This window comes from Catharus ustulatus, chromosome 3, assembly GCF_009819885.2.
Source record: "Catharus ustulatus isolate bCatUst1 chromosome 3, bCatUst1.pri.v2, whole genome shotgun sequence".
NCBI lineage: Eukaryota > Metazoa > Chordata > Aves > Passeriformes > Turdidae > Catharus > Catharus ustulatus.
This window is the reverse complement of record NC_046223.1, coordinates 25507256-25795613: the sequence shown is the minus strand read 5'-3', so window position 1 is coordinate 25795613 and position 288358 is coordinate 25507256. Positions and strand designations below refer to the sequence as shown.

General features: G+C 39.6%; 1 protein-coding gene across 6 annotated transcripts; it reads right to left on the bottom strand.

Annotated features, from left to right (window-relative positions):
• Positions 1-109682: 109682 nt before the first annotated feature.
• Positions 109683-259875, bottom strand: EML4 (EMAP like 4). 6 transcript variants are annotated; one of them, XM_033054903.1, is made up of 24 exons: positions 259753-259875; positions 178679-178861; positions 168257-168386; positions 163131-163304; positions 160955-161083; positions 157871-157896; positions 157400-157432; positions 146604-146727; positions 141676-141825; positions 140207-140276; positions 138835-138945; positions 135734-135829; positions 133451-133585; positions 133093-133228; positions 131167-131318; positions 129495-129620; positions 129241-129372; positions 127664-127731; positions 123878-123966; positions 122606-122703; positions 118764-118851; positions 117422-117520; positions 112966-113096; positions 109683-112508 (listed from the first exon to the last, which is right to left on the bottom strand). In XM_033054903.1, the coding sequence occupies exons 1-24, from the start codon at positions 259775-259777 to the stop codon at positions 112044-112046; spliced, it is 2970 nt and encodes a 989-aa protein (XP_032910794.1). In that variant the 5' UTR covers positions 259778-259875; the 3' UTR covers positions 109683-112043. The 6 variants fall into 6 exon arrangements, with proteins under 6 accessions (XP_032910794.1, XP_032910795.1, XP_032910791.1 ...); XM_033054904.2 differs by lacking the exon at positions 259753-259875 and adding an exon at positions 197214-197338; XM_033054900.1 differs by lacking the exon at positions 259753-259875 and adding an exon at positions 196632-196712.
• Positions 259876-288358: the final 28483 nt, after the last annotated feature.

The window sequence follows — 288358 nt, the reverse complement described above, 5'->3', positions numbered from 1 at the left end:
CTGTTCTTAACTTAGATAAGATGATAAATCACAAATAAGAAGTTCAACAAGTGTTTTGAACCTATTTAGGCTGGGTTAGATCTCTGGGCCCAATTAACAACCTCCCTAAAAGACCTGGCACCAGTCTGACCACATTCTGCTTTGTTTTAATAATAAAAGGAAGATATGGACCAAATCGGTGCCTTCTGAAGTTGTGGCATATTCTTCATATTATTATTATATTCTTCATAGCCTGCCTGTTAAACCAGTGCTTGGAGTACTGAACAATTTTTCTTTTCGAAGAATAAATTATATTTGCTTCTTAGTTTGTCTAAAAAAGACATGTCTTTTGCTAGATGTCGAAGGCATTTGAAGTCAGACCATCTTCACAATTTTTTGTTATAGATCTCTTCAGGAGTTCACTTGGGCAGGGGTGACAGGTAAGACACAAGTCAAACTTTGAGAAAGACCAGCAGTTCATGTGAATGCCTGGAGACCTAAGGGTTGGGCCATTTCAGTTAATATGGTTTTGAAAAAAAACATACAAAGAAATACTTTCACCTTAAACAGCTAACCTGCTCAAAAGGCAGAAACTTGCCATTTAACTCAGATACTGCACCATGACATTCTATCTAAGTGTTTTGTTTGCTTTTTTTTTTTTCTATGACAGATTTTTTCCACAGTGAAGAGCCAGACTTGTTTATAGATATTACATTCTTTTTCTGGTCTCTGGTTACATGTACAAGACCTCATTGTGTTCTGGCTGCACGACTCGAGCATAGTCTCATATATACAATATTCATATATATACATGAATATTGCCTGTTGGGGAACATGTGAATAACTTGCCATTGAAGAATAGAATAGGCTATCCCTGAGTGTTAACCTATATTCAAAATGAGACTTAAAGCAATGTCTGTATTTTATTGGATGAACAAATGCCTAAGAATTAAGAGCCATGAAGTCTAGAGTCGACAATCTTAGACTGAAAGTGTTCTTTAAGATAAAATACAATTAATCTCAGGGACATAGGAATAGAAAGAATTTTTCATTTATTTATAGGGATCCTGGTTAAAAATAGAGAGGTATTTTGCTTTCTCAGGTGGTAAGAGCAAGACCTGAAACTTCAGGAATTTTTTGTTTCACTCATTTTATGCCACCAAGCATAATTACAAAAGGTTTATTATTCAGATATTTTGAAACATCAATAGGTTTTTCCAGCTGCTTAAAAATCTATACCTCTTCACTTTAATTCAACCATTTAATCTTTAAAAATCAATTTAACTTTGATGTTTTTATTACTTTGCTGTTATTTCAGTAATTCAGATCTTCAAAGGTAAGAACACATTAGCCATTCAAAGTTAAAAATCAAATAAAGCTACACTCCCTGTCCTCTAATCAGAGCTTTCATCTGCACATTTATGATTTCAGGAAGAAGCCAAATTATTCCTAATTGCCTCTAATTTAACTTGGTCACTCAAATAGGATATGAGATCACATTTCATCATACTGTAGATATTTTAATCACTAGTACACACACACTGGAGAGTTTACTGTACGCTGAAAAAAGTTATCACATAGAAGTTCAGCCATGTAGAAACAGATCTGATTTCATTTTCATTTAAAAGCACAGATTTTAGACAAAATGTGTTCTCTGTTTGATGTGCATTTGTTATTTTAGTTTGACTTATGACTGTCTGCTTGAAAGAATTTTTTAACATTTAGTGGCTTTTAAGTCTCAAGTGGCACAAAGTAATTTAAATTACTTCAATACCATGCAGCATTATATCAGGAGAAGTCCTTTTGCTTAAAGCCTTACAGAAAAGGCAGCTGCTGAGAGATGAGGCACCTGGGGTGCCCCTGGCTGGACCGGGGCTGCAGCCCCTGCAGCAGCTGTGAGACAGGGCAGCTGTGCCTTCAGCTCCCGCTTCAGTAGCTGCTGCAATTCTGTAGGAAAACTTGGAGATCGCTGAGGAACTTGGAAATACAGTCAAAGGGTAGAAGCGAAGGTGTTTGCACCAATGTGCTGGGTCAGCAGGAATCAGAAATTCTCTAATTTCACTTAGCATGTGTTCATTTTGTTTTTCTAGTCTAAGTGGAACAGTTAATTATCACTTCAGTGTTCTTTTCCCCTTGCTCAGTTATCTACCAGCTCACATCTGATAGCATCCTTCCTTTGAAGCCAGATGATCAAATGTAGTTAAACACATTTTAAGAATAATCTTTCAGAATGTTTAAAGCTCTCTCCTCAGCAATGTTGGTCCTTCCTTAGGGATCCCACAAAGGCAGTGGCAGAATGTTCCTGACAACCAACTAGAGAGGGAGCAAATGTTACACATTTCTTTTCAAGTAGAATAGATGGGCATGATAGGTTTTGTAATCAGAAACCTTAGAAACGGCAGCCTATGTCTAAAAGTTATGTGTAACTGGAGAGAGAATGGGAATGCCATGCAACCTCTGTATTTAATAAAAGCTAAAAATTGAGTGATTTCATTACTGGAAATGATTGGAAAAATCTACAGACCGAGCATTATTGGTATCAGTTATTTGGCAAGTGAATTTGGCTAATGGAAGCACTGAGAAGCACAGGAATCCCAGTTGTTAGTTATTGGCTGTAACTTACTTTCCTCCCCTGCACAGAGGGGCTCAGGCAATTCCACTGGCTTTTTTAGGGAGGATGTTTTCAGCACCACAACATCACGGTTCAGAACTCTGCTCTGTGGAAACCTAACTCCCTCCCACCCTTGGAGTAGTGCCTCTAAATCCAGCACATATCTACTGGGCAGATAAACTGCTTTGGGACTTGGAAATGGAGAGGTTCACGCAAGCAGAAGAAAAGTCATTTCCATCAGTCACCTGGATTGATGACTGGTAATTCACCTCCTCAGTGAGATGGAAACCTGACCACATGGGCATGCCAGGCCATTTTCTTTAAATAAATCAGGGAAATTTCTTCCCTCTGTACAGAGTAGAGAAATCATCTAGAGAAAAACAGCTTTTACTTTTTTTCACAGGGGAAAAATAAATGGCTCCCCAAGCCTGTAAAGAGTTCCCATCTCAGGGCTGTGTTTCAAGGTTGACAAATGCATGTGGCACCAGGGGTAATTTTCTCAAGGTATAAACACAGCACTCTAACACTGCAATCTCACACTTTCATTTATGCTGTCTCAACTTTTACTTTGGGCATCAGCTTTCTAGGACAGAGCAAAACACCCCAAACTTGTACTAGCAATAATAAACAAGACAATCCAGCATTGTAAAAGCCATTCTTTCAGAAAATCATGATACCAGGACAGAGTCAAGGCTCACTACCTCATCTGGTCAGCATTTCCACAAGCATCCTGAGGGAATGAGGCCACTCTGTTCTGCAGCAGCCAAGTTAATTTGATGGGAGAACATTAGATAGGTGTTTGGGAGAACTTCTGAGACACCAGGTGAGATAAGGTCACAGCATTCAGCCACTGAGTTATAGACTATCTGGACCAATATTCTGCAAGTGTGAGCTATCACAGTATTTTTTAAAATATCAGTATTTGTTATATAATATTTGGATCCCCTATTTGTGTCCACTAGGAGTGAACTGGTTATGGCTTTTTTTTTTTAGCAGAAGAGATTTTTCAATTACAGACAGAAAATCTGGCAAGGATCAGGGAAGGAAAATCCCTAATGAAGACAAATAAAATTACTAGGGAAATAGATAAAAGTGTTCTGCATTAGAGCCTTGGAAGGGCAGAGCTTTAGTTGTGGATTGATAACTCTGGGATGAAGTTAAGTCAGCTTAGTCAAATTAGCTTTTTGATGGTGACATCTGTCAGAGCAAATATATCACAAGAGGAGGATGTGTCCAAGATGGAGAACAACACAGTGAGCAAATGGATTCTCCCTCCCCCAGCACTGAAGTGAATTGCCAGGTACAGGTTTCCACTCAGATGATTCTTGGCTTGCAAAAAAAAGGAGATCTCAAGATGATTAACTAGAAGTTTCCCTGAAGAATTCAATGTTGAGGAGGCTGAAAGAGCAATCACAAGGCTCACAGCTCAACCTCCCCCATTTGGAGACTACTGGATTGCCAATGGGAGGCAAAAGCAATTGTCAGAACACTTTCCAACTACTGCTTCTCATCTGGTGGAGTAAGCCAAAAATGTTCACTGCCACTGAGGTCTGCTAGCACAAAGGACAAGCTAAGCATCTTAGCTGTCCAGATTTTAAAGAAAAGTGAATTCTCATTTTAAAAAGTAAATTACTAAGAAGAGTTTGGCTGTTTCTTTATAGCTGAGGGAAAAATATCACTTTTTTCCCGAGAATGTTGGGTATTTTGGAAACAGAAAATCTTCTTGCTGAACTCCATCAGAAAAGTGATGATCCTTTGCATCAGATTTAACACCAAGGCTCTCATAATCGAGAAGAGTTAAGATGCAACATTTTTTCTGATGAAATAAAGCAGAGGTTTACCTTATTGTACAATGCCCATTGCATGTATTGGCCTTTTGAATGTATAAACAATATTTAGATACAGTTCTGTATCACATTTTTTATAGTCCTTGCTGTTTCATGTCACCATAATTACTGTCTTGTAGAGGATGTTGTTGCAAGTCTGAGAGAGTTTATTTTTCACTTATTTTGTTTGCTGCTTTACATGGGAAGATAATCAAAGACCAAATACAGAGGCACATCATGAACAAAGGAATAGCAGAGAACAGGAGCAAGAAGACCTACTATTGCCCTGGTCACAAACATCTCTCTTCCCTGTTGAAGATTACAGCAGGCTTAAATGCTTTTTTGATCAGACTCTCCACCATACAAATTTATTTCCTAGATGCTAGTTTCTGACTGAAGGCATTACAGCTGAGTCTGCAGTAATTTGGCAAATTTCACCTTCTTACTGCTCAGAGCATCAATGGAACAATTGACACTGATCTGTTGTTTGCATTCTGTTTCATGGGTCTGAGTGTAAAAGTTCTTCCTGACCTGCAGCTGCCTCTCTGCAGCTCACCTGCAAGGTGCCACAACTGGAACCCCTGCTTTGCTCACAGGCATCCCAAAGACCTGAAGGGAACCAAGTGAATTCCTGCCAGATGAAAAACCACAGACACCTGCCAGTGTTTTTTAAGCTGATGCCCTAAGCCATCACTTGCAGGTGTCCATGAAAACTGACTTGAATGTTGCCTTAACAGTTACATTATCTGAATGTTTATCAATGATAATTCACATAGATGTTTGTTTTTCAAGTTATTCAGAAAGAATGTACAAAACAGCAAGCAATACTGAAACAGAACTGCTACACTGGAACATGAAAACCACTATTTTGAAAGGTTTGCTTTTTTCCAAAGTAAGTGCTATCATCCTAGTGAAAGAGCTGACTCCTCATACTAAATCCTCAAGTGCTTATCCCTGCTCTTCTTTCTTCCAGGGTGGTTTTTGTAAACCATCTGCTAAGCTGGCTCAGGTAGCTGAACCAGCTAAAAAATGAATGGGGCTCATTGCCTTGCTTTTATTTGGGTCTGGGAGAAGAACCTTGTGACTAACAGGATTTCTGCTGCATAAGAAAGTCAATAGAAAAACATTTTCTGGTTATTTATAGATAAGGACAGGAGCAGAGCTAATCCTTAGGCTGCTGCACAAACTTTTGTCAGATTATTCAATTTTGTAACCCCAAAACAATATAACCTAGTAGCTTTTGGAGTACAGGAATTCTTCAGTTCCGCCTGCAGACTCTGCTGGCTTGACAGGTGATTTTAAAAAGTTTTGACATCTTAGCAGTGTAAAGGCTTAGGAAGTTTTACCCCACATGGTTTTTATGAGATCTCTTATGCAGCCCAAATCTGATATACCAGGAGCCAAAACATTTCCTCTGGTCAAATCAACACAAAACCTGTGCAAAGAAAAAAACCATGACTGCACACAGCCAACAACCAGGGCAGAAGGCAGTGTCTTTCCTACAAAATCAGTAGATCACTGTAAGAGTACCTTTGTTAAACTGTTGCAACTCTTCAGTGCTAAGCTTTCCACCTTAAAAAGCTCTGGTGAAACTGTGATTGTTTGATGGTGTAAAGCTAGACATATTAGTGCCTCAGCTGTGCTATGGAACTAAAAACGAACTGCATCTATATTCCATTAACACCATTGCATTAATCAACATAAGTCATACCATCCATGATTGTTTGGCAATAGAGAGAAAAGTATTAATTTAAGAATTGCATGAAACCTTAGGATGAACTCTATTGTGGTTGTGGTTTAAAGAGGAATCATAAAAGTGTGAATCAGTCTTTTAAATAAGCCCAGTGTATAATAAAGTAAATGATACAGCATGTGCCTTCTGTTCCAAGTGTGTTCTCTTTTCAAAAAGGTCGAAAGACTTTAAAAAAATCTTAGGTTTAGAGACAGAAGGTTCCAGGTTAAGATTCTCAGGTCCAAGCTGCTATTTGCATGGTTGTTTTCTGGTTAGAGCACATCAAAGTAATGTATGTGGTAATGCACTTCAGGGTCTCCTCTTTATCCTTGAAAATAATCAGTTTTATTAATTGGATCTGAGAACAAATAGCCCTATATAAAAGCTATGGCTTTAATTTTCTGCTTTGGGAATGTATAATAGAACTGACTTTAGCCTTTTGCAATTGCTTTCCCAAAATAAGAATTGCTTAGCTAAGGAAGAATACATGATGAAAATATTTCATTTTTTAAAATATTTAAACCTCACTTGATGATTAAATATCTTATTACAGGATCTGAATGCTTCTAGATTCCCTAGGAACTACACATGGAACATTTTATACAAAGTTGTATTCATTTTCATTCTGAATTGTTCCGTTTGTGTTTCTTTGCAAATTTTTGATTAATTGTTCCATCACTTACAATCACCCTTAGGGGAACTTGGCCAGCAAACTCAGTAGCGAGCTCAAACTGGGACTTCAAGCTGACAGCTACTGAAATTGTAAGAGCTGTGAAGTAAAAGTAAACTGAGCTGGAGCCAGTAAGCTCTGAAGTTTAGTTCTGGTGAAGGTTTTGGCTCAATATATTTTAAAATATGCTTAAAAGGGCCATTTAATTGTATTAAAAAATAATATTTCCTTGTGCTTCTAGAAAGTGTTACTTTACAAATTGTGTTAGGAGAGACGAGAGTCTAGACAGGAGAGACAGAATCTTGTAAGAGAGGTCGGAACCCAGAAGTCAGGACTTCAAAGGAATGTACATTTAACAGCATCATTTTGGAAGGGACAGCATTCTTACAAGAGGCTAAAGAGGTAGAAAAGTCAGGGGGGAGAAGTGGAACTAAGGTATGTGATCCCAACCCTGATCAAAATTATTATAAAAATAGTGAAAAAAAGCAGGTAGAAACATGGACGTGTTTCTGCCAGAAAAGCTAAAGCTAAACCACACTGGTACTGACACTGAGACAACAGTTTCAGATTGGTAGCCCTTCAGCTAATTCCTGCTTGAATGCATAGAAATCCTCAACTGACTTGTCATTTGGGTTTTTTTTTTTTAATCCCTGGTTCCTCTGCACCCTTTTGTTGGAAAGGCTTAGGTGGGGTGCCATGTTTCTGGAGCTCTGCTATTCCCTGAGAAACAGTGATGCCTCGAGCTGGGCAGTGGGAATTCCTAACAGAAATATCAATGGAAAAGGTACAAGTGGAAATATGAGTGTGAAAGGGAGACACATTAATTCCTACAGAGCTCTATCCGTGTGATTTCATTTGAACGACCAGATACAAACAATAAGGCAGCCTAATGGTCAGAGAAAAAGATGAAGAAAAGGTAAGGCAAAAAGAACAAGGAAACAAAAAGTTTTGCCCAAGGCTTAAGAGGTCTGAACCAAACTAATGAACTGAAAGAAATCCAGACATCATCCACACCTATGGGGTATAACATTGAAAATATGGTTGATTGCTGCTAGACACAAAAGAAATGAGAGATGAGGACGCAATAGTCAGCACTCCTCATCCAGGCCTAGCCACATGGGTGCATGTCTTGGCAAAGGATGAAACCTGAGTCCAAGGGAGAGAGATTGGTTTTGTTTAAAGCAGTTATCATATTTTCTCTTTCCATAGGGACTCACACTGCATTTTTTGGTGCTAATTCTCCACAGTATCAATCACATCACTGCTATACACCATGGAATTTGCAGAGCAGAGGTCCCACCACAGGTTGTAAAGATGACAAACTGATTTTTGCTTTTGTATTTTCCTCATGTATATTTACAGTTTTGCAGACTATTATTGTACAATTATATAGTTCCTAGATAAGTTCAGCTCTGATAGACAGAGAGACTAAAACACATTCCAGGGGCCCCAATCCTATCTTGCTTCTTCCTCTGGGAACCCAGGATGAGCTACTCTCCCAAGACAATTTCTCATAAACAAAGTACAGCTAGTAGCAAGAAAAGAGGGTTCCAGAAGACATGGAACCAAGGGAGGTATTACTTCATTACTTGTGCTTCTAATTGGGAATTTTTGTCAATTATGCTAATTTGTTAAATTTATAAAACTGCATTTGCCCTATGTGGGCTGGGTATTTTTCCATAGTTGTCCCTGGAGGTGTCCAATTAAAGAGTAGCTTTTGTATTACTTCCTATATTAACATTGTCTCCAAAGTGTGTTGTTTTATATCTAGATCTTGAAGGCATCAGTGTCTGCAGCTCCTTGGTGACTGATGGGGGGCTTGGCTCCACATATTTAATGCAGAACCAGCTCCTGACAGCATCAGTAATAAGAGCAAAAGAATACTTTTGCATTAGGTGTCCAATGGCATTTTGTCACTGTGTTTTCCCTCTCACCACCAATCAACAGTGATTTTGTTAAAAGCAATGGACTCAGAGGCTGCTATGCCTACAAGGAGCCATAAGGAGCAGAACTATAACAGCAAAGGCTTCACATTGTTGGGAAAGACCACAATTAATGTGAGTGTACAGTGTTTGATATGACAGTAGAGCCACCACCTTATTGCTCTGCTGCAATTCCAAAGTTTTATCTACTTTCAGTTGTGATCCAAAAAAAGTATGCTATTTCTCAAGTAATAAAGGCAATTGGCAAAGAGCCACATAATTATCATCCAGGTGCTATTGTGAAGGGATTTTCAAATGTATGTAAATCCCATCACACCTAAAAAAACATTGAAGTGAATTTTACAGGTGAGTTTAAAGCTTTGATAGGGAAAGGAATTAAAAGTGGGGAAAAAAACCCTCTGTATGCAGCACAGTTATAGAACATTTTTATTCCAATTTGTGTTCACAGAGAAATAATTGTCTGAAATTCTTGGCTGCAACAGACCAAGCTCTTAAACCCTGCTTGCATGAGAGATATTGCTGGTTACTTTGTTTTGGTTAAGTAAAGCAGTGCCCTATCTGCACTAAGCATGTGCAAGCATATATTTTCAGCTTTTCAAAATATTTGAAAATAAAATCTATGTATTATTTTATATGTTCCTAAGGAAGGCCAAAATTAAAAAAAGCTGCAGATACAGGTGCCATTTCACATCAAGATGTTTGTTTTATTTTAAGCAGATTCATCAAGGAACTTTGTTCCTTGAAACAAATTCTACTTTATTTTTAAGCTCTCTTGCTAGAGCTTTGGAATTAAAAGCAAAAAGGAGTTGTCTTCTATATTTGTCTCAGCTGAACTTCTTTGTGTTAATTTTTAACATGCATGCCCTGCTTTAAAGCTTTTCAGCTTATTGAGCAACAGGTCTTAACATAACTATTAATAGCACAACATAAATAGTAATAGCACAACATAACTATGTTTTATTTACCTTTATTTATTTAATGTTTTATTTACCTTTGCTCCTTAATACAAGATTATTGTATGGCAAAATCTGTATTCCTTCACTCTGTTGTGGCCCAGTAGCAATGCATGGCATCTCTCTAAGCTTGACATTAAAATCACTAAACAGTTTAAATATTTTCCTTTTTGACCTGAATGGATAGCCCAGTTTTGAGGGCTGAGGGTCCATTAGGAGTTAAAGCTGAACAAAGACTTTTTGACACAATTCTGCTCATTTAAATTGCCATTTCTTTCCCTACTGCATTCAGAACAACAAAAAGCAACAGCAGCTTATTCACATTTCTAGGCAGGCGCTGCCAGAGAAGTAAGAAAGAGAGGCTTTGAACTTCTTTCTGAGTCCTCCTGAGCTCCATCACTGACCACCCCACAGCTCTTCCCCCTGTCTGGACATCTCATTAACACTGCAGCTTTCACTGGCCAGCAGTGGCTTCACCTTTAACTCACTGCATCATTCCTTTGATCAGGTACATCTGCTCTAGACCAGGTTTCAGAAGGGAGAAAGTGACCTTTAAAAAGTTGCCTTTGTGTTCAAGTGAGAAAAACGAAGGAGAATGAGCTCTGGTAGGTTAAAAACACAAAGCAGGCCAAAGTTTAAAGAACAAAGTTACAAAAGCTAAAAAAGGTAATAATAAAACCTTTTACAGAGCCATCAGAAGCCTTCTAGAAAGGCTATACAACAATAAATGGTAAAGGCACAAAAGAGGCATTCAGAAGATAAGACCAGAGCAGATAAATTAAATGAATTTTTACACACAGTGAATGTAGAGGTGTTCAGAAAATTCCCTCATCAGAAAAGTGCTTTCTCCCCACCACACAAACACACGTTTTTTAAAATAAATGGTATCTCAATGATCCTTCATTCAACTGATTTTCAGAAACAGTTTGCAAACAGGTTCATCATGACCAGAGAATATTTGTCCAAGGTTTAAGAAGGAATTGCAGCAGGAAATAACCTAAATAACAAGTGCAGTGTATGATTTCTTGTTTAAAAATGCATAGGATGGAAACCAGATGGCAAATGGGACAGAATTAAAAAAAAAAAAAAAAAAAAAACCAAAAAACCCCAAAACAAAACAACAACAAAAAAACCCTCAAAAAAACCCCCAAAAAACCAAAAACCCACCAACAACAACCCCTCCCTACACACACAGACTGGTTAGTACGCTGTTCTGCTTCTTTGTACTGTGGTTTGAACTACAAGAACATCATTTGTGGCCATGCTTTTTGTTTGTTTAAGCATTCATCCATTTTGAGTTTTAAAATGTTTGCAATCTCATTACCATTGCTATTTACCAGCAAATAACCCAAAAGCTGTATGCCTGTATTAAAAAATTTCACATTTTTCCTCACCTTTTGTCTCTATAAAGAGATCAAGATATAGTGGCCATAAAATCCTCTAGAAGTTAATGGGGGTATTTTCCCGCAATCCTCAAAAATTTTTATTTGAATTGTATCTCAAAGCCTTAACCCTTGACCTCACTATGGTCAAATCTCCCTTGCCTGGCAGATGAGGGATCTCTTGCAGCGCTTGCAGTTTGGCCTCAGATTTGCTTACATAAATAGTAAAGAAAAATAAAGGCCAGAGGTGACCCTAAAAACTCCTATCAGGACTGCCTCAAAGGGGTTCCTGAAGAGAGACGGACATACAGGAGCAGCAGAGGCAGTCACAGCTCAGATGAAGGGCTTGGCACTACCAGCAAGGAAAGGAGGGGAATCTCTGGTTTGAATTCACTGAGGCGCCACAGGGTCTTCAGCATGACTTTGAGCCTGTGCTTCAGGCAAGGTCAGTTTTTGCAGGAGTGATGTGCTCAGGGAATTCAGGCATTTCTGGAGTTTAACACTGATGTTAGAGGATGCCAAAGTCATCTGAAGGGTAGAGGTTTCACTAGGAGCACAAACACTGTTGAAAATCTGGGACTCTTAGGCCTGGTTTCCTTTTTGGAGGAGCTTTTAGATTCTAACACTTAGAGTCCAAAGCAGCACAGCTTGCAGTTATTAGCTCTCTAAAATGCCACCCTGATTTGTGATGCAGTATGAATGCACTGTCAGAAAAGCAGCAATATTTCTCATAACAGAGACAGAAGACACTGCAAATCAGTGGCAGACCTTTCTCTTGGAAGCTCAAATAAAGAAAAAGCACATGACTGGAGGAAATTTCTTCACAAGTCCACATCATTCCTTACCCTACTGCCTGCTTTACTATGGTGATGTTATCACATTTGTACTTTTCTCTATAAATCAGTCAAGAAGAGCTGTAATTTCAGTGGGAGACTGCAAGATTTATGTTGCATGCACATTAAAAAGGAACTTCCAAAATCATGTCCTTGTGCCTGCTGCAGGAAGCTCCACATCATCTTGCACTCAGCATCTCCCCTCAGATGCTCCTGGGAAGGACAGGAGCACATCTGCCACATCTGCAGGGCTGTACAGGAGGATGGGAGATGCCTCCCAAGGGCTGAAAATTACTGCTGTCATCTGGCTTACAGAAAAGTATCTGAAGTTTGTGAATCACTTCACAACCACATCAAGATTTACTTCCAATAGACTGTAAGGAGTACAGAGAGAGAGGGGCAACCTGTAAGATAACCCAGTTGTATCCTTGTATTCCAGAGGCTGTTCTACATTACATTTGACAGTATCCAAGTTGTTACTGGCCTAATAACACTAGAGAACACAAGAAAGCATTGATTTCTCTTCTGCCCTTGTACAACCCAAATGCTGCTTCTGGTGAACAGAACTCAAATTTTTATAAGGAAGAGACCTGTAGATCAGATTTTAGTTACTGACATTAACTAAATTATTAAAGTGAACCGAATACTGACACACACCCCAGTACAAAGTAACAAAATAGAAATGAGCAGCAGCTTTAGAACTGGCAGTTCTAATGTTCAGTTTTAGAACACCATGAAAATCTTGCGCAGTAAAAGGAAGATAACATCCCTGGGATAGTACACAGAAATAGTGCATTAATAAAATATTTTTACAACATGCAAGTACAGTAGTTTCACGAATACAAGCCGCACGGATTATAAGCCGCACCCCCGGTGCCTCGACAATGTTGCTGTCTTTGTCAATAGATAAGCCGCACCCCGAATATTAGCCGCACTTTCGTTCGTCGCGAGAATCCGTGCGCAGCTTTCACAAATTGGCCAATTAGTAACAGGATCGCGGCATAGCGGGCTTTACTGGCTCGGGGCGGGGCCAGGAAGGCTCGGCCCGCTCATGGTTGCTGACGGGGCCGGCCGGGTGGTGCTGCAGCCGCCGCCGGGCTCACTGGCCCCCCTCTCCCGTCAGCACCGCCCCGCCGCTGCGTTTACGTACTCGCCCTGCTGGCGGGCCAGCCACTGCCGCCGCTGGCAGGCATGCCGGCCGCCTCGCCGCTGCGTTAACGTAGTCGCCCTGCCGGCGGGCCAGCCGCTGCCGCCGCTGCCAGGCTCGCCGGCTGCCCCCTCCCATCTGCACCGCCGCCGCGTTTCCTCGCCCTGGCCGGCACTGCAGGCCCCCGCACCGCCGGGCTCCCCCACGCTGCTGGCCCCGATTCTGCTGGGCTTCCCCCGCTGCCAGGCAGCCCCACCCGCCGGCCTTCCTGCTTCTGCCATGCTCCCCTGCACTGCTAGCCCCAGTTCTCCCGGGCTCCCCCGCCCTGCTGGCCTGGGCTCTGCCGCCCCCCTGCCCCGCCCTGCTGGCTCAGGCTCTGCCGCCCGCCCCCCACACTGCTGGCCCCGCCTCTGCCAGGCTTTCCCACCTCAGCCGGGGCCGGCCGGGCTCCAGCTTGGCTTGGGGCTGCCGCGGGCTCTCACTTCCGTGTTGGCAGCTTTTAGAATTTTGTTAATGTATTAGCCGCCCCGGAATATTGGCCGCACTTCCGGGTTTCCACCAAAATTTTGGTCAAATTGGTGCGGCTTGTATTCGTGAAATTACTGTACTTTCCTAGACAATAGCAATTACCAGTAGAAATAATTTCAGAAACAGAGTAAGTACCTCTACTGAAAACTCTTTAAACTGTTATTTATTTAGGGAAATCAAATTAAACACGCAAAGATATATACTTGGATGTCTGTTATGTGATCACAGAAGTTGTAAAGTGATTTGAATTACTTCAGCATCGCATATATATCATCAAATACAAATGTGCAAGTTTACCCCTCAGCAGATCTAATGAATAAAGTCAGTGTTTTAAACAGCTAATCAAAAGCATAGATAAAAAACTCAAAATGGAGTACATTAGAGAAACCTGCCATAAATAGTAAATTATTTCCACCTTTTGATAAAAGAAATAGTGGCTATTATAGAAGAAAAAGGAGTATTCTCAAGACTAAAAAAAAAAAAAAAAAACCAAAATAACATTCATGAGACTAAATGAAAACTGGCAAAAATTCAGAAGACTTTCAGGGAATGACAAATTCAGAATCAAAGAACACGCCCTGGGAAGGGCATTGCGGTCACAGACTCCTCTGCCTTCAAATTCCCAAAAACCCACAAGACATTTTTATGCAAAATAACAAGATGTCTCTGAGAATTACTCTACCATGTAATCAAATGTCAATTATCCTGAGATAACTCTTCTAAATAGGATCATAGGATATAGAAATAGTAAATTATGTGATAATTAATCATTGGTTTGCCTGGTGATTTCCATTATGAACTATTCCAAGGAAATAACTATTTAAAACATGTATGGATCTATTACATGTTAGCTTCTGATTTTATTAGTTAGTGACTAAAGTAATTTTTAGTTATTTGTAGTAATCAGACAGTGCTGAAGAATAATTGCTTATGGAAATACTGATCATTTGTAGGTAATAAACTACATTTATTTATTCAAAAGTTTAAATTCAAAATTTTTTAACATCTTCAGCAAAGCAGTGTCCTAAAGTATTGATTTTTGTTTGAAGTTGGAGATATAAGAACATGCTGTATGTTTAGCCTTTAATTTCTTATAAAGAAGTCAAATCCACATAGTCAAAAGAGCTCTTTGGAAATAAGTGAGTTTCTCTCAAGCAAAGAATCAAGTTTAACACTGGTGTGAATGGATAAATTTTTATTGATCATCATCTGAACCGGTTCAAAAGTTGCTATGACCAAACAGCTTTTTGTTAAAGGCACGTTTTAAAATTCCAAATTAATTCAAATCTAATCTAAAATATTCTCTTTTGTCCCTTTGAGACCCAATTCAGAAATCCATACAACTGACTCATCTTCCCACATTACCACAGCCAGCATCACTGAGACACAAGAGCACAAACTTTTCACAGTCAGCCTTCAGCAGAACACATTCTGAAGAGCCCAGCACACAAGCCTAGGAGGAAAACCCTCTTTGGTTCTCAATTATGCTCAAACCCACCATTAATTTTCACACCGCAATGGAGACATGAATAATGTTCTTGAAAGTAAAATTCCAGACTACTCCCTGCTACACCTTATTCTCAGTTCAAATGGCTGCATAAAGTGCAGGTGTTCAGTAGGAAGTGTAACCCAGCCATAATTTTAGGACATATTTAGGGGGTTTGCTATTTTTAAACTGTAACTTTCAAAAAAGGGGACGGTGACATTGCAGAGGTGTTAAAAGCAGAGTGCTCCTGTAAGTATAGTCCCAGGCATTGGGAACAACTACAATTCAAGGTTAAAGCATCTTTACAGAATGCTGAAAGACCATCCTAACAAATCTTTCAAAAATAATTTGCAGCTTTAATCTCTGTGTTAATTGTAAGACAGAAAACCTTTAACTCACAGTAACCAAATTTATCAATATAATATTATATACTTTGATTTTTAAAACCTCTGTTTCAGTTCTATTTCTGTTTGCTCTAGGACACTAACTAATTTTTATATATTTAGAAAGTTAATTCAGGGATACAAGAGAGATAGAAGATATTTCTATTGGAGTGCAACATCTGGAAAAAGTCATGGTATTGCCAACACTTGTAACAAACTCCTTTAAACTTCTCACAGATACAGCAATGTGCATGCACCTCCTGCTTTCAAGATGGATTTTTTAACCAGATTGTTCTCCCTGGTGTAGCAGGGATGAGAATATATTCATCCCAGAGTGAGGCAGACTCATTCTTTGATCAGACAGAGCATGCCAATGCGCTAGCAGAGGCAGAATGAGCCCACAGCACCATTCTCTGTAAAATGATTTATGCAAAGATGTAGTAGTGCCAGGAAGCAAACCAAAATGAGTAAACATCTACTCCCACTGAGTATGGTATAGGGAAAGAGCAAGGAGATCTTAACAGTTCATGAACCCCATGGAAAAATGCTTTAAAGCCCCAAATAAACTCTTTCAGTTTGGCAGACCAAAGCCTAGAAGTCCCAAGCCACAGCATTTCAGGTTGTGGGTTTTTTTTTTTTAAATTAGTTTGAGTCTCTCTCCCTCAGTAATTTCCATAACATTATTCATAATTCTGTTTGTGTTTCTGTACCCCGTGCTGCATTATTTATAGCAGCACATTATGGATTGTGAACAGCTACACTTCTCTTTTAACTGGCTTGGTACTCACAACCTACTTTGGATGCAGCAAAAATGACCATTTCCAGACAAGCAAAGCATATTGTGTGAGTAATTAAAACTACTTTTGGCCCTCATTCAGTGAGCAATCACTTTTCAGGGACAACCCTTGGAACCCCTTCCTGCTGATACCTGGATTTATGCCAGTGCTGTGTTGCTGTACAGGATTACTCACTTTTTGCTGATGTCCAGTGGCTGATTTTGAGAAGGTCTGGTCACCAGGCAGTAATCCACCATTTCCAAGCACAGGATACTCAACTCACTCCCAGCTACATTCCCAGCCTATTAGATAGGTAACTCCTATTTGTAATTTTATTCAAGGGAGGAGCAAAACAGGTGAGAGGCTGATAGTGAAGAAAATGTCCTCCACCTGCTGCATTTCGTTTTTTCTCTAAAAAAGAGAGGAAACTAAAGGAAAAACAGAAATGCTACTCATGTGTGGTATATAATGCTAATTTCACAGTAATGACTTGAAGGTCTAGCGTGTTTATTTTAGAGAATTTTTAAGATAACCCTTAAAATGATTGTGAGTGACTAAGCAGCACTGCAGGGATGTTCTTATAAATTTTGGCATATTTTTTCTTATAAACTATCTGAGGTAGTTTCTTATAAGCTATCTGAAAGTCTTTAGGTCAAACCTTCATCCCCTGTAAGACACAATCAATAGAGGGACCAGCAGAAATCCCAGGCTATCATCAAAACCCCCACCACCCTTAGGCTACAACAGAAACCCTGCTGCTTTTTGTCATTAAAGACAATGGTCAAACTCTTCCGTTCCCTGGGCTTTTTGCCCTTCCCTATCCCTCCACCAGCTGCCCTTTTGCATCCTACTGTAATAGTTTTTCTAATCCTTTGCAACACTGACATAAAGAAACCTCCCTGAACCCTTCCAGGAGGTGAATTACTGTGCTGTTTATGCACTCACCACGGGGGTCTCCCATAATAAATGTTCATCACGCCTAACATTTGCTACATGAAATAGTTAAAAGATGTATTTTCCCACCCACACTGAGTGAATTCAATGCTTTACTGTGTCACAGTGTCACAGGATGCCATGTCCATGCACTTTCCTTACCCCAGTGTTTAAGGTACGATGGGTAAGGAACACTTTGTATTTTACAGCAGTCTGAGAAGGCTAGATTTATTCTTCTGTGTATCTGTCTTAGAGACAAGCTACAGCAAAGCTGGGAAATATGCACATAACTTAGAGACATTGAAATGATTTTTTGTTATACCAAGATGAAGCTAAAATTTATGAATTGCCACATGGCAGAACAGAGGCAGAGCTGCAGTCAGTGACAGCTCTCCCCAGCCCACGCCATTCACATCATCTCACCCTTCCATGCCCCTCTAGCAAGAGGAGCTTCCTTTATGCTGTGGGTCTTTATTAAGATTTTTATTCTGAATATTCTGGATGTACTCCAGAGCTGTATGCACCTATAGCTGTGAAGCATAATAGAAAAAGCAGCCTTTGGGATAATTACCCTCTATTCAAAATTATGGTTTGTGGCTTAAACAAGCATCTCTTCACAAGACCTGTCAAACAATTGCAGATTACTTGGTTACAAATGGAAGCTTCAATCTTTAGAAACTCTTGCACAAAACCAATATTGAGCATTTTGTTCTGTCAGATGTCTAAATTTATTCTTTGCAATTTTGACTTTTATCTAGTCATTGAATCACAAAAATATGTAGGCAGGATAATTACTTTCCAGGAAGTAACAATATCCAAAATTAATGCAAAGGCAATGGCAAAAGAAAGTAAAAAACATTACAGAATAAAGCCAAGCTGGTTTTCATGGTGAAAGTAATCAACTGTTAATGCATCTTGGTTTTAATTCTCTGCTTTTTCATCTAATCCTTTTCTTGTCAACTGCAAACTGACGCAAGTGCTCAGAGTGCAGAACTGGAACTGTCAGCATCACTCAGACCCAAAGCCAAACCCCCAGAGTTCATGCAAGGTTTTGTGGAAGTTTTCGGTTTTTTTGGTGGGGGGGTGTTGATTGGTTTTTTGGGGGATTTTTTTACAGTTCTATGAGTGCAACTTGCCATTCAGTTTAGATGAAAGAGTATAGACTCTGTATGATTCCTATTAGCAATGGGAACCTGACCTTCAAATAATGTGAAACTTCCATTGTTAAAATTGTGTTCTACAGTCCACAGTTATTTTTATTTTCTGTATGTTCTCCTCTGTGGCAACAAAACTGTAAAACCAAACGTGTGACTCCTGTGCACCTCTTACCTGCCATAGGCACCACAAAATTTGCAAGATCCCAGACTTTTCTGATGGTCCCATAGAGGCTTGCCAGAAAGGTCTCAGAAGATCAGAAGATCTCTGCTCATATCTCAAAGGAAAGGCCCATCTTAGGATGCCAGTAGGACACTTGAAGTTCCTTAGCCACATAGCTGGGTGGCACTGGGCAAGTTTCTCAGCCATTTACAGATTTAAAATTTCTCTCAGTAGTAGGCAAATGATGAGCTGGAAGAGGCATTATCTCCTTTTGGGACCTCAGCATCTTATTCTGCTTCTGTCATGTTAAGCAAAGTATATCTTAAAATAAAAGGTTCCTAAATATTTTGTGTACCTCAGATTATTTCAGCTAAAAGCTCAGCAGAATTTGTGTCATTCGAAGTTAAAGTGATTCAGTCCTTTTAGTTTAAATACATTGATTCTGCATAAAACAATGGAAGGACCATCAGGGTACGAAATTACATGCTCAGGCAAATGATTATAATATCAGGCCTGAAAAAAGCCCATGATTTGAACAAGAACAAATCTAAGTTTATGCTGCAATTACATGAGATTGCTGCATGCTTCATTGTCTGCACAATCAAAATGATTAATTGTTACACACTTTGCAGATCTAGTTGAATAAGGAACCCAATGGTGTTGTAAATTTATCTTCATGGTCAGTGAATAATTTTGTACTCACTGTCACACTAAAATTAAATCCTCTATAATATGTTAACTCTCAAGTGCAGGGGTGTTGCTCTTCCTCATATTCCATGCTGACCAATTAGCAGGATTGATAGCAGTTATAAATTAATTTAACTGAAACTATAAACTGATTTTATAGCTCAGATGACAGATCATTGCATTCCTTACTGAGTGCTCTGTACAACAGTCATCAACTGCAATAGATATTCCCAGGCCATTGTAAATCCTTAATTTATTTTTATGTTTTTCTGCTACTGACAGTATTTTAAGGCTCTCAGTCACCTTTTAGCTCTGTTAGAAGCTGTGATACTGTTTATACGTTATGGTTTTCTCCCAAAGCACAGAAAATACAAGAAGGACTCCCCCACAGGACTTCAGTCGGCCTTGAATTTAATGAGTAGTGGCAAGGAGGGATAACTGTGATGAGAAAGCTTTACTGAAATGGTTTAAATAAGCTTCTTTGGCCCATTAGTTGTAACATGACATTGAATTTGCAGTGTATCAACAGGGTGTTAGCTGTTGTTTGTATCTCCTCTGCCTTGATGGGAGGATATATGGACTTCGACATTTTTTTAAAAAATTGTTTAATTTTTTTTTCAACAGAGCAACTCCACTTGTCACAAGAGTAGCTAAACCCAGAAAATCTGTACCAGATTATCTACCATAACTCTGTGATTTATAACTCTGTGGAACCTAGAGGATGGAGAAATTGCTGAATATATTGTGTTGCTGCTTTACACATATTATAACAACAGTGTCAGCCTCATTCCAGGCTTAGACAATTAGCAGAAACCTTTTTTTGAACTGAGCAGTAAATACTCTTTCTTGTGATTGAGTTTGCTTTCTTTTGTTGTGCAGTTTTCTTTTCATGTCATTATTTGCATTGCTAAGCCACAGAGCTTCTGTCAAGGAATACCGGCAGACCCTGAAGGCCCAATACAAAACCATCTGAACTGGCAGAAGCTCTTAAGCATTTGTTAACCTTGAGGCACTTTTGCTTATGTATTGCTGTTTATATTAAAGATATTAAAATTAATTTACTAGACTGCCATAAAACATGGAAACACCCATCTGTTTAATGGTATCTCTACTCAGAACAAAAAACAGAAAAAATTGCTTGATAATTCCAGCTTCTTTAAAAAAACAAGCCATGAATCAAATCCCTTAAGCCTGCTCTCTTTACTGCAACTGTTTAAAAACAGCCTCTATTAGCTTTTATTTTTCACAGTAAAAACATCTTGGAAAAACTCCCTGTCAGAAATATGCTTTCAGCAGGATGCAACACTGATCCATATCCCTAAGAACCCCTCTTTAGCTGACTACTGATCCTACTCCTGAGCCCAGTGCTCAGCAATAATGGTCACAGAAACACAGAACCAGAGCATTGCCAAGGTTGGAAAAGACATTTAACATCATCTAATCCAGCCAGTAAGTTAATACTGCCGTGTCCACTGCCAAACCACGTCCCTAAGTGACACATCTAAACAGCTTTTAAATTCCTCCAGGGATGATGACTCCCCCATTTCCCTGGGCAGCTTGTTCCAGTGCTTGACAACCCCTTTTGTGAAGAAGCTTTCCCAAAGTCTAATCTAAACCTCTCCTAGCACAGCTTGAGGCCATTTCCTCTCATCCTTTCCCTTGTTACTGAGGAGAAGAGACCAACCCTCTTCACAATAACTGCACACTCCTTTTCCTTTTACTTGTAGAGAGAAATAATCTCTGCTCTGAGCTGAGCAGGCTGAGCATCTCCAGCTCCCTCAGCTGCTCACAGGACTTGTGCTCCAGACCCTCCACCAGCTCTGCTGCCCTTCTCTGGGCTCGCTCCAGCCCCTCAATGTCTTTCTTGTAGTGAGAGGGACAGAACTGAACGCAGGATTTGAGGTGTGGCCTCACCAGTGCTGAGTACAGGAGACAATCCCTGCCCTGCTCCTGCTGGCCACACTACTGCTGGTACAAGCCAGAATGCCATTGGCCCTCTTGGCCACCTGGACACACCCTGGGTCATGTCCAGTCCCTGTCACCAGCACCCCCAGATCCCATGTGCAGTTTCCAGCCACTCTTCCTCAAGCCAGGAGTGCTGCCTGCCTTTGTGGTGACCCAAGGGCAGGACCTGACACTTGGTCTTGTTGAACCTCATACAATTGGCCTTGGCCCATCAATGCAGCCTGTCCACATCCATCTGTAGGCTGTTCCTGCTCTCCAGCAGATTGACATTCCTGCCCAGCTTTGTGTCCTCTGCAAACAAAAACTGAAGGGCCCAGTCAGTCCCTGGGAGATAGTGAAGTATGCAGAGGCATGATTTATCTTCACATCTGATTACCCATTCTGGTACTCAGAGCCTGAGAGCCTTTAATCCTCACCTACCTGAGGAAGAAAAGCAGACATGCCAGAAATTGTGTAATATGTGCCGCAGGTGCTGTGAGCATCTCCATTTATGAGGTGCTGAACTTAGAATTTTTGGGATGAAAGATTTGATTAAGAGTTATTTGCTTATTTAAAATTTATTTAAGTAGGAAAAAAAGTAATTTTCTCAGGGACTTTATTTGTCATGTTGCCATATTATTCTTTCATTTAATAATTTAAATGTTTAGTAAAATAATAACCTGTGTCAAAAGTTTAAGCCTGACAACAATAGATAATAACCTCAAGTCTGCCTTGGTAATGAATCAGAATGGCTTCTATGCATATAAATAAGAAACATGTCTGTATGTGTTGCAAACTGATTAAACCCATAATTAAAGCTAGCTGGAAAAGTTGAGGTGGACTAATTTTAATCTTGAGATAGTATGAACACATCATCATGATAAAACAGGGAAAAATGGATGAGGAAGAGTGCTGGCCGAAGAAAATGACCTTCTCCTTCCTCCTTCTGTGTTAACAAAAGGAAAGAGAGGTCTCCTCATCTTTAAAGATTGCTTGCAAACTTCATAAAGATATATTTAGGAAAAACCCTTACTGTGAGAATAAAGACAGAACACATTGAAATTACAGATTACAGTAAATTCACGAATACAAGCCGCACTGAGTATAAGCCGCACCTCTGGGTGTTGGCAAATATTTCGGTTTTTGTCCATAGATAAGCCGCACCCGAATATAAGCCGCTCTGTCGTTCGCAGCGAGGACCCGCGTGCAATTAGTAACAGAACCGCGGGAGGGCGGGGTTTACTGGCTGAGCTAAGGCTGTGCAGGCTCGGCCCGCTAGGGGCCGCTGACGGGGCCAGGTGGCCCAGCCCGGTGCTGCCGCTCGGGGCCGGCCGCCGCTGCCCCTGGGCTCGGTCACCCCGGGTCGGCGCTGCCCCGCGGTGGCAGGCAGGGACGGAGCTTCCCCTGCTCCTACGGCAGCGGCGGCGGGCGGGGACGGAGTTTCCCCGCTCCTGCTGCGGCGGCAGTGGGTGGGGACAAAGCACCCCGCCTCCTCCCCGAGCCGCGGCAATGGCTGCGCGGGGCTCCCGTCGGCTCCCCGAGCTGCGGCAGAGGAGGGAAGAAGACAGCTCTCCCGCCTCTCTTCCCACCCCCCGTGCTGCCTGCAGGGAGCCAGGGCAATGCAGTAACACTGTAACAATTGTGAAATGCCGGCTTTTACTGGCAGGTGCTCGGCTCGGCGCCCTGGCTGGCACGTCTGGGGTTGTAAATGTCAGAAAATTATTCACATATTAGCCGCCTCCGACTATTAGCCGCACTTCCGGGTTTCCACCAAAATTTTTGTCAAATTGCTGCGGCTTGTATTCGTGAAATTACTGTACTTTTTCTTAGGTGAACACTGCTAGACTTGAGAGCTTCCCCTAAAGTGTGCTTGGCCTGTCTGTCTTTCTGCAGGGCTTCCATCACAATCATAGGCAGAAAGGACAGGCTGAGAAGCTGATCTCTGCAGGTCCTCTCAGGAAACAGCAAAGGACAGTTTTGGCCTCCCCTCTTCTGACAGAAGACATTTTGGCAGTCTGACTTCCAACTCATCCTCAGATACTGGCAGGCATCACTGCCTGTCATGGTGTAAAGGGACTTTTCTTATCTTACCTTCTGCTTTTTCATCCTGACTCCCCTAAGACCAGATGACCCATTTTTGATAAGTGAAAAGGTGAAAATCTGCAATTGTAAAGGAAATAGAGGAAGAAGTACTAGCACAAAGAATTACAAGTATTCACTCAGAACATTCTCTGTATGTGAGCCAAGACCTGTCTTTGCACCTAAAACCTGTGCATCCCAATTTCAGCCCTGCAAGATTCTAAGGCTGAGCAGAAGTCAGTGCCTACTCACAGTATCAGAAATCCAGTGATCTTCAAGGGAGTGGATTGAAAGAGGCAACCCCCCACTAGCAGCTGCTCCCATGAGCTTTATATATGTGTTGAAAAAAGAGAAAACCTGCAACCTTCCCAGTGAGTTTGGTGAGACAAAAGCTTTTGGGCAAGCTCAGTGCTGCTTAGGGAGCACAGCACCTCTGCTCTCAGTCTGGTTTCAGTGAGAATCTGAGAAGAGTGTCTGATCTGAGCCCAGCAGTGTCTTCAGGGAGAGAGGAAGTGGGGCTTCTGGCTCTTGCTTAGATTAGATTTCTGTTGTTACAAGGAGGAAATTTGCTGCTAATTATTTGAAATCAATCCCTGCTGTAATCGAGTCTGTGTGAAAGCAAGGAGCTAATGACACGCACAGCTCAGGCAGAATGTGGCACCACTCCTCAGATCTGTCTGCCAACCTGCACAGGGTGAGGAGCAGCTCCGCCAAGGGGAGCCCAGAGCCCTGTGCCTGGCCAAACACACATCTTGTGGCACAGCAGTTCCCACCAAAACTCACCTCACTGTATCAACCTGCCCAGGGGAAAGCCAATAGCACTGTCTTCTGCTGGGCCAGTGGACATTCCCCTTCCAGAAGCTGGCAGAAGAACCTTCAGAGACTGCTTCTCATAGTTTAGATAGTCCCTGGTAAAATACTTCCTGCAGATGACTAACATCAAGGAGAAGAGAAGTAGGAAGTAGAAAACAGCTTTACTTTCTTGGGAACACATAAAAATGACTAGAAAAATACTCCATTGTGTTACCTCATTTTGTGGGGCCACGAATCTCAATAAACATAGAGACAGTTGTGTGATACCTTTGATCTCTAAGCGTCTAGGCACACAGGGATATCTTTTTTTTCCCCAGAGAAGAAGATTTTGCATCATTTGCCTTTGCACAGAACAAGATGAAGCTTGAAGTGACTTTCCATTCTGTAGCATGCAGATATTTGTCATCTCATTTTTACCTCTTCAGGGACACATCCACTTTAACAAGGAAAATAATGCAATCTGAAATATGTGGGAGCTACAGTGAGTACAGTAGTAGTAGTTCTTTGCCAATCACAGCTATTATCTTGGGGAAAAAGGATGACTGAATAGGACTCTGAAAGACAATGCATTGTTTAAGCTAAGATGCTTATTAATCCTTTATAAAGCCTCTCAAAAAGAATCCTTCAGTATTTTTACTCCAGCATTAAGCACATTAAACCAGTTTTTCCTTAATGGTACTCACCTGTAAAAGCACACAAGAATTGGTCTAATGTTGAGTATCTGTTGTTGCTCTTCTGAATTTGAACCTAGAACTTGGAGCATGCACCAAAGATTTACACAGTTATGCAAAAATCACAGACTCTTCTTACAGCTTTTAAAATTGAGAATATTTTGTTAATCCCACATTCTCATATTCTTGACATCTAGGTCATATTTTTTATTATTAATCTAAACTGAATCTAGGTTATTTTATCCACATCTCAGATTCTTGAATACCATGGTTTAGCTGTGACTTTTAACCTAATAAGTAGATGGGTTACAAGGTTGGTAGTGGGAATCACTAAAGTAGACTGATCTCAAAAAAGCTGCTATGTTCAGCTGTATATGTTTTGAACATTTAATCTTAAGACATCCCTTATTAAAAAACTTCAATTTCTCATCTTCCTCAGTAACTGAAGACGAAATAAATAGGTTCATCCCATAAAATGTGAGCCATGCCCTGAGGCTGGTCAGCTGAGCTGTTGTAAAGTGATGTTGAAGCTAGCGCCATGCTGGCTGAAAGCAGCAGTCTTCACCATGCTACAGAGAGCAGTTTTTACTACTCATGATTTAAATAATTCTGCCATCATTCACCACTGAAAACTAAGAGACAATGAAGTAATTTCTGCAATAGATTGGATGTTTATGAAGTATGAAAATTGTCATAAAGAGTCTAAAGACACAAAGACCCTCCTCCTAGAATGGCTGTAGCACCGCACCAGCCAAGTCCCATGCTGAGATCAAAATCAGAGCCAACATTAATGGGTTAAGAATGCTTCTAAAAGCTATTTGAGGAAGAAATACTGTGCATGCAGAACAGTTAGTTGTACTTTGGTCATTTTTTTGCTTGTTTGCTTATTTTTAGTTTTTTGGGGGGTTGGGGGAGTTGAAGTTTTTCAATAGTAGAAATTATCACACAGATTTATTCTTTATGCCTAGGTTCATATTTTTAAGCAAAATTTGTTTTAAAGACAAGCTAATAAAAGCACAGTTTTGGCTTCAGTATGAAGTCATCCTGCTCTTTCCTGGGTTAAAAATCTCTGTCTGACATCTTTAGATTATGAGTGTCCAGAGATGTATGGTGCTACACAATGGTTTAACTATGTGACCTCAAGTTGATAAAAGATATTCCAAACACATTTTTAACTCTCTTTATAAAGAAATCCCAGGATCAAATAATGCAATAACGCTTTGCTAAGATAGAGAAGAGAAATTACATGTCACATTACTGGTAGAACTGGAATTCCCCAAGGTTGCACAAATTTCCCTGAAATACGGTGTAGCAAAATTCATGAGGACATGTCACTTTATCAACACTCACTTAAAATTATTTGCCCAACAAAACTAGGCCCTTGATACCTATGAATAATGTGAATATTCCTCACCCACAACAATAAAATCCTTGTCTAATAATGTATAATGAGCTGTCATCAGGTTGTTAATATTATAAAGCCGTTAGGAGAAGTGCAGACTTAAAGACACAAAGGTGATAGCAAAAAAACCATCCAATTACATTTTTGGGGGCCAAACTCCAGGGAAATAGAACTTCAGAAAGACTAATATATCATTAATATTTCTGGGAGACGTCTGCCAGCTTCAGCAAACCCAAGATTTACAAATCTCAGAAGTCTTATGAAGACCTTCAATTCACTGATGAGGAGACAGTCTCCTCATAAATGTGCACATGTTGTCCTGGCAAAGCCACATCCATCTGCCCTTTCCAACTCCCTGTCCACCCAGCTCCCATATGCTCTATCATTTTTTCTATTTTCAGATAAGTTTCCTTGCTAGATTGCTTTCTACAGATTTTGTTTCAATTGTCATCTAGCCCCTTTCCTTTCATTTTTCCATGCATCTCTTTTCCTTTCCCTGAATTCCTTCTTATTTTTTTTCATTTAAATTTTATTGCTTAAGACTCAGAGAAACTGTCTTCTGAGGTTCTTGGGGTCTGCTGGATCTCAGCCCTCTTCTTCAAACTGTGTTTTCCCTTTTCAGTTTCTGTCCTGTCCTTTCTCTTTGTTTTTGTCCCTTCTTTTCTCTGTCACCCTCTGACCTTGGTTATCTTAATGTATTTCCTAATAGGAAAGAGTTTTGGTACATTACCTCTTTTTTTTTTTATTTTCCAGGAGACACATTTAACTCCTATGCAGGAAAGGTTAGAAAAAGGAAATATTTCTGTTTCAGAAAGGCTGTTTCTCAAGGTTGTCCTGCAGATCTGGACACTTTGGAGAGGACCACTGACTCATAAGAACAGCAGCAGAGGATCTGGTCAGCTTGATGGACAAACATATGAATTCCAATACCGCCTCAGCTGAAAGATCACAAATAATTCATTCATAAATCCCGTTTTTGGTCTACCTGTTTCAGTTCAGTTGAGCAGATGGCATCTTTATCAGGAAGTAATAGCAAAGTGTCATGGAAAGAAGGTGTTTCTCACCCTTACATTCCTCCTTTCCCTTTTCCCTCTGGCAGGACTTGCCAGATTGTTGGGTAACCCCATGCACACAGACACACATCCTTTCCCTCTCTGAACAAGTCTAAGATTTTATGATCTCACTCTGTGTGATAACTGTATCTTGCAGTTCGGTGAGATTGATCCCAATTATTCACTGCTGGATTTCTAATTACCAGGAGAAAGGTATAAATTAAACTATAGGATCATTATATATGTTCTCCTCCAAAACCAGGAAAATTTAAACAGTTTCTACAGTCTCTTTATGGAGGTGGAGGTTGTCAGCAATTTCAAAGTGGCATCTGGTATAGATGTAGAGAGACTATAAAAATGCAAACAGAAGAAAAAAAATATTTTATCTAGACAGATGTTACAATGACTATGGATTATTAGATTACTCTTGGGGAGTGTTTTGGTATTCCATAAAATTTTCACTGTAAGTCTCGTTTTACCTACTCAGTACTAAACTGTCACAAGAGAAGAACTTGTTTAATTTCTATGAAAAAAGGACTTTTAAAGATGCCCATCACAGACAATTGTCCCTTGCAGGAGGTCACAAATTTCTTCAAACTTTTTTTTTATTGTAACCTCCAGTGTCTCATCTGACTTAAGCATTATTAGTGTATTCTATTACGAGAATTTTAGGCTATCCTCTGCTTTTCCATGGGATAGCCATGAAGAGATGTAGCCCTTCCATGGAAGCACTTGGCATCAATCATTGATTTTGAGAACCAGATCTTTCTCCTAAGTAGGCCTTCCAGGTAAAAAAGTCTTTCCTATTACAAAAATATCTGCTTATCTGTAGAAAGATTTTTAAGGGGTATCTACACTTAAAGCAGGATGTGTTCCCTTCAGCAGTTTTTCTCATCTTAGCTAAATAAAATACTTATAACTACAGACTAAAGAATAAAACTCTGACTGTTTTACAAAATTGCCATTGTTCATATTCACTATCATGGAAGATGACAATTCCTGCAGAAAACAAATTTTTAAACATCTATAAATTTTCACCTGTTATTATATTCTTTACAGTGCTAACAGGCTTTAGGAAGTATTCGTGCTTCCACTCTAGGAATATAACAATAATTTAAAAACTCTATCGATTTCATGCTTTTATTCTCCTAACTTACTTTATGGAATAGAATAAAAAACTATTAGTAATAACGTTTTAGAAACAAGTTCTAGAATTCAATTAGAAATTCAAACCCAGCAAAAGGTGTCTATGGGTAATTAAATATTAAAAAAAACCCAAACTCCATACTCTGCAGGAATGGCACCCAAAAAATGTATGCATTGGATAGTTTTCTGCTGTGATTTCAACCACCAACTTTCCCTTGCAGCAAAACATTGCTGAAACACTGTCCCTGACATGCATTGCACAACACCAAACCAAATGATTTATGAATATCCAACAGCAATCTGATGCTTCTAATCTGTCAATCAAATATTGTCAAGCTGTGACAAAAATCAGACTTCTCTTGGAAACTGGAAGCACATCTGGAGAAGCTCAACCATATTTAGTTACTATGTATAAGCATTGATGCACCTAAAAAAATTGAAAGGAAAGTAGAAAGACTCTTTCCTGACAGCCTGTAAGTTTATCTGAAGTTCCTCTATATGACTTCTTGGAAGTCCCTGTTCCAGGGAAACCTCACAAAACTGGGGGTCCTCATTCCCAACCTCAGCCTGGGAAGTTTAACAAGCAAAAATAGTTTTCTTCAGTCAGGAAATCTATGTGCTGATTTTCTCTTGCATATCTAGAAAATTCTTTTTCTTCATCCCATTTTCAGAAAGAGCAAGGAAGATGGTAAAACTGATTCTTTGCTTTTGCCCTGTGTTTTTCAGTCCTTTTCCTGTCCTCCATGTGACTTCTTGCCAGTATAGTAGCATTGATTAGGCCAGACTTAATTGATTTTTGAATAATTTCTTTCTCTTAATGAGAGAAATTTAGCCTTTGTTGACCATAAGTCAAGCCTTATTATTATGTGGTGATGTTTGTTCAGTGACCCCTAACAGCTACAGCAGTAATAACAAACATTCTTTGGGGAATCATGATGCCCTTCTATGAAGGAAAATGCCATTTTTCTGAGGTACTCTTATTTACAAGGTAATTTCCTCTCAGCATGTTGTCTATACCACTGCAAATGACCAAGGAAGGCTCAAAATCCACTCACCTCCCCTTTCATTCACAACTCAAAAAATTAAGAGAAGAAAAACAAAGTAAAACCCACATGTATTTAAAGGTTCACCCTGGAGCTATCATAGTTTAACCTAGAAAATAAGTTCTGAAGCAGCCCCAGGAACAGGAAAAGAATGACCAGCATGATGGTCTTGCCCACTTCCTGAGAAGTGTGGCTCCTTGATAAGCCTGACAGAATTTTTCAGAGCCAGGGATTATGACTCAGTCCTCTCTTCACAGCCGTCTCTGCACTGGGCATGGAAATCTCTTTGGCAGGTGCAAACTTATTGTGAGAATGGCTCTATGTATTCAAAATACCTGTGTCTGAAGATTCCATATCTCTATCTTCAGGAGAGTTTATTTTCTAGAGGTGTTTCAATGGCAGAGGGTACTTTGTCTGAAAGTTAGAATTTCATAAGCAAATTCCATTTTCTACTTGCAAGTAAATGTGGAATTAGCACCTCTGCACTCGATGGCCAGTAGGAAATCATGAAGAACCCATTAGAAAAATGGGTTTCTGATACACCATCCTAGTGACCATTACATTTTTCACGGGATTTTATCTCACACAGGGAGGCCATTTCTCAAAACACTTAGTGATACCTCATCACCCTGCTGAGGCAAACTGCTGCACATGGTACAAAAACTATGGTGCTATAATTTACAGTGGGAAAGGAGGACAGATACTAAACCTGTTTTACATAATTTTGTCTGAAGACAAAATTATGGCTTATTTCTGGTATTCTGAGTAGCTGGACTCAACATAATCACAGTCTTGCTTAAACTCCAAAACTAAATTGATTTTTCCTTGGCACTTCCCAGGTCATGGGCTCACTAATATGTGGAAAGGTGCATGAAACAGTACTCAATCCAGTTTGCTTTCAGACCAACATATTGTAGAGGTACAAATGTATACAAAGAATTTTCATCACTGCAGAATCACGTTGACTTTCAACCAGGTTGACTAAGGCTGTTATAGAAAAAATATTTCAGTTCCTAATTATTTTATGTTCTAGATTTTAACTTTTGTACCCTAAACGTACATTATCATAATGAGTCTTATGATAGCACACTCTTTAAAGATCCAATATATCTAAAACTCTCAAATTTTATTTCAGAGAAATAGAGTTTCTAGTGCTTATATAAATGTCATAATGGCTAAGAAAAGAGGCTTTTAAGAAAAACTATATACCTTCTCTTTTTTTTTTATGTCTTATGATCTGGAAGATGACAAGTCAGTCATGATTTCTGAAGAGCAGCAACTAATCCATTGCAATAAGTTACAAGGTAGACCATTAAAACTTTCAGATAAGCAAAGAGTTCCTACAGTACCTGGATTCCAAGTCTAATAACAGTAATTCCACATTTCTTTTGTTTCTTTGAAAAAAGCAGAAACATACCAGCTACTTAGCACTGGCTTGTGCAGTGATTTCAGTTCTTTGAAGAATAACTAGATCAGGAAAAGACAAAGTTGCAAGGACACATGGATCCAAACACTAAGCAGAAGGCAGGCTCCTCTTGAAAGGTAAGTACCAGAAGGTTTCTTGACACCTTCTGTGGGCACACACACACATGCTGCTGATAATATCTCTGTAGATCTGTCATCAGATCTTGCACTTTCTGCTCCAAGAGCTTGCCTTAGGTTTATATATGTTCAGAAGGCTGCCACCACCTCCACTAGTCCTTCCCACTACTTGGGCCAGATTCTCTTGCCCTGAGGGATCATCCTTGCTTCTCCCCCACAGAAAGGAACCTCTTCTGTTCTCTGGACCTTTTCTATGTTACTTCAAGAGTCTTTACACATTCTCCTTTATAGCAGCACACCCACAGCAGCTTTCCACTTACTGCTTTTTTACCCATTGCTGAGCCTCTTCAGCCCAGCTCTTAGAGCTTTGCAACACTTTCTCCCCAAAAAATTTACCAGGGCATGTATATACTCCTTTGGGACATATGAGCCCGATTTCAGCTTAAAGTAACTGTAGTGTCCCTAGCACTCTATTTGCTGCAATATAGAGTCCTCCACATAGGAGAATTACCTGTATTAATTAACTTTCCAGGCATCTGATTATCCTGTGCAATGTTATCCACGTGGCCACGCCACAACAGGTGTTGGCGCCAGCTCACTGTAAACAGCACTACCAAATCCACGTGGGCTGTGGGGAGCAAAGGTGGCGCAGCAGTAACCACAGTGCAGGCAGACCTTCAGGGCTTAATTACATTTTCACTGCCCAATAGTCAGATAACTGCAAAACACTGCAGTCATCACATCCTACATTGGTTCTCCTGGCTAATGAGCCAAGGAGTGCAGCTGAGGTCAGCCTGCAAGCCCGAGCCAAGCCCAGCCATTGCTCAATCCTTGCCATATGGGAGCCAAAAACTGCAGTCTTTCACCAGTGGAAATTGCAGACATTCTCTTACTTTCTGCATATTCCTCCTTTCTCCACACATTACTCCAGACAGCACTGTATGGATACTGAAATGTTTCTCTATTTTTAACAGTGTGAAGCACTTGGCTGGGAATTCTCCATGCTCTAATATGTATTTGATCAAAATTTTAACTACTTCCTATCATTTAATTGTAAAATGAATACTTCCTGCTCCCACAAAGGATATTTCCATGGAAACTGCTCAGTACTGTTGCTACAAAATTAAGGGGGCTTAATAATGGGTCTTTTTTTTCTGAATTAAAAAGAATATAATTCAGAAAAACACATTTGGAGAATGAGGTATACAAACCAATCCGTAGTACTACAATTTAGTAGCCTAAAATCTTGACTCCATAGAGATTAATTTGGGAAGAGATAGTTGAGGTGGAATTATATTTTCTTTTTTAAATAGTTCATACAGACTGATAAAAGGTATCTAACATGGGATGACATATTTGTGATTTCAGAAAATGATTGCAGGCCATGCCAATTTGGAACATTTTGAATTCAGCTGGAGGGTCCTGAAAAGCAAAGTACTTTATTTCAATATCATGAATATAATCGTTATTGTAGGAAAAGCAACTTTGGACCCATCTCAGAGGCTCTATCAGCATGAGGGAAGCATACAAGATAGCATCCTAAATATCTAAATATCTAAATCAGCCTTCTGATTTAGATAGTAAACTGGTGTGCTTGACACTGCCAGGAACTGGTGGATATTAGTTAGCAGATGATAGACCCTTTGCAGCTTTCCCTGAGGCAAGAGGCATTTGATCTCCAGTCAAGAAAATTCTAAAGCAAAGTCTTCTATCTGGTAACATGAAAAGAGTTGTGGTGTTTCTCAGGTCAGAGCCAAGAAGCCTGACATGTCTCCTCTGTCCACTGATTTCCATTAAATAAAGGAATTATTAATCTCCTAAAAACATCTCTCTCAGAACCACATCAGGTGATTTCTGCTGTGGGTGCTGCTCTGCACCTGAAGGTCACCTGCATTGGAAGGTGACAGGTAAGCATGTTCTTACCCTTAAATTAGTCTATATTTTTTTCCTTCAGCTAAAGACATGCTTTCTTTAGTTGGAATGCCATGAAAGAGCAGAGATTATACGATACCCATGATCTCCTTGAAATCTACACAGACATTTGGTCAGCAGGTTCTGGATGATGAGTAAAGAAAACCATGTGTTAAACCAGTTTTGTTGATGAAATTTCACATCCAAAGGGGAGACAGCAAGGCCACATCCAGAAGTTAAACAAGGATTTAAACCAGAACTTTATCTATGTCACTGAATACAGTCGTGACAAGTTTACTTACTTTTCTCTAACTGAACGCAAAGTCTCCCACTTCCTTTGCATTTTTGCTGCTAATTAGCAAGCTTAGAGAAGAGAGAGCATATTCAAAGGAGTCAAAAGTGGGCAACATATAAAAAAGCTGCCACGGCAGTTGTTAAAGAAATCCCAACACAACTCGGCTAATTATATCTAGAGGTCTCAATTTGTTACTTTTGATCTAGGATTATATAGCTTGTTTTCCTCCTGTTAATTGACTAGTTCAGAATTTTCTGAACATTATATCATCTTTGATGTTCCTGCCTTTGTTCCCTTTCATCTACTGGCAGAACTCCATTTAACAATATCAGCAATAGTTGGTGACATCTGAAGTCCCAATATTTGTGAGTGATTGTCAAAGTCTTCCTTGACACTGTCTATCAGTCACAGCAGCTTCTGCTGCAAGATAAGGCTTCTTCAGTTGGTCTTTATGCATCTCAGCAAATGCTGGGGATATGTCATGTTTTCTTAATCCTGATATCCTGATCTTGATATATGGAAAGAACACCTTTGTTCTTATCTTCCAGTATGTTATCATCATGTTTTCCAAGGCTTTCTCTTTTTGTTTCTCTCCTGCAACCCAGTTTTGGGTTAATTCTATTCTGAGAATCTTGAGGTTTATAGCACCTGTATAGTTTGCTGCATATGAAAAAGTGTTGCTTGACTACTGGCAAAGAGTGTCAAAAAGTATTGCAAAATTTCAGGCAAGAGTTCTTTTTTACTTTCTTGTAATGATTTCATTTTATGGGACAGTTATTTCAGCTTACCCTGCTGATTTATAAATGAGGAGAGTTAGCAGCCCTTTGCCAATATCCCAGACTTTATTAATACACTTGCTAGATGAGGAGTTCAAATAGCTTTCCTTTGTGCTCTTTTACAGCTTTCATGCCCAAAGAAAAACCCACACCTGTCTGAAAAAGCTATTTCTGTAACCCTGTTCAACCCATGTGGAAGGAGAACTAGGATTTATAGCCCAACAAGGAGAGAATTAAAGCTGGTCTCCCCTGCTGCTCAGATATTCACTTCTACTTCAATAAAACTCTGCTCCTCTTGCCATACAATCCCTCCCCTGGCAGGATGTAAGGACAGAACTTGTTTTCACCATCACTAGGTATTGCCAGTCACTTGTTAAATTAAAAATTGTCAGGCAGTAAGTATGTCCTAAATGCACTCCCTCTGCATTGTCCATTCCCATACTTCTCCCTCCGTGGTGGCAGTAAAGAAAGGATTAAATACTCAGGTAAGTCTGGTGCTGAAAATGAACCTTTATCTCCACCAGGCAGGTTTGATAGGCCACCTGCCAGCTATGGCACCACAGGGCTTCCTTTCTGTGACCACTTATTACAAAACAAAAACCAAGTCCACTACTACCACTGCATAGAAAATAATATCCAGAGGCAGGTACAAGGACCTGATGGATGTCCCATTAATTTAGGACCTTCAATTATTCTAGAAGTCTTTTGGGGAATCAGTCTGCAAGATCCTGGCTTTTATGTGTTGCTTCTGTTATCTAAATGTAAAATGCTATAACTTAGAGACTGAGTAAAAGCAATTTAATAATGAACAAAATAAAGAAAGGTCTGTAATTCTATTTTACCTAATCTGGACAAGAAAACTGAAGTCTTAGTTTCAGAATTTTTGTATACTATCATTGACTCATACATCTTGGCTTGGTTCTTTTCAGTTTTGGAGGACATTAAAAACTGCCCTCCTCACACCCCCTGCACTGAGTCCACTACAGACTGCAAGTATAATATTAATTTAAGAAAACAGATAATGCTTTCAGAGCCTATTAGGGCCTGGATGCTCTGTCTCATTGCACAGATTTCAGTGGCAACCTGTCTCCAAGACTCTGGCAATGCCAAAGAGGTAATGTGGGACACAGGTTCCCTGTGAGAAGCCAGGGAACAAAGGGACAACTCCTCCTGAGCCAGCAGAAGCAGCCCCTGTGCTCTTCCTTCATGATCAGGACAAAAGCAAACAAACAAATAAAAACCAAATCAAACCAAAGAAGCTTTCTGAATCTCTGACTCTGTTAATCCTTTTTAATCCTGCAGAATGACTATTTTGTTCAGTCTTTTCTTGCCCTTCCCTTTAGTAATTATCCTGTTACTTGCCTTGCTTTTTTCAGCTTAACATCTTTATCTTCTTTGTATTGGACACGGATAAGGCATCAGGCAGATGTCATTCAAACCTGAAGATAAAAATATATTTAGGTATTACCCAGTGTTGCTTACATTTTGTTCACTGTTAGGAATTTCCTTTTTCTTTTGACACTGTAATCATAATTAGCAATTCCATAAATATTACTTACAGCCTCTGACACCTCAAAAGATGGCAAGATTAACAGCGAGGCCTATAACCCATGCACAAAGACAGCTCTCACATGTAGAAGAGAAGCTGAAAATGAGGATAGAGACACTGCACACATATGCAGAACCTCATGGCCTTGGAATCCATTAGGAGTGCTTTTGGCAGCAGCAATTGCTGTCAGCTGTCTTACTCCTAAGTATTTTGTGATATACAGATCATTTTTGCTCTTAAAATTGCACCATGAATCTTCTTCAAAAAGCCAATCATTGATGACATTCCAGTGAGACCTTTTTTCACTTAAAGCCTTGCTGTAATGAATTTTAAAGCAGATAAATAAGGAGTTACCCTGTTTTGTTGAATGCAAGAATGATGTAAATCAATTCTGCTGGCAACTACTTCCTTTTGAAGACTGAGTCAATTTACAGCTTCAAAAAGAGCAACTGATAATGACCAAAGCATATAAATTGTTTCTTATATTTTATTGATCAGGGTGTCTGAATAGTGATTTCCCACTGTTACCCAGTTCCAACAACTAATAGCTTGAGAGTGTTTAAATATTAAAGATAGCTGGAAGATCTGTTTTCCACAAGCAGGGGAATCCCATTGTTTTAGCCCCTGCATGGTTATTGTACTATGAATTATTGAAGAAGCGGAATTGCAAGGTTAAGGCTCTAACTCTCACACAGATCTGAGAAAAGCAGACTAAAAATTAATGGGAAAAAAATCCAAACAACCAAAGTTTGTTTGTTTCATTAACATTCAAAAACTGATATTATTCTCATAACCAAATTAGAGTGTATAATAAACAAATCATGAAAGCAGACACCCCATGTACTGATTCCATCAAGATTTCCAATAGTCTGTTTAGTTTTCTTGGCATGAAACCTAGGAACAAAAATGGTTCTGAACATAAAGGGCAGAGTCATAGGCATGGGTGGATTGCTAAAGCAAGGTTTTGTAAGGACACCACAAGCGTTTCAGAGAAAGTCAGCTCTTCTAACACAAACACTGAAATCAACTTGGTTAGAAATAGAGACTTCCAAACATTTCCTGATTAATTTATAGCTGTTGACTAGATGCTTGAGTGTGTTTTCCCCAGTCTCAAATACAAGTCTGTGCTCAGAATTGTTCCACTGTAAACAAGGATGTGTTTACAATACCTTTTAGGAAATGGGTCCCATGTTTATATGAAGATAAACATATTTATCAGAAGAAACTTACAATTTCTTCAAGGAAATGTCTACCTATGAAATACCAAAAACACAACGGTAAGGTGCCATCTCTGTTGCATCATGTATAAACGTTAAGAAGAGACCTCTGGTGCTTTGAGCTTGGCAGTTGTTTATTTCCAGCACTAAAGTGGCAGAAAATCCTCTCCTTCCTACACCAGAGACCAAGGAGTTTCAAACTTTGAATCAGTGCTAAGAAAGCAAACACTTTTTGTTTAACTACCATGAAGCAAAGCAGACCAGGCTTAATTTCACTGTAAACAGATTTTATTCACCAGAATTGTGTTTCCTTTCTTCCAGCCAAGCTTCATTACTCACTAGAACAAGAAAACAGCATTGGCATACCAACCATTTCTTTAAAATAGAGACACATTAAAAACATATTAAAGAAACCTAACACTCACAGGCAACTAATCTTCTTTAAGGAACAAAAGTCAAGTATTTAAAGTATCTTGTTTGTCCTGTTGGTGCTGAATTTTAACAGTATGATGAGTGGTAAATGACGAAGTACCATACACACCAAACCAGGTTCCAGGTATAAGGCACCACAACCATCACTAGGAAATTTTGGAGTTCAGAGCTTGAAAGATACAGAAAGCTCCTTCCTGGAAGAAGTTATGGGGGCTCAGATTGCATAGGTGTACTTTTTTCTTTTGAATTTTTTTGCTTTTCTCTTTTGTTGCATAAATGAAGTCTTCACATAAATAATAGCTACCATTGTCACCTGGTGCTAAGTCTTAAAGTCTTAACTTGCTCTTGACTTCAGGGTAAGGGTCTCCCAATCCTCTGAAGAGTGATGGAACCAAAGATTCATCCACAAAAATTAAATTATGTTGCTCTGGTCATGTACAAACCAACTTTGCTTCTTTCTACTAATATAAACTTCTATGTAAAAATGCAAATACTCTTCCCATTATGTTCTCCATGCTCTAAAATTCTTGTAGTATCCTTGAGTGTATCTTACTCAAAGTAGGATATGGTGATTTCAAATGAATGCAACTCTTGCTAAAATTCAGCCAACTGTGGAGGAATTAGAATAAACTATGGCAAACTGCATGGAAAACTTAAACAAGCAAATAACTAAATAAGTCTTTTTAACTAAATAAACAAAGAATAACTTTTTTTTTTAAGAAGACCTTTTTTGTCCATGAAGGGCTTAAAAGCAGAATTCTTATTGCTAATGACTAAATCAGATTGTGCTTTCTGGTTTTGTTGAATAATCAGAAGGAATGCAGTGAGAAATTAATAAAATCTCAAACAGAATCATTCATCCACCAGTTCTGCCTAGTGGGCCAGTTTGTGCAGTAATTTTTCTTTTCTGTATTGGAGCAAGGCTTGTTGGCTTTGCACAATGAACCTGTATCTTCTGGAACACCCCTGTACTGCCTGGCTTTTCCACTGCCACAGAATCACCAGATGGGTCAGGCTGGAAGGCACCATCTGGTCCAACCTCCCTGCTCAAGCAGGGTCACCCCAGAGCCCATGGCATGGGACTGCATGCAGATGGTGCTGGAGTATCTCCAGTGAGGGAGACTCCACAGCCTCTCTGGGCAATCTGTTCCAGTGCTTGGTCACCGCACAGTGAAGAAGTTCTTCCTCACGTTCAGGTGGAATTTCCTGTGCATGGGTTTCCACCTGCTGCCTCCTTTCCTATTGCTTGTTACCACCCCCAAGTGAAGCACCCTCCCTTCAGACACTGACAGACATTGCTGAGGTTCCCTTTCAGTTCTCTCCTCGAGCCTGAACAGGCCCAGCTCCCTCAGCCTTTCCTCCTCAGAGAGATGCTCCATCCAGACCTGCTCCCTGTCTCCCTTTTTCTGAGCAGCCCAGAACTGGACACAACCCTCCACATGTGCCTCACCAGGGCAGAGTTCCCTGAATTTGATTGTCCCTATCCATTTGGGGGTGGAGGGAAGCAGATGGGCTGTGTGTACACCTCTGTATTAATCTGGGCAAGACCCCAGACTATTCAGAGATTAAATGTACAACCCCAGGCCATGAGAGGGAATGAGCATTGCTGAATGTGAGTCTATCAATTTCAGTTAATATACTGCACTCATACAAATAATTTGCTGTGATGCTGTGAGAAATAGCAAGTAGCTCAGGCAGGGAGCAGTTCTGTTTGAATAACAACTGTGTTCTTTTCATCTTAATCTCTGAAAAAAAATGATGAAGTAGGCCCTGCAGGCAAACCATGGATGATAGGATGCCATTAAGCTAATTCTTTGCATTAATGTTTAAAAAGCCAATGAATCTAATCTGTTGTTTTGTTTAGCCATATGAACTGTTTTGCACATGACAGCTGCTGGTTACCGAGATTAATTGATAGATTGTTATGTGTCCTCACAGTTTCAAACTATTAACCTTCAGTAGCATTTTAGTTAATCTCATCTGGAAAGGAAGATTGCACAAAAAAATTCTGAGAATTTTTTTTGTCTTCCTTAGCATCATTTACCAGACACTAAATTAGAAAATATCTATATTTAAAAGAAATTTAACTGGAGTTACAAACTTTTCTTCATTTAAATTCTTCACATGGTTATAGATGACCGTGTTCTGGCTAGCTTATATTTTATCAAGAGAGATGGAAATACACCAACTCTAAAACACAGACTAAGCAACCAGATATACTGCCTTAATACTGGCACACCCTGGGTTTTTTCCCACATATTGGTCCCCAGAATGAGAATTCAGTAACATCATGGAGAGCCCCACACAGCAACAGTCATAGAAATTCAGCTTCTTTTGCTTTTGACCACAGTCACAAATAGCAGAGAAGTAACCTAAGTAGTGTCCCTACCCATTACAGGAAGAAGGAAGACCAAAGAAAATAACTTACCACTTTGTGGGCTTACTGGGCTCCTCCTGTCCATCGTTTTTACTCAAACAGGTATTATGGAAAGGCCTCAGGAACTCTATCTTGGTTCAATTTTCATTTATTTTGATATAGGGATTGGGATATTTCAATATCTCCAGTGACCATTTTTCTGAGTTCTGCTAAAGGAGTCTTAGGATCTACAAAAATATCCTGGATGTGCTTGCTTGTAGTTCCACAAGAGACTGAGTGCTGCTAGAAACAGGAACAAATCCCATCAGATTCCCCAGCACTGTACTGTGGGGGCCTCCCTTGTTAAGTTCTGCTGCCAGATTGACATTTTCTTCTGTGTCTCCTCTCTGTGCCCTGCTGTGGATTCACCCTGTAAAATTATCCTTGTCAGGAAAAGTCTTGATTCCTCCCTGTCTACCATGATCATAACTATACCCATTACATGTAATGTGATTTGTACAGGAGAGCTGAAAAATGTTCTTTTAAAGAGCTTGAGGCAGATAGTCTGCTCAGAGCTTGTTCCTGGTTTAATTTCTCAAAGTTGAAAAGTGCTGTTCCTTACTATAATGAGACAGAAAATTTACTTATATAGGAAAAAGGATTCTCCAAGACAGCCTGCTTTCCTTTTATAGCTTCCTTCCAGCTGTGCATGGGATTCATCACTACCCTTCCTCTTCCCCATGTGTTCCCTGCAAGCATAATCTCTTCCTGCAGTCAGGTATTTCTTTTCTGAATCTGATTGCTTCCTTTGAACTCCACAAAACTCAAATATTTGTAGAGTCACCTCAGGCCTTATAGTGTCTTTCTCAAACCAGTGGAATTACAGGTTCTAAAAACATGACAAATATATTCTCTTTCTGGTGTTAGGAAATGTCAGCACATAATTTCTAAGTGTGTGACTCCTACAATAAAGTGTGGGTTTGGATTTTGTTTCCTTTTTGTTTGTCTTTTGTTTGTTTTTGTAGAAAATAAAAAACTTGCTTGACTTTCAGTACCTTGGAAGACTGCAGGACATAGCTGTCAAATATGAGCTGGTTCAGATCCATTTGTGGCTTTCTTACTTTTCAAGACTGTGCCCTTTTTTCCCTGGAAGCTGGTTTCGACTGAAAATGCATCATGCAGAACAAGGAATAGTTGAGGCAAGCATTTTTATTGCCTGATAACCTTCCCTAGCACCCTTCAAGAACAAAAAGAGAAGATCATCATAAAACTTGGATGTAAGTTATGTGACAAACATGGAGGACAGGGCAAAAAGAGGTGATTTAGCTACAGCCTCTTCTCCCTTGAAATTGTCAGCCTTTGGTAGAGAGAGACAAGTATTATCTCTGAGCTGCAGAGCAAGAGAAGACAAAGTATGTTGTCCCCAATCGCGTAAGTCAGTGATGAAAACATACAGACATAAACATTTAGGAATGCTTTCCTTGAGAAAGAGCCAGAGGACTGCATGCTGCTGCCTCTAGGGGCTCTCCTGTGTTTGCCTCTGTACCTTAGAACTACATCTTTATCTTCTGTTTGCACTTCAGTGTTTCCTGAAAGCTTATTTTATTTAAAAATATTTTCTATTGTTCAGCGCTTTATAGATGGATGTCAGGGATCTTCAGTGTCTGCCCTTCTTTGCCTATGAATGGAATGGCAAATTTCTTGCATATGGACCACTGGGACAGTTTTGAAAAGCAGAAAATTTTTGTATGTCTTTACTAGGCAAAGAGAAAAATATATCTCTAGAATGACTGTGATAGAATCAGGTCCCACACTGTATCCAAACTGGCTTAGAACCTGATTTATAAAAAGCTGATGACACTTCACCTGAAGACTGAATATCCCATGTGATACAAGTCCCACTACATAATGCAAGAGAAATGCCTATAGTGTCAGCACAATTCTGAGGACTCTGTTAAAGATTTAAGAGTTTGTCTCTGCAGGAGCTGAGAGGACAAAAAAGTTATGACCAAGAAATAACATCAGAATGCACTTAGAAGTAAAAGATAGATTGGTCTGCAGTCCGTTTTTTGCTGTCTTAAGAAAGCTGATGGCACCTTTAACTGCTGTAGTATGAATAATGTAAATACAGTAGAGAAATATATTTACCTTGTTTAGTAAGATCCAGAGATAACTCCTGGGCTTCCTTCTTCACATAGCCAGTTACCAACCCAAAGTTGTCATAACACTTTTTAAATGGCGTTCCTTTAATTTATGTGGATAAGGTGACACAGCAGAATCTATTGAACTCAAGGATCTGGTACCTGGGCACAGCTTCCCTTTTGTAGTCATTGGGGCAGTGTGGTTTGTGCCCAGCCAGAACAGAGAGGGGGGAGCTGTCTGCTCACACAGCCTCAGGTACTTCCATCTGCCACTTAGAATCTCTGGAACAGCTCAGTTTTTGCAGCACCATCTGCACTGAAACATTTCTAGGAATGGATGGCATTTGGGGACTACTTGGCATCCCTTTGTCCTCCCCCATTCAAAAAGCAAATGCTATTTTAGGAGAAGCACTGTTAATGAAGGCTTTTCCATCCTACTACACAAAAAACATCTCTCTCTTGATGCTTTTGAGCTGCACATAAGTTAAATCAAGTACTCCTGAGTGCTGGTCAACTTCATGGCTTGAACTCATAGGAGAGGAGCTTTCAGAGACCATGACAGCTATTTCAGTCTTCCTGGAATGTGAAAGGCTGCTTGAATTCGGGAGAAAACAAGGTCAGATGCAGAGGTTTCTATCCCACAGTTTTTATCCAAGTATTCTGCTCCTGTTAAAGGAGGGTGGAAAATGCATCCTAAGGACATTGTCATCAGCAGTACATCAGTACTTCTCTTGCTTTACTGCCATAAAAGCACCCTCAGAAGGTGTATGGCATCCTTTCTCACAGTTACCACAGAGCTGGAAACAACTTGGAGAAATAAAAAGGTCAATATGTCCCCATGCCCTTCCTAAGCTGGGAGCCCACTAGGCACTGTCAGCAAGGAGCTGAGGAGCTCGTTGCCCTGGATGGAAGAATCTGGGTGGTTTCCTAACCTGGTCTGATGTGCTGCTGATCACAGGCTGGCCAGAATAATAGATGAAATTTTGTTCCTTCTATTTGGCCAGATGGTTAACTGTTTGCGTTTTTGGTGTACTTCTTAATGTGCCATTTTTAAAATATAAATTACCTATATAAGATTTTCATATCAAGATACCTGTGTGCTGTTGGCTTATAAACAATTTAAAGAGAAAAGAAAAAAAGCCTTTCTGCATGACAGTGGATTTTCATGCCTTTGAATTTTGCTTCAAATCCTGAAAACACATGCTGAACACACCTTAGCTTAATCAGCATTTCTTGCATTGCCTTGATAGATATCATAGTGTTGACACTTCTATCTGCATAATGTACAAAGAAGAATGTGAAACATTCCATCAATGGAAATTAATAAGATTTCTAGATGGGAGTATGAAGTCTATTGAACAGACTGCTAATGTATTTGGATTTATTTCAGAGATATTCATTATCACTGGGCAGACAATGCTAAACTACATTTAAACTGATTTTTATTTCACAAGCAGTAAAATATTATGAAAAGATAATAAAATGCCGTCATTTAGACTAATACTTCAGATAAGTCCCACAAAGCCTATGAGTATTTATAAAACATTTTCTTTTGGAAAGATATTAATTTTAAGTCAAATTAATTTACTTGAGTGCCTGAAAGACAGATAAATGAGGCAATCAGGAGGAGATCCAAGATGAGCAATTGCTGTGCACATGAAGAGCCCACAAATCACAACTACTAAGGTACAGGTTAGGATAAATGCCAGAGGGAAGGGAATCCCCCACAAGGAACACCTGTGAAGAACCAGCTCTTAAAGGACTGGAGGAGATGAATGACAGGTTTTTTCCTATCTTCTCTTCCATTCTTTTTCTATATTCCTGTCTGCCACATAATCACAGTTCAGCAGTGAAAAAAGGTAACAACACATTAATTTGCCAAGCATCTGCACCCAGACCTGTGGTTTGAATTTATTTTTTACATTCTGCTCACTCTCCATCATTTTAAATACCTGATGTGTGATTTGGTATCTCCACAGCATGTCTACTCTTTTCTTCACTTGATCTCTCTCACACACACCAGTCTAAAAAGGACTTGACATAAACATGACTGAAAGTGAAAAATAAGCTACTGTATCTTAAAGAATTTATGCATTTCTGATCTGAAGCTAAACCAATAATATAACATGTGGACTTGGGCTGTTTCTGACAGGAAAGAAGAAAACCTGCTGTCAAAGGCACAAGAAAATTTCTCCAAGCCTCGAGAAACAGTCACTGGGCAGCATCCTGGTCAGCACTAGAAAATATTATTAAATGCAGGATTGACTCTGAGTGCACATCTCTTCTTAAAGGTACTTCTTTCAGAATAGCAGCTTCAGAATTTAAATAAATTCCATTTTATTGCTTCTCCACAAAAGTGGAAAAAACCCCAAACATTTTCTTACAGCATCTGAAGAATTATAATGACCATTATTCAAACAAGGTTGTTGCTTTTGCTTTATCTGTCTGAAATCAGGGAATTTACTTACATTGTCCTAAATGGGAAATGCTGATTTTTGTAATGAACAAACCATCTGGGTTTTGCAATATCTTTCTGAAAGCTCTGCCTTTTGAATAAAACTTGTTTAAGAGTTTCATTTCTTTTCTAGGAGAATAAACCTGCATTAGCCTTTATTTAAATTTCAAGACAGTCTATTCAAAATGTTGAACCTGAGAGGACATAAATCTAATTTGATGTTTTCAAAATTTGTTGTGACTTTTCTAATAGGCAACAAAACAATCAAGGGCAGGTTTCCTTAACAAACTTGGTAATAAAGGCTATAGCTGACTTGAGAGCTGCAGGAAATGTAATTCAGCAGGACACAGATGTCCTCAGGTCCCCAGATTTACTGCTCTACTTATGTATTTGAAGCTAGAGGAAGCAATTAAGTGGGCAGTTACTTCTCATTCAGTGCTGACAAATAGGCAGGAAATGCCTGAGATCCTCAGGACAGAATGCTTCACTTTGGATGAAACATTTTGGGAGCAACAGCAGTCCGTGCCAGGGCAGGGAATGCTGGTGGGTGAGGATTTGAGGAGGTGGCACTCCTGCAGAGTGGGACAGGAGAGCAGGAGCCTTGGAATACTGCAGAGAGAGGAATCCCTCCAGCAGCCTGGGAAGCTGCCTCCCTGAGCCAGCTGAGCACGTCAAGGACAAGGCTGAATTGTCTCCAGTTTTGTGGATGCTAATGCAAAAGGGCAGGACACTTCACACAATTAATATTGGAGGTTGGTACGGAGCAGGGCAGAACAGTTAAAGGCCACAGCAGAGAATGGATAATTTAACTCCATTAAAGTCAATGGGGCATGCTCAAATGTTCCCTAAAGCCAAAGAAATCTCTGAATCATTATCCTTGAGAAGTCACAGAGCACTGTGCTTTCCTTAGCATAGAAAGGGTTCAGGGAATCACTTATCAGCCTACTTCACATCCTGGAAGATGCCAGAGCAAATGTTAAATGATTAAAAGGGTGGAAAGGTGGTTAATAGACACAGCAGTTCTCATGTATCCCAAAATTGTTTAAAAGGGTTGTAGAGGCTAACTATTCTCCAAGATTGTAAAGAGTGAAACAAAGAATAATTGGTTTGTTTCACAGCAGGGAAAGGTTAGTTGCTAGACTGGAGTTTAAAGCAACTCCTACTTAGTCACAAGGACAGAAAAGTTCTACAAGAATATCAATGAAGGTTTTGGAAATTAAGCTGGAGATTTTCAAGAACATGATAGGTAAATATTTGCTTAACAACACTTCAGTGTGACCTCAGAGCAAGAAGGCAAAATTGCAAAAATTTATATTCCAGCTCTCTATTTGTAAAACTCTGTTTAATATATTTTAATATTTTTCCCCTCTCACTTTTCAGTACATCTATATTTTTCTTACAGATTTGCACATGCTGTTTTCAAAGGCAGTCCCAGATATCTATATAACTGCTGCCAGGTCAGAACTTTGTGAGGACCTTCAATGTATACAGTGACTTGAAGACCTAAGCTCATCATCCATAAGATTTTATGAGAATATCACTCTTCACTAAAAATAAATAAATAAGGGAGGGGTACAGTTCCCCTTTATAACTTTATAATCCTAAAATAGAAAAAATGTTTGCAATGGGACCAAAGTTTAATCTGATTCAGATATGAGAGTGAGAATTGCTTTTCTGTAACATTGATATTCAAAAGCTTAATGAATTATCTTTAGAGGTTCAGTACTGGTCATAAGACAAAGAACAATAGATTTTTTTCTAGTATCAAAAGCAATTTTAAAATGTTGTTGAAATTTACTTCTCTTTGTTATGTTTTAAAACATCCTGTTCTTATTTTGCATTAAAGAATTTCACATGGTTTGTATCAGCAAGAGCAGGGGTAACAAACTAAGAGGAATTTATTAACCACTCAAATCTTAGGCTCCTAATGAGCTACTTTTGGTTTACTGAAAGACAAGAATTAATGCAAAAACTTTTAATTAGGCCTCCTCTTCTACGCCTTCCTGGACTACCCTTTGTCATTTTGAACAGGCCTACATGAGAGCATGGAGCTTAACACCAGCCTGTTCCTAAAACAACCACTTTTTAAAACCCATTATACCCATTATCAAACCCACAATAGCTGTAAATCATGCCAGAATGAATTGTGTTGATTTACAACAGCATGACTGGAAAAAGGCTGTGATCCATGATTATGGATAAAGCTTGGGTAGGTTTTAGATGTTTCCTCACACCTTGGCAGGCTTTGTTTCATACCTCACCCATGACAGGAGAATGCTGTCATCATGCTGCTGCCACATCTCTATTACTACATGCTAGATTTCAGCAACATGTATGTCTTTTCTCCATTCAGTAAAGTGAAAAAGCTTGAAAAATCGAAAGCAATTCAATCTTTTCTTTATTTCTTTTACACCAATTTCTATTATTTCACAGTGATATGTGCTCGTGATATTTTTTCTCTTTATTTCCCATTTAAATTGTGAGCACTTGATTTTCAGTCTTTCAGTACCTCAACCCAGATTTACAAAACAACCTCAGTCTCTCACTCCACTGACCTTGTTTTGGGTCTACACCTACACATGAAATTTTATTCATCTAAATCAAGATTTTCCTAAACATAATTTGGCTAATCCCTTATCTAGGCACGTATCCTTATCATAAAAACAAATTATGAAGACTCTGACTTTATAAATAACTGATCTAATAAAACATTTGGGTTCATGTTCATCCTCTGCACTTGCACACCTGACATCTAGTGTTCTGCAGGAATATGTCCCACTGAGTTACACAAATTATAAGATTTGTACCTACAATTAACTGTTGCCACCAACAAAACCCCCAAGTATGTATTAAAAACCATGGGTAGAAACCATCCTTTTTTTTTTAAGGAATAAAGCTCATTTCTACTTGTTTTTATAAACTGTACCCTGTCAGAACCCATGGGACTTGTCAGATGTAAAATTGTTTTGGACCTAAATCAGCTCTTACTCTGGAGAACTTGAACTCTTAAGCAGATTCCAATATAGAATCCATCTCACAGTGTTAAGTTCATGGAAGAACAGTAAATACAATTCTTTATATGCATAAAATCTGTAATTCATGCTGTGCTTTTTATACAGCTTGATTATCACTTGCTGAGGTACTCCTAGAAAAATGTTGGTCTGAAAAATAAACTTAACTGTGCACAGCAGAATGGGAACGGTCATGGACTGCATAATTTTCCCTTTTAATCTCCACAGACTATGTGACAGTGTTGTTTTAAACCTGGTATTGTAGGAGAGATTATTCTTACTCTACATGTCTACATGGAATAAAGGACTATTCTCTTACAGTTATTCAACATGGAAGAAGACTAATTAAGACCTTTTATTTTGAACTGTAGCAGTACTTCAAAAATAATAACATTGTACTAATTCTGTGAGTATGGTTAAATTCTATCATCATTTTTAAAATTTCAAACGTTAAGTTTTCCCTTCAGATGAGGAATACAGACAAAGCACCTTGGTTGCTTGCTCTGCACTGAATTCACTCCATGCTCTCTGCCTCCTTGCCTCTTTTTAAGAGAACTGTCTTCATCAGTTCTTCATCAAATGAAATAGAAAGAGTGTTTGTCTTCAGTAAAGGAAGTGATGAAAACAGATGCTTTTACCTCTCAAAAACAGTGTTTTTAGGTGTTTTTAACCATTTTGGAAAAGTAAAACTCCTACAGCAAAATACTGGTACCTGAGAAGCGTCATGCAGAATGAGGGGAAGTATGCTGCTGAAATCTTATTTAATTCACCAGCTTTCATAAAACCAGAGTGCCGTAGCAGGACTGCTGAACTAATCAATTTCTGCATGTAACTGTCTCACAGGAGCAGCTGCACAAATAGATTGAGCACTGCAGAGATCACAGGTGCTGGGGTTTTAAGTCAATCATCTGTGCAAGCACAAATATTTGAGGCCAGCGTCTCACATAACACCCTCTCAGACAGCATGGAAACAGGCTTACCACAGCCACTTTAGCCATTTCTTACAACCTACACTTTCCAAAAGTCTTATCTGCAGAGCCAAAGCGTAATGCTAACAAATCTCTCTAAAAATCAATTTAGGTTAGAGCCCAATACTGGAAGAATTATTTGTGTAGAGAAGCAACAGCTAAAAAAACAGGAAGCAACCTCGTATTGAATACCTTCTCCTTGCTATGCATTTTTTCAAAGTGCTCTGTATTTCTGTAATGAAACTGTAAAAAATCAACATGGCTGGTAAATACTCCATAACTAGATTTCTACTATGTGACACAGAAATGCAAACGAGCTCTTTTATAGTCAGTGAATATCTCATGTTAAATGATGAAACCAATTAAGAAATTATTACTCCTTTTTGTTCTAAGTGGAAAAACAGAAAAGCCCCATCTCTCAGAAGAAGGAAGAGCTGCAAAGCTGTCATAAGCTGTTTGCTCCTCAAACCCTCAGTTCAGAGGAAGAAGTCAGCCTGGGTCTCAAACCCTGCATATTTTATGTCATATTCCACAAAAGAAGCTGTACTCTTTTGCATTGAAAAGCAGCGTAATGGAAGCACAAAACAAGAGAGAATAACATTTGAACGAGCCAGTGCTAATCGTGACAGGACTCACCAGTACTTGCACAGAAATTGGTACCCACCAAGGTCAGACCATCATCCCACCATCTGTCATAAGAGAATGGGGAAATGTCTCTGCAAGAAAGGAATGAAATAAAAAAATAAGAATAGCAAATGCCAGCATCTTTGCCTGACCTCACTGCAGACAGATAGAGAGGGTGAAGGAACACAGACTAAGCCCTAAGCAACTCACTCTAAAATCCAGTGGAATTGCCGGGTTTTTTTCCCTGTGCCTACAGAAGCAGGCAGTGAAATCTTGAGTGTCAATGCTTCTGAACACTCCAGTGTATTCCCCATGAACTTCACAAGTAAATAAAGTACTACTAATGTTTTGGAATTTGATGAATTCTTCCCAAAGACCTGAATTGCATTTACTCATAATTTACAAAACACCATTGGGATGCAGAGGATGTATCATATCATTTCACAAGGCTGCCTAATCTGGGACTAATCTAGAGCCAGGTTTTGACAGTGCTGAAGTCCAAGACTGCAATCTTACACCCTTCAGTATAGCTTCATTTTATCTGGCTGTACACAACAGAAGGCTGCTAGAAAAGCCATAGCACATCCTGAGAGGAGGAAACTAAACTAGGATCATTCATGGTTCTGCTTTAAGGCCAGAGTGCAACCAGCCACTCCAGAGGCATGACAGCTATCTGAGGAAGATGTGCTGCAAGCCAGTCACCAGGGGTTCTTTGATTGAATGGGTCCACGTGGGACTGACCTTAGGTTTAGCTTTCTTATGATTAATTAGCTAATAGATACCAGAAATGAAGGCAGCAGTGCAAAGGTTGTAAAAGACAAACCCTAAAAGCATTGCACTGAGAGAAAATGCGGAGTTTTAGAAAGAAAGCCAAATATTCTGTTCTTATTTAGTCTCTTTCCATTAAACAGATTGTAATTTGTCAGCATCACAATCCTGAATTTAAATTCCATTTTTATTAGGAATAAGGATGACTTCTTCTCCCCCCCACCAGTTTTTGTTGATTGTTAGAGGGGAAAACAAGACAATTTCATCATCTTTGTCCTGAGGCTGCACCCAAGTGTTCAGCAGCTGTCTCCCCCTCCTCCCTCTTTTCTGCAGAATTGGAGCAAGTGCTTCAGCAGCTACACTGCAAGATAGATACGTCTGGAAAAAAGAATTCCTTGAACATATTATGGGGTTTTTTAAATTACTCCATCTCTTGACAGCACGAAGTAGGATCTGGACTGGAAAGCCTAACAGAGGACAGGAACAAAGTGGCAACTGCTTAACCCACATGGCAGTAAAAGTAAAAATTATTTGTAATTTGTGAATCACCAAAAGGCAATGAGGTAGAGACTGAGATAGATTAGCCAAGTGGAGTGACATTATTGAAGACAAATTTAACCAGTCCATCTACGAGCACTTAGCTCATCACATGTAACCCAGAGCAACTTGCAGGTTGCCCTGGATTTTATCGTCTATAGGCTCAAATACCTTTCTAAATAGCCATGAAACAGAGCTCAGGGAAGCTCTTTTTTCCAAAGTTCCCCACCAACTCCCACCTCAAAGCAGAGAAGATGGGGTGTTGGAGAAAGGGTTCTTCATATCCCATAGGAATCATTCTTGGGCAAAAGTGGCGAGGATAAGACAATAAAACCAAATCTCCTGTAATTTTCCAAGTTTTCTGCAAGAATAAAATTGTCAAACCACAATAGAGGATGAGGACTTACATGCTTTCAGGGAGACTGAAGTAAAACCACAGTAAATCCTTCTCTGACAGTAAAAACTGTTGAAAATATTGAGTCATCATACCGGATGAGGAGCTGTACTTTTCCTCTAGTGCTGCTTGAGTCCACATTCTCACTGGATTGCTGTGGCAGTCCTTTTGTGCTGCAAAATGAAAAAGCATCCAGTGTCTGCAGGATTAGAAGTAACGAGATTAGAAGGAAGGAATTGCTATGTACCTAAAAGCAAAGAGCTCTAGTTAACATGGCAGGTGAGCTTCGACCAGTTTCTCTGTGACCTGCCTGTATAGTCAGATTTTAAGAAGCTAGGAAAATCCCACTTTAAACCTGAAAATATCTACTATTTCCTTAGTGATATTCAGTAAAATCTGAATTTCTCTTTGCTATGATCAGCAAAAGGTAATACCAGATGAGTTGGTGTGCCTGCCTGCTCAAATTGATGATCACCCATCCATGAGATATAGTAGATCTCCAAACATTGGTGTCACTTAACCTCAGAGAAACACCCCTGATCTAATCATGTAGGTGCTGCTCAGTCTCAGTGCAGCAGGACTCACACACACAGTTTTGAACAGCTACCCCAGAAGAAGACCAAGGGCACTCCAGATGCACCTGTTTCTTTCACTGACTTTAGCAAGAACAACAGCTCAGACACAGACCTCTCTGACAGAGAGATCTAAATTTAGAGCACTGAAACCCTCCCAATGTGCACTCCTAACCCACTGCACAGTGAGAGTAATTCAATGTAATGAAAGAGAGCTAAATAACATTACTTGGTATTTCACATGTCAAGCACATGAATGAACAATTGCCACAGTTCTGCTCACATTTAACGACTATTTTACTTGCTATTAATTATGCCATATCCTCCAGCCCCCTGGTTACACAGAGGGACTAAAGGAGACAAAACCCTTGGATCTGGGTTTGGGTTTTGCAGGGTTTTTTAGCATCCCGACATTGTCATAGATTTGGCAGGAGTAAATATGGTACACTGGTCATAAAATAAACAACATTTCACAACATCATATTATCTCTTTGTTTCTCTTTCCCCAAACACATCTGAGCAGCTCTAGCTATCCAGAGTCTCGGCATTTCTTTATTTCTCTCTTATGGGTGAATGGGGAGTCAAGATCAGGTAGCAGACTGATGTTGATTATGGCTGAGCAGACAAGGTTTGGATTCCCAGCCAAGAGCAGGGTATCATATGTCCTGTCTGTTTTCATCTCTCTGTTTCTCTGTGGATTTTTCATATGGCATTTTGCAGCTGTCTCCTTGTATCAGCTTTTAAAGTATTCTGTTATTCGTATTGCACCCTTGTACGTACTGTTATCAAAGTATTTTCTTGATATTAATTTGTTCTGAGATATACAATGAGAAATGGTATCCAGAGCCTTGCTTTACCTGGCATTCTAACAACTGGACTTACTCAGTGCTGTCTACAGCCATCCTTCAGGGCTCAGTAGAGAATGTTTAACACAAGAATAGAACTATCATGCAAAAAGCATGCACTTCCCAGTCTTAAAATCCATTCCAAAATAATTTCATATATTTTTCTTATGAATCTTCAGTTCTCCTTTCAATTATATTTTACCCTTCTGTAGTCATCTCTCTGTTTAATCCAATCCAAAACCTATGTAACTAAGCAGATAAAGCTATAGCACCTTCACACATAGACACACATATATATGTACATACATCTCGCCTTTATGTGCTCAAAATGTCCTCAAATAAAGGCACATAAATGGCCAGTTCCTGGGTCTGAACACCAGTTTTTATAAATGAACAAGAGTACTGATAGCATTTTCGTTATTGGTTTTTGCTGGACCAGAACTACAGATGGTGAAGACTGAAGCAGACCTGATATAAAATTATAAAATTGCTCTTATGCCACAGGAGCTATGTGAGTTTAAGTCTGAAGTCTCCATAACACTTTTTTCATCAGTGCCTGAAGAGCTCTCAAGGTTTATTCATGCTGAGAGAGAGAGACAGTCATAACCTCTCAGGAGTTATAAACCCAAAGTGGCCTTGCTCATTCAAGATTCACAGCTATTAAGGTGATATTCCTAGAAACATTTAACCCTTCTGGAGCTTACCTGCTCACAGGGTTTGCATGGAGATAATGAGCTCACAGCCCGGTTAAATGGGCAGAGCCCTGCTGAGATCACCAGAGCTACGTCCCCAGCATGGATTTAGAATCCCTGCTACAAGATTACTGGTGCCAGGATAAAGGCACCTGAACCAGCTGCCAGGAAATTTTGCACAGCCAACATGACACAAGGTCTTTGCAGGAGCTTACTTTGCTGTGCAGTCTGAGACACCCTAGAACATTCTCTTTGAGAAGGAGGGCACATCCCAGGTATTGATATGGGCTGGGATAATGGACCAACACCCCTCAGCTGGGGCCCTGTGCAGTTCTTCAGCAGTTCCAAGGCAGCTGCTATTCCCTACCACTGCAAGGACACTGTGAATGCACCAAGCAGGGATATGAGGGAAGCCATGGTCTGTTCCTCCTCAGTAAATCCATCCAAGAGATGAGAAAAGTGTGTTGAGCATCTTCAGAAAAGCCTGATTTAGTGAAAACTTGCCTCACATGGCAAGGGAAAAAAAAATCCCTCTCCGTTTGGTGTAGTCAGCAGCTGCCTGAAGAGCCCCAGGGCAAATTTCCCAGAGTAGCCATTATGCAAAGTACTCATTTCTGAGCATCAGAGGAAAAGTTCAGCAACTTTCATCCAAAAATCTGTTTCCCTGGGGCACATCCCACCTCTTCTGACACGCAAGCAAAATGGGTTTCTTTTACCAGTTCTGTGTGTGTGTGTTCATCACTTTGTGCAGCTCTGCTGTCCTCCCACCACCCCTCATGCTCCCTCTCTGGGAAAGCTATCTATCACAGTAAAAGCACAAAAGGGATGTGGCAAAGCCACAATTTCCCAGGTTCATGGAAGTAGTCTTCTGCTGCAGGACATATAAAAAGGAACAAAGTAATATGACTGCCAAATCCTCAGGTACTGTAAATGAACAAAAATATGGATATATTTACTTTGTCATTTTCACATTTTTTTCATTTTTACTTTGTCATTTCAAGATGCCACCTTGAATCAGATTGAAGTAGGAAATTTTAAGGAAACATGGCTGGAGGGAGGTTGTGGAAGGGCCACCCAAGCAAGGCAGTGAAACATCCAAAGAAATGTATTTTAAAGGGACTCATGGGCTCTACTATATCATCCTTCCTTTGCTGAAATAGCTGTAAATAAATTTTCAAATGCCATGTGTCATAAAAAGTGTAGTTAACAGGGAAAAAGACAACTTGTTTAGAAAATGCTGCTACTGAACTGAAAAATCCTCTGACCTGTGCTAAAAACTGTGTGTGACATTTCAGCTTAATAGTGAGAGGCCCAATAATAGAGGTAGGGTTTGGAATAATAGGAAGTTTTGAAAATGCTCCTCCAGGGGCTTCACAGAAATGAGCATTTTTGCCCTGTACTTAGCTGTCAAGTCCAATTACAAAGGAGCAATTTCAGTACTAATGGTACTCCTACTACACAATTCTTGGTTAAGAAGTCAGTGACCTGCAATTTGGGTCTAGCAGGAACTGCATATAATTTTTATTCTATAAAACTTTGTAAAGTACTGTAAGAATGTAAAATTTTTTGTAGTCATGCATCACATGATTTGAAGCAGTGGGCAGATAATGATTCCTGAATTATAGTTTCAGCACTTCAGCTTTCCTGAAGCTGGATGGTTAAGTATTTTAGTGTTATAACTAGTAATGCCAGATAGAGCTTACCTCTCTATCTGAGTGACAAGTAGAGATGAGAAGGGATATAGAGACATATGTAGTACTGTACTGGTTTGAAAGCAAAACCAGTGTCAGACTCCAAGTCAAAAATACAATTTAATAGGAAAAAAAGAAAAAAAGAAAAATACATATAATAGTACAAAAGAAAAACCACTGACAGAATCAGAATACAACCTGACACCCCACTAGTTAGGGTGGTGGTGGCAGTCCAGGTGAAGCGGTCTTGTTGAAGCGGTGATCCTGTAGAAAGGTCTGGAAGCTTGTGTCCTCTGGAAACCAGTGGGTAAGGGCTGCCTTGATGTTTCAAATCTCAGTTTTTATCTAGGTAGGCAATGTTTGGCTCTTCCCCGTGGTGGAGCATCTCCCAATGGGATGATGTAATTTTATCAGTCATGCAGTGGGACTCAATGGCCCATTAACAGAAGATATCTTCCTGGAGGAAGGATGGGTTGTGGAAAGGGTAAAGAACACTGCCCCATCTGGTTTTAACAGATGCCCATTAGCAGGGGGTATCTCCCACAGAGATAAGGATCACTGCCCCACCAGGTTTCAGCATATGGTGATAGAATACACACTTTTGGGCACACATTTACATTGTAACGTATAACAAATAGCTTAATAGACTGATTACTGCTACTCACTTTTTGATGTTCTTGGTCCACACATGAACAGCGTTGTGCTGAATCCTTAGGCAAAATTCCTTTTCTCAGCCGTGATGCAGCTGCAGCAGAGGTGTGGCCAAAAAAAAAAAAAAGAAGATGCATTTGATTTAATTATTTTATTAAAATCATAATAATTGGTGACACTTGGTGGAAGATGGAAATCTTCACATTTAAGCAATTGAAGCATTTAAATTCAAGTATTAGATAAATACTCACTGAGAACATAGCAATCAGCATAGATATTGTCCAGCTTTATAGTTTCTAAGACACAGTGCAATAAAATTGCTTTCTAGATTGAAAACCCACTACCTGTATGCTAGAGCCAAAAAAGAGCATCTGAGGGCAGGGACCTCAATTTTGAGGTTCTGAGACAAGAAAAAACAATAAATAGTGCTATTATACTAAAAATAAGGTAATTCAACACCCAGAAATAAATTGCAAGGAATGAATATGTTGCTTGCAGAAAAGGTAATTAAAAAATCACGATAAATAAAGCAACTTTACAGCTATATCTCTTCAACTATCAACATGTAGAACACTCCGCTTTGGAGGTAGCAAATAAGGGCAGTGGTAAATGTAGCTGGGATAAACCTTTTTTTGAATTGACAAATAGTTTTAACAGCAGAGAGCCATGTTAAAGCCATTTGAGACTTTCAAGTTTTATGTTAAGACAAATTGCCTTTAAAAAACCCCAGCAGTTTTACTTCATTTTCAGCTTAGTAAAAGGCTTACAGAGATTTCCAATTAGTTTCTGTAATTTACAAACCACTCCACAATAACACAGTCTTTCTATCCAGATTGTGCTGCAACTTTGGAAAAGCAATTCTTCATGCACATTTCCTGTTTGATAGCACTTGTAGGGTCATAGGATTATACAGGTCAGAAAAGACATTTAACTTCATCAAGTTCAAGAGTTAACCCAGCACCACCAAGTCCACCTCTAAACCATATCCCTGAGTGCCACATTTGCATGTCTTTTAAATACTCCCATGGATCATCAATTTGTCGAATATTTAAAAACATTATTCTTGCATAATTTTTTCATATACAATAATTCTCTTTTTCAGCAGGTTTGCAGAAGTTATGTGGGTAAAGTTGGTAATATACCTTCCTACAGCATGAAAATTTACTATCTATTGACTGACCTCTAGTGGAAACAAGACAAATTTTGGAATAGTTTTTTAATTGTCATTGGATAGTATGATGATTATGGGATTTTGGGGTGCTAAAAATTTATTTTATTTGTATTATATATTTGCCTGTATAAAATAAAAAACAAGTCTGGATACATGTGACTTGTCCTCTCAATGTGTACCCAAATACATTACTAGAACAACAGGAGGAAAGCTGCTGCACATTCAGAAACCAGGTCTTTAGTTTGATTTAAACTTGGTGATTCTAAAGTGGCAGTGTATGAAATGACAACACAGACCCTGGCAAACAATGTTCTGCAACGGGGGACAGACCCTTTCTCTGCATTGATGAAAAACCACTTAATCATTATAAATAACCACAAATTCTTACAACAACCTCATACATTTTCATCTTTATGCATCAGTTTTTCCCATCTCCAGATGATGTCACCTGGCTTCACGGCAATTCCATTCTTGAACAGATATTGGTTCCTCCCAAAATCAGTGTTGAAGCATCACCCAAATGTAGTGATATGTTTTCTTCACATTTTATTTTCTTCCCTGATTTCACCTCTCCTCTAAGAATTCCTGGTTGGTATTTAAAGAAATAAGGGCTGAATTAATACATATACATATGTACATTAGACACCAATTTAATTTTCCTATTTGTAGGACCTGGAAGTGTTTGAAAACTTGATCAATAGAGAGAACGCTGAGCATATTTTTTCGTTACTTATGCACCATGCCTGTGTTTTGTTTGCCTGATTACTAATGAAATTCCCTTTCCTCTCCCCCGACTGTTGAATTCCAGATACATCTTCGCAATTAAGCCTTTGGTTCTGTAGCATATGGTTGTTGATGTTTTTGAATGAGGAGAACACAGTAGCATCTGGAAGGCTCTGATTAAAAAATACATGAAATATAAAGTAAGCCAAAACTCAGTCTTGTAAAGACACCTCAATCAATCAAAAATCCCTGTTGGAGAAGATATTAATGTGGTATGTGTAAGGTGGCAGCACTCGAAAATTTCTGGCTTCCTATCTGCTCAGCTCAGCCAGACTTGTTCCATTATTTGCCATCTTTTAGAAACTTGGAGAAGCAGCCTTGCATTGCTGTGTGATGGGATTAGAGGAAATGTGAGCAGTCTGTGTACTGGAAATGTCTAGGAATAATGGGACAAGTCTGTAGTATGTAAGCAGTTGACTTAAAAATAAGGAGATGTTTTGGCCTCATACACAAGGATTCCTCCAGTATCATTATTCAACACTCTAAAATACGTAACAGCTTCTAGTTCAGCTTTATTTCTTGGTCTGGGCTTACCTTTCTAGGAAGCACCCTGAGCTATTCCCCATCCTTGCACTTCACATATGCCCCTCAAACATCCTCCAGCCTAAACTGAGCCAGTCTTTTCCCCTCCTATGGCTTTCGCTTACTGGGGAAGCCTCTCTGATCCCCATTAGTCCAAGTCAGCCTCACCATCCTGACACCAGAACTCGCATTTCCACTTCTGTCCTCCAGCTCCCGCTAACACATTTACACAATTAAACATACCCATGTTTAAAGCAAAAGCAATAACATGGGAAGGAACACGGTAACAAAAATACTGATTGATTTTACTAGGCTTTAGAAATACATACATGAAGGGCAGGAAACAAAGATAGCTTCTACATTGAAGCTGGATGGGATACACCACATTACTTAATCTTCTTCACATATTTCTTCCCAACCTTTTCCATTACATTTATAAGTGGAGTTTACAAAGTCGTTTTGGTTGATATGTGATAATATAAGGAGAATAAAATGGCTTTGTTTTGTTGAGAGATTTTATCCCATTTCTGGTGCTATGGTCACATTTTGATAATTTCTTCATTTTTTTTTAATACTGGCCACTCTTCCCATTAGCAAAAGGGTGAAACTAAAAAACCTAGAACAGCCCCATTTTCAGTAAAGCATTTAATAATTCAGAGAGAGGCAGGGAAGTACTGCTTTGATCCTGAATGGAGTACTGGTTTATACAATGCAGTTTCACACCAACTTTTATTCACAAAATATATGAACACTATGAGGATGAATACTCATTTAATTACTTTACCTTTCTAGTTCTGATTCAGAATTTTCCCAAAATTAGACTTACCACAGAGTTTTATCTGAACTTTTCCGGTGTTTTTGTCAGTTCTTCCACTATCTAGAGAGGGTTAGATTTCAAGCTGCTCCACTTAAGTGAGATATCCTCAGAATTTTCAGCTTGGTCATTAATGTCCTAATCTGGGTTTGATCAAGTTTTAAAAGTAAATTCTTATTTTTACAATTTTTACACTTTCATGGTACTGTTAAAGAACATACGGTCATTTTTTTTTTTCACTTAATGTTTGGGATTGAATGCGGAAATAAGAAGATGCAGCCCAGTGAAGCTGCAGCTGAATGTGCTGGTATCCTGGACTGGGTGTAATAAATCCATCAGATGGATTAATCTCTCCTGTATGATCCCAGTTTTCTGAAAGTTGACATACAACCACAGGAGAAAAAAAGAGAAAAGAGAGAAAAGAGAAAAAAGAGAGAAAAGAGAAAAAAGAGAAAAAAGAGAGAAAAGAGAGAAAAGAGAGAAAAGAGAGAAAAGAGAGAAAAGAGAGAAAAGAGAGAAAAGAGAGAAAAGAGAGAAAAGAGAAGACCAAAATTTCTTCCATTGAAATGAGTAGCACTGATTTTAATGAAAGAGATTTGTGAGATTTTAGTTTTACACTAAAGCCTTTTCCTGTATGCATTTTTAAAAAATTCCTAATCTGAGCTTTATATAGACAGTTTAATCACTCTTGATAGAAAACCTGGTCTCCCATCCTATTTGGCTAAAAAACCAAAGCATTACTTGCTGCAAGATTAGCTCCCTAGAAACCATCCTTTCTTATGCTTATGTATCAGTCTTGAAAGCTGTTCAACAGATTGTAGGCAATTTTAAGCTTGAGATTAACTACATCTTTTAAAAAATGAAAATATGTCTTGGTCTTTTTAGAACCATTCAGGTTTGGAAATATGAACTCTTGTTATTTTCTACAGACAGAAAGTATCAGACTACTCTGGACCTAAACATAAAGAATGGGAGACAAAGATAGGGATTTTTTCTTTTAACCTTTCAAATGTGGTTTCCAAAATGCCTTTGGTAAATAGACACTTGCCTCAGGAATGTTTTAAATGGTCATGTCAAAAACAGAGGGTGTTCCTTCGTTTGTTTACTCTGAATTTGCTCTTTGCATTTGTAACCATTAGAAATTGAATCAGGGAGAGCACTAGGCACAGTTTCAGATCTAGCATAAATTCTAAATTCCATGAAAATGAGAATTTAAAAATTTAAAAACCAGTAAAAGGGATGCCTCCCATCCTTTCCTATTAAGCATGCACACTTTACATATGGTTAAATTACAGACCTCATTGTCTCAGAATTTCTAAGTAAGTTCAGAGAATTTAAAATTAAACTGATGGAAAAAAATTAAGGGTTATAATGATAAAATGACAATATGAATTATATGAAATATCATTTGTATTTCACATAATAGGAATAATAAAAGATAATGAAGGACTAAATAGAGGCTGTGGGCTATGATGGAGTCCATTACAACACAAGGATTGCTGGATTCATTGCCCTCCTTCAATCATCTGCTGTGTCTGTTGCATCTTCCTCACGTGCTCAAAGCTAGCTGTGATGGCATGTGAGATGTTAAACCAGACAAATTCCTGGCCTGAGCCACTCTGGCCAAACCTCTTACAAGCTTCTCCCTGCAAACCATCACACTGCCTCCAACAGCTCAACTATTTATCACCCAAGTAGGAGATTTTTCATTACCTGAGGCATTCTCAGGGGACAGGAAGATAAAAGAAGACAGAAAGAGGGCCACAAAGAGTCTCCTGGACGAGATATAGATCTGTTCAACCAAACCAGCTGTTAAAATTGAGTTTGCCTTCTGGACTGCTCATTGCACAACTTCTTTTGAACATCACCCACATTTTTGTGCTCCTGTCCTCTCTGTACAGTATCATCACCACTCAGTCTCTGCCTGGTGAGTGGTGCCTTATCTTCCCTCTCATCTCATCCACAAGCTCATGAGGAATGTGGGAGCCACTATGTGTCCCAGACAAATTGGACAGAACTTTCTGCTGGTCACCATCTGCTGAGCTGGGTCATATTAAAAGTCCATTACAACTCTGGAGTTACATACATGCTGCTACGTTCACATGCATAAAAATTACATCGATTTTTTTGTAGTAGCCTTTTAAATAAAAGAGGAGGTTCTTTAAAAAAAAACCCAAACAAAACCTTTTTCTGAAAGTGCTTGAAAGATTCTGAACAGAAGTATGACAGAATAAAAACATATATAAACATACACATATAAAGCTCATTGTATTTTACCTTTTAGAATTAATATTTTTACTCTTTATGGCAAAAAAGAAATTTTTGGCACCTGGTCCTTCCCATGTCACATGTATCTGTCTGGAATTGTTTCACTGTACATGAGGGGCTCATTACATTTCAAGGGCTGTGATTATGCTTTGTGTCTATCACAGGATGAGCTACGCAGGATTCAGACAGTCTCTTTCTCAAGAAGAATCAGACACTCCCAGAGAGTGGAAAAACATTGTCACCTGGCTCCTTCTTGCTTTGTTCATCCTCTGCATGAGTTCCAGCTACTGTTAACAAGGTCTAGAAAAGAAAAGGAAGAACAGAATTTACTTTCTTTTCTCTCAAAGTACAAGCATGAGAATGTGCATCAGCCGACTGCTGCATGATCTACCTCAGATCTCAAGAAACGCACCAACAGGACAGTCATTAGCAAAGCAACTGGGTAGCTAAAGAGCAGCTCAAAACTGATTTATCAGCCACAAAGTCTGAATATTTCCAAATCCTCCTTGAATAAGTACAAGATTTCTTTTTAGCGTGTGACAATTAAAATCTATATTTTCAAACAGAACAGTTTTTCAGGTTATGTTAAAAGCAAGTGAAAAACATAGACCAGCTGAAAAATACTTTGATTCAAAGCATTGCCCTGTATCTGTTATGTGTCAGGAGTTTCTACAAGAGCAGTGTTAATTCGTGAGTAAGGCAAGAAAAAAATAGACATGGTTCCTTTGAATTGAATCTATTTATATTAGCCTATACAGAAGGGAAATTCTGATACTAATCTATAAGCTCTCAGTAATCTGCTGTTACATTAAGCATGATTAATTCAGTTATCTCTTCTTTAATAATTCATCCAACTACATTAATCAACTTTTTATTAATGGAAAAGGTAATCAGGATCTTTTCTATCAAGAAAAAGGTCATCTAGACTAAAAGAATAATTATGTTTACTAAGAAATTCTTTTGTTAGACAAAATATTTGGCTAGTTCAATCAAAATGCAAATTATACCCCTATGGAGAAAAAAAAAAAGACAGTACTTAACAGCTGAATGTTCCAGGATTGCACAGACCTAGCTGGTAATGATTTATTTTGGAAGATCTCACTCTTAAAGTTCAATCTCATGTGTCATGGATTATATTGCTGTGTATTTTTCACAATGGCATCTGAAGTCTGGGAGCAAATATTCCCAAAGATTCAGTGCTTGGCTTGCTGAAAGCACAGTCCTTTTATTTTTCCTATACCCACTATATATGCCTATATATCCTATACCTACCAAACACTAATTCTCTTGGAATTTCTCTCTCTGGTCATGGCCACAGACCAAAAATACAATATAAATGTTTAAATATTAGCAGCCTCCTCACCCAGAAGCTGTCAGCTGTTTTCCATAAGGGGATGAAGGTGCTGTGTACCACTCACATTTCTTGGTGGTGCTGGAACACCACCTTACAGCTGCACCTCAGCTCTCTACTTGTGTTATTCACTGCCTGAGGCCTCGATTTTGGCTTCCAGCTGGAGTTTAATCTACCCAGTGCAAGCAGATGGTGGCCTTGGCAGCACATCTCACAGCCCATGTCATTTCTTGTCACGCAGGTTCCTGTCCAGCCCATCACAGCAGCATGGACTTCTCTTGAGTTTCCCCAGCTATCTCATGGCCTCTCCTGCAGAAATCAGTTCCACATGATTAATTTCAACATAGCTGTCCTTTTTTTCTGTATACTTCTTACCAAAATAAATAAAGAGATCAGGGAAAAAATACTAGTTTCCATGAAAGTTAGATACCCTTCTTCATGTTCTCTCCAAGCCCTTCAGGCTTTCAAATGCTTAGGAGGTGAGGTTATACTTGACAGCACAGCAAGGTCTTTCTGGATTCTGGACTTCTTAATTTTAAAACTGAACTTTGGCATCTTAGAGCAGTATAGAATTTTTTTCACAATCTGTATGGATAGTTCAAGAGAGAGTGAACATATTAGAAAGACAACCTGCCTGCCACATTTACACTAATAATTAGGCTAACTGCTGAGCCAAGAATCAAAGAGTAAAATTTCATTCCTCAAGCCCCATGTTCCTCTTCCTGTGGCACTTGAAGAGCAAAGCTCTGGAGAGAAAGGTAAAGGAAAGGATTTGCTTCTAGGCATCCACAGCCTGACAAGCCAGAGCAGCGCAGCTTCCAGCTTGATCTTAAACCCTGCTGGGAACTATGAACTTGTTACTGCTCTGGCTCTTCTGTGAAGCCTGATCCGATGGGAATTCTCAAAGCACATCTGCTGGCTTGGCCCTGCAAGGAAGAGGAGCAGAGTAGTCTGTTTTTATGGGCTGGCTTCACTGCCAACTTCTACATCTGCTTGCCTCTCCATTTCTCTCCCTTCATTCTTGCCATCTTCTTTTTCTCCCTCCTGATTTATCACCTCAAATATCAGCCCCAGCATGCCTGTGCTGAGCCACACCTGTAACTGCTTTACTACATTTATTAGTCTCTTTGGAAACAACTCAACTTCAACAGACTATTTAAATATGCCTTTGGACAGAACATGATCTTGAGCACGATTAAGAAGTGAGAAAATTTTCCCTCAGTAGGAACCTGTCTCCCTGTCACCACTCCAGCACCTGTTTGGGTTTTTTTTTAAGCAATCATTGGAAAAGGAACTGAACTCCAGTCCTTCCTCCACAGGCTACCAGTTCCAGTCTGCAATGACTCCTCCTAAGCTGCCAGGAAGTCAATCCATACAACAGGAACCATGTAAGTGGAACTTATAGAGCATCATCTCAAAAACACAAACAATCTTGTAGTTATTTCAGTCTCGACTGGGGATATGAATCTGCTTAGGCAGAATTCCAGTTAGAAAGTCAGTAGTGACCAATTTCTGTACTATGCAGTTGGGAAACACTTGGCCAATAATTCAGCCTCCAATGAATTTCATTATGATCCTTTGAAATCAATAAATGTGAGACAGAGGGCAACAGAGATGCTCTGTTATGCAAACAAGTTTTAGTTTGTATAAGGAAACTAAGTCTAGATATATATCTAGGTGATATAAGAACATTAGCTTTATTGTTCATCATGTGTTTGGGGGCATATACAGTAATTTCACGACTATAAGGCGCACCCTTATGATTAAAATTTTGGTCTGAACCCAGAAGTGCGCCTTGTAGTCCGGTGCACCTTATATAATGTACAAAGTTGTGAAATTTGCCAACCTGGAAGTGCGAGCCGTGACCTGAGCCGCAAGGGGGGGCAGCGCCACGGGAGCGCTGAGCCACGCGGGGTGGGTGGGACCGGGCAGCTCCCGGCCAGCAGGAGCCCCGCGCCACCTCGAGCCGCGGGCGGCCCCGAGCCACCCTGAACCACAGCAACTCCAAGGTGTGAGCCGCGACTTCCCCGAGCCCCACCTTGCCAGCTGAGGGCGGGCGCGAGTGCCAGGCCCCCGCGCATGGGGAGGACGCTTGGGGCTGCATTTAAAGGCTACGCCAATCGGTGAAAAATGTTTGCAAATTGAGCACCTTCCAGTAAACTCCACGATCGTGAGAGTACGTTACTAATTCGTTACTTTGTTGCGCATGGCACGGATCTTCGCTGCAAAAAAATAATACGCCTTATAGTCCGGTGCGCCTTATATGATCTACAAAGTTGCAAAATCTGCTGACTCCCAGGGGTTGCCACTTATAGTCCGGTGCGTCTTATAGTCATGAAATTACTGTATTTTCAGTGATCACATGCCAAATGTCACCATGATCAGGAAAAAATTATCAGCAATATTCACACCTAAAACAGCAGCATATAAGACAACATCACTGACACGAGGTGAGACTCAATAACTACAGCCATCAAAACCAGTGTCTGGGTGTAAGCTGACACACTGGGTGGTGGGAGGGGACGTGTGGACTAAGCCCAGTGCAGTCTGCAATTATCTGAGCATACCTAGGGGATGAAAATGCAACCTATATTTAGATGCTCATGTAAAACATATGTAAAGAATTTTACAGTTTGATGGCAATTTAGCAAAACTGTTGGGTTTTTAGGGAGGAAGACAAATTTTTGCAGTCAATACAGGATGCATTGTCCAACCACACATCATTTTCTCCTCCTGATTTGCTGCTCTTTTATTAAAGCAAAACACCCATCTTTATATTAGCTGTTGTTTACAGACCTGTAAGGGATGGGAAATGGCCTCTTCCATAAATATCCTATTACTAATAATTCTGGATTTGGTTTTTATATTTGCTTTCCTGGCAGATATAGCTCAATTCAGTTGAAAAAAGAGGGAAATAGAAAATCAGTCCTAAATAAGGAGTGACAGAGTGGAGTTGTAGGAAATATGGACTGAACATGAACCTGGAAATGACACTGGCAAATGAAACAGGTTTGCCGGATCTCCTCACTGAAATATCACCTTTGTTAAAGATTAGTTATGACAAATTTGTATCTGCTGAAACTCTCCATTGCAACATAAAGCCAGGAAGGACAATTTAGTCAGACATAGCAATTTGTAGTACATCCAATTCTGGAATATTTCTGTATTCTGAATTTACTTTTTTCTGCTATATGTAGATATTGGCTCATACAAATTAACAAATAGATTTTTGATTTGATTTATATTATAAACAAGAGATTTCTTATGTTAAGCAGTTGGGCTTTCCTCCCTGCCCCTTTTCTTGTCTTTCTTTAAGAAAAAAACTTCACGTAATTTCACGATTATAAGCCACACTGAGTATAAGCCACACTTCCGGGTGCCAGCAACTTTTCATTCTTTGTCCATACATAAGCCACACCTGATTATAAGCCGCACATTACAATACAGAGTGTGATAAAAGGTATCTATTCTATCACCATCTGTTGAGGATGGGGGCAGTGATCCTTATCTCCGTGGGAGATATTCTGCTAATGGGCCATCCATTGAAACCAGGTGGGGCATTGTTCTTTATCTTTTCACAACCCATCCTTACTCCAGCCAGTCATTTTCTGCTAATGGCCATTGAGTCCCACTGTGTGACTGATAAAATTACTGCATCCCATTGGAAGTTGCTCCAGCCAGGGGGAAGAGCCCAACATTTCTTACCAAAATAAAAACAGAGGTTTTGGGACACTAAGGGAGCCCCTTTCTCCACTGGAATCCAGAGGAAAACTGGATTTCTCCACATCACCACTGGACCTGTGGAGGGAAACTGCACCTTCTACAGGAGCACTGCTCCAACTGAATCACATCTGTCACTGCAAGAGGATGCAGCCACCATTTAATGGGACTGCTACCAACACACTGCCTGACAGGGTGTCAGGTTGTACTCTGACTTTGTCAGGGTTTGGAGTTTGTTTCTTTGTAGTACTGTATTTCTATTTTAATTTCCCTAGAAAAGAACTGTTATTCCTAATTCCCATATCTTTGCCTGAAAGCCCCTTCATTTCAAAATTATAATAATTTGGAGGGAGGGGGTTTACATTCTCCATTTCAAAGAGAAGCTCCTGCCTTTCTCAGCAGACACCTGTCCTCCAAACTAAAACAGCAACTTTTCGTTCTTTGTCCATATATAAGCCGCACCTGATTATAAGCCGCACTTCGGGTTCGGACCAAAATTTTAGTCAAAATGGTGCGGCTTATAATCGTGAAATTACTTTCTCTACTTTTAAGTCTTTCCACAGCAGAAAGGGGATTTTTGAGAAAAATTTGTTTGGAAGTATTTCTCTCTGTGATGGAAAGAGCTACATGTATCAGTCCTTCTTCCTTCTGTGGTTGGATGTAGGATAAAGTAATATTTATCTAGCCTTTTGGACACAACTTTTTATAACTTATTCCTGGTGCTTTACATCACCACACCTTCTTCAGTGCTGCTCCATCTCACTGACCCAGGAGGGGATTAAGCAGACTCCACCAGGGATGAGAAGAAAAGGGAAGAAATCTGTCCCAGATGATGTTAATGGCAAAATCCCTGCTACCTTCCAGAGGGAGCCAAGACCTCACTGGCATTATTTTGCCAAGTTGCCCAGTGGAATTCATCTGTTTTGAGTTGGTCTAAACCAGCACACAGGTTGGTCTAAACTCTCACAGTCCCGAGGAAAACAAAGAGCTACCCCTCAAGGCATAATATGTAGCCATAAATCAGGCCCAAATTTTCCCCTGATTTCTGCAAATTTAATTCAGATTTAAAACCACAAGAGTGCTGCTCGTTATTAACTGTGCTGGGAAGCCCAGCAACATTGGTCTGCTCTGCATTTGAATTGATTGAACTAACATTGTATTTTGCTACATAGAAAAGCATGTTGGCAATTCAAAGCAAACATTAAAAAGTGCACCAGGGTTTGCAGCAAGACATATTAGTAATCCTTTTTCCACCCATGAAAGGATAGTAATTGGTAGAACTTTTAAGTTAAGCCAAGACTTTTAAAAATGGACACTTCTGCTATTTTGTTTAGAGTCTGGTAACAGGCAAAGTACTGTTATATCTCAGAGTTATGAACCCATATAAAATTGTTAGCATGAAACAGTCTCTGTCTACCTTTGAAAAATTGCTGGTGATATTGTGGTCTTTCCTGATGCAAGTCACAGGAAATTCAGGGCTATTTTTTAAGTCGACATTGTTACCTAAAATGTGCCACCAGATATCTCAGAAACTCCATACTGATGGAAGAAACAGGCCAGATTATTTGTTGGCAGTAATGTTCATAGAGTTCTATCTCCCTATAATCCAGGCTTTCAACAGCTTTGACTTGTGCATCTCTGATTGTTTTATGTAACTCTTGGCAAACCTAATTTAAAACAGACTTCTTGTAAACCTAGCTTTGTTCAGATGTCAGTGTGCAACCAGATGACCAAGCCTTGTATTTAACACTGTATTCTGAAGCCTGAAAGAATGTTATTGCAAAAATCAGATGAAAAATATCTGTAGTTTCATTTGCATTAGAAATTCAAACATTAATGCTGCAATGCTGCCACCATTTCTCATAGTAGTTTCATCTATGAATTACATTTATGTTTTCTTCCATGTGGCTCCCTTGGCTAAACCACACCACAGATTCTAGCTTAGCCTGTTTAAACATTGGTTTTACTCTTGTAGATGCATTTAAGTCTTTGTAACTTCTGGACCAAGTGAATGCTTGGAGACAGTAATGCCCACATTCATCTCTCAGTCTCATCAGGTTTTGGGCAAAACCATGTGGTTAATCCTCCTTTAACACATTCATGATGGAAAAAGGAAAAAAAAGAAGAGTTCTTTCTAGTAATCCAAGTTCAGAGGGTAAAAAAACCAGCACAACTTCCTAAATCAAAGTTGTTTGTAGTGCTGCATTCTGTGCACTCTGTAGCATCCCAGCTTCAGAATGGATGAACATCAGGCACCTCGAGGGCAGCCAAAGGGAAGTTAGAAATCAAGGTCAGGTTTTCATTCCAACTTCCTTTAGCAGGCTTTTGGTCACTCAAATTACTTTTTTGTCCTCATTTTTACTAAGAAATTTATATTACTTATATGCAAGTGTACATTCTATATTTTTATATTAATTGTGAAACAGGTACAGAAAATACTAAGACTTCATTCATGTCACTTTTCTGAGGACAAAGGTAGGCACTCTACAGTCTTAGAACATCTATGTTTATGTAAATTATAACCCAGTTGTCCTTTTTCCCTTCAAATTTTGCAAAAATGTAGCCTGTTTAAAGCAATTTTCTATTGCTAGACTGTTCTGAATTAAAGCTCCCCCCAAGACTTAAAAACTTATTTTCATACTGCTTTCACACGTTCTGATTCATTAAAATACAAATTCAGCCCTCAAAATGGAAACTTGAGGTTTCCAAAGAAAATGTGTGAAGAGCCTTAAATTATGAATGTAAAAAACTTATTCATAGTGCCACTGGCGTGATTCATTCTCTGCTCCCAAATGCTTTCTTTAATCCAGAACTTCTGAGTTGAGAAAGTTCTGTTAGTATGAAACAAAATCTCTCCAAAACAGTGCATTCCATGACTAAAACTATGAAACATCATATTTATGGAGAGCACGGGTCAAAAAACACACCCTTGTTTATTCAGTGTAACTTCTTCCATATTTATGTGAAAATGGGGAACAGGAGTGGGCTTGGTCCCTTGCTGTGCTGTGACCTGCTGGGAGGTTTCAGACCACACCTGGGCAGTGCATGAGGACACTGCCAGTGCCTCAGGTTCCATCACAGCATCCTGAGAGGGTTCCTGAGGGTTGTGTGGCACAGACATTTCTCCTCCCCACAGCACAGCTGCAAACTGCTCCAACCCACAGAGATCAAGCCATGGTCTGCCCCAGGTGAAGCCTAAGGCTTGTGTCCTTGCCCTTACTTTCCTATAAACACCAAACATGATAATAAAACCCCATTTATCCTGAACATTCCAAAGCCGTTGAGTCATCAGTTATGAAGAATGGAATCTCTTTTTTTAAAATAAGGATATTTCTTTTACTTTGTTTTAGGCAGCCTTGCAAAGCCCAGCATAAAAACAAAACACACACAGAAGGCAGCTATTCACTGAGGACCCAGTTAAGTGCAAACAAATTCCCTTTGTGTTTGTGTGTGTGTTTACAAACATTGAGAGCCCACTTTTCAGTATGAACTTCCAGTTCTGTCTCTTGTAAATTAAAAGATCAACAAAACCTTGCAGCCATATTTTATAATCTGCATTACTAATGTCGATAACAAACAGTGAAGAAAAAGCTCAACTAACTGAATCTATCTCAACATGAAACTCAGTTTTACAATTCAGTGAAAAAGAAAAGAACCAGACTGCCACAATAATAAATTCTTCCTATAACCCCTACCATCTTCCTGTGGATCCATAACATTTTCCTACAAATATTTTACTGCAGTAGCTAGCAGCCCATTTTACCATGTAAATCTTGACTCACAACAGGGAATTTTCAGGGAATTGATGCATTGTTTCCTTCCAGGGTCGGTGCTGCCTCAGAGCTGTTGCTGAATTAACTTGTCCCCAGGAGACGCTGCTTCGTGATCTGAGCTGAACCGCAGATCCTCGAGTGCTGGCATCACCAAATCTGAAACAAGAATTCTGTGGGAGAGAGAGAAAGGTACCATGTATTAGCACAGAGCTTTGGCAGACAGATTTTGAGCCCAAGCACACAAGTGGTAGCCAGTGTGTGTGTGCCTCTCAGTCCCAAAGCACAAACCATGGAACAATCCCCTAAAGCAGGGCTGGTGCTGGAGGCTGCAGCTCCCAGACAGTGCCTGGGAAGGGGCAAGGAGCTGTGAGATGGGCATTAGCCACTAGCCACTCTTGGTCTGGCACATTTATCACTGGGCAGGGAGGAAGGGACCTCAGGGAGGTCAATGCAAGGCTGAAGGCAACTCTCATAGGCTGACATGATGATTAATGCCCGTGCTGGCCACAGTAGATCCACACTTCATTTACACCTGTGTAAACAACTGGAGACACTGCCCAAAGGATCTGATCCTACTGGAGGGAAATTTTGGCAGGTTTGCACTGATGTCAGGGGGAGCATGCAGCAGTCAGGTCCTCTCTCTTGTGTCTCTAAACGCTGTCTATCATTTATTGACACTGTGAGATTCTCTTAGCCTCCCACACAGAGCCTAAAGCTACATTTCAGCTTGGAGAGAGAGTGCTTTTCCAAAATCCTTGCCTTTTTATTCAGCATGGTATAAATGGATAATCTACAGGAGTCTGTTGTGATCTCAGTTTTTAAAACAAATCCAAGGACCCAAACTTGAAGAGCATGTCTTGATTAGCACACCCTCCAAGGTATCTGATAACCTGTGCTTCAGACCCCTCACCTTGGTGTCCCTGGGCAATACGAGCTGAGGTCTCAGCCCTGCCCCATCCCCCGGCTGAATTCACACCTATCACCCACCTTCAGTCTCTCACAACCAGCAATGGCAAAACAACTGGAAAACTTTGTGCCTCTGACTTTCAAATATTCACCTCTGTGTTTTTCCTTGAAGCTGTGGTACTGCTTCTGTGCTACTTCTTCCTTGGCCCTTGTCTGTCAGATCAGCACATTCATTAAGAAAAGCTTCATTGCCCAGATGATGAACAGACATCATAAAATCGTTATATTTGACAATTCTTATTACAGGTTTTATGTGGTGGCTACATTTCTGCCACAAAAATAACTCAGAAGACTTTTCCTGATGTATAACCTTTCCAACCAGAGGAGGAATGTAATTAAAGTCTATTTTCTAGAAGGCTCTGCTTTGTTCAAAGGCAAATCCAGACCTCATTCCTCACATTCCCTTAGTTTTATGGTAATTGTGAATAAAGTGAAGGGAGCTGCAAATATCTTTACAATTGTTTTATATTACTTGGATAGATAATTATTTGGTTGTGCCAACAAATGCATACTTAGCCTTCAACCAGTGAAAGAAATTATATGCATTTCTAGACATAATTGTGTGCAGATGAAAGAGCAAGAACACATACTGAGAGCCAAACTGAGGTCCCTTTGAAAAATCATGTACTTAACTCTTCTCACCCAAAAATTATGATTAAATTTTAGGAGAAAAAGCTTTAGATTTTCATTTTCAGTGTGATTCAAGGAAATTTTGAGGCTGCAAATTCTGCACTTAGTGAGGAGGGAAGAATTTCCCCTTTCTAGTGAACAGCACTCAGAACTGTAGCTTAGCCCCTTGGAAACACCATAGTTTGCCCTTGGCACAGTATAAAGAATATTGTTTTTCTTCACAAGCACAGGTGGGATAGTTTCTGTCTATCTCCCAGTAATCATTGAGGTATTTTGGAATGAGAATTCAGCACATAGTTAAATCCAAGTTTTCTCCTCTTAGTTTTCCATACTTTCCAATACTCATCTCTCAGGAATTCAGGGAAGGGTGAAAGAGGTAAAAAATCCACAGTCTCTCATGCATGAAATGCCACTATATAGTTAAAGTATTTCCCCAGGTTGTCCTAGTTTACAGATTTGGAAATATCCCCTATGGATACCACAGTGGCACCTCAACAGGACAATTCTCAATGCTGCTCATCACTGAGCCAGGGTGAATTGCAGGGTGAATTATTGTATTACATCTCCCTGCTTTATCTGGGAAAAAACTGCTCTTCCAAGTACAAGGGACTTAAAACCACAGTTCAGTCACTAAAAATTATGTGAATAGATGCAGATGCCTCTATCATTGCAGCAAAATGCACCAAATGTCTTGAAATATCAGGGGGCAAGGGTACATGCTCTTTTTTCTGTTTGAATAATAATCTCATGTCCACATGTTCATCTGTGGTATTAGCCATCAATAAAAGGCAGGTTTTAGGGAGTTTCTAACAATTTTAAAAAAAAATATCTTTTCTCTAATGAGAGAGAAAATCATCTCCTGCATTGTCTCGAGACATCCTTTTTCTTGAAAGACACCTAAGTGAAGCAACAGAAAATAAAACTTGGCTTAAAATATTTTCAGTGATCAAACCTTAGGTGAAACATTCTTCTGTGCAGTGACATATGGATTTCCCCTCAAGTGATTTTAACATTTCAATGAGCTAGGTGCTATATGAACAAATTCATATTAAAATCCTATTTCTTGACCTGTTGCCCCAAGAAAAAAGGTGCAATGAAAAACCTTCATTATACTCAAAATACAGTTTCCTAGGTGGAGAGAAGGACGAAAAAAAATTCCAGCCCATGGTTTGTTTATGAAAGTGTCTGAGCAGGGTTGGGTAATGAGTTATTCTGTGTGACTCAGCAGGGTGAGAAAAGCCAGGGCAGGGCTGCTGAATTATCTCCTCTCACCTGTCACAGTCACCACCTGGGGATTTGACATTCCCAAACTCATTTGCACACAATCCTCTCCCATGGCCCCTTCCAGCAGCCATGGAGTACCTGTTTCCCTGCCACCTTGGGTAAAGTGCAGATTTTCTGTACCATTTAGTCATTTCTTCTCTCCCAAGGCCAATGGCACATGTGCTTTGAAGAGAAGTGTTCCTGCTAGATACAGGGAGGATTTAGAACAAAAATTGGGCTGCTGTGCTCCCAGGTGGGGAAAACAACCCACCTAAGCTATGGAGCAGCAAAGACAGGTTCTAGACAATAGGAGAGAGATAAAAATTACATGTAGGAGCACCTTTTCCAGTTTATTAAGGTCTCACAGGATTTCTTCCCATCTTTATATTTAACACAGAAGTTATCATAATCCTGTTGTTAATCTGAAGTAAAATTACTTAACACATAATTTAAGAATATCTAGTTCAACCTAATAGTTGTGGAGTGGGGGTGTTTTTGCAAACAGACTTCCAAAAAACACAATCATCCTAACAGGAGGTTTCTTGCCCATCTCTGTCTGCCTTCAGTTTAAACAGGATGAGATTACAGAAAACCCCCAGAGATTGCTCAATCCAGACAGTTCTGCTCACTACCAAGAGTTTCACAACGTGCTAAGGCTGCAGCCTGGCACACGTGTACATGCTTCACACTGCTCCAGTCACACCAGCGAATTTATGGCAAGGATGAATTTAGGCTGATGTGTCCAATGCAAGACAAAGTCCAAAGCAGTGGAAAAAATGAAGAATGTCCATTTTAGGGACAGTATTGTTTTACTTATTAAATTATCTCTGGTAAAGCAATATCACTGTCATAGTAAAATGTTAGAGGTTAGGAACCTTGCGAGATCTTCTAATTCCTAATCATTACCCTCAGCAACTGTGTATAATATTTCAATTTTAGCCCATGTGGAGAATCATTACCCTTTGACTCTGAATTTGCAGAAGAGAATTTAAGAGCTGCAGTCTGTTTCCCACATGATAGAAGACTAAATATTTCCATTAAGTTTGCCTAGTCTGAGAGATATTTTTTGTCACTGCATTATATAAATATTAAAATATTGAGAATTTTTAATGTTCCACAGTGCTGAAACCATTCCTTCTGGGTTTACTGAGGCATCCCAGAACCTTTCATATTCTTCCAGTCACACAACACAGAATAGCTGGTCTTCCTGTGCATATCTTGAAACATTATTCACAGCTGTGTTTGGACACACATTTTAAGACTGCTATAGACAGGGCTGGCTGTAGCTGCCTGTGGCTGCAATGTGGGTGGGAGACTGTGCAGAGACATTTATCTCAAGAGGAAATTCTCCCCCCCCCTTTTTTTTTTCATTCCACTATTTTTCCTTAAATGTATACAGGATGCATCAAAGGTGCTGTAGTTGAAGCATCTTTAGTGCTCAAAACCCCAGCAGTTACCAAGCACATCCCCACCTGAGAGGTTCAGAAATTCCCCTGCTCAGGCTGTACTGTGAAGCATAGCCAACAGAGTTTCCTTGTCTCCATGTCCCTGGGCTCTGAGAGAACCCTCTAAAATACTTGGGAAAAATACAAATAACAAGAGTAACAAAGTGTAAAAGGTCTAATAGTAAACCAGTTTACTACTAGACCTCTGTATTGCTAATTTTTGAAATCTTCATGTGGTCAGCACCAAAACTTTGGAGAATGTTCTGTACACCCTCTGGGAGACCCCTGTAACAAAATTTGTGTAGCATCCTCTACCTCTTTATAAAGCAAGTAATTCATAACCAAGCTAGAATCAGTTTCAAGAGAACAATTTCAAGATATCAGTCACAGCACCTTAGCAAGTCCTATCCAGTTCTACTGGGCTTCACACAGTGAATTACCCCAATGATTATTTAGCATTTTTCACACTGGGCATAATTTCCTGATAATTGTAACTTAGTTGCTGGAAGCATACAGCTGTGTTTTTTAGTCATCTTTTGCAGCCGCACTAAAATCATCCTTCCTCAAGAGAGATTTAGGCCATAGGTACACTTTTGATGGCTAAATGGGAAATTCCACCTGTAGCATCCAAAGATGTAACTATCACACCACTTGTAACAATGGCTGAAAAAACCTCAACAAATCAAGCACCTGCAAAGAGAAGCTTTATACATATCATCAGAAAATAAAATATGGAGGCTCTTTGGTATCAGTTATGGCTGGCCAACCAGCTGGAACTCTTGCCTGTTTTGCTTCTATGGAGACAAGTGGGAAAAAACATATAGAGGTCCTGGAGAACAGCTGGGTACTCTCCAGACAGGTCTGCTTATACATTTCAACCTTGATCTACAGAGAAAAAGAGCTCCTGAAAACTGAAATGTTAACCAGACATTCACTGAGAGGACCTTTCCCCTATTTTTTTGTTCAATGGCTCTGGAAAGCCCAAGCAAAGGCAGAGGAAGCAGCTCTTTGTCTCTCTGCCTGCCTGCCCAGCAGCAAGTCCTTGGGGCTCTGCACCAGAAAGGTGTCCCCAGCTGCAGTGTGGCTGCTCCTGGATCCTCCTGACACCCTCCATCTGCCACAGCCTGTTTGCTCTTAAATACCCAGTGAAGTGATTCATAGAGTGGCAAACCTCCTTTTCCCATTAGGAAAAGCCGTGAGATGTAAAACGACCTGGAAGTTGCCTGACAAAAATGAATCAATGGCTAATTGTGCTTGCACCGGAAAGGAAGCAATTAATCAATTCCAGCATGCACATTTACTTACAGTAGTAGATTATGACGGCAAAGCAATCTCTTAGGCTGTGTTTCCTGACTGTCTGCTGGGATTTGCCTTACCTGTGTGTTTCAAAACATTGCAGCTGTAATAATAAAAATAGCAAGCAAGCAAGGAGAGAAAACGGTGCCCCAGGAGCATTCTTTATGAAGGCAGCACATGGATGAAGTTCTAGTTTATCCAGCACCTAGCATGTGAGCTTTTTGTGCAAGAACTCTTTCTCTCACATCACTTTCAGCCTCCCTTGAACTCAGCACATGCTGAGCAGCAGGACCTGAGCCAAAGCAGAGGCTTGGCTCCGTGCAGAGAGCCTGGGGTCCCCAGCCCCCACCCACTGGGCTGTGTGAGATAATCAGCATGAAGGGGTTTAAAGCCCAGGGCAGATGTGCTTTTCCACTGGAAGACATAACTTTGTTGAGAAAGTATTTTGGGTTTTGCATAAATGCAGGCTGGTGACAAGATTCCAGTGAAATGAAAGGTTATGAAATTCACATAATTTTTGTGATTGACTTTCGTGAGTCATTACTGTTAAGTAAGCAAGAAGTATTCAGCGTCTGTCCAACTGACTTTCAATAGCTATGGAAAATTGTTTATCACAATTAAGGTTATCTGTGAACTTCTTCCTTCTGACAGAAGTAGACCATGCAGAGTTCAGACTTCCCAGAATTCAGATCAGCACAGAAGCTCCTTGCCAAATCCACATCTGAGACAATGAAAGATGATCTGTTCCAAAGCATCCAGCCATGGCTGTGTGAAAATGCAAGATACAATACAACATGAAGGCATTTTTTTATTTAAAGATAAATATGTGGGCTATGTACAACTCTAACTGCTCTTTACATTGATTTTATGCTCTTGTAACCTCTCTCTTTCAAAGGGTAAATGTCTTTAAAACACAAAACATGTTCTTGTAAGAGCAATGATTTTTTAAAGGGTAACATGACATTAACCTAATCTTTCCTGTTTAATCAGCAGACAGAGCAAATGGGATATAACATGGCTATCCACATCCTCTGTGGCTTGAGCTCAGAGAGAAAACTGATATGGAACACATTGATGGAGGGGAGAAAAAGGGAAACAAGACTTTCTATGCATAAAGCACAGCTCTGTTATCAGATGATTGAAGCCATTTACTGTAAAACAACAGCCTTCCAGATCCTCCCAACATCCTGAACTCATTCTGCTGTTCTGGGGTAATTAGATGGGTTTCAAATGTTGTAAAATAGAAGCTTGTTTATGGAAAAATGTTCTGCTGATCAAGATGTCTCAGGAGATTTGGTACAGGTTTTCATTTCTGTTCTAACATCTGTAATATAAAGGAGCCAATGGAGTTTTGCAAAAACAACTAAAATCCTCTGCAACTCCAACTTGCTACAGCTTAAACCAAAACATCAAAGAAGAGAAAATTCTGTAAGAAACACAAAGATAGGGTGGCTGCCAGGGATGCAAGGAAAATAAGAGTTTTGTTTGAATTCTCATTTTAGAGAGTGGGAACATGCCTCTCTGTGTGTGCACACGTCTGGGGTCAGGTCTTCTAGGACAGGTTTGAGGAGGGAGCACAGATATCCTGGAGCCCTGAAAAGAGTTCTGACATTTTAAAAAAAAGTTTGAAAAAGAGGAGATATCATAGCTTCAAGCAGCACTGTTTTTAGGTCTCTCCATTTATTTTGTTTTCCTTACAAGTCAGAGTTTCCAAGAGAAATTTTCTGGTGGCCATCCAGTTTCTCTTACAAATTTTGTTTTTCCAGGTTTTCCTTGTCCTTTGAGGCACCAAATTGTTGGCCAATGGCTGTTGATTGCAGTCAAATTTTGCCTAGTCCATCACTCATTTTGCTGTCCCAAAGCTCTTTGCAAACCCAGTCTGTGGTTTCCTGTGGCACAGTGAGGAGATGGGGGCTCCCCTCACCAGCTCTTCCTGGTGAGCTCTGCTCTCACACCCCGTGGCAGGATCATGCATCAGGGAAATAGTTCACCCATGGAGAAGATTTAGGAACTAGAATATATCCTTTGAGCTAGGCAAGACTTGATTAGCAGGGTTTACGGGCAGAAACTTTGCCAGAGGGATTTTAACAACACAACACAGATGTACCCACGTCTGTGTACACAAGTGAAGGAAGTGTGGATTCCTCTAAATCCAGTTAAGGGATCACTCTTTTCTCTGGTAATTCCATAGCATTCTCTGCAGCCCAGTAGCATGATATAACCTTCCAGGATGAAGTGACAGCCACCTGTTCCCTAAGCAAGCCTGAGTGTAGTCAGTTTGCAGCAAAATTGAATTACCTGAACCACAAGAGCCCAATGAAACTCAAACTCGGTGCCTGCAGCGAACACAGCGCAGGCAGCTCAAACCACATCAGCTCATCACATCTCTCTCCACATCCAGCCCCTGGCTGATAAGGGTAGCATCCCATCACAGACAGCTCAAGGAAGGCAGCAGTCCAAGTGCCCCTGGAAGCTTTGAGTCCAGTTAAACTGGATATTTCATGAGTGGAAATGACAATTCAAATACCCACACTTCATCCCAGAGCTTAAAAAGTAGAATTGTTCACTGTGACCATTTCTCTCCAGACTGAGCAAATAACAGCTGCACTGCTGTAATTCCTGCCTCTTCAGAGTTCTTCTAATAAATAAAATGACACAAGGGAAAAAATGGATGCAGATGCAGCAAGAGACTAATCAAACAACATTTTTCACTCTAAATCAGACATACCAATAGAAGTTCTACATTTAGTGAATGTGGATCACAGTTTCAGGTTTCTAATTTACATAGAATTAGGTTTTAAGGTAGATTCAGTCCATATTAATAATAATTGACATATGTATATACAAATACATATTGTATCTATAATATATATATATTATATAGGCTCCAGTGCCTTTTCCTACCATTAGTAAGGCAAATCCTGACTGTATCTGAACATCAGAATTGTTTAGAATAGATATGCCAACCCTTTGCTGTTTCCTTTTGGTAATATTGAAAATGCTGTTTCTCATTAAAAAAAAACCTGAGATGAATTCTGCAAATTTCCAGTTTTGGTACATCTACTGGGCACTAACATGAACACAAAATCCTTGTTTGCTATAATTTCAGGAAGTTACCAGCCAGGTTTTCCAGGCTGAAGGCTTGGAATGCTGATCTCTCTCTGCCTTCCTTGTTCTTATACCTTTCCTTAAGTATTAGCTGCCATTTGCATCAAAGACTACAGGATTAGATGGACCTTTGCAGGACACGTATTTCAGGGTTTGAGTAATTGAAGGAAACCTGAAATCGATTCATTATTCATTCAGAAGCACAGAGTTTTAAACATAAATTCTGTTCAAGTGGAAAGCTCACTTTTTTCCCCTTGTCTTTCTTTCAGAAGATTACTTACCTTGATGCTTTCACTAGAACAAGTCTTTTGAACATTTCTGCATCAGTTCTTTTAAAATTTTGACTTGAGACTACTTACTTTAGACTAAGTTTGAATATATTTATCAGTATAGTAAAAGTAGCTATCTTAATAGTCATATATCTGAGATGGAATGAAGTGGACCAGAAAAGAACATCATAGAGGAGTGTAACAAATATTTTCCAAAAGAAAATTAGGGGAGCGGGGGACTGAGTTACATCACCATATTGCAGTAATTTCCCTCTATGTTCCATTGTGGGGGGAATATCATAGGCTAAAGTAGCTTACAAATGGTTCCTGTTGATTTAGACAGAGAGGTTTTGTTGGACTCTTGGCAAAAGCAAGAATAATTTACTCTAATATTTGGCCATTAACAGAAGTTCAGTGGATGCACAGTTTGAAGTTTCAGCAGGTACACACAGGTGAGATTTCACTGAGAGGGAACTCAAGCACAAGGAGCAGTCAGAGGGATAGTGACATAATAAAACAGCTCACAGCAATACTTGCTGAATTTTTGATGTCAAGGTACTCTCTGAAACTTCACTGTGGCTCATCATTTCCTCTTTGCAATCAAAATCAGTTCAAAATGAAGAGAGGCAGCCAAATCCAGGTAACCCAGTAAATCTGCACCAAGAGCATCAATAGATCCAAACCATTTATAAGTGACGCAAATGACCCTGTCTTGTTTATACAAAAAGATTCTGACAGTTTAAAAATCTATTTATATTTAAATGAAATTACTTCTTCCTGATCTACAATGTTTACAAGAGACAAGCAGTGATCAGAACACTTTCTGTCTGCATGGGAATCCTGAAAGCTCTCCATTGTTTTGTTGATGCTCTGGTGACACCAAATGGTTAATGGAAAAGATATTAAGTTACTCTGACCTTTTGTCAGACTGATTTGGAACATCCATAAGCCTTTTTATTTGATTAAAAAGTTGCCTACCTTTTTTTTTTTTTTTCCTCTCTTTTTTACCTGGTACATTGAGGTTCTGGAACAAGCCTTTTATTTATTCTATCACATATCCCAGCTCTCTGTTCTTATATTACTTTAATTCACGCATCAGCACAAAATGTTTGATTAAAATAGACATGGGTGGGTGGGTGGCATAAACTGCACTTAAAACAGCAATCTGAAATGAGGTTAAGGAAAATTATGTCCTTATGATTAATTGCAGTACTTTTTTATTTGATGTGAGGTACATGCTAATGACTGCTTTTAACATATTCCTGTTGCTGCTTCTTTATTTATCTGTCCACAAAGGCATTTGATTAACTGCTGTGAGTGGGGTTTTATATAAACATGCTTTATAAAACAGAGGAGTAGGATTACAATAAGTTTCTTAAAGTGGCAGGTTCTGGCATTGTCAATTCAGCAAAAGAATGAAATTGGGTACATCAGCCTTTAATTGTTCTGCCCTTTCATTCAGCTGATATTGGCACAGAAGCTTCATTCTGCAGATAGTGGGAGTTTAAATTATGGTAGGAGGGGGTTCAGTCCATACTGTACATGAAAATGTTCAAGCAAGCCATTAGGAAGACCTTCCAACACCTCTTTCCATCCCCTGACACTTTACACTCTTCACTCGTCTCACTGATTTGGTCACTCCCATCAATTGAAAGCTGCCACAACCCACCAGGGATGTCAGGAGTGTCTGTCATTGGAAGCAAAGATCACCTACCCTCCATTGCTCCCACATGCACAAAGAAGACAAAACAAAATAAACACAATATGTTTTGACCCTTAAGAAGCAACAAAAGGAATATGAATAATATGTAGACAAATGAAGTTGACCCAAGGGGTTCATATGAGTATGTCTGCAGCCTGTTTGAGCTCAGTTCAGCCCAATATCATACAGCTATATTATAAAGTTTCAGTCATCATCTGCCCTTCTGAGCAACATCATTGTCTTTCAGGGACTCCTTTGTTCAGCATCTCCTGCTACACAGAAACCACACACTTCACAAACCTTCTTGCAAGCATCTCATGGAGAGAAGTACAAGGACCTCTATCCACAGTTTTAAAATCAATAAAAGCACTTGACCATAATCAATCATATTATGGTGTGCATCTCCTCTTCCTCACTGATTGTTTACATTTTGAGCCAGAAATACATTTACTACTCATCAGCTTTCAGGAAAATTTCTTTAATTAAAAATTGGCCCTACAATCCTCAGCTCTTGTGATCTCCATGTTGCAGTCATTTGCAATCATTAAAATCTGCCCTTTGCCAGCATTTTAAGCCACAACCTTCTGTTCATTACTAAATCACTCTAAAAAATATCACCAGTGAAAATTAATCTTTAGGAAACAGGAGAAATAGCTGCAAGACTCCATATGTTATCAGTCTTTATTTTATTCCCTCCCAGTCTCATAATCCTCCTTCCATTTGTTCCAGTAGTTTACTTATCAGGTCCCTGAGAGCACTTCAGACAAGTCACTTCTTATCTCCTGGCCACAAATGTGACTTTACTCAGAGTACAGGTTGAACAATGATATCAGTCTCTGTGTTTTCCTCTCCCTTTGTTGGAGCATGGGACTAGTGCAGCCCACTCTCTTGCACTTGATATCCACAGAATTAAACACTTAACAAACACAAGCTGTTTTCTGGTTTTTTAATAACCATAAGTGTGTCTCAATAGATCACAATGAATTTGAAGTCATTTGACTGTGTTAAGATAAGTTAATTTAAATATTTGTTTAGTGTGTTACATGGTGAAAACAGCATTTTACCAGTAAGCTTGAGAGCAAAGGATGACAGCTGGGCTGATGGAAGAGTAACCTCTTATCTTACGGGATTATTACCAGGACTGATGACAAAAAAAGTCAGAAAACCCTCCCACACTGAGTATTTACCCCAGGATTCTAAATCAGAATACTTACTCCTGAGGATAATGCTTTCTGCTTAGATTAGACAGGATGAATTCAACTTGCAGAGTCAGCTTGTAAGGCATAATCAGCAAAGGACTACAGCAGCATGATTTCAAGGACCAGATGGCAAACTAGAGAAAAATATGGAATACCAGGATTATTTAACATCAAAAAATATGCATAAGCATTTATATAATGCATGACTTTTGAAAAAAACATTTCTTTTATAGCTAGCAAATAAAAGGAGAGGGTGGTTGGCTAAGAACAGTTGTGAATGAAGAGCAAGCTGGGCAAAAGCCCCACATCAGAGAAGACACAAGAAAGGATGAGGTTGTCCAAGAGAAAAGTAGACCAAGAAGTACCAGTGTATGATGGCTAAAAGAAAAACTGGTGAGGAACAGAAAGGGAGTTGATGCAGGAGAAGAGGAACAGGAAAATACTGGTATGGTCAAGCTGCAGGGTTATAAATTGGTTTTACCAGCAGAACACAGACTCCAATTATCAATGTAATGCACCCAAAATGCAACAGCTCAGTGAGGGTGGTTTGCTGGTGGTTTTCCCCTCTCCCTCCCCATAAAATGTCTTTCAGAAAATCCACAATAATAAAAATTTAAACATCTTTCTCATCCTTTGCCAGCAGCTGTCTTTACAAGCCTCATGTGATTTGGTAGCCAGGAACTAGCAAAATTAATTTCTATTTGCTACCAGTTCAATACTCAGCTGCTTTATCTGCAGTTCCCTAGGAAATTTGATTTTCCCAGTCAAAGTGCTTTGAGTCATATGCTGAGAAGGTGAGTATAAACAGTTAATTCTTTATAAATTAGGTCTTTTCAACCTGTGACTTCACCAATGTTTGCAGAGCACCTGCAGAAAAATAATTACATTCCTTCAGAGCTCCTGCTGAAACAAGTCCCATGTCTCTGGGAGTCAGTTTAAGTGCACTCCTGGAGCAGAAATTGGGAAACCTGTGGAAAAACAGACTTTGCAATTCTGTTTGCACCAGAGCACATCACAGAGTTTACTGAGAATAGCAAATTTTATGTTGACACTTTGGATCCTTAGCTCCGCCAGGGACAGCCCCTCCTCCCTCTGTGGGTGTAGCCAGCAACAAGCCAGGTAGCTGCCATCCAAATTGGCTTGGAGAGTACCAAGGTAAATAAATACTCCCTATTATTGAGAAGCCTGGAAAATACAGCCGCGAAATAATAAAATGTAATTAGTGGGAGAACAAGGGAGAAATTGCCTGCCTGCAATCACTTATATTGCACTTCAGAAATGTCTAATTTTTGTTCCATTTTTGAAATCCACTTGAAAATAACAGTGGTCAGCTCAGACCAAGGCTTCAGCATGCCCTGGTGGTCTTTGTCCAGGGTTGGTGACCCCAGGGCTGGCTGCACCCTGTTCTTACAAAGCACAGAGGAAAAAGTAGAGGTGAGCCCAATGGTGAACATGAAGGCTGATGACAAACCTGGGGAGGTTCTAAAATTTAGAGCTGCATGAGCTGCCTAAATTGGTCTAGGAACTCTTCCAGCTCTGAATTAGGATGTAAAACACATGGGCTGTGTTTTCCAGCACATACCTGTGGGAGGCTGAGAGAAGAACTTGACCCTGGATTTAATATCTGAATGCCCTTTTCCACATTTTCCTGAGTGCCCCCAGGGATTTGTGTTCCCTGTCAGTGCCACGCACCTCCTTACAGCACACACTGCTTCTGACAGCTGGGGTCATGGTCTGGAATGATTGCATTCCCACTGTGGAAAGCAAGAGGAGGTCCTCTCTGGCTCAGCATGTCCTGTGTGCCTCTCTCTCAAACCATGATTAGCTGTTTCAGCTCTTATTGAGACACTTTCTGCCAAATCTGTACTTTAGATAACCTTAGTTCATGCCACAAAATCTCTCCAGCTAAATGAATTCTGTATTTCAGACTGACACTTTGGGTATATTGTGTAGGCTATTTAAACTTAGGTCTCTTTTGTGAATGTATGGAGTAATATTATGTGTTTTCTTTTAATATCAATGCTAATAATTGTTAAATACAACTTTAATTTAGAGTTTAATTTTAAAGCTACACAGTAAATATTAAATATAAATATGTCAAAGTACTAACTCTAAAGGAGTTTAGAATGATGCAAATTACTTTCAGTTTACTGATTACAGAACAAGTTACAGTTACAGAACAAGTAACTCTGTAAGTTTGTTGTTTAAATTTAGCCACTAGGATTATACTGGCTAGGCTAAGCCCTAGCTACAATTCTCATGTGATCAAGTGAGACATGCATGTCACTGCAGTTTAGGGAGCTGCCTACACTTAAACCTGATAGAAGCTTAAGTAGATCAGAAAGATGATCAGCCTGTGACATATTCTCAAAGGCCAAATCTCCACAGGAGGAAGAGAATCCCTCAGGTTTTAATAATTTTCTTTTAAAAATTACTTGGGTAGTCAGTCCAAACCAAAGTATTAATATGTTCTAATAAACAATCAAAAATGCCTTCAGATCTATCATCTGGTAACTCAGATAAAATCACATCCTTATGCTTCTTTAGGATGGTTTAATGCCTTTAATCCTTGATTATATAACAGTGCTTTAATCTAAGATAAATTGCAAAAGAGCAACAAGGGCCTCAAGAGTTTTGATTTTCAGATCCAGTTTGGCCTAAAGGCACCTCATGCTCTTAGAGTACCCCAGCAGAAAGCTTTAGATTCCAGTAGAAGCCATGGTTGTTTTGGGATTGTTTCAGGTCAGGAGAGATATTGGGTTCTAACTTCTATGCTCTGCACAATTATAAAGTTTAACCAACCTGGTGTGCATGCTTGAGTGCAGTGAGCACTTGAGCACTGTTCAATGTCTTTTTGTTCATCAGTGGGACAAGTTTTAATCCTTTTCTGTATCTGTGGTGTCTGCTGTCCCTTCAGAATGGAGTTCTACTCTACTGACACATCTTTTGTCAGTCAATTGTTAATTATTCATACTGCAAATACCAAATATCCCAGCTGTAGTTAGTCTAACTCCTACAGCTGAGATAAATAATATTTAAAAACCCAAAATCCATATCTCTAGAGAATGACAGAAAATATAGCTGCAGAATACTCAGTGCTTCTTTTGAAAAGTTAGTTAGATAAGGATAATTGCTGTCATGTTACAGACATAAAGACAATGATATAATTAAGATATATTTAATTTCCTTGATAATTTTTATGGCAGAGGGGAGCAATGACTTATTCAAATTCACAAAAGTAACAATATTTGCAAAGGTGAGGTTTAGGCTCAAGAAAATCAAAATTTTAAAAGCCAAAGACCACAGGTACCCAGCAGACATCAGAAATGCAAGTTTTGGTTGGGGAATTTGCTTCCCTCAAACTGGACCTGAAAGACAACCTCAGAAACTGAGACAATAACTCCTTGCAATTAATTTTGCCTCAGCTGAGAGTGCAGGAAAAAATGACAAGAAAGTGTCACACACAGCAGTGTTTTTTGTCATTGCTGCTATTCAGAATAAAATGGGAGCCATCACACCACTGCTTTGTAAAGATACCTCCAATCAATCATTATTATGATAACAAATGTAAGGCACTATTCACCTGAGCTGAACATAAATTAGAGAATTCACTATAATAAACCCTGGCTATTATAATATTAAACTCAATGAAATTACATTCATTAATTAAAAAACAAAAAGATCCCCTGACATGTGAAAAGCTCTATACTGTTATGTGAGCGCAACTGAAGCCTTTGGGGATGTTTAAGGAAGAACAATAGAATGTCTCTGCGGAAAGAAGTGTGGAAAGTCTGCCAAATATTTTAGAGAACATTTTTCTCTTGATACACTTAAAAATATGAATAAAAACTTTTATATTCATAATTTACTGGAAGGTCTGAAATAAAATGTATCTCGTCATGAAGAGAGGAGAGGCATTTAGTAAAAAAACATGTTGGCTCTCAGGGGATGTTAATGCTGTTCCCAATAAAGACCAGAACCCACTGGGAGTGCATCTTTAGCACAGGTTCTTCTACACAATCTCCTCTCATCTGAGGAGGGAAAAGAGATTTCCTCCTGCTTCCTGTCAATTTTTCGCCTTGCAACCACTCAAGAAATGTCACATTGTGGAAACCTGAAGCCTGGAAGTTTTGAACTTTCTGTGCTTTCTGACACTGACCCCCAGGAGAACAGTTTTTTTTGGAGAAGGCTTCCAAATTTGAGTGATGGAGTTAGAATCACTGGTGTGTAGTTAGAATAGAAATGTGTAATTTCACATGGTGAAGGGTTTGAAATTTGAGGTTTTTAGGATACAGTAATAGGTATGGGAGAAGATGGAGGTTTTTGGGAGTTGTCTCTTTCTCCTTTCTGTTCTTATTCATGATTTCAGGTAGTAGTTTTTGGTTGGATAGAAAATCCCACAGTGCAGGTCACAGGTGTTTGATTATTGGGTCAAAAGTATAAAAAATATAGATGTTAGCTTTTAATTGGATAGTTGGGCTTTAAAAGACCTTGTGACTAGCTAGACACACCTCCATTTCCTCACTTTTGGCTTGATAGCTAGAAGTGCTGAAGATCTCTCTGTACTTTAGATAAGATTTAATAAACAGCCAAGTCCGAACAAGAAATCTGTCTCTCGAGCATTCAATCCTGACTCTGAGTGAAGGCAGAAGCAAAAAGCTAACCACTATCATCACACCAGATGTAAAACTGGTAAGCAATTCCCCTCTCCTTTACTTAGCCTCCAGCTCCTCCCTGCAGCCCCAGGATTTCTGTCAGCTGGGCATTCCAGATTATTTCAATAAATGTCTGGAGGCTACAGTGCCGCTTGCAGGAACACACCTGCTTGTGCCAGCTGCTGAGGTTACACATGGCAGGGTGTCCAGCTTTGATTTCCACTCCTGAAATTCTTCTGTGTTGTCCATAAGGAGGCATGGACAGTGTTACATGGATGGGAATCCATGGTTTACTGCTCCTCAGCAAAAGCCACTGGGCTGCTGAGTCAGGTTCAAGCTCACTGTTACACTCTTGAGTTCTGTGCTTGAGAAGGAGACAGAGGATGTGCCTTCCACCTACCTTGCTCTGGCCATTTTCTACAACCTAGAGAAAAAAATGGAAAAAAAATAGATGTGTGTGGATTCATTCCAGCCTTAATGCTTAGTGTGTGAGAACACTGTCCACACTGCTGTTTCTTTCCAAATTTCTTTGGGCACGTTTTTCCTACTGACCTGACCACCTGACCTGATTGCAGAGAGCCAAGAAGAATTGTGGTAAAACACAAGAAAACAGAAGAGCAGCATGACCAGCTGATAAAAAGTCAAGGCAGAGGCAATAATGACATTTTGTCATTAGTTGCCATTTAGAAGGCTGCTATGAGAAGAGATGTGCATGCTTTGTTCTCTGCTTGTCAGAGAGGTAGCAAATTGAATATTAGGAATTAATTCTAATAATATAGGTGGAGAAACACAGGCACAGGTTACCAAAAGGGCATTTGCACTGGGACATGAAGCACAGCAGGACCAAGCACAGAGCAGAAAAAGAGAGAGGCTGTAACAATCACATGCTGCCACATCTTGTGTTTTCATAAAAAGGTGCAGTCAAGCAGCTGAATGTAACATATGAATTAAAAACATTCAAAGTTAAGGTCACTGAACCCAATTTAGCATGTTTTAAGTACTGCCTGTCCAATATATTCTATACAGAGTGGAGTCTCTAAACAACATTGTGCTGCCCCCTTAAAGCTCCAGCACAAATCCTTCTCTCCTCTATGAGCCTGTACATCTCCAGAGCTCAGGAAGGTCTCCCAGGTGCCTCACCACAGCAATCTGTAGTACACATCTCATGGAACAGATGATTTACCAGAAACTCAGAGCCGTGGGTTTCTGTGGATTTTCATTTCCTAACACTGCTAGTTATCCACACTGGAATGAATGATGAATACATCTATACAAGCCTAGTGGAAAAAACATACTGGGCATTATCCATTTTATACTTTTCAAAGGCTCAGAAAGTTGGCCAATCAAAACCAATTTCCACTGAAACTCTCCAAAATCCTTCCCAATGAAATCTGTAATCCTGGCTAAATCTCAGTTCTCAAATGAGCTATTCAAATATTAATTTTCAAATGTTTTCATGAAGGGAAAGAATATTGGGGTTTTTTTCCTTATTTTTACATTTACAAACAGAACACAAACATCTCATCAACATTTACTAAACAAGGAAAAAGGGCTGCCTTTCTCAAGCAACATTTTAGCCTCACAAGAGAAAGACTGTGCCAGATTGAAAAGAGGTAATTTTGATGGCTACCTCCATCATGCAGTGTCTGTTTTTGCAAGATTGCTGCAGTAAGTTCAAAATCAATTATATTAATATAGGTTCCTTGCCAGAATGAGGACACAGTGCCACATCATACCCTGACCAGGGCATCTCCCTGGGTGGGAGAAGAAGCAGCACTGACATCCCCTGTGCTCATCCCACACCTGCCCTCACACCTACCCAGCTCAAAAGCTTTTATAACTTAAAGCAATAAGCTGCCAAGTCACATAAAAAATTAGTATTAAATCATTCAGAAAAGAAAGCAAACCAGCAAGTACCTCATGACTCATGCTCATTTATGTGTTTGTTTTTGCAGAGTCCTGAAAGCCTACCAATAATTTGCTGCTTATATGAGTGTAATAAACTACACTGAAAAGGTGTGCTCACACCAAAACATAAATAATATATTTCACTGGTATGCTGACAAAACCTTTATTAAGGCAGCAAAATGAAATTTTCACTTCATCATTTCATTTTAAAAAATTACAAGTATTTGGTATCTTTATGTTGACTTTGTTGCAGTGAGGTACAAGTGTCATGTTATCCATTTCAACTAAGCTCAGGTTTTAGATGAAAAGAGAAAACAAAGCTGATTCAATTTTACTTGGTAAAAGTTTATCTCAAAATAGATTTTGTTTAATATTCTGGTTCATCTCTAGCTTTCACCTGTTTTTTGAAACATCTCATATCATTAGCCTGTGGGAGGAACAAGATTAACATCTGATATTCTGGGGGAGGAAAGGGAAAATGATCATAATTTTGTACCTCCTTTAAAAATGGCCTATTATTATTTGCTATTTTTACAGGCTTCATTAGAACATACAACGAGGGAACTTCCAACTTGTTTCATGATTTAGGGTTTTATGCACAATAGCAAACCCAATAAAGGGAGAAAGACAGGACTCCCAGCAGAGAACTTGAGTCACCCTTTCCTTGGTGACCAAGCTCCCAGCTGACCTGGGAGCAGCTGATTCTCTGATTCATCCCCAGGAGCCAAAGGCACAGCATAAACCTGGCTTTGCCAGCCCTATTCTCAGACTGGAATACCATGGTCTGAAGGATGAATCTTCAGCCTCAGAAAGCAGTTTGGAGAAGATGAAAACACCATGCAAGCAAGTATTGCTAATTCTATTCTCAACCCCTTCAGCCTTTCCTCATTTTTTTCACATTATGAGTAGACAATATATTAGTGCTCAGACTCCACTGTCATCTTGTGACTGAGTTTGAAACGTCTCTGACAAAAGCCCTTATATCTGTTTTTCACATGGTTTCCATCCTGACATGACATTTCCAACTCTGTCAACCCTAAAAGCCAGAGAAAACTTTTGTTCTGTCTCAAATACAGCTACAGTCAGGAAAGTCCAACACAGCTAGCTATTTAATTATGGGATCATGGCCAATCCTTAATATGTATTTGTGTAGCTTGGGCTGGAAAGGATTGGAGCTGGCATCTGACATAGCTCACAGGAGATACTCTCCAGCCCTGCCACTGCACTGGCATCTCAGTTGGTCCATGGTCTCTAAAAGAGCTGACAAACTTGCTGAGGATGGAAGCAGCAGCTGCTGAAAGGCACCTTACAGAAGATAGATTTTATTTTTTAATTAATTTACTCCTGCAACAAAGGAAAGCAAAAGTGAGGGAAGACAGTAAATAATGTCTGTACTCGACTAAACTTCCTACCAGGAGAAAGTGCCCCTTTAAGAAAGCACATCCTCCTCAAATGCCTTAATAGCATCCCCTTTCCTCCTTCTGCTCAGCAATCTGACACCCTGGATATGAAATCCTTTAAGATTGGACAGACAATACTCCTTACCTGAGCCTCCAACACTCTACAATACTTTCATTTAATTTTTAAATTTTTTTCATATTTCCAGCATATTAGAAATACCTCTAGCCTAGGAATTGCAGGACTAACTAGTGCTCAGTGCAGAATTTTAAAGTAGTCTGTACTGTAAAGCAACAGCTGATCTGCACTGTTCCTCTCCCAAAACTTCAGTAGATTCAGCTGACTGTCATCCTGTTTCAAGGTATTGCTCTCCTCCATCCTTTTCACAGCAGAGCAAAATCCAGGGGTTCACACTGGTCACAAAAAGCAGAGTTCTGAGACTGAATTACCATCTTGTAATAAAGGTTCCTCTTTTGAACAAAAGTCTCTGTTGTTTACTAAGGCATCTGACAGAATTCAGTCCTGCATCAAGATTATTTTTGGCTGCTGCAGAAAGCATCTAAATAAATCCAGAATCAATTTTAATGCTAATTTATTTAAATTAATTGGATAGACATGCATATTAATTGTATTTTCATATTCCTTTCAGATATTTTTGGGGAACAGTTAAAGCAGGAGGGAAAACATCTGTTCCAGGTGGATGACATACACAAAAGCCATCAACTGCAATATGATACCAAGGGTGGATGAGCCACTAATATTTCTCTACAAGCAGTGTCTTAAGCATCTCAATAGCCTGAGCCTAAAAATCACAAGAGAGCCTTTGTTTCTGAACAGTTTTGCTAATCAGGTTTAAATATACATAATTAGATATGGAAGATAGACTGGGCTAACTGAAAACCAAATGGGTTAAAGCTCTGAAATTCTAATATTGTACTTATAAAAAATAAAGGCCAAGTTCAACTTCCAGCTCGTCTGGTGCACTTGTTTCAGTGGTATTACTCCAGATTTACATAGCAAAGACCTGAACCTCAGTGTAGACTGAGAATTAAATGATATCTCAGCAAAGAATGCACCTTGCATTTGTATCTTACTTTTATGAATGCTACCATTTTTTCACCAGGTCTAGAATGATTACAGTCCTGTCAAACACTTGATGTAATTAGTAAGATAATTAAATACAGAGTCAATAATATCTTTCAGAAGCATATATGATAGAAAGCAAAAGGAAGAAAGACAAGTATATTACTTAAAAAGCAGCAACTTCTGAAAACAGTTCTAGTTAGCCAGAATGACAAGATAGTTAAATTACTTACTAAATGATAAAAGTTTTGTTACCCACGTAAAGGTTCATTCAACCCACTCACAAGTGACGTGTTCACCATCAGGCTTAAAAAGTTAAAGGATGCCCAAGCCTCTCTTGCACATGGAAAGTCACACGATCCTTTCAAAGGGCTGCTATATGTGTGCAGTGCTTTCCTAGGAGTGAAATCTTGTTAAAAGGAGAGCGTGCACCATAAACACATAATGACTTATCAGCATGCAAAGCACTTTCTTTGATTCTTTTCCATAAAGCTTTGCTTTCTCTTCCAGATTTCCCTGTTTCAGATCTAAAGGCCTGTGATAGATAGAGGAATGTATGTGGAGTTAATTACAGGCCCTGGAGAGCAGCCAAGAAGATACTCGGCTATGAAACATTTGCTCACATTCCATAGGTCATATGAACAATGCTAATGGGATTCCCAGTTTCAACACTGCATGGAAATGAAAGTGGGGAGCCTCCTGCAGGAACAGAAAAAAGTGTAGGCTGAAAATGGAAATTCAGGCAATAGGAAAGGCAGATTTAGGACTTACTAATACAAGGACCTGTGCCGTGAAGTGAACACACAGGTTTTTTAATCATATGAAAAAAGCAGATTTTTAAGACCCTGCGTGGGAGTTTTCAGCATTAAAATAAATGGACTAACATGCTGCCAGCAGGTGAGCCTTCCCTCTCCAGCTTTGAGAGGAATACTTGAGCAGTGAATAGCAAACATCATGCAGATTTGTTCTGATCTTCCTGTCTGACTCCCTTTGTGCTGGTTTGATACGTAAAACAGAGCAGCCAAGGTCCAGAAGGTCCTGCTTTGGATTGCCTGGGTTGGAATCCTGCTTGGAGAAATCCCTCACTTCTGTACTATCAAGCTGCAGACAGCAGAGGTGCTTGGCCATGCTTCCCAAAACCTCCTGCGGGACAGACTGACACATGAGCAGACATGGAGAGGCACAGTTCTCCCAAAAGAGAAAGAGGATAAATGGTGTGATCTGGAGTGACCCTGTGCTCATTGGAGGTGTTTCTGGGATGCAAACCAAAAGTGAAGTGAGTGGGATCAACCAAGAGATTTTCGTCAGGACTGTGCTCCTCACCCAGAGGACACAATTAATTCCTTAGGTGTTAAATTCAACAGGGTGATGTGCTCCAGGAGTGCACACATTGTTCTAGTGGGCAGTACATCAACAGGATCAGATTAGAGCTATTCAGAAATAAATTTCCCCTCGCCATTTGCTGCAGACATCAGACTCCCCAGCACTGTTTTGCTGTACAGATCTCTTTATGCAGAAAATTTTTGTTAGCATCAGCTTCAAAGGAATAATTAGCTCATCCAAATCAATCTGAAAAGGAATCAAGTGAGAGGTGAAAAAAATGTATTTTACCTCGTGTTGCCTATTCACAGACACATTTCATTCCCAATTCACCTTCTCTTGACTGTTTTTTCATGTGCAACATCCCAGCTACAAACACACCTCTCTCACAACAAACCTCCTTTGCACCTGTCTGTATCTGCTGTTGTCACAGCCAGCCCCACAATTGCTGCTAGAAGAGGTGGGTCTGTCAGTCTCTGTGGGTGTACAAACTTCATCTCAGGAAATCCTTTCTAACACATGTCCTCAAAGTTGCTGTCAAAGGCATGGGTGTGCTGCAGAATTCCCTACCAAGGCTCCGAAGATGAAATCACCGACAGGTTCATGCACCTTCTCACACTCAACACCTGTTTTGCCAAAAAACAATCAGCATATAACCAATACAGACAACTCAAAGGCTTGAGTTGTCAGCATTCTGAAAACATTCAGGTTTGTTGAGACAACCACAACTCACATTCCTCACAGCAACTAACAGAGAAATTGCAAATCAAAAGAGAAAAGTCACATCCACAGCACCGACCTGCAAATGCTTGCTTAATTCTTTATGGAGGTGTTGGAAAAGTATTTACGTTCCACAAAACATTAATTTGCTATAAAGATTTCCATTTGAAGAGTATGCTTGGATCCACACCACCTAAATCAAGCAGACTCATTCTCTCTGTAATCCTCCAGATAAAAAGGAGTTACCATGAAGTGATGCACTGCTTACACACCAGGTGGAATATGCCTTCCTCTGCTCAGCAAAATTCTGATGCACAGGATCACAGTTTACACATCTCCTTTTCCAGGTGTTTTTGTTTTATCACTGTTTTCCAGGAAATTGTTATTTCTGCTCAAGGCACAATTGAATCTCTGCTCATTTTACTCATGCTTTAGCTTCTGCACAATAATAAAAAAAAATAATGAAGATAAGGAGATCCTTTATTTTTATCTCTTCTTGAAGTCCTATCAATAGCCTCTGGATATTGGTGTTATCTTTGTTGGTATTTTCCTCAAGCCTCTTTAGGAATTAGCAGTTTTTGGAAAGATTATCTCTTTCATTCTGGGTTACATTTTTGCTTGTCTTTTAAAAGCAGTTTTGAGTTCTAGTAGCCATTATTGTGCAATCCAAGAGCATAATTTCATTTTGTGAGCCAGAAAAAAGAAAAAGCCAAAGTATTTAATATGAAAATAAATTCTTCTCACTGTAGTTAAACTGGGGAATGGAGGCAGGGAGAGAAGAGACTAATGTTTAAGCTGTGAATACTTGTGGCTGACAACCCTTTCATCCATCCCACATGCAGACACGGCCCCATTACAGTATTTGCAAACATTTGAGGCTTTGTAAATGCAAACCACAGAGCTCTTTCTAACTGTAAATAACTCTGAAGGCAACCAGGTATCTTTTCAACAACCCCAAAAACTTCACTGGAGGTGTATGGAAGCCGCCTCCCTTTTCCAACACCACAGGCTGCAGAGCAACAATGCATTTGTCATCAGCTGCTGCAAGAATTCTGGATCAGATGAATTCTCCTGCATAAAAACTAACAGCAGCTGGCAAGTGCCTCCTTAGGAGGTTCACAGCTCCATGTACCAAGTATCAAAGTGACATAAAAGCACGGATGTGCTTTGGTTCAGATAATGAATAATGCACGATCTCTTCACATGCATTAGAGAACAGCAACACCGCTGCCTCCAGCAAAGTTGCTGCTGCTTTCATATATGAAAAATATGAATCTGGCCTCTGATCTTGAAAGGTCTGCATACTTCTTCTGTCATTCCTCCAGCAGTACTTTGAATGTGTCTTGCTGACATCCCGTGGCCACAGCGCACATCCATACAATATCACACTTACCAATCAGACTTGTGCGTGTGTGGGAGGCAACTACATCCCTAATGCAGGCCTCCAGGAGAAATGCAGACTATTAAAAGCATTCCTTCCAATGTTAAACAGGATTCTGCCAAAATACTTAAACATAGCTGGTCAGCAGCCGGCACGGTGGTTTCTGAGATGAATGAGACTCAGGCTCTGCACCACGGGTGGAACGGAGCTGGGAGCTGGATAGAGCTGCAGCCTGTGGGTCTGGGCTCATTCCTTGGTGCAAAACAAACTCAGTCAGATTTGCTGCCATTGACAGAGTCCCCAAGTGTGTCTGTGGCCCTAGGAAGGCATTGAGTGGGTGTGCACTACACAGATTCAGAAAGGAAGGAGAACAAATTTGCTGGGGTTGTTTCTCCTCTAATTGAAGGCCAAGGGTTTAAAGATGAAAAAATGAAAAGCTGCCTCCCAGCATGACTTTGCAAACTGAGATTAGGTGAGCTTTTCTTCAGAGTTGGAGCGTTTGCTTTCCTATCCCTGGTCACTACCCTCTCCTTTTCCTCACAGTGCTGACGCAAAAATATCACTAAAACAGTGCAAGGGCCAAACAATAATTGAAACTTTCCATCACATTGCAGTGACATTATCAAGCCGTGGGTGGATTCACTGAAACAGTAGTGGAAGCATTGGTTCCATTCTTTAGAGATGCAGTGCTGCTGGCACCCATACAGAAACGCCTACAAGTCTTGAGAGAATATGATAGTTGACCTAAAATATTTGTATACACTAGGTTATTCAAACAGTTTTCAAAATATTTCTCAGAGTGAGCCTTATTTCAGTTTGATCTCTGGCTCTGTGCTCAAGAAACATCTTGCACTTAATTGAGAATTTGCTGGGAATCTAGATTTTATCCCAGCACTGAATGCTTGGCCAAGGAGATGTAGGGTCTCTGCCAGCAGAAATATACACTGGAAGACAGGCTGCCTAGTGTGCTTTACCAGTGCTCCACCACATGTTGGATTGATTTGAAACTACCAACTGCAGCTGTATCCCTCCACAAAAAACAGTTCAGTGGGGAACATTTCCCCATGAACCACCTCAGAAGGATTTGAATTTATATGGAAAATTTTGTCATGGAATCTTTATGGGGAGGGAAGCAATAGCTCCCAAACACACTAGAGGAAAACCCTCAGCCTGTACACAAGTGTGTATAGATAACCCTTTGCTCTCATTTGGCTTTATCTTTCTTTGCACGCATGCCTCCAGATAGAAACACAGAAGTATTGATTTTTCTTATCCCTTAGAAAAGAAGAAATCTACAAAATATGTTCCTTTTTGCCATTAGAACAATCAAAGATGTGCTGTGGAATAAAAACATAAGTTAATTATTTGTAAATATTTGAAGGGGAACAAATTATAAAGGCATTCCAAAATATCAGAGCTGCCTTACAGGACAAAACAAGGGCTGGGCTAAAATTCAGGGGAGAAGAAAACAATCCAGTAAACTGTTGGTAGAAAACCATAAACAGATGATATGCCCAGATAGCCAAGGAAAATGGCACCAGCCACTTGGGGTGGTAAGAACTGGTCTACACAGAGAACAAGAAAAGGTATTTGGGGAAGAAGCCTTTAATGTTAGGGACAAGCCCAAACCACAAATGTCACAGACTGGCGTTAAAAAGTCAGCGTTCAGCAGCAAGAAACAGGCACACATGGAGAGGCACACACACTCCATATGAAACACATCTGATGTTCTGGCAAAGCCTGGCATTTGGAGACACCTGAAGCCCACTCCTCCCTCCCAGGCAAATACCCAAAGCACAGAGCTGGGCCAGGCTCTCTCCCTTTTCGCTTGACCTTCCTGCTATGCTGAACTCCTGCAGGAATGGAAGCCCTGAAACTCCTCCAGCCAGGTGCTGCACGTGCCCTGCAGCTCTCTCCTGGCAAACAGCAAATCCCCACCTGCCAAGAAAGACAGCCCAGGGTCCCCAGGATACCAGATAAAGATGTCTAATACCTAAATTAGTTCAGAAAAACCCTTCTCCCCCTCTGCCAGCCTCATTTTCTAGGACAACAGGGAGTTTAGGTCAGCTTTCCCAGAAAATGCCTTCAGCTGCCTCCCTGCTGGCATGCCCTCAGTCTCTGGCTCCCAAGGGGACAGGTGCCTGCAGCAGCCTCAGACATGCTTTTAAGCTCTGCTGAGCACACAAAATCCCCCACACACCTCAGCTTCACCAACAACTCTCTCTCCTCTGGTCAGCAGCAGAGGTGCTTTGCTTAATTCTCATCAAGCACCAGCTGCAGAGTCTCAGCCCCCAGCTCTGCCAGCTGGAGGATGAATGAGGCTGTAGCCAAGGATCCTTTGACTGAATCCATCCTTTGCATTTATGGTCACATGGGAAGTCTGGATTGTCAGACTTCAATTGCCAGAGCAGCAATCCCAGGGCTGGCTTTGTGTCCTGAGCCATAGGTTCCCCTGCCTCAGAAGCTGCCCAAAATCAGCACTGACATATCAGTGGTTGACAGTCATTTTCCAAGTAATTAGTTTTTCTTAACAGCATTGACAACCTCAGTTTTTCTAAGACTATCCATTTCTTCTGGATGAGGAAAAATCATCATATAAATATACATATGTATACAAATTCATCCTATTCAATACTTACACATACAAATATACATATTCATCCAGTATACAGCTTGGATGAACTGCAGTGCAACTCCAAGGTTTCTGGGTTATTGTTCACTGCTAGAAACTGGGTTCCAGCCCTACACTCCTCAATTCCATTTCCTCCCCTAAGGATTCACTCTGCAAACTTGCCCACGTCATTACCCAGCTCCAGAACCCTATCCTCCCCTTGGACCAAGAGCAGGTCCTATACTCAACTCAGCAATATTTGACCCAGAAACCACCTCTCTATTCAATCTTCACACACCCCATGAATTCAATCCATTAAAATGAATTTTAAAACTTCAGCAGTGCAAACCAATGACAATTATGAAGACTGCAGTTTTCCCTCTCCTGGCCTGCATGATACAAAACGTTCCAAGAACAAGTGGGGCAGAACAGCTGCTCTTTTAGGAGGTGTTCCACAAGCCCCACTCTATTCTCTACTGACAAGGCCTTGAATTATGCACCTCCACACCACTTCCTCAGAGGGCTCTCCATTACTAACCCCACAAAACACTGCATGGGTTTCTCAACAGCAAGCACAGTGACTGGCACTGTTAGAAGTACATGGATCTCATTTCCACCCTGCCCTCTCATCCAGTGGACATTAGAGAGGCTTTACCATCTAGGTTAAATTCCCCTCATTTCACAACATGGGTGCCAATCCTGGCAACTTGCTGCTGAATTCAATCTCTTTTTGTTGTTGTCATTGCTAAAATGTTTACCAAACTTCTAAACTAAAGCAAACTAATTTAGATTATAGCAGAGTGCCACCTAGTGCTAAGCAGGTTTGATTTCAAAAGGCGTGCTCTTATCTATAAGAAAACATCGACCAGAAATTCATTCTTTAGTTGTACTGGCAGTGTAAGACACCCTCTATTAGATTATAAGGAATTATAAAAGAGTCTGTACTAATTATGTTCTTTGGAAAGTTGACAAGGCTCTGCCACTAGCAACACTCTGCAGTTCTAGGTGAGAACATTTTGTGCTCTCGACTGATCTGCTTTTAGTCCCACCAAGAGAAAACCTAAACCTCCTGGCTGAAGTGAGCACATCACACAAGCCAGGAATATTTTCTGTACTACAGGTGAAAGGCATTTACTGACCCCAGCAAACATCAGCCAAAATATTTATATGTCCCACAACTCCCTGAAGAGAGGTGAAAACTCTGTGGGCTCTGAAAATGGTAAAGGACATAAACAGAGATGAGGGAGACAAAGGTTTTTACTCCTCAAGTGCATTTACTGGTGTTCCAAAGGGACATATTAGGCTGGCAGAATGTGGGAACAGGAAGAAATTCCCTGATAACTCCTACAGAGATTAAGCATTTCCTACTGTTAAGCTAGAGATTTCCCTGGCTAGGATGATGTTCCCATGCTGGAGATTTTCTTCTCTGAGACCGACAAAGGAAAAATTACGTGGTTTTTTCTTTTCTTTTTTTTTTTTTTTTTTTTTAATTTCCTAAACCTACAACACACCCAACAACAGGTGTTTTGTAAAATGAGATTTCCCAGAAAATGATACCCAGAGTGCAGAAACTTCAGTCCCTCCTCTGGTGAGTGCTACATGTGGTAATGAACAACTGGCTCAGACAGACTGTTGGGGTGGAGCACAGATATTCCCAGGAAAACACAGTCTGAGGTAAAGACTATTTGCTGCTCAGTTCTGGCTTCTTCCTTGGGTGTGTTTGAGAAAAAGTTGAGATTAACTGACATTCATTACCAAAACCACAGCCTATATTTAGGCTAATAGAAATGGGCAGAATGGAGCAAGAAATAGTTCAATGAGTTACTCTGAATTACTATTCCAGTTCTTGCCTCATCCTGTTCAGTGCTTCCAAACTCCAGCAAAGTCACAAACACCACAGCCACTGCTGGCCTTTGGAGCCAGCATTTACAAGTCCCTTTACAAGTATAGACCATGGCATAAAAGTTATCAAATCCTCAAATCCTCCTGTTTTACAGGACAAACAAGACTTCATGGCTGTTCAGTAAATATTTCTAAATATGAAAAGTACACTCTTGCAGAATACAATTTGATGAGGTTTTTTGTTGGGTTATTTTTGGAGTTTTTTTGTTAGTGGTTTTTTTGTTAGTGTTTTTGTTTTGTTTTGGTTAAAAGCTATTGAGTTTGAGATGAATGAAACACAACACTGTGGCAATTTGAACTTTTTGTCTGCTGTGCAACTACCCTAGGAAGAAACTGAGCTACCTTTCCTTATGTGACAGCCAGAAGCCATCTACTCTGACCCAAAAGCCTCAGAAGATGAGAGAAGTGCCACTGTGCTGAGACAATGCCCATTTTTAACCTGTGCAAGGACTGGGTGCAAGCCCAGCAGCACATTAGCAGGGTGTGGGCATGCCTTGAGGCGACTTGTTCATAAGAATATTTCTAAAGCTTCAGGCTGGTCCCACTGCCACTTCCTCACCACACAAAGTTCAGGACAGGTGGCTCCAGCCAGCAAAGCTGCTGTGCACTTGCACGCTCTTTCATACTGCAGTCTGTGTGACAGAGCTGCTACCCCATGGATTAATGGAAGTGCCCCATCTTTTACATCTTAAAAATCAGAAGTCCCCTCACTCAAAACCTAAAACAATAATTAAGACAAAAAATGAACTGTGGCTGATTCTAATTATTTAAAAAAAATATATATAAAAAAGTAAGGATGCACTCCCCCCAGCTTTTCAGGATTATCCCAGCATCCCGTGGGGTGCCTGTGTCTGTCACTAACCTCAGCAGTCCATAATCTCCTGCAGGCTGCAAGAAACGAAACCTCCACAGCTGGTTCAGCTCTCAGGTCCTGCAAACCTTGCTTGAGGCAGAGAGAGGATTAACTGCATCCTCGTTTGAGTAAAATGCAAAAAGCTCCCTTTCCTCTTACAGGGAGCCCAGGCAGAGGCAAAGTGCCGCTGTTCCCATTCCCTGTTTTACTGAGATTGAACCCACATCAGCCCAAGTGCAACAGGTGCCCCTTCACCATGTAAGATTCTGTCCCACCTGCTGGTGTGCCATGGAGAAACGTGCACATCTTGCAAGTGTGCAAAGTTCACCACAACACCTATTTTTATAAGTTTAAAACAGGTAACACTTACCTACACACAAACATATATGTCTGGCAAGGCAGCACACCTGCTTTACAGGAGTGAGATGCCCTCATGCTGCACACAGGGAAGCACACATGGGTGAAGACCTTTGGGGAAATTTCCCCACTGGGGGAAGCTCCCGACTGGGAGCAGCACTCTGGCATCCCCAGCCTCCATCCAAGTGCCTCCCCCCAGCCTCAGTGCTCCCGAGGTGCCACTTGCACAAGGGCAGCCACTTTGTTTGAGCTGGCACTCCAGTTTAACCCGGGCTCAGCTGCACTGGTTTAAGAAGCCACTCCCCATTAGGAAGCTTCTGTTCTAACCAAGGACCTTTAAAACCAATCCAGCAATCGACAGAGTTCCATATTACAAAACTGTGCAGACAAAACAAAGGGACTGAGCCCAAATTCCCTGCCTGCTACCCGCCAAAGGAATCCTCCTCCTTGGGATATTACATTTGAACTGCTCCGAGCGAAACGCAATGCTCAGCTGTAAAATATTTTCTTTTTGGCAGCTCACAATCTTGTTCCAAAGGCACATGTGAAATACATTCCTGGGTAATCTTGGAGTGAAGTGGGCCAGATGGTAGCAGTCAGATGTGACCCAATTCTTCTTAAGCCCTCATATTTTCATAAATGTGTGCTTAAAACCCTTGTGCTTCTCTCCCACAGCATGTATGTGTTTCAGACCTTTTTTTGAGGCAGCTGCAGGCACACACAGAACTGTCACCTTCTGGCAGCCTGTGCCTTGGGGGTGAAGGAGCTGTGCACATCTGTAATGGAACAAACCATCCCACTGCAGCTTTCATCCCATTTCCCATGGATCAGGGGGATATCAGGCAGCCTCCTGCTTTAAGGAGGGCGAGGGAGCGGAAATACTTTCTTCAGACTTTACTGAAAGGAAACAGATAAAAGAGGGATGGGGCTGGAAAATGGTTCCATTTGTTATATCAGCTGGAGGGGAGGGAAAGGCTGTAGAGCATTTTAGCTTAAGGCTTAGGCTTGTTTTTCTCAGCAAGACTTGAAAATGCCTGATTTTTGTCCAATTAAACATGCATGCAGGCCCTCCCCTCCTTCCGGAGGGTTTCCTCTTGGTTCTTATGTTATTTTCGCTTATCTAGCGCAGGCATCTGAGTCATATCCCTGGTGTCCAAATGTTTCAACACTGACTGCAGTGTGGCAGAGCTCAGGGTGAGCCCACGTGTCTCTCACTAAAATCCATTGTCACAGGAGGATCACCTCCGAGGGTAGGGCAGGGAAAAGCCCTGCCAGCCCAGATGGCAGCTCTCAAACAGGGCTAGGATGGTCCTGGGCCTGCTCTGGGCAGGGCTCCCCACTCACCTAACAGCAGTTTTAGGATGGCAGGTCTGATTTCACATGTGCATGTAGACAGACCATTCCATAAACCTTTTTTCCATAAAATTACAGTTTTTTAGAGCTGCTTTCTCTGAAAAGAAGCTTATTAGTACTTAGTCATTACAACCTCACATCATCATGGTCCCTAGAGAAAAAGAAACCGGTTAATTCACTAACAAGTCCGTCTTTGCCAGCTGAGGAGAAGCAGAGTGAGAGTTGTCTGTTAAAGTGGCTTTTCTGCACATCAGAAGAGTTCAGCAAAGGAATTAATAAAAGTCTCCCTCCACGGGCCTTGGCTAAAAATTTTATAGGTGCAGTTAATTAAGAAGAAAACAACCTATGTTCAGCAGGTACCCACAGCCTGCCCTGGCAAGCAGGTCTGTGTCTGGATTTTGCATTTGATAGGAGATGGGGTGGCAGCCAGCAGAGCCCTGTCCTGTGCCCTGCAGCTTCTCACCAGCACAGCCCTCTCTCCTGGGACACCCCTGCACAGCCAGCAGCAGTCCTGCTTGGACAGCCACAGCCACAGCCACACAGGACATGTGCACATCTCACTGAATTTACAGTCTAGCCTTCCTTCTTCAGTGGAAAAGCTGAATGGAGGCAACGTGGTCAGTCAAAGCACATTGCATAAAGAAAATTCCAAAGTAGCACAAATATTCCCTCCCATATGGTGGAGGATCAGCCTGAGCAGCTGAATTTAACTTCCAGGGCAGAGTTCAGCCTGTCTGGTGGTGGCTGGGAGCAGCTGCTCTTGGGGAAGGGCTCACACTGCACACACAGAAGCCAGCTTTGGCAGTGAGAGGGATGAGCTGAGGATCCCACACCCCCATCTCACCCGTGTCACAGGTTTGCACTGTCTGAAGGGAGAGGCAGCTGGAAGTGTTCAGCCTGGAGAAGAGAAAGCTCAGTGAGCACCTTACCACTCTCTACAATCACCTTCTTTACTGCCCTAAAGGAGGTTGTGGTGAGGTGGGGTTTGGATTCTTCTCCCAGACAGTGACAGGACAAGAGAAGGCCTTGAGCTGGGCCAGGGAAGGTTTAGATTGGATATGAGGAACAATTCCTTCACTGAAAGAACATTGGAACATGCTGCCCAGGGAAGTGGAGGAGTCACCATCCCTCCAGTAAACGCCACTAGAGGTATTTGAAAGATGTGCAGATGTGGCATTTGGGGACATGGTTTAGTGGGGGACTTGCAGTGCTGGGGTGGACTCAATGATCTTAGAGGTGTTCTCCAACCTAAATGATTCCATAGTTCTAGGATTTAATACATTGCTGAAGGTATTTTTTGAAATGTCTCTTGTCCTTTGCAGTTGCTTGGCAAATCTTGTTGATTGAGCTGGAGAGAAGTGTTTACTCGGAAGCCATTGTCAGTGCTAGCAGGATACCCATGGCATTCCTTCCCAGAAAATGAGCAGCTTAAACCTGGGAGAACAGCTACATCAAAATACTAATACTAATTGCTAATTTTAAAAAATCCAACAACAAAAACCCAAGCCACCACCACCACAAGCAGCACTGCCAAAACCCCATCTCCAGAAGTTCTTGAGAGGTAAAATTGTGTTTCCACACACTCACTGTTCACTCTGGTGAAAAAGAGAAACACACACCTTTTTGGCTCAAATTAGAGATCCTGATGACTGATACCATTCACCACAGGGTCAAAGTTCTGGCAGAGAGATTATATAATCAGTTTCTACCTGCAGCAAGTTAAAATACCAGATGTTCTACGAGTGAATGTGAAATAAAAAAATACAAAAAAATACATGCAGAATATGATATATTTTTGGAAAATATTTTCCAAGTTAAAATATAACTGTGCAGCACTGCTTAGTTTCAGTGTTAGTACAAGCCTACAGATCCAGCTTAGGTTTTCACAGGTGTAACAAAGGCACTGTAAATTAATCCAAGTATTTCACCAAGAATGGGGAAAATCTAATTTTAAAAATTTCTGAAATGTCTTTGTATAAATTTCTGCAAAGCTGTAGAATTTTCCAACCTATCCACCAGCTCCAACATAAGGAAGAAAAAAGTCTTTTTCCATATCCTCCTGTCATCAGTGGGCACAGGTGCTTCCCAGGTCTAAATTGGGAGGTGTGAGCATCTTTCCACCCAGGGAGATTTTCACCTTCTGGTAAGACAGCAACACAACCAGCTACCAACCCAGCCAATGGTCAGAGATGAATTAGGGACACTGTGACACAGCTGGAAAGCCAGGACTGGCCACTGCTACAGTGCAGAATGTCCAGGATCTCATGGGTGAAGGCAACCTGTATCACAGTTGGGATGTTCAGGGGAACACTGGATGAACAAGTTCCAAGGCTTGTTTCCTTCAGGGGCAGGGTCAAATGAACCATTGTAAGTTTCTGTATGTTAAGGAAAGTGCTATTGCAGAGCCATAGAATACTTGAGGGAGGAAAGATATTTGAAACCTGCTTGAATAGAAAAAGAAAATAATGAAATCCAAGCCTCCCACAGGGTGCAGGGAAGGGTGAGGGTATAATTTCTGAGAAACTGAGGGCTTGTATCCACAGACTGACCCCACAAGCCTATTTTTTTTTTTAATATAATATATTCCTGGATGGATATAAGGAAAATCCTTTAGGAAAGTCTGCCTTGTAACAGGTTTTCACAGAACATTGCCCAACATCCTTCCTATTGCCTCTTCTGTACTAGAAAAGACCCTTTTGAAAGATCAGATTCTTGTAGTTTAGAGAATCACAAACCCACCATCTGGCCTGCAATGCCCTATACTGGTGAGCACACTCTTTTGCCAAGAGAAGAAGGATGATCCATCCGTGCAAATCCCTCCCCCTTTACAGCTTTCTCCCTCCTTTCACTCAAGAAACGCAAAATTATTTCCCAGAACATACTCACTGTTGAACCAACCCAACTCCCTATGCCAGTGTTTGGAAACCACTTGTCTGTTATTATTAAGAAAAACCAGTGGGGCAATCCTTTCTTTCTTTGTTTCAGTCCAATTTCCTTCCCATAATCAACTCTCAGAGTCACCTTTCTACTTCAAACTTAGGTCTGTGCCCATGACTGCTTTTGAATACTAGATTAGAATTTGCCTGGTGTGGAATTTCCATATTCATGACAAAAAGGGAAGGCTCTTTTTCTAATGAATGTCAACAAAAAGCTATAAGTTCCCACGCAGCACTACAGGTCAGGGGGCAAGAACTGTAATGATATTAATTTATATATATGTATATATACATGGGCAGTGGTTGGTGCATGTGAATCAAAGAGAAACAAGCACCAACATAACTCACCTAAAGCAAGTACTAAAGGCAAACAAGTCTCATCATCATCCCTGAATACCTGCAGCAGAAATGGTGTGCCTGTACCACACTGGGCTTTTAGTTGGCACCCCTGTTTTGATGGGCTTTTTCTCACAACCACATCCACTCCTGCAATGTTTCATCAAACCATCACCTGTAGCTGGACTCATTCCGGACCACAGGACAAAACAATGGTGTGTTTTACTGCTGTTTAGATGGGGCTCTGCCCTGAAAATCACTCTGAACTGAAACTCCTTGAGAACTGTCGGGAACAAACCCCATGAAGGGCCTTTGAAAATGTGAAGGAAGAAGGCAAAACAAACAAATCAGGATAAAGCTAACAAAAGGGTCACATGTTGGGCTGATCAGAACCTTGCTTATTCCTTTGCACACACATGATACTCATTCCCTCTGTTCCACGCACATTCCATTCCATTTTACACGTTTCACAGCGACGTGGCACATCAGATGTGCAGCAGGGCCACGTGCACCGAGCACAGCACCCCCAGGCCAAGCTCTCTGCACACGCAGCTCCATGCAGATGCATCCAGCCTGAAACTCATAAGCTGATTCCCATGATTTCCAGCGAGACAAGTTTTCAATTCAGCAAAAAGCTGGACTGTCAGCTAAGCCATTTATGGCAGCTCTCCCCATCTGCAGCCCTTCCCCCTGTGCACAAACCCTCTTTCTGCTCTTTGCTGCAGAGTTATGATCAGCTCCCACAGGGTGATTCTGGGGAGACAGTGCTTGCAGCGGGAGATAATAATTGGCAATAATTCAGGACCCAAAAATGGGACACAGACCATAGTTCCCCTTGGTCTTTTCTTACAGCACAGCTAAGCCAGAACTTCTATCACACTATCTGTGACATTAAAAGCTCTGATGTTGGTCAGGCTCCAAAGTGATGGGGGAAACTTAAGAATAAATTTTCCAGTCAAACCTGCGTCAGTCTTTGTGTCAATGTGTTCCTTCACTCATTTCCAGTCAAACAGATTTAAATCCGTGGAAGAATGAAGGAAAAAAATAAAATCAAAGCAGTAAATGAGAAGGGCGCATACCAAATCCTCTCCCTTCCCTTTCTCAGAAATTTATGGATTGCAATACCTGTGTGCTTGCGGCTAAACAGCAAATACTCCAGGAGAAAGCCATCCAAGGAAGTGAAACTGCTGCAGGAACACCACCTGGGCTGGCAGTGATGATGTACCACTTGGCAAGGCTCACCAAAACACTGTGACCTTGTCAGTATTCCTGGAGTGGTGGGTGGAAGAGTCTGCACAGCCACCTCCTGCCACTCCCAAAGGGGTACAGAGGAGCCCAAGAACAACAGCCAGCCCTTGGAGCCTCCAGAAGGATACAGAAGAGCCCAAGGACAACAGTCAGCCCTTGGAACCCCCAAGTGCAGCATCAGCACAGAGAAACATCACCTGGACAGCTGAAGAAACCTTAGTCAAAAGTTTCCAAAGACACGAGTCCTAGGAAAGCTGAAGCTGTTCCCCTCTTTACTGTCAGGGAGAATGACTCTGATTTAACTGCTGGAAATAACCTGGAAGGTTGTCCTGTTCTTAAGAGGGAAAAAACATTCTGAAACATTATGTATAATTGAATGAAAATCTATCAGAGCAAGAGGTCTACTCAGACAAAGATGTTTCAGAGGTACAACTCTAGAAAGGCCACTGAGAGAACAATTTGGAAGATAGTTATTCAAACAGTTTGAGTGTTTCTGGTTTTGTCTTTTTCCCTAGAGAATTACTGAGTCTCATACAAAATACTCCAACATAAGCAGAATTTCTACGAACACCCCCACAAAATATAATGTAAGCAGATCCATATGGTCCTGGCAAAGGGTGGAATGGACATCTGTCCTGAAAAATCCCTCATAGGTATGCTTTTTTGAAAGTTTCAAATGCTCCACATCTGTTTCCTTCCCAGTTGGCAGAAAATTCATGGAACTGTAGATTTCCTGATTTGTGAATCAATCTAAAAATGCGTTACAACTTTTGACATAAGAAACCCAGCTTTACACGCTCAATTGACATTTCATTTTTCCTTTGCCAAACTTGGGGCAAATGGGATAGTTTCAGAAGCCTTGTCTATACAACAGCCATTTCACATTAGACAGTCATGAAAATCTCTGTTTAGCATTAGCAATGGAGGACACCTGTGTCTGGACAAGATGTTGACTCTCCCTCTGCTCTCAATTCTGTGTTGTCTGGTTCCTCAAGTGAAAAATCTAACCAACATAATGCTGAAAACAAGGTTTTCCACAGAAATTCTACTCAGGGTAGTCTGTAGCAGCAGAGAAAGAGAGGGGTGCTGCTCATACCCACCTCTGCACCAGAGGAAATGCTGCAAGAGCAGCTTTGGTATACAGTGGGCTGCTCTGTGCACACACTTCATAGCACTGTTTGCTCCCTCTGCTTTTGCTGTCAGATGGAAAACTTTTTGCCTGTTCCGCTAAAACCGAAAGCTTTGGTTATAATTTGGTTGTTTGTGAGGTTTTTTGGGTTGTTTTCTTGAGCTATGAGGTGAGCCCCCAGGCCTCCCTGATGTAGCAAGAACACCAGTTTTTTTCCAAGTTCCTTTTACTTAGGAAATACATAGTTTTATAAGTTCCCAGTTCCATTGCCAGTGTCCCCCCAACACCAGAGACACTCATTGTCAGAATACAAAATTCCAGGGATTTTTATACTTACATCCTAGGTAGCATTTGAAGTTGTATCCATTGTCTGGTGCACACAGCTTAAGACTTTCCTCTTCTGTGATCTTCCTGTATGCAGCCATAGGTACATAGCAGGGTGTGAACAGACTTAAAAAGGAAAAAATTATTGCCAGTGTAAGGTCTGGTCACTGATAGAGCTGTGCAGGGGGAAGAACAGGGGACACTCACACAGATGCTAAGTAGATTGACGAGAGTGCATTTAAAGGAAGCTGAGAGAGCTCTAAAGCAGCACTAAAAGCAAATGCCACCTCTTGCTGGCAGCTGGGTAGGGCAGTGACATGGGCAGAGCGAGGAGCCTTGTGTTGTGTAAAAGAGGATCCAGAGCAAGGTCAGCTGGCAACACAGGCAATGCACAACAGAAATGTGGCACTGCTGGAGCATCCACAGAGTGGAACAGCAGACCAACAGCAGAACACCAGACAAAAGTATGGTCTGGAAATAGTAACCTAAAGGCACTTCTCAAAAAATAAAGGTGGGACAAGGTAACTGACCATGATTCAGCCTCTAACTTCCAGTTGGCTTTTTTTTTTTTTTTTTTAAGAAGGAACCAACAAATGTGGTTACCTGAGAGCAAAAATAATGTCACCCACACAGTAGAGGCCGCTGGCAAGGCACAGCTCTGCTGGAGATCACTTGGTTGGTGAGAGCTGGGAAGTGTCCAGAGGTCCCTTTCTGAAAAGGATACTGGGTTGTAAAAATCACAAGGACATATATCCCTTAAAGATGTAGGCTGTTTGTAGATTTTGGTTCCTTAGAAGAACTTTTTGGAAGAAAGCCGTTTTCTAGAATCATTTGTTAAAGGTAAAACCCAGCCAACATCACCATAAACTGCCTTTCTCAAAACCACCTTTTTTAACCAGTCAGTACCATTTAACAGAAGGGAAAGTTTTTATAGGCTTCAGCACGCAGACAAAAACCAGAAGAGGGAAATTTGGGGGGTGTGGTGGGGAACCAGCATAGGAAATAGCTGACAAAACCAGTTCCACCACTGCCCCTCTTCTCCTAATCCTCTTGCCTTACCATTCTCTCTCTAGGAAGGCTTTTTATTCCATGCACCTAAACCGTCTTAATTAACTGTGAAGTCATCCACATCTCTCTTTCAAACCACAAAAAAAAATAAAAAGAAAAAGGCCTAGAGCAGCCATATCCATTTGATGCTTGCATACATGAATGAGCACACAAAGCTACCCCATGCACATTAAATACATTAAAATATGTACACTGGCCAGGGTTCTAAAGGGAATAATCCTACTGTAAGCAGTTTTTCATTCTCAGTTGATTAAAGTATTAGTACATAAAACATCTGTCAGAAATAAAGATTAGGCAATGGGTTTGGACTTGTTCAGGAGGAAAGCAAACATGCAGCACAAATATCACTCAAGTTAAATCCACCTCATGCAATAGTAACTCTTCCACTGCCAGAAGCTCATGTTTTATTAGCATGAGGCTGTGGAAATGAGAAGGTTTTGGTTGGTTTGTTTGGCCAAGCCTAAATTTCACAAGGATATTCTACTTACTTCACCCTGATTCAACTGAAGTACTGCATTAAAGTGAAGGAAATGTAAGGGGATGTGACACACCTTAGCAGTGAAGCACAAAGTAGTGAATACATCATATTGTTCAGTGCAGATTCAAATTAATAGACAAAATCAGAATCACTGCTTTCTAGGAGTGATTTTAAAAAGAAAGAAGCTAGATCTTGACATGCCATCATATGCAAAAACTAGTACTTGTCATTTATATAACAAATAGTGTATGTATATACAAGAATTCCAGCAAGATCAAACCGAAGAAACTCATCACTACCTATCCACATCCCCAGCCTGTTGCTCATTTATCCTGAAACTTCCATGGGAAAAAACCCCATACGGATATGTGGTCATAACCACAAAACCCAGTATCACTTTATCTGATTCACCCATATGGATGCAGACTGCAAGAACCCATAAGCATGGCACTCCATAACTTCCCAGTGTTTTACTATGAAACATTTTAATACAGACTTTAAGTTTGCCATCATGTAGAAGGGGATGGAGTTACAGTTTTACACCTTCAGTGCTGCTTCCACCCTGAACTACATCTCCATGGAACAAATGCCAGCAGCTGCTGCTGTCCCAGGTGATGAGAGTGGGCACCTGGAAGCCCTGTTCCACCTGCATCACCAAGGAGGACTCGAAAATCAGCTTACCTGCTCTTCAGGAATTCTCCTGCCTTACTGAGAATCCCAGGAGAAGAGGTAGCAAAAACCTTGAGCTAGAGAGAAAGGGAGCAGAGTGTAGAAAAGCACAGCACTGCACAGCTGCAGGTATGCTGGGAACAGCACAGCATGACCTTGGGACATCTACTTGTTGCCCATGGTGGAACATTCTCCTGGTGTCAGCATTCTCCTGACAATTTGGTGGAAGAGCTGAGGTTTCCAGTGCAACTCAGGGTGGCAATGATGGCTTGTTTGCTTTTCCTTTAAGTGAGGATAAATATAAGGTATTTGTCTGTCTTGCAGGTTTCTTCCTTCTGTACCTCACCCTCCCCTTTTGTGAAGGACAGAAACCAGATGCAAGAAATGTGAATGATTCAAAGCCTTCAAAAAGATGGAATCTCTCAAAAGGAATATATTCAGCACGTTGTGACCTTCTGCACCTGTAAGTGGACAGAGACTATGAAGAATGGGGAAACACTGTAGTATTTAATACATTATAGCCAAAGAAGCTGTACTTCTCTCACGACTTCCAGAAGCTTCTGGGCAGAACACTGGAAGGCAGACTGCATTTCGCAGCAGGACAAAAACCTACTTGTAACACTCTGCCACTAATCAATTAGCTACAGAAGGATAATGACAGCTGTTCATGAAAAATGGAAAAGTAAAAAGTCACAGAACTTTTGAGACATAAACAAGAGCAATATTTAGATGTGACAACAGTACACATGATGCTGAGTTAACTTATTTTTAGACAGCCGGGAAGGTTATCAAAAAAGCACACCTTGAGAAAGTTCTTTCAAAATCACAGACCCAGACATCGCAACTGTGATGACAGCATTCACCATATGTACAGAAGGAACCAGAACAGATATGGAGAAAGACACTGCAATACTTTATTTTGATTATTTTATTTTTTTTAATCTTCAAAGTTTTCTGCCTCAAGACAGGAATGCATGATAGATAGAAATGGCTCAAACATCTTCACATGAAACACTCTTAATCATAATTCATTCACAATTATTTTTCTAAAACATCTACAGTTACATAATCCCATTTCCATCCATTATCACAGATTTAATTATTTGTTAAACAGTAGTTGCCAGCAATTGAAAGCTGTAAGGCTTTTTGCATATTAGTAGAGTCTTCTGAACTACACAAGAATATCACAACTCTAACTCTCACTTACATGGCAACCCCAGGTGACAGATGTTCCAAAGAGAAATATGTTGTTTATGTGGAGTTCATAAAAATGACAAAGAGCTCTCTGTGCCTCTTTTGCTCTACTATTCTTTCTCCTTTCCTAAGACTATTTTCTAAACCTACAGCGCATTCCTCATTTGTAACCAAGAACTTTGATGAGCTGATGAACTTTATCTTCCACTGCTGCTATTTGGCAAATTTGCAAGTCAGGCATACTAGAGCTCTCCAGTAAAACTCTATGTACAGAGCACAGTTTAAACAGATGGGTTGCTTGGAATCCATATCTCCCTCCATCTGAAGGGAACTACTTTGAGGTTCTCTGGAACTGTTGTAAACAAGAGGATTTTTTTTCTCTATATATATATGTGTGTATATATTTATATATTTTATATATAAATGTTCTAAATGTCCTTTGGGAGTCCATTTGTTTTTATCTTTCCAAATGATGACTAAATACCTGATCTGTAGCATTTCTCCTGAGAAGATACTAGTAAGGGAATGACAGTTTTGATGCACTTTGGAATGGCACAATCACGTAAACGTTTGCACAATTAAGACTTATGAACTCATCCAAAGTTTCTAAACATGATATTCTAACTAAGAACTAAAATACCAGCACAATGCAGCAAGTTAAAAAAGAAAATTCTATGTAATCAAAATATAAACAAGTACATAGGAAATGGATATCTGCCAGTAAATCTATATCTCTTTTAAAGTAGGAAATGTATGCACTTAAGAAAAAAATGTAGCTGACAGGCTTCGTAAAAAAAGTACTTTCCAAATGCATAACAAATGCCAAGATATCCCGTAACTGGCCAGGTATAGCCACATGACAGCTGCATGGCTTAGAGCAACCCAGGGAGGGGTGGGGTAGAAATAAAATCACAAAAACAATAGATCAGCAAGTCTAGGGAAAACAAACAAAAAAAAAAATCACATCATCATCATCATCTAAATTACTGTATGCTTATATCACAACTGCTAAAGGAGCCAGAGGAAAAAATAGAAAGTAGAGATTGCAGTTTAATGATTTTTAAGAATTACCTCTAAAAATTCAGAAGAAAAAAAATATCAACTTACTAATTCTAAGCACCAATTTAATAATTTAAGTTAACTGTATTTATATTTTTCATACTAGGGATGGAGCAAGTTCTGCTTGAAGGCTTAAAGTTTAACTCTGGAGCCCATCTGACTTCTGTGTTCTTGTCACGCTTCCTCTGCTGTTCACATCAGCCACTGTAAAAGATTCTCTCAAATTTCCAACTCTCTTGGCAAGCAATTCTTTGAAGAGACATGTCCTATAGTTAAAGTCAACTTTCAGGTCATGAAAAGTGAAACACACCAGTATTTGGTTAGTCTGCTAGTTAAGAGTCTGTGAAAATGGAACAGCCGACACCATTCCTCAACAGGATTTGCCTTAGAACTAGCAGCACCCAGGGCAGACCAACTTTGAACACAACCAGACTCCACAAAGAATTAGTAGTGTTAGAAAATTGCATATGTGTTAGATCAAGAAGGCATTGCCATACATGTGGCATTGTTACATTATTTTTCCTCTATTTTTCTCAAGAAAAAACAAAGGAAAACAGCCCTACAAAGAGCTTTTTGGTTGCTTTTTTCGTTCTGTTTGTCTTTGCATCTGGAAAAAGCAGCACAGTGCTTCCCAGCTGGAACAGCTCAGTGCTTCTCATCAGCTCAGTTCTTCTAGAAAGCACTTTCACATGGTTAAGGTGGTCTACTTCAGCTAATTCTCAGAGCTAACCTTTTTTCCAGTATGTATTTCATGCCACTTCCTGACAGCAATTTCAGAACTGAAATGGATCTATGGAAATGTCCACTACTAACTGCGACCGGATCTTGCTACAGACCATCAAGCCGGGCCCTTGGGATGGTTCCACACATTGAACTGAAGCTCAGACTAAAAATCTCACTGAAACTCAAAATCTGGAGTGGTCATGAATCTCAGCTACTCTTCCCTATTTGAACCCTCACCCTTGTAATGAAAGCACGCGCACCACGGGAAAACAACAGCCACCTGAGCTAGGGAGCTTTAAGACACCGGTGAGTTATCCTGCTGCTCTTCCGTGACCGTGGACTCGCTGTGCTCCTCGCTCAGCTCGTTGGAGGGCTCCTCGTAGCTGGGCTCGGCGGGATCCAGGCTGCTCCCCTCGCTCTGCTCCTCGCTCTGCTCCTCACTCTGCTCCGCAGACTGCTCCAAGTTGCTCTCCAAGGAAGCCGGAGAGCTGCCAGTGACGCTTTCGTTTTGGTTCATTTCATTAAAAGGCTGGGGGAGATGTGCAGGAGACTGCACAGCGTTCTCACTGGCAGGGACGGGCACTTTGGTGGCACTGATGTCCAGGACAATGTCATTTGGTGGCAGAGTTACCTTCTCCACAAGTTTCCACTGAATAATACTCATGTCTTTCCCTCCAGTTGAAATCAAGTGACCGTCACTGTGAGTGAAGCTGACGTTTGTCACATGACTGCTGTGAGCACTGTATTTGTGACTCGGGGCCTATTGAAAACAAGCACAAAGATAAATCATATGTTGACTGGAAGAGCACATGATATGGGAATTTAAAACTATTAATATTTTTGCTTAGCCCTTCAAGAAAGATCTTAGCTCACAAAAGAGTAAAGAATTATATTTACATTAGATTTCCCACCACAATACTTCCTCTCTTCTTTGCAACTTTGAACAGATTTAGATCTTTATAGGAAAAGTAATGGACCTAACACTAAGGCCAGCAAACATAAAGCATCAAGACTCATCTCCAGAAGGACTGACACTTTCCTTTTAGGTATATTGTTTTATATTTATATTGTCTTACACTTTCTATTTTATATGTAAAATTAATGGGGGTTCTTGGATATAAAAGAAGTATTTTCCTGCTAGGCTCCAAAACAACCATGCTGAAAGCAAGGAAAGCTTCAGGCAATGTAGCACATGGACTAGACTGGTCTAGACTTACCTTTGGCTTGGAACAGGGATACTGAAAGAGATGGACCTTACAAAAATCATCAGCCACTGCTATCACTTTTCTGTTATGAGATCTGACAAGGGCATTTATGTCTGTCCCATCTGATCCTTCAGGCCAAACTCCTAGGAAAGAGTACAGCAAATATTCAGCAATAGTGGGTTTGGAAAAAAAAAATAATCGACAATTCATGAGCAAAAATAAAATCTATAAAGTTGTGAGAAGAGGAAAGATGAACAAAAGGTAAGACAGAAATTCAGCTGGAAAATAGAATGTGCATTGCATTAAATGTCATTAATATTTTGCTAGTCTAATGTTTCTCCCTGCACCCTGTTCTCCCAAATCCTGTTTCAGCCAGGATATCTTGGGCTTAACATTTGTTTCCTCTTCAAAACTTCAGTCTTGTTTAAACCTTATCTTTAGATTAAGCTTGCTGCTAAAACTGGCAACTCTTATTACTGTCACTCATGCACAGATGGTTCAAAAGCAACAGTGATGCTGAAGCACAGGGCAAGCCCAGGTACTGTACATTGTGGTCCTACTGGTTTCTTCTCTGGTTTAATTTTCTTGAATTCTTGTATTTCAAATCTTAGTATTTGTGCAACTCGAAGACAACTGATTGATGATACATTGCACAGAAACCCAGCCTGTGCAAATTTCATAGTGTAAGTGCTGTCAAGTGATTAAGTATAACTCAATATGGTTTTAAATCAAAAGAGTGATACAGATATGTCTAGACAAAAGAAAAACATTTCCTAGATGAAAAACACTGATCAAATTTGGTGTTTGGGAAGGGGGAGATTCTAAACAAAATTATTTTAACAAAGCATAAAGACATTAGAGATTCCCATAATAAAACAGACAATTCACATCTGCATGGAAAGCTGAACAAAAAGTAAGCAAGGGATTGTAAGATACTAATATATGACAAAGGTACCATGTTTTCAAGATCAGACTTGGGTTTCTGATTAGGTCTAGGAGTTAGGAGGAATTTTCCCCCCTCAAATTTCACCCTCACCCTGAAAAACTGTGCGTCCAATTGAGCAGGAGGGCTGTTGATTATCAGATATGACAATACCTTCTTCCTCCCTTACAGTTGCTGACTTCAATAAAATAAAAATCATGTGCTGTCTACTGTTTCATGCAGCACAAAAAGCCAGATGAGAATTGCCTTATCATCTTGGTTTTAAGCAAAATGGCAAAGAGTGTTTAACTTTAAAGCTGTTTTTTCCCATTCTTCAGTGGGTGGAATAAGAACTTTATTTTTTCTGAAGAATAACAAAGGCATCTTGTAAAACTTGTTACAATGCCAATAAGCTTCATTGTAGGTAATTTACTAAATAAAAACATGAAGTGCTAAGGAAAGTATTCAAAAACATTTTAGTGTTCTCACATCAATTAAATCAAAGTGAAAAATATACACAATTTAAGAATTTTCAAGTAGTTCAACATGAATGAATTTTACCTTTCCTCATTCATTCTATATATGAAATACTGTCATCATATGGGAGTAATAAATGCCTGAAGTTTCAGCTACCACCTTAGGCAGGCTTTGACAAAGAACTATGCAATTTCCTCTTCTTTTTAATTTCCTCTTCTTTTTAATTTAAGATTAAAAGGACTAATATCCAAAATTGAAGCTTTTATTAAACATCTTTTATGTTCATAAAGTCCTTTAGCAGTTCCAAAGGTAAGGCAACCCTTTGTCACACATAAGGCAGCAGGATTTGCTCTCAATGCATCAGGCAAACATTAAAAAATCCAAGACATTAATATGACTGAGTCTTGAATTCTTAAGATAACTGCAGAAATTCTTAACTGTAAAAATAACAAAATCCCCAAAATAATGGGACTTCAATTTTAACAAATTCTGCAAGACAGCAGTAAGCCTCTCAAAAAAATCTGTTCAGACAAAACTGTGGGAAATGTGCAGCAAACCCAAGAGTGATTTCAAGTGTTCAGGGTGCAGAGTGATGATATTGCTGAGCCAATAGTAATAGCAATTGCCAAAAGGAGCAATGCTATTCTCATCCAAACCACACATTCCCTTCCTTTTCCTTCTGCTGAAAACAGTGCCATGCCTGATCCTATGGTATGTAAAACATACTCCCAAAAGCCCAAACCCCACAAACTTAACCCTCTCTCCCTGAATATCAGTGAGCAGCCCCTGGCTTGCTTGGATCCCTGAGACAGCTGACCCCTGGGTCAAAGCCAGATTAGAAAATATCTGATAGGTTGGCTTAGCTGCACTGTCTGATTTAATGGGAAAATACTTGCCTTTGTTTGAGGTCAAACCATAATTTCAAGATTCTGTAAAGGGTGTCAAACTAGCAGACAATATAAAATTAGGGTGTGATGAATCTTGGCTAGAAATTTTAAATATATTCTGTTCTGCCCTGGAACACCATCACATTATCTGCTTTATCTACTTCATTCCCAGTTCTCTGGCACACTGAAGGTTTTGAGAGCAGTTGAAACTAATGAAACTTAATTCAGAGTGGTTGAAGTTTGAATTATTCCAAAAGAAAATGCAGACAGTATCAGGAGACTTACCCACTTCTAAAAGCAATAAGTAAAATGGTTTCTCAAAACAGTGGTTATGGGAGCTGCTCATGTCCAGCCTGGCCCCAGTCACTAATAACAGCTTCTATCTAACAGTTGTTAAAAACACAAAGCCAGTGCTGTAGATGTGAAACCAAACTCTTTCTGCATTCCCACATCTCACCTCCCTAGGTCAGGAGTAAAGGACACTTCTGAGAAAGCCCTGGGATTCAGAGGGTTACTGCCCTTATTCTTTCTGCTCTAGTACCAAATGTAGTGGTTAAAGTTCAGTAGATACAGAGCCTTCTATCTCCCTGTTTCTGGTAGATTTAAGCCCTCTGCAAAACAATGTAAAATGTTTCAGCTCCAAGCCCATTACATAAGGAATATGCAGTCCTTACCAAGTGTTTTCCTTGTTCCTAGTGCATCATATTAGGACCAGAGTTTTGCTTTTCACTTTCTGTGATCTCTCCTGAATTTTCTGATACTCCATTTTAAAAGAGGCTTTTGTGCTGCATTATTATTGCAGTCACAGTAGCAAAGCCGTGAGGAAAGGACTGCTGTGGTCCAATTTTTTTTTAGCCTAGGTTTACATGAAGCATCAGGAGATGCTTCTACTTCACCCAGACAGATTGAATAAAAACACCTACAAATACACAATATGGTTCACAGTTCTCAGGCTAATGGAAGCCAGTATTTTCATCAAACTAGCAACAAGCAACAGTATTCAGCTCCAGAAAGAGCATGTTCCTGATTATTTCTGCTACCTACCAAGCTCCAAAAAAATCAGAAATATTTATTCTGTCTATCAAGTTCCTTCTCTCATCCCTTTATTTTTCCTATTCTGTCTCACATCTTTGGTATCAAAGAAAAAATCATGCCTGATTATTAAGCACCAAATGCCCTCCACCCAACCAATGTGCCACACAAGTGTGTCAGTTAGCCCTCACTCCAACCTCAATCCTTTGAGGCTACTTGCTCGTTAAGCACATGGCAGCCCTTAAATATGCACAAGAGGTGTCAGAAGCTACAGAAAGGACTCACACTTCACTGATTTTCTTCTATCCTGCATGTAAACTGGTACTCAAACTGGAATTCCTAGTAACTGTGAAGAGATGATTTGGAGATCTAATCCTCACCTCTAAAGAATTTGCTGATTTGCTTGCTTTTGGTATTTCCACCAGCAGAGGCAGGTGCCTGATCTCAGTGGTGGAAGAGAGATGTTCAGCACCCTGCTCACAGGACTTCACTGGGAGGCTGAACCTCACTTTTATAGCCCTCACAGAGAGGCTCCTCATTTATGGTCAACAGAGCTGCCTACAGCAAATGCAATTTGAAATGTTTTGCACAGACTAAAATGGTTCTATTAAATGCAGATTTGTCAGCTTTTAAAAATTTTTTTTTAGTAAATTTTAAAAATAAACTACTAGGTAAAAATCTATCTACTCTTTAGAGCATTTATATTCTTTACAAACAGAATATATTACTCACCTTTGACTACAGGTATCAAAATGCTGTCACAATTTCAATTTATGAACTATAACCTACACTCCTAACACTCTGGTTCCTGTCCCAAAACAAGGTAAAAAAAGGAGAATGAACATGTGCCATTATAAGCACTTTAAAATATAAGCCTTTTGCTTCAGTGCCTCCATAATTGGCAGCCTAAAATAACAGCAGGAAAGTCCACCCCAAAACTGCAAAAACTAAATAGAAATAATTGTACATTGTCTACAGAACACTTGGTGCACCTTAACAGAGACAAATACTATGGTCAGTCACTTTGGTCTGTGATCTCAGCACCATCCCTTAATAATCATTAACAGTGTATTTTTAATGACAAATTGAAGCAAACAAAACCACAGAAGCACAGTGTTAGTAGCTTTAAAGTTAGTTAAAGAGTGCTTACCAAACACCTGGAAGCCTAGCACACAAGTGTACGTTGTCCAATCTATATCCTTACAGTCAGAACGATTCCTGATTAGCTTACAGCCACTTGGAATGTCCCCTGCAAAAAAAAGTGAATCATGAGTTATGCAATAAAAATAAAAAGCTCTTTGAAGAGATGCTAATGCAGTAAATAAATGCATCTTAAATTTCAGTTGGAATTAAATTGTACAGGCAAAGACAAACTAGCACTTTTATCAAAATCCAGATACTTGAAGCTTTACTAGTTTTTTATGAGTCATATTTACTTCTCATTTCCCTCTTCTGATGGCATAACCTCAAAAACACTTCTCTGCAACTTGAGTATCCTGATACTAATTCTACAAAATGCTTTAAAGAAGTCCGTAATATAATAATTTCTTCTTTCTACCAGCTCCACTGATGTGCTAAAATTCAATAAATCACTTAGGAAGCTGTACTTTTAAAACAGTGAGCAACTACTGCCAGAGAAACCTTAGACTGCTTTACAGCTTTTAACTAGAAAAGGAAAGATTGTCTTGCAATACACCAAGCCAGTAATAATGGGTCACGGTTCTTTTCCTCCCCATACATGAAATTATAAGCATCAACACTATCTTCTGATAGGTTGCCCTATCTAGATTTGAAACCTAATCTGTGACAGGCAGAAAAAAATATGTTAAGGTGACAGATATTTAAACTGTTGGCTATTCTTGCCTGTAAAGAGAAAGAACTACAATCCTCTTGAACCCACTTAAAGCCATAAGAATAATAAAAAAATTTTCAAACAGACTGATATGCATTACTGATGTTGAGCTTCTGGTATAATCACTATGTTTTATATACATGTTTTCACATATTTAAAAAAGACAAACACAAAAACATTATTACCACTAACTCATTAAAGCAGTGTTACTGCTTCTCTTAGTTTTCAACACCAGCAGCCAAGATAATGTTTCAAACAAGAAACCCCAGGAGAGAACTGTGGCACAGACCCACTGATTTTATACCTCCAAAATAACTGGTATTGTTGACACTAATTAGACAACTGTATATATTATTTTCAATCTACAGACCTTTTGGCCAACATCAAGTTGTAGAGCCACTTGTTCTGTGAATTCTATGCTGTTAAACTGATTTATGACCTTGTAAAGAAGTAAGCTATATTTGGCATTGCCATTAGGTAATACATGTCTCTTAATAACATCAAGATATCAGGTTACACAAGTTCAAATCAGTCCCTTTGTCACTTAGCATTTTATACAGTCCTGATCAAACACACTTTTCTAAATACTCAGACAACTAATGCATATTTCTGTTTCCAGTGTATTTCATTTCATACTTACAGTATAGTATTTCATAGTCTCCTGAGTTTGACATTATATACTTGTTGTCCGGGGACCAGTCAAGGTGGGTAATATAGCTGGAATGTCCCTGAAGAAGAATGCAGTAACACCAGTGTGAAACACTTGATTTCAGTTGGAAGTGAAGCACAAGTTGCACCCACAGATGGGAGGGTTAACAGCAAAAACCAAAAAATCACCTTCCCACCTGCCCCAGGTCTGCTGCAATTCACTTGTGCTCCTTTAAAGGCTCCTTAGTCCCACTGCCACTCTCTAACAGCTAAACAAATGCAGGCTGGGCATCGTGCCTCTGCCACTCTCCCTTGTAAAGTCTGGCCCTCTTGGACTCCAGAATGATTTACTGCTAGGAGGCAGGATGCTAAAATATGGATGAACCCAAACTTATACTGGAATTCAGAACATACACATTGCTACTTATTGCGAAAAGCAAGGAACTTACACAGGATCAGTTTTAGATCCTAACAAAAAAGTGACATTCTTTATTTCTCTATCCATTTCAAATAACTTCCATTAAATGCACAATCATGCAAATAACCCTTGCTCATCCTAAAAACTTAGGATACCTTAGTTAACAACCACCATGCAGAATATTTTTTCTGTGCACAAACTTTCTTTGAGGGAAGTAAGAGTAATAATAACAGTAATAATGAAGCTATGAAAGGCTCCAGAGAAGCCACACATTTATATAAGGAAGGGATCATGGTTAGCAAATTAATAAAAGTGACATCCATGTCAATCTTCCTCTTCCACTCTTCCATTTCTTCTTACTGCTCCTTTTCCCTTTGTAAGACCATCTATTTTCTCCCTTTCATAGTCATTCTGCCAGGCAAAAATCTGGCACATTCTTGACTGACAGATGTCAATCCATGTCCCTCCCTCAGTGGGCATTAAGAACAAGGCATCCCCTAAGCCCCCACAGGGTTTCCTGGCACAGCCTGCAGCAGCCATGCCAGGGCCATGCAGAAATTCTGCACTGGCTGCTGTGCCACCCACCACGCCAGCTTATTCCACAGAGAACTCTAAGAGGTCCTGATTGCTTCCAGAATTACATGTAGAAATACACCTGTGTCCCATCTCCCCATTCCCAGGTCCTCTGTGTGAGACTGCAAAAACATTTTGGAGAAAAGCTGTCCTTTATGATTTGTTTACTTATGCAGTAGTCTCTGCCTCAAGCAGAGGCACTGTGTATTGACATAACTGCTTTGCAGTCATCGGTGAGACATATGATACTGACATGCAAACCTGGTATTAAAAAAAAGTTCACAATTGGCTAGGATTTTTTTCTTCCCCCCTTATTTTCCAAGCCTTCCCATTTGCAGTCGAACTCCAACACGGAAAAGAATTGGTCAGCCATTTACTAAATCCTGCCAGACATTTGGCAGCTGTTAAAATTCCTGGGGGTGGTGGGGTGAGGGAACAAAGCAATTGGCCAGGGGGCTCCAGGCTGCAAAATCCCTTCAGGCAAGTGATCACCAAATGATGAACTGGAACAGAACATTGTTATCATATTTGCAATAGGAGGATCCAGTTTCTATTAAAATCTTTCTTTGGTAGCTGCCCACCAATAAGGCAATGTTTTACTCTCTCCTTTTCTGTACCTTTATATACAATGAATGATTCATACTATCACCAGCTAAGAAAACCATCTGACTAAATGGAAACTCCTTCCTCCACTGGCAGTGTTTATCTGTTTCAGACTTCAGTGGTACAAGGTTCAAAATGCTCACAGCCTTTAGGATGGACACATTAATCACTTCAGGTGAAGTCCTGTGTACCAAATACTTCAGAGTGGCTGCCTGTGTGGCTTTCATCCCACAGCCCTCTGAGTAAATGCCCAGCACTTTCTCCTCTTTTGCTAAGGTATCTCTGATGTAAGGCAAACAGGGACAGCAGCTACCTAGGAACTGCTGACACGCTGGAAGTTCAGCCCCAGCCCACACCTTCACACTGCTGACTGCATAGCTGGAGCTCTCAAAAAATAGCTGCACTTGTCAAAAATGGTTGTTTTGGTTCATCTGAAGTTCTGATCCCAGTCAGCACTGTCCCTCACTGTGGAAACAGGCCCACAGGTCACAGACTTGCCTCTCTAACAGCAGCAGAATGCCTGGCTGTGACTGAGAGGGGATTTAAACCTAACAGCAGGCATATAGCCCTTATGCACCAGCTAATGCTGGTTCAGTAGATAAAATCCTTCTGAAAGAATTCAAATAATGTATTCAAGCTGGAAGAAAAAAACAGAAGTTGACTACCAGGAGGACTGAGTCATACTATTTGGAGGTCACCCGTGAGGCTACTGAATGACAGAATGCCAGGAGGATGCAGTGCCAGGAGTGCTCTGGGTCCTGAGCATGCCTGGGTGTCTCCCTGCTTAGCATCAAGCTGGTATGGACCCGCCAGGCTGCTGGCAGGGAGCACAGGGGAGGCGCAGGGCAAGTGAAATTGGATCTGCAGCCTTGCAGTGAGCTCCAGGCAGCTCCACATCGCTGCCTTCTGCAGCGGCTGCGAGGGTCAGGGAGCTCAGCCCCGACACAAAGCACACTGCTGATTTTGTGTTCTACGCACTGCCACTCACACTGAAAGGAAAAGGATAACAGAAATCTGCTTTGAAGCCTTGACACTTCTGCCTGGGTATAATAATGCTCAATTCTCCCACACCAACGTTTACAAATCCCTTTCCTGCCAAGCCAGCAGGTTAGAGGGACATCCAGATGTTGGTTTAAATTGCAATATGCTCTCTCCACATACATAATACATAGAAATAAATGACCTTACACATCTTCAAAGAGCTCACAGAGACCTTGAAATACACAGCAAACTAAATATTATGTATGCCAGGATTAGCCTTCTCTGAGTGATTTTATATTCTGTGGTTACAAAAGGAGTGTTGAGGTGAGATGCTGTACTGAGGTGCAGACATCCACTGCCATCCCCACCAGCCCCACTGGAGCCCTGCTCTGAGCTCCCTGTGGGCTCTGCCCTTTCCCCACCGTGTGAGCTCAGGCAGGGATGGGACTGCTGCCCATCTGCTGCTGCCTGCCCTGGCAGCCCCAGTGCCCCCCACAACAGCGGCACACGGGCTGCTCTGACCCCAAAGCTCTAGCGTGTGTCACATTTCAAAGGTGAACCTATTCTTATGACATCATTTGCAAATCTCATCAAGTTCCACTTGTTTTTAATGTAAATATTTTCACTAACCTTAAAAGATAGCTGAAAACTTAAGGCCAAGATGTTAGATAACTAAACATTTATGGAAAAATAGTCTGCTTTTTTAGCACTGGGACAACCTCATCCAATGTAACAAAAATAACAAACTCCACTATCCACGTTACATTTAGATCTATTTACCCTTGGCCACATCACTCAAGTTGAAGTTTTGTAGCAACATTTACAACTGAAAATAATGTGTATTTGCAGCCTCCAAGACTACACATTCTAATGGAATTTCACCACCCTAAAATTATGTTGGTTCAAGAAGTACTTTACCAATAGGAGGAAAATATCCCCAAACAAACTTAATATGTTCCTTGAACAAGTTTCTGCATATGTACAAGGCATTTCTCCGTCTCACTGCTGATTTCCCATTTCAGAGAAAGAAGGAAATAGTCTGATAAGTTAGTCCTATCTCATGCAAAATGATCACTGCCCACGAAGAGATACAGTAGCTATCAGAGACAAAAGTTGAAAATCAATCAAATGCTGAAAAAACTCTACAAAACATATAATCAAAAAGGAAAAACACCAATCCAGAGTTTCACTGCTTAACACCTAAATTTATGTAGAAGATGTAATAATCATATAATAATTATACATGCTCTAAAACTTACAGTGCATTTTCCATATCTGCTATATTTTCTTCCATTTTCTGTTACTACGTAGAGGTAAATAAAGTTGTCGTGGGATCCAACTGCAAGTAAGGTGCCATCTACAACACAGAATATTTAATATAAATAAATACAATGTTTGTTCCATGAATTTTAATTATTTCAGGTTTACTGCTAAGACAATAGTCTCAGTTAAACTACTCTTTATGAATTGTACTGAAGGATTCATAACAGTTTACATTATGTTGCTTTTCATCCGTATCTGTTTATTTTGTGGTTTTTTTTTGGACAAGTTCCTTCACTTCCCCTTTTTTTTTTAAGTGTTCAATGGACAGGATATAAACCCTGAGAGTGCACCAGATTTATGAAAGCTGTTGACAGCAGGCAGACTTGAGTTTTATGCATCATGAAAATGCAGAAGAGTATTTAGTCTATGGACAGCTTAACTTTGTGGACTGCAAATAAATCAACACTAAACATACAAAGATGTGGAATTTTCCAACATTATATGCCTTTTTCTATTCTACCTTGTCTCCTTTTAAAAAACTGTATGTGGACAAGAGCTGCCACAAATCACAATCAAACACCTCTAAGCATCAATGAACATCAGTGATTTATAATGAATTGCTGTGCTTGGCACATGTGGCAGCAGCAGAGGAACATTTTGCTCGCTGACACGGCATGTGAGCCAAAAGCAAACAAGAAAAAGATTTGCAAGCGTGTTCTTCCATCCTGTTTTAACAGAGAGAAGTCAGCCTCTGACTATTTGTCACGTCACATCTGAAGAGGAGACTCAACACTGGTTTGGACTCCATGTAATCCCAGAGCAAACACTTCACAAATAGCTCTGACTTCAAGACAGACATGAGCTTAGTTTTATGCGTTTGCATTAATGAACTTGAAAACTAACTAAGATGGATATTAAGTATCACTGAAATATTAAGCTTTTTACAGACTTTTCTGTTAACCTGTCAACTATTTGAGAACTTTTTTGGAGGAGCAAAGACAGCATTTACTGTAACAGCAGAGTTCAAGGCAAAGAAAAGGCTGAGAAAGATGCTAAGTGATGTTTGCAGTCACAAAATTCCATAATTTAGTACACACAAACAAACCTGTAAGCAAATCCTCAGTTACACATTAAGCATTTGAAACAATTTTTCCGAAGGTGTGCTTTTTCTAATGCCTGGGGACTAGTTTAACACCATTTAGCAGAACATCCACCTGGTTTATCAGAATTATTCTGTATTGTATTGTATTCTGTACAAGTCTGCCTACCTACTGAGTAGCGCATCACTGAAAGCTGTTCGTTGCCATCAGTGTGTATTGAAACCAGATCCCTCGTTTCTGCATCCAAAACAAACCACCTAGAGAGAGGAGAATTCCAGTAAGTATCACTTCCACTAAACAAAAAAAACCAAGTAAAAAAGCCATAACCACTGCCTGCCTTTATCATCTTATGCTAGCCCCTCAAGGGTAGCATAGAGAACATCTGTTTTTAATGGAACACTTTTCTGGTTCACAAAGCAAGACAAGTTTCAGTGAACAATATATGAAAGATTCTAAATACCATTAAATTTATTCGCCTTCCCTGAACACTGTAATAATCACCAAAATGTCTACTGGACAATAAACATGCCACCAAACATGACTGCATCTTATCATCATTAAGCCTTAGGCTGAATTTCATTCTACTTTCCTATTTTGAAGATAAGTTTTGATATAAAAACTGATCTTTCAATTTTTATAAAGCAAAGTTAAAAAAAAAATAGAAGTAGTAGATCTAGATGGAAAATATGTCCATACTCTTTGTAAACATAAATTACATTCTAGTTTAATATTTTTATCTCAATCCTTTTTATTTTTATGAATAATTTTATTAAAGTAAGAAGGAATAACTAAACATTCATAAACTAGCAGTTTTTATTTCTTCCTTGGAGGATTTATAACTAAGGTAATTAATTGCATTTTTAATTCTTTAACAATAACTTTTAACTTACAGTTTATTATTTATGAAGCACATGTGAAATGCTTACAAAAACTCACTGGCACACAGACCAAAATATCCCCTGAGAGCCAGATGTGCAAGATCAACAGAACCTGAGCATTTTGCAATGGGTCTGATGCCCTCCCAACTCCAAAATACACTCAACATTAGCAACACAGAGACAATGACAATTTAATAAAAATATATATTCATACCCATAGATCATGAAAATAGAAGGTGCCATTATGGCTGAATACACTGAAGCTGTACTCAGAATTTAGTTTCTTTGCTCCAAGGTTCTGCTCTCACAGTCGTGTATACATACCAGAGGCAGGTTTCTATCCTAATGGCAAATGGCAAGTTCAAACACTGTGGAAATGAGCAAGGGAATTCCACCCTGTCTCACAGTGAACTCAGTGGAACATTGCTAAACCTGGGACCATTTATTCCAAAGCAAAGTTGTAAAATGAACTCTGGGAGCATCATCACACATTGCTCTCTATGGATAGCGATGAGATTCCAGCTCATGCTCATCTGTGCTCATCAGTGTCTGAGAGCTAGGCATCTGGAAAGCAGCCTGGTCCCAAAGGATTAAAACCAGCTTGTGGTAAGAGAACCACATGAAAGAAATTAAACAAAATACATATAGAAAACCCCCAATCCAACATGGTATGGACTTCTGAATAACCTGTGTGCAAGACAGACAGAACTAGTGGAAAACAGGTCATGTGTAGCTCTGTTGCCTGACTTACTTCCTTGGGGCTCTTACACTAACCTTGCCCTTCAACCTTCAGTTTCCTAACCAATGTGCCTTGAAAAAAAACTTTTTTTTAGTTTTTCCAGTTGTGCTTTTTCAGCATGCAGCAGGATCCACAAGGAGAATTAGTACTCCCGAATAACTGATGATCAGGTCCACAGCAGGTATTTAAGGAAGTGGTAACAAAAGCTGCAGTAGACCCTTTGCAACAGTCCAAAAGTGGAAATGATACTGAAATATTTATCATGGGAAGTGACATGTGAAAAACCCACCAAAAGCATGATGCTTGGCCTGACAAAAGATACACCACTGTAAAACAACAGACAAGAATGGGAAAGAAGGTAGAAAAGTCAGTTTTCTTTTGATATCACAACTTCAACCACCAAACCCAACTTCCTTAGTGCTATATTATTTGTCCCTGTCTTATTCTGTACTGAAAGCTGAGCTGCACTAGAACAGTAACAGACACAGAAAAAGTTTGGGTTCACTGAGTTCTAAACAGATTAGACTAATTTAATATTTGCTTTAAGATTTTTAGGCTGTGAATCAAATTATTAAAAGATTTGTTATGGTTTGAGATTATTTTTTCCTATCTTAATTGAGATATATCATACAGCCCCCATTCCTTGGGAAATAACTCCTTTGGACCAGATTTTCTGGCACAGAAAGCACTGCATGATGCTGCTGGGTAGGCAGTAATTTTAAAACTGCTTTGTTTATCTTGACTCAACTCCATTTATTTCTTATCCACTTATACACTTACCAGGTCTCATTTCAACTCAGTTTCATTTGTATATCCCAAACCCATCACTGAATCATACAATTTCAGAACACACTAAAATATAATGGTGAAAATATAACTGCTTAATAACTGGTTTTTAAGGGTAAATAAAAAAATAAAAAAACTCCAAGGCCATCATCATAGACTTCTTGGACGCAGTATAAACTCATTGCCTCGAGTAAATTAAAAATAAGAATTTCAACTGAATGTGCCAAACTTATAACATAACATTAAGTGCTCCAGAAGAGGGGGGAAAAAAAAGTCAACCAAAATCAAGCAACAGACTGAATGCTTTGGCCATGCAGTGTGCCTTGACTCTGCTTTAACATTATGTTCAAAAACTTCTAAAAACTCTGAAGAAACATAGCCTGACCTTCCTTCCCTTTTCCCTGTTTCAAGTACTCTTGGGCCTGTATATGATGCTCCATATGATGTTTAATGAAGATAGAAACATTTGTTCAATGTAACATTTATAACTGTAAGATGGAAAGGTTCAATGTGGTAATCAAACACACAAGAGCTCAGCAAGGCTTTCACTGGAAGGTAAACTTGGTTTTGTAGCCTGATATCATACCCAATGGATTTAGTACAGACTGAATCTTCATCTTCATGTTTCACATGCTCAGCAGTTTCTAAAAACCAAACTTCAAATGGTTTTTAGGCATGAGGTTAGGTATAAAAAAATTTCTAGTTGTCAAATTAAACACACAAAAAAATTTCCCAATTATTTTACATGCACTAGGGATTATTTTATCATCAAGTTATCAATCATGAGGTATAACTGAAAAACAGAACAAAAATGGTAGTAGATTTAATATGTGTTCCTCTCACCTTTCTAATGCTATGAACATCCATTTTTTCTTTTTATTGTTTTATTGGTACTCCCTTCCTGAGAGATGATACCAAGCCAGAGTTTGACTATGAATTAAAGTAACTTTTTGCCCTCCCTGTAAGACGCCCAAGTTAAAAATATTCAGTTTGTGCTTTGACAGTTTTCAAAAGCATGATGATATCAGGAAGAATAGGAACAGTCCAATATCACTTCAGTGCCTTCCTGAACTCAGTCTTACACAAAAATCAAAGTACCAGTCTGTTCACTTGCTTCTCCACCTCAGTTTAAAAGGCTGCAAGTGCGTTTGATTTGGGCAAGACAAAGATCTGCACTGTACCTGTCTTAAAAAGAAATGTGATGTGTACATAACATTGAACTATATGATACTTGGAACAGTCATATGGAGTGCTCATGGAAACCCCTGCCAAAAAAATATAGCTCAAAAAACCCAAAATAAAATAAACTCAAGATCTGGGCTTTCATTTAAAGAGTTTTTGAAAAACCAAACTAGCCTAATAACAATCAGACAATTCTTCCGTCTTCATCTAATTCATATCAGATGCTCTGCCCCCTTCTGCCATGCTTTTTAGGCTCCATAACCTCAAGCAAAAAGAATAAAAAGCAAATGAAATCCAATTATAAGCTGCACTGTACTGAAGTGTCTGCTTTGCACTTCTGTCATCACAGCTGAGCTGGAAGGCGCTTACCTGCCCGAGTGGGTTCCTATGGCGACCACAGCTCCGCTGGGATGGAAATCTGCACAGTGCCCAGGCTCCTGCAGGGGAAGGCACAGACAGCTTATTGCCCCATGTACAGTAATTTCACGATTATAAGCCACACTGAGTATAAGCCGCACTTCCGGGTGCCAGCAACTTTTCATTCTTTGTCCATACATAAGCCGCACCTGATTATAAGCCGCACATTACAATACAGAGTGTGCTAAAAGGTATCTATTCTATCACCATCTGTTGAGGGTGGGAGATATTATCTGCTAATGGGCCATCCATTGAAACCAGGTGGGGCATTGTTCTTTATCTTTTCACAACCCATCCTTCCTCCAGAGAGTCATTTTCTGCTAATGGCCCATTGAGTCCCACTGTGTGACTGATAAAATTACTGCATCCCATTGGAAGTTGCTCCAGCCAGGGGAAAGAGCCCAACATTTCTTACCAAGATAAAAACAGAGGTTTTGGGACACTAAGGGAGCCCCTTTCTCCACTGGACTCCAGAGGAAAACCAGATTTCTCCACATCACCACTGGACCTCCAGAGGGAAACTGCACCTTGTACAGGAGCACTGCTCCAACTGAGCCACATCTGTCACTGCAGGAGGATGCAGCCACCATTGAATGGGACTGCTACCAACACCCTGCCTGACTGACGGGGTGTCAGGTTGTACTCTGACTTTGTCAGGGTTTGCAGTTTGTTTCTTTGTAGTACTGTATTTCTATTTTAATTTCCCTAGAAAAGAACTGTTATTCCTAATTCCCATATCTTTGCCTGAAAGTCCCTTGATTTCAAAATTATAATAATTTGGAGGGAGGGGGTTTACATTCTCCATTTCAAAGAGAAGCTCCTGCCTTTCTCAGCAGACACCTGTCCTCCAAACTAAAACATCAACTTTTTGTTCTTTGTCCGTATATAACCCCCACCTGATTATAAACTGCGCTTTGGGTTTGGACCAAAATTTTAGTCACAACGGTGCGGCTTATAATCGTGAAATTATTGTACATCCTGAGAGCCAACACCTCTCCTTAGACCAAAGCTATCCCAAAAGTCTCAGCCGAGCTGACACAGGAAAAGCCAATCACTTAGCAGCATGCTAATCCTCAGACAGCTCTTCTCTCAGTGTATCAGTGACATGCACTGCAAGACCACCTTGTGAGCAACAATGCTAACTTTCTTTGCAAAAAATAATTTTGCTTGGATATTAGCGGAGAACTAGCCAAACTACAAAATAAGTGACAGTAAGGAAACCTTCACAACTGTATGATACCCTCTTCAGATTGTTTGAATAACAGGGGAAAAAATAAGTTGTAACATGAATAAAGGACTACGACTTATTTAAGTTGGCTTGTCAAAATGACATCAAGCAATGGTAACCGGATAACATCTTACACAATGTCTGATGAACCTTGCTAAGTTTATCAAAGCTTCCAGATAGCCGTTTTTTAAAGCATAACTGTAGGACTTTTGCTTGCAATCAGGTGGGACAAGAGTGTTTCAGAAATTGAATGCTTTTTCCTATTTTCTAGCTTCATATTTAAATTAAAGGGTTGACATACATCTAGCAGCCTGGTCCATTCCAGTGTGTGGTCCACAGAGTTCCACATACAAACTTGCCTATCTTGGGCACATGTTAAAAACAAGTCTTTGAAAGGATGAGATGCCAGTCCCCAGAGTTCATCTGTATGTCCCTAGAAAGAAACCACACATGAATTAAAAATTAATAAAATGAAGAGTCTTAAAATAACACACCAGCAGAGAAAATCTTTACATTTGTGGGCTATAGTTTAAAAAAACAACAAGTTATGCTCACCTGTACTTCTACTACGAAACCATCATTAAACGTTCCCCTCAAGACAAAATTTCGTGAAGTACCCACTAAAAACTGATCAGCTTTTCCTTCTGCTACTGCTCTGATTGTTCCATACTGGTCAGGAACCTGGGAAAAGAAACATCTATCAAATCACGTCAAGCATCTTGATTGGAGCCTCATTTTGGAGACAACACATAGAGCATAGTGACAGAACCGGAGTTCTCCCAGCAGACAGGAACGATCCAATTATTATAACCTTGAACAGGGCTTGACCTGAAACCTCCCTCATCTATTTGTTCAGTACAGGCATACAAGATCTTATTCCAAGACAATCACAGATACATCATTTCAATAACTTCAGTAGAAAAAAATTACAAATTAAATTACTTAGTTTTTAAGTGTCAAATTCACTAAACAAATGCACTCCACAGCCTTACAACTTATCTTATAAAGAAAGGAATAATTCACAGTTACTATTTACCTTCCAGAATATGTTTTGAAAACCAAGAAAAATCTTGTAGCACACAGTGAATGCTTCCTGATTTTCTTAATGTTTCCTGATTAGCCTAAAGTAAATGCTCATATGCCTTATGATTCTGATTCAATGATTCTGAATTTTAGTGACTTTGTCCATTGTAGGCTTGAATTCTAATATACTGCTTTATTTTACACTGTGTAACTGATTGTTTTCTAAATTCTTTTATTTGAGAAAATACACTAATATTAAGTGACAAGACAGAAAAACCAATCTGTCAGGATTCTGGTAACATAAAACTTAGCTTTAACATAAAATTATTACCAAAAGGAAAACAGAGTCACTGATATGAAGAGTGTGTTATTTTAGCCTAAGAATTGTATACAGTAGTCAGTGGTTATCTTCTCTGCCATGTTTTCTAAATGTCAGTATTAGTTTCAAGGCAGTAACAAATTCTAGATTGAACTTACATGTTAAGAAAAAAATGCTGCTATAAATGGACACTAGGTAAGTGGAGTAAACCAACATTTAAAGAACTGCTTAAGGAGACCACATTATTTCAAGATAGGGCAAAACTCAAGTTTTTAAAATCCAAAGTACGCTACTCTTTCCAATTCATCCGCACTGAATATAGCACTGCCATACTGCCAAATCACAATGAACAGACACATTCACTGAACACCTCATTTAGGATAAATTTGAAAGAAGTTCCTCATTATAGCTTATTAATCATTAATTACTACAGAATTCAAATATGTACTCTACCACTTGATTACCTTATGTCAAATATTCTACTAAAACCCTCAAATGCTGGTGATATTGTCTTTCTCTGGAGAAGAAAACTTACAAAAACACAGGCAATACTAAAGAATATCCTCAAACATCCTCTCAAGCAGGATGAATTAAAAGAAAAAAAAAAACAACTAAGGAAGGGTTTTGAAGAAAGAAAATCCTTAAAATTAAATTTCAATTCAATTCAATGTTCAATTTAAACACAAGAGAACTGAATCCTCATACAGACTCATTTATAGGCTAAAATTTAAACACTTCTATAATAAAACATTGTAATCTACCTAAAAAACAGGAACCACAAGGTATTCTTTCATCCTAACCCCCCCTCCTAAGGGTGGGGAAGGCTCTGTCTTGCTAGTCAATACCTTGTTCAAGGCAATTTCCTTGTCACTCTTGCTTTCTTACCTCAATTTCCCTTTCAGGATTCAAATCATGATCCCACAGGATGATCTTTCGGTCTTTCCCACCTCCAGTTAGCAGCATTCCATTCCTCATTTGACAGAGTGTGAACACACTGCCATCATGAGCTTTGATTTGTCTGCTTATTTGATACACTCCTATACATACAAAAAAGAAAATAAGAAAGAACACTCCTCACTTTCTTCACCTAGGGTTTATGAGAAGCGTTGCCTTTAGGCAGATAAACAAAGGAAGTATATAATAATAATAATAATTACATTTGGACTGTCAGACTCTTAGTATTGCAAACACAAGGTGGTAGTGTTTTCTTGCAGGATAAAAAAATAAAACAAAAGGCCTGCCTTTCTGAAGAAAAACTTTTTTGAGATTGATTGTCCTACAAAATGTGAAGGCAAAACCAACAAGTGGTAAAATGCTTTCATTTCTCTGCTTTCCAAAGGAACACAGTGTTTCCAGATGCAAGAGCAACTGTCCTTTACAGTCAAAAAATATTTACCAAGTCATTATTAGAAAAGAAGTAAAGCTACTTTATTAAAAGAAACTAAAAGACTTGTTGTCTATAGTCTTTTGGGAATAAAAGGCCAATTATTTATAGAGAAGTTTCCAGGATGTATGAACCTAATATCTAATGCTAGATGCTGCCACACTAAAATAGTACAACCAGCATTTGGCATCTATAAAGACAGCAGTAGTCGTCTACCCAAAGGAAAACACTTAGAAGAATGAAGAAGATGAGAAAATTAAACAACAAGGGTAGCAAAAGAAGCTTTCTGCATCCTTATCAGGTCTTCACATCAAAAGAACTGCTGTCAGAAAGTAATTTTAAAAACCCAAACAAAACAAGATTCTAGTGCTGCATATTTTCATCTAACAATCATAGAAAAAGTGAAACACCACCCAGCTATAAGCTTAACTTTGCTGACTGCCTGTGGTTCAAGTCAGTATGCTCTCACACTGTGACAGTATGAGATCAAGTCCTGTGGCCAGTCTAACGTGATAAGCCAAGTAAAAACCCCACCTTTAGTTAAGCCAACGTAAATATTCTATTTGATAATGCTTCAGGTTATACTGAAAAAAGGTTATTTTTGCACAAGAAATTAAAAATTAAACATCAGATAATATGTCGAATTACTTTTACATTGGAGTTTGCTTGAAAGATGAGAAAAAGATTTTCCCTACAAAGTCAGACTTACTGCTAAAAATGTACTTTTTACATGAATGTTTTTCTGGCATACCAATTTAAACCAGAGTGTTTGAAATAGCTGCCAAGAGAAATGAATTATCATTGAATTTATGAGGGCTCAGCTGTGCCAGGTCTGCATATGTTGGGTAACAAATAATTTTCCTTTCTTTTTTACAAAAGCTTTGCTCTAAAGAATTAGCACGATTTCAAATTTCAATTTTTTTTTTAAGTATATCAAGACTTGAGGGTCTGCTAGAGTAGAAACTGTTATTCATGTAACTTCTACAACTAAGCACTGTAATTGTACTTCACATGCAAGTCCTACTGATGTCAGCTCCACCACTTAATAGTATACATCTGAGACCAAGATGGTGCAACATAAGCCTTAAGAGGCAAAGGCAGCCTGCAGAATCCCCAAACTGATCCTACAGCTTTTTACAAAACACCAGATCAAAGCAAAGCTGATTAATTACATTATTCAAAATTGCAAAACATTTAGATAAAGTAGTTTTCATTCATTTAATGAACAGCCTTGTTAATGATAAAGAAATACCAGACTCCTCTTAATTCAGCAAATTCATAGGACTTGCAGGACTTCAGTACCACCTGTTCTTGATAGGAAGTGTATGCTCTAAGCCAGGCCTGCTTCTCTATTCCTTCCAATGCTATCCTTAAGGTTTGTCTTCTACAGACTATGTAAAATCTGATTAACTCCAAACGTATCCTACCTTTAGCTCCTTTTCCTGGAGTAGCTTCTACAGTAGTTTTGCTCCATATAAGTATTATCCCACCTGAGTCTCCAGTGAGAACATCACCATTTCCCAAGAAAGCCAAACACTGAACAAATTTGGGTTTCTCATATTTCTGAAACAAAATAAGCAAGAGAAAGGGAAAATTGCTTGTACCTGTTACATAATTAGAATAATGCATCCACACTCTTACACCCTGCATACACACAAGCAGAATTTAGCCTTTTTTTGTATGTTTACCTCTCTGATCAGACAGTACATGGTAACAACGAAGCAAATGTACAGAACACGTGATTTCCACTGATTTAAAACTGTCCTGGTATCAAGATATTATTACCCCAAATATTCCTTGCTTCCTTGATAATGAATTGCCGCTCCAGGTCCAGAAAAATATATGAGATTTGCCACACGTTATTATGGTATTGGCATCGGTGGGATGGAATTCTACAGCAAGAACAACTTCATTTGTAGTCTGAAATAATAACAAAAATAGTATTTATTCAGATAGGACATTAACTACAAGAAACATATGTAAACCCCCAAGTTTTAGAACAGAGATATGGAAAACTAGATAGCTCATCATATGCTCGAAAGTATTTCTAAGTTTTCTGTGCTAAGTCAGCTGTCTAAATGACTGCACACATAATTTTATAAATATTGATTTTTCACATACATAAAAGATCTTTATTAAACTTCAGTATGCAATTTCCGGTTTTACATTCCCTTTTGAATCACAAAAGCTTCTGCTCTCTCAAATAGCTAAGACTTCAGCTAAGGAAAATGAATAATGTATAAAAGACAGTTTTTTGGATTGGAAACTCCACTTAGTTTTTACACATTCTGGTTTGCTATTCTGGATAACAGAGGCAAGTAACACAACGGAAATACTGTAGAATTATATCCATTATTCTCTTTCTGAAATGCTGTAAAAACTCTTTTGGGTTCTTTTGTTTTCCTTTCCTCCTCAAAAAGAAGAAAAAGAGAAGCCTGCATAACTCATAACTTCCAAACATAGGATCCCACCTTTATATTTTTACTGGCTGCATGTACTTTTACTGAATTACCAACATCTTAAAGTATTTCATCCTTTACCAATAGATTTTATAAACATAACAAACTGACTGATCATTTACTTAACTTCTAATGTATATTCAACCAAACTGTCTTTTGAAGACAAATCTCCTGCAGGCAGTGAGTGACTACAAAACAAGAAAGTCAACGCAATTTATTTCTACAGGATTTCAAAACAGGCTGCCCAGAGATGTTGTGGAGTCTCTTTTTCTGTTCTAGAACCTGCCTTGGGTTGGGGGTTAGATAGATGATCTCCACAGGTGCCTTCCAACCCCAGCTGTTCTGTGATCTATGCATAAGAGTGCTGTTAAATCACATCTTTGAGAGCAATTTTTCTTACTTCAGCACTTTTGGTTTACTTATAAAAATAAATCTTAAGTTTCTTTTCTTTTTTGTTCATGGCCATATTAATTGAATTATGTTTCTCACACAGTTTTCACATGAGAAAATCTACTACGTCAAAAAATCATTTGGAATTTAAGGACTGAAAACCTTAATGGAGTTCAGCTAAGAAACAGCTTGTTTTGCATCCCAGCTCAAGGGATGCAACTCTGCTCACACCATCTTCTGTGGAAGGTGCTTAAGATACTACTGTAAGACCAACTCCTAGAGGTGAGTAAGTTCTGAAGGGTGAGATATCCCTGCCAAATAATTTTTAGCCAATTCTGAAACACCAAGGAACTCCCCTGAGCGCAAAAACAGTCAAAACATAATGTCAGTGAACGGGAAATACAAGGCATATGCCAAATATTTTCACATAAAATATTAAAGAGGAAATTAAAATACTGTCATAGAATTAAATTAAAACTTGTAGAATATAGTTAGTATTGGTCAACATAATCTAGAGAAAATAAGCCAACCCACCCTGATTTTGTTACCTGAAATGGCAAGTTTGCAATTATATAGACATATATGCTTTTGAAGTATGATTTATAAAAATAGAAAAATACTCAGTTCCCCATGCATGAAATATTTGCTTGCTTGATATTGGGTAACACAAAGGATTGGGTGTTCCCGTGAAATCAGCTTTACATGAGTACTGAGTGCAGCACCTCTGAACATATATCATTGGTCTGAAATTTGGAAAGGTTCAAAAAGAAACAGAAAAGCAGACATGACTGCAATCCACAGAAGTACTCGGGACTTCAAATGAGAGGAGACTAACACTGAAAATCAATAACCAGAATTTGATTCAGACAAAAATGAAATAAAGGATGTTTAGAAGTAATTTATTTTTTTAAACAACTACAGACTGAATCATCAGTTTAGTTTCTAAAAGCTCCCAGGATTATTTTTCTTTTTAATTAAGAAACCACTAGAGAATTGCTTTATTTGCACTGGCTCTTAAGGATAAGTAAAAAGCAATTACAAACCCTTCAATATTCAAACCTCTTCCAGTAAACAAGAATACATTTCTGTGGAACCCTTAAACACGCCAGCAGTATTACACAGATGCAGTTTTCAAGTAAGATCAAAAGTGTGTCTTACAAAGTTGTATTTATGGGAATAAAACCACTTGTATTTCAGAATATTCATGTGCAAAAATTACCTTTATCTCTGCTATTTTTGATTTCCTCAGCCAATCCCACACAGTAAGCATATGCTCATTAGAGTCATCAATTACACACAAATGAGTACCAGAATCCTAAAGGGAAAAAAAAAAAAAAAAAAAGTAGTAATGACAAAGTATAATCATACCCTATTTAGAAACAGGGCTGGGCAGAGGTAATTTTAAAAAAATCAACAAAGGTACAAATATGAATTAACCAAGTCCTTTTAAAGTAATGACAACCTTAAAATATATATATGGAATTTTCCTTTTGTCTTTCTTAAAAACAGATATAGATTTTTGTATAATCTTATAAAAATTATCATGCTTCAAATAACATTCAAGGAAAGGTTTAAAAGTATCTTACCAAGTCTTTACTCTAGTTTTGTTTGTTGATTTTTGTAGCTGTTTCTTTTTTTGTTTTGTTTTGGCTTTGTTTTTTTTTCTTTCTTGTTTGCAATTTCCTGCCAGCAGCAAAATTATTTCGTTTTCTATTCTATAAATATTTTGTTTATCCTCAGGTCACAGAGGACAGACACACAGTTCCACCTGGGTTTTTTTCCTAAATAACACCATCACATACAACTACATTATCAGGTTGTGTAAGCATGTCTCATTTTTTCCTTATGGGTCAAAGTACCAGCAGTTTCATCATACAGTTGGTAAAATTGCAGCAAATGTAACATTTTCTGAATAAAACAATGCTTACAGAGGAGGTAGAGCAGCACCTACACTATTTTATAACTGAAACCACTTATTTTGTACAACTTCACAACAAAATGGTAAATATATGGCTACATGTAATTAAAGGAACAGAGAAAAAAAAATCTTAAAACCATACTTATTCCCAGTAATGCACACTTGCACAAAACAGCTGTTTCAAGGACATTTGTGGAAAGACTTGGAGGAGACTTTACTTATCTTAAAGTTCTTCCAGTTCACTCTTTAACAAATTATGAAAATACAGGTGGCTAAAGTTATTACTCCTATTATTCTAAGCAGTAATATGCAAATATACATGTGAAATATTAGGTGGGAAAAAACCCTGAAGACAGCATTGGCAATGTACTCAGCTCTTGTGGGAGTTAATAAATTCTGTGATAAAAACACACTTCTAAATACTGTACACCAACTGTTTCAGTCTAGTGAGCAATCATGTGACACTGCAATAAGGTATCAAATTCAGTTTCAGCTGCAAAACGGAACCAATAAAAACTAAAATATAGTCCTCAAAAATTCCCTGGGTTTTTTTGTTTTTAAAATGATGGAATGCATTCTTATTCACATTGAAAAAGATCTCTCTCCTGGTATGTAAGTTCCATTGGTTTGTTGGAGTGACAGGAATGCCAGTACTCCTTTCACATCATTTACTGAAACACAAACTGTACTACATCTAACACAGCAACATTTCAATGCTATGAAACTTCTTTCAATTCCTTTCTTTCCTTCAATTGCTAAGTGAAACTGCAGCGAGAGAGTGCAAGAATTTATTTTCAACAGGTCACCCAGAGGCACTGTTGAGTTTCCATTCTGGAGATTCCCAGAAGCCAGCTGGAGCACAGCCTGAGCAGGCTGCTCTGACAGAACCTGCTGTAAGCAGGAGAGTGGATGAGGTGATCTCCAGACATCCCTTCCCACCCTCAGCTGTCCTGTAAATCTGTTCCTCTATTAGCAAAATACTCCAGACATTGTTTTTCTGCATTTTCTGTTTTTACAGATATTAATTCTTCTTGTTGGAATGTAAGAATCCAGCCTGGGTTTTCAGGAGGTCTGATATGTCACAGTCTTTTGGCAAAAAGGCAGTGGCAGCTTAAAGATTAAAATATGTCCATATTTAACAACAAAAAAATAAAAAATAAACCAAACTCATTTCCAAATTTGAAATGAGAACTTTCTGAATGCCAAGTAGTGCATCTCCATGTGCTACCAATTTTTCTGATAAATTCTGTGGGCCCAGTAACAAAGACCTCTATTTTTTTTTTATGTAAAAGAAAAGGCAAAAAGTAAACAAGCTTTTCCTCAGGAAAAATAGTACAAGATAATGTGAAGGGTTTTTTGTTTTTGTCTTTTTTTTTAATTTCCTGTTGGTGGACAAAAACCTACTCCAGCTGTGAAAGCAAAAAAGTTCACCCTCCTATGAGAACCCATTAAATTTTGTCTTCACAAACCTCACTAACAAATTTGTTTCTAACATCAAAATAAAAACAACCGAGCTCCTCACAAACAAAACCAAACCACCAAACCCAGTATGGACTTCGATTTCTAGTTAAGGTTTTTCTCGCCCACTATTTATTTACCGCGCTGGTTTGTTACCGCGATTTTACACATTCTATTTCCTGTTTTTTTCAGCTAGTTTGCTATCAGCTTCTTTTGTAAAGTATACAGAAACTTCAGTGACATGCTTTTAATACTGAAAGAGATAAACTAGACAACATGTAAAATCTCCTTTCTGTTTCCATAGGACTGATCACTCTTGGGGAGGATGAAACAGGAAAACCTTATAAATATGATTGCCTGGCAAAATATTTTGAGAATATGGAACTATAAGCGAGATTGAAATAAAAACCATCTTTGAGATACCAAACCTTAGTTACCAAATAACCAGAAAACAACAGTTTGGCCAGCTGAAACTAATCCCCTCTTGATTGAACAATTCCCTCTGCCTGCAGACAGGTCCAAGGGTCAGAGAAGACCCTGCTAGCTTGGCAGAAGGGGACCAAAGAGTAGCTTTTAGGGTTTAAAGTGTAACACAGTATGGCAACGTAATGATTCTTATAGGCTGCATGTAAATGCTCTAAGATTTGTATCTTGTATTAGATTGCTTAGTGAAAATTAGAATATTCAACACAGAAGATTTATTGTATTGTAACGGGAACCTTGCTCTCTGAGCTCTTTCTCTTACCTCTCTTTCTTACCCCTTGCTCTATTATCCCTTACTGTCTTACTGTCCTGCTCTGAGCTGTGGCTGGCAGCTCCAAGCAGGGCCCTTTCACCCACGCCCTTTGCAATAAACTGCAAATTCCAAGACCTGGCTTTATATCTCTCTGTCCGTCCCGACGGTCCTGCCCACCGTCGCTCCTACAGGCCACGTGCTATCTTACCGCTTTGGAGAAATCCAAGCAGCCCACTCCGCGCTCAAAGGTGCCGAGGCCGATGACCTGCAGCGTCGCCAGGCTCACCGAGTCCCACACTCTCACATGGGGCTGCAGGGGCTGCATGGAAAAGCAACGGGACAAACAGGTCAGCGGAAGAGAGTGCGCGCCGAGAAGCAGCTGCTGCCTGAACTACAAAGTGCAGAGCAAAAGGCAGGATGACTTTTGCTGGTGCTGGTGATGCTGCTGGGTACTGTCCTCACAGCCAAAAGGGGAGAGTCAAGGCAATGTTGTTCCTTATGGTTGGGCTACCGACAAGGCAGTGGTGCCGTCGAGGCAGGAAAGTGGTGGTTGGTTGTTGTGAAAATAACCAATTCAAGGAATTCAACAAAAATTGGAAGAATCATCTCCCATTTCAGAGCCCAGACTAGGGATATTATACAACTGAAAATATTGATCAAATCTGGGCTTATATATATAAAATATATATATATATATATATATATAAGTTAGGGAAAAAAAAGAAAAGAAACAAACCCTGGTGCACTGAGCCTCTTAACCATCACCAACTACTCAATGAAAATATCCATGGTTATATTTCATATAACTACTATCCCAAACTAGCTTAGGAACAATCACAAAATAACTTGGCTTAAGGACAGCATTCACCATTGAAAGTGACAAATCTATGTACTGATGGAAAAACGAACCAAACACCTCTAACAAGAGTCAGAAAACGCACAGTAGAAATCACGTATTCAAAACCCCCCACAAAAATTTCTTATAAAATATTAAAAGGTAAGTTGAACGTCTGAAAAAAGAGTTATATTTAACATGCTTCTACACTTTATAGCATCTGTCTTTTTTCCCCCTCTGTTTATAACGTCTCAAAAAGAATCCAATTATTCAAATTCTGACAGAATTATGCCAAGAGGTGGAGAACAGCATTTAAATATACTTGCTCTCAAATGAGCAAGTTTATCAAAAGCTTGGCATACGTTCCATAAATTCTCAAAATTGGTTTCCTCTTCCATGAAGCCTTAGGACTATACTGACCCACAGAATAGGGGATTTTCTCTCCCTTGGGAGAAGACATATTGGAAGTAATAGGACAGAAATTATGTGGCCTTATAAATCAAGCTTCAAGTTTGCTTGCAGATAAAGGACTTTACGAGCTTCTGCTCTTTTTGATGTATGGTTGAGTGTTTCATTGTTACTGTCTTTTGCTAGAGATACAGGCTGTCACCTGAGACTCAAAATATCTCAGTAAATGCAGTGCATAATATAAACTGCAGACAGAAGGTGATGATTAAAAAAACCCAAACCACTTTTTCCTGATTTTCAAAACAAGATACTACTGCTCAACAGCTCTATTACTTACCCTTCCATCTTTATCCACTCCAGCTAACTGTCCTGTTGCAATTCTAATTTTGTCTGGATGAACTGCAAGACTAAGACAGACAGAAATATGACTTGCTTTTGCTGTCATAGGTCTTCAAAACTGAGAGGTGTTTTGTAATTTTTTAAATTTGTTTCTCAACAAAAGCCCATGAAGACAGTTATGATCCTAAATCCCACTTTAAGGAGACAACTTGAATATTTCTCATTAGATATTTCATTCCACACTGTATTGGCTGACACACAACCAGGAGTGCCAGAAGAGCCACATCTGTATGGGCTCTGACACATCTCAGGTTTGGACTACAGTGTAACAAAATCTACATTGTCTCATAACGAACCTCCTACAAATACCTGTGTGCCATTTTTATAAACACTACGGTGTATTTTATGCCTAAACCTAGAGATGTCATGAACCCAGGGAAAAAAAGGCAGGAAAGTTGCCTGTGCACCCAGGAGGTGCAGATTACTGCTACTTGAAATGAGTTACTGATGTGATTGTACTAATGAAGTGCAGTGCACTACTAGTGGAAGTAAAAATCTGCCCTTGCTTATCACAGTTTGCTTTGAAGCTGATGTAAAAACACACATTTTAGAGAATACATCCTCCCAGTTCTTGGGATTTTTTGATCTATATTCTTAATTGCTTTCTCTGTAAAATTGCAATGGCGAAGAAAGCCATTGAAAGAATAAAGGGGGTCAGGGAAACCTGAAGAGGTCATAATAACAGACAGCAAAAAAATTTACAATTCAGTTCAATTTTCTGAATGAAAGTGAAGAACACAAACTGGCAGCATTCCTCCCACAGCAAGCAATTATACAGACAAAAGAGAAAAGAGCTTTAGATGCCAAAATTTCTCCAGTCAGGTACTGCACATTACATTTTGTGCACTACTATTCAGACTAAGATAGCAAATTCTGTAACTGCCTTTACACCCACAATGACATTGGCTTCAATTTTCCTTCTCTAGTTTTTTGGTTTTTGCAAACATCTTTCTGATTTCTTTGACTCTATGCTTGGATGGGGCATCTTTTTCAAAATGAGAGTATGACTGCTCAGTTTTCAATACGGTTTTCTAGTTCTCCTTTAAGATTGCACTTTTGCCATACTGCCTGTAAACAACTGATTTAGAGTCAGGCTAACAATTTTTAATTTCTGGGACAACTATTTGGAATAATTTATGCAAATAATTTATCCAGTCCTTTCCCAGCACTCTTAGATTGTATACATACCCCCTTGTTTACATTTAAACCAGACATCCTAAGCTAGCACGGACCGCTCTAACACCATTTGTTTGTGCTGTTTACTACAGTGAAATCTACTGGGACTGATTAAACAGGAAATAACTACAACTACGATGACATTAATTAGTTTGTGCATACACCAGGAGAGGAAGAGAAATATTTCTGCATTAGTACCCACACACTCACGTGCAAATGTTGCATACTAACCATTTAACGCAGTCTGTGTGACCCAAGTAGTGCCGCTGGGTTCTCTCCTCATAGTTAAATAGTACCACCACTGAGGCTATGAAATACACAATTTCTCCGGTAGGAAGGAGGTAAACATTGGCTCGACAGTCTCTTCCACGATACCCATATCTAGATTTTTTTGTAGTCAAGGTTTTCATAGTCACTGAATACCAGGAAAAAATCAACCAATTTCCACCCCCCACCCTGCCCCCTTAAAGGATTACTGGGGAGCTGTCACGTCAACAAATGCTCTTCAAGTTTTTCCCTACACAACTACATCATGATTTCACTAACAAAGTTTAAAAAGAAAACAAAAAACCTCCATTCAACTGGACCCAAATCCCTCGAGAAATGATGACCACTGATGTTAAAAATAAGACATGGTAGAAGTAAAGCAAACACAGTATTGCTGTTTTATAAATATTTTCCTGTGAAATTTCATTAGGTAACAGCAGGACTTGCTATTCTAATTTAACATTTTCTACAGCAGCAGAGCTGTACATCAGCAGGCTGGGCAGCAGAGTACTGTTTTCATTGCCTTTTAAAACAATTCTTAATGCCCTACAGAAAAGGGTAAGCTTCTGCACAGCAGCTGCCAAGTTCAGGAAAGATTTCTTTAGACTGCTTTAAGAGTATTTTTTAAACAAACCAAACTTAAAAGGAATTTACAAAGTGAAAAATATTCTATCCAAATCTACCCAAAACATATAAAAGACACGTTTTCTGTAGGAATATGCGCAGCTCCTAATGACATTCAGAAGTTTTACACACTGTGAAGGAGCCTTGGTTGGCACTGATCAAACGTTATTACAACTCATTATTTCTTTGGAACAGGTGCAGTTTTCTTCCTCTAGACTATTAATGTGGCTGCCTGCCTATATTTCAGTTCCTTGGGTCACCAGGAACAATTAACATCATAACTCAGACTTTAACATCTAACGGTGTAGCCCCAAAAATATTATTTTCCTGTTATGTCGTGCACTTCAGAGAGCTTTCCACTCCATTGCCAACTAATACACCTGCAACAGCAAGAAAAAGATGGGAAACACATTAAGACTTAAGCTAAAGGATTCCAGCTTCAGATCCTGGCTAATAAGGTAAATAAAAGGAAGTGAAAGGCCTGTGTGGAGAAAGCTGGATGAAGATGGCCCTTTCTCATAAATGAAAGCAAGTTCAAGTCCCAGTTAAAGTCTGGGAGTATCTAAACTGGTATCTCCTAACCTGATAGCCTGACCTCTATTCTCCATGAAAAAGGGCCACCTTTCTACCAAAAATAGCATCACACCCCCAAAAATGCCCCACTACCCTTCCTCTTCTGCAGTGCACTAGACCAGAGGAACACTTGTGAAACTAAACACATGCTGTAACTAAACAACAGTTCAAAGAGGAACACTGCATTCAGCTGTCAATTAAACCCCTTTGGAGTGTGGAAAACAAAACATTTATATCTCGCTGTTTTCCGTTTAGCAGGGAAGAACACAATGGCTCCTCTGAAGCAGAGATTATTCACAGGCTTGCTAAGCAAATGATATCAAGAGAAATGCTCACACACCACAATGCTGAGGGCAGAAAAAAGGACGCCTGTTTCTCCTCCATTACTATTTACTTCCCCACTCAATTTTCCTCCTTCATTCTTCTAGAAGTTCTGATGGAACTAAAAGAAACCCCAGAATGGCCTTTTACAAAAAATAACAAACAACAAACCAAACAACTGAACTTTCAAAAGCAATGGGCTAAAAACCAATGAAAATATTTTTTCTATCCTGAAGTATTAAGAACACTATTTTAAATACCCTCTCAGAGGAGAGAGGAAGATTTTGCTCATCTGCTGTACACAATAGGGAATGTATTGATAAGCATTTAGCAAGACTGACATCTTTGAACATTCATCCTAGAAAAGTATTAATGATTTACATAAACATGTCTTTCCACAGCAGAATGCTTAGCCAAGCCAGAGCTAAATACTTTGGCACCCACCATTGAGCTCTGACATTTGTGAAGCTGCAAGACAAAAAATTTCTCAGTACCTTCCTTTCTTTTACCCCTCCTACAAAATAAAGGACCAAAGAGTGGCTGTATTTTCTAGAAGCACATTTTTTTAAAAGCACATAAATGAACCACCAGTTTCGTAAGACAATTTTTTTTGCTTTCTTCATTCTCTATCCCAGATTATCTTGAGTGAAAAAAGAGGGGTTGTTGCTCCACAACATTTCTTTCCTTCTCCACATATGCAGAACAAAGCAGCACATACAGTGCAACACAATTAATACAATAAAATTAATGAAATAATTGACTGTGTCTCTTCAGAAAAAGGGATGACACAACTTTGATGCTTGATTTCCACTGAATTTCAACGTTAATCTTTCAGTGAAAATGATTATTAAATCAGAGAAATCAAGAGATAGTTCTCTTGATAATGTGACTACTCACCAATTACAAGGACTGTTTTGTCACAACTTTCAATATGTTTTAAAACATTATGCTTTGGGTTGGGTTTTTTTTTGTTTGTTTGTTTGAACTGGTTAAAAATAGCTACAGCCCTCATGAAAAGTGATCTACCATACACGAGAAGCAGTAAATTTACCACTGTCTTCGATTATTCTTAGAAAGAAGAGTGCTACTGCTAAAAATAATCTCATAAAACAGAGTTTGAAATACCCTCCTGAAACTGAGCTACTATACACTGGGAGAAAGAATTTACAAAGTCACTGTCAAAAGCAACACTGTCTGTGACCTCTGAAGCTACTAAATAAGCCAATTTTGCTATTAGGAATGTCAGATATGCTTTAACCAGTTTTGAAGTGCAGTAGCAAAGATTGCACTACAAAGCAGGGATACTCTAACTAAATTATTTAATTTAAATGACATCACTCAGGAAGCAGACACAGTCAAGAGCTCAGACTCCCCCATGAGCTGCTTTATCTTGCCAAGCAGCTTAGGCATTTCTTCAAATGACAATAATCTGCAAGGCAGACAAAAGCTAAGTTTCCCTAGATGAATCTACAGTACAAGGTGGAGGAGTTAAATAAATTTACAGGAAACATCTAAAAAGGAGACCCCTCCCCCTCTGACCTCCCAAACCAACCAATAAACCAACAAAATCCATGCCAATAATCTGTTTCCTTGCAGTTGGTCATAGTTGACCAGCATTTTCCAAAAGAGTGATAACAAAGGAAAACCCAATTACAAAAAATCATCCAGAAGAAAGAAGAATTAAAAGAATTCAAAGCAAATCCTATAAACGGAACTATTTTACACTCACTTGAGCTATCAGGTGCACAACACTGACATTAGTAAAATACTCAGTGAATCATTGTCCCCATGCCTTTTTAATAAGGAGTACAGGGTTCAGTTTGCCATCATATTTGCAAGATACAGCTGCCTTGCAGATTTGTTCCCCTTGCTAAACCTAAGCATAAAGCAGGTGGTCTGCTGCTGCTGCATTTTCCAAACTGAAGAGCAATTTTGTTCATAAAATTCATATAGAGACCATTATTAGTCCTCATAAATTTTACTGCCTTGTCCTCATTTTCTTCACCTTTGCATCCAAAAGATATCCTACACTCATAAATATACTGGTCTGACTTGGGATGACATTTCCTTAAACAGATTCCAAAACATATGGACAGTCTCTTTCGACTAAATTTATTTCACTTTAATTAGACCTCAGCAGCCAACTGGTTTAACCCAACTTAAGGTTCTTGGACATTAAATGTGTCCACACTGGGATTTGCACCTACTTAACTGAGGGTGTGATTTCATGATCAGTTTTCATCAGTCCAAACTGCTCGCTGATGGTGGAAAAGTGGAGCTGATGTACCTCCAGTATGCCATTTCCAATCCTCGCAGGTTTGTGAGGTGAATCAAACTAATGTATCGGTCCTGCTTGAAAATTAACCTCACAAAAAGAGATTACTTTTCAGCCAGATCACTGACTGACCCAATTAACTCCATAGTCATGAGTCATCATGCAACCAAGAGCTGTGATGGTTGGTAAATTGGGTGCCACAGTTTTTGCAAACCACGAATAAGAACTCTTTTCCTTCCAGTCAGACTTCAACCTGAAACTTTCCTCCTGACATATGACAGTGTATCATCAACATTCCTAAAAAATCTTCCTGCTTTTAGCAACATCAGAGCATCAAACTTCAGGTTATTACAACTACTCAAGTGCTATGTAGACATGTTATTTTACCGAAATACTAAGAAACTTACACAATCACAGCTTACTGGAAAATCTGCAGAGATGGGGGAGTGACAGGAAGTCCCAAACGTGTGCAAAAGCACATCTCTTAAAATGAACTTAATATCTGATCTACTAAACTTGGAGAATTGTCATCAGCCACACACCTACTCAGTTCTTCAAATGATAAATTCAGTGCATTTAATACAAAGGAGTTTCCAAGAAATTCACTGCTTCACTTTGGAGTTGCAGTTCAGAAGCAGATGGCTGTTTCTCCAATACTCACTCCATAGGAAAGGACAACAAACCCAACATCTTCCATACTTCTAAAACTTCCTAAAAAGGATCAGAGATTGAAAACTAACTGTTCCCTGAAGCAAAGCCTACATTAATATAGCAGGAGGCAGAGGGGGACATTATTCAAACTTTGTAACTCTACAAAGATGCTTTCTTTTGCACTAAATATAAATCAGTTAATAGATTAGAATTAGTCAACAGCAAAACAACAAAGAAAAAGTGCAGCATATCTGTACCTATGCAGTCTGCCATTTAAAGTTGTACTATACAGGAGTTACAAACCATTTTCATTGTTATATTTGAACATTTTCCCTCACCTTTTAGTTTTTACATCTTAACAGACAACAGACAAGACTGGATTCTAAAAGGGAAAAATGCAAGACAAGACAAAAAGGGAACAGTGAGTAGTTATTGATATTAAGGATACACCCACTCCAGTTTTAACTTTTCAGGAGGCAGCTCTGTCCTAATATCATCATAGTTTTCTACATCAGAAGGAATGAACATTGTGATTGGTCGACCTCGCATGAACATCTTGATATATTCTCCCTCTGTTGAAACAAAAAGGCACATTAATCATGTGGCAAGTTTACACAAGAAGTAAGAACAAAAGAAACCAGTAATAAGCACAGAGATGCAAACTGCACTGGTTATATAACAATCATTTTTGAAATGTGAGTTTGGTAAAGGCCCAGATTTTGTTTTTTTTTTAATGGAACATTAAACACACAGAACAAGCGTTAGTTGAATTTGTGATAGAACAGACTGAGCATGTAACATTTTAGACATGCAAGTTAAGTTACAAAGGCAAAATTCAAATTCAAATCTGAAACTGAATAAATAATTAGTCACAGAATTACAGGATAAGGTATTTTAGGCTGAAAAGACCTGAGGTGTCTAAAGCCAACCTCTGCCTGGCCATGAGACCAGACTAGGTTTCTCAGGCTTTTGCCTAATCCAGATTTGAAAAACTCCTACGATGGAGATGGCACAGCCTCTCCTGGCACCTGACAGCACCTTGGGGGCCTTTCCCACACAGTTGGTTTCCTGCAGCCCCTCTGCCCCCAGACTGTGTTCCTGCCAGAGACTCTCCTTTCCCACAGGTGCAGAACTTGGTATTTGTCTCTGCTTAATTCTGTGAGGTTCTTGTAAGCCCATCTCTCCAGCACAGCCGCTGAGCCCCTGGACTGCTGCCACTGCAAACCTGAGCGTGCACTGTGTCACCTACCTCAGGCCATGGCTAGAGATGACGAGCAGGGCAGGGCCAGGCCAGCATCTTGCAGACTCCACATGTCACCTACTGGCACCAGGTACAGCACGACCCATTAACCACAGCCCTCTGAGGCCAAGTGGTTCTTCCCCCCACCCAGCTGCCCACCTTTCCAAATCCTAGCAGACAAGCTAAGACATGAGGACACTGCAGGAAAAAGTGCCAAGAGCTTTTTGATGATTATAATCAAAAATTATGTATCATCACAAACTAATACAGCAACCTGAGTTATTAAGCATTGTATCCTGAAGAACGGAAAAAAAAAAAACCAGCTCAGAATGACACCAGCTGTGACAAAACACGTGTATATCACCTCTGTGGGAATCTGAGCACTTCACAAGCCTTTAGGAGTCCCTTTCCAAGGAAAGTGAGCTTATCTACCACCAGGGAAAATTACAGTTCCATTTCAAAAAGCACTGATGACAAAGAGCCAAATATTCCACTAACTTTGCATCAATGAAGTAACTTTTTATTGCTCTTCAACTTCATTAGTAATTGGTATCCATTTTTAGTATAAATATTAACCAGAGTAATATAATATTCTGCTCTGAATTTGGAACACTAACACTTTTTTATGAGTGGGATTTGAAAATTGTAGCAGACACAGGGAACTCAAGAGTTCAACCCAAAATTTGAATAGTTGAGATAAAGTAGAGTAAAACAGCTATAAATTAGCAATACGGTATTAGAAAATCTCTAATCACATTTGATGCACCAAACATAAAGCTCTAAAATTAAGATTTTTTAAACAATTACTTCTTTAAGAAACAAACATGAATCTGATTTCCCTACAATATTTCCCCAATTAAGCATAAGATTAATACTCAGACTGCATGACTGTGCAATCTATATTATGAGAAACTCAGACTTATTTCCACAGAATTATAGCTTAACAGCTCAAGTCAAACCTGGAGATCTAAAAAGGTAAAAGAAACCACGTAATAATAAAAGAAACCAATTGTAATAATTGAACAATTCAAAACTAACACACATATAAAGGTTTTCTTATTTAGCATATTAATACAAGAAAGCTTGAGCCACAGATGTCTAGCATGAAAGGAACAAATATTAAAAAAAAAAAAGAAAAACAGTTGTCTCGCTTCTTTCCAAGAACAAACATGGGTGCTTTGAACAAGAAGCCCATGAGTCTCTCCACTATAGAAACAGTAGAAAACCTGTCTCAGATAACAAAGAACAAAGAAAATCACTCCCTGATAGCTAAATTGGACACAACATTTATTTTACCACACATGCACTGCTTAATTGCATTGCTAAGAAAAGTTGAAGGTTGGAGTTGTCTCTAGTTTGACATAAATGTTTAGATAATTACTCCAAACTAGTACCATGTGTCATTTATCCACCAATATATTTTTTATAGTATGTATATTCAGAGATAAAATAATACTGGTCAAAAGCAAGAGTAATGTATTAACAATGACCTTTCTATTAAAATTTGGCACCCACAGACTTATAAATTAAAGTTTGAGGGTATTTACAAAAGACTGATCATTGTTAAACCATACACTCTTGATTTAACACTGAGCTTGGCACTTCTGGCTCCACCAGATCAGTGCAAAATGGCACCACAAATTTAGGATCAAATTTCTCATTGTTGCTTAGAACAGTGGAGACAATCTGCAACTGAAATTCTCATGGATGGAGGCAGTTGCACCTGTTGGACTTTGCAGATGAGAGACATGAAGAGCCCAAGAGGAATTCAGTCAAGTCTCTGGCAGAAGAGGCTCTCCTGGAGCTCAGGGAAAAGAATATCTACAGGGCATTCAGATACAAATTAGCTCTCTCAACTTTCCCATTAAAGAAAGAACTTTTTTTTACCTTTATTAACCACCTGTATTTACTCAAGATTATCTTAGAAGATACGTGCTTAAAACATTTAACAGTTTTACCTAGCCTGTTAGAAAGACACAGGCTAGGCAAAACTTGATTAAGCCTCTCCCCAAAGAAAAAGGATTAGAAAAAGAGACAACCCACTGAAAGATTTTTTTTTGTCTAAGACCGTAAATTTTCTTTTGTTAGAATAACCCGTAGGGCAAATATCATATTAATGCAAAAATCTTTTGAAATACTAGAGAGGTTGACAGTGTACCAACACCATTCTCAAACAGCAATTAATTGCCTGAGGCCAAATTCTTGTATTTGCAGCTTAAGAAAATCAGTGATTTAACTCTTTCATACTATACTTGTACAACTGAATGGTCAAGAGCATTAGACTACATTCCTTTCCTGCAGTCTCACTATTTTCCAATACAAAGCAGCATGTCTAGACTTTTATTTCCTTCTTTTGGGAAAAAAGAGCCTTGGTCATTTTATAACAGTTATGTACGTAAGGGATGATAAGGGAGAAAAAGTCAAAACTTCTAAAGACAAGTAGGTAAAAAACTCACCAAACAATCCTTGACAATTCTGGTATCTACCAGCCTGAAAACACTAGTATGAAAGTAAAAATATTTTGTTCAATATAAAGAGATGTTCAGATCCCACTATCCACTGAGCAGAAGCATCTGGGCAAGGTGGGGCTGGGGGATGTGTGTGGAAAGGGCCAGGAAGGCATACCATGAAGAACCCTTGGCACTTGCTAAATTAATTAATCTGCAACTGCAGACATGAATCCAACCAAAAGCACAGTTGAAGCTCTGCAGGCAGCACACCCAGGTGCCATGGATTATCCACACCACACAAACAGAAAAGCTCAGGCCCAGAGTTGCTACAAAAGGTAGCACCAAGTGGCTGCAGCACCCTGGGCTCCAGGGGCCAGCTCTTCACTGGGAACAGCTGTAGCTGCTTTTTGTGCAGCTTTGAGCTCAAATTCACAGCCCTTGCCAAACTCTGCTTGGCTCTGTGATATTTCACCTCTGGAGCCTCAACAATCTCTTTACACAAGTGCCAGGGAACACAGGATCAGCACTCCCTATTTATGCTCCCAGACTGGCTCAGGGTTATTAGGCTCACACAGCAGCCCTCTGGATGTGCTGGACCAAGCAGAGACTCCATGCAGGTCTTGGCCCTCGACGGGTTCCCCAGAGGTTTGGTGAAATTATTAACTTGGCTCCAAAGATGCAGAAACATTTAATTGGACTAAAATGTGGCCCCAGTCAGCTGAAGTGACACAAAACACTGCTCAGAAGCAGAGACACCAAGAGAGAAGCCAGGACATGGTGAGGGTGCATCTAAAGGTAGTCTTGAACACCCTTCAGGCATGTGGCTTTGCAAATTAATGTAATGAGCTGGTGGAACATCATAGCTTAGCTCAGCTCAGCCTAGTCCAGCCTGACAGACACTCAACATGTCCCCTCTGTGCCCTCTCTCTATTTGCATTGATTTTTTTACTCTGCAGAGCACTGTAGCACCAGCTTTGGAGAGCAGAGGCTGTCACTGAGAGAAACACAAACACACTCTGCTGATTTCAGAACAGCATCCAAAAATCTCCTCCTACTACTAGTTGGGAATGTCTCAACTTCCAGGTGACAATAACACAAGGCCAGGTTGTTTTCTTTGTGTGTCTGTGACAGCATGGCTGCACAGGTATGCCCATCTGCTGTCAGAAAAACTGGGTGAGCATGAAAACAGCAATCCTCCTAGTCTTCATATTCTGAAAAAATAAAAACATCCAGCTATTTAACTCTCTTTTTATATAATGGGGGTGTAGTCTGTCTCTACAGCACAATAAAACTTACCCTTTATGGTTATGGGTGCATGTAATATTACAGAGAGAACCTACCAGAGTTTTGATGCATTAACATTTTCTGGAAGGCCTCTATCTCCATTAGAATTAATTCTGATACATCCTGGGACTGCATTTGTGTTTTCAAAGTAAGTGAGTGTTTCAACCTTTGTACAATTAAGTGGCATGTTACAGCCCTTTCCCCTACCATGTAATTCTGGCAAGCACCTGTTTATAGCCAGAACATTGCTAGCAACTCCTGAATGAATAATTTAATTTCTTTTCTACTACTCCAGCCTCAGGAACATCTAGGTCTTACGGTATTAAAATCCCAGCTTCCAACTCTATCAGTTTGGCCTCCCAGCTTTGTGTCATCAGTGAAATTTCAGTGCTTCTACTTTCCTGTGTTAAGTTCATTAGTGTAAACACTAAGCCAAATAGGTCCCAGCAGGCTCGAGGCAGATGTTAGCAACCGAAGTATCTAAAGCATGTTCTTTGGAAGTTTACAGCCTGCCAGAGAAGAAAGGAATAAGTATGTCGGTGAAACAAGGTGTTGCAAGTGAGAGGGAGCTCCAGAAGCTTGGCTGACCAGCAAGGACATGAGTGCATCTTCCAGTCACAGTAAGCCAACATTGTTACCTTGCATAAAAGGAACCTGTTGATAAGGCATGGCAATCCGGGACTCACTAAAACTACGGGCAAATAAAATCTGTAGACAAATGGTGGACTGACAAAGTTTTCTACAAAGCCTCCTTGTACCAAGAGCAGATTCCCATTAGTATGAATAAGCTTTTAATCAGGCCTTATTAAAAAAAAAAAAAAGTTGAAGAAATAAGAAAAAGCAGCTCAGTAACATTAAAATTCAACTCGCAAAAATTTCTATTAATTCACCTTTGGAAGAAATTTTAAAACCCAGCAAATCAGGGAAAGCAAGCTGGAAGGTAAGGCCAATGAAAAACCCTGCAGGTGATAACAGAGAGCAAAGATATTGCAATACAAACCATCTGAAAGGCTGAAATTAGTGCTTCCAGGAAGCCAGCACAGAAAGACTCACTCAATGGCACTTAAGGAATTTATTACTTTCCCTGAATCACATTCTCAGGGGAATATGAAAGGCTTGCAAAGGAAAATAATAAAAAAATAGGAAAGGAGAGGAAAAAAAGATCAAAGAACTCTTTGTAGATTAACTCAGAATTATCTAGAGAGAAAAGCAATTCAGAAGACATGAAAGCTACTATTCAGATACTTCAGAAATTTGAAGACAGCGACACTACAAAACCCTCCTTTTCCCCAAAAAAGATTCCACAAAAAGAAATCATCAAGTAGTTTTGTAGAAGCATGTGAGAAACCTCCACCCTCAATTAATGGCTTCTTCAACAAAACTGGGCATAATATTAGAAGAGGTTTTTTTTTGTATTACACTATTCCTCATTAGACAAGACACTGAGGTAGCCCTGCAAGTCTGTGCTGTAATTAACTGCTCTTCAGCTGGCAAGTGTGTACATAATGGGATGTCTAATCAGCATACAGTAGATTATATATATACACCCACACAAGTTTAGTTCTAAAGGAATTATTACAATAATTTTGCAAATTATTACTGACTAATTTTTAGTAGGTCCCACCCCATCTAGTCTGAAAGTTCAACATGGGCTGATGCATTAAAAGTCCAGGTCAGTTTTACTTGTGTGCAGCAGCACCCTAAAGTGATTTACAAGCAAATGAAAAACCCCAAAGACTCCAGCTAGCTTGGCCACGCAGAACACTCTAGTAAGATACAATAAAATACCCCATCCAGGGTACATTTATTAATCTGTCTTCACCTTCTAGTTGCTTGACCAGTGAAGTTATGCTTTTTAAATCTGCAAATAGCTTCTTTCCCACAAGCCTTCTGCTTTCAGGCCTGTGTCCAAGAACTCTGCAGGACCACTAACCTGAGGGACAAGAGCTTAGAAGCCTGTTTCTAATTTAAACGAGTGCTAACAGCACAGAGATGAATAACCAAACTCAGCCACCAAGCCCAGACTGTTACACTCAGCCTTACAGTGGAATTAAAATGTGGCTTCAGGTCTGCCATCTCTCCCCCCAAGCTATTATGTGCCAGTGCCTGCTGAGCCTGACAAAGACATGCACTGCTGCTACTGAGCCCTGGTGCAATGCCAGCCAAACAGTCAAATACAACAGGTGAGATGAGAGACTTGCCCTGATTTGGAATGATTTTACAGCTTTGCCTTGAAATTTCTTAACAGATCTTTGGTTATTAATTTTACATAATCTGAAAAGCAAAATTTGCTTTTTCATTTATTGGGTGACATTATGAATCTAGGTATTAACAATGATGACCATTAGCATTGAAATAATTGAAGTTTAATATTAAACTCTAGCTTTTTATTAAAAAACAAAAAAGACTGAAAAAGAAATACTGGACACAAGCTCAATAAGACTATCTAAATACTTCCTGCTTAAATTACAAAATCCTGACTTCACCAAGAATCAATGACAAAAACTCCCAACAAACAATTTGGTTTTGTGACAGTATTGATTGTTTTTAAATATGCACTGTGCCTGAACAAGAGCAAGAAGCCCAAAAATGATAGAAGGGGTCTCCATTTGCTTTCAGGTACCAGAGCACCTTCAACAACCATCTGATACAAAATCACTGTCTGATGAAAAAGCAATCTGAGGTAGCCACTGAATTTTGCACTCTCAGCAGACAGCACACGTCAGCAGGGTATTTTTTTTTTTTCTGTTGTGTTCTTCATGACTACTTTGTCTGTGAAGTTAGAACTATAGCACAGTTAAATTAAAAGAAGAAAAAGTACTGGAAACACAATTTTAAAAAAACCCCGAACAACAAAACCCAAAAAAATTAGGAATGCAGTGCATGTTTTTCATTAATTCTTTCACATATGGTTTTTATTATCATCCAAAAAGTTTAAGTGTCTCTTATTACTTTATAATAAGTGAACAAGTGATTCATATGTGGAGCTGCTATCACTGAAAGCCAGACTCAAACACACAATCTCAGAGAAACAAATTACCTTTTATCTTAAAATAAGCCAGGTCTTTAACTTCTGGGTATAAAAATATGAATGCCTTATGATTAATACTTTAAAAATGTTTCTGCTGAAGTGAGAAGCAAGATGGCTTCTATAGGCAATTACACACACCTGCTGGTAAAGAATTTAAAAGAATAGCTCTAGTTAGGGTCTTTTTAAGGCTGTAGTAAGCACCTGCTCATTTCACCCATAGCTTTATTGGATTTTCACAGAATTTTTGTACTGGATTTTCCTGTCAAAAGTGTGGTGTGGTTTACAAGCACAAACAAACAAACTGACCCTATGGCCTCTGCTGCAGCACATACCCAGAAGCACAAAGCTCAGGACTAACTCTATTTGAAGTAAGTGCAATTCAACCCGAGCACCAAGGGAACAAAACTGGGTACTGAGAAGGTACAAGATGACACTGCAACACTTGTGGCTTAGGCATGGAGATAAACAGAAGAAAATCGAGCGGCTGCCCACAAGGCAGCTGCAGGATGTGGCTTCCCTGGCTGCTGCTGTTCCTGGCAGGAGAACAGAATTGCCTAGGTCTCGCTGACACTGACACACAACACACTCTGGGGGACTCCACAGCAAACCAAAGCCAATCCCAACACCACAGCTAATGCCTTTCACGGCTGAAGCTCATCTAAGACTCTCACTTGCTCCCCAAGTCTTTCACTTTAACAGCTAATACCAACACCAGCAGAAACCACAGTGAATCTACACAGAGTATCAGAAGACACACACAAAACTGCAGTAACTTCTGCTAGAAAAATTAGATTCCAAGAACTAAGCATGCAAAAAAGTATTCATCTATATTTTGTGGCACTATACTATACCAGCATTTTCAAAGCTGTTTTTTAATTAGCTGAATCAAAAAAAGGAAACAAAGTGATTGCAGGATGTTCAAAGCAACATAAAATTGTCATCTTCCATCCCATTATCCCATGCAAACACCTTCTGCTATGAAAATCTGCAATTTCACAGCAATTCCAAACTTATTTTATGTGTATATAAAGACACTGGAATATTTTTACTGTAGATTTGCTTTGAAGCTTGACAGTTTGCACACCAGCAGTCTTCCCAGGAGCCTCCTTCACAGAATTTCTAGGTCTAGGAAGCACACGGATGCAATCCTTATGGGAGAGGAGTGCTGGGAGCATACACAGTGTTTTACATACAGCTCAGTGAAATGATCAGCTCAGGGGAACTGCTGTAACATAATTAACACTGTGCTAAAGACTGCTCACCCCAAGAGGCAAAGGCTGGCAAGCCACAAAGGAGCTTTAAAGCAGCTGTAAATTTTTGTGCTCTTGCATTCCAGAACAGGAAGGTTCTGTACGAACACCATGAGCAACTCTTCATCCCACCCTATCCAAGCCAACATTGTCCAAGCCCACAGGATTTATTTCAGAAATATTATGCTAACTGTCTGTGCAATTCTTCAGCTTACTGACCAGTTGGGTCAAGGTGCCAACTGGAAATTGGTTTACTTATGTGGCAATTGTCAAATACAAAACAGGCTAAAGTCACCTGCCCTGACAGAGAAGTGATGAAGTATTGCTAAGCTTATACTGGAAAGGATTGGTAAACCTGCTGCAACAACAGTAACCTACACAGGTTTTTCTTTTGTGACAGTAAACACAACATAAAAGCTAACAGACACATTCTAAAACCTGTCAAAAATACATTCAATGATCCATATTAAAAAGAAATGAAAAAAACAAACAAAAAAAAAAACCCAAACCAAAACTTTGAATTCTGTAATTGCATCTGCATCCATGTTAGAGACAGAATTACATTTTTCCACTCCATGTGTTTAAAATGGAGCAAATGCATTTTCTCTGACAAGAGCACTATGGGTGGGGCTCTGATATCTGCCTCATATTTCTCTTTGATTCCAGTTAGGCTCAGGACAGTCTATGGCACAACACACTTGGAAGGCACCCATGCATCACATCCTGTGCACAGTAACACAGAAGATAGCAGGGAACACATCGAGGCCACTGAAGTTGCAGCTCCTAGAATGAGAGAACTTCAGGATGGTCCATTTTGGGCAGAACATGTAGAGATGTAGAAGCATGTTGTAAGGAAATAATTAGTACTGAAGGTATTTGAGCTATACACAACTTGGTTTTGTGAAAAGCTTTTTTCACCAGGAAAGGTATTTTTAATATAATGGTTTTATTAAAAAACTTGCAACACTCAACAGCTGGTCTGGCCACTACTGATTAGGTTTCCTTTCACAGTAGGCAGTGCTGCACAAATGCACTGTTCCACAGCTACATAATGAAACATTTTTTCTTTGTTCTTGATACTTATTCATTCTCTTTCACACATCTTGTCTCTGAAGATGCTTCTCATAAGCATCAATCCAGAATCTTTTTATACCTGCAATTTCTCTGTGAACTACAGAAAGATAAAGCAATTGGATCCAACTTATTTTTTGCTTTCATTCCAACACTTCGTATATTAACTTTCAAAAAATCAAACTGTGAATAATGTAAACTTGCTGACAGCACAGAATCAGAAGACTACAGATTTGTTAATTAGCAGCAAAAAAGCACAAGACAAAACCCCTGTACATAGATCTGTTGTGTACAGCATGCACTTGGGTTACATGCTTTAATTTTGAAACCGCATGCTTCAGTACAGTTTGCAGGACATCAAAGCAGAGTAATTTTGCAACACCAGAAGAGGAGTTCTTTTGCTGCCACATCCCACCATATTCAGATAGATGGCCCCTTTACTTGATTGAACAAGCCAGCAGCAGCAGGTAGCCACAGAATGCAAGATTCATTGGTGAAAAGACACACACTTCTGAAGAGACTCATTTTTCATTTCAGGAGACTATTAAAACCTTCAGTCTCTGTTCTTGTCTAATCAGCATTTATATGTTGTAATATTGGCAAGACAGAAAGCTGAGATAAAACAAATCTTTTACTTGGCAGTTCTTAATACTCTGATATCTTAGGCAACAATGCAAGACCTCTATTTGAACATATTCCTCTCCCATGAAATTATGTGTGCTGTAATTTATTTTAACTATTCCCAAATAGACCCCATATGGATTGCAATGTGCATAAGCACATAAGTTTCCATAAGAAGAGAGTTGAAATATTAAGACAATATGCACTGATGCTCTTTGATGGTGAAAAGCCAAATAAAAGATTTGTGAGAAAGCTAAGTTAGAAGAAAGCGACCAAAGGGCATAGCTTAATTCTTACCTTGGCTGTTTTTTTCACGAGTTGACATTTTGGCTAGTTATGGGACAGAAATAAAATATCTTAAAACTATTTCTAAAGTCTCACTCACATCTGCTTGGATGAACACTGGCATATAGGTCAAAACTTTAGATTTTTGCTTCCATAACCTCTCTCTATGCACATATACACAGAGAAAATAAGGGGTTTGCTTCACAAAAGTAAATCAAATCCTCCCACCACCCACCTACCAAAAACTTCTGTATTAAAAATCCAATCTGATGAGGTATTTCTCCATAATTTCAAAGATTCATGTAAATGTCTGGAGTAACTTTTTGCCAAATGAATTCTTGGAGTTTATTAATGCCATTTTACCTCTAAATCCCTGTTTCATAATCATAAGTCCCAATGTATTCATTCACAGGAAATACTATTCAGTCAAAAGTAAATATTTTCAATTTCATCCAGTATTTAAAAATAAATGTTTTTATTTACCTTGGCTGACAATGACATCTTTGTGCCTGCAGAAAAATTCAAAATATTTTCATTAATAACATGCAAAAATTGATTGCTTATCAAGGCAATACCATCTAGTTTTTACCCACTACTGCATTTAGCAATCTCCTTAGATTCTGTGTACTGTGTAACTGTAGAATACAATGCTCAATAGCTAATCTTAATCATTGTAATGCATTTTTCATAAACTATTCTATGCAGTTCACTGTATCGTGCAAGTAACTTAGTCTTTGGCCCTATGGTAAAGTCTTCTAAGAATTACTTTGATAATTATAAAATAACAAAAATTTAAAAATTAATTATAGAGGGCATGTTCCTTGTGCAGAGAAAATTCCACTTTGAGAGGCAGAACTTGTAATAACCAAATGTTTTAAGCTGCCAAACATCGTCAGGCCTGAATGCAAAGTATTTAACACCTGTCAAAATAAGCTGTCAGCACACAACAGCACAAATTTTTCTAGGAATGAACTCTACTGGACACATGGATTAAATATAAGCAAGTTGCAGTTTCTTTTAAACCAGATTCCTGCAGCATTACTGGATGTGCAACACAAAGTGTTCAACAGAGTACAGTTGAGACATCTCTCCTTATCAGAGCCAGAAACGAGTTACTCATAAAAAAACTCAGAAAATTTTTTTTTGTGAAGAGGGAAAAATTATGAATTTCCAGCATCAAAGCTACTTTTTAATAGAATAACACTCCTTGATAGCAGAATGTATTGCATACAACACCCTCTTGAATTCATTTGAAATTCAGCAGAAAGGTATGAGTGGCATCCAGTATTTTTAGCTGGATGGAGGTCAAATTTTTGTAACAGCGACAAAGGGTCAAGCATATGCATGAGGAAAGTCATCTCTGGCTGTTGGTGGAATCACCCTTTACCACACTGCCAAATGAAAAATTTGAAGTGGATTCCCTGTCTTGCCTGAAAACCACTGAATGATGGGCTGCCGTGGGAACCCTCTCACTTCTTAGGGCTTTATCAGACTGATTTACAGCTCAGTGCTGACTTAAAGACTGAGCTGCACAAACAAAGTTCATATCCTGGGCTGATAGTGCAAAGCATATGTAAAACATTTCTGTCCTGGGGCCCACATTAGGGGCTGAATTCTATTCCCTTGCACAAGACTTGTGTAGCTTCAAGTAGATAAGGCAAACATTTCTAATTGGGAACAATAAATTAAACATAACAATATGTCTTTGCACAATACCAATTAGTTCTTACAGAAATGTGGCCCACAGAATGTAAGAAATTATAATTAATGTGTGTCCTAGTATGCAAACAGTGCCTCTGTTACAAACCTGAGCATAAGAACAAGGGACACAACAATGCAACATCCAGTCCGCAAGCAGGTGATGGTCTACAATTCATGTTTGAAGCTTTATTTTTCCCAAATATACTTAAGATACAACAGCTTCAAGTTATGAACAGACAACTTTCTCTAACAATAATTAAAATTAATCTTTTCTTGCCCACACTTCTGTTAGATACCTGACTTTTTTGCTGCATTGGAGACTGTAGAGGGCCAATATTTAAGGTCTCTCAGAAATAAGCAGAACCATAGAAAAATGAAAGAAAATACCTGAATTTTAACCATGTCTGAACCAACATATAAAGGATCAATAAAAGTAAAATTTATTTTTTACTTTTAGCAAATTTGAAATATGTACTACACTGTGAAAGGTATTTTTGCAGCATAGTAAAAAAAAAAAATCAAGGCAGGGGTTTTTATCATTCCAAAATATTATCCAGCAGTACCGTGCTATAATCTAAACTGCCAAAGGGCTTTTAAATTCCATCAGTGAAAAGCAATTATAAAAGGAAAGGAAATACTTGCAAAATATGCAATGCATAATCCCCTCACACACAGCACTCCACTGCTCTGCAGAACTCTTCAGGCTAAGGATAAAGCTCTTACTAAATGTGCTGAGATCCACACCCAAGATTAGTTTGCTTTTGTTCTTCCCATTCTTAGGAATGCACTTGCACCACTCTTGACTATGTATTTGACAGTCTTATATGCAAGCCAAGGAGAGCACTACAGCAATAATCATAAAAAACTGGCAATTACTCTGAAAGGTCCTGAAGTGCTTTATTTGTCAGAATGGGAGAGGTTTTCAGGTACTTCTGCCTTGGGCCAGTCAAGGGCTATTTGAATGAAGATTAATGGGCAGATCTAGGAGTCTGCAGACAACACCAGGCTGGAAGAAGCTGCCACCACACTGGGGGGATAGTGGCAAATAGGAGAGGGGTCATTCAAAAAATCAACACAATGATTTCAGCAAAATTTCCATAAAGTCAAAAAGAGACACTAAGTATGTGAATACAAAGTAGGAAACCCAACTGGCAAAGAATAGTGAGGACAAGAGTGGGTCACAACGGGGGTCAACAAGGTGGGGTTACAGCAAAAAGCAAACCCTTGCCCCTGTGCTGACAGGAGCAGGAGTAACTACTCTGTGCTATTCACCCCCAGAGGCCTTGACTGGAGACCACAAACCCAGGAAACCTGCTGCTGAGGAAGCATGAGAGGAATGGCTGGCTCCAGCACATCACCTGCTGAAGGTGACACTGGAAAGAAGAGCCCTGCCTATAGTCTAGAACCTGCAACCAGGAACCTGCTAAATAATTAAATGGAGAGACCCATATGAAATCATAAAAGTATATTCCTAGTATTACAGTCTACTTTGGAAACATATCCTATGTGAAATCCAGAAACTGACTTCAAGGAAACACACTTGCATTTTCAAATCAGCCTTAATTAGGTAAAAAAAAAAAAAAAAAAAAGTTTCACATCACTGGCGTTAAGCCACAAAATGTCATAATCCTACTAATCCAAACAGGCAATATTAAAACATATTTACTCAAGAATTACTTTACAATAATCTTAAAATTCCATGCCCACCTGGAGCACCAAATTGGCAGGTTATGTAAGTACTCACAGTAAAAACAAAGATGCAAAAAAGTTCTTAGCATATACACCAGTAAGCTCACTAGAATTGTGTGATTTCATAGTATTTTGACTCTCAAGTTCTCTTGTTTTATATAGCAAACCAATACATACTTGTCTGCGTTCTTTGCCACTTTTGATATTAATTTAGATGTTGATGCTACTCTCATCAGCTTGTTACGACTGTCGTCTGAACTCTCCCAAGCACCGTGAGCTTTTTCAACAGTCAAGGATTTCTTTATGCTAGAAGAAACAAAGCAATATTTTACAAGACAATAATGTAACAATAACTGGAACTCGTATGCAAATGGACAGATCAAGCAGCAGGAGACAAAAGCAGAGCTAGATCTTCCTTCAAGCTGCAGCACGAAATAGGGAAAAAAGATTAGTCAAAAAGTTCTAACTGGATGAATGAAAACAATTTTGCAAGACAATTGCCACATGTTTTATCTATTCTTTTCCATTTCCAAATGCTCTTACATAAAGACTTGAACAAAAAAATCTATACTTCATTACTGCATCACTAACAAATTAAAACAGTGGAAAAAATGAGGCTCAGTATATAAGCCTTAAAGAATAAGCTATATTTAAAAAACTAATTAAGTAGATAACAATGTAATTTTTTTCCATTATTAACTGTTCACCAGTTTTAGTACACTGATTTCTGAGGCAGAACAGTTCTATTAGAGTTTCATAAGGAAGCTTTGCAGTTAGCACACACTAAATCACATTAATGGCTTTAATCTTTTTGAAACAAATGTCTGCAAACCTCTTGCATGAATAAGACAAGTTAGGTTTGGTCTGATACTATAGACAACTAAATCTGTTCTGATGTAATTTTTCAGCAATCTTATTGCAGCCAATTGACACTAATAGGAACTTGCAAATTTTGCAGTCACTAGTTCAATAATTTCATGTATGCCTTAATCATGGAATACATGTTCAAAAAGTAACCTAGCCCAAATTATCCCTCAACCAGCTGATCTAGAGTTTGCACATGTCCTGCTAATAATATCACACTTCATCCCGTCAGAAATGCTTTTTGCAGGAGTTAAGTCCTGAAATGCAACCTTAGAAATGGCAAGCTCCTTCCACAGCACCTCAAGAGGCTCAAAGGTCCTGTGACAAACAAGTTAATCAAATCAAGTTAAACCCCTTGGAGGCTAAAAAAGGCATTTATTTTTCCCCCACACTGCAAAAGATTAGTAAGCAAGACTTTAGACATCTTTACAGGGAAATACCAGGCAAGAGAACAACAGGCTGCAAGTTCAGCTTCAGACAACTTACAGGTTTGTGCAAGATATGGAGACAGAGCCTTTATGAAGTGTTATAACATGCACCAGTCAAGTGGAAGTTTAAATATTTATAAGAGCTGTGAATTCAAGCAATGCAAGACAACAATCTTGTGAACCACAGTAAATTTCAGAGTAATAAATTTCATTTTCATTTTATTTCAGTCTCTAAGTGCCAGAGAGTTAAAAAAAAAAAAAAGAAACCATGCCAAGTGATCTGCATAGTTTTGAAACTCAGAAGCTACCATCCAAATTGTAAAATCCATTTTCTTGATATCAAAAAGTAGTCTAGTATCTCTACTAAAACATACCGGGTTTTTTTTCCCTGTGCCTAATTCCCACAAAAATGAGTGGGAATTTAAGAGGCAATCCTAAATTAATTTCTGCATTTACTCAAGTAGTTCTATGATCTGGGTATAAAACCAGAACTTCACTCATGTAAAAAATCAAAGTAAGCCATCCTGCAACCTAGCAGGAATTTAAAAGGGAAGTGCCATGAAATAAAAAACATCAACAAAAACAAAACTGCAGTCACTTCATAGAATAATTTGAGAGTAATTTCTGAACCAAGAGTAGCAATGACTCTAGTATTTTAAAAATACTGTTATGAGACATGATAAGTGGCCATGTGTAAAATACACTCCATAATTCAGCTATGTCAGACAAAATCTATGAAGTGTATTTGAGAAGAATCAAGTCAGAGTGGTTCATTAAATATTTTAGAATCATGGCTGATTAGAGGTAATCTACTGTATTAAGATTTTAATCCGAGAACAAAAAAAACCTCTGTAATCTTAAAAATGTATTCAAAGAAAAACGTGCATTTTTATGTATTTTTTTCTGCTGCAATGCATGTTGAATGCATATTCTCTAGCAGAAAAAGTATCAAACCTCAACTTGATCATGAGATTAGAACTATTTCACATGACTTGTTGTCAAATATGAACTGAGTATCATTACAGTCATTTTTTAGTTCTGTACTGTGGTACTGTGAAAACCTTTTAGCTGGAGTAGAACTCTTGCTTTCTGGAGTTTGCCTGTGTGTTTGGAGAGTCTGTGAGGAGGGCTGGGGAGAAGGTGATGCTTGATTTTGTGCACTTTGATCATTAGAATGAGAGTCCTCTTTTTTTTCTTTTTGTCCTGGAGGTTTTTCCTTCTTTTTTTCTGTACCGCTGTAAAATAAAGTGTAACACGGGGAGGGAAAAAAGAGAACAAGCAAATAAATTAGCAAGGTGGGAGAAAACATCCTCTGTGAAAAGATGGGAGAGGCATTTAACAACTTATTATAAACAACCACCAAAAGAACACTTTCATTATTAACTCAATTTCTTCATGCTAGCATTTTGCTGAAATAAAATTTATCCACTAGCTCCAACAATAAAAAAACCAGTCAGAGAGACATGGAAAATTATTTACATATTTCAGTTGTACTACATCAACTATGACTTTAAAATTAATATAGCTTTGATTTGTGTCCTTCATTCATGGGTTCTCTTACAGCATTCAAAGCTGACACAAACTGATGCTCCACAAGCATCCCTCAGCAAGAAACCATCCTCTGATTCAGAGCTCACTGACCACCTTGTCATGCTGCCAGCCGAGATTCAGTGCAAGTCAAGGCAGCACTGTGACTCATGCTGTCTCCCATTAGTGTAAGCCCAGCATGGAACTGTATTTGTTGACATATATGAGCTGGTACCAAAGCCCTGGAATGGTGGTGCTGGTCCCTGGGCTCTTCTTGGTTGCAGAGTTCAAATAAAATCATCCCTGAAAACTCATGGCTGTTTTCATCTGTAGTTTACTAATGTCAGATGGTCTCACCACTTCTTTAATGCCTTCAGTCAGGACAGCTGAGAACACATCTTTATTTTCATAGTGCTGTATTTAATAGTTTAATACTTGAAACAGATTTAAATAGAAGTCATTACCAACACTAAATCTATTAAGAACCAAACCAAAGGTCTGCTAGGTAAACAGAAAGATCAATTAAAAAGCTCTTCTATGAAGTCACGTACTTTGTAACATACTGAATCACACAAACAATACAGGGACCTGAAAGAGAAGAGTACTCTCGAGTACATGGCCTATTTCTTTTTTAAGGTAAAAAAATTTAATCTTTTAAGACAGATATCTCAGTGAAGAAATAACACAAGATACAAACATCAGCAAAAAATGTGATAAAAAGATTTTTCTCTTAGGGTCAAAGTAACCTGCAAAGTAAAAAAGAAAGAGTATCTTTCTGAACATGAGAATCCAAATAATTTTTCCCCACAACAATTTCTGCCTGCCTTGAATTCTTGCGTTACCATAATTATTTGTATTTCCATTTACCCTTTCCCAAAACACAAATAAACAATAAAGCAACATTCAAAATCAATTAATAAAAAATTGGCACCCAATTTTAACATAACAGTCTTAACCTCTTTTTGCTTCTTTTGTTACTTCAGTTAAAATGTATCATCTACCACTGAGACAAAGCCCCAAGACTTACAGGAGTTCCACTTTTCCAACTGCTTTCAGAGAAGAGAAGCATTGAAAAACAGGTCAAAACATGAATATGAAACCCAGACACATCTGTAAGGATCACTCAGGATTTCTACTGTAAAATATACTAACTAGTTTAAAATGTCAACATAATTCATCAGAGTGACATTTTCTTTTCATAAAAAACCAGATAAAAACAAAACAAAGAGCTTTCATATTTCTTGAGGGCATATATGTGATCATAGAGAACAAAGCTTGGAGAACTGTGGTGTTTTGATTAATAATTTACAGCCAAAAGTCCTTAATTAACTGGTAGTACAGAAATTCATTATTATTTTTTAACCAGAAGACTTAGTTTGCATTGCAGGATGCAAACCATATTACACTTAATCTTTTTGCAGTCTGTTGCAAGAAATGCAATATAGTGAAATAAATTCTTGGAATCTCTTTTCACTGAAGAAAACAGAAGTCCTCACGATTCCTACTGTGACAGGTACACTCACCACTTTTAGTAATGTCCTGTTTAATGATGACACATCAGCAATTCTGCAATTCAGTTCTGCACTTGCCCCAGCAGGCTCGGGTGAATGCCACCTGCTGAGAGTAGCCTATCATCCAATTTATCAGTTCAGTCTCATATTTGCTGTGTCCCTACCCAACTCATCTTAACTCATCCTTCCCCTAGAAACCAGAGCTTGTCACTGTGGATTATCCATTTCACTTCTTTGCCATAAGGTTCGCTTTTTAAATTTTTTGTTGGGCCATGAGAATCGCTGGACCACTCTGGTTTCTCTCTGGATTGTAGCACAAGGTACCCCTGGATTCCAACAAAGGGCTTTTATCTACCACCAGGTTGCAAATAGGCTTCTTTTTTGACTGCCATTTAAATTGGAAGGAAATCATGGAGATATGTGGCAGTCTGAGTACTGAATATTAGAGTTCTGAATTTATTTGGTTTGCTCACTTCTGCTAAAATCTTCAGCTTAACTGTATTATGACTGGCTACTACAGAGTGGTTCACCCACTAATACCTCTCCTAGCAGGTCTTGCGTAACTGCTGAAACCAAATCAAAACCAGCGTCTTTTCCTGTGGGTTTCCAAAGACTACTTGTTCTGGGAAGCAGTCATTTCATGCATCCAAAAATTCTTTCCAAAACCCAATTTGATGAGGCATTTCTTCAGTCTACAAGTGAGTAGTTGAGAGCTATTACTATCCGTCCTAATTTTGCAGCTTCTCTAATTTCACTTAGCACAGTGTTTCATCCATTGGACCACAACACACTGGCAGCTACTGTGGATGGTGGTCACTCAAACATCAAGGCTATTGTTATCAGATGCTGCTTGCAGAAGAATGTTTAGTCTTAAGGAAAATGATCAAACAGGTCTCTGGAAGTCATTGGTTGGTTGGTTTTTGTTTGTTTGTACAAAGTATATACCTGTTTCCAGTCCAAATTATAGGGTTGAAATTTTCTCAGCACATCCATGACTTCATCTCTGTTCATAGGAGATTATCTACCTGCTGTTCAGGGTACATTCCTGGGCTCTGATTTTAGTGATTGATTTTAGCAGGCCAGTGTTGAAATGAGACATCCTGATGCTGTGGAGATACTGAGGCAGTTGATTATATCCATGATCTCAATGCTCAGGTTCATAGAACAAGATTGAATAGTCCAGGAAACTAATTCAAGTTCATTCATAGAAGAAAGTCACACAATAAACTCCAACACCAGTGCCAGTCTGGACACATGTAGGCCTTCTACTATTTTGGCTAGATGTATGGCTGCATACAGTTAGAAAATGAAAAGTCCTAGGCAGGCTATGGGGTCTGTTTAGTACCTAAAGGTTAATTCTCTGTCAACAGACGACCTTGTCCACCTGCTGCACCAGTTCAAGTTTCAGCCTGAAGAAAGGCCTGGATAAGGTAGGGTGAAACATTCCAGTCTCCTTTGGCCTCCCCCCTTTTCAACACAGTACGTGTTAGCACAGTTACTCTGCCTTTGTAAGCAGATGGGACTACTATCGACACTTGCCTTTCCCATTTCTTGAGCTGGTAATTTTACAAAAGGGCAAATTTGTTTCTTTCAAATACAAAACAAATTTAAATAATAAAGACATGACAGTGAAAGGAACTCCTGGGAACAAAGCCTTCCTAGGCTTTTCTAAGACATTTCTTGGTGAAGGGAGTCCTGTGCCTTCAGCTGCACTGGAACCACAATTACCTGCCCTGGGCTGTTATTCAGGGGCCCAGGAAGAGCCGCCCTCTCTGCAGCCTCTCTTTTGGCCTATCCAGGTCTCCTTTTAAAGACCTTAACTCAGATGAAAGGGATGCCGGCCACTCCACTCTGCTCTTCTTATGTAGTCAAGTGTTGAGCAGCCAATGAATCAAGCAGGTGATTCAGCACAAATGCAAGCTGAACACCACGGGAGCTGGACTGGCTCTCATCAAAGTGCCAAGAGCCACAGGGGTAAGATTAATGGAAAAGTGCTAACTAAGAAATACCTTCCCGCAGGAACGTCTTTTGTCCCTGTGCCTGTCATGCTAGCAGATAGAGACACAGACTGATCACTGTCCGATTTATTGTTGAAAAGGAAATGCAAGAATTCAATAAAAAGGAATATATGCAATGCTACACAGTGAAGAAGAGTGGGGTACTACCCTCGCTTTCCAAATTCCAAAGGGCACTAAAGCTTCTTCTAGATTGTTCTCACACAGTTTATATTTGCTTGCAGCATTTTTATTCCCTGAAGCATATGATTTCCCTGTCTTGCTGTACAGCACAGTATTTACATCCACACTGGAAGATAAACTAGCCACTGGAGCTACCAGAGTACTCAACAGAGGCCAAGAATCTGTTCACATGACTAACCACAGTTACACATTAGAGTATTCTCTGCCCTGTGGCTATATCTGGCATCTCGTTCTTCACAACAAACAAGAATAGGTACAAAACCTACTGCTGAAGAAGCCATGCAATCACTGTCTAACAGACCCACAGAAAAAAAGCAGTTAAGCAAACACTTTGTTTATTGCATGAAACTACAAGTATTACATGGAGGAAAACTGCTCTGGTTCCTAGCTTATTTTACTTCCAAATTACTCAAGCAATGTTATTTCTTCACATTTGAGATCTGATATAGATATTTTTCATAACGACTAATTAGTCACTTTTTAGGTTAGATTTTCTACCCAAAAATGTAAATCTTTATCTTACACAATTTACTATTGTCTCATAATTATTTTGCTATTGCCTACTATTTACACTCCAGACAATGAAGTCAGTTTTGCCCATTAATTCCTTGAGGGAAGGAAGGAGGGGGGAAAAAAAACAAAAACAAAAAAAGCATATGAATACCAGAAGGAAAAATTTTCCATTTGTACTGGAAATACATTTTCCTATTCCCTTAGTGAGTATTCATTTCGGACACTACACACCACAGAAATACTCCCCATTTTTGAATTGTTTTTAGAACTCTTGTGTACACAGCCTGATAACACGGTAAATCTCCAAAGTTTATTTGTGATTTCCTGGACTTCAGGCAGCTTTGCTAAGTGCTGTGCAGAGACAAAAGTCAAACTCTTGCTCTGTTTGGTTTGGGGGTTTAATAGATAAAAATTTGAGTATTAATAACAATTTGGTACCTTTTTGCAGCAGATGAAAGTGTTTCTTTTCTGGCAACAGAAACAGAAGAACTGTGGCTTGTTTTCCTGCTTCCTGCACTCCCGTTAGTTATACATGACATCGAGATAGCTTCTCGGAGGCTCGGCTGACCTACAGAAAAACAATATTGAAGAATGTGAGGTTTTATAGCTACATCCAAAGGTCCACATGAACAACAAAAAGCTCTGAGTTGTGGACCTGGTATCACACCGCACCAGCCTGAGCATTCAGGACAAACATCCAGTGACATATATTTATGAAATCTTAACCTAAGCAGTTGGACCCAGGAAACCTGGCACACTAAGGCAGGCAAGAATATGCTGTGATAGAGGTAAGTTTCTCTACTACTATGATGTCATGAAAGAATTAATTTATTTAAGGGTTGTGATTCTAAGGATTAAAAAAAAAAAAAAATCCAGATTTTTAGTTTCATTTCAGCTACCCCTGCCATCTTAAAATACCTTTCAGTATATGTCCTATGGTAGTTATGGTATAGCTATTAAGTTTCTGATAGTGCTCACTCTGTAGAACATCTGCCACATCCAGTGAACATTACAGACTCTCCAGGGATGAATCAAGAGCATATATGTGAAGAAGGCTGCTGTCTGTCAGATGCCCACTTCACTCATTGCAGAAGTTTAAAACTATGCAGTGAATGTGGGAGGGGATTGCAAGGAAGACAAGGGGGAGCAAAGCCTCTTCTATTTTCAGAGCTGAACACTAGCCTGGCAATTAGCTCCCAGACCTGCCTCTTCCACAGAATGCCAGTGAAATACAAGGCATTTTACTCAACCCTGATGTTTTATCCTTTCCCACTTACTGTGTCTCTGTGTCTCTCTTTTTGTGTACCTGTTTTATTTCCAAGGTCTTACTCAGAGAATTTTGCCCCTTCCTCTAAACTTTTAAGTGCTGGACTTGTACTTTTCCCTTCTGAAGTATAACATTACCTGAGAAAGATCCCCAGGCTAATCTCACATTAAGCATCCAAAAACCAGTGGTCACATTTGAGTCCCTCTCTGTCACATGCCTATTTCACAGACAGTAATTTTCTATTGCCTCTCCTAGGGTTGTGATGGTCAGTCACTCTGACTTCCGCAGTAAACACAGAGGACATGACTGACAGAAAAATAACAGGTCTGTTTTTGTGGCAGGCTTTGAATAGTGTGAGATAGATAAGGCATGAGGCCACACATTGAAGATAAAAGTGAGGAGTAAAACAGCAGCTGGAGAGAATCAACAGCTCTGTGCACAGAGGACAAACTCACACGGATGTCTCATTTGAAAACTACCAGCCATGTGTCACAGCACAGCTCTTTCAAGCAGGTTGAGAGGCAAATTGACTCTTATTTGAAACTATCACATTATATAGAAGAGATACCTGTCCAGGGAATATTAGATGTCAGAACTACTTGGATGAATGCAGAAATGGACTGGCCTACACAAACCAAACACTGGTTCAAATGCACCAATCAGCACGTGATCACATCTGAAATTTGGATCAGGAGAGCCAAAAGGAGCATGTGCAATATCCCAGGCAGAAATGAGAATAAAGGAAGTCTGAAGAAAGTAAAGACACACTTAAAATCCAAAAACACTTAAAAAATCATTGTTCTTCCTAAATTCTGTATAAATAAATTTGATATGATTCCTTCCAATCAGTACTTTTTAGAGACTGTTTTATTTGCAACAGAAACATTTGGAATACAAAATTTGCTTTAGAATTCAACATACTGTACTCTAAAGCTCAAGAAATTTTTTTTACCCCATGTAACTCAGATGCAAGAACAAAAGTGCATGAGCTTAGAAAGCACATTTACTATAGAAACCTATAAATAAGCTTCTTTTATTTTCAGTGACAAAGTAAGTCATCTTCTTTGTGGAGATGCACAATATCAAGGCCTATGATTCACTCTTGAACTGTATATGACCTTAACATCTCTGTCTGCTCATTGTAATAGATTAATGTCTCTCCAACCAGCTCTAGCATGGCTTTCCAGACATGTGAATCAGGAGACATAACAGCACTAACTCCCAGCATGGTGGGTAAGGCATTCAGTGGGATGTGTAAAGGACACAGGAGCTTATTAAGCTGGGGAACACGCTGCCAGTGTGCAAGGAGCACACTGCTACTTTGTTTACTGACTATATCTAGAATAATTCCCCCTACGAAGTATGGAACGTGTTAGTTCCTGCTTGTGTCCAGGGACAAAACTGATTACAAATATACCTCTACATCAGTGTATACTCATGACAGGAATATGCACTGCTCCATGCAGTGATGAATACAATAACAATAAAAAAAGGATCCAGACAGCAGTTTTGGGATTGTTTTCTAGTAAGGTGGGTATTGATGTTAGATCGGCAAAGTACTTCCTAATGTCAATGTGTGACACGCAAAATCAAGTTTGAGATTATGATTTTTGAATTGAAGTAAAAATTATTTTTGTAAAATGACTAACAATTAAACATAACCCAGATTAAAAACTGCAGTGACAATTTTTTTCAAGTTTCAAAAATCTATCAGGCTTTCATACACTCCAGAAAAAAATCTTGGCAGTGTTCCACACTCAATGTGCAATTAAATGTAAGAAAGTAAAAAATGCAGCAAAAAAAAAACCCCAACAAAAATCCTCAAACCTCACACTCAACACCCCTAAGAAACAAGACCCTTCCAAATTCTCTATATACTGCGTGTTATTTAGATAGTCAAAAGTGACTTCAGAATAACTACTTTTAAAAGGAAGAAAAAAAAATTCAATGAATCATCTGCAATTATATGTAAAGGAAATGCATTTATATTTTAAACCATGAAAAGGAAAGGTGAGTTTAAGTCCTGCGCACATCCAAGGCAGTGAAGCCTGGCTACTGACAGAGACACACTGGGGGATCTTCCCAGCTGGGTCAGAAGTCCAATCCACACATCTCTCAATGACTTTTAACCAGGGCATCTCTGCAGTCTAAAGATGACAAAAATTAACAACACTATAACCTCCTTCACTGCAGAGATAGTCCTTCAATGGTAGTCAAGTGCTTTTGCTTCAGAGACCTGGAACTAATGAAGTAGCACAGGAGAATACAAATTCCAGATCGATACACTGAAACAATAGAGTTCTCCCAGCACTGGGATGCACATCTCTGCCAATATCATGTCATACACCACCTGCTAGCATAAACAGTCTGAACATTTTCAGACTGAATAGCACTTAGCTTTATCTGCTAGATTGGAACAAAAGCCAGACATAAACTGAACACAGAATGAAAGGCAGTGTATGGTGACCAGGAGTAAAGCCAAATTGTCAAAGATCAAAGTGGTAAAAATATCTTTTATGGAACAGATTCATCTCTGTTCTGATAATTTTCATAGAATAGTATCTGTACAGTTCAAAAGAAACATTTTATTAACGTCTGTCAAGTATACAAATGTGTGAATGAAAGATAAGTAGGATTAGAAAAAAAAGACCACAATAAGCCAAAAATCTATTTCCATTTCTTTATCAGCCTTGATTAGCTAACTGGGAAAAAAATGGAAGCCAAGATGTTAGAGAAAGTGGTAAGTTTGAAAATGTGTGTCCTGTGATAACATGATAGCTTTTCCCTCCAAACATACTTACAAGGAGTTAGAACTGAGAATCAATTAGTAATTCACTTTCCTTCCCAAACCCGAAACTTAGAATATTTTACATTAAAATGTAGTTTATTCTGTTATCAAACATATTTACTGAAACAATTTCCTCAGTAACTTTGTATTTGCTAATATTCTGACAGGTAAATTGCCTTTCTTACAAGGAAAAGCCAAACACTTGTTTCTCTTCTTCAGGTAATTTCAATTTAAAGTAGCTGCAATTATATCAAAGTTACTTCTATGGGGACTTAATTCAAGTGGATTTAAAAGAAAAAAGCTCAAGAAAATGACACCTTGGTTGATTTTTTAAACGTAGATTTTTCTTTTTTTCCCCATTAAGGCATACAATATGCAAATCCTTCAACAACTTTAAACTACTTGACTTCCAGCAAAACATGACAGACTTCTAGATTATAAATACATTACATGCCATGGGGTTTTCTGCCTGGAAGGACAGAAAACCAATTTAGTACTCTTACTAAACAAGTGTACAGTGTCTGTAACTCCCCAGAGGAGCCCACAGAATGAGCTGTGGAAAAACAGACAGAAATAGTTATAAGTATAGCAGAACATAAGATTTTATCTGCACTTCCTTCCTAATAGAACAACATCAAAATCAATAGAAATTATGACAACTCTTAGACTTACTTCAAGGTTTATACAATGAATTGTATAAAATCAGCCAACTCTAGTCATGGCTCTGCTTCCAGACTCTCAAAGGATGTCAAGTCCCTCAGCCCATGGAAGGTCTCAAATAACGAACAAAACAACTCAGGATAAATAATTCAGTTCACCACCTATAGGTCATGCTTCTGCTTGTTTAATAATCAAATTTTAAGACAACTAAGTTTCAACAAATTTTATTATTCTTATAGTAATTACAACTAGTTGTAAAAATAAACATTCTTTTTATATTTTTTTAATGGAAGTCCAATTTCACAATTTTCAACACAGCTATTTCACACAGATATTAAACATACATTATTTGTCATTTCCTATTAAAAGGAAAAGAATTATCCAAATGGAGGCATGCTATTAAGCAACAGTTTGAGAGTGTATAGCTAATGCATAAACAAACTTGAGCTCCAAGGGCATCTCTCCTAGTAGGTAGATAAATTAACCTTAGATGTTAAAAGTAATTAAATATTTATTTGTAGATTTCCTACAAGATTTATAAAAAACTTGACTTAACCCATAGATTTGCAACTTTAAATGATCCCCATAGGGATACAAAGCTAATTTTTCAGGTGTTGGGGAGCCATGCCTCTGTTCTTTGGGTAGGCATTTTAAAATGTGCTACAGGAAACTGAAGACTTGTTTGGTCAATTGCTTATTCAAATCACACAGCCCTTTTCCTATTCCCTTCTATCTTATTTTGCTATACTTTCCCAGAAGTACCTTCTACTCAGTCAATTGCAAAATGGGCTAATTCTAAGCAGAAGAAATAAAATTTCAACTATGGTAATTTGAAACAATTTGATATACTCTGGCAAACAAGTGATGAGAAAGCTACTAAAGTGAGTATAAATCAGGAGTTTTCATTTGAAAATATTTAGTGACAACACTGAACTCTTCCAACATTACAATTCTTAGTTTGAGAAGTATCATGGTGAAGAGCAGAGTACCACTCAAGAAAATTTGCTCACACTGCGCTAAAAGAAGTACACAGATGCACAAAACATACCCAAAACTGTAAAAAGCACGTGGAGACAGAATAATTATCACCACAACCAAAAATATTCCTCTGCAATGAACTAGATTATTAGGTTACAGAACTCTAAAAAACACCTCTGAACTTTGTCCTTTGCTTCTCCTTCCTAAACTTGATTTAGCTTGTTAGTGACCTTTAGTTCATTAAAGTCCCCTAGATCCAAATTCTTTAAATAAAGGAAAATATATGAATCGAGAACAGTAAGAGTAACAGAAGAAAAAGAAAATATTCAGTAAGTCAGAGTAGAAGATAGGAAAAAATGGGAAGAAATGCAGAAAGAACAGATGGCACTGAAAACAGTACCTGGGAAATGCATTAAGACCTCAAGAGTATAATTATTTGTTATGTGAGCATGCAGCCTGCAGACTTCAATAGGACTTTTCCCATGAGTAAAATGACCCACATACAAGCTTGCCAGGTTAGTTCTAATACTGTGGATAAGAACCTAGGTCCTACCACTACCATAAGCATTTTCCTATTCACACTTCTATTCTCTGTTTAACATTTACTTATTAGACAAACACATATTCAATTATTAGAACAGTTCTGCTTATTGAATAGTGTAAAGACTAAAAAAAAAAAACCTGTCTTTTGCTTCCATGAATGAAGCTTGCTGAACAACTGAAGTAAATTTTTGTTAACATAAACCAAAATGACTTAATGAAATTAAACCATTGTTAAGATAAGATGAAAAATACATCTGAAGTACTTTGCTTACATGAATGCAATGAGATGGAATTTGATGAGACACACTACTTCATACAAGAGAAGGGAGCAGGAAAAGAAGGAAAATTCAATGGGCCCCACTTATAAAAGCCCACTGGACAAAGGAAAGAAAAAATCAGTTAAAAAACTCCTACCAATTGCATTTCCAGTACATACCTGCTTTTGCAGGTTCCCAAGATCACTGCTTTAAGTAAAATAAAATGCCTCTCAGTTTGCCAGTCTTCATTGTCATGGGAAAACCTCTCTGCAAACTGCCATTAACTATTCCAATTTCACTTTGTGAGTTGAATTTGCATATGAGTTATTTAATACCAATTCCTGTCCAAGCAATAGGAAATGTTCCTCCAAAGGTTTAACCTTTGTCAATTCTTCTGTTACTTCTGAGTCCAGAAAAAGGACATGAACTCTTTGTTTCTCTGCAGGCAGACATCAGATGTACTTTTTCAGGCACAAGCTCATACTCCAATGAAATGATTAGTCTGAGATATTTCACTGGTGCCATAGTGTGCCACAAACTTGTCTGCACACCCAGAGCCTGAGGGATGAATTCTCCTGTTCTGTTACACTCATTTTGACACCCTGGAAGGTTTTAATAGGTTTACCAGGCACCAGCTGTGAGCCAATCTATCTTGCTGGCAGCCACAAGTACCAGACTGCTTTATGCTTTCCTTTTCTTCAGTGTCCAGGTAATCTTTGTTTTTGGAACTTTTTGTGAATGCTAACAGCATCAATCATGCATCAACAGCACAGGCATGCAGCAACAAGAGTGCAGAGCTGCCAAATGCAAATAATTTCCCACCAAAGAAATTCTTCTTACCAAGCCATCCATTTAAAAAGAAATGAAACCCATAAACTCACCCCCACACTATGATCCCTACAAACCCTGTAGCTGCTGGGGACAGGATTCCTTACCAAGCCCTCTCACATTTCTAATCCACAAAACTGTCTTTGGACCTGGCAATTTCTCCTTGGTGTAGTTATTCTTAGCTGCATGCAGAGATGGAGAAGCGCTATCACAGTTTTTTATACTGGAAAGATTTGCTCTGTTTAGAATAACTTTGCATTGGGAAGTTACGTGCAAGTACTCCCAGCCTGATTTTCACTGTGAAATACAGACAAGTGCTAATCCTGTTGCAATCCCCACTAGAGGTATTTTCCTTTTTACAGTATCTCACTTCATGCCTTACCAGGAGACACTGAGGTGCCTAAAAAATCTTGCCCTTTATCTTATCTTCTGCAGTTCACAAATCCCTGTATCAAGAGCTGTTCGCTTCTGAGACAGAGCTTGACACACAAGATCATAGGTAGTAACCTTCTGACTGAAAGCCTATGAGTTAGAAATATTAACATACTCTGATCATGTGAATTTTTTCACTGGACTATGCTCAAAATAAGCATGTGACAAATGCAGGGGAGAAAAGAAAAACAAAGATTTAAAGGATAATGCAAAAACTTTATCTTCAGCTACTGTTTCAATCTATCAATCTAAAATAAAGGAAATAAAGAACTGAATTAAATCACCAGATGTGTCATGCAGACAAACTAGACAAAGGATAAAGAGATCACTTTTTTCACTAATTTGAGCCATCAATTTCAGAATCAGAAAAATCAGTGAAAAAGTCATCAGGATGGATTTGTCCCTTTCAGTATGATTCACTGTCTGCTCACAACACTTAATTTTAGCCCAAGAAAAAACTGTATTCAAAAACACTGCTGAGGTGGCAACAAGAAAAAATATGGAGAGGTTTTAGAAAACTCATTTCAGCAAAAAATAGAAAAGTCATCCTTTAGTTATCACGTTGTATTAAAACTCCTTTGTTTGATGGAAAGATTCAGGATAGCTTCTTCTGGTATTATTACTCTTCTTAAGTTCAGTTTGCTTTAAAAGTATTTATCTTACTTCAGATTAAACACATCTCTCCCCATGTATTCAGAAGTATATATACAAATCTATTCTCTTAAATCATTATTTATGTCAAAATGTATTTAAGGGCTGCTGCAGAGAAAAATACTTCTGTGATTGAAAGTCTCAGCATTTTTTTAAATGAAAATTTACCTATAATATTCTACATGAAAGTGCAATTATTTTAATGCAGAAATGCAGATTCTTGATAGGATCAGAAACACCAAAATGAGTTTTGAAGGAATACCGTTACCTCTGCAGCAATCATGACTTGACTAGAAAGAATCTGGTATATGTATGCATAATATTTTAAAGAAAACCCAACAATTACTTCTTTCACTATTATTTTTGTATGACAATTCAGATGATCTTCTAATTCTACTTAATCAAAAAAATAACACTTTTATCTCTGTTAAGCTATTACAAGAATTTTTTGGCTATTGCAAGAATGTAAAATACAGAAATCAAAAGCAGAATTCAGGGTACTGCAAAAAGCAATGTATGAACTTGTTTTAATTCCAAGTCTACTCTTCAAGTCTAATTTTAGTCTCTTGAAATTCCAGTCTCTGTATGTAAAAATTTTCTTCTGTGAATTCTATATACAGCTGATTTCATGATTAACAGTGAAGTTAATGTGTTGTCTGATGGCATTGGGTAACTGAACACAACAGGAACACATCCATCACCAATCAAATACAGTGCCAATTAGTCATAATTCATTTAAGTTCAGTGAATTAGATTATACATGTAATCTGTCCCTGTTCCCATCTCTTTCTTCACAGTTCCATGCTGCTGCCATTCGTTTGTAGAGATATAGTATGACCAAACTGAAGATATTCAGACATTCCACCCTCCCTCTGCTCTGCCTCCCCCAAATAATCAGTTTATTTTCCACTGAACAAATGGACCTAGAGAATTCAGTATGGTCTCAAGACCCCCAGAAAGGAGATAGTCCCAAGGCATTTTGCAGAACACAGAAAGTTTGCCCTGCCTGTACACAAAGTTTTCTGGGTGTTAGACAGCTCCAAGCCAAAGGTTTTTAGCCATGTTTGCACACACCCCAGCCCCTCTGCATTTAAATAGGAAGAATAAGGCACTATGGTGCACATGTTTTGCCCACAGTTTTTCACTTGGACATTTTCTTTTTCTCATAATGGACAGCAGAGTGATTTAGTCAAAATAGCTACTAAAGTTATATTTTAAAAGAGTTTGAAAAAGCAGTACAATCTTGATGAGGCCAGACATGTACACTGGGTAGATAAAAGCTGCATTTATAAGCAGAGATGACATCAGTCTACCATTTAGCAAGCAAGAGAGAATGGCAGGATTCAGAGACCAAGCCAATTAAGCATCACGACTTCCTTCCATCTGGCAGACAGACTGCAAAAACACTTAATTAAGGAATTTGGTCCCACTGTCACATCTGAAATGATTCAAACTTTCAGCATTTTCAGCTTATATGAAGAGGTCACCCAAACAAGCACAGTGTATGTTGTATCAGTTCAGCATTACACTGGCACTCCTGCAAGACTCACACAGGGATTGATCCCAGAGATCTCTGTGCTGCATGGTTTGATGTGGTTACATGCAATTATGGTGAATTAAAACTGTGATTTATTTGAAATATGGCCTAATCTTTTATATAATCAGAGACCTTATATATACCAGAAACATACACAGCCATAATTCTTTTCAAATACATAACTTTAAGTTGGAGTAAGTTCAAAACTCGATTCAAATACTTCTCCAGAACACAAAATTACATGTAGGGGGAGGGGAGAGAGGAGGGGGGAAGCATATAAAAATTAGTTTAAAGGCATCTGGTTTTATTACTTTTAAACAACCCTACATATTTCAGTGCTGCAATATAAAAATTACTAGTGACTAACCAAAAGAGATATTGCTCTTACACGGGCACTTCTTACATGAGATCTACATGAGATGAGTTACCTCTGTACTGGAACAAAAATTAACTACATTCAGAAAGCCTTCTTATTTGGTGGCAATGTATTTCATTTTTTGTTTTGGTTATAATTTTAATGCAAGAGAAAATATAATCTCTAATCCCTTTCAGTTGAGTAATTCCCAGGTAAAGTCAAAGCTGAGACTCAAAACTGTCCATGAACTGCAGAACCTCCAGTGGCAGGTTAGCATTCCACCATAGAAATTAAAACAGAAACCTTTTAGCAAGAAGTAAGGAAAATTTTCAGGGGTATCAAGAACATAAAAATGTTAGTAAAGAGCACAATTAATAAGCATATTTCAGATATTTGTTGGCCATATATATTCAAGCCACTGTTATAAACCTAACCCCTCCAGCTCAAAATAGATCTGCCTTCCCACATGAGACAGAAAAGGGAAAAAACAAGTGACCAATGGAGAACATTCTGACATGATAACACAGCCTGACTCTAGAAAGAGTTTACCAAATTTGGGCTTACCTTTACTTGGTGCCGATTTTCTCACAGAAGCGACATGGTCTTCAGAGATAGCAAGACGCCTCAGCACATCAGCCAAGGCTGCTTTTAGCACGGTGATTTCATCTTCTTGTTGCTGCACTCTCAGCTCCAGGGCTGAAAGACGGTCCTGGACATCGGAGGTGCTCGCAGCTGAGATGCTGTCATCTGTACAAAGGCAAAACAGAGCAGAAAGAGGCATTGAAATGCCTTGTTCTGAATTAAAAGCCACAGAAAGAGGTATGTACAACACAAGTATGTCTGTACCATCATTTTGAAATACTGAAGACATTCCAACAAGCATGTTTGGGCAAAGAGGGAATGGATATTATGGCAAACATCAAATTACTAATCATTAGCTAAGACAGAAGGCTTACGGAGCATGGCCCTATTAAAATCACAAGAGGCAATGTGTTTCCTGTGAAAAACATGCTTACAAATAGAAGGAAGACTGAAATTAATCCTATTCAAACACCCAATTGAATTAACCAAAAATGTATAAAACTGTGGTAAAATTCTGCAACGTATTCTTGTTGAATAGTTTAAGAATTTTAACTATGACCCTTAATTTCAAAGTAAAAAAAAAAAAAAAAAAGTAGTTGAACCTGCAAGTACTGTTAACAATGACCTAATTGCATCAAGTGGCAATCTCAAGTTAAATGGTCTAGATCAGTGTTCTTAATTTCAATTCCTTCTCTTTAACTTTTTTCACATCACCACCCTGGATGTGCCAAAAAACATACAACCTTATAACATTTGGCTTGAAGTGCAGAGAAAATAAATGCACTACAAAAAGGTTCCAAAAATCTGTTTGGCCACACAGAGATAGATTAGCATTGAAGGCCTAACTCAGCCAAATCTATTCTTCAGTGGTAAAAAGGAAATTACAGCTCCTGCTTACTCTTTGCTTTTGACAGTTCTTTGCATTATTTCTGCCAAGCCAAAATAACACATAACAGATTTTTGTATTTGGCTGTTGTAATAAATCATAGGCCAATCACTTAAAAAAAATATATATCTGTAAAAGCGTATGTCGTTCAATCATAAGGTATTGAATTCCTTATCCATCCTGTTTAAAGGTTCCTAAAAGCTCAGTAAGGAACTTCTAACACAGCCATACAAAAAAATCACCTGTCTTATATAGCTCAATTAAGTTTATATTCTACAAAATAAATACAGCAAATTTAAGTGTAAAGATAAATAGCTGGTATTATTAATGTGATTCTATTCAATCTAAACTTTAGTTTTCACTAATTTAGGAAGACACACCAAGAAGAAAAAAGTTATTATAAGCCACAATCCTAATATTTTGATTTCCCATTTAAAAAAAAAAAAAAAAGCATTGATCCTTGCAATGCTTCTGTGGGGGCACTTTCAAAATACATGAAAACAAAAGAAATACTAAACCAAATTCCTTCAATGAATTCACTGTGAAAGAGATGAAGGAATTTAATGCCAAATTCCACTCAGTTAAAACATGATATTCACTTCTGAAGGACCAAGAATTGAACCAAGCAAAATAAAGCATCATAATTAATACTTTCACAACACAAACAAAATTCCTACAATGAATTAGTAAAAAAAATCCTAAAACCTTTTAGTAATTAAATGTATCCACAATTACTATTGAACTGAAAGGAACAGTTAAGGTTACAATAATAAACCAGCCCCAAGATGACAGTGTTGAATATTGTGTCAATTCACTATTCGGTTAAAGCAAAAGCAGGAGTGTACACTTCATGGTTAGTACTATATTCATTCTGGCTGATGGAAAGAACTGCAGGGGAAGTAATTAATTAATTAACAAGGTACATAATCAAATCAAGATCCAGAGACAATAGATTAGGACTCAATAAAAAAACCTTTATTACCGCCATTCATAACTGTACCTCCCTGTATGCAGAAAATTGATTTTAGTGACTCCACAACAATGCTCTCTCAGCAGGACTTTACAAATCCAGACCTGTGACACTTACCCAAGGTTAGCAAGGACTGGGTAAGATTCTTTTACTAAAACCTTCATGGTCAAAACACAAACCCCCATCTGGTTTAAGAAGCTGGGAAAAGTTCCTACATGCATACACACCTATGAAGCATACAAAAAGGAACCAAGGTAAATGTACATTAATCCGTGAAGAAAAGCTTTTACTTCACAAAAGTAACCGGACTCAAAATAACATTTAATTCATATTTCTACTATCCGGCAAGTATTAGCCTTTTAACAGATGCAGTGGACCAGACAGAATGAACACTCCAGAAAACAATCACTTTCAAAATATTATCAACTTTGTAAGTTCGCTTACACTGAGTAGCAGTCCAAACAGAAGAAACCAGTTTGACATTTCCTTAAAAAAAGGGGAGGGAAAAAAAAAAAAGGGGAAACCCCCACAACTTTTTTCTTTTTTTTAATTGGCCAAAATCTTCAATTAATAGGTATTATCCATTACAATGGATAAATTATGGATATGTAGAGCAGATCACTATAAAACACTTGCAAAAGGAATAAATAGTTATGTCAAATCATCATTTTAGAAGCCAAATCTTACTGAGCTCCCTCTGTAGAGTCCAAACAAGAGTAATTACCAAACCAGGAAAGGCTGATCGGTCTCTGATGAGCACAGAAGCCAACACTCTGCACATCTCTGGACACCTTTATTTCCGATGAACTACTAATGCTGACCAGACTGCTGCTGCTGAACCCCAGCACCCCAAAACTGGGGTGCATTAGCTGGCTGCTGCAGCTCCCAAAGGCACAGTTATGTCACTAATTAGAACTCTGAAGAACAACAGGAGAACAAGTATTCCTGCCCTGTGTAAGGGTGAGCTGCAATGCCCTGACCACCTCAAACCATCCGAGGAGATGGCAGAGGACTTGAGCAGCGCTCTCCTCTGTGAGTTGTGCTGTGAGGCTCGAGCCTTGGCACAGCACAGAGGTAGAAGGACCCTCTCAACACAAGAGAGGGCAGAAGCTACAGAAATGGGGCATGAGGAGATGCAGAGGAGGTTGAGCCATCCAGCTGATTCCAAACCAGGCAAAGCAACGTGCTCTGTTGTACAACAGGAGGTTCCAAACGACCAGTGGCAGCTGTGCATTGCACAGAGGGCACAGGAGACACAGCGACTGAAAGAAGCTGGAGGGCAAGGATATCACTGGGAAATCAAGACCAATTTAATTCCTTGATCAAGGAATACAGTAGCACATTTGGAAGACATTTCATAGTTCTTTATCATTCTACAGAAGTGGCATCTGTTTCAAGTGATGACAACCACATACCCTGGCAACTATTAGAGAATTAAAACTAATAATCCCTAGTCCAACTATCTCAACCATTACAGCAAATATTCAACTGAATTCCAACATGCCCTTCTTGGCAGCGTCTTGAAAAGTAACTCAACAGGGATTATCTTAAAAGAAGATGCCCTGAAAGTAAACAAAGCTGGAATTAATGAGATCATTCTGACAAATCTTCACAGTTATGCTTTTTCTTCACCGAAGCTTTCAAAATCTCTTCCAGATTTCTTCTTTCATTTAAAACACATTTAATAATCTAAAGAACTACTTCAAAAGAAGTTAAAAAAATCCCCCCTTCCTTCAAGGACGTGCCCTCCCCCTTCAGAGAGGAAAGAGCTCTTATGCAAGAACAAAGTCAGTCAATGGGAAGCAAAATTCCATCTACTCCCTTCCTCTTCACCCACTCCTAAATATCTGTCCTTTCCCTTGTGCTGACATAGACATGCATCTATCCAGGCCTTCCATAAGCTGCTCCTCTTTTATTAAACCAGAGAGAAATTTATTTAAAGAGGGAAACCAGTTAAGCAAATAGAGCAAGTAATTTGTAAGTACAGTCAACTATTGATTAATGAATTTAATTCATTTTAAAAATAAGTTTTTAGTTATCTGGTTATTCTTATAACCAAACATCACCATTTCTGATGTGTTGGTCATGTTTTTCAAGCTGTTGATGACCTATGCCTTTAAGACTCACTGGGAACAAGATCAAGTGTGGTAAAAAGCACCATCTACAGTGGTGACCTCCATGGAGATGTGAATCTAAGGTATTTCAGTCTTAAAAACTGGTTTAAAGTAAGAGTAGTGGCATTCAAATGACAGCAAAAACACGCTAGGTCTAACCATAGAGCACTGTAACTTTCAAAATAAAATGTACTACTTTTTTCTTAGTTTATCAGTTTGATTTTTAATTTCAGCCAGGAACATATCAATTCTTCCCTTGCTTTTGGAGTAAGAAGAGACATACATGGGGCACTAGTATTCCGTACTCATGAGACACAAGGATGACCCTAAAAATGAGGGTTCATTTCTCATAGTCAGTGAGCAGCACTGTCAGACAGGTTTCTCTGTGTGGGACTCCTCACAGCCACAGGTATCAAACCCCTGGTAGCAGATCAAACAAGGTAGCAATTCCAACTGCCCCTTGGACCTGGGCCAGGAACTCCAAAAGGAGTAACCAGGACATAGCAATGGTACTTAAACCTTCCAAGCCACGCATCACTCCTCACATGTCATCCAGCAGGCATGTGAGGGTACCAGCATTTGAAAAGCATCACCCTTCATCATTTGCTGCCTAGAATGCTAAACTGGCTACATTTGAAAGAAAAAAATATCATACTATTCTGGGGCCCCTCAACAAACCCAGAGCATCCATTATCACCCCTCTGAGTCAATTCCTCCCAGCTTCTACTAAATCTAAGTAAGGAATTAATTTTAGACGTAAGAAGCATTTGAGGGAAAAAAAAAAATCTACAAACTCCAGCACATGGAAACTTAAACCATAGGGTGGAAAATCCTGTGTTTTACCCAATAAAGCCACATAAACCACAGGTAATTTTAAACCCCTGGCTGTTAAGGTACCCACACCATTTTCTACATTTTGCCCAGAGTGGTAAGCGTCTTTTATCAGGGAAAAGGAACAGAAATTATTGGGACTGGTATAAAGACCTGGTTGACAATTTCAGGAGATAACCATCCCCAAAGAACCTCTTCTTATGAGGACCGTGATCTCTCATGTGTGAGGGAAAGTATGTATTTTTATAACTTGTAATTTTTGCTCCAAAGAGCACTGAAAAATTTGACTTAGATTTGGTTTATATTTACAGAGAGATACCTGACAAATTTATTTTTCCTACATGTTATGAGAAAGAAAACTCTCTGCAGTTTTCTGCCAATCACCTGTCTTAAGAGTAGCTTATAAAAGTTGCAAACACCAAGAATTATGTTCCATATCTGTAATTCATAATTTGCAACAACCACAAAAAAGTAGAATTAAGACTCTATACTTTTGCTCACAGTATCTCCTCTGAGTGCCAGCACATGCACAATTTTGTAAAGGATGTGAGTCATGTAAAGAATACAAGAATAGGAATGGAAGCACACTACATGAACACAGAGGATTCAAAGAGCTCCCCTGCAACCCAAAGGACACTGTATTATTGTAGAGTTTATGGCAAGGAAGTGGAGTGGGAAGTTCTTCCCAGCTCTCCCTTCCTGCAAGCACAAGACTCTGGCCTTTAACTCTCTAAATTACTTCACACATCTTTGACTTCCTTTGCTAGCTTTTCCTTATTTTCCTTAATCTTCCAGTTTTTCTACACCAAATTAAAACTAATGCACTGCTTGATCTCACACTTGATACTGGTGACAGAAGTGTAAGTTCATTTTCTTTTTAGAGTAATAATGAAAATGTTCTGAGATAGCTACAGGTAAATCACTGACTGCAGACAGTGCAATACATCAACATTTCCAACGCTAGCTAAACCTTAAATTTGTCTCCTTCAATGACATTTCTTCAGGTTTTCAGGAAGAACACATTGTCACACACCACTCATTTGTTCAAGATTGATGCTGCTCTAGGACCACCACATGAACCAGACTGTCTTCCTTGCACAGCTCATGAGATTTTTTAATGTTTCATAGACCCTCTAATTTTACCCCCTACAAGTAGTTAATAACAATAAAAAAGGATACATTACTCTAGCCATTCCACAAACCATTTCTCACAAGTTCATATAAAGCAGTATTTAATTGCCTGTAGATGATCCATAAGATGATTTTGCTGAAACCCATGAATATTCTGCAGTCCAAAAATTGCTGCTGGCCCTCAATATTGTGAACAGTTTTATGGTCAGTTTGAAGCATGTTCATGTCTGTGAGCCTGCATCATTACATTATAAAGCACATGACCCATGTTTTGAAGCAACTTAGTTTGAAAGGGTTGTTCTGACATGCAAGATAATTTACCACTTCATGCTTAACAATTAGTAACTCTATTTGTCTATATGCTAGACAGATTTGTGCACACAGACTTACATATACTTTTATTTTTCTGACATGAAAAAGCAAAGGAAGGAGAAAGATTAAAGAATGACACAAAAACATCCTGACAAAAAATAACCCAATAATAACCACAAATTACAGAAAATAAAAATATTTTTGCAATAAGCTTCTGTATCTGCTGCTGTCAACATTCAGTTTTAATACAGATAATCTAGAAATCCATCAGCATGAGATTCACAGGGCACAGACCCACCCATACCATATTTGACCAACTTGAGTGTTCTGCTTGCCTAAGTTTCCAGTAACTGTATAACTTACTGGGCACAAAAGTTTTGCATTTCATACTTGCTGATACTAGCTTTGATAGGCAGACTGCAAAAACAGAGCAAACACTTACGAACACTTCTCATATTTGTCACTGGTATCCATCTGATTACTTGAAGAGGTAGATAATTATGCAGGCACTGCCTCACATCCTTCCCCAACTGCATACTTCCTATCAGCTCCACCTCCATTGAGATGCATCTCAAGAGTAAAACCATTCACGGGTTTCCCCCCACCCACTGCTTAAAAAGCCTTGTGGTTTTTAAGGACTTTTCTTCCCCTAACATTGCTTGGCTCCTGATGCTCCAGATATCGTGCCTGATACTGCTCTTCAATGCTTGGCCTTCAGCCTGCAAGACAAGCCCTACCCCTTCTAAAATACTATTTCTGCTACAAATCAGTGACCTCTACACTTCATAGACAGAATTCATGGTGGCTATGGGCACCTACTTGGGATCTCCCATATAAATGGCTCAGCAGCTACCCCTGCCACCAGAAACTCTTATCAATATTTGGTGGTGCCCCATTTTCATGTCACTGTAAGGAGAAGGGCAGGGGGCATCTTTTCTAAAACAGATGCTTGGAAATTCACACAGCAATCAGAGACAGTTGCAATAAATTGCTCTGCTGTAAGTTGTATATGCTTTAGCACACATAGATTAGTATGCCTTCACTGGAAATATTTCATACTGTGCTGGAAGTGTTAGAGCATTTTCATGCTGAAATGCTAACTTAAAAGTAACAAATTAAGCAAGCATGAAATGATGTAGGTTAATCTCAATCCTTCCTGATGCCCAATCTGATCTAGCTAAAATTTTCAAAGAAAACAACTATTCATATGCTGAAGAGGGACCACATCCCTGAAGTCTTCCCCTCCACCGTGGGCTCAGCCACCACTCACCTTTCTGCACCAAAAGCAGATGGCACCCAAGCCAGCCTACGGAGAAGTTCAACAGGCTTTAGCTCTGCAGGACAGAGACAAAGCCAGCCATTGCCTGGGGCTCCAGGGTGGCCACAGCAGCACACAGAGTAGGAAAGCATCTCTCCTGCACTCCCAAAGCCACACTGCAGAGGAGCCTGCATGCTGTGCCTAACCCAAAACACCAGACATCAGTGTGGAAAAGCGCCCTGCTCTCACAGGTAAACCCATCAGAAGCAATCAGGCTTTCGACATATACAGGGCAGTCCTTCCTACGCACTTTGACAATCAAGCCTTTCTAGTTTCAAATTAGGCAACTACTTAATTAGAAAATTGGGTAATTAGCAGAGGCTTTTGACCTTAATCTCTTTTTAACTTCACTCTTCATCTGTTAAATGAAATTAAATTAATCATCCCACACTGCCTAAAGGTTAATTAACACTTGTGGGCTACCAATGAACTACCTTAAGTGCTGCAGCAAGGTCAGTGTTTAAATGCGTGCCATTTTTCAAGATTAAGAGCCTTCCCATAAAAATAAGAGAGACACTCAAAGGAAATAAAGGTAACTCAAAATACCAACCAACTACTTTTATAGGAAGAATCACCTTTTCAGAGTTCTGACTTGGAGGAGACTATGACCAAGTAATTAAAAGCTCCATCTTACTACCCACATGATTTCAATATAGTCTTGAAGAACAACCCGAATTCTGACTTTTAAGTTCATTCTGACTTCCCATTTAGAACACTTTTCTTTAACCTTATGTCTTTAATACACAAATCTACAAGAAGATGGCAGCCTTAGTTGTCACTGATCTGCTCAACACAATGAATGATGGTAACTAGAGTCAGGCTCAGACAAAAGTACTGCTATACAAAACATAAAGTCCAGCGAACACACAGTTCACAGAAAAACACGACAGCATCTGAAACTGGTTTTCCTGGAGTCCTGTGCAAACTCATTTGCACAGACAGGTACCAGCAGTTATGTGGCAGGCAAGGAAGTTGATGTGGAGGCTTGTAAATGGAAAGCTGGGGGAGAGGAAGAAGGGAAGAAGAGGGAAAAAAGCACGCTCACTGTAATCTCAGACTCTCCATCTCTCTCTACACCCCTCTGTCTACCCAGGACCACTTATTTTTTAACTGCTCTTGCCAGAGTGATGGTGCTAATTCATGCTCAAAGAAGTGTCCGTATATTTAGACTTTTTTTTTCAGAATTTAAGCCCCTGTTCATATAGCTTACATCTTATTATCCAAGCTTTATTTCCAAAACAGATACTTTTCTAGTAAAACATGAATAAAATCCAAGTTTGCAAAATCTTTAGATTGCAACAATGCAGGCAAATTCCAACATTCCCTGTTAGTGGCAGCGCATCTCCTCTGCTGCAAAGCATTTGAATTCAGTAGTATCAACATACTTTCAATGTGACACTTCAGGAAATCTTCCAATATCTTAAATATTTGTTGCTTAATTGGGCAACTAACTTAACCGGGTATGCTTGTGGTATGCTTTTAACAAGTATGTTTCTGCCCCAGAGGAAAAAAGTTTCTACCCTAAGATTGCTATACTCTCATCAATTCTAGAATATCATTTCAGCAGCAAAACAGAAAAGCATTGAAATCATTAAGTGATATAACATCAGGCAAAGAAAAATAACCTCTTCTTTTATGGATACATTTTATTTTGTACCATGCAATGTTTACTTACAAAATTCTACTCAACTTCTGGCACACAAATGAATAATCTCCAGTTTCTGTTATCTAGAAATCAAGTTAGACATTATCCCTGTAAATAAAAGTGTTGGAATATTTCTGAAAGTTTTTGTACTGGCTGCTTCAGTGTGCTGTGCATTTCTTTCCCCTAGGACTTGTAAATATCTAATTTGTAACATCAAAAATACCACTGTACAAATAGTTTCTTTGATCTCATTCTGCGCAAATCTATCGTGTCACTATGCAAAATTCCATCAAGAAAAATAGAATCCTGGCCTGTAGTACTACTTTCTTTTCCCAAAGAAATACAGACCTCCTTCTCCCAAAACACTCATCTACCCTGCAGGGAAAGCCTTCCCTTTCAGCACTGCTGGAAAAAGCAGGATCTGAGCATTTTGGTGCTCAGCAGAAATATGCTCACACCAGAGCAGGGGGAGGCAGCAGCGCTGGGCGCTATTTCACAGCTCCTATCGCACTAAGTTACAGGACATGGCGATTTCAGATAAAAGGGAAAACCTGTTTTGAAACAGACTCACCAACTCACTGCCTTATCTTAGTTTTCTGGTATTGCAGGTATAGAAATTCCTTCCACTTACTCACAGCCCTATGTGGCCGCTGCTTTATTACCTCTCCATACCAGAGCCCATTCAGTAAAACGCCAACTTTGAACTTCCATTCCAACAAGCTAAAGTCACCTTGAAGAGTTATTGCCCTTCTTTGTATCTTCTTATCCAAAACCTAAGGATGGCAATCTGCTCCCTCCCTTGAAAAAAACACCTCTAAGAGACAAGCCTTCAGATGGAAGTATTCATTCCAGTGTTAGTTTTTCTCTCATGACCATCCACCTGCAGCTCTGCCACAGCAGACAGTTGTGCTGTGCAATGCTTTGTCCATCCCCCTGGGCAGCATCTCCTGCAGAAGGCAGTCCTTACCCCAGCTCTGTAATACAAATGTTACCCTCACTGCTGCAGCGAATACCATCCCACAGCCATTCAACCTCTCCTGCGTCTTGCAAGGAAGAACCAACACAAGGTCTGGTTTCGATATTTTTAAAAGTCCATCGATTCTCAGGAACGCGAAATTAAAGCTCTAATCACAAACTTGATTCAACAACACTTGCAACAGCAGCAATCAAAATCCTGCCTTCATTTACCTTATGGAAGAAGCTTCCTTAGCTCCAGCAACTGCTTGAGGAACATCTCTACAACAGCTTGTGTTTACTCCAGATGGAACCAAACCCACAGCAGTTTGGTTTGGTTGGGGGCTTTCACCATAGAAGGGAACTAACCCATCTCCATAAAGACCAGGCATACTACAGACACAGCTAAGCTATCTGCTTGATTTCAAGGATAAAGCACATGGCTCCCACACAGCCAACCTGGAAGCTGGTATCCGCAGCTACTCATCACACATTAGTCACAATCTCCAATGCAGTCACTATACAGGAGGAACCACTGAGAAATAAATGGAGTATCTGCACTTTGTGTGTCAGAGAAAACACAGGCCAGAGAGCAGTAAGAAGTATCTATGCTGGTGAAAGTCAACAGCCACCCTCAAAAAGGGGGACTGAGTATAAATACAATAAAACTGACCGGTTCTTTAGTTAAGCTCTTTTCATTTTGTTATGTTAGCCGTGAAACAGCCCCGGTGAAGTAACAGCTGGAATCAAGGTGTGGGTGGAATGCATTGCTCACACCTTTACTGCCGCTGTCTGACAGGAGACTGACTGTCCTACAACATGCTGCTTCTCAAGAGCTGTAGAAACATTAGCATTAGTTATTTTGCAAAGGTAGACTTTTAAACAATTCAGACTGCAGATCTGTCACCAAGTGCTGCCGCACTTTCCTTAGCAAGGACACTATCAACGAGTTCCCACAAATGCTTATAAACCAGTGAGGTAATTGTGAATTGAAACAGATTTAATTCATGACAAGGAAGAACTCTTGAAGAGTATGGCAGACATCTCTATGTGTGACTGCACATCTATTTTATAAAGCTGCAGTTAGGCTGCTTCTGCAGAAAGAGATACATTAAAATGAAGCCAATTTCAATCATAATTTCAGTTGCTAATCCTGGCACTATTATACCTAAAATGGAAAACTCCCCAGAAAAGGGAGGAATTAAGCCTCACCTTTATTTAGGCCAAACCACAAAGCAGATTTCAGAACTGAAGCAAGGCAAACACAAACACTTGGAAACAGCGTTACACGATGCTACAACTTCTCAGAGAAAAATCAATCGTTTTGGTTGACATAGGCAGGCTCAGACCTTCTAAAATTTCACCTTGAAGGTATTTTATGTAGAAGTCCTACACAAAATCAAACTATCACAATCACTGCTGATAAATCACATGCATGTGTGTGGAATTTGCTTAGATGGAAAAAAATGCCTTTCCATAGGGATACTTTTTCCTTTCTTTTCAAAGGATCCTGCAGGGAAACACACTTCTGTGTGGAATGTTTGCCAAATTTTGTTCACTCAAAAGGGATATATCTGTCACCGTTGCTTAAATATATCACATTTTGTATCATAAACAGATTACTGATCTGATTTTCCTACTGATCTGATGGGGTCTCTGAAGTATAAGAAATCTTCAGGTTTCTTTTCCCACTATTTGCTGCAAACCAACAGCTTTTAGGCAAAAAACATAGCCCTGCAAATAGCAATAGTGATCATGGATATGCTCAGTATTACAATCACTGCAAGTGCTACAAATACTTGACAGGAAAATGAGTCTTGAATATGGTTGGGCCTAAGTGACAGCAGCCTCACAAATTACAAGTACATTGCATTTTTTTCCCATTTACTTTCTTCCTCCTCAAAAATTAGGGAATTAATTAAGAACTGATAACAATCAAAGCCACCTCAGAAAGAAAAATTTTTATTTCCTAAAGGACACAATTTTTCAAGAAAAAGCAGGAATGTTTTCTGCAGAAGTACACGAGCACAAACGCAACCAAGAGAGCCTCTGCATTGTCATTCAACCCGTCTGTCAGTCCCTTGCAGACTTATGTCAAAGCTTTTCTCTGGTTATCACTGGCTAACACTTCCAGCTTTTCATAACAGATCAGAAACTGCAGTACTAGGTTAGGTCTGCCTGAACCCACAGAAATAAAGTTCACAAATTTTTTACTAATACACTCCAACTCATAAACTGAAAAGTACTCTGGAAAAAGCTATATATTGTAGGTCTCCAGTGTTTGCAATTCAGTTTTATTCTCTTTTTTAAACCCAGGAGATTTGTATTTGTTTGATAACTGTGGGGAGAACAATCTAAAGCCAAAAAGATAATAGTTACTCTGAAAGCAGCTATTATCCTAAAGCACTGAATTATCTAGTTTATTCCACTAATGCTTATGTTTTAGGACTGATTAATTCCCCATACACTTACTAAGCATTAGCTATGCTAATTCAGCTATTTATACATATAAAAGAACCATCCAGGAGGATACTATTTCCACATAATACTGCCAACCAAAATAACAGGATCCTTCATGCATGAAAAACATTCCTCCCACCACAACAGAATACATCAACTGGGTCAAAATTATTTGGTAACTTTTCAGCATCTTCTAACCTTTGCAATAATCTTATTTGAAGACTTTTATTTTATTTTGAAACAAAATACGTTTTTTGGGCTGCAGCCTGGGGTATGGCCACATAAACCAGCAGGGAGAGAGCCCAAGAGAGAGTTAACAGCATCACACTACTCAAGCACACTGCTCTTACTCAAGACTAAATGCCAGCTTGTTTAACCTACTAATCCACATTTACTAACCTACTGTGTCAACATGCTCCAAGTTTCCGCCTTCGCTCAGCCCTCTGCAACTCCCGTGCAAGCCCACGCTCCAACTAGGTGTGACCATCCCTGCAGCCTGCAAGCTGCACAGGACAAAGTTCTCATGCCAGAGCACTCCGTGACACGCAACAGGAACACCTGGGGGAGCTGGGGAACACCTCCCAGAAAGGTGGAGAGGACAAGTGACCCTGCCACAGCAGGGCCAGGAGCACAGTTCTGCCCCCACTGAACAAAATTCTAGCATAACAGTTAGACTTATTTATTGTACAGAGTGATAATTTTTAAAAGTTTGAACTGCACCTTTAAAACAAAAAAAGTTTGTCAGAATGTTTTTCTTCTCAGCAGTTTTTGATTTTATTACTAAATGTTTCCTTGATTGCAAAAATGCGTAGAATACTGTAAAGATGGGCAATGCAAAGACTTCTTCGGTGAAAGCTTTTAGATGTTTTCTTCAGTTAAATATTCTTCATAAATAATCATTCAAGACTCTGAAGCTGAAAGCAAGCAGAAACACTGAGACACACCGAGTTTGTTTCTTTACATGAAGATCACATCAAAAGTCAAAACAACAAATTGTTCTAATTTTAGTATTGATTCAGTCTGCAGTACTACTGTCTTGGGCATGGTTCATGGTTTCATTTGCTCTTAAACCAGTCAAACTGTGGGCTGCTGCTATAAGGAGTGATTTTCCTTGAAGGATCAGGCTGCTTTTTCTGCCCCAGTTTCTGCTGCAGGACACAATTCTTGGTGGCTACCTGAAAGAAAACCTTTTCCATCCCCAGTTAGCTGGGGATCAGCTCACCGGCCAGCTCCTGCCAAACCCCTGCCCAGGAGCCCTCAGGGCCACCCTGCCAGCACACACAGAGCATAATCCCAGCACAGAAACTTCACACCATCAGTGCAAACTGCTCAGGGTCACATTTGCAGCTCTGACTTTTTCTCCCCTATTATCTAAGAAAAGCACCTTCAAAAAATACCTTAATGATAAAGACATTGTGGCACTTACTTACCAAATAAATCAAAACATGCAAAAAACTGAAGGGTCAACTCAAACCAGTTTCTCATGGAAACGAACGCTCCCTTTGATGCATTTCAAAGATATCAGAAATTAGACTGTGGATATTACCATCATTTTAAATGCTTCTGAAAAGCTTCACAGGCAAACCCCATCAAAGTCATGCATTTCTAGAACATGCAAAGAACAAAAAATGTGCTGGAAGAGAAGAGCAAAGCAAGAAGACATGTCACTTAAATCTTGTTTTTATGACACAAGGACATCTTCTCACCACACAACGAAGAACTGTGACTAATGGCTGTCATGTCTGGATATTCCTTCTTCCCTGCTCACAGGGCAGGAGCTGCACGTCCAGCACTTTTTCTGTATATCTTTGCAAGTTCTGCTCTCAAAGCTGCTCTGGCTCCATGCAGAAGGAGCTGGTTAAAGCAGCCTGCTGCAAAAGGGAAGTTTCCAATGCCACCTCTTTCCTGCTGAACTTACTACTGTGTGAAGCAGGGGTGTGATGCAGGGTTCATAAAGATACTTTTTTAATTAGGGCGTTACTCAAAATTTGAGAGCAAAGGCTCGGTGCTGAGAAAGTGCGTGCAGTCTGAACCTTTCTAGCTGACCTTTAATGACAAGTTTGCTGTGTCAACTCCACCTCTGACATTTCACCAATTTCGATACTTCAGCAACTTCCAAGTGTGGCTTGCAGTTACTTCAACTTGCAATTACTTTCTGCAACTGCTAAAAAATGCTAACCATTACCCTGCACAAGTCACTATTATCTCCTCAACCTCTTTCTGATGACTAATACATGTTCCTAGAACCGTTAGGAGCCAGCTAGAGATCTCAACTGGCAAAACAGAAAAAATGTTGCCCAAAAATGATAGTAGTTTTAAAAGGTAATTATGAAGTCAAAGAAATGAGACTTCTATTGAGGCAAGGTATTGGCCTTCTAAATAGCTGTGAGATGAAAACCCCTCCTGACCTTTACAGTATTTGCAATTTTGTGTTGTGTATACACAGTACTCCATGCACTAGAAAGAAAATGGCTCTTGTAGCACCCAAATACTTACAGCACGGTCCTTTATGTCAGATCCTAATTCAAATTAAATGCTTTTGCAGCAGCACCTGCACAGGGAAGCAAGGCAGCAGGAACAGCAGTATGTGCCAGCCACTGTCACTGCCTGCCAGCGAGGCAGGTGGCACAGCCACTGCCAGATGACATGCCCTCCAGGGCACAGGGACAGCCCCTTGCCAGAGGCACCAAGCCCGAGGCAAACTCACCCTTGAGATACCCTGCAGAGCCACTGACACAACCCCACCTTTGGCATCAATGTCTCCAGCAATGGCCAACTCTCACTGTGAAAAAACCCTAAGCAAACTCTCTACTAGTCTTAACAGTAAGGACAAATGCATGTAAGAGTCTGAATGCAATCAAGCTTAAAAACACAGGATGTTTGAGTTTTTTGGGGTTTTTTTTCCCTATTTACAAATACCAATTTCAATGCCAAGCATCACTGGAGGTGAATATTTAATCTGAAGCATGCTAACCTAAGATTTGTTTGCAGGTAAATATTTCCCTTGGTCAAACTGAAAATTTCTATTCTCATCTGTATTGTCTGAGATAAATTCCAGCCCATATCCAATTTGATAGCTATGTTCTTTCTAAGGGACGTGCCTTTGCCTTAGCTTTAATTACAAAAGGCTAATTAGAAAAAGGAAAAAAAAAAAAGAGAAGTCTTTCCTACTGACACCAGACAAGCTTTTAAAAAAATTTGATTAAGCTGCCTATCAACACTTTTACCCCATATGTTAAAAGGAAATGTTAGTTCTTTACTGCTGAATTAGGAATTAACATTTAGCTTTGGCAAGAAATGGGCAATCAGAGGTAAGCAAATGATACTTGTGCACAAAACAAATCACAATTGAAGGTAGAAAAGTTCATATAGAAAAGTATATCACTATAGGATACTTATTTTTTAAAAAAAATTAAGTGTTATACCCAAAACCCTCACCTGAAATACCCTACTGTTAATATAAAGCCACAAAACTCCTTTAAATAAAGCAAGAATGAGCATGTATAGCCTAACAAAAAGAAGAAAAAAACACCTTTCTATAACTTAATCTCGGGTTTTTCCATACAGGTTACCAGTGTGAAGTTGCTAAAGCCCTCAAGGCTGAAGTTAGAAATTTCACAGGAACTTGTTGACTATCCATCATACCAGTTTCTTATCAGTCTAACTTTACAAGCAAGCCGACAGACAGCCACTGGAAAAGCTGGTATAAAGGCATATTAGGTTTAACTGTACAAGTTTAAATCAACAAAATACACTGCCCTGCTAAGAATATTCAAAGCCACATTTTCTTTTAATTACAAATGTTAATTCTTATTCAGCAAAATGCTCAGTCTTATATCAAGACTGACTTTTTTTAGTAAAAATAACTTCCTAAGACACAGAAAAAAGTTAAAATACAATACATGCATTCAGAAAAGAATAAATTTCTAGCATCTTATTTTGCTGGATTTCTATACAAATCTTAAAAGTAAGTCCATTATGTCACACTCACTTTAGAACTTAAAGATATGCCTCAAGCTAAAGTTTGAGACTGCTACATTTTTTAAAGACAATCACAGAAACTCTTGTTAAAAGCCATTAAAGTCAGTGGAAACCTTGGTCACATAAACCTCTACAGATTGGTAACAAAGCTCCAAGCTATAGCCATAAAAAATGTTGTTCTTCTGAATTTTGTCTGAAGACAAACAGCTAAACATTAGCTTTTCTTTCCTACAGTACAAATCCTTGCAAGCCTGCAAAAATTCATACAAAGCACTTACAATGTTAACATTTCCAATTTATCCTCCCATCTTTCTCGAGGGTTGCGACATCTTGAATTCTAAACCAAATGCTTCGAATTCTGAAGCAGATAAAGTACAGCGCACACTGCTCACTGTAACAAAGTACACTATAGCAAGGTCATTCCTTTCTTCCACTACATTTAAGAACTTGCTCTTGATTTTGTTGTGGGGTTTTTTTTAAGGAAACTTTTCTGTGGACCATCGCATTTTTGGTCATAAGTGCAAGGTTTTACATACGAGATGCTGAATTTGTATCCCAACTGCACGGCATGAATCAGCAAACAAAGAAGGGGCGCTCGCCGATGCCTCTTTCACTCGCAGTAAAACACTTCCACTCCGTGTACAAGAGGAACATGCTTTATCTCTGACAGCATTTCTTGGTTAGGGTTATTTGGTTGGTTGATCTTTTTAAAACTGTATAGTTTTGGTAGCAGTCAGAAGGCTACAATGAATTACCTAGTTCGCACTCAAGAGATACTGTTTTGATAGCAGCTGTTTATAGAAAGGAAATATACACTGAAACACTCCATTTTTACTATAACACTGGTAAAATTCAAGGGAGAAGGGGGGGAAGCCCTTAGTTCTGAAGGGCAAGCAGAGGCTCCCGAGGCGGAGGAGCTGCAGCAGGCGCAGTCCTGCGCTGCTCTCCGCACGCTGCCCGAGGCCCCGCGGTCCCGGCGGGGCTGCTCGGAGCGCTCCGGCCGGCACAGCACGGGGAAGGCTGGGCACGCCGGAGCGCCTCGCACCGGGCTCTGCCCGGCCCGTCGGGACCCCGCTGCTCCCGTCAGTGACAATAACTTCATCCTTATCGCCTCCTCCGCTACCCACGCGCGCCGCGATTTTATTTATTCTTTTTTTTTCTTTTTGTCAGCGCCCGGGCCGGCACACCTTGCGGGCTGTGTAGGGACGCGGACCAGCCCCACACCTCGCAGGGAGAGCCTGTCCCGGCACTGACAGGCTTCCCTGCCTCCCCTCCGGGCTGGGAGCCGCGGAGCGGAGCGCGCCGGGATCGCCGGGGCAGCGCGGTACTTTACCCGTGCAGAAGGCGGCGAGCGCCGCGGGGTCGCAGGCTGCGGCCAGGCAGGACAAGCCTTCCTCCATCCCTCCGGCCCACAGCGGCCCCGCCGCGCCTCAGCTCCCGCGCCCCGGCCCGGCCGGCGGGCGCCCAGTGCACGGTCCCGGGGCACCGAGCGCTGCTGGCGGCGGCCGGTCCCGCCGCCCGAGCCCCTGCCCCGGAGCGAGCGGGGGGCGGGCCGGGCCGGGCCGGGCCGGGGAGGGGCCGCCCGCAGGCGGCGGCCACGCGCTCGCTGCGGCAGCGCCGGGCCGGGCCCCCGGGGCCTGCTCGGCCGGGCAGCGGAGCCGCCGAGCGCTCCCGAACGGGAGAGACGCAGCTGCTCCGCACGGACAGGGTCCTGCAGCCTCCCCGCAGGGACCTGCAGCCTCCCCGCAGGGACCGCGGCCACCGCGACCCGAAGCGAAGCGAGACCCCCGGCCCGCACGGCGCTCAGGGCCGGGGACAGCGCGGGGCCGGAGCCTGAACAGCCCGCAGCAATGCCCCGTCCGCGCTCGGGGCATGAAGGACCAGCACCACTGAGTAACGCCAGATGCAGACGAACCATTACTGCTCCAAATCATGTCTGTCTGTCAGAAACACATCTATCGCCAGGCACAGCGCGACATGAGGAGTGACAGGAGCAGGGACACGGGGAGTTCACACGGGGGGAAGAAGGGGGCCAGCAGCTTGCTCGGTATTATATTGGAATATTTTTCACATGACATCGTTCCGAGACGAAAAAGCAATGACGTCACTGGCAATATACTCATATCCATTATATGAAAACGAAGCAAAATACCATGGCTTAAAAGCAGAAGCTTTGCAAAGCTATAATTCTGTTCAGCAGAAGGGAACTCGTATTACAAATGCATTACAATCTATTTAATGTGATCATGATTTTGTCTGTCTTGCAAGACGAAGCACAGCCAGATGAGAAATAATGAATGCAACATGTGTTCATTCTTTTGGTAGCCGTGCCTGAAGCCAATTGGCAGAATGACTACAGCAAGATAAATGTCAAAACAAAACTATTTGTGAATATGTACTGCATGTATTTTGACTCTATCATACTTGAAATAGTTTATTATTTTCGAGATTTGCAAGCATATTAAATAACTCTGGATTAAAGTTTAGACTTCCAGACAACAGTGGGATAGTAAAAAAAAAAAGGGGAAGGGAGGGGGAGGGGAAGTCCATGTCTCCATTCAAAACACAAAGAGGGGCAGCACTTTTTTTCCACCATCAGAAATGGCTGATGAAGAGGATAATAGGTTCATAAGGACACATATAATTAGGACAACACACAAGTTTTGTGTGTTTTTCCCAGGATTAACAATCCACCTAACTACAGTAGTGTATTTCTTTTCCAGCAGCTCCTGATCGACTGGAGAAATCGACCTCTGCAGTGATCTAAAAAAAGAGATGGCAGTCAGCTGAACACAGCTCTGCAGCATGAAGTCAGCCAGACAACTACTGTGATTAATAAAAAGGGAAAGGACTAGGAAACTGCCTGGTGGAAGATGATAAAGCAAGGGCACCCAATTAAGGGCCCTAATGAAGCCATGGGGCCTCAGCTCATCGCTGTGGCACTGGGATTGACCAAGAACCCACATTCCCAACTTGTCCCAACCCCTATGTTGCATCAAGTCATTAAACAATCCTAATTGCGAGACTGAGTCTTATCTTGGGTGGGATGGGCAGACAGAATAATTTTACACACACACTTTGGTATCCTCTCAAACTCAACATGGCTCCAGTACAACTATGAAGCCTTGGAAAAAATGATAGGCAAAATGCCCCATGAGGCCAAATACACATTGTACCAAAATACATTGTATGTATTGGTTAAACCAGCACCAAGAGCAGAAAGAGGCTGGATTTGCAATCCTGAGTGGCATTAGTGCTCTGAACAATGACACATTACATGCAACTGGCAAAAAGCATCCAATGTGGTTCACACCAATACATTTCTTTTAGAATATATCAATTTTGAAGTAAGTAAAGCACATTGTATTAAAAAAATTAGGCTCTCTCACTGTAAATGAGTATGAAACTCTGCTATTTCTGGGTATCTTAAACAGAGCTTAGTGCCTGCTCCATCAAAAGCATGCAGGATGAGGCAGAAGGAACCGAAGCAAACATCAGAGCACCATCAGAACTCTAACTTTTGAAACAAGACTTCAGAAGGCTCAGTGTATACAGCTCACCCTGAAAATGGCAGAAGCACTCTCCACCCACCCATCTCCTGCTCCCTGAAGACTTGATCAAAATTCCTCAAGTTGCCTTTAAATCTCTCATGACAACCTTACATCTCCTCATTAGGATTTCTCACTCTTCTGTCTCTGGCCCTTCTATCGCACCTGTCTTTCAAAGCCACCCGTCTTCAACAACTATCTCTACACTTCTCAAGCCTCAACACCATCTCAGGTCCCTCTTCCCTGTTGTCACTTAATATGAATGGTGGGTGATGAGGAAGCATTCTTCTTAAGTATTTTAAATAGGCACAAATAATGAAAAAAAACCTTAACATATAGCACACGCCAAAATAAAACACATATGCAATGTAAGTCTTTGCTTAGGGAAAAAACTCAGATAATTAGCAATGCCAAGTGCATTGTTAAAGATCAGGAACCGAGCTCTGCACACTGCACAAGTACAGATTAGTTCATTGCTTGTTTATCCCCAACACACAGACATTTAAGAACGCCACACATCTGGTGTTGTTCAGAACAGCGAATGTCTCAAAGACTGTAGTAGCACCAACTTATGATGACGGTACAGAAGGAATTATTTTAGACATACTTCAGATTTTCATGAATCAAAAAACACTCCAATGTGCCTTTTCTTCAGAAGAGGGAGCAAATGGCTCCTCCAGCTTTTAAAGACAGCCATACGATGGCACAAATTCTTTGGAGTCACCACTTCCATAGGAAGAAGAGGACAAAGCCGGTCCCTGTGGGTCCATACCTCAAAAATTACCTTCCAGTCACTCAGAGCTAACTGAGGAAACCAGAGATGCCCCCACCAAAGTCACCCATGTCCTCAGCTGCAGAACAGAAACTTGTCTCTAGGACATCTTTAGTACTTATAGAAAGAAAAAAAAAAAAAATTAAGATTATCTATTGAGCTTCCTTGACAAGTGATACAGCTACTAAGATAGTACCTGCATATGAAATTTGGAAATTAGTTTTCACAGAACTAGGGTTCCTTAATTTCCTTCAGATTTAGGAGATTTCAGATCCAAGAGCTGTTGCATGAGGCAATCACAGTAATATATTCCATCCAGATTACTAGAAACTCTATCTACCTTGTATGAATAAAACCTGTAACTGTACTAAACATCACAAAGAGGTAACTGTAGTGACACTAGTTTAATGCCTGTCTTGCTGTTGAACTGCAAGAGGGCAGCAGTAGTTAATTTTGTTTCCTCATCTACAGGAAATCAATCATGTTTCCACTAGCAAATGATCCTTCAAATATTTTGCTTGTTTCTTTCTGAGAAGAGACTGCAGCTGGCAATTAACCTCACTGCCAAACAGTATCACCCTTCAGCAGCTGTGTTCACTAGCTTTACCCTCCAGAAAAGAGAATAAAAGTAATTTCTTTAATAACCTACCCAATTCCTAAAGCCTTTTATTGCTTTATCTTTAGGGGGAATAATTTCTTTCTGTTTGTTTTTAAATCCATGTTATATCTGTTATCACCTAGCAAGCACAACAGACCAAAACCATCTCATCAGGTGAGACAAAATAATTAAGCCATTTTACAAGACACTCTTTGGTTAAGGATGCTCATTGCATCACACCTGCTTCCAGCAGCACTTATGAGGTGTGCAGAGTTGGTTAGTGAGCTAAAAAGGGCAAGGATATCCAGCAGGATCCAGTGCTCCCACTAACACCTGTGGGATGTGGCAGCCTCTGCTGGCTCCTCTTCACTGCAGGCACTGAAATAAACCCTAATAAAGTTCCAATCTCTGAAGCATTAATTCCAAGAGTGATGAAAAGCAGGACCTTTGACGAGGATTAAGGTCACTCAGAGCTGGCATACAGCAGCACTACTGCTAAAACAAGCATCCCTGCCCTTCTCCTGCATCCTTCCCATTCTCATCCTGCTCCTGCCAGCACAGCTTATGGGGCTGCACAAGGAAGTACAGCAGGAGACTGAACAGCATGAAATTTAACTCATCACCATCAAAACAGGGAAACTCACCAGGTCAGTCATATGGTGTATGGCACAATGAGCCAAGCTGCAGCAGCAGGGAGGTGGCAGCACCCTCTGCAAAGAGTGGTGGGAATTGTGCCTGTCAATAGCAGCTCTGCCCGTGGATGACTTAAGGAGATTGTGAAACAGCTACACTTGTAAATCACATTTCATTGCCAGAAAACTGAGCAAAATAGGAGCTGATACAGAAGAAAGTCCCCAGGCAAGCAGTGCTAGGGCAGGATGCAGCAGAAAGCACACAGAAGTGCCTAAGGTGCCCTTATCACCTCCCTCCTAGACTCTAAACTGAGCTCCTTCATCCTAAGTCCTTTTTCTCAAATGGAGATAGCATGCAGAAAACATGAGAAACAGGAGGTGTACATTGGATCTTAAAAATTGTCCTGAGGCTGTCCTCCACAACTAAACCATAATCAAACTTGGTCAACCAGCCTAGGCAAGTGATCTGAATGGGAAAATTTATTTTATATTTGTTGTCCAAAAACACACTGCCTAATTTGAAAAAGAAAATCTGCAAACAATACAGAGCCCTCCAAATGCAAATGCGTATTTTAAGAATAACCACAAGAACGCCTATTTTTGTCAGGGGGGCTTGCTGCTGCAGCAGCTGTACCAACAGGACGGAGGTGGCAGCAGGCTGATGTGGAGTGTAGGAAGGGTGGCAAAGTGTAAGGCTGGTATTTCACTGAGCATAACATCAAACCACAGCTGTAGCATGCCTTCCGCTGCCTGCCTGGAGCGCTTGCATGCAGCCTGCTTGCAGCTGCCTTCCTGCCCATCCAGCCGGCAAATCGAAAAAGCCTTAAATCTAAAACACAGGCACAAAAAGGTACTTCTCCTGCACATTTCGTGTTAGGCATATGTTCCAGACCACAGCTCAGACCACATAAACCTAGGTGGTGGCCCATGAAAATGTGCAACCCTGTCCATGAGGACAGAGTCTGAACAGCAGCATCCTTGTTAGATAGTGTCTCTATCTTTATGGAGATAATCGCAGTTTCATCTCCGGTCAAGAACTGAGCTTCAAACACACAAGATTTGCATAAGTGGTATTTTTAAAAGTACAGGTAAATCGTACAAGGTTGTTCAATAGGACTCATTTCCATTTTCTGAAAGTGATCAGCAAAAGTTTGATTAATAATGACTACTAACTGGTGGTCTTAGCCATATCAAAGTTATGGTTATGATCAGCTGTTAGACTAGTTGTCTAACTTTTTAGCTCATACCAACAGAAAGAAAAATATTGCTTGTGCCATGCAGAATTGAGGAAACAGCAGTGCAGAGACAATCTACAAACTGTATTCTAATAAAGCACTTTGAAAATAATATATTCTGCTTCTAGAAATACAACACTGCTTAAGAGTTGTGTACCCTTTCAGAAAAAAATTAAATGTCATTCTTGCATGTCAAAACATCTCCAGATGTTGGTTGTTTCAATTAACGTGCTGCTGCAATGGTGACTATTTTTATTGCTTTTGAAAGTAGAAACTATGAGTTAAAAACTCAAGAGAAATTGAAAGAGCACAATATTTATGACAGAAACCAACAAGTTTCTCGTTTACTACCCACTCTGAAGTGCTGAGGAGGTAGAAAAGCCTTTATGAAACATCCCCCCCTATCCTCACAAAGCACAATCCTTCCCACAAAACAAGTTCTGATTAAGGATGCACAGAGGGCTTGCACAGTGGGTGACCAGCTCAGCTGTGCACTGGGGTGACGTGTGACTGCACTGCCATCACCCCATCCCAAAGGGTGGCTCAGACATATGGCAAGCCATGGAGAAGAGGGACAAACCTCACAGGTGCCAGTCTGGCTTCACCTAGACCAACAGGAACACCTTTTGGCTTCCAGACTTCTGCATATGCTAGCAGATTCCAAATCTTCTACCCGAGAGGTGGGGTGATCATCTCCATTTGTGACCATGCAGCAGAAACACAGCATCTCTTATTTAAGGATTACCTAGTACATGCAAATATGATGTAGGTGTCAGACCTTAAGCTATTACTCCAGAGTTTGACCTTATCAAAAGATCATTTACAGCCACACAGTTTCGACATATTATATATAACAGCTGTACAGTCCATAAATTAATTACCCTTCTGATGGCACAGATTAACAAAGTGGTTTAAAGGGAATCTGTAGAAACAGTTTTATATCCATGTCATTCCTTTAAATTTAGTTGACAACAGATTTTTGTACTCTCAAGGAAAATGGGTCACAATAATAAACATCAAGTTTTATTTACAAATACAGGATTGAACGGTTGTGAAATCCCCAGGCAGGGTTCTGGACCTATGCTATTAGGAAAACACAAGATACACATTTGTGTTTTTTCAGAAAGGCAAGTATGGAAATTCCTGTTTACTTCTCTTGTTTTTCAGTAGTGTTCTCAGTATCCTAAAACTTGGTCAATATAAAATGGGAAGAACAAGCTATACTGTTCCCACAAATTGCTTGATAAAAAGTTGTCTTTAGAAGGAATCACATTGATCCATACACAGAAGTCAAAAAAGACCTTTCAACTAAGTTAAAAATGAAATCTGACAGATTAGAAATCACGGTTACTTGAAAGTCTGAGTAACACTATGGACATTAACATTTTCTTCCTGTAGGAATAGTAACATTACAAAAAAACCTGGCACAACTGATACCTTTGCCAGCCTCTCTCTCTGGAGAGCAAAGGAGAAGAGACAAGCACCATACCATTTTAACTGGTAGCTCTTCCACAGGAGTCAGGACCAAGGTCAACTTTTGACTACAGAACTGTGTTGGTATTGCCAGAAATAAACATTCAATAGGCCAGAAAAAATCATTTCTTCCTCTGGATAACCAATCCTGTTATGACAGCTAAAGGTCAAAGCAGGGAACAAAGAGGGAGAAAGAGAGAGAGGGAACTGTGAAGTGCAGTAGAGGTCTAACAGAACTGACAGACTAAACAGCTGTGTCAAGACAAGGACACATCATTCTACAGGGGAAAAACACCACACAAAAAACGGAAGAGGTCCTTGATGGCTTTAAGAAATTGTGAAAAACATGTTTTACTGTTTTGGTAAAATTTAAAAGGTTTAATAAAAAGATAATAGGAGACACACATAAAATAAAGGGTTAAAATGGTTGGGTGCTTGGCAAGCTGCTAAGAGTACATGGTTGTTTTGGGAACACTCTTTTAAATATATTTTACAATATATTAACTTGTATATTTATAATTTCTAATGTATAGAAAAAAATTTTGGGAACTGTTTAGCATGGTTACTTTTTGGGTTCGCTTTTTTAGAGTATGCGTGTTTTTTGGTTTGTGGTTTTAATTTTTTTATTATTTTTTAGTTTGGGTGATGGTTTTGGCTTTTTGCAGCTGGTGAGTGTTGATGGTTGTTGTGTTAGCTGCAGGATTTTATTATACATTTACAGGTTGTTGTTTTAACTAGGCGGGTAGTTTAAGTATACTATCTCAAAAAAACTTATGTTTAACTTTTGCTATTAGAAGAAAAAAACATATACTCATACAGAAAAGCTATTTTAGCATTATACATATAGCATTTATTCTAATAGCTGCGAAAAGCCAACAATATGTTATGCACTTATAACAGAAATGCAGCTGTATTTTCCAAGAATCCAGCTAACCAAAGACTCAGACTGACTAAAGGTCAGAAACAGCAGGAGCTTGATGGTATTGTATTACCTAAGAGGCATTTCCACACACTGTGGAACCACCAGCCCTAAGAGGTGGGGATGGTTATGGCAACATATGCAGCAGCTCACTATGTCCTTACTTCACCACAAGGAACGCCTGTACTCCAGATCTGCCTAGTTATCGCAATAAGTAAAGTAGTAATAAGAGTTGAAAAACAAGAGAACAGTCTGGAACACACTGAAATCGTTAAGTTTTAAAGGCATTTAATCAAGACTCAAATGAAGAGTCTACCCATCTGTTCCTTGAGAAGGATAAAGTTCATGAGCTAAGTGAATGGAATACTAGGGGTGATAGGGCTACAACTAAAAGCAACTTCATTGCTAGCAAAAGACACATCAGTACTGACTGCTCTAAGCTCCCAGCATCTTAGGATAAGGAATAAACTCTATATATTTGCATACAAAGTAAACTAAATAAAATAATAAAAACTATCTTCATGCCCTGCTTTTTAATTTTTTTAAAACAGACTACAGAAGCACTTGCAATTTTATTTTATTTTTTTTATATGCAAGAGTATGAAGTTCACAGGTTTCATCTAACTAGCTGCTAACGTGCAGGTTAACACAATGAATCACAGAATGGTCTGGGTTGGCAGGGACTCTAAAGTTCATTTAGTTCCAACCAAGGGACACCTTTCACTAGATCAGGCTGCCCAGAGCTCCATCCAACCTGGCCTTGAACACTTCCAGGGATGGGACATCCACAGCTTCTCTGGGCAACCTGTGCCAGTGCCTCACCACCCTCACAGTGAAAAATTTCTTCCTAATACCAAATCTACACCTACTTTCAATTTGAATGCATTCCCCCTTGTCCCGTCACTACTGGCTCCTGTACAAAGTCTCTCTCCATCATTCTTGTAGGTTCCCTTCGGTTACTGGAAGGTTGTAATTATGTCACTCCAAAAATGTCTCACTTCTATGCTGAACAATCTCAAATCACTTAGCCTTTACTCATAGGGGAGTAATGAGCACAATTCTATCACAAGATTTTTATGCAGAAATGTGACAAACACCTTTGCATGTGGCTTCTTTTAATCCAAGTTTCAGGAATTGTGTGTGTGTTTCTTTATCAACACTAAGTTCTGAACACACAATTTCCATTTGAAATACATATAAGCTATAAAATGGACTGCAAACACTTTCTCTCAGCTTGCACCATGTTTAAAGCACGTCACAAAACCAAATAAAGATTTACAGAACTCTTAAATGCACATGGTTACACAGATTCTAAATTATGGACATAATAAAGCATCTACCACCTATGATGCTCGCTAGTATTCCAAATTTTTCAAGTAAGTGACACTCGACCGCAAGACAGTCTTGGGATATAGAAGATTTCCAAACCTCAGTAAAGTGATCTAAATTAGTTAACAGAAATATTTTCTTTTAAAATCATACACACCAGAGTTTACATCTGACCACTGAATTATTCAGTCCAATATACAAGTTCCCAAAAAAACCTACATTCCTCTTTTTTCCATCCTCAGGTCTAAAGAACTTCCAGCATGTTCAAGAAGTTTTAGTCATAACAAGAAGACAAACAGTAACAGTGATTTATTTATCTGCAAGTCTGTAATTACCACAGAAGCTTATAGGACACTGAGGACCAGACAGTGTTACAATTTCAGTTTTATTTAGCAGCAATGTTTTTGCCTGCTACCTTTATAAACAGGAAGACTCAGCTATTTCCTTCAACCAACTGATAGTGACTTACTATCTTAACAAAGCCCACAGGAAAATCTGCTTGAAAGTCACAAACCTGCAATGCTGGACATTTTATTCTATTTCTCCATGGCCTGTATCTGCAGCAGGAACATGTGTTGGTTTTGTGGGTTGTTTTTGAGGGTTTTTCCAACATAAATGAAGGCTTATACAGGAAAGCATGCAATACCACGTTATATTGAGGGACATCAGAGCAAAAGGAATGGTATTAGACAGCAATGAGAAGATGGGCTTAAATACCAAGAAAATTCCAGTCCCTATTTCTGAAGTTTTCACTAAATGCTGCATGTTTCTTTAGGCATCATTTAAGGATGTGTCCCACTGGCAATGTAACAGATTTGAAGAACATTCTTCCCCATCAAACACAGTTTTTCACTATCCTGTCAAATCGCTCGATATTCTGCCACTTCATATGAAAATAAAGTGTAAAATTTTACTACAGTAATCGGGAATTAATGAATTGTTGCAAGTCCCTTGTGCAGTTTCCCTACACTTATACAACTCAGATATTAACAAATTTACAGAGACACATTTGTATTGCAAAACCAACCCTCAAAACCACCTTGTTGAAGGTCTGTCGCCCTGCAAGGTGGCTCACAAGGAGGTAGCTCCTCCCAGCTCCTTTAAAACAAAGTTAAGAGAGAGCAGTTGAGGACTGCAAATGACTATACTTCATATCTTTCAAGATTTTCTTAACAGAAGATTCATACCTCAGTATTTTCCTTTGCCATGCTCTTGACAGAATTCAAATCAACCATTTTGTCTCACCACAGGAGAATTATTTTATTTAATGAGTAACTCATCTGATGGGTAATCAGGCAACTGATTTTATCTGCTTCATTGCTATCAAGAAGTCAGCACTACCTTCCATTAAGGAAAATTACAGGTTTTCAAGCATACCTGCAATCAGATGAAATCAAGTTTGTTCTTGCAGCATCCTCAAAGCCCATAGAGGATATGTATATTGGAGGAACATGGGGAGAAGTGGAAAGAGAGAATTAAATTAAGCAATTTGAAGGAAGCATCTTACTGCTTTCACTGATGAAATCAGATCTATGGCATTAAAAAGAACATGAGAGGACATGGCTTATTCACATTGTCTCCTTCCTTTTCTCATTTATAAACCAATTGTTATTCTTAGGCAGGATAGGGAGGAACATTGGAAGGGATGTACTAGCAAATAGTACACTGAGTTTGCAATCCAACCTTAATCACCTACCTGAAGAGTCATACAAAGTGCTCTGCAATTATGCCTCATCTGAGACCACGGTGCAAGGGCACCACATGTAAATATCAACACAGGATGAATAGATCTAATTTACTTAAAAACATTTTAAAATAAGAATTGCATTAATCTATAGTCACAATGATGTTTAAATATTGAAGAGCTGTTTATTTCCATGAAGCCCTCCAGCCTACAAGAACACAAATCAATACCTTGGGCTGTCTGTACCCCGTGCACACACAAGTGGTGTGGAACACCTTGATGCAGGTGGGGACAGCAGAGTGGCTTTCCAGCACATCTCCATTCTCCTGCAGACAGGATGGAGTCAGGCAGCAGCTGCAGGGATGGAGCCAACCACTGCTGAAAACAGGCAGAAAACACTTGCGGATAACTGCTTGCAAGGTGCCACTCTCCACTAAAAGGATTAAGAGTGGAAACAGCACGTACTTGGCACAATCCTCTGAGTCAGGAGTTTGGTTCAGATCATTAGCAAATCAGCAGTTTAAACTGGATTCGCTGTTGGAAGATCTGATTTGGTAAGAAAGTTTTAGATCCTGCTGCACAATTGGATAGGGAGGAGCCTGGCTGGTGGCTGTGCACTGAGAGGAAGGGGGGCACAGCCCTGAACACAGACCACCTTGTAAGTGAGGTGAGGCATGGGCTAAGAACCTGGGGGAAGCTCCAGCTGACTGAAAAGGGAACCGGGACTCACCTCCTGACTACTATACCCTACTCTCTGATACAATTTAACATAATATGACAAATTTCAACAAGTTGTTACAGCAGGTATCCTCATAGATACAAAAGTCTTTGGAAAACTAACATTTTATCAAAAACACTCCCTCATACCATTAGGACAACTTGGGCTATATTAAATATTAAATGATGCTTTCATTGCTTCATACAAGGCATCCTGTTCCCTGTGACTATCAGAGTCATTTCTGTGAAAAGAATGGCTATAAATATTGTTACCCCATCAGTCAAAAAACTGCTTTTGCAAATTATTCAAGTACTTTGATTTCCCATACTGGTTTGCTAGGAAAAAAAAGTTTAACAAATTCATAAAGATGACAAAAACAGTAGTATGCTGACTTAATTGAATTACAGACAAAAAAAATCTGCTTTGGAGTACAGTACTGGATTTCCTTTTGAAATTATCTGTTTTTAAAAGAGAAGGGGTAGGGGAGGAATCTCAGTCTCCTATTGAGAGGTGGTGGTGAGAGTTTATTCTACAACTGCAAAAGTATATTTCAATATTTGGTGTAGCTGGAGGAGAGTGAAGCCTCCCATAGGTGAGGGAGGTTGTCTGCTGAGCAGAGCCACTAGGTAGCAGGATCTGTTCACAGAGATGCAGTTTGAACAGGACAGCCAGACACAGTGTCAGGTTAAATTAACTATCTTGGTTTAAACTGTGTTCTGAAGCCAACCTCAGAATCCAACTTACTGTGAAAAAGGCAATCTTTCTGACCTTGTGTCAGTTAATTCAGGATCACTTCCCCCCACACAGATGCCTGATTTTCATGCTTTTTCCTTTTGCAACTTTGAAGGCTGCTAAACTTCCAGTTGTGCTAAACAAACACACAAATTCTCTTCCCCATACTTCACAGCTTCACCAAGCATGGTTTTAAAAAAAACCGAACTCTTAAAACATTCCTGATGAAATCATATCCATTTAGCAGTAGAGCTGATGTAAAAAAAAAAACAAACCAAAACACCTGAAAACAAAGAAAACCACCAGCACATGTGGAGTTGTACAAAGCCTCCTCTACCAAGAGTTTCAATCCCTGGATATGCATCTCTTGGTAATGTTCACTTCATTTTGGCTTACTTGAACATTCATGACAAAAATGAACAAAAGCCTCTTATTTTTATGGGCCATTTGTTCCAATGCATGCTGATCCTATCTTCTACAAACAAAGCCAGGATTTAATTGCACTGGAGCATTAAGCAGAAAGCCTTTAAAACTATTTTTCTGTTTAACCTGTCTGAATTGCAAGTGGCTGTATCAAAAAGGACTGAAGCATGTGCCACTCTGAAAAATAACCTGCAGTGATATATATGTGCAGGTGCAGTACCAAAGTCTCTTCAAACCACATAAGTGATAAAAAAGAACTACGAGTTTGCCTTTCTAACCTTCACAAAGATTAACACAATTTTAGGTTCATAGAAAAATAACCACATACCTTGCTCTAGGCATTGCTGACATTGCTGGATTATTCCCAGCACATTTAGAAGGGGCTGCACAATGACAGCAAATCCACACATCTGAATCATCAATGCAAAATTCCTAAAGTTCCAGTTTAAGCCAGAGAAGATTGTGTATTTTTTGCTTCTATTCATTCTTCCAGATGTAAGCTGAAATGTTGTGCCCATTACAATTTTGTAACTTCTTTGTAGATTATGAAAACAAAGAAGTAAAACATATCAACGAAAACGAATTCATGGGGTTTTTTCCCCCACAGTAAGAGTCAAATTTCCAGTCCACTGGAAAATCCAACATGGCAGCAGTTTATTAGCCATGCTGAACACAGAGGTCCACAACAGGATTCCAGACACAGAAAGTAAAAACCAAAACACAAGCCACATGAGCACAGACCACCCTGCAAACCCTCCTAGCAATGGGATGGATTTCCTTACTTCAGGCAGCATTTTATTTCCCAAAGCTCACAATGACCAGTGATTTTCCTGCCAGAACAAGACAAGAGCTGCTTCCAGCTCATGAATGACACACAGCAGCCCCATGGTGTCTCCAGAACAAGGACAATCCCTGGGGGAACCATGGAAGGAAAAGCCATGCATTCCTTGCAAAAAGAGTCTATTTCCAAACTCCTCCAGGGATTGCCTTTAAATAATGACATTAAAACTGTTTACTCCTCTTTGACAACATGCACAAAGGTGCTAATGCCACAGGTTTGGAAATAGAGGTGTCATATTGGCATGTTTGACATTAAGGACCAAGCAGGAAATAAAATTTAGGGATGTGCACAAAGAGGGGAAAACAGATGGCCAACAAAATTTATTTCCTTTAAATATTTCCTTTTATCCTGTTTTTGCTTTTCTTGCCTATTTAAAGCATGAATTCTTGATGACAGGAACTGTTTTGAGGCTCTATTATGCTAAAAGAGGTGCTTACATGAAAGAATTTTTTTTTACATTTTAGCCTAGTAACTTACTCCTAGTGTTTCTGCCTAGAAGCATATAATCTTAGTCCAGGATTTCTCACAACATACACAAGTCCAGTCTCATCTGCACATCAAAAGGCTGGAAAAAACAGATTTAAAATTTACACTTAATTTCACTCTCCAAAAGGACCTTGACAAAAATGAAGCCTACCCTTGTAAGAGCAAAAACTAAGAACATTTATTTCAAATCCTTATTTCTTGTTTTTCTCTCTTCCTTAGTCTAAAAACAGAGTTGAAAAATCTGACAACTAAGCTTTCTTTTGTCAAGTGGCAAATAATAGAACTCAACAAGATTTGCACTTCAAGTAAAGGCTAAAGGCTCCACTTTCTTGACAAAACAGGACTCCCTAGATCTCAACGTGAATTCATCTTAAAAACAACCTGCTTGTGGGGTTAAGCAGGTCCCTTAGTGATAGGAACAAACAAGATCCCACCTGCCCAGAGGACCAAAGAGTGGCCTTGAAGATTGATTTGTCTGTGTGCAAATATGTCTGTCCATGTCCCACAGAGCCAGGCACTGACTCCTGAGGGTCCCAAAGGACAAAGACAGGAGGTGACTACTGCAAAATTCAACTGAGTTACAACATGGCCCACACCTTCTCAGTGACTGTAAAGGAATACTGTGTCAAGTGAGACAAAATTATTTTTATTAATGAGCTGGTTTGGGGCTCAAAACTTTTCAGATCCTTTCTCTGGCATGAGGAGATTACATTAATATTAAAAACATGCTCACCTGTTAAGGAAGCAGCAAAAACAATATGCCTGGGGCTACTTTAATACAAAGTCTACAGAGAGCAATAGGCAGAAGCCTCAACAGTTGACAGTACTGAACATTTTTCACATAGCAAATAATCTGAACAGCCTTACTGCACATGCTGCAAAGATAAATCGTGGAGCATTAAAAGAAGTTGTTAGACAGGATGTGTCCCACTTCCTCTTCCTTCTCATTGAAAACCAAACAAAATAAATCACAATCAGTTATTTCAAATGTAATCAACCCCTGCCAGGCACCACTACTTGCTAATGCTTTCCCTCTGCCCTTCTCTCCTAACCATTAACTCATCAGAATAAAACAAAACAAAAACAAACTACCAAACAAACAAAACAAAAAAGCAAAAAAATCCCCCACCCTCTGCACACCCTCGCCTCCAGACCCATAACCAGAAGACTTGATGATATCTTCCCATTCTGGAGCCTAAGCAAAACTAAACAAACAAACAAAAAAACCAACAAAACCAATCAAACAAAAAGAATTGGGGGAGGGGAGTGGGAAGTGGGGGGAGGGGAAGGAGGAAAAGTAGGGAGAGAAGCAAGAGGAAAGGGCAAAAAGAAAGCAAACAGAATAAAACCACAAAAGCCCAGCAAGCATGAGAGAGGGTCTGGGCAATTAAATGAAAAGAGCAATCTCCACAGTACAACAATACATGCAGCAGATGCAGACATACAATTAAAATGTAACCATGCAAAGCTTACACGGTTTCACATCACCATTAATATCTATCAGCCCTCTTTGAGAGGGAGGAACCATGCACAGCTTAGACAGTTTCACATCACCATTAACATCTGTCATCCCACCTCCACAGGGAGGAACCGTGAACACCTGCCTGTACAGCACAAGCACCTTCCAGCAGATGCAGTACTGTGCACATGGAATTAGAAAACAACCTGAGTCAATAGCTGGTGTCATCACACATTTTAAATCAGTCTTTCCACTCCTAAACCTTCTCATATCCTAAAATTGCAATTAAAGGTAAAGGGATCACATCTGGAAAACAAATCATACAACTTCTTGTTTTTAGACAGCCACATTCCTCATACGGCAGTTAAAAACCTGCCAGAATTTCCCCTATAAACATGTTTCCAGCAATTTCGGCTCTCCCACGCAGCCTTCAGTCCTAACCTAACAGTCTCCTGCAGAAAAGGTTGTTTTCCACAAACACACACACAAATAATTTGGCCACACATTTCTCTTGCATGATGCATTGTTTTCCACATGCTAGCACCAGAGTGTCCGACCACAGCTGACAATGCAGAGACTCAAAAGAAAAGCATTAGCCTCACAAGAAAACAAGTCTTTGCCACATTATGAAACACAAGAGAAACATTACCTTTGGGGGGTGGCCAATATTTACACACAATATTTACACACAAAGGCCAAAATTGCCAGGTAGGGTAGGGGAGGAAAAAGAAGAAGGAAAAAGAAGAAGGAAAAAGAAGAAGGAAAAAGAAGAAGGAAAAAGAAGAAGGAAAAAGAAGAAGGAAAAAGAAGAAGGAAAAAGAAGAAGGAAAAAGAAGAAGGAAAAAGAAGAAGGAAAAAGAAGAAGGAAAAAGAAGAAGGAAAAAGAAGAAGGAAAAAGAAGAAGGAAAAAGAAGAAGGAAAAGAAGAAGGAAAAAGAAGAAGGAAAAAGAAGAAGGAAAAAGAAGAAGGAAAAAGAAGAAGGAAAAAGAAGAAGGAAAAAGAAGAAGGAAAAAGAAGAAGGAAAAAGAAGAAGGAAAAAGAAGAAGGAAAAAGAAGAAGGAAAAAGAAGAAGGAAAAAGAAGAAGGAAAAAGAAGAAGGAAAAAAAGAGGGGGAAAAGAGGGGGAAAAAGGAAAAAAAGAAGGAAAAAAGAAGGAAAAAAAGAAGGAAAAAAGAAGGAAAAAAGAAGGAAAAAAGAAGGAAAAAAAGAAGGAAAAAAAGAAGGAAAAAAAGAAGGAAAAAAAGAAGGAAAAAAAGAAGGAAAAAAAGAAGGAAAAAAAGAAGGAAAAAAGAGGGAAACATAAGAGAAAAAAGGAAAAAAGAGGAAAAAAGGAGGAAAAAAGAGGGAAATAGAAAAGGAGGAAAAAAGAGGGAAATAGAAAAGGAGGAAAAAAGAGGAGGAAAAAAGAGGAGGAAAAAAGAGGAGGAAAAAAGAGGAGGAAAAAAGAGGAAATCGAAGAGGAGAAAAAAGTGGGGGAAAAAAGAAAAAAAAAGAGGAGGAAAAAAGAGGAGGAAAAAAAAAGAGGAAAAAAAAAGAGGAAAAAAAAAGAGGAAAAAAAAAGAGGAAAAAAAAAGAGGAAAAAAAAAGAGGAAAAAAAAAGAGGAAAAAAAAAGAGGAAAAAAAAAGAGGAAAAAAAAAGAGGAAAAAAAAGAGGAAAAAAAAGAGGAAAAAAAAAGAGGAAAAAAAAAAGAGGAAAAAAAAAGAGAAAAAAAAAGAGAAAAAAGAGAAAAAAAAGAGGAAAAAAGAGGAAAAAAAAGAGGAAAAAAAAAGAGGAAAAAAAAGAGGAAAAAAAAGAGGAAAAAAAAAGAGGAAAAAAAAAGAGGAAAAAAAAAGAGGAAAAAAAAAGAGGAAAAAAAAGAGGAAAAAAAAGAGGAAAAAAAAGAGGAAAAAAAAGAGGAAAAAAAAAGAGGAAAAAAAAAGAGGAAAAAAAAAGAGGAAAAAAAAAGAGGAAAAAAAAGAGGAAAAAAAAAGAGGAAAAAAAAAGAGGAAAAAAAAAGAGGAAAAAAAAAGAGGAAAAAAAAAGAGGAAAAAAAAGAGGAAAAAAAAGAGGAAAAAAAAGAGGAAAAAAAAGAGGAAAAAAAAAGAGGAAAAAAAAAGAGGAAAAAAGAGGAAAAAAAGAGGAAAAAAGAGGAAAAAAGAGGAAAAAAGAAGGGAAACAATAAGGAAAAAAGAGGGTAATAAAAGAAGGAAATGGAAGAGGGAAAAAAGAGGAAATCAAAGAGGGGAAAACACAGGGGGGAAAAGAGAGGGAAAAAAGAGGAGGAAAAGAGGGGAAAAAAGTAGAAAAAAAGGGAAAAAAGAGGGAAGAAAGAGGGGGAAAAGCAGGAAATAGAGGGGAAAAAAAGAGGAAATCGAAGAGGGAAAAAAGAGGAAAAAGAGGAAAAAAGAGGAAAAAGAAGAGGAAAAAAGAGGAAAAAGAGGAAAAAAAGAGGAAAAAGAGGAAAAAGAGGAAAAAAGAGGAAAAAAAGAGGAAAAAAGAGGAAAAAAGAGGAAAAAGAGGAAAAAGAGGAAAAAAGAGGAAAAAAGAGGAAAAAAAAAAAGAGGAAAAAGAGGAAAAGAGGAAAAAGAGGAAAAAAGAAGGGAAAAAAGAAGGAAAAAGAGGAAGAGGGGGAAAAAGAGGGGAAAGAGGAGAAAAAGAGGGGAAAAAGAAGGAAAAAAGAGGGAAATATAAGAGGGAAAAAAGAGGAAAAAAGAAAAAAAGAAGGGAAAAGAGGAAAAAAGAGGGGAAACAATAAGGAAAAAAGAGGGTAATAAAAGAAGGAAATCAAAGAGGGAAAAAAGAGGAAATCAAAGAGGGGAAACAGAGGGGGGAAAAGAAAGGGAAAAAAGAGGAGGATAAGAGGAAAAAAAAAGAGGAAAAAAGGAAAAAAGTAGAAAAAAGGGAAAAAAGAGGGGAAAAAAAGAGGGGGGAAAAGCAGGAAATAGAAGAGGGAACAAAAGAGGAAATCAAAGAGGAAAAAAAGAGGGGGAATCGAAGAGGAAAAAAAGAGGGAAAAAGAGAAAAAAGGAAAAAAAGAAGGAAAAAAGTGGAAAAAAGAAGGAAAAAAGAGGGGAAAGAGGAGAAAAAAAGAGGGGGAAAAAGAAGGAAAAAAGAGGGAAATATAAGAGGGAAAAAGAGGGGGAAAAAAAAGAGGGAAAAAGAGGGTAAAAAGGGGAAAAAAGAAGGAAAAAAGAAAAAAAGAGGGGGGGAAAAGAGGGGGAAAAAAACAATTATCACTTTGGAGAACAATTGGGATCCTACAGAGATTTACACCTGTCCACAGATTCTCTCTCATAAAATGTCAAAGAGAAGGGTGAAGTCTTGAGAAACTAAGATCTTTTCCTTTTTCAAAAACCAAACAAACATGAAAGATAGCAGTGGCACGGACATAAGAGCTGAAGCATTCCTTGGGTCAGTGGTCAGGGATGCTGCCCCAGTCAGTTCAGGCTGATGACAAGAGAGAGGAGTAGCAGCTCCAGCAATCACAACCCAATCCTGACCATTCCTGATCACTTCCCAGAGACAGTAGAACAGTCTGGCAGAAGGCATTCTGTTTCTTTTCCAAGCTAAGAAACAAATCTGCTGAGGAACCCGCACTGCCTGGATGAATAAAAACCTGACCCATGGTACTAAAAATAAGCAGGAAGCCTATTTTTTTTTTTCACATAAGTGCAAAAGTTTAAGAAAGAACAGCATGTTTTAGAGGTTACAGGGCATCAACAGAAGAGTAAAACCAACTGGGAGCCTGCTTGAGCTGAACCATGCAGAAGAAATCCTGGGGCATCGCTGTTCCTACGCACTGCAGCGTCAAAGGAGGGGAGAAAGACAGCTACTGCACAGAGGTGTAAGAGATCATTTAGGAAAAAAACAAACTGCAACAAACCAAAAAAAAAACCATTTTGCCTTCCATTTCAATAAAGATAACAAAATGACACACTGAAAATGAGGAGAGGGTGTGGAGACAAAATGGGACCTTTATTCTACAAATAAAGAAATAACGAGATCTGGATAATCTCCGTTCCACAATACTGAAATAATTGGCACTCAAAACAGCAACAGATATGCCAAAAATCACTACAAGAGGGAGGGTAAAGGAAGTCATTTGGGAGAGAAGGAAGAGAAACCTTGGTGCTACAAGTGCAAAAGCATGACCTTGATAAGACAAGATCTGAAGAAAACAAATCAGAGAAATGTAATTGAGCAGTGAAATGAAGGCAAATTTTATTTTACCTGAGTAATTCATTCCTCAAAAAGGAACCAAAGAGCTTACACCAGTGAGCTTAATCCAGAATTAAAGCAAGAACTGATGTCATAAACAGTAGTACAGTAATTTCACGAATACAAGCCGCACTGAGTATAAGCCGCATTGCCAGGTGTTGGCAAACATTTTGTTCTTTGTCCATAAATAAGCAGCACCCGAGTATAAGCCACTCTGTCATTCGCAGGGAGGACCCACGTGCAACAAAGTTGCCAATTAGTAACAGAACTGCGGCAGGGCGGGGTTTACTGGCTCGGCTCGGGCTGTGCAGGCTCGGGGCTGCCGACAGGGCTGGGTGGTCCAGCTCGGCACTGCCGCTCGGCGGGGCTGCTCGGGGCCGGCTGCCGCTGCCTCTGGGCTCGCTTGCCCTGGTCCGGCACTGCCCCGTGGCGGCAGGGGGTGCACAGAGCCCGCCGGCACCTGCGGTGGCGATGGGAGGTGGGGATGTAGCCTGCCTGCTCCTGCGGCAGCGGTACACAGGGACGGGAGCCCCTCAAGCCGTGGGGCCAGCAGCATGGAGCCCCCTGCCTCCCCCCGGGCCGCGGGGTCAGCAGGAGAGAGCTGTCCCTGCCTCCTCCGAGCCGTGGGGCCAGCAGCAGAGAGCTGCCCCGCCTTCCCCACCCCCTGTGCTGCCTGCACAGAGCGGCTCCACCCGCCGCACAACAGAGTAACAATTTGTAACAACCGCGTAAATGCAGGGTTTTACTGGCAGGAGCTCAACTTTGCAGTTTGCACTGACTCGGTTTGCACTCCCAGGTTGAAAATGTCAGAAAATTATTCACATATTGGCCGCTCCCGAGTCTTAGCCGCATTTCCGGTGTGGGAGCAAAATTTTGGTCAAAACGGTGCAGCTTGTATTTGGGAAATTACTGTATTTAAGGTATAGACATATTACATTTTAAAGACGAACAAAGCACTGGTTTAAAGACAGGCAATAGAAAGATAAGATATCCAAAAAAAGAGAAGACCCTGCCCCAAAGCTTGAGGAATTACTACATCTGGACTGGCAAGTTGTATTCAACAAACTTGAAAACAAGCTTCAGCAGGGTCTGCACAACACCTCATTTATATACTCACTACTGTTTGAATGAATTTTTCCTGGGTGGGACTTGTGTAGCTTAGGTATGGTGTGTTCCCCACCTCAGCCAGGCATCTACATTTAGTACATTCCCTGCTATGACAGAGACGTAGAAAAAATGTCTGTGAACTTTTCTGTTGCCTCCCTCGGGCACACTATGCTTTATTCATGCTTTGTCATTTTATAAAGGCTTTAAATGTGTTAGAACACATGGGGAATGGAAGGAACAGGCCCATCTTGATTGAAACTTCTCTTTTTTACACAACTGTTTGGGGAAATTGTCCCCTTCAGCCCTCCATTCCCAAGTCAGCTGTACTTTAATAGTCCATTACAGGAGAAGAAACAAATCTCAATATTTACTTTTTGTTGAACTATCAGATAAACGCTGGGTCTATTTCTGTTCTATTCACATTCTCCCACAATTTCCATTACAAGGTATGCACTAAGCATTTTGACAAGAAGTTCCCCACTGCTAAAAATCTCAGTGCTAAAAGAAAAAATGGAAATGCTTATTTAGATTTTGGTTCAAACTCAAATTTTTATAATTAAAGTGAAATTCCCTCCAGCTTACCCCACTGTAAAACAGACTCACAATCTAAGAACTCACAGACACAAACCCTAACATTGGGACATGAATTTAAATCCCATTTTACAGGTAACATCTTTTGGTTTGTTTTACTATCCTGGAATACCAACAAAAACATACACATCTTTTCTATTTCTTTGATTAGAAATACCTTATGATGCCTTTTGTTCTCTTCCCAAATTTGCAAGGCATCCAGCAAACAGCACTATGTGCACTGGATGTAGTACAGAATACAGTACCATTTAAAATTCATTTTTAATCATTAAATTGTTAGGATATGAATATATGTTGTTGCTTGCTTTAATATTCTGGGTAAAAGCAGGCTTTAAAACCTAAATAGGATATCTTTATGATACTTTAACAGCAATCATATGCATGTCCAAAATAATTTGTTTTCAGCAAATTCACATATTACTTTGCATGTCTCATACCTCAAGTCTCTCCCCTTAGTTGAAAGCATGGCACTATTCTGGCAAACCAGACATCTTTCCCCCACCCCCCTTCTGCAGACTTTCTTGGCTTTTCTTGTTTTTAAACACAAATTCAGCTTGCCATATCCTAGAGTGCTTTGGAATAATTACCTTTGAAAAAAATGCCTAGTCCAACTGGCAAACACACTCCATCTGAAAAGCAGCAGCCTACTCCCAAATCTATAGCAGCAAGATGAGCTATGAAAAGAGGAAAGGGCTCTTGATACAAACAACTGGTTATGACTTTTATCCCTGCTATATGACAGGTTCAGTCAATTAAAAACGAGCAAACAAACAAACAAAAAGAAACAAAAAAACCTAACTGAAAGAGTAAAAGTTATATTAAGCCTTCTTCAGCTTTTGAAAACACTTTTTTATTCTTTCCTGTGTATGAATGATGTGGTCTAAACCTCACTGAAAAGCTCTGGCAAGACTGGTATATAAGAAAAGATAGTACGTGCATGTAAGAACCTGAAACTACAGTCCTATAGTTAACATCCTCTTGTATTTCAGTTTATGTTCAAGTGTTGCTGTTTGCAGGTCACCTGCCTCTGTATCACATTTCTACTGTTCAAAACCAGATAAAGTAAGCAATCACACAAAGAAAAGTAGCTGTGCAGGACACAGAGCTTAAAAAAAAAAAATCATGACTTTCTGACTGCAGGAATTAGTTTTTTCTTTGCCCTTTAGTAGAAGCACTAGAAGTATTTCACAGAACTTTACTTGCAGAGCAGTTGGTGCTACTTCACTGATTTTTAATTAGGAAAAGCATAAATAAAGACAATATACAACCTAATCAAAACTCTTCACAGTATTTAATATTTGTCTCTAACCAGCTTTCTCTGCCTTGTAAGAAAGCAGTTAGTCCTGCTAACAAGACCTTTGTCTTTTACTTTCCTTTCTTTCTTCAAAGGAACATGTGGTTATTTTGGAGAGCATGTCAACATGTTCTTGTTTGCTATAAACTACCTTTGAAATTATGCTACAATAAGTTTTGTTTGAGGATTGTACATAGGTAAATCAAATATGAAAATTACACAAAGACTTGTCCTGATCAAAGCTGCTAGTTTCACATAGCAATAGGAAGAGAAGAAAAATTCACTTGATACTCTGAAAGTTTTCACAGAAAACTGACACAAATTGTTTTGTTTGGATGCAAGGGACTAGGCTAAATGTGGGGTTTATTACCACCACTGTCTGAGTATCAGTGACCTCTAAAACTCTATGCCACTCTACTCCCACCATCACAATGAAGCATCCTTCAACTGATGGATTTGGTAGACTAGTAAAGGAAATTGAGGTTCAGAAAGCACCACCTCAAATCCAGAAACCTCAGTGAGCACCCTCTGCCTTCCAGCCTGCACCCTGGGGATGCACAGGTCCTTGGCTCCTGGAAAACACAGCCAGCCCAAAAAGAAAAGCTCAGACAGAGTTCTCATGTGTCACCTAGGAAGGCCAAGTAACACCAGGAAGCCCCCACTTAGTGGACCTGGGAGACAGCATCGACAAGAGCCAACATCCTCCTAGTGAAGCTGCTGAGCATCTCCCTCTCAGCCTGATTAGTCTCATTGTTTTAACCAAATTATTCTTTCCAAGGTTTCCTGGAGCCAGGCCCATAAACCAATGACCCAATAGCCCATTAAGATTATTTCCTTTTTACAAATCATGTATGCAAGAGATTCAAACGGTCAGAACTGGGAAAAAAAAAAAAAAAGATTTTTTTTTTCCCCCCTCCTTTTATTCACCTTTTCCCCTTCTTAAATACAATAATTGAGAGCAGTTTCTTGTTTTTCTGCATTTGGCACATAGTAGTCTTTGACTATGTTAAACAAAATGCTTCCTCATGCACAAAGCATCAATTCTCTCCTCTTCAAGCTTGTGTAAGCACTATCCAAACAACCCAAAGAGACAGGATGTTTCATTTCAAAAATCATTCCCTGGAAGGCACAGGAAAAGGCATCATCTGTGTCTGAAAAGCAACTCAAAGCATTAGGCTAGTTTTGCCTATCTTTCATGACCCTGTGTAGCATTCCAGTTTAAAAAATCATTCTAAGCAACTTTCATTTAGGGCTGTGGTGATAACACAGCAATCCCCCAGAAAAATTCTTCCACAAAATACATCTGACAGTAACAAAATATTAAGACATAATTATTCTCGGAGTTCCCATATTCTCCTCCCTAGAGATCAAAGGTAAAACTCCAAAAGGAGCAGGACTTCTCATTTTTTAGCCTCAGCTCAAACACTACTATTAAAATTGAAGCAGATTTGACCACTGGCACTACAGCAACCTGGTGAAACAGATGGTACCTTGTGTTTGATGGTGGTGTTTCCTCCTTCTTCCCTGTGCACTGCTCAGACACAGCACCTCTGCTCCCTACCATGGCTTCCTCAGAGCTAGAGGCAACCCTAATGCTTCTTCTATTCAAATTTTACAAAAATGGTTTAACATCAACAAAAAAGCATTCTTAACTGTTACTGAAGTAAGCTGGCAAAAAAGTCACGTATACAAATATTTATCATTTAAAATAAATATATACACTTATCTGTATCTATATATAATATAGATACACATTTTATGTGTGTATAATATATATATTTTATAAGTATCTTTATAAAGAATGAAGTAAGGTCTTGCTTTAAAATAATCTCTTTCTATTCCTGCCTCACCTTGTAGGTTTTTGGAAGTTGAAGATTTTCAAGTGAAAGGTTACATTATGGGATGTGACAGATAAGAGCATAAAAGCATTTGTAAAAGGGAAGCATATTATTCTTATTAAAGTACAGAACCTATAGCTAAGTAATAAATTATCTCTTCCCAAATATTTAAAAATTTATTATGCCTGTAAAGGAAAAATGACATTTTTCAGAAGCCCTGCAGTAAAGAGATAGCCATCTACTCCATGAATTCATAAAAACTGGGCATCAGTTTCCTTGAGCCTTCAAAAGCCTGAGGCCACAGATATATTAAATAAAAAATTTTAAGAAGGGAGGACAAAATGGTACTCATGACCTACACAGGTCAGCTTAGCATGGCCAAGGTTTTCCTCCTTCTCTCCCATTCTCACCTTCCAGCTAAAAAACATGATAAAAAGGTGCTGTTCCTCCAAATACTGAATTCAACCCACAGTCAGTTTCTTTTTAATTTTACTAAAGAACATTTTGCCTCTTGACACATGGAATGCCAGCAGACAAAGATCCCTGAGCAGGTATATTGATCAGAAGAGATCTTCCCGTTGAGCACTCCTGGACGTGACAAACTACAGCCACTTCAGAACTGTCCACAAAGTCTTTAATAAAAGCCCAGTTTTGTAATGACATGGCCACAAACTGAAGATCTCCAAAGTGTTTTTCGAGTCCCAGAAACACAGATTTACAAGCTATTAACAAAAATGTCAAGAATTCCCAATATAGAGTATGTGTAAAGCATTTCCTTAGCATTGTCTTCTGTGTGCCTGAGCACCAAGCCCCAGTGCATCACAACAAGCAGCAGAACAATGTGTCACAGTCCCAATGCCACAGAGTACATTTTTCTCCTTGTACACACATTGAAAAACGACCCACTTCTTTTGACCACGATGAAAAGGTGACTATTTAAATTACTAGATGCCTAGCATTGCCCTATCACCCCAAATACACACCAGCATCATTTTAATCTAGGCACTTGTAACAATATTAATTTATGGAAATGTTCACCTTGTAGAAGTAGCAGACATATGCTCACACAGATTCTCCAAATGTATATACACACACACATATGGTCTCAAGCAACCTGCCCTCCCCACCAGAGGAGCTAACGAGATGCTCCTAGAAATGTCTCTGTCATTTTACACATTGAAATGTACGTGCTGAAGCAAACGCTTCTTTCCCTGGAAAAACAGAGAATAGTTGTTCTAATTAACTCAGTACCTTAGAAATCTGCCCCTAGCAGCAAAACAGAATAAAATTAGCTCTTCACCCACGATCAGGCAGTGAAAAAAAAGCTTTATTTAAAAGCCAGGTATATTGTTCCAGCTAAGAGCAAGCCAATGACTTCAAGTGACATTTACTTTGGCAACCTCACACAAATCAAGATCACCCATCTTGCCTTCAAGAAGGGATTTTGGATCGACCACATTAATGGGACATTGTGCATTCCAAGTATGCCAGTTCACACAAATCTGGTTTTCAATAGAAGTCCCAGACTAAAACTATTTCAATTCTCCTTGGAAGAAAATAAGCTTTTTGTGAAAGTTGGCAGCGTCCCTTGCCTTTTCTTCAGTTAAGAGAACAAAGTTGATGTAGGAGAGGTGGAACTCACCATGCAAGAAATACTGTGAGAGCACAGAACAAACTGTGTTTTGCAGGGATCTGCAATTGCATGGGCACAAGCACCTTTTTTAACTAAAGCACAATGAACTGGGCAAATTGCAAACAAAAGGCAAGGGCGTCTGAAAGCTGTTCTGAGAAGATGTAATAAAAGAGGACTAAGAAGTTCTCAGTTGCCTCAGTCCAGAAATAAAACAGGGCAAGGCTGTATACAGAGTGCACAGAAAACTGCTGCTGAAGAGGAAAAACAACAAACAGCACAATTGCCAGGAGAGCAGAGCAACTGGGGTGAGCCAGGCAGCATCCTGCCTTTCCATCATCCCCCTGAACCAAAGCCCCAGCTCACACCACACTGGCTCTCTCAAATCCTCCTCCCTTCCAAGCCCAAAATGCTTTGGGCTGCACTCCTCCATGTCTGAGGAGTTGCTCCACAACCCATGACAACTCTGAATCTCAGGATTAGAAACATTTCAAAGGCAATTGAGTTAAACCTTCCTTTCCTCTCCTATTTAAAAATCAGCCCTAATCATTACTTACAGACAGTAAGCTTTGGTAATCTTCATGCAAATGTATTTGGGTGCTAATTCCTGGGGCAGGTAATAGAGACGGATGTTCTTTCCGTAACTAGAGAATTTTCCTTGAGCTAATTGAAAACAGGCATATTTTGAGAAATGCATTCTACTGCCAATAGTCTAGCAGGGAGGCAATGGAAGAATGATTTATGAGCTGTGAATATCACGTAAATCTGTCTTCAAGTAAAAGGTTCATCTCTGCATAGAATAACTTTAAGTACTTAATTATCAACACTCCTAATTTTACATATTTCGTAACAAAGCACAAAAACCCCACCGCACATCCCAGCCCTTTCTCAGAGGTTATCACATATCAAATGAGTGGGTATCATTTATATCTAAATGCAGCCAGAACACCAAGCCTCAATTAAAACATTCCTAAATTCGATTATTGCATGTTTTTTCCAGTTCTTTTACCATCCCATTTTCACATTACTTTAGCATTCACCACTTTCTTTGTGGCCCAAGGGGAAGGCAACAGTTAGTCAATTCTGGAAGCTGAAAGACCTTTTTCATCTATAACAGCTGTTGTATACCTCTTGCCTTTTCCAGCAAGCTTTTTAAAATTCATTTCAATTTGAAGCCTTCATATTACAAAGACAAGAAAAATATTTGTTCTAGGAAATTTTCAATAAATGTCAAACACTTGAACAATTATCCCAATTCTTGATGGAAATCCATTCCCCAACTTCTTCTGAGGCACACACACTTTTCTTCTGTTTATCATTAAGGAGAAACTGCTCTTGAGCATCTGGATATCTCAGGTATCTTGTGTCTATCATAACTTCACTTCAAGTAAAGCTGAAGCTATTCTCTCTGCAGATATTCAGTCTCCTAGTCAGACCACACTGAACACAGATGATGTTCATTTGTTTTGCAGCAGGCAAGTCTGCATATATCAATGGTTGAAAATGCATTCAGTGAGGAAATTTATATTTTTTCCCTAATGATAAACCACACTAAATACTTTAGTAGCCATATAGGAATAATTAATTTTAAAAAAATAAAAAAAGAAAAAAAGTGTTTTAGTATTTGGTGGCCACTGCTTTGGTTGGAAAGTGCTGCCCATGAAAAAAACTGGGCTTCCAAGTTCATTTTCCTAGTCTTTCTCAAGTGGAAAGTACAGCTTAGTCTCTCAAGGTACAGAACACGCCTGAATCCTTCACCAGCACCTCCAAGAGACTTAGGAAAGGAGTGGTGCTGATTAGCTGTGGAAATCCTGTCAGAAGGCAGGCACAGAAGGGCGACAAGCACAACAGTATCAGAGAGTTAGAAGGGAGGGAAAAAAAAAGGTCTATTTTTGTAAATGACGAGTTGTGTGTGCCCATTTTAACTCAAACAGTGGGCTGTGATGATGAATGTGGTATTGCACTCATCATGGTAGAAGATTACAAACTGCTTTCAGTGAGGGTCTTGGGGAGTTGTCCCATAATTTGGCAGTAAATCAGGCAGGAGGAAGATGAGGCATGGCTGAATGCAGCAACAGACTAGAGAGGCTCCACACGCCACTACTATCATTTCTTCACAAGTCATTTGTAAAATGACTGCTTCATTTACTTCTGCTGTAAACAAAGATTTGACCCCTGGCATCACATCTGACTGGAGAGCAGCATTAACAAAGCTCTGAATGCTCTCCAAGACCATGACGCTTGATTTCAGCCCTCTACACTCAGAAAACATTCAAACACAATGCTTCAAGCACTTCGGAGCTTGACAAAAATTAGAATTTGCATCCAAGGGTCGAATTTCAGAAATCTCAGTAGGAAACCTTGGTATTTGATAATTAAAATCCGTGTGTGTATGCACGCGCATAAATATGGATTGCTCCAGGCAGAAATGGACGGATCTGCTTTTGAAATGCTGATCTCTCAGGATTTAGTTTCAAAACTCTGTTGGGTTTTTTCCCTCCAAAGCAGTTAAAACAGATAATTTGTAATTAAATGCTTGCTAGAAGTTTGATAGTGATGAGAAGTTGCACTCACCAGAGACTCGGTCCTGAGTAGAGGTCAGAATACGCAGTCAGTACAGCACAGGGACCAACTCAGCACATGAACAGCAATATACAGTTCTAAACTATAATTGCTGTCCAAAACCCATTAATTTTGCTAGGATTCCTACAAATCCATAATTACAGAAAGGTAAATCCATATCATAAAGCAGTGAAAACTATATTCACACAGTCCTAGAGGGAGCACTTCCAGCAGCTTGGCTCATTAGAAATGTATTCTTGCATTAAACACCAATATCAAAGACAAATGCTAATGCAATACACCTCAGAGCCACACTGAAAACTGCATTACAGCAGTGAAGTACCTATGTAATTGGATCCACTATCCCTTCACAACTGGAGCTCAGTGATGGCATTCTGCATCGCTTTTCAGGTATCAAGCATAACTAGCTCATTATAAAATCCCATTCACTAAAACCCACACACCATCTAGACCATCCAACACTTGAGGATATCGTGTGCCAGCCTTACCACAATGATCAGGAAGAGAATCCATTTATTCTGCTACCATCCAGTTGCCTTAGCACAGAAGAGTTGGAAACCTCAACAGTACTTGCTGCTGCTTTTCTGTCTACCTTGGCATTTCTTTAGCACAATTCCAGTGCAAAAGGAAGAAAGCAAACCACCTCAGACGTCTTGCTGGAAAAGGAATATGGCTATGAACAAAGGTTAAAACTGAAAACTTGAAACTGCTCAGCAGAGGTGTGGCTGCTGAAACCTGACATAGTTGCGTCACCAAGATTTTACTTTGGCAAACACGGCTTCCTGAATTCAAACAAACCATAGACAGAACCATCTTTTGTTCCAGCAATAAGCAATTATTGCACAGACATGCTTTCAAGGTCACTAGCGGGAAGAGCAAACTACACCAGGATGTGTCAGTCATAAGTAATGCTTTAAAAAAGTTAGCACCAAGCAATACTTATTTAAAGCCTTCCACACTTAGCAGGAGACAAAGTGCTTACTTCCTTCCAACTGACCACAAATAAATATGAACAAAAATACTCTTCAAAAAAAAAGTAATTAAAAAGCAATTAATATTTCATAGGTTCATATTCTTCTCTATTACACCTAATTTTTAACATTTGTTACAACCAAAATTAGTTTTTATTACTTTGGCAAAATAAAATTACATGTCTTGCTTTAATGACTTTGGTAGAAGAAAACGTTGCCTTCAAAACCATTTTAACAGGAGAAAAATATTAAAACAGGGACTTAGTTTTCTTCAGAACTCTGTTGCAAAAGAAGAATTTTTGTATTTAAGGACGTAAGGCTATATAAGCTATATCAATATTCTTAAAAACACAACAGCACTTCAATTACAAGTATTGTTGTATTTGTATTAATAAAAACATCTACTTTTAAAAACTGTAATGTCAAAGATTTCAACCATTCCTAAAAAATGTCACTTATTCTTTTCAGGAAGCAATAAATGCATTCAGATTATCACTGACAAGAACAGTCAGGGAAAAAAACTCACAAAGAAAAGTTGGTTTAAAAAAAACCAAAAAAACCCACATGGCAAACAAAAACCATAAAGAAAATAAATACAAGCTTTAGAAGAGACACAAAGAATGTATCTTCCTTAGGATGATAAAACAACTTCATTGAGAATGAGGAGGAAGACCATCCCCCAGACAACTGGTTTTACACCCTTTTTGAAATAGGCTGCTGATGCCTGAAGTTAGAGAAAAGACACTGGACTAGACAGACACCAGCATGTTCTCATCCTCAGGGTCACCAGGTGTGTGGAAACTGTTACTATGGGCTTTACCACAGAACGGTTAAAACAACACCTTCCTATAACTCGCCTTTTTCATCCTTCAGTCACGACAAACTGAATATTGTCAACCGAAGACTAAGTGAAAATTAAGAAAATTATGTGATTCCTGGGGGTATTTTGCCTTTGACCAATGGATGAGTCAATGCTCTAATGCTCTGATAGATGTGTTTTTCTGAATGTACAACCATACATGAGCTTTACTGTGCTTCAGACTATACACCAATTACCAAAACATTGCAAGAGCATATTTTGTGTATTTGTAAGGTGCTGTTCAGCTGTGATTAATGTCTTTAAAAATGTTTTCAAAGCACCTAACACGGGAAAATCATTATTGAACATTGCACTGAGTGCACCGAGCAGAAGAAAACACCTTGACCTGTTAGATTTACTGCCTTTGGTGAACACATTCTCTCTCAATGCACACACACGTGAACAATGATTAATCTCTGTAACTCAGCACAAACAGTAATAAAAGACAGGTTTCTTCCCCCAAGCAGGAAAGTCCAAGTTAAAGCACCTTCCTTTCGCAAGCCTCACAAACATGCACTGAGATAACACTTTGACACGGGCCCTTGTCTTGCCCCGTCCATAACATTCAGACTTTGAAGTGTGGGATTTCTAATTGAACACACCTGCAGAAGCAATTCACACAACAAGGATTACACATACCCCTCCAGGTAAAAAAGCAGAGCTAATCCACTATTTCATTGCAATTTGATGATTACTAATAAGATTTGATCTGACCATCAAAAAATTTAAAAATCGTATTTTGTAAGCATGAATTATGGAGCTCCCTGTGCCACAGGAGGGAGACATGACCACCAGCCACCTTCTGCCAGATCAGATGGAAATCTCAAGGAGTGGCAGGAGATCCAACATGCCCAGCCTGATAACAACTGACTTGCATTTGTCTTTCATAAAAAAATAAGTAAATTAACGTTGTATTTGACAGCTTCAGGACTGACTCTCTTACACCAGACTGTGCTCAGCCCTCGGATTTTTATTTGCATACTTGAGATGGAAATTCTTGTGCTACAGGGCAGATCTGAACTCCTCACAAGTCTTTTCCCTGGTGACAGCAGCGGCTGCAAAGCAGGTGGAATTGGGCAGATGAAGGCATTGTGCCTCCAACAGCCACATTGAAGCACTTGAACTGCTAAGGGAGTTCAGTTTCCAGACAGAGCAATTCCTTTTTAATTCTGTTTATATTCACAGAGATAACAGCCCACATCATCTTCATTGATGCTACAGCCTCCCAGTAGCTTCTTAAACAGTGGAGAGAAGTACTCATATGTTCCTAAGACAAACAGTTCCCAATGACTTTCCCAAGCCCAAGTCAAACAAGATAAAAACCAAAGCATTTGATTTGGGGCTTTTTCCTGTTTGTTCCAGGGGGGAAGGTTGGTTGTTTTTATTGTCTCTTTCTTTAAAAAGAAGTAAATGAATGTTCACTCCATCACCCCTGACAGACACTGAAGTCAGAAGCTGCCCATGTGGTGGGGCTGCACTTCAGAAAAACATTCAGTCCGGTATGAGTATTGGTGAATTTATCCTACAGTACGTATCAGAAAAGGGGAAAAGTATTTGCTTCTCCATTTATGTTGATAACACACTCAGATATACTTTATTCTGGAGGAGGTGAGAGGGAAGAGCCACAAAAACTAAAAACCACACCTCTGAAATTGGCCGATGCCCAAAACCACAATAATTCTATACTTTGCTAAAACCAATACGTTTACTGTAATGGCTCTTTCTTGCCACTCATAAAAATGTCTAAATCATTTGAATTCTCAGAGTTCTCAGCTTCAGTGGCCTCTGAAAGAGGTGTTATTCAATGCAAACACTGATTCTGTGAGAACAAGGATAAGGAAAAAAGAGTGGGTGGGAGTATTTCCTTTTCCTTGGATTTAGTTTCGCTGAGTGTTCATTGTTCACAGGAGATGTTCTACCTTTCCATTGTCTCATGTTTTCTGTTTTCCCCACCCCCTTTTTTTTTTTTAGATACCTTGGAGACAAGCACTAAGATAAAGCATACTAATTTCTTCCATGTACTTAAAATTTGGCTGCCCAGTTCTGGATTTTGAATCTACATCAAGGTCCTTCCTTTTTCATCTGTAAACTCGTTTTTGTCCTGCCCCCTTGCTTCATAAGCTAAGACAATAATTAAGCCTCTGTAAATCCTCTTAGCCCAACAGGCTGTCCTTGTCTCCTCATTGTTCACTCATGTTGCTTCATCAGGTTACTCTATATTGTCTCAAACTTGTTTAGCTTTAGGCAAATAACTAACCTTTCTTACTCTTTTTGTCCTTTCACCATGCTCACACTGACAGCAAAATGCCCACTTGCAATAGAACAAACTCCTCATCCTGACTTCTCCCAGAATTCTATGGCATATCCATTTGGTCACAACAGCTCCTTGTGTTTTAATATGCACAAGCTTGAGCATCACTTTATTCAGCATCCTAAAGTGTGACAGCGATTCCCTCTCACTGACAAAAAAACCACCACACCACCAAACAAACAGAACAAGACACCCCCACAGAATTAGGGTACTTATCTCCACAGCCCCACTTTTTTTTTTTTTTCCTTTAACTATCTATTGGAGAAGGAACTATTTCACTTTCTATTTTTGTAAAGTGACAAAGTAAAAAGTAGACCATCTGTTTCATAGACTTTTCACCCTTTTGATTTCCTTCCCATACATTTGCCTGGTGTATTTTATGGTTTTCTGCATTGGTTTCCTTAGGGTTGAATTCCCCTTTTCCAAAGGGCCTCTGTTGAGTCAGCCTTGGTGTACTTCTCTCTCTTCCTGCTTCCCTTTTGTCTTTTTTTTTACCCCCTCCAGACACATGTATCCTTTCTGAGACCGGATGTTTACTTAAACTTTATGACCTAAATTTAATTATTCAAGGCTCTTTGCTTCCCAAGTCAAACTGTTGATAGGGGTAGGCAGACAGGAATTAAGCTCCTTCCCCCACAAATTCACTGGGCTTGTTTGGGCAGGGCAGGGCAGAGTTACCAGCTCAGGGTGATCACTTCAGCAGAACTCCTTTAGCTTATATTTGGGAAAAGGGCTAGGAAAGCCTCTCGCAGGTAAAAACCACAAATATCATGGCTCAGTTTCCTCTATCACAAATATTTTAAAACATTTTTGACTCAGAGGTAATCCACTTTTACTTAAAATAAGGGACAGAAGATAGAAGAAGATGACCTACTTAATTATTATTCTCATCACATCTGGCATGTCTAAGTTTAGGTAATTACAACTGATGTAGCAGAACTTGGCCAACTCAAATCAGCTGCCTCTCTATTACTCCACATGAAAGGCTGGCATTCAAAACTGCAGGAACCTGTTAAAGCAGGTTGTGCAGTTTAGCTCATCTTTCCAGATAAGTACACGTTGCTGAAATTCCCTAACTACCTTTTAATGCAGGATTGTATAAAACAGTTCTGATACTGGCAAAAAACACTGCTCCTTCATACCCAGCTTAGTAAGAAACACAGAGCAGCAGAACACAAGAAAGGAAAAGTGTCATACCAAATAAAGAGTTCTAAAATTCTATGGCTAATCAGACTGAAGTAAGGGAAAATTGTATATCCATAAACAAAACCAAACCAAACAAACTCCAACAAAAACAAAAAGAATCCCAAACTCTTAGATACAATTATAAGAGTTTATATTATTAACTTCTAATTATACCTCTGACAGTCTTTGTTTCGGTAACTAGTTAAGGCTGGGAACATTCATTTTGTAGACTAAGGTTATTTATCTATTTTTAAAAGACCCTACACTATACACTAAAAATTGAGGTAAAGAGCAATAGATTTGTGATTAAGCCCCTTGTGATATAATTTGATGCAAAATTCAAACCATGAAAAAACTCAACATTTGATTAACTATAGACTAGTAAAGTTCATGAGACTATCAAAAACCAATTAGATGCAGTATTATTTCTACTCTGCACATTTATATGTGGACTTGGTTTTAATACTGTTTGTAACAGAGTACTGATGGTAATTTCAGGCAATAAATGGCAATATCTGGACACCTTTAATCATTTAGAGAACAAAAACCTACAATTTTGAATCTATTCAGTGGGCTACACTCAGGTTGAAATTTTGATTCAAGTAAGGAAAATAATTACCATCAAATACCCTCAATTCATTGTCTCAATTCACTTTGATAGATGTGCCAGACTTACACAAATGCTCAGACAGAAATGTCACCTCTCTATGCAAGTTTTGAAAGCATGCACACATCTTCCTTAAAACAAACAAACAAAAACCCAAAAACAAAGAAATGAAAAAACACCACTCAAAAAAACACCAATCTTATTCAGAATTAGTTTCTTTTTAACATTTTAGAGGGTGGGCTCTAGCTGTTTCATAGCTACCTATTCCCTGATTCCGAGGCAGGATAAACCACCTGAGTAAGATTGCAACCATGTCTCTTCTGCAGTACCAAAATCATACTCTAAAACATTCCATTCAGATGCTTCTTTTTTTTCTTCCAAGTGTAATCCTGTTTATTCAAGCACACATATTCCACAGTTCAGCATCTTCCCAAAGCAACATACAGTACAACCTACCACTACCATCAACTGATGCTTTTAAAAGTAATCCTACTCTGCAACTCATGTTTGCCATGTATTTCCAACAGCTGGGTCACTCAAGTCAGAGTTCAGATATTTGTTCACATTTCTAAATCCACTTCTGTCATCCCAAGAAATGCCAGATGATGATCACAGCAGTAAGTACTGGACAGACAAAAGGACGCTGGGACTTCACAGTTGCCATTTGTTCTAGAAGGAATGAGAAGAGCCTGGAATGAGCAGTGATGCTCCACACCAACCTTAGGGAAGAATGCCTCAAAGGAAATACATGCATAGCAACAGCCCAAGCAAACTTAAGACTATTTTAACAGAAATGAAGTACATTTTCATCGCGTTCTCTTCTTAATGATGCCATTACTTTTAATTTACACCTAAAAAAACCCAAACCCACAGTGAGAAACTGAGCAGAAAATAAACAGAAGTCTCAAACACTAAAGCTTCCAGTTCATTTATGGAATTTATACTTTCATCTCACACCTCCAAAATAAGCTTTAAACATTTAGGTCAACAGCTACTTAGCCTACTAGAACAGCCATTCATGCTAAGTGTTAACTACATGGAGGCAACACAAAACTCACCAAAATAGAACAAAAATCTTATTCTACACCTAAAGAGAAAAGAGGAAAGCACAGTCATTTCCAAGCACCTCTGTGCTAGAAATACACCTCTGTTGTACAAGATATTAAATACACTACAACAGTCATTTAGTCGACTTATGGGCAAGTACAAGCAGTAATGCATAATTGCTATTTGGGATGCATTTATTGCTGATTGTCCAAGAGTTGCAATCAAGAGATTGCCTCTAGTGTACAGAATTAAAGAGACTACAATTTCAGATTCATCCTGTTACAGTAAGTTAGAATGAAAGATATGAGTCTTTCCATGAAATGGGCTCACTCTGCTCCACTGCCAATATAAAAAAATATTAGAAGTTGTATCTCAGTCTTGGTTCAAACACCAAGTGTAATCACCCGTTCAATTTGGGAAAGTTATAATAACACCTTTTTTACAAGGTCTCTCCTCCCTTAACAGCAAACTTCAGTATCACAGTGATCTCTCCCCCACCCTGTACCAAATACCTTATTTTTTCTTTTTTGTCCCAGCCTAGTAAAGAGGCAATAAACTGCATAATTTCCAAAGTAACCAATAAAATCAGCTTTGACTTTCCAAAACATCTATATAGGATTTCACTTGTAAAAAAAAAAATCCAAACAAACAACAAAAGGTATCAACACACACCATTCAAAAAAATAAGTTTCACATGACACATTCATTCTCTAATTCCCTTACCTGGGAAACAAAGAAACCCAGGAAAGCATTTGGACACACATGCAACCTTTCCAGACCAGACTCAAGCCAAATCAATCAAATTATATTTTAGTTAAAGCTAATGCTACCTCTTCTCTTCCACACAAACAATCCAAATTCCTTCTGAATTTAGATCAATGCATATTGATGAGTTATTTTATAAACTGAATGGATTATTTTATAAGTTGAATTATATTATTTCTGTGTCCATACATAGCAAGGGTGTGTGTGTGAGTGTGACTCAAAGAAGTTAAACTTGTCAATAGTCTTTAGGGAATCAGTTAAAGGACATGTTCTTGCACAATACATTATTTTAAGCTTGTTGAAAGCTGATGCAATACACAAAATGTACATCTTTGTTATTTTTAGCACGGGGATCCAACTGCTGCCCCACACTACACCAAGGGAATAATAAAATAATCTTCTAGTAAGGAAGAATTCTGCATGCTTACTAGACAGGATAATTACACTGCCCGTACAGTACATGCTAATTGTACTTGGCTACAGACAATTAAACAAATACACTCAGAGGCTCTCCATCTGACTTTCGAGCCACATACAGTGAAATTCACATTTTATAAATATTTAACTGGAAGTAAAAATAGTAAGGCTTATCACAGTTGCCACAGCTTCATGCAACCAAATCAATTAACAACAGAAACCCTTAAGACAATACAGAAAAGGGAAGCTTGCAATTACTCACAAAAACCTAACTGGAACAGACTGCAATGCAATTTCCCAGCTCCTGGAGCAAGTGCCCACATGACTTCACCAAATCCCGCCAACAAAGAGGAAAAAAGCTGCTGGTTCCTGCCAGGAGCTTGTTAAAAGTACCTGCCTGCACCTGGGAAAATACAAAAATGCAGCAGCCAAACCAGAGGAGCAGAGGGATGGAGTGGAGCAACAGATGATGGTGGAGAAAACGCTTGTGCACCACAGAAGATTTCCAGCTCTTCATTTCTGATGCTACAAAATATTACTTGAAGTCTGATTTTATTTATAGGTAGTCACACAGAGCTGTTCAAACTTCAGTCAGCACTTTAAATCTGTAAGGGGGAAAAAACACTGAAGAAAGGAGTGGGAACTTCTGTATTTCTCTTTTGCTTTGTGGTAGAAGTGACTGCAATGTCAGTTGGATGAATCTTGGGGACTGAAGCTGAATTGCTTTGTCAACTCAACTTCACTAACTCCATCTAACAAACTCACAGACCAGGATCAGATTTTTATCACAAGCTTTTTGGGCTTATTTCTAACAGCAAAAAATGCAAATTAACCAAAAGCTCAGTATGAGTGTTCCTCAACTGATGCAGCTGCACAGTAATGACCACATTACTAGTAACTATTAGAAATTATATTCTCCACAATTAATTTGATTGTTGAATTTCAATCAGAGTGACAGGCCAAGAAACACCTTTATAACTGCAAATATACAGTTATACAAAGAACAATTACAAGTAAGGGTGTAGCCAGGGGCAGAGACATCAGAACTGCCTAGAAGTTGGTGGTTTGCTCTGAACTAAAGTTACTGACTTGTGTCAGAAGCTCAAAGATTGCACACAATCTTGATTAGGTCACCACAAAGACTAAGATCTCCAGTGATTGTATGCAGTGAAAACAGAACACAATTGTCCCCTGCAGCACCATAAGGGAAATTCCCAGCTGCACATGAGCTTTTCCCTCTCAAAGCCCCAATTTTCCCCAATACCAAACTCCTCTCATACTGAAACAGCAGTTTAAGATGAACTTGCAGATACACCCTGATGCTCAATTCCATGTTCAACTACTGCGAAGTGAGTTTCAGGCAACATGTAGGGGGATGGCAGGGGGAAGCCCCTCCAGAAAGCAACAAAAAACAAAAAGAAAAAATAAATAGTAAAAAAAAGACCAAAACAAAACCCAACCAAAAAAATCGAACAAAAAAAACCCCTCCAAAAAAACCCCACCCACTCGCCACTGTCAACAATGAAAAAAAATTAAAATAAAATAAACATCTTCCTTTAGGTTAAGCTAGATTACAAGTTTTTCCCTGTATTTGGCAGCAGATTATTTTCAGAAGAGTGACTACTCCTCAAGGTATGGTGAACATGGGTATGAATTCTACTCAAAACTGAAGGTATTTTCTCTTTTGTAAGCACTCCTGCTGGCATCAATCTATACATTCAGCACCTTGAGCAACTGATCATTATTTTCTGTGCTTCCAGCAAACTCAAGTGTTTAAGAATAAAAGGGCAATGCACCTCCACTTGTATTTACATTCCTTTACATTTGACAAGTCAATGTCTCTAGTACCATGTACAGCTGTATAAATTCATACCTGGAATTTTTTCCACATCCATTCCAATAATTCTTGGGTTTTTATTTTGCAAGTACAGTTAAAAAAACAACTTAGATAAAAAGGCTATTTTTTATATAGCCTTCAAAAACACTGTATCAACACTTAGGACAAAAACAAGCACATGCAAATTTTCAAGAACAATTTTTTGCTAATTTCCAGCACACTAGTTCTGATCTCTGCCACCACCACATTATCTTTTGCAAGTGATATTCTGACCACTGCATTTGCTAATAAAAGTCATTTACAGTATACTGAAAATGTACGTTCATTGATCAAGGTGCATGACAGAAGATACTTTTCTTTTCATAGATTTTGTGGAATTTAAGTCATGAACCAAACACTTGTCCACTAGTAAAGTCAACAATCAAAGCAGCTTGGCTTAATTAAAAGGCAAGGAAATGCACCTTTGGTTGTGCAAACATTCTCAAGTTCAAAACAAACAAGAAATGGAAAGAATATGTAAGTAATAATGGAGTGAGATTAGCAAAATTAAGGCACAATGTAAGGTTAACCTAATGCAGAGCCATGGGTATATTTTAAATACAATATACCTGTCTGAACACACCTGTCAATGCAGCAGATTGTGGTGGGTGACTGACAAGGGGAAGGACATGGAAAGGGAGGTGTCAGGGAGGAAGAGAAGGAAGGTGAAAAATCTGTGCAATCACCACAACACAGGACTATCATACTAATGCCCCCTTATGACAGGAGTGTTGGACTGAATTATTCCTGTCCTAAACTCCTGTGCAAAACTGGGAGCTCTGTGCCCACACAGCTATCTCCCCTATTTGCAACTCCATTCCACACACTTGACACAGTGGGAAAATTCTCCACAGAGCTCTCAAACATCCTTTGTTCCTGAGCTGGAATCACACTCTCCCATTGCCATTTTCTCCCTAGGAAGTTCATAGCTCCATGGTGGTCAGCTGTGACTTCCCAACATTCACTCAAGTTGTCTCTTGCCCTACAAAACAGGACCCTGCCTCTGTCCCTGTCAAACCCTGCCCAGAGCTGCATCTCAAGGCTCAGATGAGTCCAAGTGTTCCAGGATGGTTGTGCTTACAGAACTTGGGCTTATCCAAGCCAAACACAAGCTCCTTTTCAGAGGAAGGACAGTTTACAAAACGAATTCTAAATAACAAACAATAATTTGCCATCACATCTAGACAAGAACCACAAAGTGCAAAGAAAAAGAAAAAAAACGTTGTACATTTAAAACTTCAGTGACTTTAAAGCAGAAATTATCTAAAAATAGTTCCAATAGGCTGAACCCTCCTGATACTCCGTGGTTTTACTGCCATGCATTCTCCTTAAAATCTCTCTAACTCAGCTGCTTTTCCTATAAACAGCCTCCACACACAGCCAATGCAATAGAGCTTAAACAATGTAAATTAGCACCGAAAAAATTAACTCAAACCAATTGCAATTCTCCCTTTAATTTCTTTTCAGCTCAAATCATTCTGAATCTGACACTTTCACAAATAGATACTGGTTGAAAAAAAAACAAACAAAAGTATTTCTCTGTCAGACTATCAGCTTTCCACAAACAATTCCCAATTCCTTCTTAAATGCAACTATGCATTTTTAGAAGTCTACAGTATTAACAATTTCCATTCCATTAATCTGTTTATTAAATCAGCATTGCTCAAATGTAAGGATGGGGTGAGATAAGATGATAAGCGATTATTTTTAGGCAGGGGATGAAAAACGGGTTGGGTCATCAGGCTTCACATGCAGGGATCTAATGGTCCTACTGGTGGCTGACCTCAATGGTGCCCCCTCATGGGTCAGTACCCAGGTCAATACTGCTTCATCTGGCCAATGGGATGGACACACCCTAATCCTATTTAAGGGTAATCAATACCCCACTTCTAATGCAGAGGAAGGGGAAAATTCAGGTCACATAACATAAATAACTTTTGGGTTGCATCACCACCCCTGGAGATTGGAGATATTTAAATGCCATGCAGATGTGGCACTAAGGGACACAGTCCAGTGGTGGACCTGGCAGTGCTGGACCATTGATTGGACTAATGTCTTTTCCAACCTGAACAACTCTATGAATCCATGACATCAAACTTGGGGAGGACTGAAATGGTGGGATGTAGGGTTGCTGCTCCCCAGCATCAGGACAAACCAGAAAACTGGTTTGACAGAAGTCTCAATACTCAGCAAAGACAAACACGATCTTGCAGCAGTGCAGGAAAATCCCACACAGCCATACAGGCTGGGATGAGCAGCACAAAGAATGTGAAGATCCAGATGAAGGAACTGGGAGGGGTCAGCAAGGGACCCTTGCAGCAGCCAGGGCTGCCCACACTCTGGGCTGTCTGAGCAGAACTGCAGCCAAGGCATTGGCAGAAACTATTATTCCCATCTGGATGGCAGCTAGACACACGTCCAGTCTGGTATCTTCTGGTACAGAGGACAGCAGCCAGCTGGAGAGAGTCAATGGTAAGGAGGCTGCAGCACACCATGCTAGACCAGAGGCTGTGAGAAAAGTCAAAGCAGGAGCCAATTCAATTCTTTGCTACTTTGGGGAGTGTGGACTACAGAAAAAAAGTCAAACTCTCTTCAGAGGTGCAAAATGAAGGGGCAACAAAGCAAACTCCAACTCAGCCACCTGTTTTAGCTTTTAAATAGCCTCAACCCTTTTTTTTTTTTTTTTTTGCTTTGTACCCAGAGTTGTAACTTTTTTTTTTTCTTCTAGATATTCAAAACTCAGCTGGAGCAAGACCCTAAGTAACACTATCTGTTTTTGAAGCCATCACTGCTAGAGCTGGAGGGTGTTGGACCAGATGACCTCCAGCGGTTCCAACCTACATTTTTCAGTGGTTCTATGATCTATTCTAGGACAGCATGCATGGTATAGGATTACAAATGTAATATACCAGTAAGCCAAAACACACTGCCAGCCAAAATGCAAGAATAGAAGATACTACTCTACACTCTTCTGACATACTCCTGTCAGCAGATGCTCCAAAATGCTGTGTCAAAACTCATGGGAAAAGAGGGGGAAAAAAGGAAAAAAAAATAAAAATCCAGAAATGCAAACACACAGTTGCTTTGGCATATCTGTACATAAGGACTTCTACCTTAAATATAGAAGATCATACCTTTCTGTGGCTCAGCTTTGAGCAACACAGGTAGTACAGATGCTGGTGGCACTGATCTGGCATGAAGGGGAAAAAAACATCTGGGACAAAAGGTAAGTGTCTTGAAAATGGAAATTTTTAGAGATTCTGGTTGCTGTTTTACTACCACTAGAACCTACTCCGAAAACACAATTCAATGACTGCTTTATTGATGTGTTTGAACAAATGCTGATGCCACTTATTGAATACATATGTATCACTCAGAGGTACTTCACTGCAAAACATCTTGAGGAAAACTAGAAGGCATTAGTTTGTTTAAACAGAAGCATCTGATAGCCAGCTAAAGTCACAATGAACGGTCTGTAACAAACAGCCCGGGGAAAACAGATTTTCTGCAACACAGCTGATACAACAAACTTTCCTCCAATATAAATGTGGCACTGGAGTCTTGCAGAGCCAGGAGGGCTGTGTTTGGGAACTGAGACCACTGGACATGCTGGGCCAGAAATTCAGCTGATGTTAATCAACAGAACCCCATCAAGGAGAGGGGATCTGGCCTGCTGTGCTTTGGTTGCATATGTTGAAAAAACTTCAGTAGAGTCTGATGCGGTAACTTTGATTTATGTTGATAGACAGTCCTCCCAACAGAGTCTGTTAAGAACAGGGAGAGGGATCACTCATTTCAATATCTGATCATTTAAGCCAGAAGTTGACAGAATTTGCCCCCTCTCTGAAGAATGCAAAACCAGTCTACTCTACACACATAGAGTACAGAAGAAAAAAATTACTTTTTGCTAATAAATATAATGAAGATACCATGTGTCTGAAGTTAGAGTTAGCTTTAGATGTATAACTGAAATTTATTATTAAGGCTGGAACCTGGCCATAATTTAGGTGGAACAAGAGGAACCTACACTGGTGAAGAGCATAGGTGCCAGCAGAACCCAACAACTAGATAAAAACCAGTAATAAGTTGTCTCTTACACACACTGATCTTCCTGTAGTCACAAAAACATTTCTCATCTACTCACTGAAAAGTCTATTTGCATTTGAAAAACTAATCTTTTGAAGAATTTAATTTTCACTGATGGCCTGTGGGGAAGAATGAAGGGATACAAAAAAAAAAAAAAAAACCAAGCCCATCCAGCACTATACCTAAAAAAAAAAAAAAAATAAAAATCACTCCCTCCACACTGGTTAAAGTTGTGGGCATTTACAAACAAGCTCATAAGCAAATCATGAAGACAGGTGAATAGACCTGGGTGAAAATAACTTCAGAAGCTAAAATACTGGAGAATTTATGCACTAAAATATAATTTAAAAATAGAGGTAGAGACATGTTGCAACACAGAAGTTGAGACACTCAACCATTACAAAGAATGTATTTCTGATATTTGGAAAACATAGCCTGTATTCTAAGAGTTTCTGCATGAGCTGTACAAGTCCTTATTGAATTGAGTGCAATTCATACATGTGAAATGAAGGAAAAGATCCTAAAGAGAATGGAAAAGAAGGCGGAAATTCTCTCAGTAGAAGATTCCCTGTTTTGCTGGCCCAAATATTAAGTCTTCTGGAGACTTTTGGTGAAAGGAGTACATCCAAACATGCTCATTCAAACTAAAAAACATGGCAAAGATGCTAAATGCTGAACTCTTCACCATTCTTGCCAAGCTGCAAATTAACATTTTGAGTATGCATTGTTGCAAAGTAAAGTCACCTACACCGATAGCTTAAGTTATGTGTAAATACACATTCACTGCAAGAGTTTTTGTTAGCTCCCTGATTGCAAAGAAATACAACACAAAAATAACTCAACCAACATGTGTCAGCAAATCAGCCAACAAGCAAAGAATAAGCCCTGCAGGAACAGATGCAAGGGGAGGAAACAAAAACCCCATACCTAAAAACCCTTTGTGAGGGCATGTGTGGCAGAATGTGATCAGTAACTAAAGATGCCAGCACTCATCAGTTTCTAAATTCCTGTCTTCTGCCTTGTCAAGTGTCATTTACAAAAATGCAGACCGAGTGAATGAGACTTCATGACTCAAGATAGTGTAGCATCAGAAATGTACGATTTAAATAGATGCATCTGGTTAATTCCTTTATAAAATACAGAAAAACTGAATAGCTAGTCAGACATTTGAAGAAAGTATGCAGTTGCATCTAATACCAGTACTATAGTTCATTAAATTAGGAAGGTTGTACAAATGAGAAGTTTAGACATGTTTACTACAAATAACAAGAAAACTTAATTGTACAGTTGCATTTTCTCGACCCACAGTTGTCTCCATGTCACTTTAGATTTGCTTGTTTAGGCAATTAAAGTAAGCAGATAAAACCACCAAAAAGAGCTGGAGAAACCACTATCTACCCAGTCACAGAAACATAAACCTGAATCATTTATATTTAAGTACTTCAACCAAAGAACACCTGTATAGGGAATTTTTAAACAGTCACAACCCCTAGATAGTGGTTTTACTAAGGAGCATCAATGTTTTCCAGAAGCAAGAGCATACCTACCATTTTCTTCTTCACTCACACTAAAAACTTCAAACATCCCCATGCAGAAAGAGTAAAGTGATCAAAAGGTAACTTTCAGACCAAAAAGTATGTATTTATAGAGATATCCATGCCAAAAGCCATAGCACGTTTTTTTTTTGAGCAATGCAGAAGAACTTCTCTGTGAAGGAATAAACTGTATCACTGAGCTTTAACACTCAACAATCCTCTAGATTTTTATGCAATGCATCACCTTATAATCCCCTGTACTCCAAAAGCATCCTCTCCCCCAGATCTGTTTTTAATTAAATATTTAAGTGTTTATTTCAAGATCTAATGCTGTCTCCTGTCTTGTGCCAGCCCACACCACACCTGAGCTAACACCTTGAGCTGGTGTGAAAGGATGTGCTGGAGGAGGCAAGCACACCTCCATTTACAGCATCCCTCTCCTTTTTACAAATCCTACATCTTCATCCTCATAACAAATCACTTCCAGGTAGGCCTGTGCTCTTCAATCCTGGTTTCTACTCAAAGGCAATTCCTGCTGAAATGCTGACAACCAACTCAGCCATGTTTCAAGATGATTATGGACCACACCATCTTTCTTGCACTCTGCACAGAAAATCAGAGCTGATGTAACTGAGTGATCTACACATTTCTGCTCCAAAATATGGTTTCTGTCATAATCAACACCAAGATATCACACACCCCCAGCCCCAGCCTTCCATCCCTTCCAAGGGCACAGCTGGGCAGGTTTTGCCAGCTTTGCCAGGTTTTTCACATGGGTTTCTGACTCCCGAGCAAAATCTGTTCACTTAGTTAAACAAGTCAAATTCTGAACGGCTGAATCCCACAGACACCATAGGAAACACCAGGAAAAGGAGTCCCCAGAGAAGAGTAAGTTGCTGGTGGGTGTGTGACAGTGTCTTCCTGAAATCCTAATGCAGAGGAACCATCCCAAACCTTAAATGTCAGATGGCAACCTCACTGCTGCTACATCAGTTCTTTACAAAAATAAAAAGACGCGCGCAAAGAACACCACACCATGTAAGCTAATCAGCCTCACATGTCAAGGTAAGTTTTCCAGGTTAAATGCTCACCAAACAGAATTCATTTTAGAATTTAAAATAATTAACAGTGCATAGGGTGTCATTTACAAAGCAGGAGTTCTGCTGTTATTGTTGTAACAGCAACTAAGCAAACAAGCCTGACATTGCAAAAGCTCCTTGACTCCCCTGTTTCTCAAAGCAACTGCAAGGAAACACCCTCCTCTTTATACATAAGGGCTTGTGAATAGGTTTAAACTCACTCTGTGTGAGAAATAAGCCAGTTAATGGGGATTTCTAGCTGCAAAGGACAGTTTTCATCTAAAATGCTAAAGGACCAGGGCAAAGGTTTCATATGAAAGTGATGAAATCCTTTAAAGTACAGAATTTGAACCAAAAAAAGTCTAAGCCACAGATAAAGATGAGCACAGAAGTACTTGAGACTAGGAGAAATAGCACAATATCCCTCTTGAAAAGATCATAAAAATGGTACAGTCACAAGCATGAGAAAAAACTTACCATTAGCAATCCCAGTCCTCCATACTGCTAAATTTTGCTCCCCTTCTAATCCTGGCCTCTTTCCTAGCAGTATTTCAGAAATAGCACTGTACAGGAGGTTCTGTACTCCAGAAACTATTTTACTTGAATTGCACTTTTCAACAAAGATGATGCCTTTTGAGAAATCAAGATGATTTCTCTTAAGCTGCATTGTTGAAACTAATCTGATTTTTTAAAAAAAATTATGCACATTTACACTTATTATAAAAAGCATATATCACAGAACTCACTTTTCCTGCATTACAAAAAGAAAATCCCCATTTTGCAGACACAAGCAGTTAATATCTCAGCAAATCACATAAAGACCTCTTTACTTATATGGTCCTTTGAAAGGCATTGGGGCAAGCCCCTAAAGCTTCAAACCACAAGGCTCTGAAGCATTTTGCATTTCACGTGACTCCTGAATAATCAAAAATTTAATCAGTGTTTAGCCCCAAGAAGTAGTAAAAGAAGGATAAAGTTTCCAGACATGGAAATAAGCTTTCAGATATTCTGACTTTGTGATTGTCATTGCCAAAACTAAGCACCATTTCTTTTTTTGCCACGAAGTGAATGCAGTACATAGCCTTTCCTAAAGCCCTGAAACTTCACTGTGGCAGCAGAAATAAAATAAGAGAGGGTGTAGATGAAAAAACAACTTGGAACAGGCACTTTTTATGCCAAGCTCATCATCTGTGTTATTAATACATTGCACATGAACACCACATGATGTTTCAAGTGAAGTTAAACATAAAGAATCTATTAACAAAGGCATGGTTATTATTTCCTACAATAGTGACTTACATAACACTGCTGAAACTGTGTAAGAAGTTAGTAAACAAAAAGATGCAAGGAAAACACTACAAATAGACACAAATAGTAAGAATTGAAAGGATCATCCTGAATGAATGTGATAGAGCTCTGTCATAAAGAGTGAGCAAGCAAGGACTAACAAGGACCAGAATCACAATTCCATGTGGGGATCAAGAATGGTCAAGTTGCCCAGGACAGGAGGGTAAGAGGATTACTACAACCCACTCCTGAAGTGAGGGAGTCCCAGCTGACCTCCCATACAGGAACAACTACAACTTCATTAACTATAACCTAAAATTATATTTTTCTCACTTTGCCATGAAAGTGCAGCTGCAATTACTGAGACGAAATACTTAACCACTGTCCTTGACAAGATGAACCAATTTCTAAGGCTCTTTTTGTAACACAAGGTTATTTTAAAAGAGGACTCATGAAAGAATAAGCTGACAAGCTCTCAAGAGTATGCTTCTCTCAAAAGGAGTTGCATGCTGCACTACTGTTGGCAAACAGAACCAAGGTTGCAAAACCACTTTTATTATAATTTTTTTTTGCATGTTTTCAGAGGTCTGTAACTTTCTCAAGTTTTTCCCTTTTTATTTGAAAGGTTTCATATTCACTCTGGGAACTCTCTCAATAGGCAACTGAATATGCTTCTTAAAATACATATGAAAAAAGAATTGCATTCTAAAATGTGATCACTTAGGGACCACATACTAGTGTATGGCCAAGTCTGTATGGTCAATCCAAACCTGACACCCCTGTTAGCTCAAGTAAGCAACCAAAATGTTGGGGAATGAGATTTACACACCTAGGAAGTGAAATAGGATCCTTAGGGTTGGAAATGACCTTTAAGACCATCAACCCACCACCATGCTCAGCACTAAACCATGTCCTCAAGTGCCACACTGTTTCTTGAACACTTCCAGGGATAGCGACTTCAACACTCCCCTGGACGGCCTATTCCAGTGCTTTACAAACCTTTCTGTGAAAAAATTTTTCATAATGTCCAGCCTAAAACTGTGCTGGCATAAACTATTATTTTGCACCTTTTTTTTTGCTTGCAATATATCTCTGGATTCCCAGCCTATGTTCACGACAACAACCAAAGAAAAAAAAAAGGCAACAAAGAATTCTGAAGAAATGTAATATAAAATAACAAATTATAAAGCAGCAGCCTTCCATCTGGAATTATTCAGAGGCACATATGGTCATATTTTTAACGTAGAAAAGTTTTGTAATCTGATACTTATTTGACTTTCCTATGATTAGCTGCTCCACAGCACACGAGCTGTAGAATATGAAGCTCAAAATCAAGTCTTATAAATTAAATATTAAATTAAAATTATTGACTCCTTAATCTCAGATATTTCCATAAAATCTACATTCTAAGGGAATATACATTTTCCACAAAATATACGTTCTAAGAGAATTAGGTTGGCTTATTTTTTCATTTAGCATACAGCAACAGTAAAACAAAATTACAACACATTTTCTCATCTGGAACATATGCATAACTGCCTTAATAAGGACAGCAAGACAAACAATGATAATTAAATGGGATAATTATATCATTAGCTGATTTCAAGTTTGGGGTTGGTTTAGTTAAGAAAACAGCACTATGTTTATATTTGATTTTTGAGAAGACACAATGACATAGGTGGATGTTTAACATTAAGCTTTCTCAAAAGGCTTTGAAAAGGAAAATCCATTCTGCCTTTTCACACACCCTTTTTGAGAACGGCAGGAAAAGGACAGGAAAAAGTAGAGGAAAAGCAGTAGAGGGAGAAGAAAGTTGCTGGGATTTGGAGAGTATTGGGATGTTCAACAGCATCCAACTGTCTCCCCAGCTGCTCTACCTCCTTGTTGTTGCTCCCCACAGCATCTGTCCTGCAAGCCACACATCAAGGAGATACCTTCACCTCTGGGTGTGCAGTGAACCACCTCCACCCACCACGCTGGCACACAGGAGCTCCACATTGGAGACAGACGGGTCTTTGCAAAGGGGAACTGGACCACAGGCTGGCCATGCTGGGCAGCACACACCAGCCAGGCACCTTCTTTCATTTCCTTACACAGATGTATCTTTACAGTTTCCAAACCGAGTTTCCAGACTACTGTCTGCCCACTCACTTCCCCACATCCTCCATCCTCCAGAGACACAGTGACAAAGTGATGTTCCCAGTAACCTCCCACTACCAGTGACCCACCAAAGCCAAAGGCAGACGTGGCACTGGTGCAGCCCCTGGCTCCTTGGGGAGAGCAAAGCTGAGCCCACAACACTCAGCATCTCAAAACTCCTCAGAAAAACTCAAGGGTTTCTCCAACACGGCTAAGAGAACAGAGTTACTGCTGTCACCCTGGACACGCAAGAGAGGGGTTACCACGAGATAAACCATCCAGCCTGGCAACTCGGATCAGGAATGAGCAGAAACAGGATGATCAGGAATGAGCAGAAACAGGATGATCAGGATTTTCTGCAGAAACAGGATGATCAGGATTTTCTGCAGAAACAGGATGATCAGGATTTTCTGCAGAAACACACTCATTATCATGTTGATGGGCACACAGCTAATCCTAAACATTTTATACCAGAAATTATTGGGGCTTCAAGTGCCCACCTTTTGTTTTCCCCACCTTACTGCCCTCAAATACAGACAGTACTCCTGCAGAGGGGTTATAAAAGCAGGCTAAAAAAAAAATAAATTAAAAATTCTTTATGTCCCAAGACAGAAGAGGCACACTCAAGAACCAGCTGTCCTCTGTTGCCAGAGCTGCCTCTCAGCAGCCCCCTGCAGTCCTCCAGCACAGCTTCATGCACCACATGGTTTGAGCCATGGGATGGGTGTAGCTCTTCCCCCAGCACAGCAAGGTACCACGCTGATGGGCTCACACACAGAGCAAAGTACACTCCCAAAGGCAGCAGTGCACTGTCCATCCTCCAAGCAGGGGATGCAGTGAGAACACCAGAGCTCAACTACATCTGGTTTGCTCTTGCTGACAATTTCAGAAATGTTTTTATACAAACAGGAACACTGAAGAACAGGAAGAAAAGGACTACAAATTACTGCCTTAAACTAAACTGAGGGGTTTTTTATGGTAGGTAGAAAGTAGATGACTGCTCAATATGCAGCTTACTCAAAAGGGAGCAGAAAAGTGAAATGCAAAATGAGAGCAGAACACCACACATGGCAATAAAAAGACCACAGTAACAGAAGAGCTGCAGTACATCTTGGTAATTATAACTTCTCTGACTGCTACAAGTCACTTGCTAGATCAATAAAAGAGGCAGCACTAGAAAGCACCTAAATAAAAACTGTGTTCAATTATAAAACCAAAGATAAGTTTTCTACTAATTACAATGACGCATGTGGGTTCAAAAAAATCTCAGTAATAAAGCAGATAAAACATACACTATGCACGTGAAACGGTGTGCACAGCAAGAAATCATTAACTTTAATGCCACAAAACATAAAAATTAGCTGTAAAAGCAGCAGAGACTCTCCAGTGATCTGATGCTGCATTTCCTTCTAAGTTTCATGTTGTACATGTGTAATTGCAGCAATAAAAATGGATATTTTTTCTTGGAAAAATTAGTTACGTCAAACAAGACAATCAAACCAATAATGATTAACAAATAAGTGGAAATTACCTCACAGTATAAAAAACTAATATAAATGCCTTTGTGATTATTTGTATTAAAGAAGTGTAGCTCTAACAAGCTTCTAAACAAGCAGAAACTTACCTATTTTCAGTGTTTACTAGCACGGAAGATGATCCCCCAAAGCTTTTAGTACATAAGCACCCACAAAAAATTAGAAGAGAAGAGGGTAATGAAGAAAACCATATGGTAGTTATCATCCTATTAAATAAGAAGGATGCTTCTTGTTAGAAGAGAACTGAGTAGCAGAACCTTGTTGGACTGAACAGGCAGGATAGTGCAACAGCAGCAGCAGCACCCTCCTGCTCCAAGATCCCTGGAAGTGGCCCAGAAAGACATCAAGTAATCAGAGCATTAATGCGATTGAGTTTTCCATTTCCAGAACACGAATGGTTCATGTAGCACAAGAGCTAAATGACTAAAACCTATTCTGTTTCCAAGAGACTGAAAATTGTTTCTGTAACTCTGAAACCACTAGGAGTCAGTATCCAAGGAGAGTATAGATCAGAAAAAGGGTGACATGACACAAAGTAGCCCATAACAAGCTTGGTGAACATGGCAAGCCTGCCACAAACCACCTCAAGAGCTTTCCAGCAAAAACTTGAAGTTAAATGGCATTCAGTGAAGAACAGAAAATCATATTCCACAGAGAATAAAAGTTATAAAACTCCCAAACAATCGCAACAAGGTATCCACAGAGTTACTGCAGAGGGGACGGGAGGTTCTACAGAGTTACATGGCATTGAACAATCCAGGTATTCATGGTGAGGAGCACATGTCACAGCAGTCTAACACAACTGGAAGAAACACGAGCTGCTCTGCAGAGCCTCGCTCCAGCAGCTGCAGAGTGTCAGCATCCCCATGAAATCCCCCAGAGACTTCACCAGAGTGGCTCCTGCAGTCTCCAGGGGCAGGCATTTTCCTTTCCCTTCCCTGCTACAAAACTGCTTCTTCACAGAAAGCCAGAGCTGTATGTGATATGTAATTATTAGCATTACCCCTATTTCGTACAACCACATGGAAGTCTCTGCTGTCACACCACCCAGCTTCCCTACACATGACTTAGGACCACATCTTCAGGGGAATCAGCAAAGAGAAACAGAGATGGTTTCCATCTCAAGGGTCCTGCCCCAGAGGGGTTACCCCAAATCCCAGTGTGACAGTGCCCATGGGCAGCACATGGCTCAAGGCCACCAAGCAGCTGCTCTTTGTGGAGCTTGGAGCAGAAGGTAGGACACAGCACGACCTATGCACAACAGAGAAGGGGGGATGTTAGCACATACACATTAAAGCTGGTGAGGCAGGTAAAAATCACTACGAAATGGTTGGTTCTGCATCCCTATTCTTCAACCAAAAAAGATGCAGATCAAAGGCAGGAGGTACCTGAGGCTGTTAAGCCAGAACTGCAACTTGAGGGCTAGTAACATCCTGGAGTAATTAAGCTGATAAAGAAAACTGGATTAAGAGGCACAGGCAACTCCTAGATGACATCAACCCTTCTCATTTTTCTTCAAAAAATACATAGCCAAAGATTATAGATAGTACAGAAGAGCTGCTTGCCAAAATGCAGCTTCTTGTTCATCTTAGGCAAGTCACTTCTTTCTAGTAAAGATTCCTATCTTCTTCTGCCTGCTAATTAGTTTAACTTTGAAGATATTTTGAGTTTTAACCCATATGCTGTATGCAAAAGACTCCATAAATAGCAAGATGGTAAAGACCAAAAAAAAAAACCTGCTTCAAAGCAAGCTTAAAGTTTTTCAAAACAAAAATACATACTGCAATGCCTAAGATAATCAAGACCAGTAATGCTGACAGGAAACCAAAAGGTGCATTAATCACACACAAAAAGTAAGTCCAGATAGGGCTACATTACATAAGAGATATGTTAGATATATAAGGTGAGGGGTGATACAACACAGAAAATTGCATGAGTACAAGTTTGGATTTGATACTGGGAAAAGTTCCTTCACTGCAAGGGTGGTCAGACTGGGAATCCTTTAAATAAAAGTGGGGGAGAGGGCAGGGGATGTCGGTAGGTGTGCTGCTATATATATACACATATGCAGACACTAGAGTCTGGAAATTGCCCAATTAGTTCTGGAAACTAAAATAAGGACTATTCAAATTTTATCTGTTTAAATTAACTTCAATTAAAGGCTAAAGGCAGATGTAAGAGATCTTATCAAAGAATCAAATCTGCACAAATTGACAAATACAATTTAGGCTGCAAATACTCTATGCAAGCTTTCTTCTATTCTCTTTCACTTTCCTAAAATTCCCTGTCATTTTATTCATGGAAAAAAAACCCCATCCCTTTGTAATCTATAGATAACAAACAGCAAATGTTATCATTCATTCAAAAAAACCAGCAGCCAAGTTAGAGCCCTTTCGCCAGTAAAGCTGCTGTAGCTACAGGAACAGGAAATTGAAATTTCCACTACAAATAATAATTAAGTAAATGCAGATAATTAAAAGAATGTTAGCAAGAACCTCTACACATAAATCTGTATTATTTAGACAGCCAATAACTCAATTGATAGGCAGGAGAGGGAAACAAGGTAAAATTTCCACTCTAACAATGCTTCAAATACCCAAATCCAGTAATAAAGATCTTACACTCTTTGTCTCTGAGGTAGATGATGACTTTGACATTCGATTACTAGAAGTCAAATTAAATGCTCTCCCAACCTCACATTTCTCTACAAGTAGAATACTCTACACACATACAAACATTGCTGTAGCAGAGCCACAAGCCTGGCACACACACACAAAATAAATGATCAAAAATTTGTTCAAAACTCAGATGAGTTGATATAAAGAAAACTGGTCTCCTATCTCCAGTTCAGTAAATAGGATGTCAGATGAGAGTCCCACACAATACCACACCAGCTCACTGACAAATTATCCCAGTGAAAAAGCAATATAAGATTCCTCCAAACAAATACTTCCTGCTTTTGCTAATGCACACCATGACATTTAACTCATAATAAACCATTCTGCAATACACTAAAATCAAAGTTTACCTGATGCCCACAGCTTGAATCCCTCCAAAGTTTAAATAACTAACAACTATTAACATCTAAAGGTTTGGCATCTAAAAATGAAAAATGGAAGCCTATTTCAGAATTAAATTTGTCATCAGATGAGGCTTGGAGCAACCTGCTCTAATGGAAGGCATCCCTGCCCACAGCAGGGTGGTTGGAACTCTACGATCTTTAAGGTCCTTTCCAAACCAAACCATTCTGTGAATAAACAATAACTTCTAGGCTGTATTTATCCACATCATGATTAAAGTGGGATTGCTTTTCAATTCTTGGCTGGGTCAGTTCTAAACTTCAGAGTTTACTAATTTGAAGATTGCCAGCTTCTATCTGTTTTCTTTGCACCTAAACCAGCTAGCATGCAAAAGCTCGAGGCATGATGTTAATCTCACACAGAAATTATCTCCACACTTTGACAATTTTCCAATTGAATCATAAAAATGTTTATCAGTTTGTAATACCATTACTCCCTAATATGCTGGACAGACCTTGGAAATGCACCACCCAAAGCTCTCCAGCACTTAGGGCCAGTAATTGTTTCTTCCTATTTAGAGTTTGTACCAACACTTCAGATTAGTTATTCTAGCAAACAGCACAGTGCCATATTGGAATATCATTTCTAAAGAACCACTAATAAGCCAAATAAAGTGTTCAAGGAGAAAAAAAAAGAAGTGTTCCACAAGAATCTGAATTGTTTACTGTTTTTTATGACTATGCCTAAGACCCACTTTTCTCTATGTTTAATAGGAAGAGAAGCAATTTCTATTTTTAAAGCTCCTTTGAAAGCATCTCAAATCATCCAGCTCTTTGTTTATAACCAACACTTCATCCCTCCAAGTACCTTTCAGAAAATACTACAGTGACAGATTATAGAAAATAGAGAAAAAATTCCAGATCTGGAGAACACCACTGCCAACCTGTCATCTTTCTTAAATGTGTCACATAATTTTCATGGAAAAATCCCATCATTAAATGCTTAGAAAACAGACATACAGATAGACTCAGTCCTGCTTATCCTATGAAAGAATACAAAAAAAAAAAACCAATTAAAATTATTTTAAAAACTCAAAATCAGAGTTTGTACTGCCTGTTATTATCCCTCTTGCCTCATGGTTTTAATGGACATGTTTAGAATTCAGAAAGCAAGAAGCACAGCCACACAAACTGCTGATTTCCTGCCAGGTCTCTCTGATGGCATTTACACAGCACATGCTGGGAGAGGAGGGGATAGCAACTCAATGCAGAATTTCATAGTTAAACAAAGTTGTAATTACCTCCTTGTTAGAGCTCTTGTTTAAAGAAGCTAAGTGATACTACACAGACATGAGTATTGCCATGTCTCTGAATCTTGCAGCTGAAAGAGTTTAATTTATGGTTCTTAGTTCTGGAGGTCCTTGCCTCCTTTCCACACCTCTCTTTGGAAATACCAAAAAGCACATTTTTAGAAATGTTCTTCTGGAAATCCATTCAATCAAAATGCATCCAAACAACTCCCAAACCATGCCAATTGCAATGCATGTTCACATATCTGAAGTGGTCTCTGCTCCCAGAGAATCCCAGATGGATTTGTGCAGCAGTCACCTCAGAACTGCTCCTACTCAAAGAGTGATTTCACTGCCACATCTACACCAAATCAGAGATGTGTGAGAAAATCTTTAACAGCAGCCCCTTTTCCTTCCTTTCCATGTGGCCAGGTCCCCAACATCTACTGCTCCTGGAAAGGAATTCAGTCAGCTGAAGGATTATGTCTACAATATCTACCATTATATCTACAATTCAAAGCCACTCCAAAGTTTGCCTATTAATTACAGAAGCCAGAAGTACTGCAAGATATATAATAAAGATTTAAAAAAAAAAAAAAAAAAAAAAAAAAAAGAGTCTGGGGAGGTGACATCCTTCCCCAAAAACTGAACCTGAGACTGGGCTCTACTCTGCCATGTTTAAACAGAGTTTGACAATTCAAATCATGAGTCCTAATGAAGGAAAGATCCATATAATGCACACACAGCAGGAAACATCTTAAGGAAATGGCATGGTCTGCTTGTGACCAAGAATAAGGGGGACAGAAACAAACTCGAGCCCACTCCACTGCTGTTCTTTTCTACAGTGATGGACACAAAGCTCATCAGAATCCTGAAGCAAAAGCAACATTTTTCTTTTGTTCTCAAAGTAACATACAGTAAACTGTAAGGAAACTAACAGTTCTACCATTCATTTACGTATATTTGGGATTGTTAAATTAGTTATGCATGTGCAGGCTGCCTTGCTTACCTCAGCCACTGATTGAATTTAAGAATTTTAAAACAATTTCTAGTACCCTTATGTCATCATTTCATTAAAAACAATAAAAAGTGGTGAAATCATTACCTCTTTGTTTGGACGGCAAATATAAATTTCTTGTCAACAGCCATTTTCTCGCTTTTGTGTCTCAACGCAGACTAAAGAAATCCAACTCTTTTGTCTTTTGTCTTTAAAATTATAAGGTTCTCATGAAAACACATTTTCATTTACTTTAACTAAACCACATTTCTAGATCTAACTAATTTACAGCATCCCTTTAGGGAGCCAAATCTGGGGCTTAGAACCAATTTTTTTCATTTATCCTCTGGGTTTCAAACTCCCAATTTTCCCAAAGGATTATGAAAGCCTGCCAATTTAGCTTGATGCATTAAGACTGTTTACACAAATCCAAAACACAATCAAACATAAACCAGTCTGGTTTCAGCCTCCCCCTGCAGTATTTTTTAAGCTCAAAAATGGCCAGGGAAATGGGAACCAACTCCAGGCTGGAACACTGCATTCACAGCTATGAGTGGAGCTTCAGCAAAATGAGAGAACCAGGTGACAGACAACAGTGAGTATTTGTCTTCTATTTAATACATTGGAAATTCCATGCAATTGTACAAAATGTATCACATCTGAAATACAACATATCTAAAATATATCATATCCATTTACAGGGCACAGCTGTTGTTCCTACTCTTACCCCTCACACTGCATTTCTATCATGCATAAGAGTCACTCATAAGTACAAGCAGCTCCAGAAAGAAGAGGTACTAAATACAAGGAGTAAGCCTACTTTACAATAAGATATATTTGCACTCAAAAATATCTTCCTTAAGAAGCTACAAGGGCATGCAATCCACATCACTAGATGGGGCAGAAAGGCACTGGACACACCAACCAAAGAAAGAAACTGGATTCTCCAAATACTCATAAGAGGTAGCTGTCCTTCCCTATCAACAGCACTGCATGCAAAGCAGAGCAGCACAGCCATTAAAGAGTCAGGAAAGGGATCAAGACACCAGCAAAGAAAAAGACATAGCTATATTTAGTAAACAAGCTAGGCTGAAACTATTGAGGATAAGCAAAAGAGGCAACCCACTGAGAGGCAAAACAATCAAAAAACTAATTAAAAAAACCCTAGTTCATTCAACCCAGTAAGAAGTCTTCAGGTGGGAAGCTTAAGAATATCATAGCATTCACTGATGGTTTGTAGCATGAATACTTGCATTATGCAGTAAAAAATAAAACTAAACAAAAACAAGAAAGGGAGCAGGAAGGTGAAAGAAAAAGAAAAAAAGGCAAAATAAGAGAAAAAGGTTTTCATGTTCTAAGACACAGCAGTAAACTCAGGTTTTTTATGATGATGGTGCTGCTCTCCACATCCCACCCTTCCATTAGCACCACCCATCCATTCAGAACGACTGAATAATCCATTCAGACTCCAAGCTCCTCCATGGACACGAGGTTTTGCAATCTGAGTGCCCATATGTGTACTTCCTAAAGAGCATTCAAAAGCTTAGGGAAAAATTGCACATCACAACGTGGTGTCCAGATATTCATCCTTCAGCATTCAATTAAAGTCCAGAAAACTAGAATTCTACATGAATTTAAACAAGCAGATGAAGAAAAAGAGACAAGTAATTCCTCTTTAAACTCCTGGTGGTCACTTGTTTACAGAGGAAATGCGAGGCGAGCAGTGATTCCACCTGAACTCATAAGTAACTGCAGAAAGACTTCTTGAAAATGAAGTTAGTGAAGCTTACAAAAAGTTCTTTATCAGGTAATTTTTACCTCTTAAACAGAAGAATATCCCTAGTAGAAATGCTCAACACCAGCAGGAGCAGAGAGACTTGCACTGTCATCATACATGCCATGTGCTATAAAATTAATTATCCTCTAACACTCTTCCCATTACATTATGTGCGGGTAAAACAGGAACAACATTCTTGGCCTTACAATTGCATTCATTAAGGATTAGGTTTAGCAAGGACCTAAAGAGAGAAGGGAAAAATAAACCTCAGTAATTGATACAAACCACACCAAGAAGGGAAGCACCTCTGAAGAACAAGGAGTGACATGCAGATCACCCTGTACTTACTAACAACAGAGTAATAATAATAATAACAATGTTGCTTACAAAACACAATGCTGCCTCAAAGAACTTCCAAGAACACTGTTCCTGACCAATTTTTGTCCCTCTGACATACTTCATTATATAAAGCATAGAAGGAAAAAATCTTTCTGAGTAGGTTCTTCAGGCGAGAGACAATCCCGTCAGACAACTGTACTGCCGTATCAAAACTATTCCGTTAAAGAATATGAAAAACATATTCTGTAAGGTCAGAAATTATTCTAAGCATCCCAAGCATTAAAAGCCTTTCTAAAGGAGGGAGAAATTCTAAGTGAAGGAGTTCTAACAGGCTCCTGTGTGGAGATACTACTCACAACGAGAGCAAATATTGCCAATCACTCTGTGCAAAAATAGGACTGTTTTTTAAACACACAATCTTTTGCTTTTCAGCTGGCTAGAGAGCAAAGGGTTCCTCCTCACTGCACATGAACTAAAGGCTTCTTTAGCAAAAGGTGAGCTGCCGCCGCCACCACCAAGTTTCTAAAGCAAACAGCCTGTTCCCTCCTTGCTGCTGGAGTTTAATCTCCCCTGGCACAGGCCAAGGCCATCCTTCTCAGGCAGGGGAGAGTGATATCCTGCCAAAGTTTTTATTTTTAAGAAGACCAGCGCAGCGACAATAGCACACAGCAATTCCAGGAGCAGAGCCCTGTGAATTAGGCTGAGCTCGCTGTTGCTATGAGCAATTGCATTGCAGCACCACGGCCACTTCTGCAGTCTAGACGGGCAACGATAAAACTTAATATTCTAGCCCAAATAAATGACAAATACCCCACACACTCATTTTTCTCGGTAGTGAGCCCAGCCAGAGATGAATCATCATGCACACATGCTTTCCAGGCTCACAGAACCAGCGACCACAAGATCCTCTCTGCCTGAGCCACCCTGAGCCCTGGACCACCTCTGCCCCCACAGACCGGAGGCTTTGGAAAAGCTTTACTGGGGTTTAGCAAAGCCACAGGTTCAACAGACACTGCTGGTTCCTCCAGGGCTGAGCAGCAGCACATACTCATAACACTGCCTCAGAAACCACCTTCTGCACGATACCCAGGAAAAGAAATGGGGCAAAATGATATGATATAAAGATAGGAGCAATACATACACAGTGACAGAGCAAAAATGTAGATACTACACAAAATTATATTTAAAAAAATCTTTATTATGTCTCCAGTTCTTCCACCAGTAAGAACAACAGAAAAGCAAAGCATTGGTCTCCACTTAGTAATTTCAGCTCTCCTTTACTTTCTATTTCTCCGAAAACAAAATGCACAGACTCAAAGAATCTTTAAAAAAAAAAACAACTAAACTAAACTACTCTGCTTGCCTGAGACTTCAAGACAAGAGTGATTTTAATTTCTCTGTGAAAATATTTTCAATCATAAAGAATTCATCAGACTCCTAACCTTCAGGGCATCCTGCACAGCTACACAAAAACCATGGTTTGAAATCAGAAGTTGAGACTTCTCCATTTTTTTATGAGTTACTATTCTGCCACAGACCTCAATAACGGAGAGAGTCTTTTTGAAATTCTTTCTTCCACATTGTTATCACACACTGGTGACAAACTTGGAAAAGGCTGTAGTGATTTTTTTCATATAATCTGATGAATGTTTCCGTATCTTTGTTTACCATGAGTTATTGTTACAGAGCTCAATTAGCAGAAGCTTGCTCAGAAGGGAAAACAATGCAGCTGCTAACAGCAATGGAAAACCGTCCAGCAAAGAGCACTCACTCCTCACCAGCCCCAGGCAGCCTGTCACAGCTGGTTCTTCCTAAGTCTAAATCTAGTAGATCTCACACCTTAGACACGACCCAGCAAAGCCACTCTCAGAGCTGACAGTTCTGCCCAGCACCACCTGGTCCCACCTACCCTCAGCTGAAGGCTCCCACTGCTTCCCTCCCACCACCTGCCATGCTTCTCCTACTCCCTAACAAGCCAATTTCGGCAGAAACCCACCAAAACAGCAGGGGCAAGCAGCAAAGTAACACAATCCCTGATGATATCTAAAAATCAAAATTAATATGGGCAAAACTGTCAGTCTTCTGCAGTCCTGCAGCCCTCTGAAGGGCATATCTGAGCCAGCTCACCTGGGGCTCCCAGGCACCAGTGAGAGTGGAAGAGACGCCGAGCAGTAGTGCAGAACAAACGAGGAGGGATGAAGCAGGACAGCACTCACTGACAGCCTAAGCTGTGCTATTTCCCACACAGGCGTCTTTGCCTTTTTTTTTTCCTTTTGCTAGAACTCTCTGCTTGACTCCTTTGGCAGAATCAGCAGTGCTTTCTTTCTCTGCCCTGACGCGTATCTGTTTTGATGAGGACCCTGAGAGGAAGGGGAACTTGGCAGCATCAGAGCCAGACGCCCATGCTGAGCTCCTGTCTCAGCCAGGGCACAAGGCAAGAGCCCAGGCGCCCAGTCCAAGTTCAGACTTCTTGTTCCCATTCAGAAGCACAGTCTTGGACTTCGAGGGATGCATCTGGAAAAGCAGATGGCCCAAATCCATTGAGCCCTCTGACAACCATCGCATTGGCAATGCCAAATGTGAGATATGACTGTCCTGCTTGAGACAATAAATGGGATTCAATTATCACTGTGATATTCTAAAGGTACTGAAGCCACAGCACTCAGGAAATAACTCAGTGCTTTATCAAAATAATCAATATCTATTTCAACTGTGCAAGTTAACTCATAACATATAGATTTATTTTTTTTACTGTATACAGTAATTGCATACTTGTAAGCAGAGTGCTACATAAGCACTTAGTAAGCCAATAACCAAAACAATTTACTAAATTACATATAAAATGATTTCTTTCATCTGTTTATTCTCATAAAAATTTCAACGTGGAAGCCAAAAGAAAACAGCTGCGTAAAGTATTTTCAACTGCAAGAGACATGCAAGAAGGTATTTCTGCCTGTGCTAGAGGGCACAATCTGTAATAACATTTTGCCTTCCAGATAATGACAAGAGGCATTAAAAGGACAACTTGCTCTCTAATAACCTTGCTTGACTGGTTGAGCATGCACATACATAGACAGCACAATTTTGCCAACAATAATTTTAATTAATTTTTACATTTCATTCTAAATTACATTAATTTATGGCGTTCCTAAAAGACATTTAGCAGACAGCTAATTAAATTCAAGCCATTAGATTTTAATTAGGGACGTTTAAAAAAAAAGAGGTCTCAGAACAATTCACACATCTTTGTGAACACTATGTGCTCATTAGCAGCTAGAGCAGCCAACAAGTGATTATAAATACAGGAGAGGACTAAGCAGCATGATTCAAACCTGGAAACAAAAAAGTCACGTAAAGTTTCATACTTCAAAGCAAAAGATTATGGGAATGCCCTCCCCTCAGCCCAAGTCCAGAAAAGCTCTGCGTATCAGTGCTTGCCACAAAATCAAAATCAAAGGCCAACTAGCAGTGAATATCATAATGCACATTTTAAAAGGTTGAGCTGAGCTTAATCCTCATTAGATGCACATAAAATCACAGCGCCTTCCTGAACAAACAGGGAAACAAATTAAAGGTCCAGATGGAGCCCCCCTTAATAAGACACACGGGATGCCCCAATGAGCCCATCGTGGCTCCAGCACAAGATGCTGAGCCACCCGACGATCCCATGCCACTGCTCACTGAGAACCTCCACGCAAGAAACCAAACCTTTATTCTTTCATAATAACTGAGTTTTTTCTACTTCCAACAAAACCCAGTTATTTCTAAATATCGACCTCGCGGGACCAATACTGCACGAGTTAAAAGCAATATCGGTGTGCTTTGATATGGTGATCAGTTCTTCTGCTGGGTTAAGAGGTTCATAAATATTAACCATGGAACATTTGCATATGTCACCCACAGGCACAACCTTTCCTGAGAAAACTGGGAACAGAACCCGTGCAATTCCTCCATGTGTCGCTTTCTGATCACCAGATCTAAAATGGCCATGGCAGTTACTTGAGCAAGGACAGTATACCTGGCAGAGAGCCAGACTACCAAAGCATACTGTTAATTATGGTGCACCAGTTTGGTTTGGAGAGATGCCCAAAATGCTGGAGTTGACATTTCAAAAACCTGAAAGGTTAGGATCACACTCAGAAGTATTTAAATGAGTCAATTTTTCCAGAAAATTGAGAACTATTCACTGTTACTACAGATTTTACGGGAGTGACGTAAAAATAAATTAATCTTATTTTTAAGAGGCACAGATTTATTATTCTACAAAAGATGGAGTGAGTTTGAGCACGAAATGCCTGCAATAGACGCAGCGGCACTGAATATGATGAGAGCAGCAGGTAGGCAGCACTGCAAAACCAATGGTCTTGTAATTGGCAGAAATGGAAAGTTACATCGTTTACAACTCTTGCATTTGGATACACGTTCGGCTCACACTTTGTAACAAGCACAACCTGGTAACACATGCAATGTGTCCCTCAAACAAGTCAAAAACTGGGCTGGTGGAGTATTTTTGTATCCAGAAACTGGCGAGAATCTGCCGCAGCCTTCATAGGACTAAAGGCAGCGCAGCCTGTCAGTTTTCTGGCAACATTTACATGAGCAAGCAGTAAATATTTTGGATCACGCCAGGGCTCCGGCAGAGCAACCTGCCGCGCAGGCAGCCAGGAGGGCTCGCCGGGCGCACGGACGGATGCTCGGACAGCGGGAAGGCGCCGACTGCCCCGCTAACACTGCCGCGGATGCCGCCAGCGCCCCCGAGTTCCCGGGGTGCTGCGCTCCCCCTGGAGCCGCTCTGAGCCGGGACACGGCACAGCTGCCCGCGGCTCCCGGTGCGACACCGGGCCCGCCGCGCCCGCACCGCCGGCGTCCCTCCCGCCCCGGAGCAAAAGGGAGAGACAAAAAAAACAAAGTAACATCGTAAAAAAAACCCGCACAACCTAAGCCAAACCATCAGCCCAAAGCCAAGCAACTAGCTCCGGGGAAGCGCAAAGCCACGGCGAGGGAAGAACAAAGAAGGCAAGTGCAGCCGGAGCTCTCGCAACAGATGGTTTGAAGCTGACCAGATTTCGCGCTGGCATCCCCTCCCCTGTCGCCGCGGGCGGTGTTCGCACGCACCGGCCCGGCCGGCCCCGGGCGGTGCCAGCCCGCGGCTCCGGCATCCCCGCCGGCCGCAGGTGCGCGCCCCGGGCCCCGCCGCACGGCGGGCTGCCCGCACCTCGTCCCGTCCCGTCCCGCCGCCACTCACCCAAACTCCCGGCGAAACCGTCCATCTTGTGCGAGGGGAGCCCGGTGCCGGAGCCCGAGGCGAAGCCGCCGTCCTGCTCGGCCGGGACAGGTTCATTCACCCGCGGAGCGGCGGCAGGCAGCGGCGGCGCCGCAGCCCGGCGCTCGCAAGCCGCCCGGGGCAGCGGCTCCGGCGGCTCCCCGCGCTCGGCGGCGGGAGGCGGCTCCGGCGGCTCCTGCTTCTCCTGCCGCTGCTGCTCCTGCTGCTGCTGCGGGGCCGGCGCTGCCCGGCTCCGTCCGTGCGCCGCGACCCCAGCACGGCGGCGAGTGCCGAGCTGCTCCCGCCCCCGCCACCAGCGCCGCCCCAGCGCCCCGTGCTGTCGTGCTTCCGACTCCGCCCGCCCTGGCAGCCGCCGCTTCCCCTGCGGGCGGGCCGGCCCCGCAGCCCCCGCCGGCGGGCGGGCAGCGCCCTGCGCCTCGGGCCGCGCCTCCCGCGAGAGCTGCGGCCGCTGCTCCCAGCGCGGGGGGGAACGGGACGGGATGGGATGGAAGAGAACGGGACGGGACGGGACGGGCGGCGGCAGGGCCAGTGCGCCTTCTCCGGCGTGGGTCGGCCACGAGCAGCACCTCGGTGTACCTTCAAAAGCTTGTGCTGACGGGCGGCTGTGGGTGGGTTAATTGGGCGGCGTAATGTGTTCACCCCAGCAATCAACACAGATCTTCTTAGGTGTATCTGAAAATGTTTGTTCATACTAGTTCGGGGAAGTTTTTCCTCACTGATGTTAAGCCAGGGAAACTGTCACTTCTACCCTCGCCTTTCTTAGCGCTGGGTAGAAGCTGTCGCTCCCTCCGCTCCCTGCCAGCCGGCTCCTGACCGTCTCCTGTAACTTCCAGCCATGTGCTGATATCGGGGCAAAAGAGAAAGCAGGACCAGAAATTCAAGTCAGCCATGCTGCGTACTATCTAATTGCCCAGCCAAGGCGATTTCGTCTGTTAAGCAACATCATCAAAGTTGCATGACGCACTTTCTCCTTGGTCAGGAAAAGCTCCGTACCCATCGCAACATCCTGTTTTGCTATAAGTATTTCCCTGCAATGCACTCCAGGCGAGTGCCGCAGTTACACAGAGCCGTGGGTAATTGCCTCACGATTGGCCCTGGCATTAGCAGCTGGGCCCTCTAATGACAGGCTGTGGATGTTGTTGAGCAGGACTGGGGAGAAAGCGGAGCTGGAGAGCAGCACAGACCTGCTGGGAGCAGCCCACATTTCCCAGCACTTTCCATCCACTTAGGCATCGTTATCTTGGTGATCTGCAGTATTCAATAAACCCAGGAGGTTTGTGCTCGCTCACATTAGAGAAAAGCGCCTTGAAATTTTTCATCAAAACCTAATCTCCACTGGATTTTCCAGCAAATTTTACTGAACAGCTGCCACAGCATTGAATTTGAGTGCAGCTGCCTGCCAACTACATTAATAATCCACCGTCATATATCCTGTAGTCTTGTCAACAAAGATGCCCTGTAGTCGATCTGCTATAAATGAGCCACCTTAGCCTCTAAGGTCTGGTCTTAATTATACCAGATGTTAGAGTTCCTACCTGCACTTGGAGTATGTTGTAGAATAGCTTATATAGGCTACTTTCATGGTCTTTTAGCTATGAGAAATGTGCCCTGTAGTCAGTATTAACCAGTCAAAATTCCCTTTAAAATGCTTCGTTTTACAAACAAAAGCATGAAGAGTCAGGCACTACAGCTTCAGTCCTATCTCCCCACTCCCCATTTACTGCTTGCCTCAGGGCAGGTTTCCAAGATGCTCAGAGCATTGGGAGTACACATAGAGAAACCTCCTCAAGCTAGGAAAGCAAAAGTGCCCTGGGAATTCAGAACCTGTGCACAATTTTCTGCAGAAAAACAGTCCCTTTGCCGGAGACAGAGCCTTATGCAAATGTGGGACTTGTGTGCATCAGGTGTGCTGTTTTGTTAAACAAAAAACCCCAACCAAACAAAAAACAAGCCCAGCTGCCTTCTTCAGCTTTTCAAAACCACTCTTCAGATATATCAAAGAGTGAGGTATTGCAAACATCCTTACGTTTTTAGGTGTTTGCTCTGTTTTGTAGACTGGAAACGGATATTCAGAAGTGAAATGGCATCATAGATGCTTGTCTAAATGTTTAATGCCTACTGAAATTGGTTAGGAGCATGAATGAATACCTTTGATTAGCTGGGTTGTGCAAAGCTTGAATGAAGTATACAAAAAGGTTAAAGAGCTGCAAGGTAAACCAGTTCTCCATAATCTTATATTGAACATGAGTATGGTACTAGAGTACTGTTAGAAGCCCGAGATTTTAAAAGTAAAGCTGCAGAGTTAAGGAACTGAACAAAACTGAGACATTTGGAAAGAAAGTTTTGTTTCTATGTGACTTGATATAGAATTTCTGAAGAGCAAACACTATGCAGAACTTAACAAAATATGGCAAACTCTAGCTTTTAAATTCTTATATCTAAGCCAAGTTTTGTATGCTATGTAAATTTAGGTAAGGTTTTGATTGAAACATTAATTTATTTATTGATTGTGGTGTACACAACAGATGTAATTGCAGTATAGATAATACACAAGCAGAACTTCAGCAAAAAAAAATCTGTAGCAAATACATATATGGCCATGTGTATTTAATCTTTAACAATTTTAGTTGACTGATGAGCAGAACTTACAGGAAAAATACTCTTATTTGTGTCGGTTTCAGACAGGTACTGGCAAATTATTTAGCATAGTTGTAAGCTGATTAACAGTATGACTGTTCCAGGTGCAAACCCTAAGGAAAAGGTGGTTTCTTACCTCCATTGTAGTACTAATGTTTGACTTGGAGGAGGAATTGTATAGTGCTCTAAGGGGTTTGCTTCTGTTTCTTTGTTGATAGTGATTCAAAAACATGACCGAAGAGTTGCTACAAAGTTTTAACAAGCTCAGTTATTGTCTCCCTCTAGTTTATGTTTTGATGCTTAGGAAAGATAATGCTATTCAAGATTGGAGTAAACTTGGAATATCCCATCTCAACTTTCAAATCAGCTAAACATGCAGTGCTTTATTGCACATAGAGATAGCAGATATAGAAAGATAAATGTGATACCATAGGGCAGGACTTTTACAACAGTTTGACAGATTCACAGTTTGGGAGATGTAAATTCTTTTCTACTGCTCTCCCTCCCCTGCATTACAGCCCGACCCTTGTGACTCCCACTGGTTCAGGAGGCAGCTGGACCTATGCTGGGACAGGCAAAGCCTAAGCTGTGCTTCTCAGAATAGCTGGTGAGCAATGAGCCAGTGCCTCAGCTGCCCTAAATCTGTTTGGTGTTGCTGACTGCAGCAGGCAAGGCTGACAGACCCTGGCTGGGACCTGGACGTGCACACTGAGTCTCTCTCTTACCAGAGGGAAATTATGGAAAATGCAAACCCCAGAAGGAGGTCACCCTGAAATACACAGAGGAGGCTACACACATTCCAGAGATATTTACACAGCCCTTGAAGGAAATAGGCTGGTTTTTCCCCATTGTTTCATTTCTCTGGCACATTTTCCTTGGATTGCAGGTTTGTGAACAGTACTTCTTGCAAGAATACCCATGTTTGTCGTGGTGGTTTTTTGAATTGATATAGTTTAGCAGCCTTCAGCCCAGGAGTTGTTTGTAACCTTTTGGTGGCTTGAATGTAAATTATATTTAAGTATTTTTCCACTGAGGAAACATAAAAATTATTAACAACCGAAAATGAAATTGCTGAGATTTTTGTACATGAAGTTGGGACTCTGAACCTCAGCCATTTCATCTGACTGTTTTGAAACAGAAATGTACTTCCCACAGGACTCATCTTCTCCCTCCTGCAGTTTTTCTGGTGCACCTCTTCAGGGTGAGTAGCAAAAGCCCAGATGGCAACGAGCAGTCAGAAAGCCTGAAGTCTGATCCTGCCTCTCTCCTGTTCTACCTGCAGACCTAGGAAAAGGAGAATTGGTGATGCTATTTGCTATTGGTGTAATCAGTGTAGGATTTCTCCTCCTGCTCATTTGAGATGCTGTCCTTTGCAGTTAGGTGGGTTCTTTATGGTACTTTGTTTTCAAGATCAACTTTGAGAACAACTTTGTTGGCTTGCTGTAATGCATGGGGTATTGTTAATTCTCCCAAATGAGTTTCAAGTACCCAGGGGTCACTGATGTAAGGGAAAAGATTTGATGCCTGACCTAGAGGTAAATTAAATTACTTCTTCCTGATTTATAGAGGTTACTTCTCTTACCTTCATCACAGTCTCTCGAGGTTTTCTTTCTAGGCTGCGATTTGCCTCCCCCAAGCAGCAGCCTAAGGTTCAGTGCCTCTAAATTACCCAGGGGCATGAATCAGCCCCTGTAATGCTGAATGAGCTGCAAGGCACTAAGGGTCTTGTCAGAAGAACTAAGAGAACTTCCTTAAAGGCTTCTAATTGTGTGTTTAACAAAAATATGACCTAAGATTTTTTAAATGAGGATTAATTACCTGCTTTGTCTATGCTCATTCACTTTGTTAAAAACACCAAGCTGCTCCTATAGAATGCATTTTAGAAGCCAGGTCTTTTTGATATTGCTGTGTATGTGCTTCCCACAGCTTTTATAAAGTATTCCTAGAGGTCTGATGTTAACACATGCCTAAGCATCCCAATTGTCTTAAAAAGTAATAACAGAAATTGTCCTCCCAAATAAAAATATTAGTTTGCCAAAATCTTTCCAGTGACTAAGTTCTGTTTAGGCAGACTTTTTTTTTTTTTGTAGTAGTAGGATGGATCATAATCTTTTTTTCTATAGTGCTGCTACTTTTTTGCCGATTAACATAAAATCTCATAGAGGTTGACTTTTAGATAGAGCTGATCTTTGTTTCACTTCTACACATTTAGTTTTTCATTTTATTGCAAATAGATTTTTCATCACAGTGTGCAAAGTTGTTTCCAAATGTTCAGAGATGTCTTCATTTAATAGCTTGAATACAATTAACTGTCAGTCGAAAAAGCCAAAAATTTTTAAAAGATAGCAATGATTTGTGAAAGTCTCCATAATGGAGACTCAATAGAGAGGGCTTAATTTTGAGGCTATGCTAAGCATCCATATTCTGAAAAATCCAGTTTACAGGTTGCTTCTTTGTGTTGATTATCCCAAAATTTCAGTTCCAAGCCATTAATGACACTTTGGAAAGGACTGTGTCATTTCCTGGGGTCCTCATTAAATGCACATTTTGGTTCAGGTGCAGAATCTACAAATCTCTGTTAGCTTATGCTAAATTTCCCATCATTATATTAATGTGCTTAAAAATAATAGTCTCCTACAAATGTGACTACTGAGTAAGAGAAAAATAGCAGAGCTCTAGTGCTAATTCATTTACCAGCCCTGGTGGGGAATGAGCAGATTCAGTGTGATTCCTAAGCATTCAAAAAATTGGCAGAATTTGAGCAGACATAGTTAAAACTCTGCATGCACAATACCTTTTTTACTCATGAGGGGAAAGGCTTAGCATTTTAACTAGGGAGCAGCTTAAAAATTTTATTCTGCAGCTTTGTATTGAGCTTGTATTAAATGAGAAAATCTGAAAAACATTTCAGAAAGCTGGCAAAATAGAATTTATCTTCCTTCATCTCTCCCTAATTGGATAAGTGGTCTGGTTTGTCATACTCAAAAGCACACTCGAGTTGTTTTCTCAAATTAGTGAGCTCCTCATGAATTCCTACCTTGGTCCAAGTGCTATAAAAGTCTAATGTCTTACATAAGTGCTAAGTTAAGGATTTAGCTGAGGCATAAATTGGTGTATTGGCTTTGTATCAGCCGTTTACATTAGGGTGCAGTTTATTCTCTGCCTCAGGAAAAAATGTGCTTCAGCTTGTACTCAGGAGCACTGTGATGAGCTCTCGGACAACCCCTTTTCTGTTCTCCTTTCTTAGAAAAATTAGGAAAATATAAGCCTAGCAGTGATGTTAACAAAGAGTGCTAACTAGTAAGTTTTAAAACTGCTGGAAGAGGAGCTGACTTTTCAACTGAGAAGTTTATGGAGATCCCCCTTGGGGACAGAATAAATTAGCGTAACATGTGGAATTTATTTTTTTTTCCCCTGAGTGTTAAAACATCTCCTGTAGCTTTGCATTTCATACAGCTCATTTTCCACAATAAGAAGCAGCTCTGCACAATAAGCTGTGTGCCTGTGTATGTGTCTGTAAATAAATACAGATTTATTTCCTACAGATCCTCCTCCCTCAGTGCTGGTCGCCCCTCGGTGCAGTTCTGGTTAAGCTATTACTGTGCCTGAACCATTTGTCAGGGGAAGGAAGTGCCTGCAGAGAAGTGATACATTGCTGTGTAGTTTCTTGCTGTGAAGTGTTGATTTTAAAACAGGCTGGCAGGCTGCAGCCCACCCCATAATAAAAAATGAACAGACATGGTTTAGGAGGTTTTGTTTTTCTTTTGTCCTGTTTTTCTGCCCAGCTTAAGGAATCTTTTATTGTCTTTCAGCTATGCCATACTCAGCAAAAGATTTATCTGACTTGTTTGGCCTTGTCCCTTTTGGGAGCTCGGGATTCTTTCCCATTTCCACTTCTACATTTTTAAGCTGTAACAACAATTCTATTGCCTGGTTATTAGCCAGTAGGGCAGGTGTGTGATGCTTTCCTTTAGAAAGGATAATGTTAGCACCCTAATTCAGTGAGCAGCACAGTGATCATCCTCTGTTCTACAGGCTGAGAGCACCAACAACAAGAGTGTTAGTGTAAGACATAGGCTGGAGAGTGAAGTCCAAAAGCAGGTCAGCATGGGCTAAACTGAAATAAAATGGAAAGAAATTATTTCCATTAAAAAAAAATTAATTTTGTGATAATAGCTATCTATAGATAACCTGGATTAAGGGCAAGGCTGCTCTCTGCATACCAAAAATGTACAGCTGAGCTTTTAGTCATTGGTATTTTCCTATCTGCAGTATCAGACATTTACTTTACTGCCTCAGGACAAGATGCAGCTCTAGGAAGGAGCTTCTGCCAGGCTCAGGGACACACAGCATTCATATGGGTCATACAGAAATGATGTATCACTTGCAAAGTCTGATGAGGCAACTGATCATGTCTTTGTGAATTAATAAGTATCATCACAATTAACCAAGAAAATAAAATTCTAATCTTGGTTTCCTCATGGTCATCAAAACCATTCATATTAATATCTCCTTCTTTGAGAAGACCTCCAAGGTCATTCAGGTCATAGTGGAATAGGGGCAGTGAGGAAACTTCAAACCTGCCTTGCACTTTGATTTCTAGTCATGGATCCCTAACAAATGTAACCGGGGGAGTTAGCTGTAATCAAAGGCAGGAGATTATTACTTTTTTCCTAATAAGGCTGTCTCAGGCATGCAGGGCACAGTTGCAGTGAATGAACTCATATTTACCTGTGCCTGAAGAATAGTTAATGAAGCCCATTTGTTTTCATTTCCTTTACCTACCCTACATTTACTAATTATAGTTCCTAATTAATGACATCAGCAGTTGAATTTTGGCTTTTAAATCACCAAAACCATGCTGTGCTGTAGACAAATTTACATTCCATTTATGCAAGTCATCCAATTAAAATTTACTCATAGAAACTATATAATACACCCAAATGAATACATTATTTCCCCTATTAATCTGATTTCTTTGCTTTCCTTTAGAAGTGGACAACCTTTTCCTTTATCCCACATGGGAATTCATGGAAAAAAACCAAAAAACCAGAGAAACCCTACAAAGCCAAAACAACCAGAACAAAAACTCCAAACTCAACTCTGAAATAGACAGTAAAACTAAATTAAAGGAAAATTTATCAGTTCAAATAAGTTAATTAGCATTTTTAAATCAAGAACTGTGAAAAAAAAAGCTCTTCCTCTAATTATCCTTACATGAGTGCATTTAAAAATTTAAAAAATGTTGTAGGGGGAAAAAGTAATTTTAAATTTTCCCATTCCACATAAAAACAGCAGATGGCAGCAGCACTGACTGTGCATCCAAATCTGGGGTTTGCCCTCTTCACTAGGGTAGGTAGGCTTTGAATCATTTCTTGGCTGATATCTCTTCAAGTTGGTCCTGAAAACACAAGAAAGTCAAAAATTATATCTTCTTTCAGGCATGTGATCTCAATGTCTGTGATCTTCCTCCTGGAAAGGTATTTCGTGGCTCAGGTCTCTCTGGACTGGCACTGAAGTATCCTTAGTCCTTTCATGTGGTTTGTAATGCTTGGGAAATGGTGCTGGAGGCAAAGGTGAATGCCCAGAGCAACCTGGACTTTTTGTTTTGTTTTGAATATAATGTTGATGAATTAGGACATTTGTCCTTCTAAAACGTGCTTCTCTGACTAAATCCTTAATGTGTCAAGGCCACAGCTCCCAGGGTTTACTCTGCATACAGAGAATGTTTTAGGCTGGAGATAAGAAATGAGAAAATTGCTTCCTGAGCATCATGTGGTGCATAAGCGGGGGCAAAGGAAGTGCTTCTCAAAAGGGGAAGAAAAATGCCATTCAAAAACTAATATTGTTGAAATTGTGAGACAGGCATTGAAAAGTTTCATTTAATGTCCAGGTGCTCATAAATTCATGCTTTGAACAGCAACCAGTGGAGGTAGGATTTCCACAGGTAGTTCAAGCACTGGCATTGGGTTCTGCAGCTCCATGTTTTCAGAGGTATAACATGTTTTAAAGAAATGAACCTTGACTATGAAAGGCAAGTTTCCTTTAGGACTTCATAGCTGGGAAAAACAGGGACAGTACAGAGTCAAATTTGGCAAAAAAGTATCAAGTTAACCATTTCTGTAACATTATGAATGGTGTTTCATGCTCTGTACACTCCTTTTTATCACGTTTCAAAACAGGCAACTCAGTCCTCTTCAGGACACATTTCTAAATGTTTCTAAATGTTTTTTTTTCTTCTCTACTTTGACAATCCTTTCACAATCTTCCCTTCTACTGTGAGATATGAGAGGCTCTTTGGTTCAGATGGCCTTGCCAGGTTGACTGCCTGTTCCAGTCCCACTTCACATCTGTGGTATTCGGAAGGTTCTTTACTTCAAATTAAAACAGTAAAATTTCTAATGGCTTCATAGTGACCTCTGAGTTCCAGTGCTATCTGTTTCTGTGTAAGCCTTGTAAAGGTTTCCTCTCTCATTCTGTATCTCTGCATGCTTTGGTTGAAGTATGCATGACACGGAATAAGATTTTGCTTTTGAATAAAAGATGCACCCGACAGATGATATTGGCTATACATACTATTTTCCTCTGCCAAATCTAAGGATTTAGAGATGTCACCAGCATTTTTTTCATGTGGAAAACCATTGTGAGCAGTTCCAGCTGTTACAATTTATGAAGATCAAAATCTACTTTAAGTATTCTTTCTACAAAGTCTGTCAAACCAGAATCTTGCTGGAAGAGGACAGGTGGCAGCATAGGAAAGGTGGAATTGACTCATTGCTCATATTTTTCTAATTTTAATGATTGCTACTGTATTTTGTACTTCAGGTTATTTTCTGAAGCCCAGGATATCGGAACTGAATGTTCTTTTTGTCATGTTCCTCCCTACCTGTGTTAGCCTTCCAGCATCCTTCAGAGCAGGGAGTGCCAGTTACCTGCACTGACCATGAAATTGTGAAAAGCCATTTCCATGGCACACCACACCAGCAGAGCAGATGAAACAATGGAGTCTGCCCAAATCTTTTACCAACATGGAAGAAGGGGATGAGCATCCAGTGCTCTGTTTAAGGGGAGACTGTAAAGGTACCAGAAAAGTGGAAAAGGCAGAAAGGATCAGGCAGAAGTAGACCCTAGTTAATAATAGTTCAAATGAAAACACCATTACATAGACTACAAAGGTTTGAGGTAAATGAAGCAGTAGAAATTTGATTGTGATGGCAGGTGTTTTGAAGAGCTATTAAATTATTCTAGCTGGTTTCACATCAGTAAAAAAAGTGATTGATTTTGAGGACTGCAAAAACTTTATTATAAAGCTAATAAGTATTAATAAGGTGGCAGGAAAAATACAGGACTGCAGGAACAGGGAAGAAAAAAATGTGGAGGAAAACTTATTAATTATGCCTGACAACTAGAGGACTAGACCAGCCTGTCTTTAACAGAAATGGAATCAAGTTAGTAATCTTTTTCTTGATTTCTGTGCCTTATGGGTTTATGTACATAGCAGGAATTCTGCTGAAAATATGCTATTTTCAGCAGAAAGTGAAGAGCTGCATTTGAATCATCTTTGTGTGCAGCCAAAAAAATGACTTGAGAGCATTTTGAATGTTACTGTCTTTTCTCAAGGCCCAGAGAAGAGTGGTAAGGCAGACACCAGTTTCATACTCTGCTCATTCCTCCCTTGCATGGAGAATTGCACCAAGAAAAATCAAAATACTGCCCTACTTCAGCAGCAGTGCTTTATGCTCATTCCTACTCCACTATCTCTCTCTTATATAAATGTGGGGTAGTGAAAATCCTGCTCAATAATATTTATCTCATAAATGGAGGATAACTACGTGATGCATAAAGGGACTTCCAGAAAAAAGAATGGCATTTCTCATGCAAATTCAATGACTTTTAATAAAACAACCCTGAGCTTTTTTAATCCAAACTCTTATCTGTAAATGTCACTGGAACCACATTATAGCTGGAGTGTGAGAGTATGGAATAAGCACATGAATGTGCTTATTGAATGTAATGTGAATATGCAATATAAATAAAATTCTTTTGGTGTACTTGGAATTGGCTATGATTATCTTTTTTTCAGCATTCTTCCTGCATTTAGTTCCCGTATTGTCTTTACTGGCTATTTAAACAAATTTGATCTGAATTTCATCTGAAATAAGCCAAGGAAGGCCATATATATATTTTTAAATAAAATTACCTTTTTAGGATTCCTACTGCTTGCTATATGATTGCAAGTACAGTTTGTCTTCTCATTTCATCAGAAAAATTTCAATCACCACTGGAATGCATGTCTCAAGGAGAGAAACTCTACCAGCAGTGAAGCCCCTCATCAAAAACTGTTCCTGCTAGTTTTAAGAGTGCATTAAGGCTTGGATTGATTTTGTAGTGACTTTGGTTTGGTTTCTTGCCATTATTCCAGAAAATACAAAGATCAAAGAAAGACAGACTTATTGATTGGCTCGGATCTGGTCAAAAAGTAGATTTGTGTCTTCTCATGTAACTAACATTTTACAGATGGCTTGGTTCATGTTAAACCTAGGGATACATGTAGATTGAATTATCAGAGGATTAGAACCAGCTGCATTTAGTTTGAAAATATTTTTGTGCGTTTTCCTTCCAGCAAAGTACACAGAGCAGACTCTTCTTGTAAGAATTCCAGCAAATGCCTAAAAAAACCCCCATGGAGAATAATTGAGAGTCTGCCCCTGTTTACCACTGGTTACATTCTGATCAAAGAACCATGATGTACTCTTGAGTTCAGGTCCATGTATCTCATCCTTGACTGTGAATTAACAACAAAAAGAATCAGTTCTGAAGAATTTAGTTGAATAAAATTAGAATCTAGCCCAGCATCCAAAGGAGATCTACAAGACACTGGAAGTGACTTTCCAGTTTCCTGCCTTACATTTTGAGCACCTTCATAAAGGGATTTGGAAAAATATGATTCTAATTTTGTAATGTTTTGCACTGACTCTGCACATCTCTAAATGACTACACCAGATGCAAAACAATGAAGTATCTACACCAGTGAACAGTGAATTCATCTGCTAGAAAAATTATACTTAATGATTTACTTCTTCATATTCTGAATATTAAAATATTTTCATAATATCTCAGGACACACAGAAATAGCAACAGTACTAAAACAGTCAAGATTTTCAGTTGAACTAGATTTACACCATTTTATTCAATCTATTTAAATCTCTTTGAAGATACTGTTAAAAGAAATCTTAAATTATAAGATTTATAATGTAAATATAACTTATTGATACATATCAAAGATAGGTATCATTAAAATGCTGGCATCTATATTTGCAGAAACGTTACTACCATTAACTAGATAAAACAGAACACTAGCTAGTGTTAGTACTATATAATATATTCTATTCCAGGTTCTTAAGTTCATTACTTTTGAAATATTATGAAAAACAAAGATAAATTCTTACTTAGTACCCTTGAAGTCTTTGTTATTGATACCCACTTACACTGAAATTATTCTGGATGCTCATCTGCAAGGAAAATAATTTGCTGCAAAGTTCAGAATTTGTTTGTTAAGTTAAGCTCTCTTTCTTTGCATATATGTGTTAGATTTTAAAATAAATTATTAGTGATGCTTAGTAAGACCAGTACATTTTTAAGGGTGATTCTTTCCACATTTATTGCATGGGATAATCCCAACCAAAAAAGTTCAAGCTTACTAGGAAGAAATGCTTCATATTTTTATTGAGTTGAGGGGATATTTCTTTGCAGAACTTTCTTCCTGAAGCAGATCGCTTATGGTAAAATCAGTATGCTTCTGCAATGCATGTTTTTCCCATAAACTACAAGTCCCTTTACAGCTTATGCTGATGCTTCTGAGAAATAAGGCTTTGTCTTCAATACAGAGCCAAATCAATTACTAGCTTCTCATCCATAAAGTTTATGATGTGGGCCAGGCTCCTAAAGTTGAGTGCAATTTTGCATCAGGTATTATAGCTATAGGACTTTATTAAAAATGTAGCTTTAATCTTGTGTGCCTGTATTTGTATATCCAAGGAAAATACAAAGTAAAGTCTTAAGTCTGTCTTCATCTTGCCTTGGCAGTCTTTTTGGATTGCATATGAGCTGTACAGATCCAATCCAGTTTATCCAGTTAGGCATCTCTGCCTGGTTTTTGCTAATTACCTTTTTAATTCTCAGCAGTAGCAAGTACAGTCTGACTTGCTGCAGCAAACTCCAATGAAAAGCATTATTCAACTCCCAGGAGATTCTATGCTGAAATCCTATTTAATTTTTATTTTTGAGTATTAGTTTAAAAGGAAAATATGGCTCTTAAAATTTCTCAGCCATAGCAGAAAAATCGAAAAGGCATTTGAACCCAGGGCTCAGTAAAAGCTTCCATACTTGTGCAAAGATTTATTTCACTTTTTGCTTGCCAGCAGTTCCTACTGTTTTTAATCAGGTGTCTCATCAACTATTACCAGGTTTCTACTCACACAAAGAAATCAGCTTGCAGAAGTCTTTCCCAGATATGTGTGCTTATATTCCCTTTGGTCTGTTCTTTGGTCTTTGGTTTGCATTCAGCTTAAGTTTTTGAGATTTCTTTACACCTGGGAATATGGAAATTGTTTTAACTGTTATATGAGAGTCTCTTGTAATTAGATGTCTTATTTCCAAGGACTTTGGAAAATACTTTTAATTTAGTAATCAATATTACAGTATTAATAGTTTATAGCAAGAATAATTATATGATACCTATATAATGCATTGAGCCTTGTATTTTAATACTTAATATTCTATTACATACATGGTCTTTTAATACAATATATTCCAATAAAAATCTCTATAACTAGGTTATATAGTCTTTTCTAAAACCCTGATGTCTCAAACAAAGTGAGTAAATAATTAGACATCCACAGAACTGCAGCAAGCTTTCAGAAGCTAAAACTGCTGCACAGCTTATGCTGAAATTAGCACGCTTTATAATTTACAAAAATACCTCTATCAGGACAATAGATCTGATCTAAGATTGGTTCCAGAGCACTTAGAAAGAGGGAGCAGGGATCAGTTAAGTGAACACCAGCCTGGACCCCAAGGAGGTGATCTCTCCTCAGCCTCTCTTGGGGCACCCTCAGCAAGCAACCCTGCTCCACATCCAGATCCAGTGGGAGGATTCCATCTCTTCTTCTTCAAACAGTCATGGCCTGCATGAAAAGTGGTCAGCAGCAAGGAAATACATCTTGACACACCAGTGTGTTTTCAAGAGCAGATATTTCAAACTTTGAAATATAAGGTTCCAGCCTTTAAAAAGGAAATTGATGTGTGGAGATAATCTTCCTGATTGCTTTGGAGGGTTTTTTTTCCTATTTCCAAGCCACTGACTGTTACTGACAAGTCACATAAATAGTTCTAGCTAATAGCTAATGTAAATTAAAATATTGAAGAAAGGAAAACAACTCATGATATTTTAGCTTAGTCTGCTAATGTAAGTGTAAAGTAGCAATGAAACAATTTAAATAACAACTGAAGATGTATTTAGTTATTTATTTTCTTGTATAAGAAAAAAGTCTAGGCCAGTCTAGGCTAGTCTCTTCCTCTATTTACTTGCCAAGACTGAAAGACTGATTTATTTTTGTTTCATGTGCACTAACCTCTTAGGACAGCCTCACTTAATCATGTCCATGAACCTCCCAAAACCTGGCTGACAAACATCTCCATCCCAAGTGACTCACACCAGAACTTAATTGTGCAGAGAGGTGTCATTGAACATGCAAACCACACTTCTACTGCCTCAGTTGCAGGACTAGCCAACATCGTCAATGTAATAAAAAAAAAGGTTAGTCTGATGTTGATTAACTGGAGGTTTTGTTATAAAGTAAGGTATAATGAGTCAGAATAGCCATGTTCAAGAACTTGCTTCACTGTTTGTTTCACTAAGAAGTAAAATGGAGACTAGAGAAGGCAAGGTTGCACAATTTAATGGCTTACATAGTTAAGTGTATTATTAAATAATAGTATATCATAGTATAGTATGCAATTCTAGATTTATAAAATGGATTCCAAAACTAGCTGGAAACTAGTAATGCTTGATAGCTTGTACATCTGATTATCTACAGAGCTGTTCAGTTCTGCCCATGAGAATTCTCTAGGTACTTCTTTGCTGTTGCTGTTTTATGGTTTGGTGGTTTTTTTTGTTTGTTAAATCATGAAGCAACATTTTCTGGAGTATTCACAGATTACAGGTATTTTCCTGATAAGATTATATTTCTGAGCTCACCTGTGGATTTCCTGATGAACTATGCCTGCAGGATACCCTATGGTCTTACCTGGGAACCAAGGCAATAGAAATGAAATTTTCAGACATAAACTGGTAAGATCATAGCCAAAGAGAACAGGTAAGAAGCAAGAAGCATCAGGAGTGTTACTGGGGAGCAGAGAGGTGGTCTGGAGGATGAGGTGTGCTCATTTCTGTGGCAGCTACACTTCATCTGCTTTACGGGCAATGTCATGCTGCAGCTGAATCAGCTCTGGAGAGAGCCTTAAAGTTGACTTGGGAATGTGTGGAGGATGAATTGAGCTGGGAGCCATCAGCTGAGCAACATCCATCTCTATTCACTGGTGCCACAGCTCTGAACCCTCCACTGACTTTGTTGTCCTGCAATAAAATTTGTTGGAATTATTTAACAGGAGCACAGGTTTATTTTCAAAAACTACCCGGAAATAAGAACAGCATAGAATTTTTAAGTCTTTTGCAGAAAGACCAAATAGAAGGGCAAAAATGAGAATCTGTCATATAAATATGGCAGTGAAACTGTTCCATATGATCCCTGCTCCCCGAGATCACTGACAACTTCTTTTGTGTTAACTAAAATCGATTTTGGATAGGACTTGGTAATAATTAGAGTTCAAAATGTCTGGCACTCTTAGGAAAACAGGTGGATGAATCCATAACTAAGCAAAAAATGAACTTATGCATATTTATTGTGGACAGCTGCAAGCAAAATCCCGATGTTTTAACCCTGTACAGCCTTTGTTATGTGCCTACATTCCTTTGCACTGACCACCTGTTATTTATCAGTTGCACCCTACCAACATTGCCTTATGAGGAAGAATTGGCTGTGATTGATATGGACACCATCCATGGCCTTGCCTGAGCGACTCCCACAGAGGTCAGGGACATCTGGTGTGAGAAGGGACTACTGGCTGGCTGCAGGAGTGTAGCCCTTGAGTCTGGATCTTATTTGGAATAAATACATGGTTCTTCATCACCTCTTTGAAAAGGACAAATTTGCATAGTAAGAGGAAGAAAAGCAAAGGCACTAAATCTGGTGCCACACCCTCCACCCATGAATGTGTTTTTTTCCAGCCTCTCTCAAACCAATTAAAACTATCAGGTGAGCATTTAATGGAATGTAGCTTAATATTGTTCATCAGTAATTGCTTGAGATAAGCATATTCTGCAATAAACTAAATAAAAAAGAAGCAAGGACTGTGTCTAGCACACATGAATAATTTTCATGAAAAAACTTGCCTTAGCATTGCAGTCTTACCAAATGCTCCATTATTTTCTCTGCTTTGCTGCTTTATAAAGGACTAGGACTGCTTCCAATAAAAATGGGAGGCAAAACTTCACTTGCTCCAGAAGCTTGAATTTTAAGACTTTTTGCTCACACTTACTGATACATGTCTCAATAACCAACATACTATACAGAACCTAAAATAGACATTATAGAAGATTTGGAAAATATCCCTGTGTATTTTCTGTAGTTCCTTTGTTAAATTACCACCTACTCTCACTAAATCCACTGACATCAACAACAGTCTTTTGTTGTTACCTTCAGAAGGTTCTGCATTAGGCCCTAAAATTGCCCTTGAAAAACATAATTAAGGATAATATCCTTATTTCTTTGAAGTTAATAGCAAAACTTCAATTTTATGTAAGCATTAATGCTGATGATTGCAAAGAAATGGAATTTAATTAAATTTGTATCATTATATCCTTTTGTATGAAATGACTAATATTTCCCTATTATTTTCTAAAAGAGATTATTTTTTTTCCTTTTTCTCAGTCTGGCAAGACAATGCTGGGATGGCCATCAATTGTCACGATGATCTAAATCTGAGTCTCAGTAAATACAATTGGAGTTTCACATTTCAGGCATTGAGTGCTGTGAACATGAGAAAAAATATCAGAGAAAGATTTTAACACCACCTCCTAATCTGTGTTAGTTTTATTTATTTCTCTGGGTGTTTACCTCTGCTGAAAAACCACTGTGACTCAGCTTATCCCCTTTCATTGTTCGAATAAATGTCTTGGTAGAACATACTTATTTACTCTCTTCAAACTTCCAAGCTTCAATTTGTCATTACGTGTAGCTGGTAGGATAAGTATTATAGGCTTAAAATGATACCATGGAAGTTTAAAGTTTCTTTTCCTTCTTTCCTTCCTTCCTTCCTTCCTTCCTTCCTTCCTTCCTTCCTTCCTTTCTTCCTGAAATGACTGAACTCACAAATAAATACCAGTTATAAATTTCCATTACCTGTTTATTTATATTAATATTCACAGAAATCCCTGCAGTCCTTTGGGTGTTACTATTTTGGGAGGCTCTGTGTTGGCTGTCAAGTCAGGTTTTCTATCTTCTTTCAAAAGAGGAATTTATTCCTCACCAAGAACTGTAAGATGTATTTTAAACCACATAGAGTTTGGTTTTAGTGGGACAATATTTTTTTTTAATAGGGTTGAATTAGAACAGGAATTGAATGAAGAAGACACGTATGATCACTGAAAGCTGTTGCTGGGTGAATTCTGCATTGAATTAAGGAGTTTTGAAGGTTTATTACCCTGGAAAAAATACCCCCTTTCATAACTACAGCTCTGTGCTCCCACCAGTTCATATTACCCACATTCACGTTCACATTAGTCCTATCTCTTCACTGCATCATACTGAACCCTCCTCAGGACCTGCTGTGACCCCTTGCTTTTATCTAGGACACAGGGTGTGACAACAGCTTAGAAACAGGCATTTCTCTGCAAACTGCCTCTTCCCTCCCCACCCCATCATGCTGTCATGGAGGGAAAAGACTTAAATTTATGTATTCATAGGAAAGCTATCATTTTTACTTTAAAAAGTGGAATAAGGTATGTCATATCCATTATGCATTAGGGATGTCTGGGCAGAGAGTTAGTGTTGGATAATTGGTACTCTATAAATTCACATTCTCCATTACTGTCCATATTCTCCCTTTGTAGCCAGGCTACAAGTATGAAATCTCCATAAACATTTTTCAGAGTCTTCTGCCTAGATGTAATAACAACTATTTGCTTGGCCATATCCTAACTATTTAACATTTTCCTAAAGCTCCCATTCCCAAAGTTTTCTTTTTAAATATAATTACTTCCAATTCCTCCTAAATATAGATATTATCCTTATGCTCACATTAAGGCAGGTCTCTTTGTGATTAAAAGGTTATAAAGAGAGAAACATATAGTGTTATTACCTGGCAGAAAAAAATGTTGCCTGGCAGAAAAAATGTTACCTGGCAGAAAAAGCTGGGGAGATAATGGGTAGATAAAAATCTCTTTTCCTCTTTTACCATTGTAATGCCTTAATCATGTCAATGGATTCCCTGCAACAGCCACCCTGACAGCAACCTGAGCTTTATTCCTAAACCACTGCAGGAAATGTGGCTGAACAATAGATCCCTTGTGCTTACTCCAAATAGGCAAATAGATGGGAACAACACCATCAGATCTGCCTTGCCAGTTAGCTTCAACTAGCATTAAAAATTACCGGAATCTGGATCCACCTCTGGTGCACACAAACCTGACTATTTCAGCAGCACATGGTGCCAAACCAAAGCTATGTGTTTATTTGTACTTCCAATGTAATTCTCATTCCCCTCATAGACTGTGAATGTATGGATTGCTCTATTTATCTATGAAGAAAATATTTTGCAAGAACTATTTCTATGCTAGCAAAGTAACCACAGCTATTATTTCAACAATGTGATCTGGAGTTTACATCTGGATGAACCAGTCACACCATTAATTTATGTTTTCTGATTAAATGGATAAAATTCTTGGAATTATTTCTTTCTTATTGTGGTCTTTTAATTGTCCATTTATTATTTTGTAAAATCTAATGTTTGAATTTGAGGAACTTCCTAAAAAATAAACTTCAGTCCTGCTCACTTCATGCTAGCATCCTTTGGAGTTTTCAGTGTTCTCTCCTGCAAACCCTCAGAGAGCTGTGTAATGTGTTTAGCACAACAGTGTTTTCTTTTTCCTGTGCTCTGCTTGTCAGCTGCACATTACCTTTGACTTTCCATGTCTCCAAGCAGATTGCAGACATAATTTAGTGCTCTCTGCTTCTTTTAGTTTTCCATTTTTTACACAGAAGAGACAACAAATCCTTCCCTCACCATGAGATTCTTCCCTTGTCAGTCATATCTTTAGCAGTGTTGCAGCCTAAAAGGGCTGTTGGTCTCCCTGAGAGGCAGCAGCGTTTATTTCTGGCTCAGCCACTCTTCCACACAGTCGTGCTGTCAGTTCACTGCAGGTGCAGGAGGTGGATTTCTGCACAGGCAGACCCTGAGTGAGACACCCCAGAGAGACACCCAAGCACCAGCTCCTGGTATGTTTTTGCAATGCCAACCTGGCACCTGGCTCCCAGCCCAGCAATCTCTGCCTGGGACACTTTTGACTCAGCCTACCCCTTATTCTCTGCAATTCTTTGGTTACAAACCCCCACACTGTCCCTTTATGAATTTCTACATTTTTCTTTCAAGACGAGCACTTTTGAAAAGAAGCCTTTTAGATGGATTTTTTCAGCAGGATCCAAAAAGCATGTGAATATAAACAAGGCAAATTTGATTACTGTTTGGAAAGAACATCTTGGTACAGTGTGTGGCTGTACTTATCCAGCAGTGTCGTGCACAGACAGAGGGAAATCATATGTATTTACAGATGGAGAAAAGTATTTGGCTACCTCCAGTGCCTTCAGCAGACTTTTAGGTATATTAGCTAAGAGTGTGCTACATTCCTTTCCAATTTTCTGTGGACCATAATGGCCACTTGCTTGCTGTTTCATGGGTGAGTTGTGCTGCAGGCAGGAGATCCACACTCCTGTAGCTGCCTATGGAAGTGCTGATGACATTGGGGTCCCCGGGCACCTGGGGAGTTGGGAGGTTGGTGAGGCACCCACAGTGCCATGACTCCCCTCTGCCTGAGTTCCTACAGTGCCAGGGCTCTCTTGATCTTCCCTGGCAGCCCACTCACTGCTCAGCTGCAGTGAGACTGTCCCAGATCTCTGCCAGCACTGTCTCCATTGCCTCTGGAACACTTGGCTCTGGTGCCAAAATGTGCTCCTGAGGATCCTGACACATATATACATGTGAGGTGAGAGAGACACTTTTCCAACCCAGAGATTTAAGAATCTGATTTTACTCATACAAAAGTGGGTGTTTTTTCCCTGTTTTTTCTCCCCCTCCAGCCCTGATGTCCATCAGAACTGAAGCATGAGCAGAGACCCTGCACAGTCCCAGGCTTACAGGGCTGAATGTCAGGACATGGACCCTGCAGCCTCTTGACCCCACCATTTTGCAGAGACATCCTTTCATCCACAAGAGACACACAAACAGAGGAAATGGACCTTATTCCTCCTCTCTGCAGTGCACACAAGCTCCAGAGCAGCCAGACTATGGCCTTCTGGTTTTCATTATGACTAAATGTTGGAAATGTGGAGTGCACTTTCCAAAAGGGGCATATTGTGTATTTAATTTATGAAAGTAAAGAAGAGAGAAAGAAAGGCTTTTTCATTCTAAGTACAAGAACTGGGGTAGTGTTGTGCCATGTTTTCCAATGATTATTAAAAATATATTATAAAAAAGAAGTGTGATACTGTTTCATTTGCAATGTGGGTGTGTACAGAACCTCATTAACATTTCTTGATAAGAAGGACATATACCTCGTGGGAAAAAAGCTGTAGTATGTGGTTGCTATTTCAGTTCTGAAGTCGTGATATTTTTAGCACCTTCATTTTTGGAATAACTTCTACCAGAGCTGTATGAAACAGAGATACAAAATACGTGCAGAGAATGCACAAAAAGACTTACTTTACTTCAACTGTGCATATGTACTGAGCTGCATAGTACAGTGTGTGTTGGGAACTGGCTTAGAGCTGAGACTTGGCAGTGTAGGAGTGTCCACAGGACAGATAAACCAGCAGTTTGTGCTGACAGACCCTGGGCTCTGCCTACAGAGCTGTAACGAGACCTTACACATTAAAAAAAAAAAAAAATAAACTCAGGAGAAACATAGGCTGTCATAAACCCAATTCCTTCCTACTTTGTAAAGATTTAAATCAGGAGTAAGTTCCTTTTTGATCTAGTGAGGTTAAAATCTAAATTGCAGAAATGGACTATCCCTGTGTTATAATATGTGAAAACTCATGTCTGCTCTGTGCAAGCCTTTCTGCAGTGCAAAGGCAGGGAGGTAATGGTTGAGGGAGCAAAAATCACAGGCAGAAAATCGATAAACAAAAACTTAACTACAATTATTGGGTGAAAAGAGAACACCTCTCTTCCTTCAGCTGGATCTTCTGTTACCCAACATTTGTTCCTTTCTTTACATGGGCAGTATTCTGAGTTACAGGCAGAGCTACCTCTGGAGAAAAAATTTCTTCCCTAGGAAGTGCCAGAATTTCAGCATGCAAAGAGCATGTCCCCTCAGCTCAACAGGGACTGAAGCTCAGGCAGCAGCCCTATGCATTCAAAAGTCCAAAAATCATTAGGCAGGTCTAAAAATCACAAGATAGAAAAACACCAGTTGTGCAATTCTTTCGGTTTTCTTTGGATTGTTGGAAGTTTTCAATTTTGCTTTCACTTTTCTCTGTAATGCTGAGGGCAAATTAATTTTCAAATTAAACTGACAGGACTCTATAAACCAGAATTAAAAAAAAAAAAAAAAGCAAAGCAAAACAACAACAAAAAACCAAGCACAAACCAAAAAACCCACAAAACTTTCAAATGGTAAGAGTTATAAATATTACAAAAATAGCTGAGAAGGATTGGTTTATTACAAAATGAATGGGAAAAGAGGACATCAAATTAATTCCAGAAGTTGATACTGCTGACTTGATGAGGGAAGGTAAAGGACAATATAAGTTTCTAATACGACACGTATGTGTGCAGTCAATATATTGTAGGGATGGGAGGTTGCCAAAGACTTTAAAAAGCATTTCCAAGACACAAAAACATTTCTATGAGAGCAGAGCTAAGCATTTCTCTGCAAATTCTGGAACTAATCATGCAGATTGTATTTCTTTCTTCCTTAATCTCGTGGTAAAGCCGATTGGGTGTTAGCTTGGGAAAGCAAGCCTTGCTGCCACCATGAAACAGTCTTGGGCTTCCTTTACTACTTTACGTCTCTCTTTCCCTTTCATTGTAGGAGCCATAGATACAGACAATATTTCTTCTTTCTCATTCTTTCTTCCCACTGCTTTGTTCTTAAGAGTTTATGTGCACATTCAGGGATGTTGAAGGTATGTTTTGTAAATAGGGGTGCAAGTTCTTGAATGTTGAGGAGATGATGGGAGTCTGTAATCTCTGTTCTCTTTTGGAGGGAGGATCAGTTGTTATGCCCAGGTGGGCATACCTCTAGTCTGTGCTCCCATTAATTTTATCTGCTTGTCATTTTAGTAAGAAAAGCAATTAATAAATTCAAGTCAGGGCACTGATGTAGTTTGAAATGAAGGGACCACGGTCATGCAGAGCCTGGGTGTTCCCCTGTGCCAGCCAACACCTGAGCACAACACAGACAGAGCTGCCCCAGTGATGCCAAAGCCTGAGCCACGACACAGTGGGCTGATCTACCAGGCATCACAAGGATACACTGGAGCAGGAAGAGCTGACTTGGAGGAGTAGAAGCCATATATCCACTCCTACAGGAATAACCAGCAATGCTTCTCAGCTAGTAGGGCTTTGCTGGGGTAACTTGGGAGGGTGTTGCCCCAGGCAGCCAGCAGAACCTGCAGATGCTGTTTTCCCCTTTATGAGCAGCCTGTGGATGGTTCTGTAGGAGACCAGATCTTCTCAAACAAGAGGAGCTTTGGAGAGAGCAGAAAAGAAACATACTTTCGCAGCAGGGAGGAAAAGAAAAAGATGAGGAGTGTGACGCTAAACAAGGAAGAAAATCTGTTGGGAAAAAAGTTGGCAGTGGGGAAAGCCAAGTCCAAGTACTAGCCTGTGGGTTACACAAATTATCTGTGCAATTAGGGTAATAGCTTCCATGGCAGTTACTGTGGAAGAAATACCATAAGACTCCAAGAGACCCAGGAGAGACTCAACTACAGAAAAGAAAAACAAAGTGATACACAGATGAGATACCCTATCCTCTATTCTTCAACAGACCGTGTACTAGGTAATGTGATTTTGTATGCCTCCCTTATTTTTCTTTGCCTTTCTAATCAAGAGTTTCCTCTCAACTTTTTTTTCCCACTTTTTGTTCTGTGTGCATAAATCATTAAGGCTGGCACTGCCTTGTTGACTTCATCTGCACTAAGAAATCTTGTGCAAAGTAGTACATGATATAGTGGCAACATCTGGACCATATTTCACATGAATGCTCATATATCATTGTTTGTAATACTGCAAGTACACAGTTGCTGAAGACAATTACAAATTACCCTGCTGGAAGGATAGTAAGACATATTGTGTTGTTGCCTGTTGTTCTAAGTAGAAGTTTTCTTCACTGGTGCAAGTATGACTCCTTCCCTGAGCACTATACTGCATGGCCAGACATATGGATTCTATCCTTTCTGTCTTTATGGTGCAATACCAAAATATGCTACAATACCTGACATAACTCCAACTGAACTAGCTCCAGAACTGGGAACAGTTCAGCTGCATCAGCACAGTGGTATGCCCAGGCTAATTAAAATAGGGCAGAGGCTGCACTGATACAGCTATATTGTTCCTGAAACTAAGATATTATCTCAGCCAAGAGCTGCACTGTGCAATACAGATACACTCTCTTAAGCCTGGTGAGAGATATATGGATATGTTCTTTAAGATTCAGAGACAAGCGCCCATGTAATAACTTTCACCTTACCTGCCTGTTTTAAATATTGGCACAATCCTAAAAGATTTTCATCTTTCCTCCCAGGTTTTCCCCTACATTCCAACAGCTGCTGAAGAAAAACAAAAACCCAGAACCAAAAGTGACTCAAGAAAGGAGTTCAGAAAAGTTCTCAGCCAGTTCTTGTAAAATTCTTGAACAGAAATTGTCCAAATTTTCCCACTAATATGAGACATGCTCCCTTGTTCATAACTGTCAAAAACTTGGCCATTTTCTCAAAGCTGATCCATTTGCTTCAACATATGCACTGATATGCAACTTAGTCCTTTCCTCTTAGTCTATTAAAGATCTCGCTGATCTTATCTCTGCTGGCCCTAATTCTTTTTGCTTCACTTTTCAAGATTTTACAATGTGTTGTAAGATGAATTTCATATGCATGGTTTTATAATAAACTTCCTTTTTTCTTGCACTTGTTGTTTTTAAAGTGTCAAGACTTCTTTCTACATACTCTGTGCTACTGATGCTACTGGAGACTTTCAGCTATGCAGAATTTTACTGAGTTCTTTTCCCTTTCATGATCATGGTTTGCTGGCTGTTTTCTGCCTTCCACTCTATGAAAAACTGGCTTATCCTCTTCCATCTACTAGATTTAAATGGTTGAGACTCCAAGCACCTTCCACGTAGAACTGAAGAAAGTGATGCTTTCTGAATATGTTTGTTCAAGACCCCTTCAGTTTTTTGTTAGTCTCAGACAAGTGCAGGAATGAAAATATGACAGACCAAAAGCACTGTTACTGGCTGCTGTGTGGCTGCCTGTAGAAGCCACTTGGGAAATTTAAAGCAAATTAAAATACCTGCAGAAACTCTTCAATTGGAGAATGGTTTGGTTCAACCACTAAATGAGATATCAGAGTGCCTATCCAAAAAGCTGATATTTCTAACAAATCTAATTAGGATTAATAGTTTTAGTCTCACAGGAGAGTTGTCATTAAGGACTGCCAGGAGATGGTACACAGGAAAAATCAAAAGTAACCCAAACCATTTTCCATCCATACCAAATTTGTTTATCTGTACCAAAAATCCTTTCTTTTTTTTGCACTCAGGAAAGAGAAAACCCAAGGAATTCTGTTTTCAGATTTGCTCTGTGCAACACTCTAGCAGTGAAGATCAACCAGTGTTAAGATGTGTATTTTTCAAAGGACTGAGCCTGTTTCTAGAACCTGACCTAGATAATGCTCATCTTCTTTAGAAGCTTAATCATCTCCTAGAGCCAGCAAACAGCAACTCTGCACTTTCCCACACAATGTGGGCAGCTCCACAGGCATAGCACCAAGTACCAAATAAGATCTACTAGAGAAAATTCTAGAGAAAATTGATCAATAAAACACAGTTGGAAAAACTGATAGTTGGAAATGGATAGTATGCAGGCAAAACAAATAGAAAGCGTAGTCAATAAGGTAGGGTTTAATTTATTCATCTTCATTTGCAATACTTTCATAGGCAAAAATTTTGCAAGTGTGGTTTCTCAACACAACAACATGGGGAGAAGGAAGGGAAATACATTTCTGACTCAGGTGGAGAATATATCTTACAATCATTAGGCTATTTCAGGGGAGCAGTTATGAAACGGCCTAATTAAGGAACCCCCTCAAATATGCAGTGTTACCCTGGCAGCAGCCCAGGTCTTCTGTCCCATGCCTTGCTTGCATGTGTATTTGCATGCTTCCAATTTTAAAAGTAGCACAGGGAATTGCATCTGCCTTTGCTTTAACTTTCTTGAGAAAGGTTAGATAGTCACACCATGTGTACAAGAAGGTAGGGGCAGAAAGGAATCCTTTTCCATGTCAGTCACAATATCAGATTCTCCTGGCACACCCTGGATGTCATCTGCACCCAGGGGAGCAAGAAGAGCCAGACCAGTGCTGGAGGTCTGCTCTCACAGCTTGTCAGCTGAGATGCCCTGCAGGACCTCCCCTCACATGATCCCACCAATACAAGTCTCCTGGGGTAAGCCCTCAGGAAGTAACATGAACCAGTATTCCCAGGGTAAAACATGCATATGTGTAGCTTCATGAGAAGGAATTTCCTGTTGCTTGACTTGCCTTGTCCTACCACCAGTCCAGGGAGAAAGCCATGTATTCTACCGCATTATAGTTGAAACAGTAATTGTTGCCTTACTTCTTCCTGAATGGTCCTTTACAGAATTACCCGTGTCCTCATCACTTACTTCATTGCAAATATAATTAAATCAGGCATTTTCATTTCTTCTTGTAAGGAATGCCCACAGATCTGTAAAAAATTTCATTGCCCTAGTCCAAACATTTCCCTTTTGTGTCCTTTGACTGTATTAAATATACTTCATTAACAACAATAACACACCAGGATGTAAGAGTGATATCTCTCATCATGCATAATAAATCTTGTGCTCCTTTCCAAGAAGTAGTTTTTCCTTCCCTTCTTTAGTTTTTCTTTCATTGTTTGTTTTGTTTTGAAATTTAGGTGAAGTTTTTTTGGTGGGTTTTTTGTTTGTTTGTTGTTTTTTTGTTTGTTTGGGGTTTTGTTTGTTTGTTTCTTTGTTTGTTTGGGGGGGAGGGTTGTGTGGTTTTTTTCTTTTTTTCTTTTCTTCTTTTCTTCTTCTTATTTTTTTAAAACTTAATTGGATTTTTGAGGGGAGGACATTTTTTGCTGACATTTTTCCAATATAGGTCTTCACTAAGTGAAAAAAAACCAAAAAAAAAAATGCTGCCTAAAACCAACTTTGCATCTAGCTTTGGCCTGCTTTGGGTAGCCACTGTCAAAAGTAAGTTCTGCTGTGCATCTCAGTAATCACCCAAGTGCTGCACCACATTTAAATTGATCTGCAGATGATTGGTAGGAATAAGTGAACTAGACATAAACACAGAGGGTGAGTGAAAGAACAGGCAAAAGAGAGATGTCCTCAAATATATTATACAGGTCAAGTCATGCAAATGCTTTTATTACTGCTGATTAATTCTGTCAGCTGTTATATTAATGTGCTGCATGGCATGAGCAGGCACCAAGCAAAAGTACAAGGAAGCTGAGACAATTTTCTAAATAAGGATGTGGCCCAGACTGCTTGAAATTGTGTGTGTCTGTGCCTGGCAGAGTGATGATGGATGATAACAGGATGAGAATGAAATCTCTATTGCTGTGCTTTGGCAGTGCACTAGATACATCTTTCTCCAGACTCAAGGAATGAGAGGCAGGTTGTTTTCTTTTTTACTGCAACCCCAAGCCTATAGAAATCTTGCATTCATCTGACACGATGTATTTTTTATAATAATAACTATGGATTCTGGTTTTAGTTGCCCTTTATGTTCTGGACTGAAAACACTTTTTCAATGATCCTACTTCCATAAGGGCTAGAACTATACTTAATAAAACAGAAAGCCAAAACTTTGCTGTGTGCCAAGAATTGGGATCTTAGGAGCATTACAAGCTGCATGAGTTTCTGATAACATTATGCATTATGTAACTCATCTGTAAGGTCAGACCTCAGGATGGGAAGCATAGGGTTGTGTGCAAGCTGGGACAGGCTTCCCTTCACAGATTCGGCAGGCAGGAAAAGAGCACCTGAAAGGATTTGGGAGGTAGTTGCAACACAAGCCCGGCATTTCAGCCAAGGAGGTGTTTAAGAGAAGATGAGGACTGTCAAAGGCATAGGCAGAGCAGTGCATGGGCTGCTGGAAGCAGCTGCCAGCTCCCCAGCTCCCACAAACAGTGGTGTGAAGCTCGGCAGAGCGGATTCTTCCCCAGCATGCTGGGAAACAGCAGCTTTGTTCCCGGGAAACAGCAGCTTTGTTCCCAGGAGCTGAGCCCCTCCCTAGGAGCCAGGCTGGGAGTGGGGCTGCGCTCTTCTGGCGCTGTGACACCTGCCCTGGGCTGTCACCCACAGCCATCCTCACACACTTCTCTCCTGAAAGACAAGGCGTGTGCATTGCTGCAGTGACAGGAGCTCTTCCATTGGTCTAAGGGAAGGGGGTTTTATTCTTAAGGAAGTGCTTTTCCTCACCACGGCTCTGGCACAGCTCGAGCCTGCACAGCCCACCTGGCTTTCCTGCCATGCGGGATTCCCCTGTAGCTGTACAGAAAAATTGCTCACTTCAGATTGTGACGGGGACTTGAAGTGCTGCCTGCAGGGCTCTAAGGAGTAGAACCTGGTGAGAATTATGATGTGCTGAGGAGCAGACAGCCCTTTAGGGCTAGGACAGTGTCAGGGGTGGGTTTCCCTGGGAGCCAGGAGGAAGGTGGTGCTCTCCCTGCCTCTGCTTTGAAGGGCTGCGAATGGGAGGCAGACAGGAGACTCCCCACTGTGCTGGACTGCTGTGCACATCTGTCCCGCAGGAGCCCTAGAGAAAGTCCTGAAGGTAACAGCAGGGGAGAGCCACAGGACTTTCCTGTGAGAGCCTGGCTTTCCTGAGGGTTCACTGAAACTCAAGGTTTCCTGAGCCAGGGAACACCCTTGTCATTCCAGCATTGTCCATCTCCTGATCCATGGGTTCTCCCCTCCTGCTGCAGCCTCCAGGTTGCTCACTGCCGTAGCAAGGCCACAGTTCCAGCAGCCCAGGGCTGGGGATACAGGTGGGCAATAGCCCAGCTGGGAGCCTGCCCTGAGCAGTGAGGAATGGCTGGGGTAAAAAAGGCTGAAAGTGGTTTCTGATTGTGCCTTGAAGAGTTTCTGTTCCTCAAAGCTTGTTCACTTCTTCCAAGTGCACCAAGTAGTCTAGTAAAATTATTTGTCTTCCCCTAGAAGCCTTGCGTTCCCCATAGCCACAGTGTTACCCATCTGCTCTTGAGAGACACTCTTGCAATGAGTGTTATGGCATTATTTGGGTGTCTGTTACTAAGAGC

Excerpts from the sequence above, each read along its gene's own strand:
- EML4 (XM_033054900.1), bottom strand. The coding sequence starts at position 196,698 with ATGGAGGAAGGCTTGTCCTGCCTGGCCGCAGCCTGCGACCCCGCGGCG. Across the intron at positions 163,305-168,256 it reads CTTTCATCTGCTGCAAAAAG|CGGTACAGAAAAAAAGAAGG; the intron begins GTACCAAATTGT and ends TTTATTTTACAG. Across the intron at positions 133,229-133,450 it reads GGAAGCAAGGAATATTTGGG|AAATATGAGAAACCCAAATT; the intron begins GTAATAATATCT and ends ATTTTGTTTCAG.